This window comes from Adelges cooleyi, unplaced genomic scaffold (assembly GCF_023614345.1).
Source record: "Adelges cooleyi isolate 19-005CV unplaced genomic scaffold, UGA_ACOO_1.1 ACOO_flye_CR_arks_rails_tigmint_CR_PRNA_574, whole genome shotgun sequence".
NCBI lineage: Eukaryota > Metazoa > Arthropoda > Insecta > Hemiptera > Adelgidae > Adelges > Adelges cooleyi.
Window position 1 is genome coordinate 3933280 of NW_026096268.1, and position 226553 is coordinate 4159832.

Below are 226553 nucleotides of genomic sequence, written 5' to 3' on the forward strand. Positions count from 1 at the left end.
GGAAAAAATGTAGCTTTTTCTAACGTACCCTAACTATCTCAGTCCATTCTCGTTTAATTTTTCTTCTATATAATTGTACGTATCATGTAGAAGAATAGTAACACGGACAGTAAAGTTAACTTTTTGATTGACTCGATATGAATTAATAGCGAGAAACCAATTATTTAACTACATCATTACAATTCATCAACAAAGTATAATATTAAAATTATATTCAATATGAATTTTAGACATATAATATATTAGGGTATCTGAAATGTAATTAAAAAAATTGCATACTTAACAAAAACAGCGTTATTTTTGTTTTACAAATAAAACAGATAAAAAAAAAATTGAATCGAAATTAGTTTACAATTATTGAGGTATAACATTAAATACATTTTTTTTTAATATTTGTAAACGTACTAATAATAATGGTAATGATACTTAATGGCGCTGGATAAATGGCTACTTACTGTATCAATAAATACATGGATTTTAATAATTATGTGATTTTTTCCTAAAACTTACAGCTATATAAATAATTGTAATAATCGAAAAATACTTATACTTAATTACAATTTCGTTAATTATAACGGTGTTTATGTACATTGAATTTGTTTTATATACGCGCTTTGATGATAAAATGGCTCGTATCACCGGTTTGGACTTGATCAGTACTTCTCCAAGTCTGATTGGATTTCGGCCAGAGATCGGTTTTTCGTTTCCGGTACTCGGTTGACCACGAACAACATGCCCAAAAAACAAAATCCCGAGTAAACGAAAAAAGCGCCACTAGGTCCGATCAATGTGTCCAAAGGAGTGGACAAGCACGTGACTAGCCATACTAATATCCAGTTGGTAGCAGTGGCTATGCCCGTACCAAGGGATTTAAGCTGCAAACACACGTTTGATTATGGTTAATATTAAGTATAATATTTTAATATTTTAGTCTGTAATTAAAACAGAAAATATTTCCCAATTCGGGTTTTTTAACATTCTAAAACACTAATTTATTTTTAAGACTTATCATTTCCTTTCTCATAAGGGTAGTTCCAGGAAAACACCGAATCATTTTGTGATTAATTAAAGTACACGGCTGTAAATAAACCAGGCAACTACAGTTTTTTAATACAAGCAATCAATATTTTTGAACTTTAATTAAAACTTTTTGAATTTTAATTAAAACTTTTTTAATTTCGCATAAAAATGTATTATGCACAGTATCACTTAAGCCATAAACACCTTTGGTTGTACCTATAACAATAAAAGGTGAATTTATTATCCTATTTATTTCACCTGGCCCTCATGTGTATGTACTATTTGAAGTTTCAAAGCAATATACTAAACCATGGTTCGTACTATTGGTACCACCAATAAAAGAGTTTGCAATACACATAAAAGTTATGGTAAATTAATTAGATTATATCTGTTCGTTAATGGAAAAAAAAAAACACTTGGTCTTTTTAATACTTTACTAACTTCAGAAGAGAATATCTCTCCTATGATGACAAACGGTAAGGGTCCACAGCCGACAGAAAACATGGCGATATAGACAATGATTGCCGCCAACGGTAACCAACTCAAAGAATCTGCAATTTTGAAATTGTGAGTTTTCACAAAGTAATAATAAGACAAGGCCATGAAACTTATGCCCATCGACGTCATCGAGTAGATCATTAACGTTCGTCTGCCCCACTTGTCCGTTACAAGCATCGCTACGAATGTCATGACGACCTATAAAGAAATTTAATCGAATTAAAATTATACATATGTGTATTATATATAGTTAGAAGTTAAAATTTAAATTTAAACTGTGATTGTAAGGTAAAATATTTGCTTGATGTTTTAAAAATAATTTAAGTCAGTATTGAACATTTTTTTAAAGCAATTAAGCACTTTTAAGCTTTTAAAATAATGTGATGTTTGTTATGTATATTTATATACATCACTCCGCACACATCCAAGATCCATCATGCATTTTCATTTCAACTACTTCCAGTTTTCTTTCATCTCTTTAGTTAAACGTTCAACATTAAAATATGCATAAAAGAAAAAATCAAATCAAATAATAAACGTGCGTCTGGTAGAAATATTTTCAAAAACGAAAATTATCTTAAACAACTATTTATAAATATATTCATAAAAAATGTAAAGACACCAATGTAGATTTTTCGTTAGTATTTAAATACAGTGCATATTAGTTTTTTTGGTTTTAAGTGATTTTTTTCAGTTAATAGAAAACTGTCTGTAATTTGTTCATCTATATTATATTATGTGACTTCCTTTGAAACAATTTTTAATAACTGATTTATTAATGTTGTTTACAATATTATAAAATTTACGTTTGAGTGATATTATGGACAATTCATAGGAAATAACAACATTTATGAATTATACAATTATATAAATAAATTATACATATTCGTACAATCATTGTATGAAAGTAATTAAAGTAATTTGATAATGCAAGGACATGTTCGCCAAATAAAATAAGTTTTCATTCATTATGTTGCATTTAATCGTTTCCCATATTTTGTATGTATCCTGTGCGGTACAATGTCAAACGCCAATTGGGAATAATTAGTAACCAAATTTTAAATTTATTTCAATAAAAAAACAAGTAAATTTAGATAGAAAACGCGAATAATGAGTACAAAGTTGTGGTCGTTCATTTCAACTTTTTTATGGCTCATTTTTAACGTTCAAGTAATGCATTAAACCGTACTGTCGCATCAATGCGATTTGTGGACAAGCGATTGCCTTAGTGAGTTCAAGTGATAGTGTTTTGAGATATGAAAATACTAGATTTTCTTAACTGAATTTTGGTATAATTATTGCATAAAATGGAAAAAAATAATGTAAGTTTGGTACTGTTTGGGCATTACACCTAGGCGGTACCTATGTATTGCAATTGTTGTGAGAACGTATAAGTACTTGAATTGCCTACGCACAACGCCGTGCCATTGTAAGATTTAGGTGAGGTCTGCTGTCGTTTACCTGGGTTACGCCCACGATAGTTGTGGACAATGCGGGACTGATGTTGCTGCCGGAGCTCTCGAATATATGCTTTAGGTAGAAGATGAGCACGTTGATGCCGGACAATTGCTGGAAAAACATGCAACCCACTCCTATTATCAGTGCTTTGCGATTCACGTCTTTTTCTAACACTTCGCGGGCAGTGTATTGGTTCTTTTGTTCGTCATCCACGAATGTCTATGAACAGTACAGGAAATCGCATTGAATTTCATAATATTGGACCCATTATCGTTCGTCGACTGCCTGGCCGTTTATATACATTGTATTGTACTCTCAGCATCTGCGTGGCTGTTGGGGGTCACATTACATTTAAACTACAAGGACGCAATAATAAAAATACTTTTTATATAGATATTTACATTAATAACACAAAAGTATACAATACACGAGAATCAAAAACGAAAACAGGTTAGGTTTGAATTAAATGAGGTCCAGGCTCCAGCTAAAGACTGCAAAGGCGTACAAGTACGGCCACGATCGCGAATTGGCCATCTAGTCGTTTTACTGCTAAAGAAGACGACTGTCTAATCGAAGTTTAATGAGCTTGGGGTTGAAGACAAAAAGAGAGAGGCAGATCGCTTTAGAGTGTACAATTCGGAGTGTCGGTCTTGGCGGCTCACCTGTATTTCCTTGAGTTCAGCTTGAAAGTCGTGCCCGTACTTGCGGAGTCTGGCCAGTTGATCGCTGGCTTTCTCCGTCTTGCCGGCCCGGATGAAATAGTATGGCGACTCCGGCATGTAAACCACGGCTATGATGTGCACGAACATCCACATGGCGCACGCAAAGTTCAACTGGCTGTAAGTCAACACGTTGCCGAGCACGTATGAGTAGAAAATGCCGGAGACGATGAACAACTGATACATGCCGCCGAGAAAGCCTGCGAGTACGGACAGGTTAAACACGTTTAAATATTATATTTTACAATAATTGTCAATCACGGACAATACACGGCGGGTTGATGAACCTAACACAGACTTGGCGCCAGCGGATTTTGTGCGACGGTAGCGCCATTTCCCCGAGTGCTTGAAAGTTTCATCAGCGCAACTAGAGGGGTGGCTAGGCAAGTTCAAATCCCTCTGAACTCGTCCGGGCTTTAAAAAAAAATGTCTGCAACCAATCGGGCACGGCTATACCGAGTAAGGTTTATCATTTATAATGAAATTCCGAGGGAGCTTTCAGAGAGTTTTAGAAGTTCTGGACTTCCTTAGCTCTCCTCTCGTTGCGCCAACGTTTCAAACACATTTGAACGGACTTATGGTTTAGACCTTTGCGTCTCACCTCGTATGTCGGCTTCGGCTATTTCGCCAACGTAAGTGGGTATAATCGCGCACATGGCACCGCAGCCTACACCTTGTAGAATCCGGCCGATGTACAGCATGCGCATCGCTTGTGGGAACGCTATCATTAGCCAACCGAAGAGCACGTGGGCTTCGCTAACCAAAAGCGACACTTTGCGGCCAAAGGCCGATGACACGGCACCCGCTGGCACCGCTCCGATGACCGCGCCCAGCCCGAACAAGGACCCTGCCGTCGCCGCTCCAGCTGATGTCACCTCGAAACTGACCGCCTCTCCACTTTCCAGCATTGGCAGTGTGGGCGACGACCATCCCAGAATCGTGCCGATCACGAATGCGCCCAATGAAGCTAGAATCGGAAATCGTTGACAAATTTCAATTGTTAATCAATGATCTATTGGCAAAATATAGGGCAGTAAACAAGAGCGACGATCGAAATGAAAAACGACCTCTATTCAAAAGTAATTCTTCTTTCTGGGGTGAATAATTAACAACTCGTTAAAATGTGTTAATAGGTAATTTTCAGTCGTGTAAACGTTCTCGCCACTTTGGCTCATTGTTAAAGTACAACTGTGCTTTTAATTTTAGTACTGTTGAACTGCACTGTACATCTTGTATAGTTTTGTTTTATTTAATTTAAATTATGTATTTGTAATCTATTTGCATTTATAATTTACGTTAACAAATATTTCGTTGAAGTGTCTTGAGCCTGAAGGAGTTTATATTTAAATAAAATACTTTGTAAAATACCATTTGTAATGTTAGTCAAATTATAAAATGTATTGACAAAACGTCTAATTTTTTGAGATTTTTACTAGAATCCATTTGTTTTTTTCTGTTTAAGCGTCAAGTTTTTCCCAATACATTCAAAATGTACTGACCAGAAGTTTTTATTTATTTGAAAACAAACTTATGTATTATTCTTTTAAATACATTCCTCTGTGAAAGTACATAATTATAGATAATAGTTTTTAATATAAAAAATGTTATTCGCTCATTGAGGTTACACATATTATTTATCTATTAATTTGTGTGTTATCGTAAAGACTTTTATAAGTAATCTTTTATAATATTTTTTTTCTTCAAAATATATAGGTATATAATAAATAATGTTCAACGAACGTTAAAAATAATAAAGCCGTACTTGACATTTACCGAGTTCACATTTATCATGGTGTAATTCGCAATGACAAAACTAATAATTTAGAGTGTAAATCACTTTTGTAATATTGCACACGTCTTATCGGGTGAGTACGATATTATTGCTATTGTTACGGTGCGATTACTGAGGTGTTACTAACCTGAAACGGCGTACAAGATCTGGGGAGATTTGCTTCTCATTTTGTAAATCATGTTCTGACTTATTTTGCTCACCGGTCGCTTGTATACGGGATTACACACACGCCTGGACTGTTAGTGTGTGTGCAAATATAAATAATTATATTTTTCGCCCGGCCGACCTACAATCACTATGTGTGCGGCTAGCAGACCGTTTTTCGCCGCAATTGGCCGTTTTGTTCGGCGCGACGGACCGGTCGGTAAAATATGTAAAAATGTCGTTTCCGAAAATTAACCGCTATTGTGTGCGCTTTAGTATGGCTAATGTTCCCAAGGCGTAACCTTTATTGTGGTCGTCGAAAGTCACTGTTACAAGAATAATCGTAGGTATATAATATTCACGGCCAATTCTGTTGGCATTCGTCTTGGACACACTCCGCGGTCGGGGACTTGCCCGGCACAATCGACACGAGCATATTATATCAATAATTACAATATTATGTGTGTGTGTGTGTGTGTGATTGATGTTTCAAGTATAATGTTTTATATTTGCAAAAAAAAAAACAAAACAAAACCTCGAGGGACGCGCGTGCGAGATGCACTCGGATGAATATTAACATAGTGTATTCTACTATGACCAAACCGTTACAGGTATATAATATATTCATAGCAATAGAATAATATTAAAAAACTGTCCCGATAACTGATGTCGATGCCAATTGGCCGAGATACTTGGAGGATTTGCGTTAGGGTTATAAACGCATACCTAATAACTAATATAATTGCACCTATTCTAGTAGGTTACTTAGTATTCGATACACTTAAAGACCGTAATAATATTTAATATTGTTTTTCTATCGACGCAATTAATCGGTTGCATTCGTAATATAATTAATTCAGTGCCCGAATGAGAGGACACTTCTTGTTCTTCGCCTTGTCCTGCATAAAAATGGAACAGGCCCAGTACGCATCAGCTTAATATTGTGGGATGATAAGAAATTATAAAATGGAAAAACAACATTAAAAAAGTAAAAATATTCAAACGATAACAACTGAATTGTGAGCGATTTTTTTTTCATTTTAATTGAACGCATTCCAAAATACTTTAATACCAAATACTTTTATTTTAGCACTTGGACTGCAAATTCATTGCGTTACAATACTATGCGAACGATACTTGTCTATGGGACAATAACAAACAAACATGCTTACATGATACAAATGATCGATTTGTACCGTTCAAAAATTGTTACATTCTTACAAACCATTTTTTCGTTCTTCCGTGCGAACTACGAAGGTCACTTAAAACACACACATTGGTACATTTCTATTATCTACCAAACAATCGTATTGTTTTTCAACAATAATTATCTTTGTTCTTATTCAGCGACGAGTAAATAAAACAGTACACGGTACATTATATATAGCAAACAAAGAGCGCCCAAAACTCACCACATGTACTTCGACACAGCTATTGTAATGAGAACTCGGTGGTTCGAAAAATCGGTGTAAACACAATGTAAAATCATTCGCCAAAATACTACAAACCAGACAGTTTTAAATGCCGTTTTGTTATTGAAAACAAAAGAAAATATTGACTGGGCACTGTAAGAGTAAATTTGAATAATCATTGCGTGGAAGAAGATACCCTAAACGATAATCAATAATAATCTTACACGGGGAAGGTCTATCTGCCCATTAATTAATAAATTGTTAACAGTCATAATATACTTAACAGTAATTTCATATTTATACAATGTAATATGATGCATGAAAAATGATCAAAACATTTGACAATAATATATTATAATGTTCTGATATCCTACATGTGTAACCTGTGTTTTCAACATTTCCTTGAGAAACATTAAAATGTAATTATGTTTTTAGATAAATCGCTTACTATTTATACACGTTTGGAACATAGATAAGGATGTTTTTAGTAACTTCAGAAATAATACACAACATTTTCACTGAAGTGTGAACGACCGGAATGGCGGTAAATGTAATAACATATATTAAAAACAACGAAAGCAATTTGTTTTAATTCTTTAACAATACCCAAATGTGAAATATAATAATTATATTATAAGCAAAGTAAGAGCCAATGAAAGGCTAAATCGCAAATTTTATAAAACATGACAGAAGATTAAAGAATTATTGTAGTAGACTTATGAATAAGTGCTATAAGTGTTATTTTTAAAAAGAATTAGTAAAATCGGATTATAGTTTTATAAGTTGTTTACAGGCAGTTAATTTGGAGGCGATTTCAACAACTGCTAGTGAAAAATCTGTGACTGGATTCGGATTAAGCGAGACAATTTTTATTTTAGTTTTTGTCCCAAAATCTTGATGTACAATGTAGTTTACGAAATGAATTATGAAATAATGTCTAAAAAAACGGTTATGTTTTTATTTACAAAAACCAGATAAAAAAAAAACTCATAAAAGTATGATAAACATTTCTGTAAATTATACATCATTTTAACCAAGTTAAATGATGAGAACAATGTGTGTTTTAAGTTTGGTTATCTAACTGTTTCTTTTCACCCATTAGATCCGATTGAATTTCGGCCAAGCTCCTGTTTTTGGTTTCGGGCATGATAAGCAAAGCGAATAGGGCGCCTAACAAGCAAAAGCCACTGAAGGTAAAAAACATACCGTCATTGCCTACCCACCTAGACAAATTTTTGGATATGTATGTAATAAAAAATACCAATATCCAATTAATACCGGTGGCAATGCCGGCGCCGTAAGGTTTCAGCTGAAAATTAACAAAATTGACAATGTTATAAATCTATCTCTGCTAATGGAAACGTTATAAATAATAACAGCTCGAGTGCACTTGCTTCGTTGGAGAAAATCTCTCCCATCACCACCCAAGGTACTGCGCCGAAACCCGTGGAATATCCCATTATGTAGACAGCAATGGATAAAAGCGGAAGCCAACTTAATGACTGGGCCGTATCTGGGCTGTTCCTGTATATTATATAATACATGCCCAAACACATGTAACTTGCAGCCATCACACAAGCCGAAATCACAAGTAATATCCTGCGACCGGCTTTATCTAACAGCGCCATTGTCACCAGCGTCATGGAAAACTGCAATGTAATCAAGGAACATTTGTGATTTATGGACAGAAATTTAATGGTAAATTTTGTTTTGAAATAATTTTGAATTAAAAAAATCCCACCGAGAAAAAAAGCCTTTTTTATTTTTAGTCTAATTATTTATGACATATCTTTCTGGCCATTCATCTACCTCTCATTTCTTCCATTCAACGTCTCTTTCACATCAAGTCCAGCATTACGTTTCCTGCTTCGCCGTCTTCTAGGCTTAGAACATTCCTATAATCTCGACCTATTTTCATTCGTGTTTTGAGAAGTATGGACAATAAGAATAGCATTATCGAAAAAAAATCCTACCATAACAAAACCAACGATGATAGCCGCCGTATTGGGATCCATATCGCTGCCGGTTGATGCGAATATATCGTTCATGTAAAATATCACCACACTACAGCCGCAGGTCTGCTGGAAGAACATGCAACCAATTCCGATGAACAAAGACTTTCGGTTTACGGCGCTGGAAATCACTTGACTGAAAGTGTATTCCTTGGAGTTTTCATCTGCGATGGCTTTCTAGAGATAAGGGGATGTACGGTTATTAATTTGTAAAAACTATATTCTCTTCGGTAATAACGGCTTACTTTAATCTCGTCTAGTTCGCGTGAAGTGTCGACGATTCCACCTCGAAGTTTTTTCAACGACATTCTAGCCTTTCCTTCCATGTGATTACTCAGGTAGTAATATGGCGATTCGGGTATTAATAGCACGCCAATTAAATGGATCAACGACCATACTCCACAGAGTGCACAGAACGTCATATAATTGAAGTACGCTCCAACTATGTATACGTATAGAACTCCGAAGACCGCTAACACTTCAAATATGGCTCCTAACCTTCCTAGAAAGATAAATAGTTTTTACTATGGTTTCGTTCAACAACACTAAGTAACAATTAAGTATTAGAGACGATTAGCTGTCAACGGAATCGGTGTAGTGTATAACCAGCCTGTGTAGGGTTAATGAAATCGGGTATTATTGCCAAAAAAATTGTTTTACCTCTTATATTAGGCTCTGAAATTTCACCGACATACATAGGTATGACAGCGCACAAAGCTCCAGCGCCAATCCCTTGAAGCGTTCTACCTAAGTTTAGCATCCACACGCCTCTAGGAATGGCCAAGCATATCCAACCGACGATAAAGATGATTTCGAAAACCACCATGCTCATGCAGCGTCCTATAATATTAGCTACTGAGCCGGCAGGCAGAGCACCGATTGTCGCGCCTATGCCGAAAACCGACCCGTAAATCTGTGTGTCGGCTTTAGACACCGGAAATGGAGAATAGAAGTTTCCAGATTCCAGAAATCCAACAGCGGGCGACGACCATCCAATGACCATTCCCATAAGCATGGCCCCTAAAGTAGCTGTAAATGTTATTAATACAAATTAAGCGATAATTAATCTCTGGATATATCAGTTTTTAATATCAATTATTTAATTTTAGAAATTAAACATGTAATAAATTACACCATGAATCATAATTAGTTTAGACAAATTTATTCTAGTTAAATATTTAATGTTTCACTTATTTTTTAATATTATTTTCTAAAAGTTAAACTATTTACAAACCTACTGTCGCAGCGTATACTTGTCGCAAATGACTTGTATTGATCTTCATTTTGTTTAACAACTTTAATCGCAACAAATTCAACGTAAGCGCAACAGAACTACAGCGGTTTGACAGAATTCACAGTGGATAAGGTATACATTGGCCAATACATGCCAACTCACACTCTAAGCCAAATATAAATACAATAAGCACTAGATTAGTTATGTTATCATTCATATGTTCCTTTGTAAAGTTAATCATAATACTATCTAAAGCTTTTTTACAAGTTGACAGTTTTAAATTACTCGCATCATACCTATTGTCTAACTACGGTCGTGGTGGTGATTGAAAAAATAACACACGGAGTACTATATCTTTAAATATCTTAAGAAAAGTGTATATTAATGTCATATAATTTGCAAGAAAAAAAAGATCTTTAATAGTAATAATTTTTAAACTAACAAGTGTCAGAAACTAATAATAGTAAGTGATTTATTGTTTCCACTTAACTTTAACATTCTATATACTAATTAACAAATAATTATAAATTGAAAATACATTGTTACACAATTAATAATGCAATTTTCTCTTACATTTAATTAAATACAAGTCACTCTTGTTGTTGTGGCAACAAATGAAATATCATAGGTAATCAGAAAGTGCAAAGTGACAGAATACAAAAATGGGTGAGTTTGGAAACCTTTAATTTTCATAGCCGCTATTATTTCATTGATACTGATCATTATTTTCTATAGTAAATTGGCCATAATTTAGATTTACGCCAAATAGCTTTGTGATATATTTGTTTAAAAATTACAAATTTCGACAACTCTGAGTGCTTCTTCTGGTTGCGGCGGCGTCGAGATTACATTTGAAACTTTAATTTTTCATGTTAAAATCGTCATTATATCGATTATTAATTATAGTCGTTGCGAGATTACCGAAAGGTACGTAGGGCATTGTTGAATGCTGACCTGCTATGATATTAGTAGATTCACCTTACATAGTACCATTATTATTAGACAACATTTTCGGATTCAATATTTTATTTTAATACAATATAGTTTTCATATTTATTTATTCATTTTGAATAGCTGTACACATTTTACTTTTATTTATATTATACAATATAATGAATTATAAAAAATATTTGACAAGTAAATGTTTTATGATCATGGATAATACAAAATATTGTTTTATAATATTGTGATTAGACTTTACATTTTACTCATCTACTAGGATATTTATTTTAATAATATTTAACTTATTAGTTTAGGTATTAATAATTTATATTATTTTTTTACTTAATTTTAACTATTTATAGTTTATAATATTACTATAACTATAAATAATTTGTATAGATTTAAAAACTAAAATAAATAAATTTAAAAGTTTAAGAAAATCATTTTTAGTAAAATTTTCCTCCACCGCGGACAAAAAAAAAGGAAGTCTTATTTTTAATTTGTATGTGAATATTTTTGTTTTCAAAATGGAACGAGTTATTCATTTAAATAGTAAGTTTTGAATTTTTCTATTGCATCAAAATGAAACTAAGTTTTATGGATGTATTTTATTGAATTTAATTTTTACTTTTACTCTGATAATATTTAATTATTACAATAATAACCTTTAGTGATTAATTAATAATATTATTTTAAGAATTTAATTTAAGACCTAATATAAGTAAAATTGTTTTGTAATTATATTTTATAAGAATATCCGATTGGTATCTAACTTCTAACGTCTTTAATTTACAAATTAAATATGAATTCAGTATATTGTTAAGTACCTACTTACTAATAATTGGTTTTATTTTTTACAGCTATTACTATCAAATTTATCATAAACGACGATTTGTTATGAAGTTGTATATTTTAATGAATAATATTGAAGTTACTTTTTTTTTATATGTTAACATGATTGTAGATTTTAGTATAATTTCAAATTATTATTAATAAATTATTATACAAATGCATTTTATAAATTGAAGGACCCCCTTCCTTTCAATTAAACAAATATATATTTATGATGTTATCATTTAAACTGTTCCTTCATATTATTATTTTAAAAAATTGTATGTACATTTAAAAAAAATAACTATTTAGTTGTACAGAAAAATTCCTGAATTGCATGATCATACCGCATGATTAATGGTAATTATAAAAATTAATTGTATTTGTAATGTTTTTTTTTCAACTTAAACTTAATGAAAATGATCATTTGTATTAATAAATATAGATTTACATAGGAGAGGTAAAATATTTTAGGTAATACAGAAACTTACGATAGGCTTGATAAGAAATTAAAAAATTAAATTATTATATTTGATATTTTAATCAGATTATATACTTTTTTTATTTCATGTTATTCACTAAAGTTGTATATAAAAATTATTATTTGCTTTATATTGTAGTTTATGGCAAAATATAATATGATAAAAAAAATATTTGGACGTTATCGTTGTTGGTTAACTTGTTTTATCTACTTATGTTACTTATTTTAATTTATGTATTTTTTTGGTAAATCTATATTGTGTCATACAAAAATGTCTTTTGGTAGGAAAAAATTGTTTTATTACATTTTAATTAATCGAATCGAATTATAAGTAATTCTTAGAAATGAATTATTAGAGTCCCCGATTGACTTGCAATAGTTGATAGTGCGCATGCGCAAACTATAAAAGATTGAACTTTAGATTTTGACTTTGAATGTGCGTAAAGCTATACCTAATAACATACAAATAACAAAAGTCAAAATTATTAAGAAATAAAAAGTGGCTATAAAATCAAAGGTTTCTAAACTTGTTTAACACTCTGTGTAAGGTTTTCGATGATCTTTTCATTCTTCCGTGCATACTAACAATATTTTTTTCGACTATCTCTGTTACTAAATTACAAACTACATAATGCACAACAATGTAATAAAAATCAATTACAAAACATTGTGTTATCTACATTTAGCTTACACTTAAAATCCTACATATCCTTGAAATAATGATAAGTTGTAATAAATATAACATAAACTAATTATTAAACGTACAAATTATCTTTATTTGTACTTCAAAAGATTTTTCTGAAAATAATTCACACAATTGTGGTAAACTTATCAATAGGTGCTATAAGAGTTCTGTTTCTTAAATATATTAGTAAAATCGAATTATTGTTTTGTAGGTTGCTTACAATTTTGGAGATGACTGCAACTACAATAGACAAATGCAAGAGACTAATCGGTGGCCAGATTTAGATTAAGCGAGAAAACACTTTATTTTAGTTTTGTCCCAAAATCTTGATGTCAATGTAGTTTACAAAATGAATTATGAAACAATGTCTAAAAAACGGTTATGTTTTTATTTAGAAAACCAAGATTAAAAATATACTCATAAAAGTATGATAAACATTTCCATAAAATATGCATCATTTTGACCAAGTTAAATGATGAGAACAATGTGCGATGAAAAAACTTATTTACTATTCATTTTTGTTTTAAGTTAAATTATCTAACTGTTTCTTTTCACCCATTAGATCCAACTGAATTTCGGCCAAGCTCCTGTTTTTGGTTTCGGGCATGATCAGCAAAGCGAATAGGGCTCCTAATATGCAAAAGCCACTGAAGGTGAAAAACATACCGTCATTGCCTACCCACCTGACCCAATTTTTAGATATGTATGTAGTAAAAAATACCAATATCCAATTCATGGCGGTGGCAATGCCTGTGCCGTAAGGTTTCAGCTGAAAATTAAAAGAATCGACAATGTTATAAATCTATCTCTGCTAATGGAAACGTTATAAAAAAGTTCGAATGCACTTACTTCGTTGGAGAAAATCTCTCCCATCACCACCCAAGGTACAGCGCCAAAGCCCGTGGAATATCCCGTTACATAGACTGCGAGGGATAAAAGCGGAAGCCAAGTTATCGACTTGGCCGCCTCCGGGCTGTTCTTGTAAATTAAATAATATATGCCCAAACACATGTGACTAGCACCCATCAAGCAAGCCGAAATCACGAGTAATATCTTGCGACCGGCTTTATCTAACAGCGCCATTGTCACAAACGTCATGAAAAACTATAATGTAAAGAATAATGATGGAGTATTTATTTATTTGTAGACAGACTCACAATTGTCACTTTAAAGCTAAATTTTGTGTTTTAAATTAAATTTGAATTAAAAAATCCCACCAAGAAAGAAAAGTCTTTTCTATTTAGCTAGGACCTGCTGTACTAGAATTTCTGGACATTCATCTACCTCTAATTTCTTCCATCCAACGTCTCTTTCACATCAAGTCCAGCATTACATTTACAATAGGATTTATTGTCGTTTTTAAGCTAAATTTTATGATATCCAAGTTTAAACAGTGAATTTCCCCAAAATAGAAAAGTATGTTTCATTGTAATAATTAGAATGAAAGTCATAAATAATTATTATTTATGACCTGCTGTACTAGTATATTTCTGAACATACATCTACCTCAAATTTCTTCCATCCAACTTCTCAATAAGAGCAAGTCCAGCATTACCTTTCGTGCTTTGTCGTCCTCTAGGCTTAGAACATTCCTATAATCTCGACCTATTTTCATTCGTGTTTTGAGAAGTATGGACAATAAGAAGGCTGTAGGTCAGTTGCGGCCCGAGGTGTTGTTTACAATGTTGGAGACCGGTGAATTGCGGCCCGGCAATTTTCGATGGACGTACGAGTTGCGGCCCGTGCAACCTTTTTTATCTTAAAACTTTTATCGCCAATTTAGTTATACAGGATGATTTTTTTAAAGAGATCCACTCAATATCTTATAGGATTTAATTAGTTTAACTACATTTCACCAGACGCAACGTTCCCCCAATATTTGGGCATAGTTTACTGCCAGCTGCAACCGTACCACAAACAGCTGTGAAAGTTTTCATTTAAAATTAAACGGTTCATTCTATACTAGCCATCCAATTATTTATAACTTCTTTGATATGCTACTCGAAATTCAATCTGAAACGTATATAAAATTTAGAAGTAAATTATTAAGAAACTGTGCGAGAAAGAAGCGTTTATTAGAAAACAAATGTCAAAGCTAGAAAACAAAGAGATCGGACAGTTTGAATTAGTCAACATTTTAAGTTTTAAATTCTCTCAATAATATAAAAAAAACTAAAATGACAACGACGGAACGCTCATTGGCAAATAAAATGACCAAACTTGACCAAAAGACAGATTTTTGGCAGACAACTCAGCCAACCTCCCCGTGGTGTCTCTTGGGTAACGCTAATAAGCTGATATAAAGTGGTTATTATTATGTGGCCGCAACTCATACGTCCCTCTCATAAACCCGGGCCGCAACTCGTACTTGATTTAGGGATTGGGCCGCAACTCACCAACACCGAATAAGAATAGCATTATTGAAAACAAATCCTACCATAACAAAACCAACGATGATAGCCGCCGTATTAGGATCTATAGCGCTGCCGGTCGATGCGAATATGTCGTTCATGTAAAATAACGTCACGCTACAGCCGCAGGCCTGCTGGAAGAACATACAACTTATTCCGATGAACAAAGACTTTCGGTTTACGGCGCTGGAAATCACTTGGCTGAAAGTGTAATGATTAGATTTTTCATCTGAGATGGCTTTCTAGAGATAAAGTTTTATACATTTATTTATTTGTAAACTATATTTTCCTTACGTAATAACGGCTTACTTTAATCTCGTCTAGTTCTCGTGCAGTGTCAGCGTTTTCTCTTCGAAGTTTTTTCAACGATAGACTAGCCTTTTCTTCCATGTCATTGCTCAGGTAGTAATACGGCGATTCGGGTATAAATAGAACGCCAATCAAATGGATCAACGACCATATACCACAGAGTGCACAGAACGTCATATAATTGAAGTACGCTCCAACTATGTATACGTATAGAACTCCGAAAACCGATAAGACTTCAAAAATGGCTCCTAACCTTCCTGGAAAGATAAATACTTTTCAAAAACAATTAAGTATTAGAGACGATTAGCTGTCATTGAAATCGGTGTAGTGTATAAACAGCCTGTGTAGGGTTAATGAGACGTGGTATTATTGACCAAAAAAATTGTTTTACCTCTTATATTAGGCTCTGAAATTTCACCGACATACATAGGTATGACTGCGCACAAAGCTCCAGCGCCAATCCCTTGAAGCGTTCTACCTAAGTTCAGCATCCACACGCCTCTAGGAATGGCCAAGCATATCCAACCGACGATAAAGATGATTTCGAAAACTACCATACTCATGCAACGTCCTATAATATTAGCTACTGAGCCGGCAGGCAGAGCACCGATTGTCGCGCCTATGCCGAAAATCGATCCGTAAATCTGTGTGTCGTCTTTAGTAACGGGAAATGGAGAATAGAAGTTTCCAGATTCCAGAAATCCAACAGCGGGCGACGACCATCCAATGACCATTCCCATAAGCATGGCTCCCAAAGTAGCTGTAAATATTTTTAACACAAATTAGGCGTTAATAAATCCCTGGAAATATCTCTTTTTTACTTTTAACAAAATCAAGCGATCCCATACCGATATGTTGTATGGTTACAGTTCTACCAGTAACATAATGTAAAATTCTTATAGAAGCGATGAGAACCGAAATGGTATAAGTGACATTTTGTTTTTTAACACGTTTTTACTAATAAGCGGGTGATAGCCTTCAACCTCCTCCTCCTCTAGGTTTTAGAACTCTTTTAAATCTCTTCGAAAATTAATTTACCAATTAAGTGTTGTTGAGTTATTTTAATTATTTCAATCTTATGCCAAAACTAACTTTTAAAATATTTTTTACATACTAGTTTACAACATTTGGAAGACTGTATGTAGTTGTTATCACTGCTATTGTAGCAGGGTCATAATTAAGATTAAGAACAAACATTTTTTTTGCTGTCATCACCCCAAGACTTAGTTACTGAATTGTTTGAAATCCAACATGTATATATAAATTACATCTTGATTATCAATCAGTTTAGGCAAATGTATTGTAGTTAATTGCTAAATGTTTCAATTTTTTTCTATATTATTTTTTATAAAATGAACTTTTTACAAACCTGCTGTCGCAGCGTATACTTGTCGCAACTGACTTGTATTGATACTCATTTTGTTTAACAACTTCAATTGCAACAAATTCAACGTAAGCGCAACAGAACTACAACGGCTTAACACTATTCACAGTGGAAAAGGTATACATTGGCCCCTAATTGTCAACTCACACACTAAGCCACGTAGAGGCATAATAAGCACTAGATTAATATGTTATCATCCATAAGTTCTTTCTGTAGAATTAATTATAATATTATCTAAAGCGTCTTGATAAGTTGACTGTTTCAAATTACTCGCATTTTATGATTATGTTTTTTGATTTTATATTATGCCTACAGTAGTGATTGGAAAATAACATACAGAGTACCATACCAATATCCCAAGGTAAAAAAGGTGTAATATGATGTATTCATAAATTTCCCATAAAAAAATGATTTTTATTAGTTATGACTATTAAACTAAGTGTAACTAAGAAACTAATATTAAATTTATTCCAAGAAGATATTTATTGTTTGCATGTAACTCGAACATCCTATAGTTGTAATGTACTAATTAACAAAAAGTATTTTTTGGATATTACCAACTATCTTTTATAATAATGTGAAATTTAAATTATATAATTATAAATAAAAAATACAGTTTTACAAAATTAATAATACAATTTTTTTACGTTTACCTAATTACAAACCACTCTACTTCTCTCGTGGCGCGGAGTATAGTTGTTATGGCAACAAAAGAATAGTCAAGGTAAGAATGTGTAATATGACAGAATAAAAAATTAGTGAATTTGGAAACCTATGATTATCAAAGCCGCTATTGTTTTATTGATAAATTTTACTTTTGAATGTTTTTGGTATGACATTACGCATACTTCAAGTTTAAATTCAAGTTTAACCTTTTGTGTGTTATCGTAAAGACTTTTGTCAGTAATCTTTTATAATATTTTTTTTTTTCAAAATATGTATATAATAAATAATGTTCTACGAACGTTAAAAATAATAAAGCCGTACTTGACATTTACCGAGTTCGCATTTATCATGGTGTAGTTCGCAATGAAAAAACTAATAATTTAGAGTGTAAATCACTTTTGTAATGTTGCACAAGTCTTTTATCGGGTGAGTATGATATTGTTTCTGTTGTTATGGTGCGATTACTGAGGTGTTACTAACCTGAAACGGCGTACAAGATCTGGGGAGATTTGCTTCTCATTTTGTAAATCATGTTCTGACTTATCTTGCTCATCGGTCGCTTGTATACGGGATTGCACACACGCCTGGACTGTTTGTGTGTGTGCAAATATAAATAATTATATTTTTCGCCCGGCCGACTTACAATCACTATGTGTACGGCTAGCAGACCGTTTTTCGCCGCAATTGGCCGTTTTGTTTGGCGCGACGGACCGGCCGGTAAAATATGTAAAAATGTCGTTTCCGAAAATTAACCGCTATTGTGTGCGCTTTAGTATGGCTAATGTTCCCAAGGCGTGACCTTAATTGTGATCGTCGAAAGTCACTGTTATTCTAGTAGGTTACTTAGTATTTGATACTCTTAAAGACCGTTATAGTATTTAATATTGTTTTTCTATCGACGCGATTAATCGGTTGCATTCGTAGTATAATTAATTCAGTGCCCGAATGAGAGGACACTTCTTGTTCTTCGCCTTATCCTGTATACAAATGGGATAGGCCAGCCAAATCCTCTATCTTTGCACATATTTTCTCCAAACGGTACTCGTTTCTTTGTTCACGCCTTTCTGTACGCATCAGTTTAATATTGTGTGATGATAAGAAATTATAAAATGGAAAAACAACATTTAAAAAAAAAATGTTCAAACGATAACAACTGATTGTGAGCGATTTTTTTTCATTTTAATTGAACGCATTCCAAAATACTTTAATATCAAATACTTTTATTATGGACTGCAAATTGATTGCGTTACAATACTATGTGAACGAGACTTGTCTATGGGACAATAACAAACAAACATGCTTACATGATACCAACAAATGATCGATTTTGTACCGCTCAAAAATTTTTGCATGCTTACAAACCATTTTTTCGTTTTTCCGTGCGAACTACGAAGGTCACTTCAAACACTCAATTTATATTACATTTATAAATAAAATAGGATGCCGAAGACCGTTAAGACTTCAAATATGGCTCTAAACCTTCCTAGAAAGATAAATAGTTTTCACTATGGTTTCGTTCAACGATAAAAACAATTAAGTATTAGAGACGATTTTCTGACAAGGAAATTGGTAATAGCGTATTAATGACCAAAACAATTGTTATACCCTTTTTTTTAATAACAACTGTTTGATTTAAGAAATCAAACATGTATATATATTACATCTTGAATCTTTATTAGTTTATTCAAATGTATTTTATACAACAAAAAAATTATATTTTATACAAACCTGCTGATGCAGAATATACAACTGACTTGTATTGATCTTCATTTTGTTTAACAACTTTAATCGCAAAAAATTCAACGTAAGCGTAACAGAACTACAACAGTGTAACACTATTCACAGTGGAAAAGGTATACATTGGCCAATAATTGCTAACTCACACACTATGCCAAATAGAAACATATTAAGCACTAGATTAGTATGTTATTATCCATAAGTTCTTCCTGTATAGTTTATTGTAATACTAATTGTTCAATGTAAGTGGACAGTTTCCAATTACTCGCATTCTTATTTGATCTTAGTTTTATGATTATGCTTTTTGTTTTTATACTCTACCTGCTGTATAATTACGGTGGCGATTGAAAAAATAACATACAGAGTTCCAATGTAGAAAAAGGTGTAAATTGATATCGTCATAAAACTTCACTAAAAAAAAAAATGATTGCTAATAGTATAACTTTTAAACTAAGTATAACAACTATTAGAAACTAATATTAGCTATTTTCTAATAAGATATTTATGGTTTCCATTTAATTTGGACATCTCATAGATGTAATATATCAATGAACAAAAAGTATTTTTTTGGTAATCTCCAATAAATACTAGCTTTTATAATTATGGGAAATTAAAACTATAAAATATTGAATACAAAATACTTTGTTGCATATAAAAAATAAAGTGGTAAACCCCAACACAATAAATAATCCCTTTACAAAGAGAAGCCATGTAGATATTGTATAAGGCAAGCACAATGTTAGAAGAAAGAGGGGTAGCTGCCGTTTCTGGTTCAGAGACAGTAATAAATTTGTCAGTGATTCAATTACTTTTGACTCTCATGGCATGCGATGGTGATACAATTAATTTTATTTACGAGAAACGCTTAAATTTATTATACTTAATACAGTGCCAAGGTAGAGTTCATATTGTTTTGGAATAAGTATCGTGCTGACTATTACATATCTGTCTTTATTAAGTCTTCACGCATCTTTTAACATAAATATAAATATATAATATAAATATAAAATATAAATTTGATTTTATTTAAATTAATTTAGCTAATATAGTATTTATTTGCAATTTTTTGGATTTGCGTCTATACATGTGTTATAAAATAAATACAGTCGCACGGGACCTGAAATGCTATTAAAATTGGATTGATTTTTTCACAGCCTGATTTAAAAAAAAATTGATCTATATTCCAAGTAGAATTCATCATAATTTATCCGGCTTCATTAAAAATTACGAACTAAGTTAATATTCAACACTACAATTTAGTTTTATACTTTATTCTTATAAATTAACTATCTTATTTTTAAAACTAAATAATAGCAGTAGTTTTACTAGATATTTATTCAATTACCGGCACTTCGCTGGTATACAAAAATTATCTTACAATTATTTATAATAAAACTTTATTATTACTATTTTATTTTTAAGTAAATATTGACAGCATAATGCAAAACACAGATATTATGTATGATATTTTATATACAATGAAAAATATATGAACATTGTATGTATCAAAATACCATAACAAACTAAAATGTCAAACAATTTTTTTCAATATAATTATTAATTATATTATAATATGCATTTAAAATAATTAAAATTGAAAAATTATCACGATCGAACACTATAGAGTTGTAAAAATGTTTGAACCGAAATACATAGATATATCATATCTAGATATTAGATATTAGATATATATTATAAAATAACAAAATACCCTTTAACGAAAAAAAAGTACAATTTTTACTGCTGAAAATATATTTTGTTTTGTGGTGAAAGGTATATTTTAATATTTATATTGATATTATTTATTAAAAATTCATATTGTTACTAAACATTACAAACGAGCGGTAAATAAATAACATTCTTTACAAAACATGTACACTTCAATTAATAATTTAGTTTAAAAAAAATAAAAAATAAATATATATATATATATAACTACATAACATATACATATAGATATGTATGTCTATATATATGTATTATTTGTATATATATATCCATTTGTAAAATACTTTAAGGTGATGATTTGTCAACGCAACATAACATCACATTTTGCAAGCATGCACATCTAAATATTTGGACGATGTGTAAATTTTGATTTTGATTTCTAAAATTCGAACAGGGCAAATCAAGAGCGCGGGCTGTTGCCGGCCATAATCATTTGGATTTCAGCCAAAGTCTTGTTTTTGGTTTCGGGCACAAACACACAAGAGAACAACACGGCCAGCACACAGAAGCCACTGAACGTGAAGAAAGTGCCGTGGTCGCCCACCCAATGGGGCAAGTCTTTCGATATGTAAGTGACCAGAAACACCAGTATCCAATTGACGGAGGAAACGCAGCTAGTGCCCAACGGTTTTACCTGGAAAAAAATCAACAGAGAGTCGTTTACAGAGCCAAAAAGCGACGGCGATGATAATAACAATAGAAGTTCTTAGCGCTTACTTCGCTGGAGAAAATCTCGCCCATGACCACCCAAGGTATTGGACCGTAGCCCAGGGAAAAAGCCGATATGTACACCGTAATGGAAACCAACGGCAGCCAAGCTATCGACAAGGCGAATCTGGGGTCGTTATTGTAGACTATATAATAACAGCCCAAGCTCATGTAACTCACAGCCATCAGTGCGGCCGAAATTACCAGCAGCCTCTTGCGACCGGTTTTGTCTATCAGCAACATTGCCAAGACTGTCATAAACAACTGAAATGAAAACAGTAGCAAATAGTAGAGTACCAGTTGCCAGTTGAAAAAAAAAATGGATAATGTTCTTTTCTATTTTTTTGAGACCCACCAAAAAACGAGACGTTCAATGTTTCCTTTAAATATGATTTTAGAAAATGTTTTTAACGTTTGATAAAGAAAGGACCTTAAGAGGCTTAGGATAGAGGATACCATCTCGTTTTGTGCTTCAAGACTTATGTTTATTTTTTTATTATCTTAAATGTATGTATGTCTAGATGGATGTATTATGATTCTTCTGGAATGGGAACGAATCAAATTAAGCCGAGTCGGAAAATTCTCTTGTTCATACTAAATCTAAAGGAAAATATAAACGACTAGATGATAATGTTGTCGGACATCATATATTTAAATAGAGCATACTATGTATTTGTCGTATCAAATGTCAAAAAAAAAAGCAAAATAACATAATTGCATTAAAAGCTAATAAAAAAAAAAACCAATTGTTCCTAAGACGTCAAATATTCATAAATATTTGAGTTATCGCCATTTCGGACCAAAACGATATAGTGGAGAATACATGAGAGTGATCAAGTAATTGATCAAATAATTGTTTTTTGACGATTAAAGAATAACAATTATAAATATTTAGGCACCAAGCAGATGGTTAATCTGGTGATTAAAAAAGCATAAAAGTCTCATCCGTTTAAAAGACGGAATTATCAGTAAACAGTATAATAAACCGTAATTAAACTATTGAGAAATTTTAGTAAAAACAATGAAGAGGAGGACTGAAACCTGATGAATCTGATTGTCTATTTAATTTAATTAAGAACACAAATGACGTGTTGAACTCTGGTTAGACATTGTATTTTATAGTTTTAACAATACATGGAGAATGGAGTTATAAATATTTTTAGTAAGATTAAAAGTTAGACCTCCTTATTCTTCTTCGGCTTATATCAAAAGAGTCGGCCACCATAATTCTCATTTCCCACATTTCCCGCATTGCTCAACCACACTTACCCTCCTATCCTAACTTTCAAACTCTAATTGCTTTAAAAATAATTATCATAAAATGGTTATCCCAGTGAGATATTGTGTCGATCAATTAAAAAAATTGCGACGTTGTCAAATCGTTCGCAATCATTTGATTTTTGGGTATAAAATTGTTTTTTTTTTTATCTACCAACAATCGTTCGCAATCGTGTTGCAAAAAAGGTAAAACGTTCGAAATCGTGTAATACCGCTTCTGCTCGTGTCTGTTTTATTATTTACTTTCTTCGCCTACATTCAAAACGCCTGAACCGTCTCAATATAATATGTTAGAGTATTCTCTTGAATAAAAAATACCTGGACAATTGCAACGACAATGGACGCTATACTTGGATCAATATTGCTGCCGGTCGATTCGAATATGTCGTTCATATAAAATATCACCACATTGATGCCGCTAGTCTGCTGGAAGAACATACAACCGATTCCGATGAGCAAAGACTTTCGGTTTACGGCGCTGGAAATCACTTGGCTGAAAGTGTATTGCTTGGAGTTTTCATTTTCGATGTCTTTCTATTAAGATAAAAAAATACATCTTGTAAAAACACTTGGTTGCAAACCAAACTTCCACGTGACCTCGCCGAATTACTTTGATCAAGTCCAATTCCTGAGTATTGTCCGCGTTGAAACTGCGTAGTTTTTTCAATGATCTTATGGCCTTTTCTTCTTTGTTGTTGAAGAGATAGTAATAAGGTGATTCGGGTATTAGCAGAACGCCGGCCATATGAATCAACGACCAAACTCCGCAGACCAAGCAAAAAGGCACATAAGATAGAATTGCCCCGAAAGTGTAAGCAAACAGTATACCGATGACTACAAGCACTTGGAATAACGCACCCAAACTTCCTGTAAAACAAAATTATATAATGTACGCTGACGAGTGCTCGCGGCTAAGTTAAGTCTCTAACGACAAAAAACAGAGTTAAAGAGTAATAAATATAAAAACATTATCAAAATGAAAAATGTTTAAACCAAATTATTCTATAAAAGTATTTAAATAACAGTTGATGTTTTACAGTAAACTTTTTGACATAAAAGTTTCTGCTCGATGCTTTGATTTACTATGGATAACATACTAACTTTTAAAAACATTTTTTTTGTGGAGTTTTTGTTTTAAAAGTAGTTGCATTATTTTTTGCAACACAACTTGTACTTTAAAAGTTAGCACAGAACGTGGACAATTTTATTATAGACTTAAAATAAAAGTTAAATAAAATTTAGCTAAAGTCGACGATAATCGAAAATGTTTGACAGCAAATTCATAGTTTTTTAGAATATATATATATGTATTTGTATGTACACTTATATTATTTTACGCACCTCTAATGGACGGTTGAGAGATTTCAGCGACATAAGTCGGTATAACTGCGCACAAAGCGCCAATGCCAACCCCTTGCAGCGTTCTGCCCAAGTTCAACATCCACACTCCAGTCGGAATGCTCAGACATATCCAACCGGCGAGCACGAAGATTTCGAAAACCACCATACTTAGGCAGCGTCCCATAAGCTGGGCCACCGAACCGGCGGGCAAGGCACCAATTGCCGCGCCAATACCGAAAACCGATGAGTAAGTCTGTGTATCGAATTTGGTCACCACAAACGGCAACGGGAAATTGCCGGATTCCAACATGCCGACGGCCGACGACGACCATCCAATGACCGTTCCCATAGCCATTGCTCCCAAAGTGGCTGTAAATAAAAATATTATAAAATCAATGTCTAATAATAATAAAATATAGCAATCACAGATCAAAATGTAATAACCACAGACGATCGATACACTCGTTGACAAAGGTAATTAAAACAATTTATAGAAATTATCTAGTCTTCTTTCAATGGCAATGTACAGATTTACATTTAGAACATCTATTCAAACAATGGCCTGTGCTCATCTAACATTATTTTTTACACTCATTAATAATAATATTATTGATTGCAATATTATTAACTTTAGTTTACCTACGAACACTACAAAAATTTGTCAATTGACAATATTAAAGAGGTTTAATAACCACTACACATTACACATAATATTTATTTTTTTTTGGAAAAAGAACAAAATTTCCATTAAAATTTTTTTGGTTAATCAGAATCTAGCCTAAGAACTTCTCTAGCATGTAACATTTTTTTTATCTAACTGAAGTTCTTAAAAACACCGTTTTGTGATGATTTTCTATAAAACAATTTAAAAAAAATGTTTTATTCTATTTTTTTTTAAATCAGAAATTATATTAGAATTAGTATAGGCTATTTAGTTTTTTTTATATACACAGAAAAAAATTAGAAAATACCGATTTTTGTTTGGCACGTTGCTTTGAAACAATCTAACGTGCTGGAATAAATCTGAAGCTAGATTCAGCTTAAACGTAATTAATCATATAAAATAGATCTCATTTAGTTTTTGTTGTAATGGATTAGAATAAATAATCGGTGCCTCGATATTGCTTACTATTAAATGTCTGCATTACTGTACCGAGTTTAATATTAATTCAGGCTCAGAACATAATTTTACTATTTACCAAAAAAAAAACCAATGTGTCTAAATATTTTTCTTTCAGTACTGTTTTGTTATATTCATTGAGTTACAGCAAATGTAGACTTGAAGAAAATAAATGATCAACTCTACCGAAACGAAGAGCAACTCAGAGATACTAGGTCAAATAGGATGAAAAAAAATGTTGTTCAAAAAATACGAGTAATAGACTGTAGTGTAGGAAAATGTTATGTCAGAATCAGTTGGTACAATAATGTACTCTCGTTATTAACATAATTGAAGTAACACAATTTTTAAAATATGTTCAACTACCATTACTGTTGTTAGACATTATTATTAATATGAAATCAATATTTTATGTATGTACCGTGTGTCATCCTTAGCAACTTATTTTCCCTGGTTCGAGCGCATAAAAGATACAAAACGACAATACAAATAATTTGATACCAAAATCTCATTTTCAAAAAAAATTGACATTGATCTTTTTGCCCCGCAGCCCTTCGTTTGTAACTGTGAAACGAGTTATTCTTTTAGTGGCATTTACTAATATATTAGTTCGTTTGAAATCAGTTCGACGATTTTTCTAAAAAATTAATTAATTATGATGGTGTGACACCAGATGGGTTTGAGAACAAATGATTTACCAACGAGTAATTTAAAATAATATTTTACATAGATTTTTCGTACCAAACGCCGAAATGTAAGATCTCAACACATGGTGAGTTCAAAGTTGTGTAGAAATAGTGATTTCTGAACAGAAAACATACTTACTGTAACCTACATAGCTACATATAATTTATCTTTTATTTTGTACTAACCGATTACCGTAGAGTATATCTGAGGCAAAAATGACTGATTCATTCTCATCAAGTCGGGTTGAATCTCGTCACAAAAAAACTATGTATTTTTTTTTTTTTTAAACAAAACCCATCAGCCGTTACACTATGGGGAGTGCGACTCTGGTCGGTTATTTCAATTAATCGCGAATCATATTACTCAAATTGAAAAATTGTTATTATATTTTTCATAGCAACGATTTAACGGAGATTGCACGCGAGCACTACCGCGTCGACAACACGAATATTGGTCTATTAATATTAATATTGAGTATTATTCTGATATTTCTTTGATCTTTTTGTTTTGCCACTTCCATGGCGATAGCTGCGTCTGTAACGATAACGACAACTACACGCTATTATGTAATAATTTTATTTTAAATCCGATAGGATCGCCTGGAAAGTCATAAACCCGCACAGCCAAATAAGTCGAATAGTGCTAATCGGGCTGCTAAAGTAAAATGTACTAAGATGCACGCCAAATGTTGACAATCTTACATTTGTAATATTATTTATTTATATTTTTGACTTAAATTTTACGCCATTAAAAAAAACCAATTGAGTTTTTTAAAATAGTAATTAACGTCGCGACCAGTAGTGTGTTTAGAAAATTTACCGAGTTTTCATATAATATACCTACTTACTAAAAAAATTATTGAAACTTGAGTGGGTTATACTTACTTAAGTTTTATTTCGTCGTGATCAAATTAAATACAAACATAATATTTAATTGCAATTTTGTGTAATTGTGTACGTTGAATCTGACGACCTATATATAATATTATACAGGTTGTATAGTAACCATACGTCGCTTTTATTTTGTACAGACTAAATTGCCCTAGCGCACGTTTAAGATCTCCTTGTACAATTTTCCGACTAAATTAAATTTTGTTGTAAATTCTTTAACTAATTCATTTTATTAATGTTAACCTACCAACACTTGAAGTTAATTCTGTGTTGTTTTCCGGCTTGACCAATCCTGACTATCGGCGGCATTAAAATTTAATACAAATTTAATAACACATTTCGGTTTTGCCATCTCAAACGTTAGTTTTTCCTTTTTTTTCCTCATAAAAAAATTATGTAAACGAAGAATTAATCACTCAACGATATTTCCCGCAAAGTCCTCTTCAAAATTGATATAACACACCATTTGTTCGTCAAAAATGTATTAGTATGATAAAAATTAGAGTTTCTTACACCGACGATATCGAAGAAATATTAAGGGACATAATATTATGTGACTGTTTTTCAATAAATTCGCCGACACTGAACAAGGTGTTCAATTACAACTGACGGCAGAGGTCTACGATGGCGATAGCTTTAGATAGTAACAACTAAGATTTATACAACACGGTGTCACGACAAGTGAGTCGGTATAAACATATAATGACGGCGCATGTAATATATTATTGTGTACGCCGTACACGTACTAGTGACCCAAGTCAAAGGTGAACAGAGTCTGTAAACGCAATAAAAACATATAAAAGGATAAACCCCAACAAAGGAAGTTCGACCACCAACAATCGAACGGAGTTACATATTATTTTTTGCGGAAAACCGCGAAAAGTCAATTCCAAGTCAACGTACTCTACTTGTTGTATTAATAAATCAAAAAACCGTATTTTGAAAAAACATTTTGAACAAAAACTGGTGATTTGATCGAATTTGTTATCGCTGGTTATTGCGAATATTATGAACTATACTGCTGCAAATCTTATCGCACTACCCATGAATTTATTATTTTATTTTACTGTTTACAACTTAAAAAGTCATATAACTATTAGTTATTTATTATCGTTTGTTAGAATAATAGAACAATAACGGGAAAATATTAGCAAAAGACAAATCAACAATGTCTGTTGGCAACAGATTAATGCATATTATATAATCGCTAATGGAATTTGACGATAAAAAAGCTGCTAGGCATTTTTGTAGGTATTTATTTATTAAAATACAGTAGAATTAAATGTTGACTTAATAAAAGTGCGCATCCCACAAGAACCTTAAAAAATAATCAATCATTCAAATAACCGAGGATTACTATCAATATTATAAATATATATTATACTTTTATACATAATATGTTTTCTCTATCTGTATACCATCATTATTGTTATTACTTCATTATTACGAATAGAAGATATTTATTCATTTATTGCCCGAATTTTTTAAATTATATGTCTTACGCAATGTCGGCTGCTATCACTGGACGTGCCTGCTATTGTCAACCGACAAGTGTTTTTATAGCTGTAATAATTGTAGAGCATCTTAGCCAATACCATAATACGGACTCAGGGTGTTTTATCTTTTAAATTTTATTGTTTCAAAAATTAAATTAAAAAATATACTTTTTAAGAGTGACCTTATAAAAAAGGTCGTCTGAATTCATTTGTGATAACTGTACATTTAATCTAAGACAAACAAATTTAATGAAAGCAAATCACAATACATACATAATATAATTTTCTAAATACATTTACGTTGATATATGTTCAATTCACTTATTGGAATTGCCTAACACACAGACCAAGTCCTACATGCATACATGGAAGTCACTAGTTCAAGTTGTCTTTTTGATTTTAAAATACTGTTAGTCTACACCGACTGAACATCCCGGTATGAATCCGGAGTTTTAAATGATCAAATTAGCACTAAAATGATTATAACATTAACGGCTAATAATTCATGTTGCATCATTGTATAACTGTATGTGAAATAACAAACTTTATTGTGAATTTACAGGAATCTGAATTTTAACTTTTGCAATTAGTCTGTAACGCCAATACATGTTTAATTGTTCGAAATCATTCTAAAATTCACAAAAGCTGTATTGCATTGCAAAATCGGTTAATCGTTCAAATGTTGACGAATATGATTTTGAAGTCCCATATAGTTCTCAATTTTATTGAAATATTTGAGTTTATTTCGATAAATTTAATTTTTAAATATAATATCTGTTAAGAAACGATGGATCAAAAAAAAAAATGTACAGTGTTTGTTTACCAATTATTATAATGTATGATTAAATTATTAATTTTGTCGTCAATAATAATATAAACAATGTTATTAAATATAATGATCGTAATTATTCATATTACGTAGTAACTGGAGAATGTCTATAAAGTATGAAAAAAAAACGGCTGACAAATTAATGACGAATAGTATACAACTTAACATTATGCATAGTTATCACTTATCGGCCATTGTCCCATCTTACAAAATGTTTGCTTGTATAATCGTTGGTGTTTTATATTTGATTATAATTACTACACACGTATGTTAGATTAAATTTTTATTAAGCAACAATTCATTTAATCGTTCATTATTACACGGACTGTTGATTGATAGCGGTTTTTAAATTACATGCCTAATATTTTAGAGTTACAATGATAAAACAATGCAACAATTATTGTAATAATCAAAATGTGGAGATTCTATTATGACATCGTCGAAATATAGGGTCTCCACACATAGTGAGTTATAGTTGAGTAGAAATAGTGATTTCTGAACAGAAAACATACCTACTGTAACCTACATAGCTACTCATAATTTATCTTATATTTTGTACTGACCGACTATTGCAGCGTATATCTGAGGCAAAAATGACTGATCCATTCTCATCAAGTCGGGTTGAATCTCGTCACAAAAAAACTATGTATTTAAAAAAAAAAAAAAAACCCACCAGCCGTTTCACTATGGGGAGTGCGACTCCGGTCGGTTATTTCAAATAATCGCGAATCATATTACTCTAATTGAATAATTATTATTACATTTTTTCATGGCAACGATTAACGGAGACTGCACGCGAGCACTACCGCGTCGGCCGCACGGATATGGAAGAAATTAGATACTTAGATATTGTATTAAAAAAAACAAATTGTATTACCTATGTATTTTTCTATTTTTTATACATATTGAAAGGTTGTCCGAGGTGTTATCTAAAAAAAATCGCGGTATGTGTTAACATTGACATTTTTAAAATTTTATAAGCAAATTAATTCCCTTCACCAAAGACAAAAACACAGATAACGCAAGTATGTAGACATCGGCCGTGTGAAATTAACATTTTTCAAGCGCCGAGATATTATGTAATAGGATACAGTTTTATAGCGTCTCATAATGATTAACGGCTGTATAGTGTAAATAATTTTGCACAAAAGTCTTTTACACAATAAAAACATTAACAAACGTTTTTACCATACGCGTAAAATCATGATAAAATTATGGCAATTATAAACATTTTGATGAGATAAAAAAAAGTCATCAAAAAACATACCGACATTTTAAACAAGATCTATGCCTAAAAATGATAATAACGAATATGAAACCAAATTTAAATATAATATGAAACGACAGTAGTCGGAGATACTTAAAAAATGTATATTATTATTTATGTAGAACTATACATTTTGTACTATAAAAAATTATACAATGCAATATAATAGTGAGTGTATCATAATCATTAATGTACTTACTAAAATGTTTTACTAGTAAAATTTGATTATCATAATTAAAACAATTTCCAACTCAATGTGATGTTTCGTTGCAATCTATTGAATGACAATTATTAGTGAGTTCAAAAAATCGTTGGCGTGAATCAAAATAAATCTACCTGCGATGATATTATTCTACAATATTATATTATTTACAAAACAATTGATAATACATAAGATTATGATGAGTTCATGGCCTTGGATCAGTGGGTTGAAGTTTGACGAGTTGTTCGCAAATTTCCCAATATTTTTTCGCATTGGCATCGTCGAGTATGTCACTCCTCAAACTGGCTTCCTGAAAAGCAAGTGCAGTAGTATGTAAAAACATTGTACTGACTTATCTTAAAGCTTTGTAAAGCATTGGTTAAATTTACTTTGCAATCTTTGAAATATTTTCCGTTGGTCTTCGCCACATCTTCGCTGACGGCCAAATAAATACTAGTCTGCGCGCCTTGTTCTGTTGTCTGTAAACATAATAGAATCATTTTTAACGTGTCTGATGGACAAACGCATTTTATTAATGGCCAATGCGAAAAGAAATCTCCATTAAACACCGTTTTAAAAAGTTTTTTTTAAATAAATCGTCTGGTTTTTATCGTAGCAATGACAACATTTAAATAATACATAATAATAAATGATTTTACGATTAATGTATTTATCAACGAACAATATACATATAGGTTTATCCGCAAATTAAATAATTTGTAACTCGATCAATAAAAATAATAGTTTATTTATAAATACATAAATAACTTTTTTTTTCTGCGAGAAATTGCCTTTACCAAGCCTTAAAAAGTAGAATGTGTGGCGTCCCCTTAAATACCGTTTTTTTAATCTTAGATAATTTATAAATTGTAGCCGTTGTAATTATTTAGGTATTTAAATAACCAATTATTAAAAAAAACGAAAAACAAATAATTTTGACATTAATAATTCAATAATAAATAATCAAATACATTTTTAGTTAACGCTTCATCTAGGAATTAGAAAAATATTTGAATAACGCTCAACGCTGAATAATTCTGATGCACACCTTGAAATAAAAAACGGGCAGAACTAATGTTTATTAAAACCACGCTGAGAAGTTAAGCGTTAATACCAACGCCAGTTAGTGATCGTTTAAAATATAATTTCAATAAGGCGCGAGTGTAGGCAACACATCATTCATTTCCGACCTATAGGTTGCCAAATGTTGGGCCATAGAAAAACGTGACGCTAATTATTATGATTTACGTTAAACACCGTACACGAAAATAAAAGAAAACGATATTGCGACATGACTGGAAAGTGTTTGAAAACTTACCTTAAACATAGTCTTGACGACCAGCTGCAGGGGCAAGTTCAACGGGAACGGTACGTTTCTCCATATGCCAGAGTCGATTATACCGGGATGGAGACAGTTGCAAGTCACTCCTGCAAGTGGTCAATTACAATAATGTCAATCACAATAAATAACTATCGTCGCTCAAGCGGAAACACCGGTTATATCTCATATTTTGACCGATTTGAGTTGACAACCGTTTCTTGTTGGACATTTTGCGGGGAATCGTCGACAAATGTCATTGAACGGTAATATAGAAACTGCCGCATTTGAAAATGAGATAACCTGTGGTTGCCGCTTTGGCAACGACGTTGGGATCAGAACGAAGCAACAGGTTGAGCACATGGCGACAATTACCGGCGTTGCTGTCGCTCAATCGGCGGGCCAGCTCGTTGGAAAACATTATGTTGGCGTACTTGGACACGTAGTACAGGTAAGCCGGCAGCTGGTTGGTCGGGTTGGGCTTGGTCAAGTTCAGTTTGGCCAACTTGTACAGGTCCGAGGCGACGATAACGATGCGGCTGGGTGCGCTCTTCTTGAGCAAAGCTGCAACAACACCGCGTGCAACACAGTCAATGCAAGCCCCCTTGCCGAATTGAACGTATCATAATGCCCCCTCCCGGTACTTACGCAACAGCAGGTGGGTCAACAGGAACGGCCCGTATTGGTTGGTGGCCATGGTGAGTTCCAGACCGTCTTCGGTAGTCTTCTTGCCAAACGTGTTGGCCACGCCGGCGTTGTTGACGAGCACGTCCAACCTGGCTTCTTGTTTGATCACTTTGGCCGCGAATTGTCGCACCGAATCCAAACTGCTCAGGTCCAACTGCATTAATACCACGTCGGTGTTTCCGCTCTCTTTGACGATTTCGTCTGCAAGCAAAAATGACATTTTTTTCATTTTCAGAGTCTACTTATAGCGTATGTGCATTGTTACGAGCACACGACAGACCCTATTTTCCAAACCTCTCCTGACCAAGTCACGAGCCAGCCAAGATGCGTATTATCATAATGTACATATTATTTTGAGTATATGCCGTTTGAGTCGTGTTCGCAATGAATACCGACACGCATAACCATATTCGGTGGAGAAAATTATTCATAAATCCGTCTCGGAGAAATGTTGAAATCGTACAATCAGGTTGATTCTAGTGAGCGCTGAGCTTAATAAAACCCCAGTAATATTTGTATATTCTATTTCTCTCGCTTATATAATGTAAATCGTGCGTTCATAATCGAAAATTTCAATCGACGGCCGGTTTACCACAAAATATTTTTAATTGTTTTTTACTGTAAGATTACCGACGGATCAGAAAAAACCGACATCTGGCTAAACATTCTTAACGTGTGTGAGGTGGCTAATAAATTATAGCACAATATAACACAATGGAGTAGAAACATTATTAGTTCAGTTATTAAGTATGCTTAGCCTATAAACGCAACAGTCTGACCTGAAAAGTGCGAACGTATTATATCACTAAATACAATATATATAAAAAATTAGTAATTTTACATATTCTTCTGCGGCTAGAAATTGTATATTTTCATCTATCGTATATTTTGATCTATAATTTATTTCGTTTCTTATAATAGTTATCGATAGTTTAGCAAAATGCACTATTTCGCCACTTAAAACGAGTTGTATAGTACAGTTTTTTTTAATTCAATTCTTAACAGCTTTTTGAAAGTATTGACCGAACAAATTACATATTACGGTAAGTTTATGGATTTATGTCTTATGGGTAGAAATGTACGAAATATGAATATTTCAATTGACCAGAACGCACAAACTTAAGACAATCAAAACATAATTATCCATCCAACAAGCCTGGTTATAAAAAATCCATAGCCCTACTGAAAAACCTTTACTACGGTTGGGTTTATGGTTCATTAAATAGTTTCACTCACCTTTGACGGTCGAACTAGTCTCCAAATTTCTACAAGCCATGATCAATCTCGCTCCACGTTTGGCCATGTCTTTGGCGGTTTCTTTTCCGATTCCTGTTGTGGAAATAAATAATGTTTTTTTTTTCCGTTTGACACGACATATTATACTGGTATTGTTTATGTCAATCGAACAAACTTACCGGAGTTGCACCCGGTGATGATAACGACTTTTCCCTTCATGTTGGTTGTGCCGCGGTACATGCCAGTGGTCATCCAAGTGTACGCTTTGATTGTGACCAAAAATATGACTGCGATCAGAACGGCATTGATACTGAGAGCCACCAAGTTTACTGTATGAAGGTAAGACAACGTTTCGGCATACCACATCGTCGTTACTACTTTAAAAGCATACAAATCATATGAATAATAGTATGGGGAATCATTGTGGAGTATACATTAGTGTTTATAAATCACAATGTTTGGCCATGGCCTTCGGAAAAACGAACGTCTCCAACGTCTACCGCTTAATGTGATGACTGGAGATTATTTTCTAAGACTATGACAGAAAGATGACAGGATGATTAACGAAATTGTTGGCAGTTGCGAACTTAATCTGTAAACATTATTCTTATACTTAAGCGAGTATACTACAACGGAATCGGAACGGTTTAACTAATAAACATTTCTGCACGTCAGTCTGCCTTGCACTAATACCACGTCTAGACCACGTACATAAAAAATTATTTTTTTTTTGCATTAAATGTAATCTTGGAGACGTTTTTAGAATTTTAACTAAATGTGAAAAAAAAAGAAGAAAAATAGTCACTTTTTCACAAAAAGCATAGTGTAAAGATTGAAAACAACGGTACAGATAATTTGTTTGGATCACTATAGATCCCGATTTTTAATGTTTCAAAAACATTTTTATTTTGTGTTTTGACAAATAAATCTTTAAACACGTGATAAAATATATTATACGGAAAATAACATTTTGAAAAATATACTTATTTTCATGGAAGATACGAAAATCTATATCAAAGTAATCCTTAACACAAATATCAATATTGTTCGTCGATCAATATTTTTTTCAAGTATTTTACCTTATTATACTGACAATTTACAAAACTACAAACTATATCTAATAGATTTTATGTATCGTGTAAAACGATTTTATAAGATACACGTAATTCAATGTTATTGTGCTTATTTTCTGTTAAATACATTTCGAACTCGTTTTTTTAACATGTTAACCGCAACAGCAATTATAATTGTTTCAGTACACGTTTCGACACTAGGAAATGTTAGTGTTATGTCAACGGTCATTCCTACATATTTACACCGTTGTGTAAACTCATAAAGCAAAATTACTGTTATGAATTAATTAACAAATAAAGGTACAACATACGAGTAAAGCCACTTCCGTTTTGTAAATACTTGTAAAACAACTCTCGTGGATTTTATAGCTTATGAAAAAATATTTAACGGCGAACGGTTTAGCTAACTGTTTTTTGTTTGGTAATACGCGACAAACTAACAAACCGCAAACAGATTTATAAGTATTTGTACTTGACGAAAAAAACACCTAGCTACTAATTTTTAGGTAACCAATCTGCTGTTCTTCAGTCACCTTGGCCGAACGGATAGGTTCCAATTAACAAAAGTAATGTCGAATGTGGGTGCAAGTTTGTTAGGTAATTTAATACCGCACAACAATACAATTAATATAGTAATTTGATGAGATAGAAAATGAGCAATTACCATGACAAATAGTCGCCTCGTTCATTTGATACTTTGAAACTTTTTGCCCGTTTCTCATTTAAATATAGGAGACACTATTGGCGATGACAGCGCTAAAATTTCTAAGTAGACTATTAAACTGAGAAAGGCGCCAGTACAGCGTTAAAATAATTGCAAAAGTAACAGATGTAATTTGTGTTGTAATAAGAATTACAATAATTAGAAACTAATCGAATAGAGAAAACGGCTGAGTGAATTTAAGTAATTTAAGCAGTGTACTGTGAAGTATATGCCATAGTTTTATGTATAGAAATATTACCTACAGTTTTGGTGATTTGATTTAATGTGTTAAATACAAGAGGTTTCGGTATGATACAAAATTGTTAATTGTTTATTAATTTTTTTGTTCACATTTACCTTACCTGACCATTATGAAATCATAACAAGTAAAAAAAGTAATAAGTTAATAATTTTTCAAGTAAAAACCCGTTGAATAATACACTGGTTATTATTTAATCGCATATGTGTTTATATAATGCGTATTATAATATTATGATCTATCGGTGTATTACTTAAAACCTTATGGATTACAGTTGTTTAACTGTTTAAGCATAGAGTTTTTTGTTGCTTAATTGAATAACTGATAATATGTTCTTAAATCAATTAGATACAAAGCTACGAGAAATAACTAGTATAAAGTTATAAAAATCAGTAACTTGCCCAGTTTTGGTAAGAAGTTAGGTAGTTAGTTTGTAATACATTTATTATTACAAATATAAATATTAAATAACAATAATATTATGAATTTTTATTTGAAATGCGTTTAAAACGATTATAATTGTATGCAAAGTATTTGTAGAGCTTATGATTGTAACTATAATTTTGGCAACAAATAATATACCCTTAGGATTATATGGTTAATGTTATATTTCTATGTAAAACGATGTAAATAATATTTTTAAACAATTATTTTACTCACATCAGTGGACGTCTGGTGGCGGTTCCGGTTGAGTTTGGTGTGTGGCAAAGTGAAAGCAGTGCAACTGTGAGTGTCCATAAGCCGTCGTTGCTGCGTGGACTTAAGAAACTACTATGCTATAATAATACCACACTGTAGCCACTAAGCAAGGGCATGACCGGCGAAGATGTAACGCGGAAGGGAGAGAGTTGTTTGGATGACGCAACAGCCGCCATAGGTACCTACTAATTTGACTTCCCTGGAGCGAGAAATTGCTACTGAAATCTTACTAATTCGAATACAAAACAATTATTATCGTACAGTTGTAGCGTCATTAGGTCAAGTACACGGGTATACTATAATGGTAAAATACTAGCAAATGCTGCCAAATTCCATTTCACGAACGCCGTCAACATCGGTCAATGGACAATGGCAAACCTACATCCATTCGCCCAACTGTTTTTGCCACGTTAATTAAAAAAGAAATAAGTAGGTAATAATGAAATTGGAATTGTATAACCGGTTACAAATAACACTATTCATTATGCCGTCGTAAACCAATCGATTATCGGTGTTTAAATAAATACTTTTTTTTAGTATTTTTATGTATTGAATTACTTTCTTTTAAGTATTTTAAATTCAATTCTACGGTACTGAACACATAAACTGTACCGTCCAATTTATATTAGTTGTTGATTATCTATTTTTTTTTTTTTACTTCATATTTTACTCACTATATGTGTATACCTGTGAGTACTAAAATCTTCAACTTGTTCAAACGAGTATTGCCCGACTTTACCATGTTACATAACCACTGTCTTTCTTGTTACTACCATATATTTTGTTCAGTTTTCTTTGATCTGAATGTCCATTCTTTGGGTTTATTCTAACAGTTTAAGAGTACTTGCATTATACACGTTTGCGATTATCCAATAATAACAATAGCATTAGTGTACGCTTACAGAGTATTGATTCCAATCGTATCTCATTTCCCTATTACCATACATATCTCTTATTACTTTTACCAAGGCAATCTAATTGCCTAGGTTCATTCTTACGAGCTTGCTGGGAATTTTCGAGTGCCACCAAAAACTGACTTCTGTCATGTTAAAGTAGGTATGCCTGTTAAAAACCGTAAAAACATATGAAACTCTCTGTCACACTCGTAGTATTTCTTTATGGCTTGTCTCAGGGTAAAATTAATATGGCCACTAGTCACGAACAATAATAAGTAAATATTATGGTAAAATATTTATCACAAATAAATGGTAAGGATTTCTCTATTCTTTTCTTAAAAACCTAGTTATCAAGACAAATAATTAATTTCAACATGTATTAGATTAAAATATATTCTGTTAGTTGTTACACAACAATCATCAATCTATGCTGTAAGCATTAATTTTCCAGACTAACTTTGTTGTTTTGAAGAGGTACTCGTCAAGTAATAGTTAACGAAAAAATTAACCTGTAGCTTTTTAACTGAATGCAATGTTTTCTTTAAATTTTGAAACATTGACTTCCATAGATAATTATAATAATCAGTTAAATTTAATGGGAACCGAGCATAGGATTAATAAACACACGGTAACAACAACAATAATAATAATAATATAAAAATATGGGCGGCGTTTGTTCGTTGTTAGGTGTATATGTGATGAACGGCGAATCTCGTTGAAACCTTGAAACTCATTGTCGTTGTAGGTATCAATTTTTACATTGCCATTCCGAATGAACAAAATGACCATTATTATCCAGTGTGATATTATATCCAAAAGAAAATTCACGACGACAACATAACGGACGTAAATTATAAGATACACAACTTAATAATTTAGTCAAGGCCGTTGTTTTTATGGGATCCATGTTGTGGTCCTTACAAAATATAAGCAAACGGAGAATAATGTTACAGATCTCGGCTATAGTTGATACTTAATACTGTGTTCTTAGTATCTGTCCTTTCCATGTGAACAGTGAAGACCACAAAAATGAAATCATAATTTGAATTGTAACCGACTATATTGTAATGAGAATGAGGCATTACGTGTAATTTTATTTTATGAAATAAATTTTATTTCAATTCATCAGACTTTTTCTTTCAGGTGGGATATTTACAAAAATTATTTTAAAAAAAAAACGTATTATATTATGAATGGTTTATGAACAATATGGTATTTATTACCACAGTTTTAGCCATTTACATATTTTTTTAACCGTTATAGTGAAAAAAAACTATGCGTAACAGCAGTATTATGACTACACCATCGTTTTTAGGACAAATACATTAAATTCATGTATTATATTGTTCTTGTAGACTTGTATAATACTATCTTTATTGGTTTAAAAAACAGCTTTTTAGTACACGTTAGATAGGAAATAAAACTTTTGATGGCCTGCATCCCGGTGGCGCGCTCTATAGACGGCGTGACCGCGATTGTAGGCTTCGATGCGTAACCTGTCTATCTATAACCGTTATCTGTGTTTACAATTGCAACAGTTTCCTTATCAGTTAGATAAGGTGTTATCATTTCAAACATGGATCGCGGTCGGCGGTCCGCACACGTGATAGGTTTTTTTATTATTGTGAATTGTGGGTTGTGTGTTGTTATTTGAAAAGTAATCTCCGACGAAACTTATATAAATAAAGTATACATTTTGGAATTTTTAATACTTATTTATTGTTTTGAAAGTACTAGACGTCGACTGTACCTAGTTAATATTATATACTTTAAGGTTTAGAGATCCACGATTGTGATCATGTCGGCTCCGGCTAAAAGGCGTTCGGTGCAACCACAAGAATCCAAAGGCAGCACGTCGGAAAATCTGGAAGATAATGTCGAAGAAAATATGGTTTGTTTAATAAAAAAAATTACATTTATATTGACCGACCAACATCTGACTTTTACATAATCTGCTGTATGCTAGATAGGTTACTAAACCATTGTAAATAAATGGTACTCAGTTTATCGCCTTCTTCTCTCGAACAACTTAGAACAGCTGATTATTGAGCATACTAACTTAATTAAATAAATTTATTGTTTTTCTACAAGCCTTATTAATACTATGATCATATAACAGCAGCTGTTGTTAATTTGTGTTTTTTTAGATGATCGACGTAGAGTTCGAAGGACGCAACCCCGAGAGTTCAGATTTCCATAGCGTCAAACAATTGTTACAACAGTTGTTTTTAAAAGCCCAAGTAAATCTTTCAGACATGGCTTCGATTTTGGTCAATCAACAAAGTGTTGGCAGTGTTATCAAGGTAATTCATTTATTTTATTAGTCTATACATAGTTGTTAATTGCAGAGTAACAATACTGCATAGCTTGGTGCAAGTACCAGTTTATGTAATTGGCAATTTAAACTATAATAAATCTTTGCAAGTACAGTAGAAACCATTTATAATGACATAAAAGGACTAGTAGAAATGTGATGGTTTAAATAACGTCACATGTTGTAAAATCCATAAATTTTTTATTATAATATAAGTAATATGGCTTAATTTTCGTGTATTGTTGGCACATACAATTCCAGCTTTTCTAACCAATAAAAATACTTAATTAATAAATGGATAAAAACAAATCTATTAAAATTTGGCTATGTAAACCGTTTCGTTATTATAAATTATAATCTATTCTGTACTCTGCAATATAAGTTTTTTTTTAAATATAATTCTTACTTATTGCAGTAAAAATTGAAATAATTCATTTTATCGAAATAAACCAACATTTGAAAACTATTTTGTTAATTGTTATAGCAAGTATTTAACGACGAAGATGATGACGACGATGATGAAGACGTTGATAGCAATCAAGTTTTTGGAATAACAACAGTTTTAAACATAACTGATCAAGTAACGTACAAGTTTCTTATCATAATGTTTTCGGAAAACAATTTATATATATTTTATCCTGATGCATTACAAATCTTTTCTTATTATGTTTAATTACAGAAGAGCGAGTGTGTAGAACAATTGCAAAAGTTACTACTGAATTTGAGCAAACAACACGGTGATGATAATGTATTCAATTTTGTCAATGATTTGTTTATAAATAAAAAAAAACCATTGGCATTATTGATAAATGAACGGTATGTTAATATTCCGCCCGCGATATCTGTGCCTCTACTACAGTCTGTCAGGTAAATAAATAAATTTGTAATGGTTTTTAATATTTATCATCTGTATGCATCCCCCTTTCACTTATCTGAGTGCACTTATAAATATTATACCACTGTTTAAATTTGATGTAAATCTTTTGAGTTTATTGTTTCAGTAAAGAGTTGACCAAAGCCAAGTCAAAGAACCCAGCCAACGATTTTTCATATTTCATTATGATTTGTAAATTGTACAAAATAAAAGAAAGCAAGAAAAATAAACCCCAGGAACCAATGTGGTCAAATGCCGAGGAAGAGATATTTGATGAAGTATACATATTTATTCACTTAAAGATCAGTTTTTAATTAAAGAAACTTATTTTTATCTAATTACGCTTTTCAGGAGGCAGAGTACAAGTTTGAATTCTGCGTGAAAAACGAAAAGGATTCTGGATTAGGCGGTAGCTGGGAAGAAGGCGATAGTGAAATGATTCCGTACAGACGAGTGCTACTGTTTTCAGCTGAAAAACTCGACTCTATTATTAACAAAATTAAGGCACTGTTAAATTGAAACGTTGTGAATAACAAAATATTGTAAAGTATCGATGTTTATTACTATATTATATAAAATAAATATAATTAAATTATGTTTGGTATAATTTTTTTTTTTTATTATTTGATAGTAGATGAATAATTAGCTACTTTAAATTGTTATTATATTTATCTGTTTTTGCAGTATTTAATATTATAGTTAAAAATTATATTTTAAAGAAAAACAATATTTTTTTTTATTGATTGAATAATCAATTGATATTAATTTTTATTTCAATGTTTTTTTTTCGCAAAACTAAAATTTAAGTATTTTTGGAACGTTAAAAGTAGGGTTATGTTATGATTTTGTACAAAAATAAAAACTGCATGATGAAAGTTGAAAAAAGAAATGACATCTCTTGGCTGTGGTTAATATACACAGTCCGTCACTAAAGTTTTAAGACTGATTTTTTTTTTAAATTTACTGGTGGTGCTAACTATCCGCTAACACTTGAACCATAAAAAAAAAGCTTCCTTGTATTGATTTGAAAAGTTTCATCGATGTACATATCGTAATTTAGGAGTTGGTACGGTTTTTTGTTTGTTAGTTTTTACACATTGTCATGGAATCTCATTTAAAGCAACGGTATGCGATTAAATTTTGTGTAAAAGTTGGTAAAGTGACTTCCAAAACGTTTAATATGATTCATCAAGCGTACGGTGTACTTTCTTTAAGTCGTTCTAATTTTTTGTTATGGTTTTCGCGATTCAGTGCCAGTAGAGAGAGCGTAGATGATGAGAGGCCGGATTGTCCAAGAAACAGCCACACGGGCAACAATATCTAAAGAGTGCGAGAATCGTTACAGAAACAACGGCCAACAATGGTCAGATTATTAGCTGAACTACAAGTTAATAGAGAAACAGTACATAAAATTTAAACCGAAGATTTAAAAAAAAAAAAAATTGCGCGCGTTTTGTCCTGCACAGTTAAAAAAGATGAACAAAAAGAGGGACGCATAGCTGCAAGTCAAGATCTTCTTGACATGTGTAAAGAAGATCCGGATTTTTTGAAAACAATTGTTACGGGTGATGAGTCATGGAGCTTTGCTTATGATCCGTTAACTAAGAGGCAGAGTGCAGAAGGATTGGTTCAAACTAACCAAGAGCAAAAAACTAGCATCAACTAAGTCTGATAAGAGAAAACTAAGAATGTACAAGATAATTAAATTTTTAAAGATTTAAATTAAAATGTTATATTATTTATTTAAAACAATTTTTTTTAGTTTAATTTAAAAAAAACATTTAAATCATATATACACGCTAATTGATTAGCAGTATCAATCGTACATTTTTTTACCACTAAATTCTTTTCCAATTATACTGTAATGTAATCGTGAGATTTAAAAAAAAGAAACACAAAACTATGGTTTATTTAATATCCTGATTTAAATTAATTTCTAACTAAACTAACAAACTTGTTTAGTTTATTTTTATTACATTTTAATGTAACAACAACTATTGCTAAAAACCATTTTGCAAGTGTAGTTCGCACATCAAAAATATGTAAGAAATTCACAATTAATAATAACAAATGATTCGACAGTCAACTGTAATATCCTAGTATTTTTATTAATCAAATAAAGATACAAATCAGATATAAATTAGTAGTAAAAAAAGTTTTTTATATAAATTAATGGTAGGTACAAAATAAAAAAATCCGTTAAGGAAATGAGGAATCTTTAGTAAAATAAAATGTTAAAATTACAGTAGTTCAAATAAAAATAGTATTGTTCACCAATTCTCAACTTAATACGCTAAAATAATTTAAATTATGAGTTGGCCAAATTCTACAAATACTGGGCAGAGTTGTACAATTAGGTACTTAATCTAGGAAAAATTACTTATTTCTTCAAATATTCTAAATAAGGACACGCTTCACACGGAACACACAAAAATTGAGATTTATCTTTGTTAGGCATTTATTCGTCGTCATCTTCATTCTCTTCTTTGCTTTCATCTCCAGCAGATTCTTCTTTTTCTTTCTTTTCTCCCTTCTTTGGGCGGCCGCGTTTACCAGTCTTACTCTGAAAAAAAAAATCAAATAAATATTTTATTTAAAAAAAAAAAAAACAGTTTTCATTACTTTTGGCTTGGGTGATTTCTTAGTAGCTGCTCCGCCAGACTTTGGTGGGCGGCCTCTACCTCTCTTCGCCGGGACACCGTCTTCATCTTTTTTTACTACCTCTTTCTTTTCTTCGCGAGCACGTTTTTTAGGTTCTTTGGAGTCCTAAACAAGCAAAATTATATAAGATATAATACACTGTATAAATTAATATTAATAGTATTTACATCGGACTTGGCGGGACGTCCACGCCTCTTTTCTACAACAGCTTCGGAGTCAGACATCTGAAAAATACATGAAACTACTATTAACATATTTCAAATTGTATACACATTATATTATGATAATTTAATTATTTTAATTGTCCCCCAAAAAAAAATATATACATATTTATATAATTTAATCATAAAATGATTAATTAATTGAAAAAACACCAAATCTAAAATGTTAGTTGAATTAATATATATTTTTTAATTTGAATAAATTAAAATAATCTTTGGTATAAATATGACTGTCACATTGTAAAAAAAAAAATTACTTCCAAGGTTTGTCAATAGATTATAAATTAGTATACGAGCGATTTGATAAACAAAACAATTCCGTCATGGCACTTAAGAGGGGAATCGTTTTTATTTTTCCAAAAAAAAATTCCGAAAGGCAAACGAAAAAAATATTATTAACTATTATTTCAACAAATCCATAAAATTCTGTCGACATACACCGACGCGAGTCGGACAAACGCGGATTGATTAAATTAATAAATCAACGAAATTATCGATCGGTCGAACAGTTTCGACATTTCCGAGCCATCAAACGTAACAACTTCAAAAATACCACATAAAAAAAAAAAAAAAACAAAATCTAGGCGAGTGTTGGCTTTTTTGGCGGCGGTGCAAAAAAAAACATCCGTTGTCCGTCGTTCGGATTTCGCACAAATATTTTAGCAAACGGTAACGTTATTTTGCGTTACCGCCATTAGTAATTAGCGTGTATAGAGAAAATCAATGAACGAAGGCCGGTATTGGGCGACGGGAAGAAACCGAGGACGTTGGCGCGGTTCAAACGGCAATAATTATTATTTAAAAAATTAATCGTTGTAGGTGTACGGAAAATAATAAAAATAAATAATTTACTTACGATAATTTGTTGAGAGATCGGTCGAATTTCCGTGGACGAAGCGACAGCGGACGCGAATTATTTGACTGAGGAAATTGCGAAAAGGGACAAGCAAACGCACAGCGAAAGTGTCTAATGTGAAATAATAAATAAATAAAAACTCTCCGCAGTCCGCTCAACGGTTCGAAAACAACATGTCGACTGTTGACAACAAAAACTCGGCCGGCCATTGGCCTGTTGTAATCGTAACCGTTACTGCCGTAACCGTCGCTGAGTTCTGTCTGATAAACACACATGTTGATGATAAGCGTTATCAGCGCCGCCGCGGACGAGATAGGACGAGTGACGTGTCTGTGAACTCTCGGCGATTTTGGTGTTTTTCTACGAAACTCTTCAATTGCTGTTAATTTTACTTATTATTTCGAGTTTATTAAACGATTTACCGAATTTTCGATCGAGTGAAAACTATCGTCGTCGACACAATACTTAATCCACAGCACGAATGGCGTTCAAACGGGATAAGAAAGAGGAGGAAGACGGTAAACCGATTTATGTCCGTTTTTTTCACACTCGTTCCTTGTATCACGCCCGAACGATACGATAATATCTCATCATTCCGTGAAAAACTTACCTATGTCATTTCGTCCTAACTTTATAAAAGATAAAAACTATCATCCCATAGTTCGACAATTGTTGTTTTTTGAGTTTTATTCAAGTCGGTTACAGTTCCTTCATACAACCTGCCGAGTGTTTTTTATTTTTATTGTTTAAAATGTTCTTTAAAAGTAAAAACAATTCCGCTTTTAAAGGAGGGAATCAGTATCAAAATCTTGAGAAGACCAGTGTTCTCCAGGAAGCGAGGACGTTCAACGATACTCCAGTCAACCCCAGAAAATGTATTCACATCCTCACCAAAATACTCTACATGATCAACCAAGTATAAATTGAAACATTTTTTTGAAATAAATAATTTAATTTTTACTGTATAATTAGGGTGAACAATTGAGCACCGCTGAGGCTACGGAAACATTTTTTGCCATGACTAAATTATTTCAATCGAGTGATAAAATAGTAAGGAGGATGGTTTACCTCGGAATCAAGGTAAGACAACAATTGCTTATAAAGTTTCATATCATATTTTATTAAGTAATATTTGATTATAACAAGGAATTGAGCGGTATTGCCAAAGATGTCATCATTGTAACGTCAAGTTTAACTAAGGACATGACTGGAAAAGAAGATACTTACAGGGCGGCAGCGATTCGAGCATTGTGCAGCATAACTGATGTATGTTGACATTAGTATGTTCAAAAATAAATTATTGCTTCTACTTTGTTTTGTTTTTTAATTAGGTATCCATGTTACAAACAATTGAACGTTACATGAAACAAGCGATAGTAGACAAAAATCCTGGCATCAGTAGTGCAGCATTAGTGAGCTGTTTACATTTGTGCAATAGCGCATCAGCGACCGATGTCGTTAAACGTTCTTTGAATGAAATACAAGAAGCACTGAACTCTGACAAGTAAATTTGAAATAAATGTTTTTTTAGTAGTGATGTAGCAAACTGTTTAATTTGTAACCCAAGTTTCATTCGGTTTGAAAATCAAACTCTATTAGAAATGTTAAAACCAAACTATTAAATTATTCATGCTGTATAATAAGCAAACTCATAAAAAGAACCTGACTAGGTGTTTATTAATAATTAATGAAATAAAAAGTATAACTATTATAACCTAAATACTTATAATTATAGTTTTTTTTATTATTTTTTTTTTTTTTATAGCCTTTATTGTATATAATTATAGTTTTAATTTGAAAAATGACATGATTTTTTTTTGTATTATTTGGGTTAAAAAAAATTTATAAGTTTGATTTAAACTCTCCAAAATAGGGTTTGTTGAATCACTTATGTTAAGTATGCTCTAATAAACACTTGTTTTCAGTGTTATGGTACAATATCACGCGTTAGGGTTACTATTTCATTTAAGAAAAACAGACCGCTTAGCAGTATCAAAGTTGGTCGCTAAGCTTACCAAAAGTAATATGAAATCACCATTTGCAGTTTGCATGTTGGTAAGTACTGAGTAATTAATATAAAAATGTACTTTAATTTGTTATGATTCAATTTGCTATAATCATTTATTACAAATTAATATCTGTCTATGTCAGCATGTTATGTATACAATTGTGTACACTAATAAATAAAAATAATAAAAAACATTTTCTGCTAATTAAAATTAAATGTTGATTATTATTTAACTGATTGTTTTTGTAAGAAAAAGAAAAATTTGAATTTAATTGAAAATAGTTCAGATTAATTTACTTCTTAACTACTGTATTTTTAGATAAGAATGGCTTGTAAGTTGTTAGAAGAAGAAAATATTCCTCGCTCTGAATCTCCTTTATTCGAGTTTGTCGAATCATGTATTCGCCATAAATCAGAAACGGTCGTGTATGAAGCCGCTCATGCGATTGTCCATTTAAGTGGTACTGGTGCAAGACATTTGGCACCGGCCGTATCGGTCTTACAACTATTCTGTTCATCAGCAAAGCCTACTTTACGTTTTGCCGCAGTGCGAACACTTAACAAAGTATAAACATCTTTTGAAAACAATTATTGTAGTATCGAGTTGTTACCTACAAACGTTTATTATTGTAGGTCGCTATGGAACATCCGAGCACTGTAACTGCTTGCAACTTGGATCTTGAAAACTTGATTAGTGACTCGAACCGATCGGTTGCCACATTAGCAATAACGACTTTACTGAAAACGGGATCAGAGGCGTCAGTTGATCGTCTAATGAAACAGATTGCTACGTTTGTAAATGAAATTTCTGATGAATTTAAAATCGTTGTTGTACAGGTAAAATGTTGTAAATTTATTTAAATATGATATTGCTAAAGTGTATTATTGTTTATAGGCCATTAGAGCACTATGTTCCAAATTTCCTCGTAAACATTCAGTCTTAATGAATTTTCTTTCCGGCATGTTAAGAGAAGAAGGCGGACTTGAGTACAAAGCGTCTATAGCCGACACAATCATAGCTATTATAGAAGAAAATCCAGAAGCTAAAGAGACCGGTTTGTACAATATTGATACCCTATTTAATAAATGCAATTTTTTTAATGAGATTTTTTTTAATGTTTTTATTTTAATAACTAAAATAGTGCAGTGTATTTATTGGCTAACAGAACTGCCATGAAAAGTGTATATTAATAACATATTATCTTAGTAGTATTATTATTACAATTATTAATCACCTACCCAAATAATATGATATTTTCGTTGATATCTTTTTTGTGGAAAATTGCAGGGTACATGTTTTAATGTTTCGTGCTCTGATCTAGTTCTTTTAGAGTAGATTAGAACCCTAGTGACAAAAAGAAAATTGTCTCTTGTAATGAACATGGGAGTCTAAAGGGCTAAATAATATTGTGTGCACAGTTAGTAGTGGCTAAAAAGTAGTAGGTTTCGTCCAAATATATGGAAAATGTTTTTTTGTAGTCAAGTCCTAAAATGTATTAGTTGTTATGGAGAAATTCTAGAATTAGTCGTAAAACAGAGAAAGTTTTTACAACGGTCACCTGAAACACATTAGTTTTTGTAAGAGATGACGATATATCTATGGGTTTTTTCTTCGTTAATACATAACTTATATACTATTTTAGGATTGGCTCATCTTTGCGAATTTATCGAGGATTGTGAGCATACTAGTTTAACAGTTCGTATTTTACATTTGTTGGGCAAAGAAGGACCTCGAACCAAACAGCCGTCACGGTAAATACACTAAAACCCTGGTTTTTTCAGATTATTGTACAATTTTTGTAATTGTTTAATTTATATTTTCAGGTACATACGATTTATTTATAACCGGGTTATCCTAGAAGGCGCTGTTGTGAGAGCCGCTGCTGTTGGGGCGATGGCTAAGTATGCTGCACATTGTTCAATGCTCACCGACAGCATTAAAGTACTTCTGAAAAGATGTTGTCTTGACGTTGATGATGAAGTCCGGGATAGAGCTACGTTTTATAGTCAGTTGTTGAGTTCTAATAATCGACAATTAATAACAGACTATTTGTCGGAACCAATTCATGTAAGTTTCGTCTCCTTTTATAAAATGAAAACAATGTGTCATGAAAACTTACCGTTATATTTCGAATATTATCACAATAGGTTTCTTTGCCGGTTTTGGAAAAGACATGCCAAGATTTTGTTGCAAATCCAACAAAAGAACGTATAAATCTGAGCGAATTGCCATTCGATACTGACGTTAAAGCGACTCATGCTGAATCTACGAGGAAAAATATTGTTGATAAAACTATTCAACCAGGTATGTTACTCATAACAAAAAACATACACTTTTTTTGTAAAATAAAAAAAAATGTACATTATTTTTTTATCTATACAGTAGAGCCGCCTGTTAAAACTGTAGATATTCAAACGCTACCAAATTTGATTAGCCTTAATGCCGGCACACTGTTCAAATCAACGAAACCTACTATGTTGACTGAGCCAGAAACTGAGTATGTGGTACGGTGTATTAAGCATGTATTTAGTGAACACTTAGTACTTCAAGTAAGTAACCATGACTATTGAATAATTAATCAAATTTGAGTGAAGTTTACTATATTACTTTTATATAAATATTTAGTTTGAGATTACCAATACCTTAGACGACCAAATTTTAGAAAACATTAGTATTGAGTTAGACATTAGTGAAGGCTTCTGTCTCTTGGATGAAGTAAAAATCGCCTCTCTAAAATATCAAGAAACTGAGAATGTTTATGTTTATCTGAAATTCCCGGATCATCCAGTTGAATCGATTGGTGAGTTTATTTATTTCTTTTAACAACGTTTATCATTTTGCTTGGATGTGGAACTTGGAAGGTATAATTTCTACTATGATGTTTTCTCTATTTTTTTGTTCTCTTTTTGCATCTTGGTCTCACTTAAACCGCCATACTGACTTCTTCATGTAGGAAGTTTATATAAATCAGAAATTATATCTGGAAAGTAGAAGCCAAAAATGAATAAAAAATAGTTTACCCTTTCTTCTTTAAAATCGAGAGAAACCACTTAAAAATGAACACATTTTTTTACTGAAAGCTACGACATGTTATAACTTTTTGAAAAAAAATATTGAAATACTTTTGAATTTGTACGGAATATTTTATAAATAGTGTTATCGATATACGGTGAAAAACCAAGAAAATATAGCTGATCCTTTCTCCTAAATGGGATGGGTAGAACTACGACAAAAACCATAATTCTAACCATATGGCAGATTTATTAATACCCATTTTAAGTACTATATGTATACGCTGGCAACTTAAAAAATTATTTGAGTAAACCAATTCAATATCTTCAAAACTATTCATATTTATACTTATCAGTTTTTACTATCTACAGTTATGCATCAGTGTTTAATTTTTCACTTTCAGACATAATAGTTCCTAAAGACTTGAACTTCTCCGACACCATTGTGTTGAAATTTGGTTTACAATAACCCAACCCTTTTTTTTTTCAGCGAGTTTTACAGCTAAAATGAAATTTATCGTTAAGGATTGTGATCCCATAACTGGCGAAGTGCAAGAAGGAGACGGCTACTTGGAAGATTATAGGGTAATTTTTATTTTTATTATTAACGGAAATTTTAAACAGATATTTTAACAAATCGTTTAAACTGCAGTTGGAAGATGTGGAAGTCACTTTGAAAGACCAAATGATGAAAGTAAAATGCGGAAACTGGGACACGTTATGGGAAGAAGCTCAGAGTATTTGTCACGAAGTACAAGAAACGTTTGCATTACCTCTTACCGACGATGGTCTGATGTATACTATTAAACAAATAATGTTATTCCTTGGAATGGGTGCTTCCAACAACTCGGACAGTGTACAACCGCCAAATAAATCGTCCCACACAGTTAATTTAGCAGGTAAATATACATTAAATATATTATGGAATTTGTTTTTAAAAATTTGATGTTTACTTAACACATTAATAACACTAGGTTTGATGCGAGGAAATCATAAAGTTCTCGCTTTAGCTAAGTTAGCATTAAGCGATAACAGTGTTACCATTCAACTGACTGTACGTACGATGGACGAAAGAGTTGCTGACCTCGTTGTGTCTACACTTGATTAATTGTCTATAGACAATATTAAAAGATCCTCGTTTTTGGGGTGTTTAGACCCATAATTAAACATACTATTATAATTCATTATTCATAACACTCAATTTATATTTCAATATATTTACTGATACATATTTTATTTGCAATTGTATTATAAGTTATTGGTTATTATATTATTATTTTTATTAAATAAATTTTACACTTGCAGTTATTTCTTAAGTGATAAAATTTAATATGTTTGTTTTTTATTACACTTATATAAAATAGTGGAGTTAAATGTAAATTTTAATTTATCAACTTTTTTTTTAAGAAAATTCAGAACAGAGTATAGTTTACAACCTAATACTTGTGTTTTTATATTGGTAAGTAGTAATTCTAAAAAAATTATATTATTTTGTGTATTCTTAACTGTTTTTATTTATGCTACAGTTTGTTTTATAGTTAAGAATTATGATTTATAATTTACAAGAATTTTGCTAAGAGGATGTATAATTAGTTAAATATAAAAAAAAAAAAGGTGTTTTCAGTAAACGTCCAATAATTTGTATCGAATGGCATAAGGCATAACTAGCTGACATTTTCTTTATAAATCATGAATATTTTTGGTTTAATGCAATTCGTTTTTGGGATACTGCTTCTTTGGAAGTACCTATCAGCTAGAAAAATCCTAAGAATAATTTTAGTTTTTGTTCCAAAATAGTATTGTACAATGTATTCAATAAATTAGTGAACAGTTTTTTATATTAATAGTAGAAAAAAATTTAAGAAAACCAATTTCTCCCAAATCTCAATTTAAAGCTATAGTGTATAGTTTATACAGTATACTTATTCAAAATAATGAGGTTTTTTAATTGTTTTATTTATCAGACTGTTCTACAATAATTTAAATACCATTTTAAAGATGATGTTATGTTATGTTGAAAACCGTTTGTGAATGAATTAATACAACAACTACTAAGGAATGAAAAAGAGCTCAATTCGCCAATACTTATTAATGTACATTTTGTTTTAAATTAACTTTTTCTTTAGTAATTTGTTTCCAACAAAGTATCTTTCAAACGTTAATGTCTCCAACATTCATTATCGATATTGTTATACTTTTTTTCGAAATAATATGAAAGTACCGTTTTAAATTTAAGACTTCAGTTTTCTTCAAAAATGTTTTACTATGTTCCTACACAAACCAAGTTTTGCCACTTATTGATACACTAATAAACAGTTGAATTGGGCGATTATTATTTTTATAAGACTACTATAGACTATAGTGATGTCTGTTTCCCACGTTAATTTTCATTATTATTGGTCAACTATTAAATGCATATATTATGACGTATTGTATTGTAAGTTTTCAAATTTTCAAAACCTAACCTACCACTACAAAAAAAAAGACTGTTAATGAAGTCCTCTCTTATAAATAAATAATAATAATTTATTATCCATTAACTATTGTTTACATCTATTATCTATTATTATTTATATCATTTGGTCGATAACGATTAACGGTAGTAACCGCGAAACCGGTTATAAACCAGACCCAGAAATCAAAATACTCAAATGCCACATGTCAAAATAAATATCTCGAATTGTGATAAGGATAACAGTTGTGGGATAATATCGCACTGGTGAGTTATTAAATGTTACTCTATGGTTAATTTACTCAGGTAAAACGCTTGTAGGTGTCTTCATGTTGTTAGGAATACGTGACGTCAGGTGAACTCAACGTCGCCCTACATTAATGCCGTGTAAATCGCATCAACGTTGCAACTATCCAGGATGATAACGCCGAAGCCGTTTACTTTCCATGATCCGCTGTAATCTTGTCACACGTATCAACACACCTAGTTGACTGCAAGTTGGCCGAACCGTGATCGAAAATTGTTCAATTTGCTGTGGTGTGTATACGTTTCATAATTTTTTTTTGTGAAAAGTTCATTGCAAATTCTACATGTTGGTCAGTGTAAAAAACCAGCCTTCAGTCGTCGATTTAATAGTCTATTGTTGAATTACAATCGGGAAGCAACAAAAAGTGAGTTTTAAATGCCGAGGGTCTAACAACCAACCGGTTGTTGTTGTACTTGGCTAGTAAGGAAACGAAGAAAAAACGTTTTTAACCGTCGTCAACTATTAAAGTATTGTTGTTTGTCTGTGATTTTAGCTACGTCAAAATGGTTCTACTGGCTTCGGCGGTATGTACGAAAACGGGAAAAACAATAGTATCGCGGCAGTTTGTCGAAATGACCAAAGCCCGCATTGAAGGTTTGCTGGCAGCGTTTCCCAAACTGATGTCTACAGAAAAACGTCACATTCAACATACATTTGTCGAAACGGATTCAGTGCGTTATGTTTATCAGCCATTGGATAAACTCTATATGTTACTGATCACAACCAAGACCAGTAATATATTAGAAGATCTAGAAACGCTAAGACTGTTTTCTAAAGTTGTCTTAGACTGTTGCAAGTATGTATCTCAAAATAATGTTTTACAGTTGCAAGTTAATTTATATTTATGGTTTCTTTTTAGATTGGTAGACGAGAATGAAGTGTCAAAGAAATCATTTGACTTGATATTTGCTTTCGACGAAATTGTTGCCTTGGGATATAGAGAAAGTGTTAACTTAGCACAAGTAAGAACATTCGTGGAAATGGACTCGCATGAAGAAAAAATGTACCAAGCCGTTCGTCAATCTCAAGAACGCGATGCCAAAGTTAAAATGCGTGAAAAAGCTAAGGAGTTACAACGGCAAAGAATTGATGCTGTTAAAAAAGGTGTTCGCATGCCAACGTCTTCATCAAGTCCATACAGCAGCATGTCCATGTCTCCAGTCGCTGAATCTGTATACGATATTAAAGTGTCTAAACCAGAACCTCCTAAATACGCTAGTAGCAATAAAGCTTTGAAATTAGGAGCTAAATCCAAGGATGTCGACTTGTTTGTTGATCAACTTAAATCTGAAGGTGAGAAAGTCGTACCGCTCAACAAAAAACCTACTATCGTACCTTCTTCATCAAGTATTCAGAGTGATGTTCATATTAAGAAGGAAGAACGTTTGGTAGCAATAGTCGGTCGTGATGGTGGAGTGCGTAACTTTGAGTTACACGGTTTGATATCATTAAGGATTTCCAATGAAAATTATCAAAAAATTGTATTGCAATTCAATAACGAGTCCGGAAACATCCCTTTACAAACTCATCCAAATGTCGATAAAGAATTATTTAAAACCAATCGTTTGATTGGCTTAAAAAATCCAACTAAACCTTTCCCATTAGAATCTGAGGTAGGACTGTTGAAATGGACAATTCAGTCTCAAGAAGAGTCGGCTATTCCCCTGTCGATTAACTGTTGGCCAAGTGAAAATGGTTTTGGAGGTTGTGATGTAAATATTGAGTACAACTTGGAGCACAATGACCTCGAGTTGAATAACGTTACTGTGACTGTTCCGCTGCCATATGGAAACGCGCCAGTCATTCAAGAATGTAGTGGAGTTTATAGTTATGAGCCCAAAAAGAATGTTTTGATTTGGTCAGTTGCTGTAGTCGATTCTTCAAATCCAACAGGTTCTATTGAATTTGAGTCACCAAAATCTGTCGCAACAGATTTCTTTCCAATAAAAGTGGACTTTAACTCAAAATCGGCGTACAACAAAATTAAACCTGTTGAAATTAGAATGGTCGACGATAACACTCCTGTGAAATTCACTACAGAAACTTCACTGTTTACCGGAAATTATGAAATAGTTTAAATACATTAGAGATTATTTACATTGTTTTAAAACATCCTTATTATTTTATTATAAACGTCTTTTATTATACACATTAAAATACGCTCTAAAAATATACACAGTTAAATTATTTATCATTATTGTTATAATTTTATATTTTATTCATTAGAGCTATTTTGTGAAGCCGATAACAATAATTCTTGAACTTCTTTTAAGTATGATATCTGTGAACGAACTGTACTTAAATATTGTGGATATGTCAGTGAGCTTAACTCCTGAGTTGGTACTGGTTCTGTTCTTGTAGGGTATACCATTAATGGGATGTAACGTTGACTACTCATACCTTAAAAAAAAAAAAAAAATTAACTTAAATATTTTATTTGCTATGAAAAATATTAACAATTAAAGTTTTTTTGTTATGGCCTGGGCTCGCTTAATATGCTTAATATTTATTTATGGTCCAGACAAAATGTATACAAAGCAATTATTTTATAATATAAAACATTATTATTAAAAGGCAATACAAAAAATATATATTTATTTTTCAAGCATGTCAAGCTCATGTTCACAATATTTAGTAATTTCATAAAATATATAATATTATTTGAGTATTAAATTTTTTTTTTTTTAAATCTATTCTGTAAGTATACTTATCTATACTCCAACTATAATTTTAATTTACTTGTAAACTTTAGTTTACAAGTAAAAGCTTTATTGTTTTTTTAATAATCTCTATAAACTTGTTTCAGTGCATAAGCATAACTGAGAAGGTATTAATGTTGTAGTTTCAGTTTTTGTTAACTGTTCATGAGTTAAAAAGGTAATTAAACTTCCACAAAAAAAATGCAACTATAAAATGAGTCAACTTGAATCAATCACACTTGTATTATTTTAAATATATTTATAAATAACCAAGATAGTAGATAGAAATAAATACTGACTGTTTTACTTGGTTTCTTAAATAATATCTTGATAAAAAAAGAGATCATGCTGACTCACAAAAATGTTAGGGTGTTTTAGGTATAAATAAAACATTTGTTGGCCTTAAAAAAAGTTAGTTAGATTTGGGTTATTTAGCCCTCCTGCTACTAGATACACAATGGGAATATGGGTGCTTTGCTCTACCCGGTGATATACTTTGAAATTCAGAATAAACTAAAATGAACAAATATTTTTATACCTTGTTGCTGGCATTCAATTGCTGTTTTCAAATTGTATTCAATTTGGTCGCAAATGGAGAAGAATTCTTCTATGGCTTTTTCAAATCGAGGATTTGGCATATCAACAGTTTTAAGTAACCCAGTATCGATATAATGATTTTGTTGCAACGTGTATGAAGCGGCTCGTAAAACACAATTTAAAGACTCTTTGAGTTGATTGACCTGTGTTTTTACTTTAGAAATGTTGTCCAACTTTTCTTGTTGTTGTTGCTGCTGTTGCTGTTGCTGTTGCTGAACTTGCTGCATGGGCGGTCCTTGGGGTGCTGACGGCGGAAATCCGGGCATAGACATTCTAAAATTGTATTAAAAAAAATTTACAAATACCGCTTCGCTCAATCGATTGATTTAAAGCAATTAATAGCTAGAATGTTTACTACAACGATTTTTTTAAATAATGATTAAGTGAATCAATAAACAAAGAAATTAATTTTATGATAATTAACTTTTCTTCATCAAAAATTAAATACTTCATTTATTAATACTATGGAGTTTGGACGTCTCTGTCAGCCACAGCTATTATAAATATTGTTTACAGGCTATAAGTGATATCAGTAATTTTAATTGATAATGTTCTTATCACGATGAAAAACTACTGGTAGCTACGATAAAAACGTGTTAACAGTACTGTGACCACCCTGGAAGTCGGTGTTTATGTTGGCGTTTCTGCAGTTGTTAAAATGATAACGCGACCGTCTAATCGGGATTTCCCGTAGCTGCTGTCTCGCGCCTCGGGCAGTCGGCAGTCAGTCATTACGATGAGCTGTAGTTGACCCGTTTATGTTTTCTCACTATCTGTTATCAGTACAGCGCGCTGATTGTCAAAATATTTGAGAATATAAAATAATTATTCTTGTTTAGTTTTAAACGACCAACGTTTAATTTTTCTAATAAGTCGATCGTTTCCCGTTCAGACCGAACACCGCACAGCCGGAACAATGGCTGACGACGACGGAAACATGGAAGAGAACAACGCAGGGGACATGAACACCAAATTTGGCTTACGAATACGTGGGCGCAAAGGTGCTCTAAAAAAGAAGAACGTCTATAACGTCAAGGATCACAAGTTCATACCTCGGTTTTTCAAACAACCTACATTTTGCAGCCACTGCAAGGATTTTATATGGTAAATATTAGCACTATATTATTTTCTACATTTAATCTACTAAAAGTCTAAACAAAGCTACTGTTATTAGTTTTAGACGATTTTGATTAACGAAACCACTGGCTTGGCTAGTTAATAGTGCTAAAAATTAAGTAGTTCTTAAATTAAATGATTCATAGGTTTTAGCACCATTTATCTGCTGTCAAAACCTAGACAAAAGTCTATCAAATTAAAGACACTACGAAAATGATTAGGGTATGGGCACAATTTGTTATCATTATTCATTCACAGTGTTTACTTATAAAAAAATGTATCGGAATTTGAAACGCAAAGCCTAGCCACTGCAGATAGAATAAAAAAAAATAATTTAATTGAGAATAATAAGTTATTGACTAAACTAAAAATCTATCTTTTAAAAAATAAAAATATGAATCCTCTGTAATTCTTTATCAAGTATGTAAATTTTTAAGTTGTTAAATAAACTTAAGTTAAAAATGATGTTTTTAAAAAAAATACTTAGTCCACTTTATGTACCTACATTAAATCTAAAAATTTAATAAAAAAAAAAGTGCCTACCTTTTTTGAGGAAAAGAGTTAATTATATTTTTTTGACTGTATATTGATAGGAAAAAAGAATACCTCAAACAAATTTAGAAATAACTCTTCTATTTTTTTTAATGCTTTTGTTAAAAAAAATATGTTAATTTTTTAAGGGGGTTTTCTCGATTTTGAAGGGAGGAGCTTGCACTTTTAAGCTTTTGGTCTCTCCAGGTTCCTAGGGTAGAATTTCTGATGTACAGATTGTGTATACAATATATAAAGAAATCAGCTCAGTAATTAAAAAGTTATATTGGGTTAAAGAAAAATTAATATCAGCATATTTTAATGTAGTTACATTACATATAATTATCTAATTATCTAATAAATCTAAAAAGTGTCTAATTACGTTTTTATATCAGTTAGTCGAAAACAGGCCATTTGTCTGTCGGTTAAATTATTATATTATGTGTTTTTGAATAGCACCCGTTTAATCCATAAAAAAAAAAAAATATATATATATATATCAATATTACAATAAATAACGAAGATTTATTAAGTTAGTAAAGTTGTTTATCTCGGCTATTTAAAAGTTCAAACTAAGTACTTGCATTTATGATACCTTGTATCAACCAAATAAGATTTTTTCATTTTTAATATTTCGAAATAATCTTAATGTATTTAAATTTAGGTTTTTATTTTCGAGTAATACGTAGTGCGCATGTTTTCCGGCTTTAGACACCACGATTTATGTGCAGTAGTTTATAGTGATTGGTTATATTATTCCTTTTATATGATATAATGTTATACAGGTACCCCGAAGGCACTTTAATATTGACTTCGGATATCGATTGTGCCACATGCCATTTTGGCAGTACGCTAAATAATTAAAAATATTGTATACATCTCGTCTCGTGATTATATAAGGCGGATTTACCCTCCGGTTTTGGAATAATGAAAAACAGCGACGATTATTCATTTGTGTTTTCGATCGATCCGACACTCTTATATAGGTACTAGAGGCGTTTAAAATCATTTTCTCATCACCACTAAACAAGGTGCTTTAGTCATAGTAAGTACCCCCACAGCGGTTAGATTCGTGCTTTGTTATATCATATTTTAATTACCATGGCGTTGTCAAGATAAATTATTATTATTGGCCAAAGCGCGCCTTGTATATATTATAATATTATCATGTGTGTGTATTTAAAAAGCTCTATAAATTATCGGATGTTTACACGACATCCGATCCCTTTTTTGTTCTGCTTTTTTTTAAGTCGGATATTTCCAGAAATCTCAATACATTTTTTACAGTATAGTTGTACCTACTGTATTTGAGTTTAACGTATAACACATCAAAAGTCATATCTGCGTGTCAGCTTTAGTCTGCAAATATCGTTACGCAGCACAAAACAATTTAGGTCATCGTATCGATTAACAGAACGCGCATTGTCTTTCATCATCACCATCATCATCGTCATATATTATGTTTATAATTTATTTATATATATACATACACATTGTACACATCAAATTCTACGAATATACGTTTCTATGAGCCATTTGAGTGATAGAAGAGATACCTTCAAAAATTGAAAATGTTAAGACATTTTTTTTCGAACGAATTACTTAATCTATAAATCTGTTAAGAAGTAACCATTTTTGTCATGGCTAATAATGCTAATATACCTGTATTAGCATTATTGCCTCGTCAATGATTTTGCGAACTACAGGCGTTGTGTCCCATTTAATTTTTTTAATTGGAAAATTTAAATAATTTATTATTCATTTCATGAAAATATTTTTTGTTGACTTAAAAAATGATTTTTTATGAAATTGTAAAATGGTAAGCATGTATATGATCTTGACAAAGAAAACCAGATTAATAAAAATAAAAACGCCGTAAAATATAATGAAAATAAACCTTTTTTTGTTTAATTTATCAAATGCAGATTTTTACACTCTTCCAGAAAATACCAGAAGTAAATAGCTTTTTCGCAGTTTTAAAAGTTCAATTCTGAGAAAAACACTCTATAAAAGTTTAAATAACGAATAATGATTTACAAGTCGATCTTTTGTGTGAGCAATAATAAGAACAAAATTACTTTGAATTTCAAATAAAAACTCAACGTGTATTGTGTATACTCTTCGATGGTTCCATTAATGGAATAAAAATAAATTGAAAATTTTAACTTTGTACATTAGGTTCTTAAAGATAAAAATCAATTACTTTGTTCCACGTGTAATAGGAACTTTTAAAAATTGAAACATCATTCATTAAATTAATTTATAATATAATATACCGAAACATAATGTGTAATTAATAATTATAAACTAAATCCAAAATTAATTTAAGTTTCTAAAGCCTTAAAGTATACGACAAAAATGTGTTCAATGTATACTACAGTAGATTAATAATCTAATATATCTATTTTTCGTCTATTAAATATTGCGCATTAAATTTTATAAATTATAGTTATAAAAAAATAGAATTCAGAAATTGTCGATAAAATTACGATTTTAAATGCATTTCAATCCGTTCCCTAGGGATGAAGGATAAAAATAGGTACTGTTTGTATAGAAAAATATATATAGTATTTATCAATTTTGTTTTTAAATGTTGTTTTAAGTTAAATGCCGTTATGGGGTTTGTCCAAGAAACATAAACTGCCTTTCGACCAACCCTCGGAGATTCATTTCAGAGCTTTGTAGTTGTGTACTTAGAGTAAATTAATTAGTGTTGGTTTGTTGTTGTAAGTAGGTTTGATTCCGGGTTAGTATTAGTTAACTAATTATTATTATTATTATTAGTTAAAGTTTTGTAATTGTAAAAGTGGTCTTGAGTCGTCAGTCCTTTGCCTATCCTTAAAACCGTCGGAAAGTGATATATTAATACAGTTAATATCGCATACAAATTCGGCAAATCTGCTGTAGTTTAATATTAAAAGTTAAACCGCCGTAAGAATTAAAAAAAATACCGTCTTTACAAACAGCGAAAATCTACATTAAAAACACTTGTAAAAACACTTGAAGGCGTGTTTTCTATTTATTAACTTTGCGGTTCTACTAAAATAGAGTACTATATTGCCAAATGTATGTGTGTATTTTTTAAGTAAACAATAATTCTGCATTGTGATATTGTTTTATTTCCGATGGTAATTTTGTAATTCTTGAATATTGTAAAAAATATTTTTGGTTTAAATTTTTTTATTTAGTTGTATAGTTTTTAAAATGGTGCATTTTGGTTTACCTAATTATCGACTACTAACTGTGTACATTTTTGAAACATAACTTAAAATTACATTTTTATTGAACTTAACTAGTTAAATTATAGGAACAAATTCGAAATTTATAATTAACTGACAAAATTACTTATAAATGAAAATCTGTGGTTAATTTTATATAATATTACTTAAGTAAATAGAAAACAAAACATCATTATAAAACCATTACTTTATTTTTTTGAATTTAAATTAATATACTATGTTTATATAATTGTAATATGCCTGGTAAAATCAATATTATTGTATGTTTTGAATGATTAATAATGTTGGTATTTTATAAATGCCAAAATATAATTGATACCTATAAGGTGTTTTTTGGTCACTCTGTTGTTAACTATGTACTTGTCATAAATTAATAGAATTATTGCTCAACACACTCATTTGACGATTTTAATTTTAAACTAAAATGATTACGACATCAATTAGTTTATTGTTGTCTGATAATAACTTCAGTTTTGACAAATTTATACAAAACATGTATTAATGTATAGATAGAAGAAAGACCAGTTGCAAACATGTTCATGTCGTTTTTCTCATCATCAAATTCGATTAAGCTTAAATTCTGAGTAACGCTAATTAAAATAATAATTTTTTTATGAAACAGCAATGTCTTGTGACGTAAATGACTTCTTCTTTTTGTTTTAATTTGTAAACCAGCTAAGCGTGTATTATGTTCCAGTATCGTGTTGCAAGCTATTATATTTTAACAATCTTAATTACACCTCGATACAATTTATATAATCGACATTTTATGAAATAACTCCCAATTAACTGCTTTCCATAACGTTGCAAAAAAAAAATGTTATACGTTACAGGTGATTCTGAGATACAGTTTGGTTTTGTTGATGTAATTTATTAATTATTATTATAGTAATACAAGTATTGATGGGTAATAAAATAACCTTTGAGGTACACTTTTTTTTTGGAGAAGTAATTGTTGTTAGGTTATAACTAATAATGAATGTTGAGTTAAAAATACAAAAAACGAAAACTTGAATTTCAATTTACCTCTGATTTAATCATAAACTATATAATGAATTTATTTAAAAAATGTGTTTTAAATTCTGTACAAGCTTAATGAGCTAATACATGTTGAGAAACTATAACTTTTAAAAATATGTCACCATTTAACTATTTGATATGAGAAAAATGTTTTTTTATTGATTTTTAATATAGTTTAATACAGTAATTGAAATATAATATTTTATGTATATTTTTTAAACCAAATAAACTATTGTGCTTCTATCTGACTTAAATCTCGTTGAGCTAAAGTAGACATAAGTATAAATATCATGAGTTCGAAATGTTTGAAGTTGCAAAGTGAATGGAAGTGAATGGATACGCATGGAAACTAGGTGTGGAATTTATAGGTAAAGCGAATTTAGCATTTATTGATCTCATGATAGAAAATTTTGTTTAGTTGACTTGCGAGTGCGTTTAATGTTATTATCGTTTAAATCTAACCTATGGCCCCGGTAACGCATATAATATTAAATGGTTATCATAATACTGTTAAACCTTTTCTAACTGTAAAATGTTATACGACTCCCATTTTCATGGTTTGGATGGCAGCTTACACGTTTAAGGCTTAAAGTTAAATTTTCATCTAAAATTTCCGTCTTTGCCACTTTAAATATTTAAAGACCTCGGTTGTAGCATGTACTATTACACTTATATAATATATATATTGCATATTGAAAACGAAACCAATCATTAAAAATGCATAGATGTTTAGAATTTATGTTTCCGCTCAACATTAAAATTTGCCGTGCGAAATACTCGGTGAATCATAATGGATTGCTTTGTTACACTGTACAGCTTTATACATATTATATGTTCATAATCCATAAAATATGTATGTTCGATGTTCGCAGCGAATTAAAAATAAAAAGTCGTTCACTTGTGTGGCTTTTTAAAGTTGACCTACTTACAAAGCGTACAGCCTTAAAGGGCTTCATAAAGAAACGCAGACCTCTAAGCGTATTATACAACAATCGCCCTCTTGGGAAATTAGCTATTATTTTTGTACTAATATACAATCGAATTTTTGTACACTTGTTTATAAATATATAACAAAACACGTACATTCATGTGCGAGCAATTCAAAGGCATCATTTCTCGTTGATCCAGGCGTGAATCCATGCAATTTCTAGTGTTTGATATGCATGTAGAGTGTGTTCACAAAAATATTCACACATTCAAATTTATGTATTGCCTCGTTGATGATTTCGTGGGAGGCTCGGGGTAGTTAGTTTGCAAATATAGGGTTGTATGCATTATAATTATGTCGACGATGCGCAAAGGCGAATTGTGTGACCCATGATATCATTCGAATGCATCATTTTAAATGATGTAGGCCATCTGCATCTCACCCGTTGAATGTCCCTCGATAGGGTGGACTACTAATTGGTAGTCAAACGCAATATAAATAATTGGAACCTGATGTGTTTATATTAGAGGGCGTTTAAAATGTAAATATGAATTGTTTTCCAATAGAAAATATATAGACGATTTTATTTCGCTCGCATCTATGATAAAGGTTGAGTGTTACCACCAATGATCGAAAATCTATGACTGAATGGAAAAAGAACCCAAAACAATAAAAATTGTTTTTAATAGTTTCATAGCTAGACAATTTAGATAGATTTGTTGTAGAAATTATGTATTAATTCGTAGTCGTCATGAATATAAATGTAATCTGTTTGTGGGTAATGTAATAAATTGTAAATGTAAAAACTAATATCAAAATGATAATTAGTATTCATGATTGCAACTAATATCAAGTTAAGATACAACGCATGTGCAATACGACAACTCTGTCGCAAAAGTAAAAATCTTGTGGTATATATTTTATATTAACTTTTATACGACATTTATTAAAACATGTAACTACTTGAATGATTTATGTGCGCAATATGTCATACTTAAGCACAGTTCGTCATATTTGACCTTTTTAATAAAAAGAAAACGTTCAAATCGATTAACTTTAGCTAAATTCATTTTAAATGAAAACGCCATAAAATATTGTACTTTAGACTTGGTTTTCTGTTAAAAAAAAAAAGTAAAATATGCACAAAATTTCAATTTTGACTATGTATATCAAAAACTTGCCAGAAATTAATTTCAAAATACTTGTACTCTTGACATAAGTTTTTTTTTGTAATACTGTTTGCTTATACTTGTTTTCGTTCGATGTTGTTTTAAGAAACTTTCCGAGTCGACCTAAAAACAATTTACAAACGATTTTATCTCTCTTTAAAAAAAAAAAAATGCACGTAACTGTTTGTGTTGTGAAAAGTTCGGGTTCTCTCTAAAGTGGACTTTTATTTGTTAGTTTTTTTTGTGCTCCCTGTAAATCGTGTTCTGAAGATGTACACGCTGCCATCGTTATCGTCGTCATTAGATTGGTCAACCGCAGAGGGCATTACGACGTTATGGTGTTATGTGATATCATTATGTTAGATTTTTTTTTCTTTTTTTGCACTCGTTGATTTTGATCTTCCTTTTTCAGTTCCACCGGAAAACCAACAATGTAACGTCTATAGGACGTTCGGTTGTGGGGAAAACTGAGAACAATGAAAACGATTCCGAAGTGTATAATGTTTGATGAGTTCAAGTTTAATGTCCGACGGAGAACTAACTCGCTCCACATAAAATAGCGCGACTCCGATATACCTTTATAATACAATTTTCGCCCTCGCGGCTTTATTATTTTCCTCGCTTTTGTTGGTCTTGAATTGTACTTAATAATATTACCAGAACGGAGAAGAAGGAGCCGGGTCGATTCGCTATTTCCAACGCTTAACGATCCTTGCCTACCCCGTCTTTTTACCACAATAGGTATCGCACGGCATACCGTCGTCATCATCGCCGTCACTGTCGTATCCATCCTAATTAAATGCAAAATCGCAGCACACCGAGTGGTTTGTTTGTTTCCAAGCCGTTGAAAAATAATTTGTTTAATCTCTGTCTGCGACCCTCTTGTTGCCGCCTTCAATATAATATCGCATGAGCAAATTAGTGAGAATCGTTTTATCATACGAATACAATGATAAACATAATTACAAATGCGCATAAAAAATGTTTGGTCATTCGGGCAAAACATAAAATCAAACAGAAACATGCGTTGTGTTGTTGTTGTGAACGCAATGTTAAGGAAAATATTTAAGTGTAACGAAGCAAATAGCAATCCAACTGTGATTGGCACTTTACATTACATCAGTGTTAAATAGGTTATATGAAAAATGTGTGTAGATGTATAACATAATACAGTATTTAGTTATAGTTGTTTCACGAGCTCTGATCTATACATACAATTGTAAAAGATAATAAAGATAAATGTAACCGGGAACTTGGGATAAATGCTGTTAAAATATGAGGAAGAAAATTACACAAAATTACTATGATGTATTATTGTGACCTAAAAAAATTCTATAGGGTGGATTTAGTAATTTTTATTTTTGGATGGTGCTAAGCTTTTTGGCGAATAGCGATCACCAAAGCTAATAACTTTTTTTCTACGATACTGATAACTGTATCGATTACTACATTATCATAATATTATTATATTAAACCACATTTTTACATGACGGTTAATCGCACTATATTTTGTAATTTTTAAGTTTTGATTTTCCATAAAGCTCCATATTCATTATTTTAACACTTTATTATTGATCAATTTTTTTTGTGCAAATCCTATTTTATTATACAATATAGATACATGTTTGCTTTTACTCATTTTTGCAAACAATTGTCGCGTTGTTCTCCCTTTAAGATCTTAAGTTCAGATATATTTAGTTTATCATTTCTGAAATGTAATATCAACTGAAAATAGAAAAACTGGTTAATAATACAACCCCTATTTTGGAAATGACCCTCATTGCAAATAATAATAATTGTACAGGTATATCGATTGTTATTTTTTACCTAAAAAACATCTGTGCTGATCGAATATATAGCAACGATATAGGCATTCTTCCAAAAACATATTTAATATACCTACCACAAAGGTTTAGGCCATTCTAATGACAAGCATTCTAAATGTCGTTATAAATTACTTATTTAAATAAACCAAAGTCAAATTTGTATTGTATATCTAGTCTATTTTCTATTTTTGGCAGGGTTGATAGGATTTACGCCGATAAAATTGGCAGCTTTATTACGTCTTGTTGCCACGTTTATGACTCAATTTTTCTACAAAATAGTAGTTTCACCCTATCTTATATTTACAGGGTATTAACCCTGTACAGCGAAATTGATTAGCAAAAGGAATTTCATCACGTGAATTCTTCGTATTGCTAACAAACAAATCAGAACATATTTTTTTAGTGCATATTTTGTAGTGGAATGTAATGTGGTAATCCGTTGAGGAATGACATGCATATAATATAATATTATGATAAAAATGTCGAAGTTTTCATGAGAACCATATTGTTGCTTTTTTTTCGCTTTTGTAATTTAACCATACGAAAAATGTGTTTCATATTAGTTGCAATTAAAACAAACGTTTGCATTGACAATTTAAAAAAAAAATCAGTAGTTCTAGTAAATAGAAAAATGTATGTTATCTCACTGTGGTTTCCAATTATTTATTGTTAAATATACTTTGTATACTGTTCATTTCAACGACTTCATTTTTTATTTAAAAACATTTTATTTTGTACCTTATTTTTGGGTTGGCCAATTAACTATTTATTAAGAATGCTACTAGTTCTGTATGAATTGTAAATTGCTTAATAAATTGCCATGACTTTATTACGCCATGTGTTCATTTTTGATCAAAGTTTTACTTAAAAGTTTAAACACAGCTGTATACTTAAATAATATAAAGTGTACTTTATGTTTATGTTTTCTAACTTTTAGTGTGGCATTAAAATTAAATTATTAATACCAAACGTGCGCTGAAATTTCCTGTGTAATTTTATTCCTTATTTTATAGACTGTATTAGAAATGGTGCGATAAAATTTGTAGTCGTGAATATTATTCTCACTCACCAAATATAATTGTAAATTTTAAATAATTCAGATTAGTATTTAACTCAACGGAGGAATAATAACCCTAGAAATTGTCTCTGAGTTTTAATGTTTGTTATGAGGCCCTCGCCATTCAAAGCTACGATGGCACCTGTAATCTTTAATTATACAGTCAACTCACGGCCACACAACAAGCGGGATTGTGAACGGAATAACGGATATTTATATCATTTTTCTCTCCCGAATTTAAATCCTAATTAGTATACATGTTTGCGTCCTAATTTAAATATATTTTAAATGTAAATACGTTATAAATAAAATGTGCTTACATTTGACAAAAAAAAAAAAAAATTTTACGAAAACAATCTGTGTATGTGCATTTCCGTTATGGTTAATTAATGTAGACCATGCAAAACAACAGTTTTTTTTTTCATTTCGTTGAATAATGCCCGCTTGTCACTATTTAGTATACAAATCGAATTCATAAATATAATTTACGATTTAATTTAATAAAACGTATTAACTACGACTAGTTCACGGATTAACTTGCATTAAAAAGTAGTTCAAAATTCTATTTGAAAATTGCACTTTTTAGTTTTAAATCAAACATATATATCTTTACATTTAACGTATGTTATATTATACATGTATAATAATGTATGTACACATTACATACATGTAAAGGTATAATATTTTTATTTTGTCACTAACGATCTGCAGTAAAACCCCGTAAAAAATACTAACCTTTTTCTCTAGAAGGGATTAAAAGTTTTTCATTATTTTGATTTTTTAGGGTAGATTTTAAACTTCGGTGTTTTTGACATTTTGAGTTATACTTATTCCTTAAGACCCGCCACCCTCCTTACTTCTCATTATGATTTGACTCCACTGTACGGTTTTTTTTTAAATTAAAATTTGAGTTTTAGCTTTTCATAAGGGGTAGTAGGTGATGTTTAAAATTAAGAGTGTGTCTATTAATTTTCTTTTATGGTAGAAATGTTTCAAATTAAATAAAAATGACCAAATATCTGTGTGTAAATAATTGTTAACTGCTTGGCAATCAGACTTGAGTTCGGCATACCTTATTATGATTTAAAACACTTTCATTTATGGTTCAACATCAAAGGAATTTATGGATGTGAAAGGTAGAAAATATTCCGTAAAGAAATTATAATTTCTATAACCTGTTATTAAGATTCATCAATATTATATTGCATCTTAAACATATTCTTGTAATAGTTTGTAGCTGTTCTATATACATTTTAGTTTATTATATCTTTCTATAGGTACTCAGTAATCTTATTATAGTTTGATGTTTTTTGTTAATCCATTATATTAGCTTATGCAGTATACTGCAGTAATAAAACTGCTATTTTATCGTTATATTATGTGATTTTTTAAAAGTTGGGGCAGCTAATTTAAGTTTTGGAATTATTAAAAAATGCAATAACATATTTTCTTAAAAAGAAATAAAAAAGTAATGCTTTGAATATTTTTTTCTGTTGAAGTATTTATTAGCTGAAATAATTTTATTAAATATTTGTATATTTTCTACAGCATTTTTGAGTTTAAATGTCGAATATTCTAAAAATAACATTTTTTATTTTGCGAGTGATTCTAAAGAATTAAAAATATAATTGACTCATTTAAGCATAAACATTAATTTGGTTTGATAAAAGGAAATAATTTTTAGATCAATTTTAGATAATTTACAACAAATAATATTATTAACTGACATATATATATTTAGTTTAATTTTTTTATCTTTTTTGTTTATATATATTAATCAGTTTTTAGTTTCGTACATAAACTTTATGAAAAACATCTAATTAAAAAATAAATTTCATGTTATCTAAGTATTTTTTATAGTTAAAATGTATGTATATCTACGTATATATTTGTATTTTTAAGTACATTTGTTTGCTTAATCAACTAAAATCCAATGGGATTAGAAGGAAACTGATAGGATTAGTGTTTTTACATTATTCATTTTTATTTCAGTGTTGTAACATTTCATACATAGAACAATGAACTAACTAGTATTTTTGTTTTTAGGGGCTTTGGGAAACAAGGATTTCAGTGCCAAGGTAAGTTGTGATTATGAATTTTTATTATTTAAGAACTGTTAGTCGAGCGGTTTAAACATGTTTCATAATGTTCATAAATGATTGACTACGCGATAGTAAAATAAGTACAACTTTTTTTCACATTTTCTTTTAGTGTTATACTTACATTGTACTTTTGCTTTATGCTGTGTTAGATTTTTTACATGAATATTTAATTAGGTATGTATTTTTGGTCTTTGTATAATAATTGTTGATAAACTCTCAAATCAACATGATAATTTTATCAAACATTTAGGGCAATTCATGTGCTGTTAATTTTTGTTATGGATTTTCTATAAATAGAAACGTTACAATAGACCGTTGTTATGGTTAGTTGGCTGTAGCCAAGAACCAATATAAATTGAGTAGGCTGTAAAAAGTGGATATAAATGATATTAATTTTAAGATTGTGCGGGGTAAGATCGGTTACTATAAACAACAATTTACGATTTTGTATTTTTAAATTGTGAGGTGGAATGATTTTTTTTTTTGTAAATCTTTGAAAATATGTTTTGATCCTAGGGCTTTGTAGATGTGTCTTATAGTTTACAGAATGTTCGTTGGTGAGATTTGGCGAAAGTCCAGAGTTTACTATACGAACCTGAACGAATTTTATTTTGGCTTGAATGTTTTTCTTTTTTTCGATAAGTGGTTGATAATACCTATCATGTTATAAAATCGTAAAGTGTTTTGTGTTTATAAAGGTTGCACATTCTTAATTTAGCTTCGATGCGTAGCTGAGAATGTTTAGTTTTATAATTATGTGTTTTTTTTTTGTGTCTGTAATCACTATAACTTTTTGTTCTATTATTATTATATCTGTGTGGCAATGAAAATAAATTCTGTAAAAATAAGTATAATTAACCCCGAAGTACTTTGGGGGTAATACATCTGAAAGTTTAAAATCCATCTGACTGCATTATGAATCGATTAAAATTAATTCCATCAAACATATTTTTGACTGTAAAACGCATTTTCTATTTTTATCCTAGTTAATGGATTTTATAATGAAATCGAACGTTTGCACACCTAAAAAAACGAGTAAATAGTAGCGGTATTCTCTTAAAGAAATAAAGGAATAATAAAATAGTAATTGTAATTGTCAAATTTATAAAATATTATTTGAAAATAATCGTTTTTAAATATGAACTCTAAAGGAATTTAGTGAGAATTGGCACAGGTTGTAGATTACTCATTTTAACACATGTTTGTCGTAAATCGAATTTTATTTGCCTTTCACTCATTGTATTTAGCTCTCAAGTGTCGGGAATGAGCTTATTTATCATTTATGTATTATATCAATTTGGTAATTGTATTGTATCAGTGCGCGTGGAGTTGGCAGCATTTGTTTACAGATTGCAATGAACGGGTATAAACCATGTGGTTTTTCATTAATTTCCGGGCCGCTGCACTTATTACGTTTTCCAGTCGCATACAGACTGCGCTGTTTACATTAAGTGATGTGTTACAATTGAATTCCTCACTACCTTCCCTCTGATAGCCTAAGGGATGTTATACCTATATATTTTGTCAATGAACATTTGCAATATTTTCGCCTATTGTAGTTTGTAATCTTAATTTTTTGCTTCAATTATAATATAATATACATATTATATTTAATAAAAAATGGTTTAGAAATAATTTTGAAAGTTGACAAGTTAAAATATTCGACTTAATTTATTGTTTTTTTTTCTATTTCAAGTAGCTACAAGGTATAATATATATTTATTCATATAATTAATATCGCGGATTTACTATCGAGTTATTTTTTGGCGAAATAGGCTTGGTTTAATATATTTGTCGTTTATAATACTGTACTTATCTAATCTGAGAAAAAACTATGTAAATTTTAAACTATATATACGCCACGCATCCCACCCAATTGATAACGATTGACAAAAACACTTTATTTTGTTTATTTTACATCAGTATTATTACATACAAATTACTGGTTGTTGGGGGCGAAACTATCAAAATAAAATATGTGAATGTTTATCCTCACAACCGTGTGCGGAGTACACGTAAGCCATTATTTGGCGATATCATAGTGTAGTATAGAATCATGAGTTAGTTGGTCGGCTTTTAGGAGAAGACGAGTTAAAAAAAAATCGTTTGCTAAAAAGAACGTATTTAAACTTAAGTATTGATAAAACAATGGGAATTTACACAAAAGCTAGTCGTTAGATCACATTTGTATGCAAATCGCATTGATACGGTTTATAGGTGCTGTACGTAATGGCGGTCTATTGACTATAGAATTTGGATAATTTGCATCACACGGATCGCCCGTTTGTTTTGTTAACCGAGTGTATCATTTAGCGTTTTTACATTTATGTTGATGTCACGATGATAGTGTACATCACTTGGCTGTTGTAGACGGTCTACATTGATCACAAGTTCTTGTTGATATCTTGCGATAGCGTCTGATATTTATTAACTTTTACTTTACGTCCGTAGTCAGTTATGATCAAACAAATCAACATTTCATATAGTATTTATATATATATAACTTAGAACAACTTTTGCAGTTTTTTTTTTAGTTATTCACACAATTAACATTAAAGCTAATCTATAATTTTATAGAACCATTGTTATGACTGAATGGCAGGCCATAATTTCCATTGTTTATTATTTTGTAGTAATAATGTTATTTTTTTAAATATTAGAGGTGACATTATTAGCGGTCATTTATATCGTAAGAATTCATAGATTTATGTTGAAATGGATGTAAGAATGAAAAAGCGTGCAAAAGGTTTAAATGGCGTGTTGAACACAAAAAAAAAACACTAAGATAATATGAAATTGAGATGTTATATATATTTTGAGGTATAATATATTATAATATGCATAAAAAAAAATTATATATTAACAATAATGTGTTGTATGCTAATGGTAGGGTAGAGTGGCGTTTTGAATCCTTCGTTATGATGTGGGTATGTTTTTATTGCTACTCGTCCCTTTTAGACGGATTAAGACTAATCAAAATACAGTTACCCTTTGTTATGGCCTCCGCTAAACGCACAGTTATAGCAAGTGTATTGTGTGTATGCTGTGGAAAATACTTTTTATCATGCGTATATAAGTGTGTGCATTGTGGTTGGGGGAGGGGAAGGCGTGAGAGACGTCGACACTGGTGTACTTGGCGGTAGATTTCCCATAGGAGGTGTCATGGTTACCATTAGCGCTATACAGCCAACCCCGTCAACAGCAATAGAGGAGTGTTATGTATACCTATTCGCTTGTGGGTAAAATGTATTTTCTCTAACGCAGACTTAAATCTTAAGGTTCAAAAGCCTCTCTGATGTTATTTAAAATTGCCGCAATATATTATAATTGCATCGTGTGTCATCATTTACCCGCCGGGAGGAGGGTTGAAACGATTATAACTTTGGTCTTGCCTAGTTGAGAAGTTTACATTACCGTTTAAGTTGTAGTTAACGGACTATACCGTTCGCGTTTTGTATCTGTATCGTTGTGCTGTTATAGAAATATGTTGAAAGGTGTTAGATTAGGACACCGTGAATGTGCCTCATTAGCGAGAAAAAAAAACTGTTTCGATTGTGTACCGCATAAACACATAATTTGTTCATTCTGTACTGTAATAGTTTGGCGTTTTGTTATTACCATCGATGACGCTGACGTCACCACAGACCATGTGTTTGAAATCATTAATATATGGTAAATTATGTCAAACGTTTTTAAATTCAAATATATTAACTGTTTTTCGAAAAATGTATATGTATATTTTGTGCTCATTTTCGGCGTGGCCTCACCAATCAACCAAAGTGGTTATTGTAATTTTCTTCCTGAGTGTGTTCCAAGTTCTTGTAACAAAATTGAAATTCTGCGCTGTATTTCTAAGGTCAAAATAAAGTAGGATTGTTTTTGACTCACAATTTTTTGAATGCACTTAAATTTAACAGTTGAATGTTAAACCTCTCGCGAGGAGTGACTATGGGTAGTCACGTTTAAAATTGGGTAGGTATACCTATAACATTTTTTTATAAACAAATATATTCATAATTATAAAGGAGTAATACTTTATGTAAATAAATTATAAAGTTTTTCTTCTATTTATAATTTATGTGGGTTTTAAACCGATTCTTGTGCGACGACGTCACGCTTTTCGTTACATGGTTTGATCAAAATCGTTTCTACTTACCGTGTCTGAAAAAGTTTCATTTCAAAGACACTTAATGACCATCTGGTGTCGTTTTCTGGTCACATAGGTCTCATTAGTATTTTGTTCGTTAGGCGTATTAATGCGATAACGACAACTTGCAAAGTATCTCAGGTCGATGCTTGCACCATTCACCACGTTCATATTAATTGTTACATGGCCAGTTTGCACGCTTATCTAATGGTGTACTAGATGGCCTTATAAAATTACATTTAACTTAATGGAATTTTGTTTTTAATATATTCTTCGAATGCAACAGCTATTAAAAAGTATGTCGATGAGATTAGCAATTTTTCTTGCGACTTCTTGGCTAATGATCAAACATCAGTAATACATCTTAATGTTTAACATCAATTATATCAGTTCAATAAGCTCTTACAATTTTTTTATGTCTTGAAGTACATATAAGAACATATTATACTTGAACATAATAGTTTTTAATACTGCATCAGTGCTACTGGCTATATAGTGGTATACTGTAATTGGATTATTCAAAATACTTTTAAGCGTTTTTGTTACTTACACTATGCCTGGGCATGTCAAATTTGTATTTTTCAATAATGTCATTCAAATTTTGCCGTAAATTAAATTAAAAAATTGTAAAAGTGTCTATTAAAATGAACATTAGTAATTTTAATTACATTATTATTATATGCTACTAATAAACTATGTAATTATAGTAAGAGTAAACTGATTCACTTGTAATTTTTCTGTGTTAACTAATAATAAAACACCCTAATATCCTTCACACAAGTTTTTAAAGTGTCACTTGAATCAGCTATAAATTATCATTAAGTTTAATAATGATAATCCATGATACATTTTACTTTGGACATTTCCATTTATTCTACTGTGCTAAGTGAACTATGAATCAGATAATATTTGAAAATTTTAAATGTATAATAAAAACTATATAATTTTATTTATTTACTCTTTAGATATTTAGAATTGCTTCCACAGAAATCAAAGCAATTAAAAACGTGACAAGTTTATAAAATATAATTTATAATACGGCACTAACATACTGATTGATGTATTGTAATTATCGTGCACTACCCCGTTATCGACTATAAATTATTTATAAAGTACACGCTAATAACCTAGTACAACTTTATAATATACGTTCTCTTTAATATACTCGCTTTCATGAATAGTGGCTGTTAACTTGGCAACGAATTAAAAATTATAATTCACTAAAAAATAAATAATGCTTTTAAAATAACTTAAAACAGTGTAAAATAACTAATCAAATGAATGTAAACAAATGCAAATACGTATTGACTACCTAGGTATGTATTTGGTTGTATAAATTACAATTTCAAAAGTTGTAAGGACTTCTAAAAGTCAACTCTAAAATGTGTCCTTAAAAAATCTAAATAAGCAAAATAAATAAAAAATAAAAGTTTCATACTATTAATCTACAATCTAGCTGCTCAACAAAACGAATTGTTTTCATACTGAGCATTGCCCTAATCCTTAGAGTAGAATTCATTTTTCATTTTAATCTTAATGATAAATAACCAGATTGTGTATTAGTTTTATAACAATATTAAATAGTTTTCGATTCAAATGAACTGTGATAAACCCTATCACAGTTCAGCTATATTTTGAAAATCATCTCGCTTACGTCTCAATAGTTTTTTTTCATATATTACTTATACAAGATGATGATTGAAAAGATGAATATTAAATTCTTAACTTTTTATTTGTGTTTGTGCAACAAATATACACAATAAACTTAAACTTTGTCGCGCACGTGCATCTGTGTAGTGACCTGCGCGTGGGTGATTACAATGAAATATCGGTTGTAGACAGAAATAGTAAATATTTTAATATAAAATTTCCTGATCAGCGAACTGGATGTAAAAATGTAACACTGTCTGATGTGTATCGTACGCGTGACGAAGCAAACTCTTTTTTACTACCCTTAACTCAAGGCTAACGTTTAGGCAAGACGGCGTGATGTTTTATTATAGACGTTTTGGCTAGGGATTACGAGTTTAGGACTTATAGCCGGTCACTAAAGCCTGCCAACTTTTAAGGTTTACTCGGAGATTTTCTTTTCGGTAATCTTAAGAAATGTGTTCTTGAAGTGAAAGCGTTAGGAATATTTTTAATTGTTAAATTAACGGACGTTGAAAGATATATTTTTTAAAGGTTTTAAATAAGCAATTAGAATATTAATCAGCAATAAAATAAAACGACAGTGATTCGTACAATCTAAACTTAGTGCCTCTTTGTTTAGATAAATTATAAATATATATAGTACAAGGTGTTTCACAAAGATTCGACAGTTGAAATAACTTGTTCTAGTGAATATTTTTTAGATTTTTTTTTTAAATGAATTTATACTCATTTGCGCTATAAACACCATGGTTTTTATTTTACTTTTTTAAATTATTTTTTTGGTTGCCTTTTTTTTTTAAATGTATAATAGCCGTTTTATTAAACAACACCCTCTTTATTTTATCGTCTTATATTCTCTAATATTTAAAACAATATTGGTTATTATGTTTGTCCAAATCATTAATGATAGTGTTTTAGTTTTATAGAATCCTATATGGTAAAGAAATGGTTAATATTACGTATTTGTATATTATGTGGTTGAATGTAAATCATTAAATAAAAGTTTACCGTAGAAACACCGGCCTATACCCTAAATAACGTTTTTCATTATAATAAATATGCATTATTAAACAAAAAAAATGTAAATTTTTACCACGTTTTTATTATTTAACTAAATTGAACGCGTTGTATATTTTTATTTTTATAATAACTTTTATTTCAATCTTCAATTTATTTTATAATTATAGTATTTTTTTTTAATGTTGATGCAATCATTATTAAATATGGGTTAATTATTATAATACTTATACCATTCCACCTATTAGGTGCAATGGTATAGGTATGTAATAATAGTAATTAAAAAATGATTAAATTGGTCCTTTCGTATGCGAGGATTGTATGTTTAAACTAGAAAGTTTTGATAATAAGTTCTGTCACGTAAAACAAGCAGTTATATATTTAATTATAAATTAATACAAACAATCAGCCATGTTTATGTTCTATGCCCTTGTACAGAATTGACTAGGTTTATGTAATGGCATATCGTCAATTTATGTAATTGGCCATTAAGTTTACTCGTCTATGGTATCTGTGCAGTTTTGAACAGCCCATAGCGGTCGGCGTTAACCTTTGGTAGTCGTTTCCTAGGTTCGAATTTAAGTGTGTATTAGATGGTTGTTCTTGCCGTAGATTTCGCCGGACTTGGCTGAAAACCAATGTCCGCACTGGAAAACATCATGTAAAAACGCAGGACGGAAAAATAGTAAATGACGTTCGGATCATTAATTTTTGCGTTTAAGGATATGGAAAAACCGCTGACTCAACAGGACGTAGAAGATTAATCGCGATTAATATGTCACCGTAATCATATTTCCCGATTAATGCAATGAGCCTTTTTCCAGGTTAAACGATCGAAGTCTGATGGTTTTCCATTGATTATAAATGTACGGACCATACAGTTTTCCATGACATGCAATATTGCTGTATGTTTAGACGATATACCATAATGTAAATGATAATGTACTCGAATATGAACATTGAAGATGTGCTAAAAAAAAATAGTTGTATCAGGGTTATATTCATACCAATAATACAAATATTTGAAACTGTTGTAATTTCTGACGTAGTATACTTTGTTAAAACTTGCACGTGGTACGCCGTACACAAGACCGTTGTTCAAAATTAGTTAAGGTCTTAATTGTCTCGTAATAAAATTAAGTGTCTCCTCTTATTCTACTCGAATTGTATTGTTAATTTAAGGTACGAGTATTATTATTATTTTAAAACGTTTGACGATGTTTTACCGTGATTTTAAATACAAACTTATAAGTTTAATAAATCGTCGAAGTTATAATTATATTATTTTAACGACTTGCTAAGCACGTAGTACTTGTGGACATCTATTTTGCTTACAAATTGATAATGAAGTTTATTTTAATGTAAATACATATTACTTAATACTTGGAAAATCTCAATAGGTAAATTTGCGAATGAATATTTACGGATAAAAAATATTATCGTGCAATTAATACGGTATACGATATACATGTACCTTTTACTTTGTTTCTAAAGTTAATAACCTAATAATAACTTTAATAAATGTTAATAATTTTAAATAATAATAATAAAATAAATGTTAACAATTATGAATAATATTTTTTTACGTATATTATATTATCATTATTGAGAACTGAAAGCTTATATAATATAATATGACATTATTAAGACTCATATTATTTGTTGAGTTGACACTAAAACACGTTACTCTGGGCTGCGCCGGCGTAGCAGAAATAGAGCATTTTGGCATCTGCGCCGGTTATTCTCTTTTGGAACGAAGTATAGTTTGAATAAAACTATACAAAATATAATAACCACAAGAATTTGTCAACTTAACAAATAATATGATCCTCAATATTGACATTATAATATAAATAAAAATTTATACTTAATTTGCAACATTTATTTTATCATTATTAATAATCAAAATAAAGTGGACAGAGATTTATTCTGGTTTTTTGTTTTAAGTGATACTAACGTTTGTTATTTATTTTAATTGGTACACAGTCTGAGATATTCGGAATGACAAACTGTGTTTATTTTTCATTTATCACTGAAATAATAATCATTCAAAATTTAAGCTAAAATTAAAAAAAATATATATATATATATATTTTGCTAGTCATCTTTCAGGATTGTCGTTGAAAAATCCTTTATGTCTAAGAAAAATAGGGTTTCAAAATAAATAAAATGGTTTAAATATATTATATAAATACGTTTAATTCAGTATTGACATAATGACTGTTCTTAAAACTGTATTTCAGTATATAATTACAAACTGTCTTTAAATAAAACGACTATTACTTTGACTCCATAAAAAAAAATACTTTTTAGCATACACACAATTATATAAATGTTATTATATTATTATAATTATTTCTGAACTATAGTAATTATATTTTTGGTCAACACTAGACACCCAATATTCTATACATTGTTTTTATTTTTAAACTTCTGCATATTATAACTATCTCATTCGAATGTATTTTTTCTTGATGGTCAATGGAGTTTTTCTTAAATTAGACAATTCCAACCAAAAATGTTTAAGAGGAGGTTACTCCGACACTTTTATAATTTGTGCTTTATCATAAATATTTAGGATTGAAATTCTGAAATCAATATCGCTGCAACATCACATAATTCATAACCAGTCCGCTACGGGAGTATAATATATAATAAGGTACTACATTTTGTATGCGTACTAAGACGATAATTCTCTTGTCATAAGCCAAAATCACTAAGTACGAGATAAAGCTATTAAAGGTTACTGAATAATGCGGTTGAGTGACATTGTATCGTTAATACCTTTCCGAACTTCATTATATATATATCTCCCCTAAAGTCATAGTAATACATGTATATAGAATCTAAAATAAAATATATTTTACAATTTCTCTCAGCATTTTTATTTATTTTATCTACATGATATTATAATAAATCGTTAAAAACAAAAATAGTCACATGTACAACATCTGTTTTAATCATATTCATATTTGTTATTTTTATGAAAACATGTTCCTTTTGAAATATTGGTTTTATGATTGATACTTAAACCTAATACTGACCAATTGCTTCAGAATTGATTGAAAAGTCAGGACAATTGTATTGAAAAAAAAACGTAGAGGGTATATTGTAAGTCTACAACCATTATAAAAATGTATTACTAAGGTTTATTAATGTATGTATGGCAATCGCGCATTTTGTCAAAACACGTCTTTAATATTTTAAAGAGTCATTAAGACTATATGCTCTAGGTAAGATTGTAAACAATTATAGGTTGAATTTTGAGTTTGGGCTTCTAATTTTAAACAAATGTGCTGAATGTAAACTTAAATCTACAAGATAAGATGTAAACATATTATTGTTATTTTAAAGACGTTTTCTTGTATAACTAAATACTAATATGATAAGAAATTTAAGGAGTTAGATAAATCCACTTTTTAAAACTGCTTAGAATGTACAAAAGAAAATTTTTTATTCTATTAACTGCAATGGGTATACGTTTTGCTATATCTTTGTAAGTAACAGCACAGAATAGATGAAAGCAGAAGGGTCACTTTCAATGTAAACAAAAACGTGACTGCTATTTTGTAATAAAATCTATTTAGTATTATATGTTATATCTATACACAACTAATAATAATAATGTATAGATTTAACATTATAGTGGTGTAGATTTAAGAGATGGCCGCCGCGTTTTTGTGTGATAAGTATTTTCCCCGTGTTAATATTTATCAGAGTCCGGAGCCTGGTAACAGTCCGAAATTATTGTTTGTTACATATGTCACAATATGTAGATAATTTTTCCATAAAAATTTTTCTTCCTTATTTTTAATATATATTTTCAAATGTTCACAAAGTACAACGACTAGTGAAGCTTCTAAAACAAAATTGTTGAATTAACTTACTTACTCTGTGTATAGATGTTTCGTTAGCTTTTTGATACTTCCGGTGACGTTGAAAATATGTATTGGCTTTTCGCTATAAAATCGTATTATCTTTTTAATAAAATGAAATTCTTTACACGACAATGGCGTTCGATAAAACGTGAAAATTCTTTATTTTTATTGCGTGTCCAGTATGATTTATGGGCCTCCGTAGGAAACGCCCTGCTATTTTGGTGAAATTTTATGGATAACACACATTCACATGTACGGGGCTCTATCTAACGTTTTAATAATCATCCATCTCACTCAGGTCGTTAACTAGCGGACATTAAATATTACTCTAAAATGTGATGTAAGATCGCCACGACGGCGAGCATTGTATTCTGAAAATATAATACAACAATTCACGTGGAAAACTAAATGATAATATTTTTTTCTAACATACGACCGGCACTGTAGAATAACGAAATGATTTCTAGTTTAATATTGCCAACGTTTGAGTTAATTGAATATAATTTATCATTTTATAATAAATCCAAGTGCTTCTTTTCGTGTACGACTTTCGAAAACAATTAAAAACGAAACGCATGATTAATTCATCATGATAATATCATATAGGTAACGCGGTAATACATAGTACACTCACGCTTCTCCGGCTAAAAAATGAAACGATAGTATGTCACGCTATTCATTTATTATTATTTTTTTGAATATTCATCAATGCATAATTTATTATGCAGCATGTCAGACCTGTCGTTTATATGTATTTTTATATTTATGAAATTACCTTCTAGCCTAAATACCGTTAAAAATCCGTACGATCATTAGAAAAATAATTACAATAATAGTAATCGTTTATTACAAAATGTATGATAACTTTTTAAAAAGTCATATTTAAAGGTCGGTTTATAATTATATGCTTTAATATTGCACGGCAGACGGCACGACACTAACTGTCAGGTTTTTTGGGTATGTATACTATGTAGAGTAATTCATAATCTACTTAAATAAATTAAATTTCAAGTCCATTATTTCACGTTGTATTAATTTTTATAACGCAAACAAAAGAGACGTGAAATATATACTTTTATTTGTTGTTTAACTTAAAACTTTATTTCATTTCTTATTGATTGCTAGCTTTATTTTCGCCTGCTCGAGTTCACTATTAAGATGCATAAACCAAGTCCACTTAATGCGTTTTATGTGTTACTGCTTTGCGCAGATGTAGATGTACGAGTAGGTATAGATTTATTTGTGTTACGGTATAGGAAAATAAATTGCAAATAATTGTGTATTGAAAATGAGTAGCTTAAAACAGTGGTTGTTATTGTTGTTTGTTTTGTATAAATGCAATAGCAAATCTTGCTCGCGAAATGAGATTACATTTTTCACAATAAAACATTAATGATAGACACGTCGCTGGAGCGGTTTATTACATATTACATAACCATGTCAAAAGTGTAAAATGAAACGGGTGGTACATTTTTTGATAATTCATAGGGACTAAAATGTAATGGTTAGATAGCGTTCCCTAGCGACGCCACCCCCCCCCCTCCCCCAGATCTTTCTACTAATAATCGGCCATTTACCAACCCCTTGACTTAAGTATAATTCCATGCACATCGACATCACTAGGGTCTATTTTTTTTTTTTATAATCAACGTGCACAGATATACTAGTTTTTTTTATTGTTTATGGTTTAAAGACGATTTTTAATGGAGTACGTCGTATAATGCTTTCGTTTTTCTTTTCTACACACATTCGCTGTGTTACAAATAATTTATATTTACGGATGGACGTTTTCTACGATTCTGCAGTAATAGTTTATGTGCCGTGGCGCCTCGAGTACATTTATAAGAGCTGGTGAATTATTTTCGCACAGACCAATCACCGAATTTACATCATTTATACGCTAGGTCGACGAACTGATTTTCAATTAGGAAAACTCATTAATCGTTTAAGACACGATGCGTTTACTTTACCCCATTGCTTCTCTTCCACAATTCAAACGAAAAGTTCTCATATCATGTTATATATATATACTATTAACAGAATACTAGTTTTAGTTCTTGCAAAGCTAATATGGTGGTTTTAAATTTAATGAAAATAACGCCTACACTATGTTGAATCGTCCTTTGCCTGCTACTCCGATAATATTATTTTCGGCAACAGTTTTCGTTTCATGCTTACGTTTTGGTGGTAATTTTAACGAAGCGATGTTACACTTTGTAGATTAAGTGTATTTGATTAAGACGTCGATAAAACCGAAACGCTTACTAGTGTTTTGCTAACTTAACCGCAACAAAATACTTTTAAACTGAAGACATAACCGCATCGAATCTAAAAAAACTATAACGATTGGGTACATAATATACAATAATATATTACTGTCTTTATGTTTTACTCACAATGAGTTTAGTTTTATCTGTACTTACAAGTATATTTTTTTCGAATACCGACCAATTTCTTCGATTATGACTTATAGTAGTATGGTTGCTTAATTTTGCAAAAACGAATTAAGATTTAATAAAAAAACTTGAATTTGTGAAATTACGTTTTCTTTTTAGTATAGAAACAATTTGAGCAACTTATGGTTATATATAATAAAAAAATTAATATTTAAAACCCTTAATCATAAAATAAAATACTCTGCGTATACAGACAGGTGTCTGTCGTTAGCGCTGAAGATGACATCATAAATACATGCCGAAATACATATACACAGAGAGTGTATTATTTTATGGTTAAGGGTTTAAAATATTAATTTCTTTATTATTAATTTTAGTAGTTGATCAAGTTTTATTATTTGTTAGTAGTGTCAATTCTGAATTTTATTATCAAAGTCCAGAAGTATATAATATTTTAAGGAGATAATTTTGTATTATCTCGGTTGAAAGTTTTTTTATATAATTGTACATAACAATTTGATATCGCCACAAAATTACATTTATGGATATGTAAATAATGTACATTATACTGTGATTTTTTTTTTTTTTTGATAGAAACCATCTATAAATTATTTTTTTATAGTTTTTGTATTGTTGTCTACGTAGGTAGAAGTTTTGGAAACAATAGCTGGCTTTACAAAAAAAGTAGCTGCGGTCACCCATTTGAAATACAGTACCCCCCTGGAATGTCGGTAATAATTTAAAAGAAAGCTCATTGGTATTCATATTTAATAGTGTGTAGTATAATGCAAGTACAATAAAAACGCGACAATGATAATTGAGGTGTACCTACAGGCTTTTCTTTTATAATTTTTTAGATTATATTTGCAAAACATTTAATAAAACTTTCTTTGTCATATCCAAACAAATGTATACTTTTAATTGCCCTAATTTACTTATACATACTAAAAAGTATAAAAAAACTGGGAACTTATTCATTAAGAATCGTTTTTATGGAAAATAATTAACCGGTAACTTTTTATAAGCAAATCATTGTGTCCACATTTATTCATTTATCATACTTAATTATTATATTATACTACATTATTATATTTGATTTAGTCTGTCGTCAATAGCTAATTTGCTGTCGCTTCAAGATGTTGGGAAAATATGCAACTCTATTGTAAAAATAAATTAATTGGCTTGTGGCTAGGGAATGAAACATAATATTATAATATGATATTTTAACAGAAGCACATTAAATACGTTTTGAGTGTGTATACCGTGTGTGAAATAAACACTTAACACCTTGACGTCTGGATTTCCACGCTCGTTTAATTTATTATACAACTGTTGAATGTAACATAGCAATTTACAATTTAAACCGTTAACGTTGCAAATGACTTAATAACAAATGTATTTATTTCGTTCTTTTTTTTAAATTAAATATAGACAGTGCGCCGAAACGATTAGGGGTTTGAGTTTAAATGATTCTTATCCTGGTTGTAAATGTCTTGTTTGTCTAGATTTATCGCGTGGAATTGAATTATCCATTTGCTTTATCGAGATCTAAGAATACCACTGGGTGGGTTAAGAGTGTTTCGGACATAAACACATTACGGGGTTTCGCTACCTCTGTGTTTAATGTAATTTTTGGTTTCCGTGTTGGGACTTTCTATCTGTTTCGTGATATCTCCAAGGCCTATTGCGAGGTGGTTTCGTCACGGTATCCTCGTAAATAGTAGGGATTGTTTTTTATTAACTAAGTATTTATCCAAACCCCGAGGGGTAAGGATTTTTATAAAATATGACGCTTGTCAGGGATCATCGAAAATTAAATTTATTTCATACAACGTACGTGATGTCTCTAGATTTTTACAAGCCCATCCGTTTTTTTTTTGTTTTGGGTTGACAAGTGGATAAGACTTTGAATAAGATCACGTGTAATACACAGTGACGCTGAAAATAATGTTCGTCGTCGAGCCAATGGATAACACGACTTACGAGTACACGAATACATACTGGCACTCTCATATATATACTTTCAATCTCTTAACCGAATTCTAGTACTCCGTTTACATCCGCGTGTTTCCTAAATTACATTAAGCGCTTTTTGATGGCTTTCATCGAGGTAAGTGATAAGTCATCGCTGATTAAACAAACGGTTTGTTGATCAATTAAATTGGATAGATTAGACGTGTCAAATAGTATCGCAGTACAATACACGAATATTATTATGTGTCTGTTTGGCTACAGCCCAGACCGCACGTTGAATAGGTATTTAAAAACGAAAACTATTAAGTTGTTGTTTATTGTTCAATTTTCGGTTTTAATTCGAGATTAGCTTTTTGGTTTAATGGAGGCCGTATAATAAAGGGTAAGTAACTTTGATGATATGGTCGCTCGAAGACCACAGTACAGTATTGTGTTGAAGACGTTAATGCTGAGCCGGAAAACGGAAGGACTTTGAAAAGGGCCTCATTAGAAGCGCTCTTTGAATTTCAAAGGAATAAATTAAAACTCTTGTTACATGTAAATTATGTGGCCTAAGAAGAAAAATCTTGTACATTAATTCAACGATTTTGCCTGGAGTACTAGAAGCTTTTTACTAGAATGGTGGTGAAAAGGCGAGTAGAGAGCAGAAAAAGGGTACGCGATTCAGTATCGATGATGGCATTTACTACTATATGGGTTAGTTGCTTTTTTGTGTACCCTACTGGCAGCCAGGGTCGACTGAATATTCAACAAAGGTGTCGAATGTGACTGTATGTGTCAAACATGAACAACGTTTTAATTAATGAACGCGCTATACACGAGTATTTAGTACGAATATTTATAATTTATCTGAGCGAGTAAACTACGTTTCATCCAATTCACCAATTTATTACTTGGTTTACATTAGCATTTTGCAATTTTTATGTTTGGCTTTCTGTTTTAATTACCAAACTATACGTGAAAATAATATAAAATAACTATGGTGATTGCGACTAAAAACAACTTTCAAGTATTATATAGAAATATATACTGTGTATTATACTTGCTAAATCATAAAATAAATTTAATAAATCAAAAAAAAATATAATCGATTCCCCTTTAACTCAACCTTTTTAGATCCATTGACTCTGCTTAATTTGTTTACTTCTGTGCTCATTATTATTCATACATTTCCCGTTTATGCTTTTTCTTCGAAATCCGACACTTCCGCACATACGATTTTCACTATAATTGCCCTTTCACCTTTCATGAGGTTATTTTTTTATCATAAGATAACATCGCTATAACATTAAATCACATTTACTAAACAAATATTCTTAAATGTTTGAAAATTTTTTATAAACTTATATATATCATTGTTTCTAAGTTCTGAGCGATACTTTCTGTGTACCTCGCTTTGGCTCTCTTGTTTCTAAAACTAAATCTGGAAAAGTTCTATTTGTTTATCGTATAAAACCTATTATTATTCGTCGTTATTAATTTTAATGATTTTTTTTCTTTTATAAGCTCCTTGACACAGACATTGGGCACGTTGTGTGTTATTTTCCGACCGTTATTCTAGTAAATACCAAAGGGTCGCTCTTTCAAGGAGCAATTAAATATGTAAAGTTATTATGCGAATTGTTTGTCGTATATCGTATTTAATTTTTGAGTTTATTGCGTGCCTTTGAACCCTTTCAAAAGGACGTTCACGTTTTGCTGTCAATGTACTTCTTATATAGCCGTCAGATACTTTGGTTTTGTTATATTCGTTTGGTAACTATTTTTATATTGATTATTCTACCACCTATATGTTTACGGTCGTTATCCTTTGTATACTGTCAATATATAATATATTATCATAATAATAACTATGTCTAATTACTTAAGCGTGTTTGATTTTGTGAATTACGTGAGTGATATCACATTATTTGTATGTAATGTATTATTAAATAACGTTATTTATTTGACAAATGTTTATTGTTATTTTCGTTTCCAGTTTTAATTCTTCTGACAGTTTGCAAGTAGTCTGTGTCAATTTAAAATCCTAAATTACTACTGCCTTTCTGTCTAGACGGTTTAGTATGGTTGGTTATTTTTTCATGTTTTAATCACGAATTGAAAAGAAACAACCACCCTACTAGCGCCGAGCACGTGGTTCTTCATTATATTATTTTTTTTATTTTTGTTAAGAGTTTAATTAATTTTTCATTCATTAGCTTAACTGTTTATTAAAATTTAGAGACGTCTACATTTTGCCAAGCTTAAATATTATACCTACCTTTTTAAAAAAAAAACTGTCACTTTTGTGCAAAAGTGGACCTTAATTTTTAGAACGTTACTTATTTGTCGACAGGACTAAGGATTCTCTGCCTTACGAGTTACGATTAAATAAATAATTATATGTTATGGCGCATAACAATTAATTTTATTAATTGCAAAATTGTACTTTCCGTGTTCTTATCGTCCTGAGTAAAGAACCATCAAGTGGAATAAATAGCGACTAATAAAAATTAACTGCTTTTTAATACCGTCAAGACTGTTGGCGTTCGGGTAGGCGTAAGCTTGCATGATTGTTAGGTTCGGTGCTGTGTACCGCCACATCCCCTATTTATTAAAGATTTAGAAGGTTTATATAGGAATATAAGCACTTTTTGCAAAACTTCAATTTAGAGCTAATAATTATACTTTATATTTATTAGCATAGTATTGAATACTGTTTAATGGTAGTACATTTTTATATCATACTATCACAATCTTTATTCATTATTATTTTTTTTTACAAAACAGGCCTTCGCTTATGTACTGCGCTCTCTATGTACTGCTTTGCCAACATCTCAAAAAAATAAAACCGTTTCTTAGCTTTTTGAGAAGAATGAAACTTCATTTATGTCGTGTCTTATAAATACATTTTTTTTTAGTTTTATTTTATTAATATTTATGTTTAAGAAAAACCTTTTTTTAACTTATTATAAAAAATAAATAATTATGAAATAAAAAAAAAGGTGTAAAGGAGCACTATTACAGAATTCCAACTCTGATTTTTGCACATAAAAACTACACGTGTTTTTTTATGAAAACCTTTTTTTGAGTAGGTACAATGTTGTATCTAAAAGTTTACCCTTTCGCACAATTTAGCCAACTAATAATATTTTACCTTTAAAAAAAGAGAGTAATAAAATTTGAACTGTCACTACAAACTTAAATATAAGTTTGGATTTAATTTAATCAGTTAGGATTTTATTTGATGTTTTTATTGAGGTGGCTCATGTTGTATTGTTTTCCATGAGCATTTCTTGTTTTTCGGGTATTAATAAGTTTGGTTCTTTTTTTTTTTATTCTGTATACACTTAATGTTTAAGTTAAACAAGAAAGAAAAAAAATATTGAAATGTTTCTTACTAATACTATTTTGTTTTTTTGTGTTTTCAGTATGCAGTTTCGTCGTACACAAACGTTGCCACGAATTCGTATCTTTCACGTGCCCTGGAGCTGACAAGGGACCTGATTCCGACGTAAGTACCGAGTAGTGTATCCTAATGTTATTATTCAATTTTACCACGTATAATCATATTTTCTTTTTCTCCCCTTTTAAAATATCTAATTTTTTTTGTACGCGCAAACACCAGAACATAATTTGTGCGGAACGACCATACGTTCGGATCAGCTGTGTTATTATTTATACGCATAAATCATATGGTTAACGACGCGCCGTTATAAGAGATCGGCGGTAAATGGTCGTGAAAAATTGCCGCATCGATCCGCTATTAATGGCGTCTGTTTTTCGACGATTTTACATTAATTAATTTTGCATTTATTAAACCAGGAGCGGTAGTCGTGTAGGCCGACCCGGGTACACGCTGGTACCTAAATAGCTTTAGCCGGGCAGGACGGCACTCTGCATAGGCAATATCGATACACCACTGCGTTGCCGGTCAGGACGACTGTATTTTTTGCTCAAACACATTACAAAGCGGTAGTCGTTGTGTACATATTACACAATATATATATTAATAACTAGAATCGGTATTATGGTTAATTTTGTTTTGTTTTTTTTCTCATCGTGAAAACACAAGTACTTAGTATGCAACAAGTGATTGTTTCGAATTACGGCTCGATCGAGTCCTTAAAAATAACTAACGTCACGATTTTTTAACTGATACAAATCCCTTTTTTTTAAGGACGGTAAAATTATTTTGCGGATAATTTAAATAAAATACAAATAAATAAGCAGTACACGTCTTAGAAACTAATTATAATCAGGGCCCGGTGCGGAATTTTTTTTCTCTGTATACTTTTACGCTCTCGCACTCTATTCGTATAAGTGTTTGTCGCGGTTTGCTTTGGCACTTGTTGATTTTGATATCGGATATGTTGATACTATACCGACGTCATTTGTTACGCTTGTTTTTCAAAAAGGAAGAATCAACTGTCACGTCTGCACTGTGGCTCGGTAGCTTCTGGGATGACACATTGCGTACGCCTCACGAGAATGACGTCATGCTCGCATTTTTTTATTAAAAATGACCGAAAATGGAGCGAAAATAAAAATACTAGACACGTATTAATCTTTTCGATCCAAAACAGTATTCAAAATATTTCAGCGGTCATTCTTTCGGGTGAGATGTATGAAAATCGGGCCAGTTAAAAACTTATAGCCGCCTCCCCCCACCTACATTGTGTGTATAATGTAGAATACAACTACAAAAGCGGTGGTGTGCTAAATAATATAGCGCCGCTGCAGTCTATTTCCCCTCGACGCCCTCCCGCCACCGGTCGAGTAGTATAGTATTTAGATATTTTAGAGAAGCGTCGGACGCGCGGGAATTGGGTCAAGTCTTCGGCGCATAGTGGCGCTCGTTAAAAAGATGTAAACTGCCGGTGGAGGCGACGGCAGTGGCTCCTGTAAAACATACATACAGGAACGGTTTGCACCCCATACGCAAAGCCTGTTGGAGAGACGATCGATGGCCGTCGGTCGGTCTAAGCGCAACAGATATTATGCGTCTACGGGCAACATTTTTGTCGTTTAAAATAACTCTCAAACGAACTCGGTGTGTCGCCACCGCTGCCGTTGGACCCCTAGGTCCACAAAATCATCGGTTGCTCTTCTGCGGTACCATGAAAAAGTAGGAAATGGGATTGGTGTGAAATTAATGTGTTCACGGACGAGATAGAGGGGCAATGCCCTCAATCTATATCCGGCCCCGGCACAACCAATAAAAACGTTAATTTGACCACAACGAAATGCGTTACTACCCGTTAAATTTCCAATTTCCGTTTGGCTATTTTCTCGGTAATAGGACCAGAAAAGATTAATTGCGGATTTCCCACTGAATTTGAATTTTCAAGAGTTAAAAAAATGTTTAAACAATTTATTTAGGTTATTTACATTATTTAAAAATTAAAATATATAATACTCATTAATTTTGCGGTTGAAAATTTGTATGGATTCAATATCATAATTATGTATTGTATAATTTTTGCTTAAATAAACTGAGTAGATTATTGGTTTGACGATTATGTGTATTTTTGTGTGTCTGTAAACATTATAACTTTAAAACTTCTAATTTTATTACTGTTATTAGAAACCTTCAGTGGTATCTTTATTTAATTGTATTAGTTCTTTGTTTTGTATATTTAATCATAAAATGATTTTCTCTTTATTAATTGGTTCACTGTCCGGTCAGAATCATACAAAACAATTAAGAGATTTAAAAAAAAATCCTAGAACACAATTCATCGTATTATTCGGGTATATTTAAACGAGTAATGATTTAATTTATATTGTGGTTTGGATAAAATTTATGGTCTAAAATAATAACAGAGTTAAATTATTGTATTTTTCTCGTTGCGTCGTGAAAGACTTATTAAAAAAATAAAAATAATCGTAAAATCATTTTTATTCCTTTTAGGCAGAAGTTTTGTTCCTTAATATTGCCTTATTTAATAATTTTCCGACATTTTAATATAGTATACTGCCGTTTATTTTTAAAGATGTCAACTAAAATTTACAATATTAAAAAATATGAACATTTTATTGTTTATATCAGTAACACGATTTTTCATCTGATCAAAAGAAGTGTTCTTTGTGTGTAGTTATAAAACGTTCCAATGTTATTGCTTCATTCTGTTCTTTATATTTAATAATATCAAGAGAGAACTAAACATTATAGTGTTTAAATTAAAAAATGGAGCTGTCGAAAAAGTGTAGAGTAATAAAAGCGTAAAAAATATATCGAAAGCCGCCTTATGTTCTTTGGCAAAGGTGACGCTAACACACTCATTTCGTTACAGATTTTTTTTATCGTGTACAATTTTTTCATGAACTAATCGAATGTGCAAAAAATACTTCAGTATATATTTTCTCTTGTTTCTTAACAATATTTATTTTTACGATCCTCAAATATTTATTATTTACGCCGCTTACACTAATGGATTTATGCAAATAAATTGCTTGTATATTGAGTGCTTATTATAGTCTTTGCACCTGTCACACGAGTCGGCTTCTTGCCGGCCAACTTGTCCCCGGAATACTACCCATTATGCGATAATATACTATAATATATTATGCGTCATTAGGTTATTGATCACACGACGTGACGTTAAAAAAAATCCATTACGAATTGTTTAAGCTGCCAGTCTTATCATTATACTACGTTGTGTTATATACAAACGCTATGTGTGTAAACCACGCGTTAAGATGCCTGACGCTGTACGGTGAGAAACTGCGTAATCTGTAAAGAAGGCGTCATATGATTTATATATAATGTATATTTGTTAACTTGACAGACGATATAAGTTAAACGGTTTGGAGTTTTTTTGATAAAATATATAAAAAAAAACATCTCAATTCTGTATAGATAATATAGCTTACAATCGTTTATTTCTTACTGCCGCTGTCGCGTGTTAGTTGACAAATAGCGATGGTCAAATCGAAACGATCAATAACTGAGTATGTGTCTTCGATAAAACGTGTGTTGAATTTTATATACAGGGTGCTTTGGATACCGCACTAGATAGGGTCGTTGTAAAGTAAAACATTCGTCAAATGATGGAATTAATTTAACGATAATATTGTATTTCTTATCATACGTTTTGTATTAAAAATCATTGGCTTTTTATTAGTGTCACCGGGAAGAATTCCTTTCGTCGTGTACGCGATCACGCATGGCACACCTGCCTCTAAGTTATGAAGTTAAGAAATAAAAAGAAAAAACACTTCTAATGATATGTGGTTTTGTATGAAAACACGAGGTAAAATATTATGGTTAGTTTTATATTTTTACTACATCATTATTCAATGAGAAAAACTCCCAAATGTTGAAAGTGGATTCATAAAAATAATTTGTCATAAACAGTGCGAGTATGACATTCAATTCAGTTACACCCTGTGCGTGTGTGTATTGTTTTTTATTTTTTTCTTTCGCCGTTCTTTCGGTTTTTTTCGCACGAGCGCGCGTCGGCAGTTGACATTCTGCCTCAAGCAATTTTTATATGATTTATAATATTATATCATTACGGTGTCGATGACAAGATAAATCACGCTTTTGGCGTTCGATTAAGTCGGTGACGCGTACCAATCCCAAAATAGATTTAGGATTTCGACGACCATGTTCGGCCGGTAGTTCATCCAATGGGTAGAGTCTAAAGCTGTGTGTGTGTGTGTGGGGGGGGGGATCGTTGGAATTATTGTATCTGTATAATATGCTAAAGGGTTATGAATAATCAGGCGCAGAGCCGGACCTTTGCAATACCTAGAACGACTAATTTCAAAGCCTCCTCGCATTACAAGCCTCCATATTACACGTGTGGCTGTAATATTTTCGTATAAGAAATATATATTTTGTATGTAAAATAAAATACAAATATGTAATTTCAGTCTAGAAGGGCCAATTACAATTTTTGCTCTAATCGAGTAGGGCTGTTACTAAGAATATCGTCAGAATACTCATATTTTTTAATTTTTCAGAAAAAACCAAAAAGATTATTTGTAAATTGCAATTACTTATTATTTTTTTTTTTTAAGAAAATTTCAAAATTATATTCATAATAACGATTTGTGTTCGTGTGTATTATTTTTCTGAATTCGTTTAAAAGTTGCACGAATTATGTTCTACGTGAAACTAGATAAGCATGACAAATACAGATTTTTAAAGTGTACGTAAACTTTTTGTTTTTAAATAAACAATTCAATTATTATTCGGGTAACGATTTAATATGATTTTTAATGTACCACGGTTTAGGTTACACGGGCCTTTCAATTTCTTATGAGTTGTGCGCGATCACGTCCCTTATGGAATCGTATCGCGTTCAGTTTATGAATGTTTAAACAATAATAACAACGGTAGCGGCGGCAGCCATGTTAGGATCTTAAGGTTGGCCCGTGCTATTATTATTTATAATTTTGGAATCACTTTTGAATACGTAATTAGATTACGTTGTCTATATAAAACAGCAATATATACATAGTTGATATAGCTACAGCGGCTTCCTGGCTTCTGCGGTGGCGAGGTACCAAACTTTAAATAATTCATCCCCCCCGAGTACTCGAGGGCGGCAAAGATAATAATATATTAATTCAGCGGGGCTAATATAGCGGTGTGTATGTTATCATTTTCAAAAAAGCACTACCTACCCTTTCGAATATTGATGCGTTAATTTGAGGTAGCGTCGTGTCGCGTTTATTATTATTTTTTTACGGTCGTCTTTGGTGGAATATAATATTATGACGGGGTGGAAGGTAAAACCAAAATCGGACAAAACTATACTTTTTCAATATTTTTTGGAGAAAAAAAATCTGAAGATGGGCTAAATAAACTACTATCAACTTAATAATGTTCTGTTATTTTTTAATCGGCTGTCTGTTATTGTATGTAAAAAAAAGTAGAAGAAGGAAATTTATATTTGCTTTTTTAGTGTTGCAGAAAATGCTAATTTACAAGGATCCTATTGGTGCGGTTGTTTTTTTTTTGAAGACATTTATTTTGTTGTTAGTATGAAATTATCTTTTTTTTTTACCTCGGTGGACTGTACGGTTTTGCTTGAACCACATTTCTTTTGTGAAAACATTTCATTTCGGAGACCCTTAGTGTACCCAAATCTATTGGGTTGTGCCTCTATTGAGTTTTTTTGTTATTTGTTTGGTTTTATGTTTTTCTCTTTTTATATTCCATCAACAAACCTTGGGGACTGAATAAATTTATTTTAAATAAAAGTGGGGGTGGATACTACTATTATTTTCACCGTTTCAAAGTATGTATTGTAAACAGTTAAGGCGTAAAAAATGTTACACGGCAATTGTTTCTATTTTTATTAACTGTCCACAGTTGTCAAAAATTCACTTTTAAGTATTAATTATATGTTTGACGTAGCGTTATCATGAAAAACAATTACGTGTTTTAAACACTCACAAAACCATTGTTTTTTACACACAACAAAGAACAATTATTTAGTATTTTATTTTGTATACTAAAAGCGGCCGTATAAAATTAAATATAATAAATATATTCACTTCTTAATCAAATCGCTTGTCATAAACAGATATTCTGTCAATGATTTACGTTGGAAAATTTCAAAACAATGTGACAAAGACAAAAGCGTTTTATGATTTTCATAAATGGATCTTTTTATTTTTAAGTTAGTATAATATGTGTTGAGTTTATTTTAATTTAATAATATTCTAATATCTAATATGTAATCGATTTGCTCATTTACTATTGATTCAGTGTCAAAAAAACTTCACTCTACACCCACCTCAATGCGAATTGTTTTTGTGTTAACTGTGTGCGTATTCGTTTACTGTTGGATATTGCACGAATAATTATTGTATAGTCGATATGTGTATCTAAATTGACTTTTCTTTCGTTTTATTCATTAACGTGAAGAAAACAATTTTTTTCGCAATATTATTCACATAACATGTTGTAATTCGTGAAACTTGTAATGCATTTTGATTAAAACAAAAAAGTTTCACGAGCACTGTTCAACCTTGTACATGAGTTTGGACAAACTAACTTTTGTTAGTATAATGTATTTTATTCCCTGTCACTGATTAGGCTGCTGTATTATATGTATGTGTGTGTATGTAAAGTATGCCACGTTGTATGTATCGAAATAATGAACACTATTCATTGCCGCTACACCCCCTCGAAAACCATACTCATTAGTCATTAGGAACTGTTGTAGGATTATTTAGGTCATTCGTGGTTTTATTACGGCAAAACTTTTTGAGTTATTGTTGTTGTAAATTAAAATAATATATATAAAAATTGCTTGTCGGTTAGGTAGCTTTTCAAATTGACAATTTTGGATTAGAAAATAAAAATGTTTACAGGCACAAAAATACAGATCAGTGTGTAAATGCACATGTGAATATTAGGTGCGTGAACCCCATTATTGCTACAATATACTCTTTTCATTTCAGGATTCTAATGAAGTACTTTTTTCGCGTGCTTCATAAATCCAAAGATTAATATTATGAGATATTAGCTAACAACAACAAAATTGTAATGTGTATAATGAGCAAAAAATACGGTTGTTTTTTATTATTTATTAAAAAACAAGTTATCATGATTTGTCCGCCATTGAGACCATGAATAATTGTAAATAGTTGATTATTTTGATTTGAAAACCACTCGTTTTCCATGTTAAGAGTAAAACTTTTACTATAGGTACATTTTACAAGAAAATGCGCGAATGTTATACAAACAATAACAATTTTGGGTAACTTATTGTACTTAAATAATTTTGCGCCGTTAAATAATACCTTAAAAAAATGAGTTATAAAATGTAGTAAAAACTTAAATTGCTCTTTTTTATCATTTAAATACCTAATAATAATAATAATAAAAAACTTACATTCTGATGTGTAAGTTTTGTTTAACATTTTTTCATAACTTATTTTGTATGTATAGATAAATATTTTTGTGCGAAGTTTATTTCAGCTGCAGTTAACATTTAGGCTCTTACCTGAACAGTTAAAATAAAGTGTTAAAACCATTCAGTGAACAAGTTGCACGAATCTATAAAAATCAGTACTGTTATTTTACTCCATCTCCGGTGTTGATTTTTTGTTTTCTTTTTTTATAATGCAATATTTTCTCTGGTCAGTCTTCCAGGACCAAGCACAGGTTCAAAGTGCACTCATACGCTAGCCCGGCATTTTGCGACCATTGTGGCTCGTTATTGTACGGTGTCATACATCAGGGGATGAAATGCGAAGGTCAGCATATAATATCTGAAACGCACTTAAATATTATTTACCTGTTTTTCGTTAATTATTTTAATGTATTCATTGATATAATATAATATATATATACGTATTTTTATTTCTTTTTTTTTAACTTCTTCTTATCTTCGTTTTACAACAACAATATTCATGTGTTTGTATTTTCTTATTATTTTGGTTTGTTCTGTATTCTATACCTGAATGCCTGCCTGTGTTCTTGTTCTCTATATTATTATTATTTACATTTTTTTTAATTAACATTTCATTTCATTTTTTTTAAATTTATTTTAACTGCGATAAACTTAACAATATTTTCCCCCGTATATAACAGCAGTCCGTTCTCTCTCTCTCTCTCTATTTCTATCTGTCACTCTCTCCGTCAGACATGAAACATCCATTGTTATTGCAAATATTTTGCTTCTATTTCAATACCTATGTACATGTACCCAGCGTGTTCGATATGTTGTGGAAACGGAAGACGTGTTTCTGCTTAAGAATACCAATTTTACTTCTGTGTTCTGGCAATGATAGTTCACGTCAAATTATTCTTTTCAATTATTTAATTTTTATTATTTGCAAATACTTAGAATTATTTACTTTTATACAGACAGGATCTATGAGTGTTATTACGGATTTTTTTCCCTTCGTATTTCTCATTAAAAACATATTGAATTGTGTCGGGCAGGCGCAAACAAAACTTCAAAGCAATAAATAAGCTTATTTTAATGTCAGCTATCATTCTCAGTGAATTGAATTTAAATTGAAAATACCTAAAAGAAATTGTTTGCCGTTTTCAATTATCTCGAGCTCGCTGTAAGTATATAGTATATTGTTTTATTTTGTATGGCGATACCTGATATTTTATTGTTCATTTCCCGTCGATAACCTTGCTTGCGCAAAAATTATAGAAAATAACCGCATGAATGACTAACACCAACTAATAATGAAGTTAGGTGGAAGAGACGATCGCCAGCCCTTATTGTAACTACTGTAATTAATTCCTTGTATTACCCTCGTTATTATTAATTCATCTCTATCTTTCTGACTGTTAGTGTATATTGTGAACTTATTCCGGAAAAAGAGTTGTTCGAAGCTTCAGTCACCCGTCAAGGAGATCCTAGCAAGCCTATTATACTTGGGTCTCCGCATTTCTACTACATTTATATTATCAATACTAGGAATAATCTCAGCGTGTAAATCTCAACGCCCATTTTTTCACCCCACTTTATCACCACTAAATGTTTGCCACCAAGTTAAATAACAGGTTAAATAGTTATAGTGTGTTGTCCGACCACAACATCGGTTTTATAATGTTTTATTAGGGCGACCAATTTTTTAATAGAAGAATTTATGACAGAAAAAATATATTTATTTATATTTTACGGTGTTTAAATGGTTTTGCTCATGTTGAGAGGACGGTGTTCACGATATTATGCTAATTAATCCGAACAAAGGTATCTCTGTTGCTCGCATCAATCCGTTCTGGTTTAATCCTGTATAATTTAACCGCATCAAGTAAAAAAAAAAAAAATAAAGAAATAAAGAAGAACAACAAAAAAACCTAAACGAATCGCTAAAGCACCACTATATAGGTTCCCGGTTGATCGATTCTCGAGTAGTCCGCTTGGAAAAGATAGATAAAGCAAAAAAAGTTTTTGCCGGATCACTGTCACATGCCATCATCATTATATTAATTCAAACGACGATAATCGAAAATCGATTACAACGTGTAACTCGGAGGTGACACTGGCCATAAAGTCTTCGAAAAACGTTTACCTAATTATCATAATGATTGCATTTACAAGTATTGTTAATGTATAATACTTGTTTTTAAAAATTATAATATAATAGAAGGCGTGCGAATTCAGTTTGCTGTACACTTGGACGTTTCTAGACTATGACGTATACATTTTACAGACCGTTTAAATATTTACATCCGACGGTGCCGTGTTCTCCGTAGCTTTTGGTTTACTGTAAACAGGCTCATTTTTAATGCTATTATTACTAAGCCCTATTATTAAATGGACGCTGATATTATTATAGCAACAGCGGCGGTATGCCATTTTCGGAGAACAAAATGTATGTTTGCATAATATTCTAGCTGCGGGCGCCACGAGGCGAATGAAATTTTTAATGCAATTTTTTTGTTCTTTTTCACCTTCGCCATTTCCCGGGAATAATGACGATTTTGAATAATAATAATATATGATAACAATATAATCTATCTGAAAGCCAATTTGTTATTTTAATAGATTCGATATTTTATTTTTTTCCGACGCCCGTCGATTTATAATAATCGTGTGTTATTTAGGTTTGGTGATTTTTTTTTTTTAGGCGTCCGTTGTTTTGAACATGTTGTGCAATCTTCGTTTTTGTTATTACTATGAAAATTATTATCGTTGTACTTGGTGTGATGCTACCATTCGGTTTGTTTGTGCAGTAAAATGATTTGCTGAACCGCGTAAAATCATTTTTTTGATCACGTTCTTGAACAAAGTAAAAATAAAAATACCAAAAACTTAATTCGCATTTTGTTTTCTCGTTTAACTTATTCAATTTGCTAAACAGACCTAATAAAAACGGACCCGGCAATGGCAGTCGTAAAAAACGTTCACTCTAAAGTTTATTTGCCCAAAGCCTTAACGTGCTGGCGGTCGAGTGTTTACTAAGAAAAGCTGTTCCTCGTTATTATGCTTACATATACTTACGCGTGTTATACCTATGGAAATCTTAGGCCAAACGTTTTAACGGCTGCAGTACCGTTTGGTCTAAATGTTATCACTAGCAATGCGTATAATAATAAGCTTTGCGCGCGCTGAGCAAACAGCGTTCTATTGTTGTACACCGCGGCAGTGTAAATCATTTTAGTTTTCGCTCTAAAGTAGTCTTGGTAAAAATAAATAAATAGCAGCGAAAATCGAATCACTATGGTTACACCCTCGATTCAAAATACATATTTACCTCTTTGGACGTACACATTTAATAATACACTATATTATAGCTCTATTATTATGCAAAATTGATTATTGTGCATATGCTGCAACACACACAATAATGCGAAACGATAAAAAAATTAATTATAATTTATAGTAGTTCAAATAATATAATAATATTTATTGTGTTGTTAATTTTTTCGTTTTTTTATTTTTTTGTTTTTCGCCCATTTAATTAATTACACTTTATTGTTTTATTTATTTATTTTTAATGTAGTCGTGGTTTATATTCCGACGTATGGCACGTTGTTGTGTTTTACCGCTAAAATCTGTATAGTGTGTACACATACATTATGTTTTTATATCGGATGAAGAAAATTGATTTTTCCCAAGCGTATAACTTTTGAATAAATACTTAAAAACAAAAAAACGAAAACACCATTTGTAAATTTGTCTTTATTCCAATTCTATTATCTTGATGAACTCGATATATCTAGGCCGAAACGGCGAAACACCAATGGGATCTCCACACGTATATCACACCTTCTTTTTGCGACCATTGCGGATCTATGTTGCACGGCATTACCCATCAGGGTCTCAAATGTACAGGTTAGATACTTACTAAATCAGTAAAAACAAGTTGCTACATTTTAATAATCTCGACGATAAAACATTTATATATTATTATTTTTATTATAAACATGATAATAAAAAAATTAATTGTTAGTAATTATTATTTAACAAACATATATGTATGTATCTATTATGCTCTAGTTGTGAAATTGTTTGATTTGTGATTTTTTAATACAGTCCGAAATTTGGTTTTTATTATCCAATTGGTGAGCTGAGCAAACATGCAGATTCGTTTGCTGGACTATTTAAGAATGTATTTTCTTTCGACAACAAATGTAATATAATAGCGTGTAAAATAATTGTAAAAATAATTAATTGTATTGAGTGCTAATGCCACTGTTATTTTCAGACTATAGACCAAATCATTTTTCGTGTTACTAAATTTTCCAAAATTTCTATTAAATTTGAGACGTGCGATTTCACAACTTGACCGTAACGCATATTATACATAATGCCTGTATATTCGCATAATATATGTTTGTTTATTTATAATATTTATTATTATTATTATTTTGCTTTACGTAATAAAGATACAATTATTATATTGGAAAATATACATATTAGTTTCTTCGATAAATACTATTTTTATTTAGACTTACTAGAGATCACACGATAGAAAAAGTTGGCTATTGCTTTCAAAACAAGCAAAAATTAAAAAAAACCTAAAAAATGTATTTATTTTAATTTTTTACCGTGCCGTTAAGATCCTAATCAATTATTCTACTGTTGCTGTATAGATGTATATATTTCTCGCATAACGTACATAACGTAGCAGGAGGCCCGTTCGATCCTATTATAGAAGCCGATAGTTTTAGTCTTAGGTACACTGGCAAACAAATTTCATTAACGTCCAACTTCTATAATGTTGTCCTCGCTTTGTAATTACCAAAACTAATTTTAGCAACCCTGCATGCCATTAATACGTTAGTTATGATACTTATTTGCGCACGTTTGAATTGTATTATATTCTTATACCCACCTTATACAACTCACTCTATTTTTTTCCGCTTTCTTTATCTACCTTTTGAAAAAAAAATGTATACTTTTACTGTACACTTTTTCACATTTATTATTGTAATAGTATTGTATATATAACTATGCTTGAAAAAGTGATACGCTTATTATTTTAACTGAATACTTTGTTTATATATATATTTTTTTTGTTTCTACGTATGCGAAAATTAGCTTGCGACATGAACGTGCACAAGCGATGTCAGGAGAGTGTGCCAAACTTGTGCGGATGTGATCACACGGAACGACGGGGAAGGATAGAAGTTAAAGTCACGTGCCAAGGAACGAAACTCATCATTGAAAGTAAGTTTGCATCGGCCGTTCCACAATATATCAATTTGATTTCCAAATTATTGTCAACCGTCACAATAGTTTCTACCAAAGGATGTACGCTAAAGAATTTGAATATATCAATAATACGTACGCTGTAACCCATTTAAGTTTCCCTCGAATTACCTATATATTGGTAACAAGACATTTGACGTTACCATTTGTAGCAACGCTAGCATAAAGAGGAGTTATCATTTTAAACTATGGAAACAAAAACAACTTCGGACGTAAAGTAGAAAACGGCTAATAAGACTTAAACACTGGTAATATTATAGAAATCTTATTTCAAAAAAGGGTTACAATTTTTCTTAAAAACATAAAAACTTAGTGGTTATATATATATATATATATATAACCATATTAATTGCTTGATATAGTATTATATTGTAGCTATTTTTTGTAATTAATACGTTTTAATGGTGAACAATTATTTTAGTTTTTATGAGTCATTCGCATTGACGGTTCTTACTAGGAAGAATACTTAAAAAATAAAATGTTCGGGTTGTCGGCAGTCCTTTCTGGAAGTAGCGCGCGCGTGTAAATGACACAAACAGTTAACGTCCTTACCATTGAAGGAAAAAATATGTGTCTTACGAGTTTAATATATATATATATATATATCACAACAACAAGAATTTTCTCCGAGATATCATAAAATATGTGATTTTCGCTAAAATTTAACTTTAATTCCATTATTCCATTAAAAACTGTTTATATTTATTCTGTCAACAATGGAAACGTTATTAATGTTACTTTTTTCATTTCCGCTTTCTGAAATCCTTTATATTATTTTGTTTTATAAATATATATAAATAAAAACCAAAGGTAATAGTGTGATTTCTACAATGGGATTTTAATTTTGATTATCATCTCCACTATTTAAATGTTTTATTAATTGTATAAGTAATAATATGTGTGTACAATTTCTCGTTTAAACGACAACATTAAGGAAGTGAAGTGAAGTGTATTGACATGATGTGTCTTACCTTTCATCTTAGACGGGGATCGATGTTATTCGATAGTTTGATATTATTAATTTGTGTAACCGTTTGATATCTGAGAGAATACGTCTTATTACGTAATGGTTATTTTGAACTTTGACGATAGACTGAGTTGTTTTTCAACGTTACTTTAAGAAGACGGTATACATGTTTATAATTATTTATTTAGGAGGTGGGATAGGCAAGTCTTAGCAAATTCCTAATGTAAATTTAAAACTGTTGTTTTTATATTTTATTAGGTACAATTATAAGAATATTTTAATGGTAGTTATTTTTTTTCTATCAGATAGAACAGATATGTTTGGCCTTAAAATAGCCACGCAGAATTACTCGGTTTGTGTTGGCTTGGAGAAATAATACCTATTGATAAAGAATAATTTAGTTACTTCCTCCGAGGCAGCAAGAATTTTCGATAAATTAAAAATAATTACCTACTTTTAAAATCTTTACATAATTAGCAAGATTTAGCAGCAAAATTATTTTGGTATACTTATATTATATCTTATATATTTTATGTCGGTTTTCGTAAGCTCCTTGGATTAATTACAATTTGAACAGTTAATTTTTATACAAAAGCACTTATATTATTTACAATTAATTTTTTTATTTGTGTTAATTAAACAATACGTGTACTCTAATTAAACCTTGGAAAATAATCTATACAAATGTGTGTACTATACTTATTTAATTAATTTGTTTTAATGTTATAAAAATTAGTTTTAAAATACACGTGTTCATTAGGGTAGAATAAAAGTAATTGACAACTCGACTAAAATCCAGTAGTTTGTATGTTTGTATTTAACACAAATACATTTGTATGTTTAAATAGTGAAGAATGGAGTAGTTCTGCCAGTGATGACACTACAGTTGTCCAAACGGTAGACATCCGCTTTAATGAAGCCGTCATGTCTTGTAAAAACTATTTTCCTCGTCGTATTATTATGAATACGGAATGTACAAATGTTCCGTTTACAAAAACAAAGTAGTACAGTACAGTAGTAGAAAATAGAAATCATTAATTAGAAGAAAAAAATCAGGCCACTACGACCGATTGGAAAAATCTGGTTTCCTTCGTATTTTATTAATTACTTTAGACTACGTTGGTAAAAATATTTTGTTTTATAGGCGATATGGGTGGGAGGTTAGGTTTGGTTTTAACGGTGTGTAAGCAATACTTGTTGAGTAAACGCGGACGTAGACGCGGAATTCGATATCCATCAAGTCGGAAAAATAATAATTTACATGAAAATTAATGACTCGGGCGAAAGACGACAGCGCAGGACACACAAGACGTATTGTATCGGGTTGGTTGTTGTTATTATTATTTTTTTCTTAAATTTTCATTTTTTTCGCGGCATTGCCTGTCAAAGAATTTCATAATAATAATTAATAAAAAGTAAATAAAAAGCTGTCTCTGCCAGAAGCGATAAAAGCGGGTCGAACCTTTGAACGACTGCGCGTGTAGGACGCCAGCAATCGGTAACCGCGGTCGCGATCATAATAATATTATATTATATTTTGTGTGATAGGCATAAAAAAATAATAATTTTCAAAGGAGAAAAAAAAATTCTATTGCAGACACCTGGGTGTATTTATCCTCTAGGCAATAACAGCGCGCGAAGGCTGAAAATGATGGAAATACTCTATGGTGTACCCCGGATTTCCTGACTGTCCCTCGGGTAACGCGAAAATAGAACATATATATATGTATATAAAATGCAGGATGACTGCCGGGTGGGAAGTTATCCCTGAACTCTTCTTCTCCCCCCCCCCCACCATTTAGTGTGTATCGCGAGTACAGCCTTTCGATCCCCAGAGACTAATTCCGATGTAAAATAATATTATTCGTTTTCTGTATAACGCGGGCATCGCCTAAATTGGCCGGTCCGAACTTTGTCCAAATTGTACATTGTAAATTATGATGTACCAAAATTGAAATAAAACGTTAAAAAAATTATAATAGTTATTATGTTTATTGATATAATTAAATAATGTTTGGTCGTAGTACCGCGATGTCATGGTTTACTTGTCAATTTGTTATTTATTTTTACTCTGTAATATACTGAGTATTTTTTTTTCTTTTTTTTTTTTTTATTGGAAATTTTGCGGTTACAATTTATTTCGACAGTATATATATATATATATATATATAATATATATACAGAGAGCTCAAAAACGTATACTGAGTGTTATATTGATCGAATCTATGGGAAACAAGCCGATTGTAGTGGCATTTTTTAAAAACAAACTTTTATGTTTTAAATTTAGTGTAGTTTATCGCGATAAAATCATAGTTTATTTTTACTGGATAAATGTCGTGATGTCAAATAAAAGGTTATTATTATTTTGTAAATAATAGCGTTACATTTTATATATATTAAGTTTTCATTCGACCTTGTTATATTTTTGTAAAATGGAAGCCGAACATTAAATTGTTTAGTGGTGTCCTACGACGGCAGGTATATTTGTGGTCTATTTTCCGTTTAAAATTTTCTCTTGTGTGCATATAGTTTATATATTACGTTATATATACGTATATATATATATATATATATATTTTAAGCGTAAAACAAATGTGTTGGAATTGATCAATTTGAAAACGTGCTTCGAAACAACCCGCGCGTGCCACCCATTAGTTGGTATATTTAAATAACATCGCACTACCCTGGTTTAACTTAGGAAAACAACATTTTTCTTTTTTAGCATGTGTCCTACAACGTGTCAAGTGGAAAATAACAACCTTGATTTGCTCAAGACCTCTCGAAACACGCTCGTTATGCTAACCTAACAGTCATACGAATAAAAGACCGTCCGGCAAACTATGTGTTCCCCTATCGACGGTGTGCATTATACGAGTATATGTTTTTGTTAAACAAGACATAAGTGTTTAAAAAAAACATGAGTTGTCAATTGATCGGTGTGAATTTATTATTAGACTGTTTAATTGAGAACACTGCGAATATTTTTTTTTTTTTTAAAGACAATTTTCTACTGAGTAATTCTATTTAGGAACTTCTTGGGAATCATTCCGGATTAAAAAATGTTTTATATAGGATAACTCGATAAAAAACAGGCTCCTAATTTATTTATTCTTTTTCAAGCGTGATAAGTGGTCAAAACATGACAAATATTTTATTTTCATGATGTAAATAATAATTATTTTGTAAATTTTTGGTCAAATCCCGAACCTGGGATTTGGCTCTGGTTCAAACTTCCTTAAAAATATTTAACATGCCGTACTAGTTGACATTTTAGCCTGACTTCGCAGGGTCGTAAAGCATTTTTTCACGTAAACGGCGTGTGAAGTCATATGAGACCCGTTTCCTTTTGTGTTGAGTTTCTTTGGGTTTAACTCGGTACGATTTCGGCCTCTATGCACATTCCATCCTCTCGAATACCCTCCGACTGTTTTTATCATTAAGCCATTCCTTGTAAAATAATTCTACTTCTGTTACGAAGCGTGACTGACCACTTCCTTTATTGCGTTTCCGTTTTCAATGTACAGCGTGTCGCAGAAGATGAAATACAACTACATATAACTAATATAAGAGAGATGCAGGTTAGGTAGGTTGTAGATCGCCCATTGATTAGATTAGTTAATTGATTAAACGTGGGCGTGTCAATCATTTCCATAGCTTTACTATTTTCTGTTGTTCGACGTACAATATTGCAGTTTGTTTTCATCAGCTAAACCGCTTACTGGTAACCCAGATTCGGTAACCGGAAATTAAATAGTTCCACCACCCGGATTGTGTTTACATGTTAATTCGCTAACGTTAAAACAAACACGTTTATTATGTACACGTTATGCTAATACATAATCGATATGTATTTAGCGGATTTCATTCCGACAACCGACCAAAATGCAGATGTTGCACCCCAAATGTTATTTACCTCAAAACCGCATAACACAAAAAGTAATTAATCACTCGTTTGTTCTGATCGGTAAAGCGCGGAGGATAACCCTTTTGTTAATTTTGCCTATTAATGTTTTAAGACTTTGAACGATCGAGCTTTATCCTATAAATTATAATAGTATAATTGATTTTGTAGGATATAGTTTAATTGCATATATTTCTAGTTATAATGATTTAGTGAAAACATGTTTTTTTTGTATAAAATAATATACGTATTATGTTAGGTTAAATATTTTCTTGTGTGCTCTTTACTACAACTTACTAGGTACTGGTACATGAGAACGCAGTAATTTAAACATATGTCTAACTAACTTGTTGAGACTTACATTCAAGTAGTAATTTACTGGGTCACTGAAAATACTGAACAACTGCTTCGTGAATTTGAATCTTTGCGTCTCCCACATTACAAAAACACGTTTGTCGGTTAAAGTTCTTACAACTATCCAATTTATTTCCCGGCTGTATATTTTAAAGTTTTTTCTTAGACAGACCGAGTTAATTATTCGGTTTTTGTAAATGTTTTATGCACCAACTCGGCGAGCATAAAGATGTCTGAAAGCATAAGGATCGCTTGGAAGCAATGAAAAATTAGGTCATTAGTTTTTTTTCTCTTACTGCGAGTTGTACTTATTTGAACGCTTTACGTTTGCCTTAAAAAAGAGGAACAAAATAATAGTATTAGTAATGCTAATTTTTTACCATTGATCTTATACAACATCAGTAGCAAAGATCATTAATTATTAATAAACTATTACAACTGATTTAAAATAAAATATTTATTTGCTATGATGATCAGATTTTACGATAATAATTATTTATTTTTTAATAAAAATACTAAATAGATGATTATATAATTTGTCAAGTTAATCCCATTCTTTGAAACTCGATTTAGCTAATCAGCTATTGAGTTAAAAATAATATAATCATCTTAATTCATTGGTATCCAGCCTTGGACTATATTTAAATAGTATATCAATGGTACGTGTACCGTTATCAATAGTAGGTACATTACTATGTTTTAATAGAAAGAAATTATGTCCATACATTTTTATGTTTTAAAAGAAAAAGAAAATACAATTGAAAAGTTTATTAACTTATTAGCATAAGATTATTAGAATAACCTTATTAGCATAAGGGTTTAACGGCAGGATTTTCATAAATGTTGAAAAATTATACGTGAGGCTCTTTATTTTGTGTACAGTTTTTTTTTTGTCTTTGTATTAAATTTAATTGAAATTTTATATTGACATTAGGTAGAAAACACGAGTGCATAAAATCTTAGCTAAATGATGTTTACTCGGTGTTTTTTGAAATTGCAGTAAAAAACAATGAGTGTAGTTAACTTCGAATTTGTCTTCATTCATTTATTTATATATTGCAGAAAGAACAAATTATTTTTAACCAATAAATTTTTCAATAGGCCACATTAAAGTATACAAGGTAGTATGATCATGCTTATATGCGCTATGTTTTATACACAAACTACTTGAAACGGTTTTGAAAAGTAACTCTCAAGTGTGTTATTTTCCGTAGGACATAGTAATATTTATAAGGCAATACTACGTGTTAGCCCTTAAACGGAATTTATCGTGTAAGGTACTAGTAATTGTTGCTCTTAAATCTTTTACTTCTCTTTTTTTCTTGTTCAACGTTTTTTGAGTGTACTTAAGTTTGAGTTTGAGTTATTAACCTTTCATTCGTCTTCCGTTTATTTGAATCATCGCCATTCTTCATTTAGTGCCATTGACGAAAAAAAAAAATATATAATTGCTTTATACTTACGAAAATTACCTCCTTAAACTTTTTTCACAACTAATAGTAACTTATGCGCTTGCGGTATATGCTTATAATTCCAGCAGTTTGGAAAGTTTTTTTTTCTTGAACCTCTTACATGTTTAATTACATTTCGCTTTAGCTTTACGCATATTTAGTCATATATTAGGTGATTTTTGTAACACCTAATTTTGTAGAATTTTCTTTTTTTGTTGATCAATATATGTTTTAAACAATACCAGATACGGCGTTGAAAACAGGAAGGAGATAGCAATGACAGAACGAGCTTTTAATACAATGATGAATCGCTGATATGAAAAACTTCGTAGTTCGTATTATTTGTCTCATTCAAACTTTAATATATTCAATTTTGTTGTTCGAAAGTCTTAACTATTCGTATCGGTTACGGTATTATTTTACATCATTTGAAATATGTTCAATCACTATAGTTTGTTTGCTCTTTTTGTAACTTCAACAAACTTTCATCAAGACTTATTATTCTTTATAAATAATACAATATATATCGGAAATAAGTTTTTTATTTTCATGTAATTTTAGTATATTGTTATCAACTATTATTATAAAAATGTACGATTTAAATCCAGAAAACATTTTTATTATATATATATATATATATATATATATATATGTGTATATATTGATTGTGTATCATTATCATTTATCGTATAGAGTTTTAAATCTTAACATTTTGTGTTTCTACTAAAACAATTCGAACAGATGAGTGTATCAATTTTGTTTGGTACTCTTCGTGTATTTTATTGAAATCCATGTCACATTCTTAATACGACAGTTTGACGAAAACATGAAAAGTCTTGGCAAAACTGAGTTGTCTAGGCTAACTACTGAGTTATAACTAATTGTTTTACTTTTTAAAATGTAATATACGACTAATTATTAACGATTTGCTTACATTTACTCCGAAAAGAGATCGATTTTCTGTTTTGTAATTGTTTGGAAATATAATGAATAAACTTTTTAAAGTAATCAAATAACACTAATCAAATTACAACAAACGAATAAAGCATGCTCGTTAATCATAAGAGCGTTGTTAATTGTGACGGTGACTTGGCGTTTGCACGGCTTATGCGTTTTGTTGATTCGATTAATAATTCATTAGCTAAACGCTGCGACGCATATCTATTTCGGCCTCTTTCGAAGTCGAACAATTTCAACCGACGGACAGGATATGATAAAAATCATATTAGTAGCTTCGACGCGGAGTGCGCAACCTTCTTGTGTTTTCCGACAAATGTTACTTGGAACTTTCGACCCGCTCGACCTACATTCGTGTCTTATTGCGCATACATAATTTTGGCGCGATCCCGAATGTCCGCCACGAATTGGAAATTCTTGAGGGAATAGTCTCTTGTTCGGCAATGCGCGTTTACAATGGGTATAGCTGCAAAGAGTGACAGTAATTATTCGGTGCTCAATGTACGCTTTAGACTCGTTGTTATGACCGATATCGTTGATAAAGGCATTCCCCGCGGGCACAAACAATAGCGACTGACAGACCCCGAAGCTCAAAAGTTCTCATGTTTCTTTTTCTTTTCGACCAAACAACGGGAGGTTTTTTTTTTAAATTTAGTAATATTTTTATTTTTTTGGTAATATCGATAAAGTATAGCCACGGCTAAGAATATTTTTTATTGTTCGAATGGTACCACATACTGTTCAGTTACTTGATTTTTGGATCGGCTTGCATTAAGTGCCCCGAGGGTCAACGAGTCTTGACTTATTTGTCGTTGGGTCGTGCTGGACGTTTGTAGTGGTGACAACCGCTGGGTAGTTTGTTTGATTTCGCCGCCTGAATCTGCTAATGACTACTATTCGTTCCATATTACTATATATGTATGATTATTTTGTTTACATCGCTTAGTAATACTCAGATAAAGTTAGTGGTTAGGGTATAAGTTGCAGCTGCTTTGCTTGACCATCTCCTAGCTCGTTTACTCTAATAGCACAATGTCCTGATATACGTGTAATTATATATATATATATATATATATATATATACATTTGTTAGTTGGAGCTTATAAAACATATTTTAATTTTTCGTTTTATGTTATTAGAAGAGTATACGTTTTTGAAACTGTTGATAGATTAGAAAGAATCTGTTAGAATATTCGAATTTTAATTTTGAAGAAATCGAGAAACTATGCATTTTTTACTCGTGTATGTATGTTTTACACAATAGTAAAACCGCCGAATGGAGTCGTGAGCTGTGACTGAAAATGTAAAGCCAATTATTTTTTCGTACGAGTTACTCGTATGTCCCCCAGGTACCACTATGTTATTATACGTTCTGGTTGGTAACTTGTCAGAATATTTCACCGTAAGGTTCAACCTCTGTTGGCCAGTTTTCGAACTAACAAATAATTTAAAATAATGGACTTGGAGTACAATAGTATAATATATTGACGACTACGTGAAGTGGAAAATTTTGCGAACAGCAAATATACGTTCTAGTGTATACAAGATGCTGCGATAAATAAAATTTCAAGTTTCCAGAAAACCCTGTAGTGTCAATACCAGTAAACATCGTACTGCTGACGCTTTCTGTACGTAACACGCTCGTTCCTTTTCCATCAATACAGTGTGTTTCATTTATACTCTTTTACTGGGGGATTAGGTAACTGTGTTTTTCCATTCCACGTGTCTGTCGATTTTAATTAACTGAAAAATCTCTAAGAAATTGCTCGGTACATATATAAACGGCTTTGGTTACCGTTCGGTTAGATCCTCAAAAAGGCTTTACGCTTATGCTGTTTGCGTTGATTGGATTTCGAGAGAACGTGAGAGGATAACGCATTTGTCAACTGTATAGGTAATATGATTATGATGAACAAAAATAAAATTGGATATTTTTTTTTTTTTTAAATATTATAATATAAGGTGCCTTAAATGAATTTTTTAAGAAAAAATAACTCGTATATAAAATACATAATATTTAGTTTAGCCACATGTTGTATACATATATATTATTAAAAATTATTATTATTCTTGCCAATTTTGGGGTGATTATACCGATTTGTTCAAAAATAAGTGTTAAAATATTGTATGACTATAATATATGCTTTCATTATTAAGCTATGATTGCTGATATAAAAGTTAATTTTTAAAAATACATTTTACTGATATACTTCAATTATTATTGAAGTATATCAGAATACAATTATAAGAAGGGCTGCTTTAATACAAGTATATAAAAATATAATTATTGTTATCTCCCGTAAGTTGGAAAAAGGAAATATCAGATTCTGTCATCTAACTACTGTATTTTAAATATGTTTTAATAATATACATTTATTATAATTGTACAAAGTTTTAGAACGAAGAAAAGTTACATCAAATGATGTACACTATTTTCCCATTTCGAACTTATATAAATTTGTCTGTATTTAATTAAATTTAAACGATCAACTAAAACGTCATCGCGTAAATGTCAAACTTATAATTGTTGTCCAAGAGAATAATTAGAAATGAACTTACACAATAGTCTAGTTGGAAATTTTCTAACTCTGTTGCAAGTTGATACCACAAATTATTCAATTTAATGTTTAGTCAAATTTACCTAGCGGGATCTAAATTTTAATACAGTTAGTACAAGTGATTATAGTTTACTAGTCTATTGTTATGTGCGAGCAAACCATAGACTTCCAATTTGAAAACAAAATAAATAATGTTTACAGTCGCCTATATAGCAATCAAATAGGATTCATAATTTTTTCTCTTATTTTCAAACGTTGGCTTATTTTTTTATTACTAATAAATTAATTCTTTCGAGGAATGTATAATATACATATGTATATAAGGACTGTGTATTATAGTGTATAATTACTACCAACTAATAAGTAAAACTCGGCTGATTTATTTTGAGCGGTGATTAAAGCGATAATATAATCTAAAAAATAATTTTACTGTTTCAAAATCATAACTTGTCAACCCTGACCTTACTGTTTTCATTGCCCAATCGTTATGACTGGACCGTGTAATTAATATTATACAAATAATAATATGCAAATAATTTTAAACCATTTTAAAAAAGGCTTTTAATTCCGGTTCCTTTGTTGATTCCATTATGTACATTGGGTTTGAATTACTATAACCCGGTCATTTTAAACCTTTTCATAACCCATTTATTAACGAAAGACCTCATTTTACACAAATACATGCATGCATAATTAAGTTAAGTTACCTAGTTTGAAATAAACGAGTCATAACACAATTTTGAAGAGCTTAGGAAATAATATTAACACAGTCCATAGAACAAAAATATACCAAGTCTTCGAGTTGTGAAATTGAAATAATTATAGTCGTTTGACCGTCAATTCAATTTTTTTTAAATAATCTGTCTACTATTTTTAGCTTAAAACTAGGGTCAAGTGGCATATAATTATAAAAAAAAAATAAGGAAAAAGTGTAAATTCAATTTATATGATTTGCATAATACAAAATGTACATTTTGTCCTAATTTTTTTGTTTACAATCGCCCAACAATGTATAACAAATTTATAATATAAATTGTTTTTTATTTTCGCAGTTCGCCAAGGAAAAAATCTTATTCCAATGGATCCGAACGGCTCGTCCGATCCGTACGTTAAACTGAAACTCATACCGGACACCGACAACATAAAAAAGAAAACCAAAACAATCAAATCGTCGCTCAACCCTGTGTGGAACGAGACGATAACATTGTGAGTATAAAACAATAAACATTTTTTTTATTAACCGCGTTTTATCGCTTCATTTTTCAGTCGTTTAACGTCCCGACGCAGTTTTAGATAATATCCCCCCTCTTTGAATTTTTTATTTTTGAGATAATGTATACAGTTAATTTTTAATTGTATTTTCGGTACCTCCCTCCTAAAACGGTGTTGCTATTTATCGCAGTATCACTTCCGACCAACTGTAAAATGTTCATATATTTACATAATTCATTTTTGTTTCAGTGGAAACAAAAGAGGGATAGTAAAAATTAAAATCAAATAAACATATACGCTTCTAGTCTGTTTAGTTTTTAATATTTAATAAAAAATAAATACTAATAGCTCCGGCGTATTTTAATTGTGTATTTAGTATTTAGGGTACATTTTATATACAGGTTATAATAGAATTTATAAATTGGTTTAATGAAAAAATAGAATGAAACAGTTGAAGGCTCACGTATTTAAAACGTTGGCACACAAGTCAATATGTAAATATATAAGAGTATTTCCACATCTATAACCAAGTATATGGTTACATACGTATATACACATAGCGCATGTTCAAAGTCTTAACAATGGCAAGACCATCGTTTCATTCGATTTTTTTCGTTTAGTATTCTTTTTATCAACCTTTTTTTTCACTGCGTGCGATCTTTTGTACATGCGTTGTCGAAACAAATTGATTGTATAAGATAAAAAAAAAAATGAGTAAAAAATGTAACGATTCAGGACTAAGCTAGATTGTAGTATTTTCTATAGAAACCTTATCGGCATTGATGAAATACTTTACAGAGAGTTCTAAAAGCTCGCATTACCACCTAAAATATTTGTTCTATTTGGTTAGCAAATTAAAAAAATGATGTTTGAGAATTACAGTATTTAAATAGATAATTAGACAAATGATTAAAGAAAAAATACTCTGATATCTACAATACTCTGGACTGTACACAGGCGTTTTTGGACGTACTGTGCACACCTGCTGGGGTTTTTCAAACCAAAACCATTGATCCGGCACTGTGGGTTTTCGCAGTGATTGATTATGACGATTTCTCATCGCTGGGTTTGTATTGAGCTAGATTAAAAAAGTATATATCTAGAGGTTCCGTTTGTAAGTTATCTCATCCGCGATTAATGTTTGGATTTTCGACCCTACTGCTTAAAGCACCGTTTACCGAGTCAATCGCTATCTGCTGCCTCTCTAACTCGTGTAGGTATACTTTAAATTATATATATATATATATTTATTTACAATATACCTATATGTTGTTTTCCAACTAAATTGGCGAGTCTGCGAAACGAATGTCTCGTCAGTTTCGACTATTTCTTACCGTCATTTATATAGCTACCCGTCCGTGTACCCTATAATAAAGTCTTGAGTTTATATTAATACTTAATTAAAAATAATTCGAGAAAATTGTCTCTAAGAATGAAGCAGTTTTAGTGGCAGAGTTAGCAATAACCCTATTTTTCTTTTTTAAACCAACCCAGCTAAGTTTTTGGTAGTATGTATAAAACCCATATTTCTGGTTAGGTAAATAACAAATATTTCATTTAAAACTTATTTTTGACAGCTCTGCTTAGCAGACTGTACAAATAGGATGTACAAAACGTTTTTATTTTGAACAATTCAACTATAATTCTATTCAAAGTAACACGAGAACTTTTATGAATGTAACCATCGAGTCGTTCAGCAGTATTCTCGAGTGTAGTTTATTCGTTCTTCGAAAAACTTTTATTGTGTAGGTGTTAAATTAAGGAAACGTGATATTATTTGATGTTCAGGTGTTTAAAAAATGAATTTAATGCTATCTAGAAAATATCACTATAATATTGCATACGTTTGTTACAATCTACTGTCATACAGTCAGTAAGGCTACAAATCTCTTTGTAGAATTCAAGATAAAAATCTAAAATTTAGACTCAATCACTGTATTAAATGTAGCTTGGTATAATATAATATGACAATAGCCAGTGTACAAGCACACACACACACACACACGCTTGTTGGCGTCCATGTCCAATCGCGTGGGATTCATAGTAAATATTAAATGTAATCCCAACAGCCAAACATAAATGTTTAAATATACAGCCTTTTAAGGGAAAACGGATTTTTCGATGCTTTCTTGTGTACATATTTAAAATGCCTGGCTCCATACAGTTTTCGACGATACCCTCTGCACGACTTTAAGTAGTCTGCAAAAAAGGCATAAAACTAAATTATACTATCCATATTTAAATTTTAATCAAATCTTTGGCATCTCTTTAGGGTAACGGAAAGCGCCAAATTGTATACAAATAAAGACTAAAACTTGAAGTCACTTTCTGAAGTGTCTACCAAACCGATTTAAAAAAAAAATGTTATTAAGCTTAACATCTTTTTTATGAGAGCTAAAAGGCCGATTTTTTATTTTTGTTTTCAACATTTTACTACAAGCGTTTATGTTTTTATCCTTTTAGTAGTTTTTCTAATAAATCTCTCTTTTTTTTTTTTTGCTAAACCAAAAAATCGTCCATTTTGACCCAATAGAGAAAATAGTATGCTTCACACACAAAAAAAATTGAAATCTGTCTAACAGATACCATAGAAAATGACTTCTACGAAAGTAATTTTTTATCAAACTTTCGCCATAACTCGGAGAAAAATAACTTAAAAAGTTTTATAACTAAAATAACTTAATAAATTGTTCATCTATTTATAATATATAATGTAGAGTATCTATTTATATTTAGTATATAGACAATATACTGTTTAGGTGCTTTTTAAAACGGCTACTAGATAATTTTTTTTTCAAATATTGCCTAGTCTTTGCCCCTTCATGTATAACGCTTTTCTTTCCCTTGAATCTTTGTCGATTTAAATTACAAAAAAGAACGTAAACCGTACTCGAAACTTTCCTAGATTTTTTTTTGTGGGGAAAAATTTAGAGGTTTTTTTTTTAAATTTATTTTGAACCCATTATCACTAGTTATTTTAAAGAAAAAAATTTACATAAATATATAAAAACAACATTATGAGAGTTTAAGTATCTTATAGTTTAAGATATAGCAGTCCATTTACAAAAACAAATTACTTTTCAATAAAGAAATATTAATTTGTCTGTCATCGACACATTCTCTAGCATTAGTCGGCATCTTGTACGGTTATGTTTTTTTATTATATTTTTAAGAGGAGCGGAAAAGAGAAAATTTTCCATGGTGTCTCTCAAACTGATTTAAAACATTTTTTTGTTTTTTGTTATTAAGTTTAACGTCTCTATGGGGGTATCTAAACGGTCGATTTTTCGATTTCTGTTTTCAAATTGTACTATAAGCGTTTAAATTTGAACATTTTATAGTTTTTACAATAAAACTAACTGATTTTCGACTAACATAATCAAAAATCGGCCTTTAGCCCTATAAAAGTTGCGCTGTAAGCGTTAAAAAAAATTAAATCCCTTTAATAGATACGCTAAAAAGTGACTAACATGGCAACTTTAAATGTATTGTTACTAGATAAATAATTTCCCTTTAATTAAATGGACTCAATACTTTTACGAGAGAGAGCTTGCGCATGCGCTGCGCAGACAGAATGAACGCGTTTTTGTTTCTGCGCTTTACCGCTCTCACGTCAAAAATAGTATAGATCAATTTTGTTCAAATATTACAAATTTTTTACCCATTTCCTTTCTCGCCGAAACATCTATTGTTAGCATTATTATTTATTAGTTCCTATATTGTATAGCTAGACCGAGCTAAGTAATTTATGTTAATCAAATAAATCACTAGTGGCAGACTTTTGATCCAATTTACATAATTGAGTTTTCATCGCCGTCGCGTTGGTAATATAATAGATGTATATTTCCTGTTCTATCTATAGATACGCATTTCACTGTACGGTTTTAACGAATAGAAAAAAATTGAGCTGTTGACGACCAAAATGTTTTTCAAAAAAAAAAAATTGATTACATAATTATAATAATCTGTAAGAATTGACTTATCATATTTACATGTTATATCTGAGTCGACGGCGTCTAAGGGTTGCTATAATTGTATGCTGTGTATAATAATATTACGATCAAGATATCCGACTCCAAGTTTCACACTTCCGATCATTACCTTAATTAAAATTCTTGCTGTCAGAATTACACGTTCCTTTTAATTATCATACAGCTGCTATAGACGCCATTAAGTCAGTAATTATAACTTGCACGTACACAGAATTGTGTAAGCCAGTCAAAAGTAATGCCCTGTTAACGCTCACCGGTCGAAGTGTTGTGCTTGTACGCGTTGTTCACTCTCGATTAATAATTAATGAGTGATATAGGAGTAGTTACTTGAAACTATATAAAAGTCCTAGTTTTTAACTTTGAAAAACTCTAAATGCTTAAGTCAAAGTTTGGCAACGGGCAACCATTTCTTAGAACTTTTGAAATGCATAAAACATTTAAAGTGTCGTGAGGCGAGTTTATTGAAGTTAAATGTATTGCCTAAACTTGGTCTAAAAAGACAATCCCTCATTTAGAAAGTATTTGAAAACAAAATAAAAAGTTTTCATTTTCCATAAGGTATATTTTTAAATTATCGTTAATAAGCAACGCTTTAAAGAATATAATGTCTCTTACTTGCTTTTTTTTTTCCATCCCTTCTTTCAATATGCCGAATCATCTCAATATAATATTATCTTTCGTTATTTTTACTCCAATCTCTATATTTTTATTTTAATACATCATGATTAGCAAGAAAAAAATGTATATATATTCTATATACTTTATGTTTAATAATGTTAAGAGAAAAAAAATACATATACAAATTATTATTATTTAAAGAAGAAAAAAACGTATTGTGAGAGTAGGTTGGTTAGTTCATGCGTTGACCGTTCTTTATTGATGTATTCTGCATTCTGTGGAATTATACACTATAGATATAATATGGCTAGAGAAAATCATAAGATATTATATTATAATATAGAAACATAGATTATATTCTGTTACGTATTAAGAAAAGAGTTTTCAATGAACTACTTGATGTTTTCGTTGTTCTCGTCGCATTTACTCTGTATAGATGTTTCTTTTCCCCGAATGCCAATTTTCTAACGTGACATTTGGAAGTTCTATGCGCTTTCGACGCAAAACGGCATTTTAGTTGTTGCTTCTTGTTCGTCGTTAAGTTCAAATAATAGGCGGCGTGCCGAATCGGAAAATAAATGTACCGCAGGTGGAAACCGGAACGAGATAGAATGATAACAACGTAGTAGTTTTACACGCGAGTGCTCCCCTCAGTGGACCGATAAATCCCGATACTGCTCGATTGGGGTTGACTACCGCCCGAGAGAACCCACAACCCTATAATATTGAAAACGGGGAGAGTATTCTGCGCATTCTCAACCCCCTTTAATCCCTATTTTCGAATCGCCGTAGCGTTGTGGTAAATAAAACACTGACTGACTGACGATGATCTACTGTCGACAGCGAATTGAAACCGGAAGACAAAGATCGGCGGTTGCTGATCGAAGTATGGGACTGGGACAGGACGTCCCGGAACGACTTCATGGGGTCCCTGTCGTTTGGCATATCCGAGCTGATCAAGTCGCCGGTGGAGGGTTGGTTCAAGCTGTTGACACAGGAAGAGGGCGAGTTCTACAACGTGCCTGTTCCCGAAGAAGGAGCCGACCTGGCGGCTCTGAAAAATCAAATGCGGGTAAGTCGCACGTTACGCGCTTGTATCGTTTACACGTTAAGGTCTAATGACTGTATTGTGATACTCGGAGATGGGCAAAAATTATATATTGCTTACCCAATAAATTCATGCATATTGCAATTGTATTTAAGTAACGAGATTTCGTATCTCGTATCAATGCCCACCTCCGATTATAATCTTCTTCCTTCTTCTTCCTTCTTCTATATGCCACCCCCGCACACTGATCGTCTATCTATCTATCTATCTGTCTGTCTGTCTAAATTAAGCGTATCAGTTTGCATTTTATTTTTTTTTAAAGTGTGTGAAATCCTTAACACATAATAAGTGTACATTTCCGTTAATTTTTTATAATCGCGTCTTTTAATGGTATATTGTCAATACAATTTTTGTTTTTTATAAGGTTATATGGAGAATAAAATGTTGTAACGATTAGTTCAATCCATTCAATAGTTCATACCGAGTAGTCTATAAAATTAATATGTAAAATACTCAAGTAATAAAATATCAGGCATTCTACGGAAAATCGTACACCGGTTGACTTACACGCATATTTCCAATTTTAGTTGTTTTAATACTTGTCGAGTGAGTATAATTGCTAAACATTTAAGTAAAAATAATAATCTAGAAAATCTACATTTTTTGTCAAAAACTATTAATCTAACTATTTTTGTTATTATTTTAAATAAATATTTATAATCGTACTTTTTTACTACCACAAAACAATTGATTGTAAATATATTATTTTGTAAAAAAAAAATAATTATAATAATACTTCAATTAAAACTAATTGTTATTCTAAAAACACCGTATATCATAATAATTCATATAGCAATTATTAACTGCAAATATCCACAAACGAAAACAATATTATAAGTGTACAAATATATTTTACTGTATCATCATGAAAAATATCAAATATTTATTTTTGCACAAGCCAGCAGTGATTTTTTTTTTAATCCAATTTTATATGAAAAATCCTTAACCGGAATCAGATCATAACTTTTTCCGGTAGCCACACAATAAATATTTGTTTTCTCCACTCTCTCTATCTATCGTATTTTATTCTCTAAAAACCCTACAATTTGTATTTTCCTTCAATGCGGGTGTTTAAAAAAAAACACTAAATTCTGTTCACGTTTGCCAAAAGCATATACCTACATGCACATTGATTAATTTTTTTTCTTTGTATATCTGAACACAGGGCTCGAAAACACAAAGTCGAAGTTCGGTTCGTTTAAAATGTTACTACCGCCAAACGTTCTAGTGTTATTTTTTATTTGCTTTTTGAATTGCTATTAGTACAACAAAATAGTTAGCTGACCAAGCACGCTCTCGTATGCTATTATAGTACTTGTTTAAATTTGTTCACTGTATCTTAAACATTTTTATAGAATATTATTGCGATTCGTTAGCGTACACAATTGTTAGTCAAATGACTTGACACCGCAACTTTAACGGGACGACGATATTTTTTTAATCAAATTTATTTTTTAAACCGTTAAAGCGGCGGTTTTGTTGTAAAAAAAAAAAAACAAATTTAGACTTTTCGTGTATTTAGAACTGCCATGACAGTTGTTAGTTTATTACAGTTATTTTAAGGGACGGCTGCTTAATAATGGACTTCATTATGGGCCTAACTTTCGTTAATAGAGAAATTATCTCTTCTGCGAATAATCCTCTGATCGATTTTGGAAAAACTAATTTTTTACATTGTCGTTATTTGCAACGGCGCCGTTTCCACACAAATCACGTACCACTCGCGGAAAACCTATTGAAAACGTTGTTTTTATATTCAAAAGGTGCACGGTGTATATTATGTGCAATCGTATAAGAATTGAAAAGTTCTTGAGATTACACACACACACACACACAAAAAGCAAGAAGAAACATGAAATTTCGCACGATTCAATTTTCATTCAAAACGAGAATGAAATCGAAAAACGTTTTAGTGATAGTATAAAAAAAAACTCAGTTTTTCTTTTAAAGTAATAAAATTTAAAATTTAAATTCGATTATTTGTTCAATAGTAAATACTCAAAAGGCCGTTACGGGTCGTTACGCATGTAGAGCTAATAAACCTGTCAGCTCTTTTATTATTATTATTTTTTTTTTTTTATAAAATATTCATATTTAAAGTATTCCTTTGCGATAGAAAATAATATTCGTTTCATTAAACCCGGGCTAACAGTGTAAACGTCCAGGGTGATACATTATTCATCAGGTGGAAAACACGTTAGGTCTTATTCTATTCAAGTTACATCTCTCTGAAAATATACGAGGCCTAAAAAATAGTTTTATTTCAAACGGAACGTTATTCAGTTGTACTTTTTCCGTTTTTATAAAGTCGTACAAACATTTTACGACTATTTATTCAATTTATATTTTTATCTGATATTATAACCCTTGACATCATATTTTATCTTTTAATTATTTATGAATTATCAAACAAAAATAACCCGTTGAAACTTTTACTCGTTACAGAAATTGTACCTATTTTATAACTGAAAAAATCGTCATTAATAATTTAAACAATTTTAAAACGTTTAAATTGATGTAATTTCATTGACTTATGTTTTCGCAATGATCAAACTTTTAAATAATTAACAATTCATTGACCATGTTTATTTATAAGTTTAATACTCATACAATATTTATTTTTTACAGATGGAGATTGAAATGTATTGGGTAATATATAAATTAAAGAACTTATTTTATGTTTTGTCAAGTGGTGTATTCTCTCAGTTTTGTCACGCATATATATATAAAAACTAAAAGTCTTAATCCTGTCACTGGAAAAAATAACTTCGACCATAAACAAACATTTTAGTTAATTGCATCATAAAAACCGATTTTCTCAAATCGCTTTTTACCCGACACGCCCTTGTATGTAGGAATAAACCATTCGATGATGATGATTATTATTATTTTTTTTTATTATTAATAATAGCTGTAACTTTTACCGAAACCCACACAGGGTATTACTTAGTTCTGAGCCGATGTTATGTGTAATCCATCTCTATTTACAAATATGTTGGCTCCAACCGGCTTAATCCGTATGCGTTGTGGACTTAGCCCTGTCATTTTCTTGATTGATACAAATCTGCGGGCGGAAAAAAACTCCGGTATGTCCTGTGCTCCATATTTTGTTAATGTATATTTGTCTGAACGACGAGGATAACGCATATATATATATTATATATGTTGTTTTATTTGATACTTTAGTAGGTAATACCGATTTCTCGAATTTCGTTATTCGTCAAATATTTTGTGAAATACTTTCCCGGAGTAATTATAATTTATTATAATCGCCCAAAAACTAGTAACGACGCCCAACACCCACGTTCATCCACTCGCCCATAACTAATCTTCATTTACACCACCGCGAGAGTATACATTAAATTTGTCTCTTTCAGTTTTTTTTACGACTAGTGTCTTAAATTATTATTACAGTCTGACACCGTCCAAAAAAATGTTTATGATTCTTAAAACAAGCCCAGAAATGGGATGTATAAATTTAATTATTTAATTAATATTCATGATATTATGAATTTAAAAATGTGTTCCGTTAGGCATTCGCCGTAATGGTCATATTTTTATTTATAATTCGCCGTGTTATAAAACATGGTAAACCGTCCATATCATACGGCATAAACGTGACATACTACTATGTAGTATACTTAAACTAATTACGGGTTTAATTTAAACATATTGAGCCTGGTTAAAAAATAACATAAAAAAAAAATTAGTTAAGTTTAATGCTGTTTCTCTCCAAAATTCTATGTACAAAATTATACAGTTTGCAATGTATTTGTTAACGCTTTAGCAATTTACGATTATGACGTTTAGATTTACTTGTTTTTGTTCTTTTGAATCGCCGTATCGTTAAAATATTACGTGGCGATATAAGTTGGTGATTAGTTTGACGATTGATAAGAACGTAGCCGTTGATACGAGAAGATTTAGTATACTAGTATTAAGAAGTTAAAACAATAGATAATATATAGCTAGATAATAGATTACTCCGCCCCCCCCCCTTATTAAGCAGTCTGAAATTCGCTAAACCGAGGAAGATCACAACAGATGGTCGAAGGGTTATCTTATGAAATAACGGCTGAGAGTTGTAGATATTGTTATGGAATAAAAATTAAACCATTTCATTACATTTCTCAAATTGCTATTAGATTAAAACTTTCGTGTTACACGACATTTCCCAAACGCCACGTAAATTACATTTTTTCGACGCGAGTGATCGTGCGTGTAAACCAAGTCGGCTTTCAGTCGATTAACCCAAACAATTTGTTGCCTTCGCCGAGTTGGAGGAAATTATCCGCTAGACGCTTCTGTCAAAAAACGTTTTCGGTTGTAATGGGTTACGTTAAAATATATAGTATCTAATATAAAGTTTATCCAATTTAGACGTTTTTTTTTTTTTACCGGATAAAATGCTTGCATTCGAAATACTGCGAAACGTTCTCAGTCGACCAAGTTTTTTTGTCGATTTCAAAAATGGTCGCCAAATGATTTAATTCCCGAAATTGCCACTACGGCCGCTTTAGCTATACTGTACATATTACGTTTGTTTAGTATAATATTATAGCTTTTGTATGTGATATGTTTTTTTGATATTGTTTTGAAATAGATTTGTAAAAATCATATATTTTGTAGAGTGGTTTAAACATATTGTATAGACTTTCATTGGTGTTAATGCGTGTTTAGAAAACGTCGATAACCTGCAGAAAACCGATGATGCCGGACAAGGACGTGCCACACAACATGGGCAAAAAAGACGTCATCAGGGCGTCGGATTTCAACTTTTTGCAAGTGTTGGGCAAAGGCAGCTTTGGAAAAGTACGCTCTAATATCTCTTTTGTTTTGTGCGCCGTCGACAATGCTATAACTAACGCGTAATCGCTTCAAGGTGATGTTGGCCGAACGAAAGGGGACGGACGAGTTGTACGCCATTAAAATACTGAAAAAAGACATCATTATCCAGGATGACGACGTCGAGTGCACTATGGTGGAAAAACGCGTTTTGGCTTTATCCAGCAAGCCGCCGTTTCTCGTGCAGCTCCATTCTTGTTTTCAGACCATGGTGAGTTAAATCCCATATAACTAGTTGACCCGTAAATTATATATTATATAGTAAAGTTCAAAGGCTGGATGTCATTCGATAAGGTCGCGTGATGCGTGCCATTTTTGACAATGGTAAGGGACAGTTGATGAGGTACAATAGATGAGGCGTCTTTCTGATAAAATATTAGTGATAATATATAATTTATACAGTATATTTTTGTTTAAGTCTAGCTAATATTTTGTAAAAACTATTAATTTGTTTTAACTTATCTCAGAGTGGCGTGGCTCTCTTTCTTAAATATAAATAAACCACTGTTTAAGTTTTGAATATTTAACAAATCATACACTGACAAAAAATACAAAAAAGTAATAAAACAATATTATAATAATGTATAATATGTTACAAGGGTAATTACAGGGAAAACTTACTAGTTGGTCTTCGTTCGAGGTTTCCAATTATTTACAGAGTGCTTATATAATTTCATATTTCTATTACCTTCACGTGTTGTATCATGAATATTTTAACATCTAAAGCCGGACTTCGAAATGTAGGTATTTAAATTGTAAATGTATTTTTTTCCTCTGAATACACGATTTCTTTTTTTAATAATCGTAAGTTATAAGTTATGCTTGCAACCGTTAGGTACTGGGTAAAATATTTTTTCCTTCCCTGTTTTTTTTTTTGACATCTTCAAACATCAAGCTGGAATCGAAAACTCATGCCAGCAACAGAACATTTAATCTGTTTAACAAAATATATATTGTTATTTGAGATTGATTTGTAAGCTTTGTTATACATAGGTATTGGAATTATTAAAGGACTACAATTTGTAACAGTATATGTTATTGCAATTTCCTATCTAGTTTCGATTTACATAACTATGAGTAGTAGCTATAAAAGTTAATTCATAAATATAAATAACGTCTATTCTAATTAAATCAAATAAACATACTATATTTTATATCGAAAATATAAGTGATACAAAAGCTGATAATAGGTATAAAATATTTATTATTAACCTTTCGACCGCAGATCTATTCTTTATTTATTGCATGTAATTTATCCAAAAAAGTATATTAACAGTAAAATATTATTATTCTGAACCTTGAGAAATAATGCAGTTCGATATGGTCCTGAAATGATATTGACATACTGCCAAACAATATGTCACGAGTCTATTAAAAAGGAAAGCAGACATTTTATGATGCAAACTTGGCTTTTTCTAGTATCGCGAATAAAGGTCGCGTAAAGTATTTAAATGGTTTTTCTCTTTTTAATTATTTACCAGTATATATAAAATATATATTTATGCACTTGTGTGTATATACTGTATAGATCAAGAGAAATTGAAAAACTTATGCATAATATGAAGTATTGGTAAGTAAAATATGTTTCTGGAAGATCTCATTCGAGAACAGCGATTGTGTACTATTTGGTGATTTAAACCAATTAAAATTACTAAAACAATTTTTTTCCGGCTCATTCCACACAAGCGATGTAGACAAGTTTTTTTCACCCTTCTCTGCAAAAAAATGCATTCTGCTTTTTTATATTTTTTTACTTTGCATAGACTATCGGTATCGTTTTGAATATAACCGGTACTGGTTGAGGGTGAAGTTATCGAAACGTTTATTTTCCTATGGTAAACGCTTAGGAGCCAATTAAAAGTATAAACGAACCTAGCGTGTGTTGTATTTTCGTTGTTGGCTATTTTTCATTTCGATTTGGGCCGAAATATAACGGTTCCGAGTTTAAAACGGTTGCAATAAATCCAGCTCGTTATCCCCTGCTGGCCGCCGGAGAAACTTATCTCGCGGCCGAGTGTATTATAAATCCTCCGTCCTCGGTCGCCCACTATTAAGGAAAGTATTTCATTTTATATATTACACGTATAATGAACATGTGAATTGTTTGAATATTATTACATGTCTTATAATATTATGCTTGCACGTCGAGAATTCATTTTCGTGTTTTCCCCGGGGAAACTGTTGAAAATAATAGGTTTTCTTTTTCCGGAAAAAAACGCTAGAAATATATTTCTTACATAATACTTCTATTTTTTTATTATTATTATATTTAGTCCATAATTCTGACAATACGGCTGTACACCGAGCCACAGTGGCGAAGAATAGCTTACGTTTTTCCACTTCGCCCCCTCCCCTAACGCCCACCCCTGACTACGGGTTCACGCAACGTTTATTCATTTCGAAAATACTGTTAGCGCTTCGTCAGTGTATATACATTGTGCTATACGCATATGTTCTTTAAACGTCAGTCTTTTTCGTAACATAACCAGCATACAGTGTTCCGGTCGTTTAAAAAAATTCTCCCTCTACACAACCGACGCAATTCGTTCTTACTGGTTACCGTTAAAAGGATGAGAAAATGCCACTTCCGTATGACAACATAATATATGTAGTTGCATCGTATGAAGGGATTTAATTTATTTCGTTTTGCAAATGAAATGAGAGATGCACGCCACCATTTTACACAATGACTTGCTCTGACTCTGGTGGCATTGAAACGTTGTGATCAATTTAAATTCCAGTTACATCGGTTAAGGGGATTGAAAGCGGACGGGTTTTAAATAATTTTATTTAGGGATATTAAAGAAACAACGGGGTTTAATATATTTCGACCATGTCAATATATTTACAAATTTATTTGTATAAGCTTCAAAGTATTATTTTTAACTTATTCAATTGTTTCAATGAGTAAACGCAATTTTGATGGTTCTTTAGACCTAAAGCCTGGCAAAATTACGCCTATTTAAGATGGTCCGATTTCAATTCTGTAAACAAATAGAGTTTTTTTTTACTACTTTACTAGGTTATGTAAGAAAGAGATTTTCATTTTAAAAATCAGTTTCTTGTTATTATAAGAAAAAACAATAATCCGTTTCTTACAAACTTAGTAAAGTAGCCAAAAGAACTCTATATAGTAATAGTAGGTAGTCGAAATTTTGTCAGGCATTTTGGTTTGAAACGCCAAAAAAACAGACCGCTTTCAATCCCCTTAACTGGAAACTTCCATACACTTGAAACATTGTACCGAATTTGAAGCGTTAGAAGTTTGATCTTAAAAGCTCGTCTAAAACCAATAAACTCTTTTTAACGGGAATGTAACATCGCATTAGCGACACTCCTGTAAAAATAAAAAATGCCTTAATATTTTTATCGCTTACAAGACCAAAGTTATACGATCGCTCAGTAATTTTTTCCTCGTTTTCTAATAGTCGAACACAGTCGTTAACGAGGGTTCGTGATAGTTCAAGTTACAATATACCATTAGAAAAAAAAATTACCTACCGTAAAATTATCACTAATTTCTAGTTTCCTTTTATTAACCATGTTTTTGCCAAAACAGTTCTCTTCCCAATCCTGTTTTTCCACATCATAGTATACTCCAGTACAATGTCCATTTAATGTAATGTCATGACATAGGCTTAAAGATTCTTCTTATTTTCCACAAAAACAAAATTCGTTTCTCTGCTAATTTCTAATTGTTCACGGTTTGTCTGGTATAATTCTTCGCTGTTTAACAAAATATCCTCAAGTTCTTTCGAGGATCATTTATTCGTAATGGTGTTTTTCAATTTAATTATGATGCTAATTAAAATGTGTAGGTGTCGAGTTGTGATGTTGGGATATCAAGACCTTAATAATAAAATAATTCATTTATGATAGTAGCTCTTACATGTGATTAAATACATCTTCTCGTGATTAAAGTGGAGAAAAACGAGTTTAATTTGTTTTTTAAAAAGCAAAATTCTTTGTGTTTACGAAGGAGATATATAACTTTATTTGTGGACTTCTAAAAAAAAGTCTTGGAAAGGCAATCACGAATAGTGAAAATCAATATCTGCAATTACAGGACTATTATAGTAAAAGTTGAACTATATATTAGATTAAATATAATGTTTCAAGCGTTTATTTTGTTTTATATTGTTTACGACCTAATTTTGTTATTTATACCGACTATCTTATCGAATTATACCATAAGATAACTATTTTAAAGTAAGAGAGAACATTTTCTCGAGAGACAACCATTCTGGAATGTATATGTTTGATAAATTATTATTGTTTACAGAAATTCGAATATATTACATTTAGATGGCAGATAATTGGAATTTATTAGTTCATCCGAGATTTCTAATTATTATTCGACACTTCAATGTAACACTAAACTAATAGTTATACGAACTTCTACAACATTCTTGCTCGAGAGAATCTACTATTCATGTTCTATAGACTTTTAAATTTAATGAATATAATGAGTTTCCAAGAATTTCTAGCTATTCCTAGTTATGACCGATTGTCATATTGATAATTGATACAAGATACAAATTCTTGATACATCCGTAAATCATCATAAGGCATCTATAAAATTAATTATTGAATCTTTCTTGCTACTTTTGCACTATTAAACTCTGTTCGTAGTTATTATAATTAATAGTAATATTCAATCAATCATATAGTAGTTGAGAATTCTTGATATTTTCATACTTTTGTCCTTCTCTGGTTATGACCCACTTTTAACCTAACTCTATCGATTTGTGTTAGAATAGAGAATACATTTATCAAAACGCAAACTAAACTCTCGCCAAACTACTTTAATAGCTTTTTTTTGTGTGTGTTTTATATTATGATATTTTTACTTAGTTTCAAAGTTTTTCAAGGAAACTTTCATTAAAAAAAAAAAAAAAAAACAATAGACGTTGAATGCGATCCGATGAATGCATTAGCAAGTTTGGTAAAAAAAAAACGTTGGAAAAACTCCAAATGCGTCTTTACGTTTAAGTTATCGTTCGACTTTCTTTTTAAGAAACGACTTTTTTTCAAGAAAAAATTACTCCATACCAAAATCAAATCGATAATTTATAGGCGTTTTTATTTTTGGTTTTCAGGGTTTCACTCCGACGTTGCTAATAATTTATTCCGATCCATTGTCCGTATATTTATTTCAGTGTGCGTGTTTACCTTTGCAATATTTTTTATTTTTTTTAGTTATACCATGGTGCCTTCTTGCTGCTTCACTTGCCTCAATAGCACTTACACAATTTTGATGTGTTGTGGTTCTTCTCAGTAGCGTGAAATATGTCCTATAGTCCCTTTGTTGTGGTTTTTTTAAAAATTATTTAATACATTATTGCTCAATTTTTATTTTTCTTCGAGTCTCCCATAACTATACCTGTACATGACGAATGCTTGCAGGGATCTCTTACCATTTAATAATATTGGCTACAACTATATAAAACTCCACTCGCGCATACATGATTATAATATAAAATACTATTGCTGTCATGATACCATCAGAATCGACGCGAAATTAAGACTTTGTTAGAATGTTTTGGAATTTATACAAAATTATCGAAATAACCGATTCGCTAATAAGAATTTTGAACAAAGACTTGTAGAAAATATAACATAGCGATGCTCGTATACTTCCCTTAACAAGAAAACAACAACTTATTTGGAAAATAAAATAAACGTTTCAAGCTTGTCTCGAGACTTTTGAAGTCGCTTCGATGAGGTATTTACTCGGTTCACTATAGCTTGTTCACGGTATCGTTAACACATTGTACGGTCATGACAACTGCAACGATTATTCACCACCCGGTGCGATTATTTTCTCGGAAAATTCTATAATATTTATACTGAGGTAGCAAATATATATTTAGTACGATTTATCATTTTGTATGTTGAAAAATTCTCGACATTTTCCTTTTAAATTCATTAAAAAATGTGCTTCCGAGAAGAGTTGTTTTTTTATGAAGTTATAATTTCACTAGTCAAACGATAGCCGTACTCGTTACGTTAGGACGTTTTCCCTCCGCTATTTCCATCACACACTTTATGGATCATCTCTATTCATGTAGAAACGTAAAATATATTATATGTATTAATATATATATATATACTTAAGTCATAGCTTTTATATTTAACGGTGTAATTTCTTTTTGCAGGACCGTTTATATTTCGTAATGGAGTACATCAACGGAGGAGACCTAATGTTCCAAATCCAACAATGTGGAAAGTTTAAAGAACCCGTCGCCGTGTACGTATCGGCTGTTTTACTCTGTATTCTCTCATTATGTCATATAATAAAATATTACATAATCAACTGACCTTAGTACGATCATTTGTTGTCTACGACTTATCCAATTTCTCAAAGAGTTATATAAGTTTTAATTTTTGTAGGTTTTCTCGCTATAAATGGCCAACGAAAAAAACACTACTAATAAACGTCAAATTAAGTTTTTTAAGTAGTATATTTATAATTTAAAAAAATTACTCGGATACTATGAATAATTTCACTTAAGTAGCATTAAATTGTTGTCTTACTTATCCTTTGGTTTTAACGAATTTAACGTTAAACGTATATACTTGTCCGGCACTCAATCAAATGGTATTAAGCAAAAGATATTAACTTTTCTGGAGGAATATTTACTGTTCATAAATTCATTGTAAATTATTTCTTAATTTGAATTTACTGTTTCTATAGTTGGAATATTTTTATAAAATGATTAAAAATGTAATATTATTATTAGTCTCCGTTTGAATGAAAACACCCTGATTACCCTGATACAAGTGTACTTATATATATTTAATTTTTTTTTTCACAGATTTTATTCGGCAGAAATCGCTATTGGTCTGTTCTATTTGCATCTTAACGGCATCATTTACAGAGACTTGAAGTTAGATAACGTGCTATTGGATCAAGACGGTCACATAAAAATCGCCGATTTCGGCATGTGCAAAGAAGGCATTATGGGAGATAAGACGACCAAGACATTTTGCGGAACGCCCGACTACATAGCTCCAGAGGTAAAACTTGCCATTTCCCATCGGTTCAGTCTGAATGGCTTTTATTTTTATTGGCTATCCGGGTAGGAGGTGACGTCATAACGATTCTGGTTTGAAATGGTTGTTTTGCTCTTGTTCCTTAACACTACTTCTTGGGGCACGACTACAATCTAGAAATTCCAAATTATAAATATGCCGAACAAACTGAAATTTGAATACAAAATATCAAACCTTATGAAAATTATTCCATGCACTTTAATATTACAACATTGCTTTGTGATTTGGCACATATTTTGAATCGCTTTCCATTTAATGGTACCGTTATATAATATACCTGCGTAAACGATTTTACGGATATAAACCCATCGCTTGCAAAACTAAAATATATACAGCGTTTAATTACTTCCGCTCGGTTATTTTTCCTTTGAAAGCTGCGCTTTTGGAGACGAGCCAGTTTCCAGGAAGTTTTCATATTGGGTTAGGGATATTTATACAAGCAGATTCTCACAAACAACAAAATCCCACTATTTCCAAGTGCTTAAAGTTTTGCACTTAGAGTGGTAATTAAACAATGCCTTACCTACTACGACAGTGGTCATAAATTATTAACCTTCTAATTTGTTTATACTTTTCGTTATAATTTAAAATATCCGCCATAAGCCGTTATTAAAACTGTGTCTCTGCCGTAATAACAATACTACGATTCCATTTGGTTGAAGTCCCAACTAATCTCATCCATAATAATATCAATTCAAACAAAGGTAGGTTCGCATAACCGTTTTAATCTCACAAGGCATGTAAATTCGTTTGATTAGCCACACGTGCTTGCATTCACACTACAGATTAAACGATAAAACCAATAGATACAGCTCGTGTGTAGACTGTACTCGAACATTTGTACGCCCACCTTAACCCGTATCAATTTAAATCCAAAGCCCCTATAAAGGTCTATTCCCTATCAAAACGATGGCTTAAATGTAAACCTTTTTTTTTTTTTTATTATTTAGCAGAACAATGTTAATTTTATGTTGAAATAACGTGGTCGAATTAAAACGATCAACACGGCACAGGGCGTATTTTGGGCGCAATCTGTTCAATATATATTATGTTTAAATTTATCTTTCCCATCCATACTTTCTTACTTAATTGGAAACCATTTACCAAAAATATTATTAAATATACATTTAATCACTTCTCCACGTTTAAAAATTAAAGCGATAGTGCAATTGAATATCGCATTCAGATAAAAATGTCATCAACTGCACTTTATGTTACTTATGTTATTTACTTATGTTACAACTTTATGTTACTCGTCTCGCATAATCTTATGAATATTATTGTATATTATTAAATAATACTTATTCAAAACTCATTATAAAATAATACGTCAGATGTTAACTGTTGGATATTTTGTATTGAAGATGTGTATTATAAGCCACGTTTAATATCAGAGGGTAAACTTTACCACAGGTATCAGTGTGTACACAAATTCTAACAATGTGTTAGCCTCTGTTTTATATATTGTACGCCTATTTTTTGTGTACAGATCATTTTGTATCAACCTTACGGCAAGTCGGTCGACTGGTGGGCTTACGGTGTGCTGTTATACGAAATGCTGGTCGGTCAACCGCCGTTCGATGGCGAGGACGAAGAAGAGCTTTTCGCCGCAATTACCGACCACAGCGTCAGCTATCCCAAAGGCATGTCCAAAGAAGCCAAAGAGATATGCAAAGGGGTAAGTACCTCGGCGGGGGTGATAACCATGAAATCGAAAATCGATTAACGGTGTGTGTCGACCGGTGCGTTGCAGTTTTTGACCAAGAACCCTATGAAACGACTGGGCGGCGGTCCCAGGGGCGAAGAGGACATCCGGGGACACGTGTTTTTCAGACGGATAGATTGGGCGAAAATCGAAAACCGCGAAGTCCAACCGCCGTTCAAGCCGAAAATCGTGAGTGCCCTTTGGATCAGCATTTTTTTAACTAGCGGTTTAACAACAAAACACAACATTTGTCGTTTTCCAGAAACACCGGAAGGACGTGAGCAATTTCGACAAGCAGTTCACCGGCGAGAAAACCGACCTGACGCCCACTGACAAACTGTTCATGATGAACCTGGACCAGACCGAGTTCATGGGCTTCTCTTTTCTCAATCCGGAGTTCATACAACACGTCTAATGGCCGATCTTTAGGCCGTTCACCATCCTTGAAATACCCCCTACTCGTTTTCGTTTTTCTACTTACAGGGTCCATCTTATCCGTTTTGTTTCACTACTTCTTCGTCTTCTCCTTCTTTTTTATTTTTTTTTTTTAACTTACCGGTTCAACCAACGGTTCCGAATTCACCGAGTCAATTTGTCGGCCACTAAAATTACCAAGACCCACTCACGTTATTTTACACCTTTACCACTGCGAATTTCCTAACCGGTACAAATCCACTGGTACAAACACAGACCTTCTGGACCTTAATCTCTAATAGTAAACAACAACTGTATAGTTGTTGTTTTAATTTTTTTCCTCAGTACCTGACTTATGTTAGTTGTGATAGTTGATACCACATAATTTCGATAACTAAAATAGCCCTTTACAATGTCTATTGAACCTGCAAGATTGTTATCGTACGAAACAAATAATAGACACCCCAAAAGCTGTTGTTCGATGAGATTGTACTCTCAAGTGCAAATACTGGTAACACTTGTTCAATTGTTTGTTAACACCAGAAACTAATCTAAGACAGCTCGACCACTTTTTTTAATTATTTGTTTTTTTCCATTTCGACTATTAAGCGTGTTTCGCCTAAAAATTAATTTAGTATAAAATTTGGTTGTGGTTTAACAAAAAAAACATACAATATATTATACTGTATGCATTTACCTTTGTGTTTAGATTTTAATGCGGGATAGTTTTTAAATTATACGAATATATTATTATTATTATTATTATTATTATTATTATATGATATTTTCAAACATTTACATTCTAAAATTATTACATTTTCTAACTGTGATTTACCCAAGTGCAATAGGCGTGGAATGTCTTTAAATTTACATTTATTACGTTATCGCTATTATTATTATTATTACTATATTAGACTATACTAGACGCGGGTCTTAAGAGCTAAGATGTGTAACAGTATAATAATAATATATTTGTAGCTTTTTCTCCCATTTATTCCTTTAATATTAAGCGTGATCAAAAACAGATAGTTAGCATATTATATAATAGTATAATATTACAATGTACTTTATTATTTTACTCTCTTGTTTCTAAATCTTTTTTTCAATATTGTCGTTTTTTAATGTAAAATATTATAAATCAACATTTTTTTAAATTATTATTAATTACATATTTATAACACTCCAATGTTTTACTCTTCAAATTTTGTAAAACCAAATCAGACAGTATTATTTATAAATATACTATTATTATTAAAAATAATTTATATTAGTCTCAAAAACTTAGTATTATATTTATAATATATATGTATACGTATTGATTAAAATAGAGCACTCGTCGTTGGCCTTTGGGATGAGACGTGAAACTGATACCCAATATGTAAAAGATTCGTCCCAAAATCAAAATGACTTTCTCTCGACAAAGTGCTTCTAAACATAATTAATATACAAAATCTAACGTGGAATTTGTGTCGTGTGTGTAAGCGTTACTTAAAAGACGTTTTATAAGTTAATATAATATAGCTAAAAATTACTTCTCGCTGACCTTTGACTTGCTCACGACTTATGTGTAATTTAACTTTTAAGTAGAATTTGGCTAAACAAATACCTGTGAAAAATGTTAAATGATCAAAATTCATGTTTAGTGTACTCGTAATGATATTTACTAGTGTATAAATAATATAAACAGACGAAATATGTCTGATTGTTTTTTCATTCTACTCTTATTAATAATTATTAATGTTGTATAATATCTTTATTTTCCTGTTAATTGTCTTTAATTTTATTTACTTACCTTAATCATTCGTTATAAAGGATCATTTTTTAACTTATTAACGAATACCAACGGTTTTATGTATTTATTAATTATTATTATTAAAGTATACTATTGATTGTTATGCTGTATATTATAGTAATTTACGTACGCTCTTATTTGTTAAAAATTATCTTCATTTTTTATTGAAAAAAGTGCATGTGTAGGCCGTATAGTGTACATTATTTTTTAGTCGATAATGTGTTATCTGTGAACGATGATTTATGACTTTAAGAAAACAAATTACCATCGTTTTAAAAACTCAAATAATTTTTTGACTAATTTTAATTATTATAATAATAACATAGTTTAGATCCGTGTTTCAATTTAACTTTTTTTCAACTGTCTCAATATTTTTAAATATTCAATTGACAAGTTATATTATAATATAAATATATTATACATACGAGTACGAAGTATGTATATGTTTTAAGAAAAAAAGCCTTGTCTCCGATCGATAGTAACCAGTTGTCAGTTATATAATTACAACTTTATTTTGAAAACAGATTTAACTCAAGTTTTGCCTGGTCTATACTTATAGTTTGCACCCCTCATTGATTATCAAGTAAAATAAAGACCGAGATGTGATCTGCCAGTGGTTACGCCTAAAAATTTTCAAGCAGACCACGTAGTGTATTTTTTTTGATCACATAAAAAGTGACTCTCCGGGTAAATGTTATTTCCTTTTTAAAAACTAACGACCACTACATATCGGTGACATGCTTTTTATTACACCCTTTGTGTTATTATATCTTTTGATATTGTCATTTTTCTCCATTTAAATTTATGTATAATTATTTATTATAAAATGTTGTTATTATTTATAATAATTATGTACACCTACCTAATATTGTATTTAATTATTCACGTTAATACTCTGACAATCAATCTCTCTTCGCCATATTTCATTGCCTGTTTGTTTCATTTAATTTTATATAATACATAATGTTTTCGTCTAATGTGCCAAAACATCTTTAATAATTATTATTATTGTTGTTTGATGTTTCGTTTTAAATTTTCAACTTTTTGAAATTTCAATTACCAAATAGCATCAATTTGTGTTAGATTATTACCAAATATAAAGTCATTCGAATGTGCTACTCAATGTATTTGATTTTTTTTTTCAATTTATAAATAAATATAAATATATGTAATGTGTATAAGTAATTAGCGGTTTTTTTTTTTATTATCACCTTTTGCTTTTTACAGTCCAAACAATATACTGACGTTTTGATGTTTTGATATAGTTTCAGTGGGAACAACAAATAAAAACATGTGTTTTAAGAATAAATATTCTTCTGCCCCTGTAACTCAATCTATGGTCTAATTTTCACTTCTAAAACCCTATAACTAAGATATCCAAATAGGAGTAAAAATTACATAATATATGTATTAGCTAATGTTTATGGGCAAAAATTATTACAAACATTTCTAGCTATTGGCTGTAGTACCCTATGTGCTGGATTTTATTTAGGCAATTAACCTTTTTTTTTTTTAATAATTCATAGTTGCTTATAACCTAGTGTTTTTAGCCGACAAATTTTAGCTTTCCAGGGCCAAGTATTTCCCTCGGCGCGTTTAAGGACCGACCGACTGGTATACACGTGCCGAGCTTTTATAATGTATTGTTAAATAGGCACCGAAAATATCGTCCAATGGCATCTTCGACTCGAGACAGTTTCTTAAAAAAAAAAAAAATGCAATAAATCAAATAAACATCGTTTTATTGTTATGTCTCGTAATTTATCCAATTACTTCAATACTATTATTAGGTTTTTAATGTATGTAAATAAATGTTTCAATAATCTATGGTATACACAAAGACGTTAGGCATATGTTATATAGACAAACGATTACGTGCGGCGTGTGTCACAATTAATATATATATATACTCCTCTACATTATAGTTTTTGGTACAGATCACACAGCAAGTACATTTTCGTATCAAAATATAAATCTCGACACAATATTTAAAATGTGTAAAAATGTAATAATTTTAATTTTGATTGCGCTTGTCGTTGCAAACGTACAAAACGGAACGAGAGTAGAGGCCATGGCACAGACGCAGCTGACAGCAAAGCAGGCCGACTTGTTCTATGGATATTATAAACAACACGATTGGCGCAATTCGTGGTTTACCACGATACACGACGGACAAGATTGGATGCACGTAGACTATTTAGTCAACCAAAGGTCCAGGCCGGGGACGTGGAAGAAGCTGCGCCTGATACCTCGGCTGATGGGATGCAATTACGGTGTGAAGTTTTATTGGTTTCTCGTGTTGGCCATACAAGTCATTGAAGAGTGTAATCGTTTGTCTGTAAACGGCGACGACAACACCGGCGATTGTTGGAACAAACTGGCGGTGGTTCTCCAAGACGGTTCGTATACAATGTTAGAGGTGATGCGCTCGTTGGCGTACACACATTCCACTACCGGTGACGACCCTAACTTGGACGAATTTTACCAATATTTGTCGACGAACCAACACTTCCTCTGTACTGTCGTACTGCCGGATGACCATAGTTACGTGTCGCAGTTTCAAAGCCTTATCGATTACTTGCTTGCGTATTTGGCTTCCAACTGTCAACCAGAGTGTCCACGATTGGACATGGAAGTGTTAGTAGACGAGTGTCAAAGGCGATTCCCAAGAGTTAGCTACGATTATTATGTACACATAATGAAATATTATATGGAAGACGTGAGCAACCATTTGATAGAAATCGGATTCCGTTATGACATGAGTACGGGCCAAACTACCTATGTTTACACGTGGTAGGTAACGGCCAGCATTTTATCTAACAGTTCATTCGTACATTAACATTGTAATCATAGTATCGGCGTGACAGGCGGATTGTATAATTTTTAAGGATTTTATTTTACACACAAAAATAATAGCTAGATAATAGGTTTAATGAAAATTCTTGTAATTATGCCATGTAAAATATGTTATAATTTACATGATTATTTATAAACTAATTTTTTTTTTTTTTTGGATTTAATAAAAGTCAAAACGCGTCATTACATAATATGTGTTATATTTTTTTAAGAAATGAAACTGATTTTAACGTGAAATGTTACTAAAAATTAATTTCCATAAAATGTTGTTATTATTCATAATAATTATGTTTACCTACCTAATATTGTACTTAGAAAAAAAAGGCTTGTCCCTGATCAATAGTAATCAGTTGTCAGTTATAATTACAACTTTATTTTGAAAACAGATTTAACTCAATTTTGCCTGGTCTAAACTTATAGTTGCACCCCTCATTGATTATCTAGTAAAATAAAGACCTAGGTGTAATTTGCCAGTGGTTACGCCTAAACATTTTCAAGCAGACCACGTGATGAATTTTTTTATCACATAAAAAGCGACCATCGGGGTAAATGTAATTTTATTTTATTTCTTAAAATGACCACTACATATCGGTGACATGCTTTTTTTTACACCCTTTGTGTTATTATATCTTTTGATATCGTCACAGATTAAAATAATTTTTCTCTGTTTAAATTTATGTATAATGTTTTCGTCTAATGTGCCAAAACATCTTTAAAAACAATTATTATTGTTGTTTGATGTTTCGTTTTAAATTTTCAAGTTTTTACAATTTCAATTACCAAATATATAGTCAGTCAAATGTGCTACTGTATTTTAATTTTTTTTTATTAATAAATAAATATAAATATATATATATACATATAATGTGTATAAGTAATCAGTTGCTTTTTTATTTTTTATTATTACCTTTTGATGTTTACATTCCAAACCATATACTGACGTTTTGATGTTATAGTTTCAGTGGGAACAAAAAATTAAAACATGTGTTTTGGTATGTGAGTGATTACATGTGCGGACCGCGCCAGCTGTGAATTTTATAATTTCCACTCGAACCATACATTATATTAATTTGTGAACGAATATTAAAAAAGACCGTCCAGAATAACAAGGCCACAGGAAGTTCAAAACTATTTGATTTTTTTTGTTCAATAATCAAAAGCCATACCGTTTATTTATTTGTTTCCCGTTTGCCTGTTGTAAGTTAAATTAACTTTAGTGTACAATTATCGGATGTGTCGTACGCCGCTGATATGACAAAAGTATTATTATTACATTAGTCGCCAAAAAAACTTGTAAATGGAAGTGCCATGATCACTGAAACTAGGTCTGCTGCTATTATTTTCGATTTTATTTTATGTTGTGCTTGAGAAGAAACAAGTTGGCCGTAAGTACATCAAGGAGGTAAGTACAAAATTAGTGAGCATTATTGATTTGTACACTGTACAGTTAGTGTAAAAGTTTTATGCTTGATAAAATTCCTATCCCTATATTTCATTTTTTTAACAATCGGATTCGAGTATCATTCATATTTATAGCATACAAGATTGATATTAAGTTAAAAAAATATGTTATAAGAAATATTGTATAAAGAAACGCCAAATACATTTTGTACTGTACAAAATATAGACAACTTTATATAGCTTAGAGGTAAAGGGTATATTATATTTATTCAGTGAATGATATGGTATTTTCGGTTTCTCTTGTAAGGTGTGGGATATAGTTTGTCAAGTACGAGGTAAAGGAATTTCTATTATTGCTGTTGTTTGTTTGGTATACTTAGCGGTTTTAAAGTTTATTGCGTAAGTACCTAATTAAAAAATCCGTGTCAAGAAGATCATAAATCAATAGGTTATTTGTAATTATGTAGGCTAGAAATCACTATAATTTACCAAGACGCATAATGATAATATTTTATATTATGGTCGCAAATATTAGTCCAATTACCTTTTTGACTACTTGACCACTTTAATAGATTCACTTTACACTATAGTTAATGTCAACAAACCAATCTGTCGACAAATTTATTTTATGTTTAAATGGCTCGCGACCTCGACTGATTTAATCAGTCTGGTTAGAATAATTATTTTCACATAAGAACTATGACAATAACGTATTTTGACAAAAAAAATACTTTAAGTTAATCCGATTTTAAGATATAATTTGATTCATAAAATTAAATCAATTCTTACTCAGGCCTTAAAAAGTACATATTTTGTTCATTAAGCCGAGGTAAACGATGTTAGTTGAGCGTGATAAAAGTGCGTAAGTGAAGTGTACATAGTAAGATTACAAGGTTATATTATCTTGTATACGAACGGGCATGTGACCAGCTCACATTTGATTATTTGACATGACATAACTTAGAATCGATATGTAGAAGACAGTGTGAGTTTCTAATTTAGTAATATATTAAATATATTTTTGTTTTTATAGTTATAAAATGGACGAGTTACACGTTTCCGAAGAAACCCCGTTGGTGAGTAAACAAATTTGAATGTTTACAAAAACGATTGTTTATAAGTCAATTTAAATTATCAGGAATAGTCATTCTAAGCATAAAAACTAACATACTATTAGGAATTTTCATAGTTTAAAATATAATCAGTATTGAAATTAATACATTTTGTACTCAAAAGTCAATAACGTATTTTATTTTTTGGGTATTTAGCAGATTTGTATTTAGTTGAAATAATTATAGTTTAGTTGTTTTATTGTTTTTTAGGATGTTCGGAAAACGGGCTAAATTATTTTATATTTATACTTTTTTTCTTAAAAATATTTTTTTTTGTATAAAGTGACTTTACTTGTTTAGTTATCAAAAAGTTTAAAAATGTATAACATTTATGCAGTGAAAATTTTAAGAATAAATATTGTTCTTCGGTGTAGTTACTAGAATACCATTTCATTTTGTGACTTTTTCTAAAAAATTTATATTCTATATGTAACCTAATTGTATAATCAAGACATACTGCACTATCTCAATTATAATTTTAACTTCTATTTAACGTTATTAAGATAGCCATGTAATTCAAGTACTGATTATAGTAAACGTTATTAATAGTCTATCGTATGGAAGTATTATGTATGTAGTTATAGTCTCTGCTAACAGATAACAAAAACGGCGACGACTCAGTGAAAATAATTAGTATAAAATATTAAAATTGTACCATAAAAACATATCCCAGATTAAGTATGACGAATTATCTTAGACTCGTTATTTTCAGTAATAACACCAAAGAACTATAATAAAATAATAATAGTAATACTGATGAATATGTGATATCAAATCAACAAGAAATGAGGGAATAGAATTAGTGAAAGTCAGATAAAATGGGGTATATCAGGGATAAAAATAATGTTTTTTAAGAAAAGACAAACTGCTCACAAATAAGATAATTATGATGATAGATATTTGAAAGTATCTGACTTGTTAATTACTGAACGGATACCAGAAAGAGAATGTGAACATCGAGTAAGAGGATAGAACGAAAAGTAAAGGGTTTTAACCTTTATAAAACTTTACCATTTAATTTCATAGTGTCATTTTTTTGGTACGTCAGAAGTATTCTTGAAGTTGTTTTATTAATTTTCTTTTTAAGTAAAAAAATATCCTCTTAGAGGTTTATATTATGGTCAAGTTACAACTCATAAGTAATTGGTATTGAAAATGTAAATAACAATAAAAATGTTAAAAATTTAGAAGTATCCAAAGTCCGTGTGGCTAATAGTGTTGTGTGAAATGTGCGAACGGTTCAGCTACTATGGGCTTAAAAGTAAGTAATTTTGATTTACATTAGCTTAATAGGACTTGCATTAACACGTGTGGTAATATTTTCAGCCGTTCTCGTTTTGTACCTGACCAAAATACTGATGTACACTGGCGACGAATCAACGATAATCTATCACAGTTTTGTATTTGTTAGTTACTTTATGCCGGTTTTCGGTGCTATTTTGGCTGATACGTACTGGGGAAAGTACAAGTAAACAGTTCTATGGTGCTATTACAATTTTTTCTATCCGAAGCTGTCGTCGTCGACCAACCGAGCGTTAACCTTTAAGTTATTTTCAGGACTATAGTACTGCTGTCGTTAGTGTACGTGCTAGGAAATGTTGCTTTGACGGCTTCTTCCATTCTCGACACACTGCTGTCTCAAAGGTAACTCAAACATTCTTTCGAAATTCACCCTACATAAATACGTATTTCAACTGGGATTATATCAACCCAGGTGCATCGCTCTGTTCGGATTACTTCTGATATCGACTGGCACTGGCGGCATAAAACCGTGCGTTTACTCTTTTGGCGGCGACCAGTTCGTCTTGCCCAAACAGCAGAGAATCTTTCAGCAATACTCTACCCGATTCGTATTAGCCATCAACATTGGGGCTTTAATATCGTCGTACCTGACGCCCGAATTCAGGGTGAAATTCCACTGTTTCGGCCGCAACAGCTGTTACCCGTTGTCGTTTGGAGTGCCGGCCCTGTTGATGATTACAGCAATAAGTATGCATTACAACCACTATAATGTATACAAATAAATACGCATTCAACGGCCTAACCTTGCTCTTGTGTAGTTTTTATAGTGAGCGGCCGGCGGTTGTATGTGAATAAACAGCCAGATAAAAACGGCATATACCGAACGACGGGGTGCATATTTGTAAGAATTTCGTTTTCTTAGTTTTTACGTTGCATGAACCCAATAATGAACATTTTTTATTTTGTTCAGTATGCGTTGCGCAATAAATGGAGTTCACCCGTCGCCAGATGCCAACACTGGTTGGACTGTGCCCACGCTAAATACACCGAAACCGAAGTGTCCGAAACGAAAGCCGTCTTAGGAGTGACTACCGCTTTAATGGCTTTTCCGATATTTTGGGCGTTGTACGAACAGCAGGTAAATTCAACCACTAGAATCGCTACAAGCGTATAAAGCCATGGATTAGCCGAATTCTATCATTGGTGTTAATCGGATGAAAATGCTAATACTAATCATTTTTTTTTTGTTTCTCAAAGTTCCATAACATAATATTAATCACCTATTATTTGGTCAGAGTTCGCGTTGGACTCTACAAGCCACGATTATGAAAGGCCGGTTGGACTACCTGGACTGGACCATCAAACCGGACCAAATGCAAATGATCATTCCGCTTTTCGGAATGATGTTTCTGGTCTTGTTTGATCTCATTCTTTACCCGTTTTTGTCAAAAATCGGAATCAAAACTGCACTGCAAAAACTTGCTCTTGCTGAAATCTTTGCGGTAGTTTCGTTTGCCATTGCCGCTGTGCTTCAATTCAAAATATTCGTAAGTCCCTTCAGGTTTATATTTTGTTGATTTCCATAAAAATCCGTCTTGGGTTTTTTGAAGGGTGAATCCACTGTCGTATCCAGCGGCGAAGGTCACATAAACATTTACAATGGATTTGATTGCAACGTGTCTTTGGATTCGCCATTCCTAAACGTCGACGGTATTGACGCCTTCAGCATGACCAAATTTAAATACTCTCCGGTAGTCAATGAGGATCTGTTTAAGGTCCTTGTGACATTTGACGATACATGTTCTAGCGTTCGTTCGGGTTACCAACTGAATACAACCGTCACTATTGTGGAAGGAAAGGTAAATTTCAATAGTTGTAAATTTTTGGGGGGTTTTCGTTCATTTTCGAACAAAGATTTTTTCCTCGCTTGTTAAGTAAAGACTATATTAAAACCCGGCCTTAGGTGTTATATACCCCGTTGGCAGTGTTGTGCATCATTCAAATAAAACGTTATCTAAATAGTCACCAAGATAACACATTATTCAAGTAAAAGTAAGTCTAATCATAATTAATCAAATGAAAGATTATTTAAATAATTTCAAATTCAATTTTTAGTTTGTAAATGCATTTTTTAAATAATTATATTTTAAAACATTATTTTGTATAAATTTAATATATTCTACCTTTAGAGTTTAGAAAATATATAAAACCAGTTTTTATAGAAAGTTAATTTTTTATTCGAATAAATTGTGGAAAAATAATTCAAATAATAATTTGCACAGCTTTGTCCGTTGATAATAGCGTAGCTAGGCTCTACCTTTTTTTCATTTATGACCAGCGATTTTAGAGATATCGTTGTATAAAAATGTTTTCTTAACTTTATTACTACTATGGTTTAAATAACTGCATACATAAATACAACTTTGTCATTAAGTTTAACCAATCGAATGAATCACGTGGTTAACATGCGAATAATGAATATTTAATAATTAAAAATGTTTATAAAGTAATGTAAGAGTCTACCGATGAATTACAGGTGGTGTCTTATTTTTTAACTCGCATTGATGAGGACATGGTTATATTAAACCGTATCGGTGAACACGACGACCTATCTAAACCGAAAAACGGTTATCCCATCTTGAGGTATTTACGCTCGATAGATGTATTTTTAATAATACATGTTAAAATATTTTTAATAATTATGTTTAATAACCACACTTAACGTTTTGCTAGGCTCTTGAACGACTTTACGTCGTTTGACAATGACGTTCAGCTGGTAACCGACGGAAAAACTTACCAACTGTCAACTACATTTACCGATTTTCAAGCGGTAGAACACGGCCAGTAAGTTGTAAACTTTACACGATTAGACGCGATATTAACAGGAAATTTTATAAAAACAATGATATTATATATTATGCAGGTATAATGTGACAGGCAACGGAGATGTGTTGCTCGAAAATTTACATTTAATCCCGGCAACTATCTACACGTTAATGGTGCAACGCAATGGTGCCAAAACGGTAACACCTGAAAACGCCATCATTACCAAATTTGTGGAATTTATGTTTAAAAAAAATCATTACGTTATAGGACATAAGATTATTTAACACAGACAAAGGGAACTACCTACATATACTCTGGCAGTTACCACAATTTTTATTCATGATTTCGGCCGACGTCATTTTTGTGGTCTATAGTATGGAATTTGTATTCTCTGAGGTAAATTTACTATAAGTTTTACTGTTAGCTAAGCTCTAGCGCCTGAACGTTTCTCACTTAATACATTTCTTGAAAAATCCAACCATTCTAAACCGGCTAACGAATCCACACAAAATCTGCGAAACAAAATAGTGTTGCACACTAGAGTCGTTTTGAAACCACAGACGTCGTTTTTACCATTAATAATTAATACCATTCGAATCTCTTTTATAGCTCATAAAGTCAGACTGGAAGATCCGCCGTAGTAAACCTCTTATCAACTAAAAACGGTAATGCGCAAAAACTTTGTCCAGTTTTAATGGCGCTGGAAACCCTTTGACTTTTTAATATTTCAACTTGGACCTTAAAAGCCGAGAAGTATAAGACACTTATTAAATCTCTTGGTTTTTTTTGTAAAATCGAGTCGAGTGCTAAATCAATTTATCATATCATAATAGTCTTTGGACATAATTGGTTCATCTGAATCAACATAAATGTGAAGCAAGAATATCGATTAAAATAAATAGTTGTGTTTCCAAATGTCCATACAAAGAATGTAGAATATCACAAGCCGTATACTTGAGGAACTGAATGTACATATTTGATACCCATAATTAATTTGATATATTTTCAAATAAGCACCTAATAAAAATATTAGCGTTTTAATAAAATAAATGATCAATAATTATACCAAATTTGCTTTGAAATTAAATAAACACTGTAGTTATTGTTTTTATTAATATTTATATCTATATTTTGTTAATCGCAGGCTCCGCAAAATATGAAATCAGTATTGTTGGCTTTGAATTTCTTGACGGTGTCCGCTGGAAATTTAGTTGTCGTTATTATATCGGCGATTTCATTGAAAAACCAAGTAATCTATAAAACTTTTTTCTTTACATCACAAACGAGTTGAGAAAAGTATATTAATATACGGCTTTAATGATCACTATATCATATTATATTTTACAGGCACACGAATATATTCTGTATTGTTTTCTAATGTTGGCAAATGTCGTATTAACAGTGTACTTGAGCGTTACTTACAACAAAAAAATACTTAAACGCAAAGAATTACAACTCAAGAAAAATGATATCTCCTTATTTTAATACAAGAAGGCATATTTCGTTTTCAAAGTATTTTATTCATCAGTGTATTGTACAACTTGTTATATGTCATTTAGAAATACAAAATAATAAATATGTAGAAATCTTCATGATAGCATGTGATTTATGGATTTACACTATGTATACATATCTATAAATTATAATAGATATGTTTGCCTAAATATAAATAAGTTAGTGCCTTAATTAAGTAACAAAAAATTGCAATCTATTACTTTAATTTAACATGTTGTTAAAACACATACTATTTTATTTTTATTGAAGTAATTTATTTCAGCCGCAGACTCTGGCTTAATTATCCCATAGTCTTTCCATTACTGCTAGTTCTTATGTAGTTCAATTTGTATAACATGTAAGCCACTATAAGTATTAAGTATTTTAAATGTTATTATTATTCTGCAATTATATAGTTTTATTTTTATATTTTTTAAATAAGCTGGTGAAATAAAATCAAAACTCATGATAATTGGTGACACTGTAGTATGCCACACAACAGCTGTTGTGTGCGTAGAACGTAAAACGCTATTGCGTTTGAAGTTTTAACTATTTTAAATAAATATATAATAGTATTATTAAGCTTTCGTTTCGATATCGCTAATTTGTTTCGATTATCTTTGGATCATTTTTAACGTCTACTTTGACATATCATTTTACCTGCTTTATATTTTATTCAACCAAAATTTTTTACACATGACACGCATAGTAAACGTAAAAGATTAGTTGACCCTTTTCGATGCCGTGTTCCCGGTTCAACACTTTTTATAGTTCACGTATTTGTTTTATAATAATTGGTATTGATATGGCCGATGGAGATCTGTGTGTTGCTCTAATTGCTATTGAAGCATTAGAACAAGCAAAAATTACTTATACCGAAGAGGGCGCCAGAAAATATTTGACAACACCAGACGATCCTTTCGAAAGTAAGTAGATCAATAATATAATTATTAAATAGATTTTCCATTGAAAAAATCACATACCTAACAATTTATTAGTTCGTATTATGTAAGAATGAAAATTTTTCAGTTTAATCCCAAATTCATCTTCAATAATGCTATACCCACATAATAATTTATATTTTATAAGTGCGCTGGCTAATTTTGTAAAATAAAAAAAAAATGTCAATTAAAGCAATACTAAAATATTTCATATATTTTTAACAGTTGTAGTATACCCAATGAATGTTATGCTAAATCAATTTTTAACCTATGTGATATTTCGTTTTTCTTTACTTATGTTATACTTGAGTATAACATTCATTATGTAATCATTTGAGGAGTAGGAGTGGACGAGCGGGTAAGGCGTCAGTGTGTTTGGCACTCATTGCCGCCTGTTCGCGATATTCTGTCACGGGTGCCGGGATCTCCATAAACCGTTTGCCGGAGTACCGCTCAGTTTACCGTTTTATAAAAAGAATCCGCCATCCCCCTCTCCGGCGACCTATCCCGGATAGCGAATTCGTCTAGAAATCATCTTTTGGTTGTAGCATTGGGACGTCAAGGCCCGTTAAAGCTACACGATGCTGGAGATGAATAATGTAACAATAGTAAAAAGATTTCTTAACTATAAACATAAGTTGTTTTAAACTGAATTCTTGGTACGTACCACAGGAGAAACTAGCCGAAAACTTTCCGCTGTTTAACTCTGGATGATTTCCCAGGTAATCAAATGAGAGCCTCCTTCTGTTGGCCAGAAATTGAAGCTTTTTTTCCTCGTTTTTCAGACATCGCAAATTTGTTATTTTTGACAAAACAATATTTTTCTACTTTTGGATTTCGACGGTTAGCTTTTATTTAATCCGTATACGAACGCCGCACAGTGGGAAGAATCAAGCTTTTAACTGGCCAAAAATATAAGGTACAGGAAAAAAAAAACCTTTTCTTTAGAAAAAGGTTTCTTTTTTTAGTCTAATATTATCATATATTTAAAAAAGTTTAAAAATGTTGATGAATGTTAAAAAAGTAAAAAATTGTTGATAAATTTTTTAGCATGTTTAAACAAATTATTTAAGATGCTCAAAATAGAGTATGACACCAAAATCCCCATTTATAAAAAAAAGTAAGAATCCCATTGATTTCCAAATGTATTGCGTAATGGTCAGGGCATTCCTAGTCTCTAAGAACTTGTTTGAAAACCACATTCCATAGTATGTTTTAAAACTAAAAAATAAACTACGATTTTTAATTTTTCTTACGATGTTAGTTTTATCTATAAAAAAATTGAAAAATAGCTATAAATTAATTCGTAATTTAAAAAGTGCATTCCGAGTCTCTAAGAACTTGTTTGAAAACCACATTCCATAGTATGTTTTAAAACTAAAAAATAAACTACGATTTTTAATTTTTCTTACAATGTCAGTTTTATCTATAAAAAAAATGAAAAATAGCTATAAATTAATTCGTAATTAAAAAAGGGGCAAATTTGAGCAACTTTCCGATATAGTATTATTTAGTACACATAATTATGTAAAAAAAAAATGTTTTCACTTAAATAGCTAAAATAACTATACGTATAACTTAAGTACACATGCAAGTGCTTGCATTAAATTCTACAGTCTGAATGAGCATTTGAGCCTTACCTTTTCTTCTTATCTTCTCAGTACTTAATGATTATTATATATTGTGATATAATTATCGTCGTCAGATATGTGGTAATAAATAGTAATGAGTATAATCTATAATTAAGATACCAACATTTTCTATTTTTGGCCGGCTAAAAGTTTAATTTTCCCACTGTGCGCCGTTCTGTATAGTGGTTTCAAGAATAGGCCCCCAGATCAGCTGTTTTTTTATTACCTTTTGATGTTTACATTCCAAACCATATACTCATGACAAAATAGATAGGTATGATGTCAAAATACGAGTTTATGAATCGAATGCGCAGAAATGGCGATAGCTTTTCTCCGCCTGTGATTGGCTATAAATTATATCTTATCAGGAAATTATATGCCCGCCAAAACTTTAGTTTGTAAATGATGTATATAATAAATAGAACTAAAGTAGAGAATAATTAACTATTAAGACTGTATAAAGAGTATATTTATTTTGTTTACTTAAATATAATTTAAAATGCCTCTTTGTGTTTTTGATGGATGTTTAAGTGGCAGTAGGCGCAAAGGTCTCAACAAAAATCCACATATCCATCTTCACAAATTTCCTAAAAATGGGGAATTAAAAAAAAAATGGGATTTGCAAATTCAAAGTAATAAACCTATTAAATGTAGATAAAGGTAACAGATATTAAATATTTAGTTTTTCTCGAGATAAAAGGAGTTGGTGTTGTTGTAGCTTTTGTATGTTCATTACATTTCAATGCTAATGACATTGTTGAGAAAACTTTAGTACACAAATTAGCAGGCTATTCACCTCAAAAATCAAGGAGAGCCAAATTCCATACTATTGAGGTATGATATTAGTAAGATATTTAGGCACCGGTCCAAGTCTAAGTGTTCATAAAAAGGCGTAGGTCGTACATTGGACCGGTGCCGATAATCATTTTACTATAACTACAATTTTGGTTATGTAATTTGTTTTAATAGAGAAGTATGGTACTTAAATTACATTTTGTATCATTTTTTTTTTTTAATAATAATAGTTTTAGTCAAGATGGATTAGCTAATAGTACAACACCATATTTTATATGAAATTTCCTTATCTATATCATTCTTTTCAATTAGTACTAACCTTAAGTATTTAAACTGCTTGGCTCTGCTGAAAACATAGTTTTTTATACAATTAAATATATAATAAATATGTATTCATGTATATATTTAAAATCCATAGACAGGTTAAATGATGCAAAAAAGACTTCTTTCAATTACTTGTAAAAGCCTTTTCCTGCAACCAACATAGTTTAGTTTATCCTTATTCTAAGGAAAGGAATACAGTAGGTAGTTCTCTCTTGCTTTTTGTATCACAGTTGATGAGCCAGTACGTTTTGCGAGATGTACAAGTTGCTGTAGTAGTAGTTACTGTGTCTTACTGCTACGTCCCTTTAAGCACCTTTAATTAGCAGGAGTTACTGTATATCTATTCTTAACCCCAACCCACAGGGGTTAGATTGTGAAAAGATCTATAAAATGTGTATATTGTTATAATCTCATTCCTTGGTTTTTATACATTGGAGTATTAACTACACAATGTGTGATATTAAAGACATAACTCTATAAGAAATGTTTTTTGTCTATTAGGAAAAATCATTGGAATAACTATTAGATTTATAATTTTAATTAAAAATAAATTATTTTAACATAATGTCATCTCACGGAACACATGTAAGTGATAGCATGAATATTGATTACTACCGCCTGATAACGTTTGGAAAAAAGCAGGATGGCCGATACTGCGTATCACGACAGTTGACATCATACCTATCTATTTTGTCATGCATATACTAACGTTTTGATGTTATAGTTTCAGTGGGAACATGGTTGAAAAATACAAGTTAGTGCACATCGTCTCGAATTGTTATCTTTAGAAATAAATGACAACATGACGGGATATCAATTTTCCTATTACTATGTATTTTACCGTGTGTAATAAACCCATTGGCTTATTCTTATTGTTATTATTATTATGTTATATGTAGCATGACGTAATCTAGGATATCGACATACTAGTTCACCTTATATGTATTTTCCTTAATTCTGTTATTTAAATTTTACTTTTTACTGCGCAATTACACAAGTTACCCTTGTGTAATTTCCTAGTTCATACGTTGTTTGTTACTTTAACTAATTTGCATATCACTATACAACACTGGCAAATCGTATGCATATTTGTCAGTCGTCAAAACATTAATATAATATCATCTTTCAATACAGTTTATTATATTAAAAGCTTATAATTAAAACAGTTAAACTTTAAAAATGTTTTGTTTTTTCTTTCTATCTTTACTGGATCACATATATTTATGGCCTAACCGGCGTACTACACGTGCACTTATATACTTGATTTTGATTGGGTGCCGGTACGCTGACATATTTGATTTTATCATCGAAAATTTGATGAAGAAGGGGTATATGTGCAATAACTTTGTTTATTTCAATCATGAGTGGGAACAAAAAATAAAAACGTGTGTTTTGGTATGTGAGTGAGTGATTACCTGGGCGGACCGCACCAGCTGTGAATTTTATAATTTCCTTTTGACCATACATTATATTAATTTGTAAACGGATATTTAAAAAATACTTTCCAGAGTAACAGAGCCACAGGAAGTTCAAAACTATTTGAATACTTTGTTTAGAAACTAAAAGCCATAACCATTTATTTATATGTTTTCCATTTGCCTATTGTATTTAAATTAACTTAAGTGTACAATTATCGGATGTGTTGTACGTTGCTGATGTGACAAAAGTATTATTATTATTTTGGTCACCAAAAAACGTGTAAATGGAAGTGCTATGATCACTGAAACTAGGTCTGCTGCTATTATTTTCGATTTTATTTTATGTTGTGCTTGAGAAGAAACAAGTTGGCTTTGAGTACATCAAAGAGGTAAGTACGAAGTTAGTGAGCATTATTATTTCATTTGTTGATCAATTGGATTCGAGGATCATTCATATTTATAGCATACAAGAAATGGTTGATATTAAGTTGAAAAAAAAATGTTATAAAAAAGACTGTGTAAACAAATGCCCAATACATTTTGTACTGTACAAAATGTAGACAATTTTATATATAATATACCGTTTACCTGTAACATTATATCTATTCTCATGAATAATTTATTATTCTGGGTTTCTCTTGTAAGGTGTGGGATGTAGTTTGTCAAGTACGAGGTAAAGGAATTTCTACTATTGCTGTTGTTGGTTTGCCATACTTAGCAGTTTTCAAGTTTATTGCATAAGTACCTAATTGAAACATCCGTGTCAAGAAGATCATAAATCAATGGGTTATTTGTAATTCTGTAGGCTAGTAGTCACTATATTTTACCATAAATCATAATGATAATATTTTATATTATAGTCGTAAATAGTGGTCCAACTATCTTTTTGACTTTTTGACCACTTTAATAGATACACTTTACACTATAATTAATGTCAACAAACCGACCTCTCGACAAATTTCTTTATTTTTAAATGGCTCGCGACCTCGACTGATTTAATCAGTCTGGTTAGAATAATTATTTTTGTACAAGAACTATGCCAATTACGCATTATAACAAAAAAAAGATACTTTTAAATTAATCCAAGATTTAGGTGTAATTCGATTCCTAAAATTGATAAAATTCTTACTCAGGCCTTAAAAAATTACATATTTTGTTCATTTAGGCTATTTATTGGGTACCGGCCAACTTTTCCGTCAAAAACTAACCATTTAACTTTAATCGGTCCGATCATTGTATTGAAGCGATAAGACTTCTGAATTCAGATTTTAATTCGGCATTAAGTCTACTTGAGATCGGTCGAAATATTTTTTTTAATTTTTAATTTTAACTCTTTCCAAATTTGATTTTAAAATTTGAAATTTAATATAATGTTCAAACTTGTTTTATACATAGTAGGGATAAGCTATCAAAAAAGTACTCTAACCGATCTCAAGTAGACTTCATGACAAATTCAAATCTGTTTTCAGAAGTATTATCGCTTCAATACAATAATTGATCCAATTGAAGTTAAATGGGTAGTTTTTGACGGACAAATTAACTAAAATGGCTTTTACTCATAGGCAAAATGGTTTAAATTAAAAATAATACCATGAAGCTTATACAAATTACCCGGTAAATTAATTGGCATAATCTAAATTTGTAAAACCACTACATTATATTGCAATTCTTGTGAACAAAATCCTGCTTTTTGTTAAGAATGTTTCCAAGCTTCTCATAAATAATTATAATACTGCTTTGTTAAGTATATTTTATAACTTTGTAACTTTTTAGGTTTTTTTTTATGTAACAAATTCTTGTTATGTAATACAAAATTGTTTTGTATTACATGTTTTTTTAAAAGAACAAAATGTTCATAAATATTAAAGGATATAATAAGATTTATTTAAATTAAAATGTTAAATGATTGTGTTATATTTTCAAAATTGTTAATTTTGTAATTTAACTATCTTTTACATTTACAAAGTATGTATTATTTATAAATTATAGAAATTCTAAGATATTTTAAAAATGTTTTACTTTCTTGATTTTTGACAGAGCTCCAGTGGACCCACGGTAATAAGAGGTAGAACACATGTATAACTGGACAATTCTATACATTTGGTACAAATATAAACAAATAGACGGCGTTCCGCGTTAGTGATGAGTTTAATGAAAATTATATTGAGAGAACCCGAGTATACTCATGGTACAAAATGAAGGATTTTGTGAGAGAACTTTCGTACTCTCGTGGTACCGTAAGACAGTATCTGAAAGTCAGGCTTGGTAGCCAACGTGTTAAAACCCGTTTTTCTTGAATATTGTCTGTACAATTCTCCTTTACAATTGGCCGGTACCCAATAGCCTTAAGCCGAGTTCACACGATGATACCTAGTTTGGCGTGTAGAAGTGCATCACACATTCAAACTACGCGACGCGTATTTCAACGTCGATTTCGGGCTTAACACAATAGTATAAAATATAATAGAGTAAACACAATATTACAAACATACATATATTATATAAATAAAATGTGAGTATAAAGGTGTTTATGTACATAATATATTGTATGGGTATGTGATCAGCTAACATTTGATTATTTGGCATGACATAACTTAGAATCGATATGTGAAGATAGTGTGTATAAGTAATTTAGTAATATATTAAATATATTTTTGTTTTTATAGATATATAATGGATGAGTTACCCATTTCCGAGGAAACCCCGTTGGTGAGTAAACAAGTTTGAATGTTTACAAAAACATTTGTTTATAAGTTAATTTAAATTACCGAGAAATAATCATTCTAAGCATTAAAAATAAACATACTATTAGGAATTGTCATAGTATAAAATATAATCAGTGTTACAAATTAATCATTTTTTTATTTAACAGTCAACAATGTATTTTATTTGTTGGGTATTTAACAGATTTGCATTTAGTTAAAATAGTTATAGTTCAGTTGTTTTATTGTTTTTTAGGATGCTCGGAAAACGCGCTAACCATTTTTTTACAGCTATTCTTTTATTCTTAAAGATATTATTTTTCGTATAAAGCGACCTAAAAAAAGATATTATTAAACAATCCCGAAAGTTATTTTACTTGTTTAGTTATCAAAAAGTTCAAACATTAAAACATTTATACACTAAACATTTTAAGAATAAATATTCTTCTGCTGTCTACAACTCAAAAAAGTTATTTTCTGTAGTCTAAAAATAAGTTTAATATTACAAAATTCGAGCCATCTCATGTAATGGTAATCATCAATATTTACGGATTAGACAAAACTTATTTAATCACTCGAACTAAACTTATAGTTTTATAATTCATTTAAAATTAATTTTTAGAGTTTATATAAAGCAAATTATGAACATAGTTAATTCAATAATATTGCTAATAGTTTTATTCATTATAAGATTATTTTTTTATTAAGATCTATTCTTTATTTGTATTTATTATAAAGTATTAATAATTAAATGTGTAGCTACTAGAATACTAGTTTTTGTGACATTTTCTAAAAAGTGTATTCTAAATGTTATGTAACCTAATTGTATTATCAAAACATATTGCACTATCTCAATATAGTGTTAACTTCTAATTAACGTTATTAAGATAACCATTTAATTCTAGTACTGATTATAATAAACGTTATTAATAGTCTATGGTATAGAAATATTATGTATGTAGTTAGTCTCTGCTAATTGATAACAAAAACGGCGACGACTCAGTGAAAATAATTCGTAAAAAAATATTAAAATTGTACCATAAAAAATGTCCCAGGTCAAGTGTGACAAATTTATTTAGATTAATCCCTTTTAGTCGTAACATCACAGAATTGTAATAAAATAATACAAGTAATATACTGATGAATATCACAACCCTATCAAAATCAACACGAAATGAGGGAATGGAATAAGTAAAAGTCAGATAAAATGGGGTATATCAGAATAATGTTTTTTAAGAAAAGACAAACTACTAACAGATAAGATAATTATGATGACAGATATTTGAAAGTATCGACTTATTAATTACTTGACAGCAGACGGCTAGCAGAAAGAGATGTAAACATCGAGTAAGAGGATAGAGCGAAAAGTAAAGGGTTTTAACCTTTATGAAACTTTACCAATTTATTTCATAGTGTCATTTTTTTGGTACATCAGAAGTATTCTTGAAGTTGTTTTATTAATTTTCTTTTTAAGTAAAAAAATATCCTCTTAGAGGTTTATATTATGGTGATGTCACAACTCATAAGTAATCGATATTGAAAATGTGAATAATAAAAATGTTAAAAATTTAGAAGTATCCAAAGGCCGTGTGGCTAATAGTGTTATGTGAAATGTGCGAACGGTTCAGCTACTTTGGTCTTAAAAGTAAGTAATTTCGATTAACATTAGCTTAATAGGACTTGCATTAACACGTGTGGTAATATTTTCAGCCGTTCTCGTTTTGTACCTGACCAAAATACTGATGTACACTGGCGACGAATCAACGATAATCTATCACAGTTTTGTATTTATTAGTTACTTAATGCCGGTTTTCGGTGCTATTTTGGCTGACACATACTGGGGAAAGTACAAGTAAACAGTTCTATGGTGCTATTACAATTATTTCTGTCCGGAGCTGTTGTCGTCGACCAACCGAGCGTTAACCTTTTAGTTGTTTTCAGGACTATAGTAGTGCTGTCGTTAGTGTACGTGCTAGGAAATATTGCTTTGACGGCTTCTTCCATTCTCGACACACTGTTGTCTCAAAGGTAACTCAAACATTCTTTCGAAATTCACCCTGCATAAATACGTATTTCAACTGGGATTATATCAACCCAGGTGCATCGCTCTGTTCGGATTACTTTTGATATCGACTGGCACTGGCGGCATAAAACCGTGCGTTTACTCTTTTGGCGGCGACCAGTTCGTCTTACCCAAACAGCAGAGAATCTTTCAGCAATACTCTACCCGATTCGTTTTGGCCATGGGCATTGGGGCTTTAATATCGTCGTACCTGACGCCCGAATTCAGGGTGAATTTCCACTGTTACGGTCGCAACAGTTGTTACCCGTTGTCGTTTGGAGTGCCGGCCCTGTTGATGATTACAGCAATAAGTATGTATTACAACCACTATAGTGTATACAAATGAATACGCATTCAACTGCCTAACCTTGCTCTTGTGTAGTTTTTATAGTGAGCGGCCGGCGGTTGTATGTGAATAAACCACCAGATAAAAACGGCATTTTTCGAACGATGGGGTGTATATTTGTGAGAATTTCGTTTTCTTAGTTTTTACGTCGCATGCACCCAATAATGAAATTTTTTTTTGGTTCAGTACGCGTTGCGCAATAAATGGAGTTCATCCGTCGCCAGAAGCCAACACTGGTTGGACTGTGCCCGCGCTAAATACACCGAAACCGAAGTATCTGAAACGAAAGCCGTCTTAGGAGTGACTACCGCTTTAATGGCTTTTCCGATATTTTGGGCGTTGTACGAACAGCAGGTAAATTCAACCACTGAAATCGCAACAAGCGTACAAGCCATGGATTAGCCGAATTCTCGCATTGGTGTTAATCTGGATGAAAATGCTAATCCTAATAATTTATTTGTGTTTCTCAAAATTCCATTAATACATAATATTAATTACTTATTATCTTCCTATTGTTTGGTCAGAGTTCGCGTTGGACTCTACAAGCCACGATTATGAAAGGCCGGTTGGACTACCTGGACTGGACCATCAAACCGGACCAAATGCAAATGATCATTCCGCTTTTCGGAATGGCGTTTCTGGTCTTGTTTGATCTCATTCTTTACCCCCTTTTGTCAAAAATTGGAATCAAAACTGCACTGCAAAAACTTGCTCTTGCTGAAATGTTTGCGGTAGTTGCGTTTGCTATTGCCGCTGTGCTTCAATTCAAAATATTCGTAAGTTCCTTCAGTTTATATTTCGTTGATTTCCATTAAAATCCGTCTTGGGTTTTTTGAAGGGTGAATCCACTGTCGTATCCAGCGGCGAAGGTCAAATAAATATTTACAATGGATTTGATTGCAACGTGTCCTTGGATTCGCCATTCCTAAACGTCGACGGTATCGACGCCTTCAGCATGACCAAAGTTAAATACTCTCCGGTAGTCAAAGAGGATCTGTTTAAGGTCCTTGTGACATTTGACGATTCATGTTCTGGCGTTCGTTCGGGTTACCAACTGAATACAACCGTCACTGTTGTGGAAGGAAAGGTAAATTTCAATAGTTGTTTATTTTTGGGGGGTTTTCGTTCATTTTCGAACAAAGATTTTTTCCTCCCTTGTTAAGTAAAGACTATATTAAAACTGGGCCTTAGGTGTTATATACCCCGTTGGCAGTTTTTTGTTTTATTCGAATAAAACGTTATCTAAATAATCATCAAGATAACACATTATTCAAGTACAAGTAATTCCAATCATAATTAATCGAATGAAAGATTATTTGAATAATTTCTTGTAATTTTATTTTAAAACATTACTTTGTATAAATCTAACATATACTACCTTAAGAAAATATAAAAACAGTGTTTATAGAAAGACAAGTTTTTATTCGAAATAATTATTTGATACATTTTTTTTATTCGAATAAATTGTGGAAACATGTTTCAAATATAATTTGCAAAGCTCTGTCCGTTGATAATCTCCAGCTAGGTTCTACCTGTTTCATTTTATAGACCAGTGATTTTTAGAGACATCTTTGTATAAAAATGTTTTCTTAACTCTATTACTACTATGGTATAAATAATTGTAGTGTATAAAACAGGATATTATATTACAATAAATTAAGCCTTAATAACCATTTATAATATTCTTTCAATTCGATAATACAATATATATAATATATTAGAATTTTAAATGCATTTTATACAACTTTGTCATTAAGTTTAACCAATCGAATGAATCACGTGGTTAACATGCGAATAATGAAGATTTAATAATTAAAAATGTTTATATAGTAATGTATGAGTCTACCGATAAATTACAGGTGGTGTCTTATTTTTTGACTCGCATTGATGAGGACATGATTATATTAAACCGTATCGGTGAACACGACGACCTATCTAAACCGAAAAACGGTTATCCCATCTTAAGGTATTTACGATCGATAGATGTATTTTTTAATAATTATGTTTAACAACCACACTTAACGTTTTGCTAGGCTCTTGAACGACTTTATGACGTTTGACAATGACGTTCAGCTGGTAACCAACCAAAAAACTTACCAACTATCAACTACATTTACCGATTTTCAAGTGGTAGAACACGGCAAGTGAGTTGTAAACTTTACACGATTAGACGCGATATTAACAGGAAATTATATATCAACAATGATATTATATATTATGCAGGTATAATGTGACAGGCAACGGAGACGTGTTGCTCGAAAATGTACAATTAATCCCGGCTACTATCTACACGTTAATGATGCAACGCAATGGTGCCAAAACGGTAACACCTGAAAATCGCAATCATTACCAAATTTGTGGAATTTATGTTTAAAAAAAATCCTTATTTTATAGGACATAAGATTATTTTACACCGACCAAGGGAACTACCTACATATACTCTGGCAGATACCACAATTTTTTTTCATGGTTATGGCCGACTCCATATTTGTGGTTTATACTATGGAATTTGTATTCTCTGAGGTAAATTTACTATAAGTTTTACTGTTAGCTAAGCTCTAGCGCCTGAACGTTTCTCACTTAATACATTTCTTGAAAAATCCAACCATTCTAAACCGGCTAACGAATCCACACAAAATCTGCGAAACAAAATAGTGTTGCACACTTGAGTCGTTTTGAAACCACAGACGTCGTTTTTACCATTAATAATTAATACCATTCGAATCTCTTTTATAGCTCATCAAGTCAGACTGGATCCGCCGTATTAAACCTCTTATCAACTAAAAACGGTAATGCGCAAAAACTTTGTCCAGTTTTAATGGCGTTGGAAACCCTTTGACTTTTTAATATTTCGACTAGGACCTAAAAGCCGAGAAGTATAAGACACTTATGAAATCTCTAGGTTTTTTTTGTAAGATCGAGTCAAGTGCAAAATCAATTTATCATATCATAATAGTCTTTGGACATAATTGGTTCATCTGAATCAACATAAATGTGAATCAAGAATATTGATTAAAATAAATAGTTGTGTTTCCAAATTTCCATACAAAGAATGTACAATATCACAAGCCGTATACTTGAGGAACTCAATGTATATATTTGATACCCATAACTAATTTGATATATTTTCAAATAAGCACCTAATAAAAATATTAGCGTTTTAATAAAAAAAATGATCAATAATTATTCCAAATTTGCTTTGAAATTAAATAAACACTTGTAGTTATTGTTTTTATTAATATTTATATCTATATTTTGTTAATCACAGGCTCCGCAAAATATGAAATCAGTATTGTTGGCTGTGAATTGCTTTACGGTGTCCGCTGGAAATTTAGTTGTCGTTATTATATCGGCGATTTCATTGAAAAACCAAGTAATCTATAAAACTTTTTTCTTTACATCACAAATGAGTTGAGCAAAGTATATTATTATACGGCTTTAATGATCACTATATCATATTATATTTTACAGGCACACGAATATATTCTGTATTGTTTTCTAATGTTGGCAAATGTCGTATTAACAGTGTACTTGAGCGTTACTTACAACAAAAAAATACTTAAACGCAAAGAATTACAACTCAAGAAAAGTGATGTCACATATATATTTTAATACAATAAGGCATATTTCGTTTCTAAAGTATTTTATTCATCAGTGTATTGTACAACTTGTTATATGTCATTTAGAAATACAAAATAATAAATATGTAGAAATCTTCATGATAGTGATTTAGGAATTTACACTATGTATACATATCTATAAATTATAATAGGTATATGTTTGCCTATATATAAATAAGTTAGTGCTTTAATTAAGTAACAAAAAATTGCAATCTATTACTTTAATTTAACATGTTGTTAAAACAAATACTAATTGATTTTTATTGAAGAAATGTATTTCAGCCGCAGACACTGACTTAATTATCCCATAGTCTTTCCATCACTGCTAGTTCTTATGTAATTTAATTTGTATAACATGTAAGCCACTATAAGTATTAAGTATTTTAAATATTATTATTATTCTGCATTTATATAGTTTTATTTTTATATTTTTAAATAAGTTTTTAATAGTCAAGTATTGATGTTATATACTATTTTTATTGTATAATAAAAAATAATTATGTTATATAGGTTTTTGATAATTTCTATAAATACAGTTTTTTTAATTGATTTTATAATACACGCTTTATTTTTTAGCTATAATATTATATGTCTTGACTTACAATAACTTTTTAATAGTTTGTTTGGTTTCTTCGTGTAACAACTCTATGAATCATAAATCGTACACTAAAGGTACTTTATAATGCCAAAAGTTCACCCTCTCCCCTCTTCATAATCGAGAAAAACGTCCTAGAAATAAAAATATTTTATATTAAAATAAGACACCTATTCAAAAAATAGAGAGATAGATAGACCGTGGACGAGTTGATCAACCTTCTGTTCTTTCCGATATTTTAAGATCAATAACATTTATTCAAGGTATCAAACTTAGTATTGGGTTTAGTAGTTCAGATAATTTCAATTTAATAAACTATAATTAGTAACTATTTACAAAAGCGCAGGTTAGGGGGAGGAGAGAAGGCGAGGCCCATGTCAGGAGCCTAACATATATTATTACGTTGCTTAAGCATCAATATTGATTAAAGTCTATAGAGGTATTAATTATAAACCTATATTATTTATACATATGTATGTTTAAACAATATAAAAATTAAAATAATTGTTTTTGGTGGCTCAATCATGTAAGACTTGATTACGATCAAACTTATAGCTTATGCTCTATCATTTGTCGCAACAGGGAATCACTTCAACCGCCATGTTTATTGCGCACCACAATAAAAAAATATAATTAAATATTTCTCAATGTTTTAAGTAACAATGACCTATACTGCATATTTTATCTAAAAATGTTTATCAAGAACGGTGGCATCGTTTCTATTGACAAATTACAGTGGATGTTTTTTGTACTATTTCATCCAGTAGATAATTCTAGATAAGTAGATAAGATTTTATATACTTCACATTCTTTATTTTATATTAAGAGGGCCGCAGCATGCTTTTTACAAAAAAATATTAAGTATAAATATCAAAAAAATAAAAACGCTTCCCTATTGATAAAGATTTTCTTTATACATTGTGAGAATTTGGTAGATCGACCCCTCAAGGGGGTCGGAGCACAACTATTTTTCATGCATTTTAGACCAATAAGCGGTGTTAAATTAGACATACTTCCCAATGTTGGATTTAAATTTTTTAAGTACGTATGGATTTGTTGATAAATTGTCTAGGTTAGGTAAGTATATTGCCATCGTTATAATATGTTCATAATAACAAAAAAAAATAAAGTATACATATTAATTACAGTGGTTTTATTTGTTTACTAATTCAACGCGTTTTAAAACTAAAATCACTGTTGCCAGAAACAGTAAAGCGTTTTAAATACAATTTTATTGTGGACGATCATTTTTAAGTAGGGGCTCTCACGATTGTCGTTGGCTTAATTCGTGCATACTTAACAACGTTTTAGTAATATTATTAGGTTCACACTTAGTGCATGAAATACCACCTTACCAGTAGGTCATCAGAATCAATAGTCATTATACTTATTGCATTATTTAATAAAATATTAGTGTGTATATTATGAGTGTTGTAATTAAATAGCATAACTATATTTCATTTTTTAACTATAATATATATTTATTAAATTAACAGCAGTTATTTAATACCATTAACCGTTCCAATATGGGATCTGTTGTTACACCTACAAGTGAAAACAGTGAAAACCTAGTGAGCTAAATGAATAATATCAAAGGCTATAATTATTATTTTAACAATATTCTAGAAATTAAACTTAATTGACGTGATCAGTCCACATTATGCAACAAAAATACTTTTCACATAAATTTAACGGTCATAAAATATGTAATAGTTTAATTTGTTATTTTGCAGAAATTTCCCAAATCGGTATGGTTTATAATATGCAACGAACTGTGTGAAAGGTTCAACTACTATAGCCTAAGAAGTAAGTCGATAAAAGCTAATTCAGGCTTATTGTAAATTGTTGTATAGTGTTTACTATATAATAGTAAGTTAATTATAAAATAAAGTAAAATCCACCTTTATTTTATATATTAACCCAAAATATAAATAATAAATCTAAAGTTGTGTCTGAATGCTTTTTTTTTTATTGTAATACGTCTTTTTTTTTAAAGAAAAGCATGTAAAAAAAATAAATCCGAGCACTGTAAAATTGATTTATGGGATTTAAAATCTTTGGTTTTTTTTATTTTATATGGCATATACATAATGGTGAAAAAACTTGGGGGAGGTGCACCTAATTAACATGGGATGGGAGAGATGCTGTACCTTCACTAGGTCCCCATTTAAATTATACCTTTGACATTATAGTCATTGAGCATATTTTATATCCAATGTTATATTGTTGGTTCTTTCAGCTATATTAGTGCTATATCTTACTACAACACTAAGATATAGCGATGACCATTCCACAATGATATATCATGGTTTTATATTCCTATCATACCTAATGCCATTGTTTGGTGCCGTTTTGTCCGATTCGTACTGGGGCAAATACAAGTAAGTACGTATGATGCTGAAGCCTGAACTATATTATAATATACTCGTAGGTGTAAAGTACGTTCATAATCAAAGCCATTTCCCTATTAAATAATAGTCAAACAACTTATTGAAGATTTTTGGCATGATACAGCATACTCTCTACAATAGTATATTATAGTAACACCAATCATATTATTTTAAATGATTCAGGACAGTGTTGCGCCTATCAGTTGTTTATTTTGTTGGAAATGTAGTGTTGACCGGCGCATCTATGGCGGACACGTTTAGTCTCGATAAACAAAGGTAAACGATGATTTTAAAACTTTTATGAAAATCTCGCGTTGACGATGTTAGCTTTATTGTCAGTAAAATGCTGTCAATAAACTTGCGACTTCTAGATTTTGGTTTTACTATGGTGTGTGTGTATGTGTTTTATTTTATAGACTAATTGCAATAATCGGACTGATTCTAATATCTATCGGAACCGGTGGTATAAAACCTTGCGTGGGAACGTTAGGCGGTGATCAGTTCAAATTACCCCAACAACAAGACGATCTCAAGTATTTTTTCAGTAAATTTTTTGTTGCCATCTACATCGGTGCGTTTATTTCCACTTTCTTGGCGCCCGAACTGAGAAAAAGTGTACACTGTTTTGGCAAAGACTCGTGTTTTCCACTAGCTTTCGGTGTACCAGCAATTCTCATGTTTACAGCTATAGGTGAATGACATTTCATGATTTTAATTGTAACGATCCCACCATTTTTTTGATACGATTCTCCATTTATCATTTGTTTTTTATCCAAGTGAAATAATACAATTATTACATTTCATTAACCTTATAATTCTGAGTATCAAGAGTTGTATTCTTTAACACGGATTAAAAAATACTCGAAATTACCTCCATGATTAATCATTATATGTATATTTTATGTATTTTTAATCTAGTATTATCTATATCACATAATAATATTGTTTATGGTTTTATTTCAGTGATATTTGCCCTTGGCAGAAACATGTATGTACATAAAATGCCAGAACACAATGTCATATTTAAAACGTTATCGTGCATTTTCGTAAGTGACACGATTATTTTATCAAATGGTCGCCCTTAAAAAATTATAAGTTTGTATTTAAATTTCGTGATTTTTAGTATGCGCTGCGACAAAAAATATCTTCTCCAACTCCTGTCAGACAGCATTGGATACAATATGCCAAAAGCAAGTATAGCGAGAGGGAAGTGTCGGACACGAAGGCTGCTTTGGATATTTTATTGATATTCACTGCTTATCCGATATTTTGGGCTTTATACGAACAACAAGTAAGTCTCGATTGATTCGTTACAATTTGGCTTTACAAGTATAATATATTGTTACCTATTTCCCAAGAAAACCAGCAGTTTTATACGATTTTCTTAATTAAACGTGTGTCGTGTTGCATCAACTAAGATTCTTGTAATCGTAGGAACTATACAGGTAGTCCTTTTTGCATTAACATAAGAAGTCCGATTGGACTTTTCCGTTAGATGCTCAAATGGAATAAGGGAAATAAGAAGGTAATATGTTGTGTACTTTTAAAAAAGTCCTGGATCAGGAAACCTACAGAGCGATCATTGGACCTCTCTATTGAGTGTATTCTTGAAGAATTTGTCCTTAGAGATACCACAAGGATTTCCAGAGCTATATTAAAGTGATTACAATGTTTGTTTTTAATGTGACAGGGTTCGCGATGGACTTTACAAGCGACACTGATGGACGGTAGAATAGACGGTCTCGATTGGTCCATCAAACCCGACCAGATGCAAACCGTCCATCCGATGTTCGCGATGTTTTTCATATTGACTTTCAACTACACCTTATACCCAATTTTGGCCAAAGTTGGTATTACAACACAAATACACCGAATCATCTTCGGCTTTTCGTTGGCCGTCGTGGCATTCGTGTTCTCTGCGATTTTACAATCTTTTATATTTGTAAGTACCTGTAAATAGGTATATAAATCTTGAACTGCTAGACATTTAACGGCACGTCTTATCGTCTTTTGTCTAGGGAGAGAGCACGGTTATACCAACCGGCGAAGGGCGGATTTTGTTCTACAACGGATTCGACTGCAGCGTAACCCTTTATTCTCCTGGAGCGCCCCACAACAGTACTTTAAAAGCACTCGACATGCTCGACATCAAATACTCACAGAAGTCCAGTAAAATTGTAGAAACATTCACATTGAATTTCGATCCTTCGTGTAACCCGTCCGGACATAACACTCAATTCGAAGCTAACGTCACAGTTGTCAGAAGCAAAGTATTAATCAAGATTGATCGCTAATTTTATAATTTTGAGTTAGCCCTTAATTTGTCTACATTTATTTCTCCACCACACGCTTATCGTAAATTCCTCATCCGTCATTCGATCTGTCATCTATTTTATATTTCATTTCCTTCTTTTCTTTCTGCATGCTCAACACATATCGACCAATTATCCTGCATTTATTTTGCTACTGGTGCCACTCACAAATTGCATAATCATTCTTAATTCTATCTAACCCTATAACGCAACACATCAACCTTATTTTAGCTATTCATATTTTCCTTATGGATGTGAACTTAATGTTGAGCTCATACTCACACTAGATATTTTTTAATCCCTCCTCACACACTCTTTACATTTGTTTTCGCTTCTCATAAAAGCCCATTTTTGCTTACTTAAATTCACTAAGACTTAATACTGCCCCTATAACTCTTCAGAAAATTTCTCCCTGTCTTTTTTAGACAAATTACATATACTGCATAAAAAAAGCTGTATTTATTTTGTATTTCTTATAGCTTTTTATGTTTAGTCTGTATCTTATTTCCTAACAAGAACTGTTACCGACAATGTAGTCTTGAACCGCATCAATCAACACGACGGTGACCTATCCAAGTCAAAACACGGCGATTCTAAGCTTAGGTATATTCATCAAATGTACTATAATTAAATTATAAAAAATTAGCTTTCACTAATTGTCAATCACTAAACTACTCGATTTCAGTAGAGATTAACATAAACGTTAACATAGTTAGATTGATTAACGGGATCACAATTTTTTACTACTTGGATATTATATTAAAATGTATTTTAAATATGTAATTCAGAGTGTTAACCAGTAAGAATATTTTTGAAAACGAAACGTTTGAATTAATCAACAAGAATAGCAACTCAAGGAATCCTTATAATGTTAATTTGTATACCGGAGGATACTTTAGGGATGTCAATTTTGGAGAGTAAGTTAATCATTCTGAAAAAATTATTTGTACCTGAATAATTCATAACTGTATAATATATCATATCCTTTTTAGCTATGAATTAATTCATGATGATGAAATCGTATGTAACAACTTAAGTTTTACACCGACCACTTTCTATACTCTAGTTTTAGTTCAGAGAAACGATGGTAAAATGGTGATTATTCCTTTTCTCAAATAGTCAAATATATAAAAGCATAATTTATCTATACCTCTTGGGCGAAATAACTTAGTACTTTATTACTTTATATTGTGATTATTATAATATGTATACTAATGAGCAACGAAATTATTTAAAGGATGTAAAATTGTTTTCAATGGACGAAGGAAGATATATGCACATCTTATGGCAGTCGCCACAGTATTTGTTTATGATTATTGCCGATGTAATTTTTGTCGCTACGTCTATTGAATTATCTTTTACCGAAGTAAGAATTTATTTTATTAAAAACACAATCATTAAATATTGGGTTTACAATTTATTTTATTCAGTGTCGCGTCGCCGCAAACTCAGGTCGATTTATGTTTAGTTATCAACTCCTACATAGACCTAGGCAAATCGAAACTTACTTATAGTATAATGAGTAAAATTTGTATTACTATGTTTTAGGCGCCGCCAAGAATCAAATCGTTCATATCGGCTTGCTATTTGTTAACCCAATCAGTTGGTAATTTATTGGTAATAATAATAGCTGCAATATCTTTCAAAAGTCAAGTGAGAAATATACAATTTACTTTTGAATGGCAATATATTTTTGATAATTTTTATTGTTTGAAATTTACTGTCATATAGGTTCATGAATATCTGCTGTATTCCGGACTGATGTTTATAGACACGATTTTATTGATTTACTTAAATGCTAACTACAAATACAAGAATTTTCATGATAATGACATAAAGAATCACGTTGATAAGGATCAAGACGACAAACAAAATATTACTAGTTAAAAACTTGACTTTTAAAATGTTGTTCTCTAATTACATGTAACTAAATGGAGATCAATATTTTATCGTCTAAACATCAACAATAACACACTAAATAATATTTTGTTACAAATGAGATATTACTAGGTATAGGTATACTTTTTATTAAGTTAAATTAATAAGTTTTGTAAATATTTACTTTATATATTTATTGATTATAAGTACATCTTTAAACAAGCAATTCTTTGAAAATTACAACAGAATTAATAATATGCTAATATATTATAGTTTAAAGAAGGAATAATTATTATTTATTATATATATTTATGTTATATATATATATATATATATAACATAATATGTCAATTAGACTGTGACTGAGACAAATATTTTTTTACTTAACCCTTCCCCCCTCAACTCATATAAGAGATACATAAAATTTCAGATCCTAAGCTAAAAGCATAGTTAGTTTAATTATCACGTGTAAAATACGTATACCCAATTCTCGTGATTTAAAAGTTCGGGATTTAAATTTTTTTTATCTACGTGATTATTTTGAGATGATAGTATAAAAGTGTCCTAATAAAAGTTTATAGCACTGCTACTGTATTAAAATTGCATGAGGTCTTATCGGTCATGTATTAAAGTGACACACCTGACGGTTTCATACGTCAGGAATAGTTTTCAAAATGTTTCGAGAGAATAAGCAACTACAAACATATATTTTTTAATCGGTAAAATGGACAAGTTAACTATTGTTGAAGAAAAATCGTTGATAAGTAGTTCAAAATGTTTTTAATATTTCGACAAATTTTTTTACGATAAGTATTTTATTATTTGACACATAATACACATTTTTCAGTAAAACGTTCATTTTGGTGCACGAAAAAATGACAAAAAAAGGTATAAGTTTTTAACATAAGTGTAAACAATTTTTTTCACTAGAAACATACATAACGTTCAACAAAATAAAGTATTAAGAATTTAAAAAAAAAAATTGTTTAGTTAATTTAAGCTTAATTGAAAATTAACCTTTTAATTACGAATTTTTGTTAATTACGTAATTAATTTTTAACTTAGGATTTTGAAACTCAAACAGTTATACTCAACGCGAAAAATACTACAATTTAGATGTGCTAATGAGGATTTTTGACCAAAAATGTTATAATTTAAGTCATTTTTGGGTTTTTTGAAAATTTTTAGTCAATTTACTTAAAACGCGTTGAGCGACCAGTAAAAATTTTTTTTTTTATCTCAAATTTTCATCAAGTCTCTTTTTTGATGTATAGAACAAATTTAAATGTTAGCCCATTAACATTTCGAAGATCGATTTTTTTTGCGCCACCCTACTACCTACTAAACAATTTTTTTGTTTTTTCAAATTGCATTCCTAATACTATGTATAGTTGTCAAAATATGTATTGACAAATTATTTTAAAATAGAATTTTAGCTTTATTAATGCCATTAATGTGTACGTGACATTGATAATTTTCGTTTATTAAAATTCTTTTCTTAAGGTTTAATTGGCATCAATTAGCTTAAGAGCTCCGAATACGATATTAGAGCATGAAACATTTTCATTGAAAATAAATTAACAATAATATCCATTCTAAAGTAATTTGCCATCATTATTTTAGCGTATATTCTGTTTTTGAATATTAATATATTACTTAGTTATTATACTAAAAATAGAATAGTACTTTATATTTTATAGATAAATGTATATAATAAAACCTTCCTAAGGTAAACCAGATAATTTAAAAGCAAGGTTTAATTTAACACAAGTATTTTTTAATTTCACTATTTCCTCGGTAATAATAGAAATCTAATATACTTGACTTCTATAGTACATGTATCTTTGACAACAATTAATTAGACATACTACATTGACATTAAACCCACCTTTACAGTGTTAAAATAACCCAGTTTCAAAGAACCCACTAGATACAATAATTTGTTATGTATAGCAAATTGCTGATCGAACATATCAGTCCAGTAGATGACCTATGACAGCGGGTATACAGATTAAAAAAAAATTAAATCCCATCGTTGTAATATTTTGAGCTTCTATATACTATAGAAACTGGGACTATATGAAGTACTAAATGAATACTATAGAAACTGGGTTTCAAACGAATTAAACACTTTTAACATATAATATTGGTATTATTTTTATATCATTGGGTTTAGATAACTTTTCTAGGGAATAGTTAAGTACCCAATCGAAACTATAAGCCAATAATTTAATTACTTAGTTATTTAGAACGTATTTACGCATTATACATTAAAAAAAAAAAAAAAGAGCAGACTGAAGATTAAAAAAATATTCTAGCGCCTCTTAATTAATACCTACTAAATTATATTATATAAACACTTATCAAATTATTTACTTACATTTACTTTAAAACACGTGTATATCAATAAACACAATTAAATAAGTAATCATTTTCCGTTATTTTATCTAATGTGAAGAATTAGATACTTATTTAGACCATCTGTTATTTAAGACAGTTGTATAAAAGTAATAAATAGACAATAACTTATTATTATTCGAATAAAATGTATAGTAAAAATGTGTAGTGATCACAAAAGTTTCATTAATGTATGAACCTAGTACCAACATAATATATTGATTTTAAACAATTGCAAGTTATGGAGCCATTCTATTCTGAAACAAATTTAGTAAGTAATTTTACATAAAATGTTAACTATTTACATAATTGTTTTGTCAAATATTACCTATCTTTTGCTTCTTACTAAATTGCACTTTCGGTTTCCCTTAATTATTTGGTTTTTGATTGTAGTTTTATTTATATATGAAATGTATTGAGTGTAAATTTTGTTACTTATAAAAGATAAGTCATTTTTTAGGGTGGTTACTCGATTTTGAAGAGAGTAATTTTTTTATTTTGGCCTTGAATAAATTACTTTTAGCGTACGATTTCTCATCTAAAGACTTTGTGTTATAAATAAATAATAATAAATACTAATCAATTATTATTAATTATTACTAATAAATCGGCCGGATGTTAAAAGACAACCATGGTTAAACCAAAATACTTTCTCAGTTCGCCATTTAATCAGCGAACGAATATATTTAATCAAGCGTGTGTAAGTGTATAAATAAAATAATATTTGAATTTTATTTTAGAAATTTCCACGATCCATTTGGTTTATAACTGGGACTGAACTATGCGAACGGTACAACTATTTTGGACTACGAAGTAAGACTTTCGTCATTTCATGTTTAGACTGAATACAGTAAATTCTCAATATTATTACGATATTTTGGATTATTTTTCAATACTTAAAAATTCTCTACTTGGAATCTTATGATTCTTAATAAAACTTGATGACTAAACAAATATGAATAAAAAATGTATTTAAAAATAATTATTTCACCGGCATTAAGGACCTAATAAAAATTGTTGAAAATTCTCCCACCTTCGCTTTGTTGACTTTTAGGTACACTAGGTACTGGAACAGGAGATTAAACGTTAATTATAGTTACCAACCAACATCAAATCACTAATTATCGGAAATTTATTGTAGTTATTAATGAAAATTGAACTTGCAGATGACTCACACTTCTATTTTTTAAAAGCTGTTTTAGTTCTATACTTGACAACAATTTTGAACTATAGTGGCGATTCCTCGACAGTTATATATCACAGTTTCATAGTTCTTACATTTATAATGCCGTTTTTTGGTGCCACTTTATCTGATTCGTACTGGGGAAAATTCAAGTACGTAATTTAATTACTATTCAAATAATAATTATATCTACAGTACACAATGCATTATAGCTAATCATGCAATAATTAGCATTAATGCATTTTTAGAAATAAAAAAAAATTATATAATAATGCTACTATAAAAAATGTACAAGTATTTTATGAAATCATGCAATATAATATAACCTTATCATTGAAAAATCGTTTTTATTGATTAATAAAAAACATTTTCTATTTTGTTGGAATCCTAGGACAATTTTAAGATTTTCAATAGTTTATATCGTAGGAAACACAATACTTACAGCAGCATCATTAGCATCTATGTTTAGCCTAGACTTCCAAAGGTAAGAATAAAAATAAATTGTAACCCAAAGATGATACATTTTAAAAATATTAAACTAAAGTTTTTAACGAATGTTCTTTTGTATGATATGAATTTCTAAGCATAAGATGTTTCTTTATTCATTATAATTAAGTATTAACATATCTAAACGTATAGAACATAGAGCATGTTTCTATAAATAATGAAATTTTTGTAATTTTTCGTTAAAGATGGATCGCTATTATGGGATTGATATTGGTAGCTTCTGGAACAGGTGGCATAAAACCATGCATGTTTACATTTGGAGGAGATCAATTTATAATGCCAGAACAACAAAACCAATTTTTGATTTATACTAAAATGTATTTATCTGCAGTTCAAATCGGCGGATTGGTCGCATCATTTCTAAGCCCCGAGTTTAGGAAAAATGTACATTGTTTTGGTAGAAATTCCTGTTATCCATTAGCGTTTGGAGTTCCGTCTGTACTTATGCTTATAGCTCTAAGTAACTAGACAATCAGTCATAGAAACCTTTAAAAAAAAAAAACAATCCAAAGCTATAATGTTGGTAATTTTGTATTTATTTTTATACCGTGTTGTATTATACTTATACAAAGTCTTTGGATTGGGTTTTATAAAGAGATTTCTACTACTTTTTGTAATACATTTCAAATTTTATAGTGATATTTCTACTCGGAAGTAATAAGTATAAAAAAAGGAAGCCAGATTTCGGAGGTGTACAAAAAACATTCGCATGCATTTTCGTAAATATATTTTCGTAGATGTTTATAATATTATGTCAGTTAACTGCCAGAACAATTATACTTTCTAACAAAGTTATTATTTTATCTTTCAGTATGCCTTACGTAAAACAATTACGAAGACTTCTTTAAAAAACACTCATTGGTTAGATCACGCGAAGAGCAAATATAGCGAAGCTCAAATATCAGATACCAAAAAAGTCACTAAAATACTCTTGATATATATAACGTATCCTATGTTTTGGGCTCTTTATGAACTACAAGTACAGATATTTTGAGTAACATTTGTTTATAGAATAATGTACATATGGGTCAAAACGTCAAATACGAACGAACGTTTGGAGTGACCCCCTCGGATTTTTTTAAAATCTGCATGTCTGTTAAGATGAAAAGAATGTTCTCGACATTTTGTTTCGATTATTTTGGCGACGGTCGTGTAAAAGGTATTTTGAGTTTTTATCTTGACCTCTTTTTTTATCGTTATTTTATAGTGTTTTCAGCTACCAAAAAAATTGTTAAAAAACAATTTCTTATTTCAGCTTTCTGAAAAAAATATTGATTTAATTTTTCGAGTAACCGTAAGTCATAAAATTGAGTTAATAAATTAAAAAGTTGGTTTGTTCGTGTTGTCCAAAATTTAAGAATTTTTCTGATATTTTTTTTCAGAAATCTGAGATAATTTTACATAAAAGGAGTACATTTCAAATTGAGTTCTCCATAAAAACGCCCAAAAAAACAAAAAAGAGGTAAAATTTTATTAAAAAGTCGAAAAAACGGAAAAAACTACTACAGTAATCAAAATAGTTGAAATAATTGTGTGTAAAATTAAGATGATTTTCCGTATTTAGCGTTTCGGCCCATATATATTAGTACTATTGAACACCTTTGTTAAATTATTACAAACAACATTAACAAAAACAATATTAAAAAATTATTAAAACTTGAATGGAGTATTATATCTGTTAATTCTTTAGGGATCTCGTTGGGTTTTGCAAGCAACTCTCATGGATGGGCGAATAAATGGAATAAATAATTGGGAAATCAAACCTGATCAAATGCATACTATTGTTCCGCTCTGCTCCGCTGTACTTTATCTAACTTATGACCATGTCCTTAATCCAGCAATGAAAAAAATCGGTATCGAACAGCCATTGTTAAAAATCGTGATCAGCTACTTCTCCGCTGCTTTGGCCTTCATGTTTGCTGCGTACATTCAGTTTAAAATATTTGTAATAGATTTGAAAATTGTATTCACGTACAAAAATAATACGATACTGACGAATTCTAATTTTATAAGGGTGAAAGCACAGTGATATCTGCTGGCGAAGGACGTGTTATTATTTATAACGGATTCGACTGCAATGTCCGTATAAACTCTCCGTCACAACACAATACTTTAGAACCACTTGATATGATCGAATTTCAATATGAAGGTATTTCGAATGAAATGTATGAAAACTTCAAGCTGAATTTAGATTCCTCGTGCGGGACCCTCGTAGACGATATTGAAACTTATGTAACAATTAAAGAAGGCAAAGTAAGATAATTAATCTAGGGTCTTCAACCCTAATCCTACTCAACCTAACTCCATGTATATTATTACAACATCCAATCACTTCTTATGCGACCTGCCTTCCTTAAAATAGGCCGATAGAAGAATAAGTATGTCTTAACCTCTACACACTAACCCTATAGGTATTCGTTTTATTATTAAAAGTTCTTTTTTACAATACGCCTGAAGTGTTAACCATTTTCATCTATTTAGTTATTTCGCAATATTTTCTGATATTGGTGACACTTGCTAACTTTAGTTATTCATAATTCTATACAGTCTAGTCATTCAATACAACCACCTTAACGTCAGGTATATTCTATGCATATTTCTAACATCACTCTCATTTGATGTCCAACACTCACTCCATTCATCATTGTTTTTGCCATGCTACATTTTTACTTCAATTTTTTTTACCGCGTATCTTCTTTATTACATGACACCACTATTAACTTTTAATCTCATCTAATTATACTATATTCAACTTGCTACTTTCTTCAATTCCTCTATAGTTATAGATAGAAATGGAACCTTTATTCTTTCGCATAATAAATTCCAAATACAGAATCGGTGAATACTAGTTGCCTCCATCCCTAGATAGCCGTCAATATTATGTACTAGTGCCTCCGAAATACTATCCAAATTGCCTATCGTGTTCTTTATTTCTTATCATAACATTTTGGATCAAATAGTACTAGATGCCTCCTGTGCCAGGTATTTTTCATTCGAGTTGTCTCCCAAGGTTATCCGAGTTTCCTCCCAACGATCCATTTTTATGCCAGGTAAACAGTACTTCATAATTATATTTATTTTGTATCGGTGCTTACCTTCCAAAAAGCTTTGCATGTTTTTGCTGTTTGAGCCCCATCGTTGTACATCTTTAACAGTTGTTTTTGAAATAAACCCCATAAGGAGCATCGCCATGACCTCTTGCATTTTATTCTATTTTCAGTCAATTTCATACCACTTTACTCGATTAGAAAACAAAGCGATATTACGCCGAGCTAGCCAACAAGATAATTTGTTTAAATCCAAAAGTGGGAAACCTAGTCTCCGGTAAGTATATTTTATATTATTTACACAAATAACAGTTTATTTTTAAACATTCTTATACAATCTGAATGATTTTTGTTCAGAATTTTTGTCGATGGAGACATGGCCAAAACCGAATTGTTTGTATTAACTAACACGAAGGAATATATTTCATATAGGTATAACATCTCTTCCGCATCATTGACAAATTTTAAGCAAGTACTCCACGGAAAGTATGTCGGCATGATGGATTCTGGTTTTTAATGAAATTCAACTGACTAATCTATGCTTACAGATATGATTTAATTCATAACGGAGTAGTCATACAAGCCGATTTAAATTTCATACCAACGACATTTTATACACTTTTAATTCATACTAACAACCAACGAATGGTATCGATAAAAATATTAATTTATTTAAAGAGCTATTATTGTGACATTCTATGAATTAATGTACAGGATTCAAAATTATTTGCAACCGACGTGGGAAACTATATGCATATACTATGGCAGACTCCTCAATTCATATGTATTCTTATTGGCGAAGTGATATTTTTAAAGACGAGTGCCGAATTCTCTTTTCTAGAGGTAACATCTACATTCTACTCACTTACTTCGTTGTTACTAACATAATTTTTCTAAAATCATATTTTTTTAGGCTCCACCTAATTTAGTAACATTTGTATCTGCGTGTTCTTTGATAACAAATTCCGTTGGCAATCTTTTAATCGTTTTTATATCAACGTTATCACTGGAAAATCTAGTAAACTTATCTTTAAATATTATAGTTATTAATTTATTTATAAGCGATGGCTATTTTTAAAGAGAAAGAAGTAATTTTTATTTTTTAATTGATGGTAGAAAAAACATTCTGCTTGTTATTTAACGACCATTACCAAGCCACTCTGATCTAACCTATTTTTTGCAGGTACATGAATATATATTGTATTCTTGTATGATGATCGTTAATATGGCAGTGTTGATTTACTTGAGTTCTAATTACGTGTACAGCACATAGCCGACAACATAATGAAGTAACAATAAACTCGAAGACGCAATCGAGTCAAAGCAAGAAACAGTTATTATTGTTATACTACCAATTTGTTATTTACAAGAATTAGTGATCCTTTGCAAAAATGTGTGTAAATTATAGATGTGGGTGGATGTAAGGGTAATGCAAATTGTGATTGTTCTAACTGCAGTACCAAATTAGGATCTGGATTTCATAACTAGCGAACAGCCCTCCCTACCCGAGTAACCATAAATTCATAATTTCAGCTTAGTTAATTTATATTATCATTCTTCAATCGTCATTTAACATAATTTATGGATATCGAATTTGTTATCCAAAATGTGTTTTTTTTTTTATAATCTCACCTCAAGTTACTTTTTCTTTGGTTGTCTGTGTCAGTTTGACTTATTTAGTTTTAATAAAAGTAAATCTATTTTATCTTTGATGCGATAGCAGAGAAGGTATTGGTTTAATAATGATGTGTTTTTTTTTGTGTCTGAAGACCCGATAACTTATTTCCCTGTAAACCAAATCACTTGGCTGAAAGCGTATTCGGTTGGTACTTTGGTAGGTCAAAAGTTGAATAAATCAGTTCCTTCACCCCCAAAACCTAAAAAACCCGAAAAAATATGTGACTGGTTTTTCAACCTTAAACTTTGATATGATACTATAACTTAGCGAAAACCAATCAAATTAAGTCGACATTTGTATAGAATATTTATTTAATAACATGTATCTATCCACAAATTGCCCTAAAACTCATTTTTAACGATATCCCCGCCCATGGAGAGTAGGAAATTGTTGCAATATCAGGATTTAAGAGATAAAATGTAGTTTGGAGATAATTAGTCAACATTCTTTTTATAATTAACAAACCCTAAAAGTGACTAAAATGTGGATTTTGAAGACTATTATGGGTTTACAAACTTAAAATTTAGTATATGAAATATAAATACAAAATAAGTATACCAAATAAAAAACAACATTGAACATTTAAAAAAAAAATGTAAATTACCCTTCCTCCAGCTCTCATCCCTAAAGTAAGTGAAAAAACGGGTAGCTGATGTCAAATTTGAAATCAATGGCCCCAATAATTTCACTAATTTTGAAGCCTGATAGACTAAAATCTAGACTATAAACTTCAACGCGATAACAACCTTTAATTAGTTTATAATTTATATACCTTATAAAATCTATAAGCAATTTACAAAATTCTTACATAAACATAATATTCATATCATATTATGTATTTAAAAAAAAATTATTGTATGCCATTAAAACTGGTTCATTATTAGTTTTGTTGTTATGGATATTTAATAAGTATAACTTAGGTGAGTACATGTTTATTTACAAACTCAAAATTATTAATCCAAAATAAATATTACTTAAACAAAATTGTGAAAATATTTTAGGAATTTTTAAATAATTACAAATAAGCATAACAAATTTTAATAGTGTTTTAAAAAAAATTGGAAATCAGTCATGTCACAAAATCAAAGAGATACAGGTAAAAAATTGTTTGTAACAATGTTAATCATAAATGATAAACAATTCATATAAAATCTGAAATTAACTAATTATTAGGTACCCACACTTTAATGTTTTTTCACATATATTGAAAAATTAATCTTTGGTCATACGTATTGCTAGTATTTTAAGTAACTTAATTAAAATTATGTGTAACTGTTTTATTTAAAAACGGTACAGAGGTGTACAAACATGTATAGGATAATACATAAGTGTTATTTAACAGAAAACGAAAATGAATTACTGAAATCAAAGTATTCAATAATGCAATATGAGTGGCAACGTCAACAAGAACTAATTGGACAAATGCTTGTCCAGACAAAAGAACTCCGATCGCAAATTAAACGACAGACTGAGTTTTGTACATTAGTCGGATCCACTATAGGTTACTTTTTGTGGAAGGCTACTCAAAAGCCGGATATAGTTCATATGATTTTGCGGGAGGTAATTTTTTTTTACTATTAATACTACGGAAATGTTGTGAACATATTTTTCTTGAAATCATCTTCTAATACCATTTCTACCGTGACGGATATTTAAATATATATATATTGTAGTATAACCTATGTACCTCCTCTCCTCTCCTCTCCTCTCCTATGTCTCTCCTTTAACGAGATTGCAGTTTGAAAAATAATACGTTTATTATGGTTTTATAACAATTGTCATTTTTTATGGGTAATTAATCATTCTAACTGTAGGATAAATGTGCGAGGTTGACCCAAATGATAGTGCACGTTTTGAAGTCGTTTAATGAAACTTATCGAGTAATTCCAACTGCAGACACAAATGAAGTACGATTCGTGCTTAGCGTCATTGGACTGGTAGCCAATTTGTCGACAACGGATGCGGGCAGAGAGATGTTTTCAAACACTGAAAACGGTAATAAAGTGGTGAAACTTATTATATGTATCTTGTCTCGCATACCATCTCCGTCTGGGAACCATTTGAAAAAGTAAGACAATCATGCATAATTATTAAACTTTTTTATGGGTATTATCAGTGCCGAAGTCAGAGAGAGAACACTAGGGGCGCGGCCCCTGACCTAACCGAATTTGTTTTTTAATAATATTCGTGAGCGGGCACAAAACAGTCGACTGAAATATATACTAAAAAATTATAGTGTATCCAACAAGTTTCTGGCGACGGCACTGAGTACTGTCCAAGCAATTAGGTATTTTTGTTTTCAATAGATACTTTATATTATGGATTAAACGGTAAGAAAAGGCTTACAATACTTATAATATCATATATTAATAACTAAATTATTATTATATATTATAATAATACTTACACAATTTATTATAAATAAATTTCCCGCGTGCCTCATTTGTAGGGTCTCGTATGCAGCGCTATACAGTATAAGCATTCATCCAAACGCTTCGTCGTTGATGGAAAATATCAATCTAATTCGCACGCTAAATGAAGAAATCACAACTACTGCCGATAAAGAAGATGTACCCGATTTGCGACTGTTCGCACTTAAACTACTCAAATCACTTACTCGTAACGTTGACACTATATCAATGTACAACATACTTGAAAATAACGTAAGCTTTATAAGTTGAAACATTTCTTCCAAAATAATAATCAAGTCAAGTAGTTAATAAAACATAACGAATGCCGAGCTATTGATATATTAATATGTTACTTACAGCCTCCATACCCGGGAAAATGTGTATAGGCCGGCCCATGGCGCTACACTATTTCATAAAGAGCCCTCGTAGATGTACACGTGTTTTTTATTTCTTTGATGTACTATGTATACAATATTATTGAATTAATATTTAATTTTTTAAATAAGTATTGGATTATAGAAATATTTCACAACACTGCTTATTGCCCAACTACTATAAAAACAGTATGCTTTATTTTAAGTGACCTTGACCCAGCAGCTATTAAAAGGTTATGTACTAGTTAAGGCAATATCTTAGCTACACGCGGATGAGCTGAGCAACCTGGAATACGGTTAAAGTGTTATTTTCCACTTTTTTAAAGTTTTTTCTTAATAAAAGACTAAAGATTTTTGAGAAAATTGTATATGTAATAGTTCCATTCTAGATCAACCTTCGATCTAATTTTCAGACCTAAATCCCTAAAACTCCTTCTAGAGGAAAGGGTTTATTATATTTTTTTTGATTTGTCAATGTTTATTGATAGCACTGTGTTTAAAGAATATTCTATACAAATTTGGAACTAATTCGACTATTTCTTAAAAAATTATAGAGCGTTGTAATATTAAGTTGAAAAATATGTAAAAAAAAAATTTCTCGTTTTTGATGGGGAGGGGTGACTATTTAAAATTGTTGGCCCTGTAATTTATAAAGTACCTTTTAGGTACGATTTATAATCTATAGATTACTATAATCTATAATATTCTTGCTACACGAAGAAATCGGTTCAAAGGTTAAAAATATATCGTGGGTCCCGACACAAAAAAAAATTAAATAAAAACACATCATTGTAAATACAATACCTTCTCAGCTCCGCATTGAAGCTAAAATAATAAAGATGTCAAACTATTTAATGTTATCACAAAGTATGTTGAGTAATAAAAATTATTACTTCACGTAAAACAACTAAACCGACCCTTGTCCAACAGCTCATAGTGTAGTGCCACAAATACCTCCTCCGATCCACAATTTGCACTATTTCGCCGGCCAATGGGGAAATTTTCCGGTCTTCTGATCTACCAATCCGCCCATGTTACCTGCACATAATAAATACAAAGTCTCAAATTCGCATCAATTTTAATTTTCAGATAACTCTATCAGAAATATTCAATTTGACAGCAGCTGTGGACTCTGAAACAGTAAATACGGCTCGAGAGTTATTAGATAATTTAAGGAAAGTTAAAGCACAGTACGAAACGAAAACTAATGTATAAAAATTAATACAATATAAGATATTAAATATTAATAGATGAAATTATATTACATACAAGTTTTTTTATCAAATGTTTGTAATTGATTGACGTTAAAAACTGTTTAATATTATATTGGTTATTATAATTATTCATTATATAATTATAGTATAGTAATATTATTATCAAATCAAAACAATGACCAGGACCAGATTTAGTGATATTGGTCCTCGTGGGGAATAAGGGAATTTACAAAATTAAGGTCTAAGGCTAATCCAATAATGACTATGTATAGCTCTAATATTTCCCGTTAAAATTTGGGTTTGAAAAAAAAATTGCTGTTAATACTTAAAAATAATCAAATTTGTTGGACAATTGTTTCGATTTTAGAAAGGAAGGAATAGGTACTTTTCAAAGTTTGGCAGTAAAAAGTAATTTCTGGATGTAAATTCTGATTGATGATGTCATGTAAATAGTTATTAGACACCAATACCTACACTATTCGAAAACACCGAAAAAGGTTAGATTGATTATAAAGTATGGGCAAATTTTAAATTACAGATAAATCTATCAATCTATCTTCCATAGAAAAGTAATGTAAAAATCAATAATTTGAAATTTAAAAATCTAAGCTCAAAATATACATAAAATACCTACGATAATTTTGATAAAGATGAAATAAACTTTAACCGTTTTAACATTTAATAAGAATTTAACTTATGACAGCTGATGACCATAATTTTTAAATTTTCTTGAATTTTAGATTACTGGCCACCGGCTAAAATACCGATATTGATCAAACACAATGCTCTTTCGTGTTATCATCTAGTGATAATAATTGTTGTCAATATTTAACACATAGGCAACAATAGGTATACTACTGGTCATACACCGACACACTAAATTGAAATTATTATAAAAGTTCGTTTATGATTGGTGTTGTTTAATGCCACCTATACCATCATTGATTTGTTAGTCAATTGTTAATACTTCGCAATGTGTTAGTGTTCATATGACTACTATATTATTTTCTACAATTTAAATCATGCAGTAGTTCAATCTCGCATCACTCACGTGCCTTGCATTTGAGATTAGACTATACCAGTCTGGGAATGGACATTGATCCGATAATAATATCAACAAGTTTAGAAGCTCTAATCGGTAAGTCCTACTTAATATTTGCCATATTGTGTCGGATTTTTGTTATTAATTTCGTTGAAAATCGCTCACGGCGCAATGCATGAAAAATTTGTATAAAATATTAACAAAATTGGTCGCCATATGTTCCAGAGCTTTGGGACTGCCACTAGTTATTGACTCGGTGTACCAGTGTCCCGAAGATAATTTTAGGGTCTCCTACAAGGATTAACGGCAATTTCAAGCCAAAATGTACACTATATTATGTTATAACTACAGCAAAAGTTGATTAAAATTTTTGACAGTGTGATAGTCAGATAGCTTAAATGATGTTAACCAACGTTGTAATTATAACAAATAGTGTACATTTTGGCTTAAAAACGTTTTCAATCCCTGATCTCTTATATCACGGTGTCTAAATGTATGAAAATTGTTTTCAGAACACCAGTACACCAAGTCAAAACTTGGCGACAGTCCCGGTTTTCCAAGGTATATGGCAACCCTAGTGATTTACACATATGTATTCACAAATGTGTAAAAAAAATAAAATAATAATATGTATAAGGAGAAGGAGTGGGTAAGGCGGCAGTGTGTTTGCGCTTGGTGTCGCCGGTTCAACACTCAGTCACAGGCGCTCCGTTTGCCGGCTTTAACCCATAACTGATTTAGTCTCATTTATTCTTAATAATTTAATTAATGTCTTCTTTATACATTTTGTTTGGTAATGTTTATTGTAAAATTATGTTTTTTTCTTTTTATTGATACCATTTATAATTTATATTCTGTAATTTATTTATTTGTATGCTACACTCTTGCCTTCGGGGCGTTAAATATTTTAATATAATTTTTACTATTGATATATTATACATATTATGTATATGCTTTATCTATAATGATTATTGTACAATTTTAAAATGTAACAGTAGTTAAGATTTCAGATAAATTAAACTAAAACATTATAAAAAAAAAAAAAGGGAGATAAAGAGTCTAAATAAGAGAATTTTATGTAAACATTTAAGCCAACTTAAATGCGCAAAATAAATGTTTTGTCAAACTAATTCAATAAATATATATAATTACATTTAACCCCTGCATGATACGAATGTACCTAACACTTACACAGCAAAAGGTAAAATAATATTTGTATATTTTTAGTGTATATTTAATTTCTTTTATAAATTGTAAGTTTTTATTTTTTATGTTCAGAATAAAATTTTATCTTGAACATGTTTACGAACTATCAATTTTATTTTATTTTATCATATATAAAAAAAAATATTGTTTTACAATATTGTTTAATTTAAAAAAAAAACACATTACTATACATTTTTATTGTTTTCTTTTGTTAACTGGAGTTTTTAATAAAATTGACTATGACATTTCTTTAAAATTATAGTTTACTTTATTTTATAAGTGTATGTGACTAGTATTATAAATAAATAAAAAACAATGTTCTATTAACTAATTTTTAAATATATGTATTTCGTTACACAGCTAACCTTCTTACAAAAAGTTTACTAATCTTACATGCAAATGTACAAAGATTTCAGTAATATGGAAACCTTGTATTCAATATCATTTGTTCAACTGGGTAAAACTTAACAAATGTAAATAAATTGCTTCACTAATATTTAAGTTGGAGGTGTCTAATATTAAATAAATACATTACAGCTAAAACTGTATCATTCACCTTAAATATTTCCTTACCTCACTCTTCATGTGACTATGTCAGAAGAGGAACATCATTATCAAATTTTAAATTTTAAAAATAATAATAAAGTTGAGAAAACAGAACTTTATCTGTCCTTTATTTAAGTGAAATCAAAACTAATTGAGTTCTAAAATTACAATATTTAATTAAAATCATTATTTATTTACTTAGACACTTCAATTAATTGTATTTATTCATTATTAATGATTCTTAGGTACATGTTTTACAAGTTTTATTTTATATACATTTTTAAATATTATTTGTTTTAGTTCCCACTCTTGTATACAATTGCTACTTAAAAAAATGTCTATGATGGATGCTACTGAAAAGAAAAAGAAAACAACTACCCTGGTCAAAGACAAAAAAAGGTTCTATAAAAAGACTATTGCCGCATTAAAAGAAGCATTTGAACCAAATAAAAGGATAAAGAGAATAACATTTGAAAGAGTAAAAAACCATGGGAAGAAAACTTAGTCAGAACAAGAAAAAAATGATTAAACACCTAGGGTAAATTTTTGAGACCTAGTCTATGAACGCTTATTCACAATAGATTTTAAATAAATCTTAAGCTCAAATTATTGAATTTGAAGCTAAGGGAATTACAGAGAAAATAAATGATAACTGTTATGAAAAATTAGAACATTCTGATGACAAAAGAAATTTTAACAATTTTAAATAATCTGAAAATTCCAAAGACAAGCAAAGTAGCGCTGTTATATTAGAAGATGAAAAAAAAAACATGATTTGATAGCTGCTGTTGTAAGCGTCTTCGGTCATGTAGACACTGAAAAAACTAAAATATTAGATGACCTAACCTTAGTATGACAAATTTGCAGGATGGCAAGACTAGGTGAGATGACACACCAAATAAGAGTTACGAATGTATGACTGCAATCAAAGAACAAAAGGCTGTTAGTTGTTGTGCAAAAACAAGTTTTTAATACCTGGTTGGGTAGGCTGGACAGGGTTTAAACACTGCGTTATTCTAAAAACCCAGATCCTAAATCGTATGTGTTGTAAATATTCAATCACAATTTTAAAGAAAGAGACTTATTAGTGAGCAAAATTTCTAGACAGTCTATTAGCGCAAAAAAAGACCATTTTAGGGATAATTTACTCAAAACAGATTGGCAGCTCATGGTTCAACTTGAGAAGATGTTTAAAAGTTTTAGTATATTTTAATTATTATAGTTTATAATGTTGTGATATTTATATTTAAAAAATATATTAAATGTTTTTTTACTTGTTTCAAATTGGAAATTGTTCGCTTGTTCATTTTTTTTTTTTTTTAACATTCAAAAATAAATATTTTTATACGAACATAAGTGTAATTTATTGAATAATTTATAAGTACTTAAACAAAATCTGCATTTTTTTTTTTTTTTTTTTTATATTTATATCTAAATAAGAACGAGCAACAAGAAATAGTAATGAAAGATTGGACAGCCCTGCTATGATGGCGTTCAGTGGATTTGTACAAAGAGATCCAGTATGCGTACCTGTTGCAGCTAAGTTTATTCTAGCCAAAATTCATTCAATGCAAGAATGGGAAGCGTTGCAAGCTCTTCATGTATAAGTTAATTTTAAAAATAAAAACGATATATATATATATATCTGATCTGTTTTCTTGTTCTAGTTATTGGACATATGTATGCAAACTGGTAGTACCACTTTTCAAGCCGAAGTCGGGAAGTTTAAATTTCTCAACGAGCTTATACGTTTAGTATCACCTAAGTATACTGGTATTCATACTCCTGAATTGATAAAAAATAAAATAGTTGAGCTCCTTAGTAAATGGGCGTCTCAATTTCCTAAAGAAGTAAAAATACAAGATGCATTTGATATGTTAAAGAAACAAGGTGTCGTCAAGGTAATTAATACAATAGAAATGTCCGAGTTAAAATGAACAGTATTTAGTACATGTATAACATGTTTAATTTGCTTTTACTATAGGATTTAGTGTGTGTAAAATTGCCAACCGTGTCTAACACGAAAGCAGATTCTAATAAAATGACTGTAATGAATGAAGAGAAATCATTGTTATTGCAAAAATTACTAAAAAGCAAAAACCCTAATGACCTTAAGGCTGCTAATGAATTAATTAAATCTATGGTTTATGAGGTTTGTTCGAAATAAATAGACACCTAATTTTTTTTTTTATAATTCATTTTGATTTTGTTTTACAGGAAGAGCAAAAAAGTAAAAAGTTAAGTAATATGATGATTGATATTGAAATAGCTTCAAACAATGTAAAATTGTTATCAGAAATGCTTAAGTCCTATCAATTGGAATCTAGCTCATCCTACGATTTAGAACTCATTAACGAACTACATAATACAATAAAACAATGGGAACCAAAAGTTCAATCTATGTTATCCCTTGAAATTCCTGAAAATGAAAACATTGTCAGTATGTAGATAAATTTGACTAATTATTTTAGAAACATTAATAGGCTTGATTATTACGTAATACACGTGTGTTATCAATACAGTATTTAGTAAAAACAGCATTATAAAATATAAATTAAAATGTTTTATTATATTTGTTTGAAAAGTTGTATGCTGCCCTTTTGTCACTCTGCTAAACAGGAAAAATAACTGAAATTTTGTAGTTTATCTTTTTGAAAACATTTTTGTTTATATTATTTTACAGTATCATAATTTTCATAATTAATGAAAATTTAACTCTTAGCGTTTTTCAGGACTCTATAAACTTTTGAAACTTGATGAAGGATTGAATATAGTATTATTTTAAACTATAGTAACCTAAAAAAAAAAAAGTTATCCAAAACTGGTCAACATATTTTCCAGCAAATTATTCTTATTTTATAATTGTATTATATATATACATTGTCATTTAAATATTAAAAACTGTGATAGAGTTCTGGAAAAAATAAAAAAGATAAAAATTTGAATATTGACTAATAATGTAAATGACACAAACTAAAAATTATATTTAACTAATTTAAAAAAAAAAAAAAAAGAGTGTCGTTATTAGTTACCTTAAACTAATAATCCTGTACATTTTTTACCATCTTTACTTAGCAGCTGTGATTATGTATATAGCAAAAAGTTTTGACTACTGGCATCACAAAACATCGTTTTTTTTTATAAAAAGTTTTTAATTTTCTTTAAAATGCATATATTTTTATGTGTTTTGCATAGACTTGTTTGTTGAATCTTAATAAAAAAAAATGTTTTTCTACTTATAGAAAATATAATCCAATTAAATTACGAAATAAAAGAAATTTTTAAAGCGTACAGTGATATTGTGGAAAACCCAATGAATAACAAATCAAATGACCAAAAAAATATTGAACATTTATTGGATCTCAACATGCTATCCATTTCGTCAGGTATAATATTACTTTAAATCATTTTAAATATCTCAAATATGTTATTATTAAATTCACAAAGTATGATTATTTTTAGAAAACAAAGACTTATTAAGCAACTCAAATGATATGGATAACACAAATTGCACAATGTCTAAGAAAACTGAATTAGATGATTTTTTTCAAATTCATAATCCAGTCACGACCTTTAATTCTGTATCTGATGGTATGACTACTATGATTGATTTAAATGATAATATTTCTGCTTAATTTTATCATTATTTTTTTTTTTATGTACTAAATAAATAGCTATAAATAAATCAAGCACAATTTCAAAATCCCACCACAATGACTCCAAAGATGCTTTAAGTCTTAACTTATTTGAAGAACTTAACAATCTTGGTAGAGATATGCTTAACAAATTAAATGATGACATTAAAACTGAAATGTATGTATTTTACTAATTTAGCTAGTAATATTTTATTTACTTTATTATTACATTTGAGTATGTAACATAATCATTTGTACGACTCTTAATGTTTTACAGCACCTCAGATATACCTTATTGTGAAAACAACAACTCTGTGAGTAGCAATGACTCAAATGATGAACCACTTTTGGATGCCGACGAAGAATTGATGACTGAAAAAATAATAAATGATGAACTTCAACTAAAACCCCTTGGTGACTTGACTATTAAACTTGAAGAAATAATTCCTTGTAAGTGTTTTATTATCTCTGTTATTTAATTTCAATAACATACATAACCTCCATGACCGGTTCCAGGTGCTGAACCAGTTGTTATAAATGTATTCAACAAAAATGAAATTACCACAGATCTACATTTAGCAGCAAACAAACCCAGAGATGATATTACTGTTTTTGTTGCAACTACAAAAAGCAGGAATAAACAACCAATAATTAATTTTTTATTTCAGCCAATTATTCCTGAAGTACTACACTCATATAAACAATTAGTTTATAAATATTAATTTTTTTTATTTTATTGCAGAATTGTAGATTACGTGTTTTACCACCATCAAGGACTAATTTGTCGACTTACAATGCATTTTTACCTCAAGAATCAATTATCCAAATAATATTAGTAGCTACACGTAATAAGGTACATTATATTTATATGATTTACTTTTAATTTATTTTTTTTAACGTTTCTGTATGACTTTATTTTAGGAATATTTACCTATGAAGTTTGTAATAAGTTATACAATAGATAATGAAATGTTTACTGAATTTGGTGAAATTGAGCAACTCCGTGTTTACCAGTAATCAAAAATAATAACAGCATTCAAATATTTATTGAAAACTAAATCTTTAATTATGGATTTATTCCTTTTAAATAGTTATGCCAAAACATGTCACAAAGTTGTTACTACTATAAGTTTTAAAAAAAAACTATTTTATATAAAATATGTATAAATTGACTTAAATAGATTTCAATAATGTCTTAATGTGATGCGCAAAGCAAAAAGTGATCCCTTGCCCACATTTTTTAAACTTTAGCTTGTGATACTTTATAAAGCTTAATTGATTTTTGAACAATTTGAGTTTTGGTACATCTTAGTAGCTAAAAAAATTACTAAGTTATTGCAATATAAAGTTTGACCCTTTTTCTTAGATCGAATAATACTAATTTCTGCTATTATTTGACACAATTTGATGTTTTAATCTATATTCCAATCCCAAAGACTTCAAGGTATGATTATTGTTACTTCGTAAGAAATGTTTACATTCTACTTTAATCAATGTTTTTCTCAAAATCAACTTTGCTGACGAGTGGTCCCTTTTTGCTATCTGCATCACATATTATATAAGTATAATGTTTTTTAGAGAAAAAAAATTCTTGTCTTGCAAGTTAAAAAATTAAAAGATAAACATATATTTTAATTTTTATAAGATATTTTTAAACAAACGTTATTTTTTGTATAGCTATAAAAAATGTTTATTGTGATAATAATTTTCAAAATTAGCAATTAATATTTTAATTTTCAAAATCGATAAATAATATTTAATTTTTAATCAATATTTTAGTGTTAAAGCTATTTTTTTAGAAACTATAAAATTTGTGAAACTGAAAAAACCAAATATTTTAAAATAAACTGTAATTAATGTTCCTAATTATTTTGATTGCCATGTTAATAAAATTGGAACTTAACTGTTTTTTTTTTTTTAAGTTCTATAATATGTAATTTGTCTTATTTTATTCTAGTATACACAACATATGCTACCATATTATTTTAATTATTTATTATTTAGTGTCCTAATATTTTTAAAGTTGTTTTTTTAAGACAAAAAATCATTGTATATTATTTTTATTAATGATTATACTGACTTTGTATACTTTATATATTCGTTACATTAAGTAAACTTTAAAAAAAAACTAGTCTATTATATTATAAGTAATACTATTTGTATTTAAATACTTTAGGTAAGAATATTTTTCCATATTTAATTTGTATGGTGTATTTCATTTTATTAAAATACTTTGTTTATAATATAGGTAGTATTTTACATTTAAAAAAGTTCATTATATCAAAATTATATTAACTTATTAATTTATGTGCCTACATATTGTAATTATTATTTATCAGTAAAATAAATTGAATGAATGAAAATATAACTATTATATGAAATGTGGGTCATAATAATTTATTACACATTAGCGTTATTGACCAACATTAACATAGAGTGGATAAATTAAAAATCGTAATTATACACTATACCTACATATTAAAATGGTAATTTACACATAATTTTATTTAATTAGACAATAAAGGTTATGTTTCCTTAAGCTCATTACAAATTGTAATGAGCTGAAATTTTGAATGTAAACCAAAACTCTTACCGACTATTGCATGGGGGAGGGTAACTTTTTTTATGAAACTTGGTGTTTTTTGAAAATGATTTAAAATTTGTAATATTATTACTTCAATTCCTTTTTAGTTATTTACAACTCTTATCAACTTTGTCAAGATTTTTATCAACAATATATTATATATTGTGTTATTTTGTAAAATGATAAATAATATGTCTTTCTTTTTTTCGCAATTTGGTATTAAAGAAGTAAATGTTAAATAAAACTTATTTTTAATGAAAAAGTATTTATTCAAAATTAGTTATCAACCATTCATTATTGATTATTCACATGAAATAAATAATAATCTGCTATGCATCGAAGCTAAAAAAAAAACTATGACCACTGAGTGCATTGGTCATAACTATGAATAGTTTTTCTTTTATTGTACCCATTACGGGTACATTCGGCGTCCCGTTAAAACTTGTGTTTTGTTTTATTTATTTGATGATAAAATTGTTTTAATAATGATACATCCTTTTATTTTTAAATTTATAAATAACACCAGACATTTACTTTTACTAATATAATTTAAACTCAAATACATTTTAAAAATGTTCACGTTGTAGACCTGTGGTTGGTGTTTGTTACTTGTTATAAAAGTGGTAACAAACATCTTAATCAGGTAACTTGAGGTATAATAACTACATGTAGTATAGGTAATAAAAACTTGAGTGAAACTAATGTTACCATCAGGTACGACAAAAACAAAAAAACATATTGATAGAAAGCTATTTAAGATATTTACTAATGATGGGAATTCGAAAATCCGGATTTTCACAAAAAAAACACTATTTAAGCCCTCAAAAATCGTATAGTTGTCAAATGTGTCTACAGTGTAAAGCAATGTACCTAAGTAAAATATTTTTTATGAAATTGTAAAAAAAAAAACACAACCCTAAAAAGATAAATTACTTTTGGATTTCGGGTTATAGAAATCCTAAATACCGTTATCCGAAAGCAATTTACAGTCAAACTTAAGCGTTTTTTTTTATTATCATAATACTATTTTTCTTAGATACACAGCTTTTTATTGTAATAATATTTAAAAGATTTTTAATTGGTTTAAATAACGTTTTTGTGAAAATCTGGATTTTTGATTTCTTATCACTATTATTTCCAACTATCCACATATTAAATCCTTAGCACTGTAAGAACCTGAAAGAAATTATTCAATTATTGTACATAATTTCTATAACTAAATCGACGGATATAAAGTAGGTATTATTTGTAAATTTGTAACAGCTGTTAATACTTGTTTTATAATTTCGCGCGTTTTTTTATTTACGTTTCGTTATGCGTTGTGGTTAATGTGGTTACCCTTATACATTGACCAAGGTATACACAATCGGTTCTAACTTCATACTGTGTAGTTCATATATATGTATATGTACGGTACACACACAGCACACTGTCTGCACTCTGCACTCCGCCGTTCTTTCCTCATAAGTTATAACAGGGCGCGAGCGTCTCATGTAGTTATTAAACACGTTTTTTGTGGAACATGGTTCCATGTTTTCATTTTCTTGTTTAATGCACGTTTTTTCGTTTAATTTTTTATTGAATCGCGTTCGGATTTAGTGGATTATAATTTTTCTTCATCTTATTTGGCGGTGCTATTGATAATGGTAAGTTCAATAATAATTGTATTTTGTAATTTATATCACTTGTCCTGTTTACATTGGTGATTATGCAGTTCAGTTCAGCGCTACTTTGAAATTTTCAAAATCATTGTATTTCATTCATCTTGAATTTCGTAAATGTATCATAGGTAGTAAAATAAATTGGTTTCTCATGGTATATTTTAGTTTTAGCAACGTGTGTTAAATAGATATGAATACATCGTGGGAAATGACTATTGGCTAATGGTTGTAATAATTATATGCTGGGATGGATAAAGTCAAGTGTAATATTTGAGTTGCATAATCACATTCTTTTCAATAGTAATACATAATTAACTAGTAAACATATAATTGTAAGTCCGTGGCTTGAGTCAAACTAATATTATTTGTTTTGTTACGCAATTTTTTTTTCCTGCGTTATCCTTTCATCTCCAGTCAAACTGATAATGGCGGACGATTTTGACATAGAAGCATTGCTTGAAGCCCCTTATAACAAAAAAGAACCAGAAACTCTACCGAAAGACAGTAACGGAACTGAAGAGAAATCTCGTAAAGAAAAGTCTCATAAAAGTCGCCATCGCTCTAAATCTCAGTCTCGGGATAAATCTCGAAAACGAAGTCGTTCTAAAGATCGTAAACATAGACATAAGAGTCGTTCAAAAGATAGGCATCGTAGTCGTTCTAGAGATCGACATTCACGTCGACGGTCTAAAGACAAGCGTACTCGATCCAGATCTCCTGTTAAACTACCCAAGTATGGACCGCCTTTACCCCCACCTCGATATGGTAGAAAACAATCCCCTTTAGCGTCTAAAGTGCCACCAGCTAGTATGTTAACTCCAGAAGAAAGAGATGCTAGAACTGTATTTTGTATGCAACTCTCGAAAACTATTCGAGCAAGAGATTTAGAAGAATTTTTTTCGTCAGTTGGCAAAGTAAGAGATGTTAGAATGATAACATGTAATAAAACTCGACGGTTTAAAGGGATTGCTTATATAGAATTCAAAGATCCTGAATCTGTGCCTTTAGCTATGGGTTTAAATGGGCAAAAACTTCTTGGCGTTCCTATTGTTGTACAACCCACTCAAGCAGAAAAAAATCGAATGGCTAATTCTATGCCTAACATGGTACAGCGAACTCATTATGGACCTATGAAACTGTACGTAGGTTCCTTGCATTATAATATCACGGAAGATATGTTAAGAGGTATTTTTGAACCATTTGGTCATGTGGATAATATTCAGTTGATGATGGATACTGAAACTGGAAGATCCAAAGGATACGGCTTTCTAACATATCGCAACGCGGAAGATGCCAAAAAAGCACTTGAACATTTAAATGGATTTGAAATTGCTGGACGTCCTATGAAAGTCGGACATGTAACAGAAAATCATTCTATGTATGATAAAACTGCGTTTGAAGTCGATGAATTAGATAGAGCTGGGTATGATTTAGGAGCTACGGGTAGATTACAACTTATGTATAAATTAGCAGAAGGTACTGGATTCCCAATTCCTCAAGCTGCTGCTAATGCTCTACAAGTTGCCTCTGGTGTGACACCTGCACCAGCGGCACCCGCTGCCCAAGTGACGCCTCTTATCGCCACTCAATGCTTTTTACTGGCTAACATGTTTGATCCAAACAAAGAAGACATGGCTGAAAACACTACTTGGGAAAATGAAATTAGGGATGACGTTATTGAAGAGTGTAACAAACATGGTGGGGTATTACATGCGTACGTGGATAAAGCATCACCACAGGGCAATGTCTATGTCAAATGTACAACAATCGAAACTGCTCTTGCATCTGTTGCGGCTTTGCATGGAAGGTGGTTTGGTGGAAGGGTTATCACTGCGGCATATGTACCTGTAGCAAACTATCACAATTTGTTTCCAGAAGCTTCTTCACTTACAAAACTGTTGGTACCAACTAGAAGTAAAAATTAAATATAGATATGCGACAATTATTTTTTAATTTTTTTTTTTTTTTTTAATTTAAATCGACAAATTTAGCATTGTTACATTATTTTCTACACTTAATTTAAATAACCTGCCTCAATAATTTTTCAAATTATCCTTTATAGAAGGGAATAATTCATAAGTACCCTAAATAAATATTACTACCATCATTAAAAAATACTACAAGAAATATATAAATTTTCTAAAAATCCACCATTTTTCCTAGACGATGTGACTAATATCAGTAGTTGAAACACTATTTTATTTATGGTCGGGTTAAAGTGTTAAAATAAGTATTTAGGTTTCAGTTTTAAAAAATATATATTTATATATTTCTTTTTTTATTTAATATTTATATATATATATATAATTTTTTTGTGTATTTACATCTGATTTAATTAATTTCATTAGTTGGCACAGTATGTTAAACGTTTAATTTTTTTTTTTTCTAGTGCACTAATAATTGTCAAATAATCTTGTATTGATTTATTTGTAATATATTATACAACTATATAAAAATAGTTGTTACTATTTTCTATTCATCCTAGGTCAATGATGATGTTACCTATTCTGATTTATAAATATACTTATGAATTGATATAACCCTATTACAAAATATTTTTATATTTTAATAAAATATAACCCGTATTCAATACAAAAAACCTTTCTAATGTGGAAGGTTTCCTATATGATTTAATGGTAGTAGAAACTATAGAAAGTGTACATATTCAAATTACCAATGTATAAAATCTTATTTTGACATTGTAACCATGTATTATATTAAGTGAAATGGAACATCCAAAAACCGGATGTGAAATATTTGATTATGTATGAATAAACTATTTTCTTAATTTATAATATGTTTATTTGATGCAACTTTTCCTGTTTCCAGTATCGTTAATTTAAAAAAAAAATTAATTTGCTGTGTTGTAAAACAACAACTAATGTAGAGGTATATAATATGTTGTATAAATAATCGAAAATAACAGTAAAACATTTTTGAGAACACTTAATAATTTAATCAAAAATACTTAAAAACATTTCTAGACGGAATATTGATCAAAATAGTTCTATTACTTTCTGGTTTGTGCCAACATTTGTATGTACTTAATATGTTTTAACATTTTTAACAGGCTTTTTTGTGGCTTGTTTAATCTAGGGAAAAAATATTTAATATAATTGTTTTATTTGCAATAAATATTTTATTTATTGCATATAAATTTTTAACAACTGTTATAATTTGTAACAATCTAATTTTATATAGATTAAGGAATTAGAATATTTACCTACATATAGTTGTATCATAAATAGCTTTTTCTACACAATATATATTATTAAAGTATCATAAAAATTATACCAGAGATAACACCAATCTTATTAGTGTAACTTAACTCTTATAGAAGTTATTATTCATAAGCAGGCTCACTATTTTGTAATAATGTGTTATACAAATTACAGGATTGTAGGAAATATAAATTTTTGTCAAATTCTTATGTATATTCAATTATTATTCATTTTTAATAGTGTAATAATTTGTAAATAATATTTATCGATTAAAAAGATGATTACTGTGTTGATAATTAAAACATACTTTACACCACTAGTTTGGCATAAGCTTTAAAAATAGGATTATAGAAGAATATTCTTTTTAAATATCTTCGTTTCCACAGGCAAAGTTAACAATCCTTTACGAGCACGCAACCGGTTTCACGCTGTTTAAAGTTAAAGAATTTGAAGACATAGGCTCGGAACTTGCACAAGTTGAAAAGGCTGTACTCGACTTACAGCGCTTCACAAAAATTGTCGAGCTATTGGCATTTGCTCCTTTCAAAACATCTGTTGATGCATTGGAGGCAATCAACAGCATTTCCGAAGGTACAAAACAACGTGCAAATGACGTCTACAAATGCATCTACTCTGTCGTGATTTCATCAAGTTGTTTATTATAACGTTCTTAGGTGTGTTGCCAGAGAGTCTGCAAGTTTTCTTAGAAACCAATATGCCTAAAGTTGGAAAAATGTCAAAGGTATTATTGGGAGTTTCTGACAACAAATTGGGCGCAAGCATTAACGAAAAACTAGGACTCAAGATACAACACACAGGATATGTGCTTGAAATATTGAGAGGTGTGTTTTGTTCAATTCTCATTTTGCTTTGGCTTAGAGCTAAACGCTCAAAAAAAGTTCATCTTTTTTTTTTTTACTAAGTTTCTTGCTTTAATTAAATTTTAATGTGTTTTTTTTAATACAAAATATTACATTACAAATGTTTTTAATTATTTATTTATTTATTTTCAGGTAAGTTTTTTAAATTATGCTATATTATTTTTAATTATTAATTATAAAGACAAAATTAATGTCGGGTTACATAAAACAACTGTAACGATTCTTTTAAATTGAATGAGCTAATCATAGGCTGCGGTTTAACATTTAAAAAAAAACTCTAAAAATATGTTATATGACTTATGTAACCCGGCATAAGTTATTTTAACTTTATGTTGACATTAATATTGATTTCTGCAGGCATTAGATACCATTTTCCATCTCTTATGAAAGGCTTTGCCCCTAAATTAGAAGGTATAGCTCAATTGGGTCTTGGCCATAGCTACTCGAGAGCTAAAGTAAAGTTTAATGTCAACAAAGTCGACAATATGATAATACACAGTGTTTCCTTGTTGGATCAGCTCGACAAAGACTTAAATACCTATTCCATGCGTATAAGGTAGTGTTAAAGTAATTTCATAAAATTAAATACAACAATAACCCATGTTGTATTTCTGTTCCTCAGAGAATGGTATTCCTACCATTTCCCAGAACTTTACAAGATTGTACCAGAGAACTATTTGTTCGCTAAAGTGGTGCATTATATCGGTGACCGTAAACAACTCTCCGAAGAAAGATTAGATGGCCTCGAAGAAATTATTATGGATTCTGGAAAAGCTGCTGCTATTCTAAGTGCCGCCAAATCTTCAATGGGTACTCGACTAATAATTTTTTTGGTGTTTGGTCGATAATCTAATATTTGTACATATTTGTTTAAAGGAATGGAAATTTCCCCTGTTGATTTAACCAATGTGCTGATGTTCACTAAACGTGTCATGTCATTATCTGAATACAGAAGAAGTCTGTCAGAGTATTTAAAAAATAAAATGGCTACGGTGGCTCCTAACACTGCCGCTCTGATCGGTGAACAAGTTGGAGCGAGGCTTATATCCAAAGCGGGCTCATTGACTAATTTGGCCAAATGTCCTGCGTCTACCGTCCAAATTCTAGGTGCTGAGAAAGCCCTGTTCAGGTATAAACTTACAATTAAATTTACGTAACTTCCAAATATTTAATTTACATAAATTTTATTAATTTAAGGGCAATGAAAACAAAGACTAGTACCCCAAAGTATGGTCTTATTTATCATTCAACGTTTATTGGTCGTGCGGGTAGACAGTTTAAGGGCCGAGCTTCTCGATTCCTCTCCAACAAATTAAGTATTGCAAGCCGCATCGATGCATTTGCTGGTAATTTAGACTTTAATTTAAATTTAAATTTTGAAATTATATATGATGTAATTTAGTAGAAAAAAATGTGTTAATGTTAATTTCAGTTTATTTTAAAGTAAAATATAAATTTGTTTGTTGTTATTTAGATAATCCTTGTAATATATTTGGCCAGAAAATGAAGCAACAGTGTGAGGATCGGCTAAAATATTTCGAAACTGGTGAAAAACCGCCGAAAAATGTCGATGTTATGCACGATGCTTGCTTAGAATCAGTTGTTTTGCAACAACAAGTATGACTTATTATAATACATGCAATACATGAACTGGTTTTATATATGTACGATTTATTTTTTTTAGAATGAGAGCTTAAACACTAGTGTCAAACGTAAAAAACCCAAGAAGGACAAAAAATCTAAAAAGAAGAAAGGGGAAGTAGAAAATGGAGAAGAATGATTTTTTTTTGTTTTCCATTATTGACACATTATTAAAACTATAACTAAATAAAATTTTCATAAACTGATTAACTTGAATAGGTTTTAATTTTTTAATTTGCTTAAAAATTGTTGTATAACAGGTTTTTTATATAATTATTTTCAACAAAATATGAGTAAAACATTTGTATCTGCTGGGTAACCATTTAAGTTCATAAAGGTACCCAATTGTTATCAAGGAAAAACATTTTTTATTTGTAGTATGCCTGTTGAGTACTTTTATAATAGAAAAAACATTTTATAGATTTGCCTTGTTTCATAAATAATGTACGCATGTACAAAAAATTAATACTTACTGCAATTTCAAAATGACTAGTCCAACTGTAGAAGTTCAAAATTAAATTACTACTTATATAAGTAGTAATATATTATATAGTTTATGAGACAATTTTATTAAATAATACAATTTAGCACGTTTGTTCAATAATAACTTGACAAAACTTCATTAAAATGATAATAATTACAAACTAAAATTATAAAATAATAGAAAGATTTTTTAACAATCTCATATTTACTGTTGAATAAAAGAATTTGTTTTATGATTGCGCAGCTACTAATGATAAATTTGATTCAACCCATAGATTTGACTTTAAACTATTATAGTTCAAAATAACTGTGTTTTTAAAAAGATGTTGCACACCCTATATTCTAGCATTAAAACTATCGCAGATTGTGTTTTACTCTGTGATGATTTTAGAGCTAAACTACTTATAGCAAAAACGAAAGATGACAATATTTTGGAGACAATGAAAATTTTTGTTAAGTAAACCTAAATTTTAAAATAACATTTTCTTTTTTACTTTTTTTAAAAAAAACTAACTTTTTTTTACGTTATTGTTTTCAAAATGAGTTCCATTTTATAAAAGGTGTTTTTGCTCTTAAATCACTGTTGAGGATGCTGTGATAGTCATAAAAAATAATTAACTACCAAAGAAGTCCTGAATTGAAAAAAATACGGAACTATATATAGTATATAATAATAATTACACATACAGTTTAACCTTTTAAATTAAGATTTTATTGCCTAAACTTAGCAAGTATAATGTGCTCTTTAAGTGTAAGAAATACAGAGTAGTTAAAATAAATTTAAAAAACCCGTCATTTTCTTTGACCACGCAGTTGATATTTGAAACGTAGTTTATGAATCAGCCAATTAATTCTTCTGTGTATAATGTTAAAAATAATTATATATGAATTAAGTAATTATTTTAAAAACAAAAAAGTATTTATGATATTAAGTATATTATTTTCTTTTAAAATGGCTAATGGAACTATATTTACTAAACATACGGATGCCAAATTTTTTAAGAGGGTCCCCTCTATAGGTTTTACCCATCTTGAATTTGCTAGGTAAAAACGTATGTTGCTCATGAATCCAGATATAGGTTAGGAAGTAAAATTCGTTCAATAGGGTATAGAATGAGGGGCTATAACTCTCCAAGAAATAAGAATTAACCTCAAATTTGTTCATCGCAATTATGTACATTTTTTATATCGAAAAAAATTATGAGCTATTTTTTTAAATAACATCTATATTTTTTCTTGAAATTAACATACATATAAAGACACAGAATTAGTGTAGGACTTAAGATTTGTAGATTTTTTTTATACAAAACATCCTAATTTTTGTTCCAAGCTGTTTACAGCTTTGGAGACTATTTAATAAAACAAATTGACGTGCTAGGTAAATTCTAAGCCCGGTCAGAATTCAATTAAAAACTTTTTTGAATAAATTTTAGAAAATTATTCAAATGTATAAAACACATGTTTCTAAATAAAATACTACATATGGTATGTTTTTTTAAACGATTTTATAGGCGACTTCAACAATAACGACGTGCTAGAATAATTCTGAGACAAGATGACGATTGAGAAAAAAATTTATTTTATTTTTATACCAAGTTGATTTATTTTTTATAAGCATCGTTTTTTAACATTCTCTCTTTTATTTACAGTTTGATATTATATTTTGTTTATTTTTCTTAAGTTTTTAGATGACCCGATTAAATGTACTGCAGTTTATGTATAGTACCATGCGGGCGAAACCATTCTTAACCCGCGGGGGTCTTTGGTTAGAAAATGTAAATAGGGACCACAGCCCCTGGTGATCATTTCGCTCATGCTACCCATCTGGCCAACAAGCTAGTATGTGGGCTTTAACTAGACATCCTTTCATAAATGAACAATAAACATGCATTAATTATTAATATTTGTAGCAGTTGATCTTGAATCCTTGCTTGAAGATATGCCAGCAATAGGCAAATGTGTGCTTCTTATTGGAACTTAATTAAAAATATATATTTATATACCAACTGATTCAGTTGTTTAAATACCTACGCATCGAATCTAAAAATGAACGGGCAAGTATTACGGGAGAACGGAAAGCGTCAATTACAACAAAAGCGTGGTAGTTTTTCTTTTTGGGGAAACTTTGCAATCGCTGTTTGAGAAAAAGCAACACTGCGAATCATTGATTTTTCAATCATGCGTTTTCTCGCAACTTGTCTACTTCGCAGTTATCATATTTTCCGTTCTGCTATTTTCGTTTTCGTCAACTTCGTTATAAATAATTAAATTGCGTTTAAAATACAACTTGTGGACTATAATTATTTAGTTCTAAAAATAAACTCGTGTATTCATACATAAGATAAATAATGCAATATAGTGAATAAAATTTAGTTTTTTTGTTTTATAGTAAATAACCACTGTAGTTAAATATACTAAAACAAAATATGGCAACTTTAGAAAGAGAAGAATCGTCTTTGGAGTCGATGCCTGTCGTAGGTTTAGATTTCCAAGAGACTATGAATAATTTTCGAATAATGTTCCCTACATTGGACGATGACGTGATTGAAGCTGTTTTACGCTCCAACAAAGGATGTGTCGACCCTACAATTGACCAGCTATTGACAATGAGCAACGATTGCCGAACAGATTTTAAACCTAGCGGTTCAGTGTCAACCGATGCAAAACCTCAACACGCATTCATTGATCCAATGTAACAATAAATATTAAAATACAAACAATTATTTCAACAACTTATTAATAAGTTTTCACTAGGTTGCCAGACGTTCTGCATAATCTGACGCAAATTAATGAACTTACAAAACGTTGGAATCCTCCGCTGTTGGGACCTCTGCCGAATGATTTTCTCAGATTGACGGTTAACGGCCACCCACAGGTGATAATTAGATAATTATAAATTTGTTAGCATGCATACAACTATTACCAAATATGATATCAAAATTCAAATATAATAATAATATATGTCTTGATAAAATAGCTTTCGGACAATGAGTTAAACGATGAGCAAATCGCTATTTTACTTCAAAATGAAGAATTTTTAATACAATTAAAAAGAAATGAACATTTTCTTACGACCTTAGAAAAAGGTGCGATAAAATAATAAAATATTAAGAGTGAATTTTATTAAAATACTTTGTTTTTTAACAGACAGTCCTATGGAAGAACAAACATTTTTTGTGGCAAATAATGTGCAAAGCGATGACGACGCTGCGTTTAAAGAAAGGTTAAAAAATATGGGGAAAGGTAAAAGAAAGTACAACTGAATAACACCATAAAAAAAAGTCATATACAAATGATTATTATATTGTTATTTAAAAAAAACTTATTGGTTTTTATGTATGCAGCTTCTAGAAAAAAGTTTATACAAATTGCTCGAGTATTTACTGGGAAAAAGAAAAAGAGTTCAGCACGCAACATACTAGGCCAAGGCGACAACCATACTAAAGATAATTTATTTTTACAAGAAGAAGAACATTAACAATTTGAGCTAATTTTATAAATTGTGTTTAGTAGGATTTTGTTCAGTTTTTTTTTTGCACTTAGTACCCCCATCGATTTATTTATATCAGTTAAAAAGTAAGACATAAGCATTCGACTGATTCGAATGAACTATAAAAAGTTGTAACGTTTATAAAATAGTTATTTTATCTTATTCCGTAAAGTATTTTTTTTTTTTTTTTTTAAAGATGTAATAATTTAATGTTTTTGGATTGACTGAATTTTTACATCTTAGTTAATCTTGACCTAAAGTAAAGTTTTAGACTTAAAGGTCTTATTAATGTCTAAAATTTAGTTAACTTTATTTTTTAATAGATTTGAAAAAATGAATGTAAAACTAAATGCCATAAATTAAATTTATTAGATTAAGGGCCATCCTTACGTTTGTGTAATATATTGTTAAATTTTTTATGTTGTTTGCACACAATCATATAAATTATTATTATTATTAAATATATAGTTTAAAAATAAAATACCATTAACAAAAACCATTTATTTGTTTTAAAAAAATAACTGTTCCAAGTAATCTTCGAAATCGTCTTCTCTTGGTTTTTCGTCCTCTACTTGCAACTGTTCGCTCCAAACATTATTATTAACAGCTACATTATTAGAGAGAAGAATATCACTCGTTGTGGTATCTGGTTGTTCTTGATGGTCTGATATTTGCTGGTGTTTCAACGATTCAGACTTCTCTTTTTTAATTGATTTAGGAGTCTTGCGTTTGATTTCTTTCTTTTTTTGTTTATAATTTAATTTATTTGAACAATCTATACAAAGTCCTGTAACACCAAAAATATATTTTGAGATATTTGTTGAGTACAGTTAACCATTATAATGTATATGAATATATTTTTTTGTTCAACATTTTTATGTTGATTAACAGCTTTTGTTTGCGACCAAGTTTTAAACACGACTAGTTTCTAAAAGTTTACTCGGTTAAGTTGTCCCGCACAAATGTATAAAAATAAAATTACAAATATCTATTCACAAAACGTACATACTTAGCTTAACTAATGTATTCTTTTTCTCTCCATGTTCCATGTAGCCAAAGTTTACTTCCCATGTACGTAAATTTTGTGACTCATTACAAATTCTATTCCCACAAATAAACTGACCTTTACCGCTGATCATTTCTTTTTCTATTTGCCAGCGCATCGCTACCTACAATCAGATAATACAATATTACTATAGGTAATCACCAATCCTACCAAAACTACACACATTGACAAGCAAAAAGGTTTACCTTGGACTTCTTATAAAGACTCAAGTCACAAATACAAAACTCTTTGAATAATTTGTCATAGTATTTCTTCGCCAACTGTTGCTCCCATGTGACCGCTTCATCATCTTCTTCCCATACAAACTTATGATTCTCCTGTACAACATCGATGTCACGTTTTTCTCGTCTAATACATTGTTAAAGAACTGAATTACCATCAGCATTCTACAAATCTTAAAATTACTTACTTTTGTTGGTCACGTCGTTTGCAGTAACCTAGATATTGATCCAAGAGTTTCTTGTGCAACTCAAATGGTTGCAATTTAGACAAACCTTCCTTATTCATTCCTTATTATCGTTTAGACTTTAGATCATGTCCATCACAAATGAAAACACTCTTGCAATATTGAAGAAATTTGAACAGAATAAAATGGTTTGTAGAAGAATAAAACACTTTTTCATAATAATTCCATAACAAGAGTGAAGAAATATACAAAAACTATGTTATTGTTTTTGAATATTTAGTGATAACGTATAGTAAAATTTGATAATAATAAAAACTAAAAAGTTCATTCCTAAAAATATAATGTTATCTTAAATAATATGTTAATTTTTAAGGAGTTATGTATAGACAATATCTTAAACATTTTTAAGGATTTTTTTTCAAGGATTTAAAATTTTTGTGGAAAAGATTTATGTCAATATTTTTGACCGACATACAATTTTAGTTGAGTTTTAGAGGTACCTATAGTATAAAACATACCTGTACTCGTATAAAACACATCAATAATTGAGTCCTATGATTAAAATCGTATAAAAAATATTTTAATTACACGCCACCCTTATGACTATATCATATTTATTTATTAACACATATTGACGGTGAATTAAAAAAATTTAATCTTTTGTAAATGTTTTGTTTTCCGGAATCGTGTTCTTTTTTGTGGCTTTTTTTTGTTCCCATTTTTTCACCCGAGCTTGATTCATCTTTACCGACAAAACAGACCTCTCGTCGTCCGCATCATAACTTCTCGTCTGGTTCATATAGGTCGCTTGTTTGTTATTGTTGTCTTCCGACATTCGTACCTCGAAATTTGGTTACTTAATTTTATATGTGGTTCTGAATGATTTTAAACGTTAAGTTTATATTTAATACTAAATTAATTTTTAAAACGCCTTAAGCATTGTGTAGATATTTATTTTTACTAGTAATCAACATCGCCATTGCTTGGCAAACATCCACAGTAAATAATTTTTTTTTTTTATAACTATTGGTTAATAATTGTAAATATAATTTTTTTTTTATGTTTTTTTGACAAATTGTAAATTTTATCAATATTTTAGTTGCTTAGCCAAAACCTCCATTTTTCCCATTTACAAAAAAATATAATTTTTATTTACATTAAAAAGCTGTAAGACTTTCAGAGGCCATATAATCCATTCTTTTTTTAAAACATAATAAACTTCTGTCAATGATGCACAACTACATGTGTTATGTTATTTGGTCGACACTTTTCTTATTATACTTGCAAAACATAATACATTTTCTGTTAATATTTTTCCAATTTATTGTTTCAACCAATTTCAATAGTACAAATTATATAAATAATTTAATACTGGATTAAAATTATTTTTTAAAAATTTATTTTAATAGGCGTTTTGACATAATATGAAGTATGAGTACTTAAATATATATGTATTGTACTTACAAGCAACAACCATGTATTTTTATTACACTTTGTTACAGAAAATTATTTTATGTACATACTATAAAATTTGTCGTAAAAAAAAATGTTTATTCTTAAAAACAATTATCTAATATTCTTTTTTAACAAAATTATAAACAATAAATATTGCAAAATAAAATATTTATTTAATTTGTAGTTAAAAAAAAATTACATGCATAATTTTAAAAATTATATTGCAAAGATAAAATAAAACTAAAAATACAAAAGATCAATAAATTAACACAGTACCTTTATAAGTTATAGACAAATAAAGAACACACACGAACACTCACACAAATTTGTTCACAAAATAATAATATCTACACCCCAGTCTGATCTAATTTATATGAGTGTCAAGTAGATAAATTATAAATGAAATTGGCAATACACTTTTAAATAATTAAAATAGTAATAATAAAAAGAATTATTGAGAATGGTAAAGGGTTGAATTGACTGGCACATAAAGATAATATGTATATGGTTAGATTACATAATATAATATCACTATACACAGCTTAAAATTATCATTGAATATTTACAAACAATGTGGCCAGTCTGTTCAACAAGAAGAATAGAGTGATGATAAAATTTACTATTCGAAAGTACTCCTTAACATCTAAATTTAAAAAAAAAACTGTTTTATACAAATATAAATTACCTAAAAAATACATAAAGATGTATGTATTTATATATATATTATATACACAAAATGAGGTATATGTAATTAACCCTCAGTATTAACAGTTTCTCTAGCATGGTGTGTACGGACATGCTTGTTGTGATTAGATTTTGAACTGGTGGTCTTTCCGCAAATGTGACACGTGTGAGGTTTTTGTCCAGTGTGCGTTTTTAAATGATCAGAGAGATAATAACTGCGATGAAATCTATTGACAGAAAAAAAATGATTATAATAAATAAATGGAAATGTATGTTTTTCAAGGAATCACTTTAATTATCATTTTGAACTTGTAATGGGAATCTGAAAATCCGGATTTTCAAAAAAGATGCTATTTAAGCTATTTAAAAATCACAAAAGTGTTAGATAATTTTACAATATAAAGCAATATACTTAAGTAAATTTTTTTTGATAAATATGTAAAAATAAAACAAAACACCAAAATGATAAACTGCTTTTGGATTTCAGATGTGTTGAAATCCGAAAGAATTTCATAGGCAAAGTTAAGAGTTTTTTTTTTAATTTTTATCAACAAATTTTACTTAAGTACACATCTTTATATTGTAATGATATTTAATATTTATAAGATTTTCAAGTGGCTTAAATAGCGTTTTTTGACAAATCTGGATTTTCAGATTCCCATCACTAATTTAAACACATATTTAATTAACAAATTAAACATTATGTTTACAATAATAAAGTATTAATATAATTGCTTGAAAACAACTTAATAAGAAGATTACTACATAATCAATAAGATATTAGCATAAAAATGTTCTAAGTAAAAATACTTACTTTTTTCCACATTCATTACACACAAACGATCGATTGCCTTCCTTGTGTTCAGCCATATGTCTCATGCAGTGTTTTTTCCTAATAAATTGTTTACCACATTCGTTACAAGTAAATGGCCGTATGCCGTTATGTGCTCGAACATGAGCTTCCCATTCGTGTTTCAAGTAAAATGCACTCTTGCATTGGGTACACTTGAATGGCTTGTGTGAACGAGACATATGAGTCCACTGATGCATTCTCAAATTCCATCTTGTTCGAAATGCACGATTACATATATTGCACGAAAAAGGTCTCAAGTCTTTATGAATAAGCATATGCGTGGCAAAAGACTTGCGTAAAAATGTACTATTACATATATGGCAAGTCATGTTCTCAGCATCTCGATCTTTTGTTGGTAAATATGTCGGATCATGCGAGTGTCGTATGTGTCTAGTTAAAGAAGTAACATGTACGAAACGCTCTGAACACCAAAGGCATTGTTTAGGTTTGACTTCATGTGTTTCTTTATGCCAAATCAATTTCTTCAATGATGCAAACACCTAAAATTATTTTATAATTGTTATATTTCATACAAAATTTAATATAAACTTTATTACTTCTCCACAATGGCAGTAGAAATCTTTTTGAATTCCCGTAGACAAATGTAACTTGCGTATGTGATTGTTGAGGTTGGCTCTGCATCTAAAGGTGAGATCACAGCGATCACAACTATAAGGTTTAATATTGAGATGCCCATTGGTGTGATCTTGGAGCTGAACACGGCTTACGAAGGATTTATCACAATGATTACACGTGTAAGGTCTTATTTGAAGGTGGCGTTTTAAATGAGTGGTCAAAGAAAATTGTGTTCGGAACTGCCTTGTACAAAAACTACATAATAACGGGTGAACATTTAAAATATGTTCTCGAAATTCTGTGATCATTGGAAATACCGTGTCGCAAGTTGGACACCAATTGTTCTTATCTGAAAAAAAAAAAAATTATACAAAATAGAAACACGGTTTGAAAAAATAAATAACGGACATTGAAGTACTGTAAAATTATACTAAGTTCATTTAGTGGTACAAAATTTAATATATTTTAAAATATTGTAAAATTAATGTTATAGACATTGAAAATAAACAATCATTTTTCAAATTAAAAATACAATACCATAACGTTTGAAATACATTTTTCAATTGAAAAAAAATTTAATTGGTAGTTAGAAAAATTAGAGGTAATTTTTTATGCCAAGACATGGCACAATTTTGAAAAAGAAATATAAAGATTAATAACAAATTATTGGATGTTGATATTTTTACCCTTTAATTTTATTAACTTTTAATGATTAAATAAAAAATTGGAAATCAACGCACAGGAGGATGGCAGCACATTTTTACAAGATGATTTCACCACGGAAAACGGAGCGCTTGTGACCGAGTGTCGAACTAGCGACAATTAGTGCCAAACCACTCCGCCTCCTATTCATAGTTTGATCGATTTGGCTACACCCTTACACAATATCAGTATAGAAATAAAGTTTTAACTTAGATGCCAATAATTTATTCAATGAACTTTAACTAATATAGACAAAAAACTTTAAGCAACTTATGTTTATATATATATTATATACATATATATGTAAAGCAATGAACGATTGTTCAATAATAATGAATATGTACACGCATAGAGTGTATTATTTTTATGGTTTAGGGTTTAAATATTCATTTCTTTACTTGAACTAATATTTTGATTACGATATTAGATATTTACTTTAGAAGACAGAAGTACTTTATTACCTTTATGAGTATCAATGAAATGCAATGTCATTTTAACATAATCTTCAAACGCTTGGCCACAAATACCGCATTCGACTTTCATGTCTTGTAGAGTAGCTTCGACTTCTTCATTTTCTACTTTTAAAAATGGTTTTATATACATTAAACCTTTTTTAACGCCTTCCTCGCTTTTATGTTCTTCGGCTATATGTGCCTTTCGATTCTTGGCACCATTAAACTTTAATTTACAATATGGACATGTTAATTTTCCTATTAATGGTTTAAATTCTTTTTTTTCCAAAATTTCTTCTTTGGGTACTTCTTCTTCTTCTCTATTTCTTAGGCTTAACAAATTTCTCGCTGCTGTACTAACTTCATGCACTGTATCTTCCCACGCCGTGCTGGTATGCGGCTGAGATTCATCAGATGTCTTCATGGTCCATATGGAAGCGAGTATTGGCTCGGGAGGTTCTAAACTCTCTTGACCCGATAGTTCGCCGTGGGCAGGCATAAGTTCATCGGTTTGAATATCTATAGTCAGTTGATTTTCTTGATTATTTGAAGAAAGATATTCAGGATGTAATTCCATTGTAGTTAGAGTACTGTACTGAGGGGGATTTAATTGTGGATCGGGATCAGTGTGTGAAATACGTGCATTTTCATTGGAATAAAAATACCGCGACATGTACTCTTCATCTTCTATGTTAACATTCGGTTGAAATGGTTCGTTATTAAAATTTCCTACTATAGATGATTCAGTTGTTTCTTCTGATTCTTCGTGGTTTTGAATCGATTCGGTAGAAACCCCTTGAAAGCTTGTACTACAATCTTGTTGATCTTCATACTCTGGTGAAAAGTGATCTCCAAAGGACTCGTTATTATCTTCAATATCAATGTCTTCTTCAAAAACCTCTCTAAGTTCTGAAAAAGCTTGACTATGGGAACTTTTGGGAGATGAACAGTTAACAGGGCTATTTCTGTCATCATTGTTAACTTGGTCGTGTGTATTACTAATAGAAGCTACTGAATGATTTGACGATGAAGAGCTACTGTCATCTGAAAGTGTTTCTTCAGTCTGGTCTACTCCAACCTTTGAAAAGTTTGGATTTTGATTTGTCAATGAGAGCAATGCTTTTATGACGTGTTTTTTTGGGTGAGTGTTTAAATGAACTGGAAGGGATATGCCTGGACGCAAGTATAATGTGCAAACCGGACAGCATGATTGAGACTCTTGATTCATATCTCGTCAATAAAAATATTCAGTCTACAACAAAAGGTAATAATATTAAGCTCAAATTTAACAATATTAATAGAAGATTTATTAACAACACATAAATATGGCAAAATATGATTTAATAATTTTATTCAACTCGTATAATGTTGTTAATGCAGTTTTATTATGTGTATTATTATTTATTTGTATATTTAGTATAGGTTATCTACACAGCATGATGGAAATATATATTTAAAAAACATTATGATTATTTAAAAATATTCCAATTGAAAAGAGATTATTTTTATTACTTTATACACTTTAAAGTAAATTAAAAATGTAATTAGGAAAACTGTGTACCGTCAACATAAAGATAAGAGGGAGTTGCATCGGGCCGAGTGACTATACATTTGATGTGCAAACAGGGAGACCGATGGATTGAAATAAAAAACTGAAAAAATGAAGAGGAACATTTTGTACTTAATTTGCATGACACAAAATATGTCACTTCATAGGATTAAATTCAATAAAACTATTTTTGTTTTAATAAATGTTTAAGTCATAATAGTTTTGTACACATAATTTCAGTAAATTATCAGTTTTTAATATGAATGCTACTGAACATTACGTTTAAATGTCAGGTATTAAAAAAAATCTTATAACTAATCATTCTCATACAAATGACTTTTTTTAATTTGGTAATCGCATAGATCAAATGTTAAAATATATATTTGGTTTCGAGTAATAACAAAATCAACATCGACAAGTTTTAAAAACGATAACTACCCAGATATGTATGTGTACAGGACATTTTTTTAAAATAAAATCTTATAAATTTTCATTTATTTAAAAAGTATTAAAGACTACATTTTTTTAAAGACCTTACATGCATTTATTTAAATAAGTATATACGTATGAATGTAGTCATGCATATATATATATATATATATATATATATATATACATATGTGTGTGTGTGTGTGTGTATGTATGAATTGGCTAAAAATATTTTTTAAAAAAATGAAATCAAAGTAATTCAATTTCTAAAGAACTAACATATCAACCGAATATAAATTTGTAAAAGCACGTCGAGGTCAATGTTGAAGTTAGGCTTACCCGATTATTGCTCAATCGTTTTGGTTAATTTTACATTGAAAGTAGGTTTACTGCAATCTCAAACCAATAAGGGCAGGGTGTATACAATCGAATACACACAAAAGAAGCAGCAATAATAGGGAATTCATGACGACTATCAAACGATGAAATGTTATAGAAAAAAATGTTTGGCCTCAAAGAAATAAGGGCAACGTTAATTAGTTTATATTTATAAAATAAGTAAATGATAGGTTTACCTTAAGATGAGGAAGATAAAAAAATATATATATTTGATGGCCGAAATGGCCACAAAAACAATTGCCACTTAGCCGTTTTTACTAACTCGTACGTTACAGCAATCAAATATTAATAATTAAACTTAAAAACTATAATGTTTTTATTTTAATAAATAAATATTTCATTATTATTTATTACAATTATATTTTACAAAATGTACATGATGGAAAAAGAAAATATCAATAAGCATGCAGTGTTGCCACATTTCCAAGGCCAACGTGTCCAAACAAAATGCAGACATGCCAAACTGTCTAGATTTACAATAATTTAAATGAAACTGTGATTCTTGATAATTACACAAATATCGAAATTCCAGTATAATTTATATTATACTGGATAATATTATATTTAAGGCTTATATAAATAATTATGAATCTATTTGTATTTTTTTTTTTAATATGCTTTTATTTTTTAAAATTACTGCATTTATCGAAAAAAAAATTACGGTTATTGTTATTCTAAAATCCAAAATGCATGTTAAAAAAAAATATCACTACGTATACAGGTCACTGAACTCAAAAAACTCTTTCATTCAATATAGAGGTGAGTTCATATATAATTTCGTTACTGTATCCCAGAGGGCGCACGACCCCTCGAGTCTACTCTTTTTAGTTAATCGTTTATATCATCACACGATTCACGAACAATTCTTAAAGTAGCAATATGTTTTTGTGCAACCGATGAGTAAACATAGTTAAGGTAGCAACAGTCAACAGACAATAAGTTATAGTGATTTTAAGCTTTTCAAAAATGCATTTCTGTGAAAAATAGTCAATATATTCTGACACTGAAATACATTTTTTAATTTTGGTTACAGTACTGGGCAATTTAATTACTTTCTCGTACAATTTAAAAATGTTCTTTATTTCTTGTCTATAATAATATAATGTACCTATAAATTTTTTTTTGTGAGAAGACATAATTTTCTAATTTCTCTTCTATAAAACAATCACAAATTAAAATGTTGTTTATACTGAAATTGTACAGTGATGTATTTGTCTAATATTAGCAGTTAGAAATTATGTGATAGCACGTAAATAGAATAGTAGAATAACAGTTCGAATTTAGCATTTTATTTAAGATATATAATGTAAATGCAAAAATAATAATTCACACACACGCACTCCCTAAACATGTTTCTTTCAATTTCATACATAGACCTGAAAATTTACATGATTTGTGTACATTCAAAGCCAGTTACATTTTTTAGTTGTTTTATAAAATTCTAAATTTTTGTGTAGGTATTTGGTAGTGATAGATTGAAAATGTATTAAAATAAAACATGTATACCTCTCTCAAAGTAGAAAATCTTAATTACTTATAACCTATTTCTCAATCTTTTTTCAGGGGCGCCATTTGCAGGATAGTTATTAGTCCCCCTATTTTTATCTTTACTTTATTTGCTCTACCAAATCATTTTTAACTATAAAGTTATTACAATAAATAAACTGTTTGTAATTAAGATTAAAATTTTAAAAAACGGTCCATTTACATTTTCCCCAGAGGTTCATAAATTGCAAAACCATTTATGTCTTTATGCTTTTTGCAACAGATTTATAAATGTAGCCAGGCTAGCACATAGAGCATACGTTAGCTACGTGTAGCTTATTTCAATATGGATTTTTTCCCATCAACAAGCAATTTTTTCAGTACCCGATTAATAAATAAAATATTCTTTAAAGACTAACCACGGTCAACTTAAAAAAAATCTCAGTAATATTTTATTAATACAAATAAAACATTTTTTTTTTTATTTAGTGCTGAATTTTGGGTTATTAATTAAAAAAATCATGAACATATTATTATTGTAACAAGACAACTAGTAAATACTGTCATTTTTACTTACTCCAGATTCATCTGTATATTAATATAGTTATTACGATTAATATGTAATACCGATTAACTATTTTAAATAGAAAGTTATCATTCTTAAAAAGTTATATAAAGCACTGATGCAGACTAAGAAATTTTATTTTATTAAAAAAAATCTATATGTTTATGATAAATATATTTTTAATGGTATTAAGTATGAAGTGTAATGAATAGCCCGTTAAACCGTATTATTATTTTTTAATAATTATAAAACAGAAGTCACAATGTCTTATAAACTAAACTAATAAAAACAAAATAATAAATAAATATTTTCAAACAAAACAAAACTAATAATTTTAATCATTACATACTTAAAATATGTTCATGTCAAAGAAATTTTAAGAAACCCATTCAGTTATCCTTGTAGTCAATATTCAGTCTACACATTTGAATTTGGATATTAGTAAAAATGTAATTTTCACTATTGTTCAATTTAGTATGAATTACACACAAGTTGTATAATGATGGATTTTGTAATAATTATATAATATACGATGTATATATATTAAAATGTGAAAATGCTTTTACAATTTCTAGTTGAAAAACAAAATTGTGATTTTAATACTTGCATCTACTAATTTCTTTAAAAAATGTATTTTGTTGATGGATTTTTAAACTACCTACTTTATCTAAAAAGTAATACAAAATTAACTGTTCAGTTATAATAGCAAACATAAAATATATTTCTTCTGTATATGTTTAATGTATGATACAAAATAAAATATTAAAGAAATTAAACTTCATTACAAAAAAAAAAAAAAAAAAACAATTATGTCAAGATTAAAAAAAAAACATTTTCTTCCCACTTGAATATTAAATAAATAATAATTAATAATGTAACTTGTTACGATTTTATTATGATATAAGCATAGCTTAATATAACAGTGACCAATTTGACGTTCAACAAAATGCGAACATATTATTTTTTAGATGACTGGTGTTTAGTGAAACATATTGATGTTAATGAATAGGAACTACAAGATAAGAAAAGTGGGCTTTTTTAATATATATATTCTTTTGAATCTAAATATGGTTCCAAAAATGTATATAAAAAAATTCAATAAATTAATTAAAATTATAAAATACTATACAAATGTATATTTTATTACATAAAATATAATAACTAAGGAAATCTATTAATTTTGCTAAGGATTATTATAAATTCTTTTTATTTACATTGTTAAAATTTAATTGGTATGGATGTGTCGTTAATGATTTCCCACTTTTAGATTTAGCAATCTAGCTTCCTATTTTCTTGTAAAAAAAATCTGAATGTTTTTTTCAAATAAACATGTTCCATAATATTTGTTTTTATTCATCGTGGGCTTTGTTGATAATAATCGCATCTTGACGATCTTCTTGCGGTAGTTCCTTATCGTCCCAACCCCAAATACCATTATGAGTTCCATCACCGGTCCGATCCACTCGCTTGCGTACCATGTCCATAGAAACTGTTTTCATATCATACGCCCAACCAAATTTGGAAAAGAAGTCAATAAATCCAGTTGTTAAATTTGCACGGTAGTTGCCCAATTCAGCTGCTTTGTAGTCCCAGGGGAATACATGATGGTAATTGTGCCAACCTTCTCCCAGAGCGCCCAAAGCAACACCAATATTTTCAGATGGGTTGATAAATCTAAACAACAAACAAACCATTAGTACCTCTTGCTTTAAAACATAAATTTATAATAACTTTGGTCTATTCTTACAATGAAAAATAATTTATTTTGTATTGATATATGGTTATTTAGTTTAAATTTAAATGATCCTAACATCAGCCAGAATAATAGACAATGAATAATTAAAAACAAAATATTTAATACAAATAACTTAATAATAAACTGAAAAATTATTCAATTTTTAGATATTTTTTATTTATCACTTCATCTAGATAAAATAAATAATAATTGAACAAACAATACCAAACTCTACCGACAGTATGGAAATATTACGACTATCCAGATTATATTGGAATAATGCAAGATATTTTATTTTACAAGTAAATCTGCTTTATTGAAAATAATAATTAATATATTGAAGGAGAACTACCTTTTTGTTTGCTTTATGCAACTCGAGTTATTATTAAATGAAGCTTGTTAAAATGTTAAATGAATAAAAAATAAATAAAAACAACAAACATGTAACTGTATTAATGCCTTGGTCTAGATCCAAAAGAAATTATAAACCCGTAAACTTTAAATAAAACCTCATTTTTAAGATAAGTCTAGAAACTGTAACTTGTTATACTAGATTAAGTTAACTATTGTCAATATTTTAGTCACTGTTAACAACCAACCGCCAATGACTCCGAAACCACAGCATATTTTAATTAAAAAAATTAATAAATCTATAAATTAATTAATATATTCTCATTAATTTGAATAAAAGCTAAAAGAGTGTCGAAATGAAAGCATTATTAAAGTAAAATAAAGCATTTTTAGGACAACTTCGGTTGGAAATAACCTAGTTGTTTATTTTTTTTTTTAAATAACCAAACCCGTCAAATTTTTTTAGGTGTACATAAATCCTACATTTCTTTTTATTTGGGTAAACACTAAAAAGTTTGCAAAGTATAAAAATAATACGTATCAGTTCTTTTTTGGCCAACTTTGATTTTAATCTTATTGGTGAACAAATTAAAATAAAATTTTAACTTACTTATCGTAAGGTCGGTCACCCCACATATGAGCAGCACTATTTACAAGCCATGTCATATTTAATGTGAATGTATACCGGAACATGGTAGCAACAAACCACGCGTTGCCCCAAGTTTCACCCCAACAATATACAGGTACACTTGTCGGTATTACAAAACATAAGAATGGCATCAGATAAAGGTAATATCTGAAAAAAAATTTAAGCAATTACTTATAATGGACTATTCATTTTAAAGCTCATTAAAAAAACACACATATACATATATATATATATAATAAATATTTACTTCATTTGAAAATTAACAACAGGATCACGATCTAAATCACTCATATCAATACCGCGTCCCTTTTCTTTAATCTCCGGATGCTTGCGACATAATAACCAACCGACGTGAGAAAAGAAGAAACCACGCTTGGCGTTATGTGGATCAGCATCGGTTTCACTGTATTTGTGGTGCATACGATGATCACGTGACCATTCGTATATGTGATTCTAAAATAATACAATTTATCGTTGGTAAAATAAAAATATACTACAACAAATCAAAATTAAACATTTAAATGTAGAATACCTCAAAAGCAATAGTGTTGAAAACCATAAGAATAATACGTAGCGGAAGTTTTGCTTTGTACGATCGATGAGCCCATAATCTATGTGCTCCGGCAGTTATTCCCAATCCAGACATCTGATATAATAATATTGCTGTGAACAAAAAGTAAATATTATAAGTTATAGGCAAATTATGCAATTTTAATTGACACTAGAAGGACTATGGAAGTATACACAAAAGATTTAAAATTAAAAATTTGTATTTTATTGAGTATAAATTTAGTTCAAGATCCAAAATTAATAATAAATAATTGTCAAGTAAAAATTATTTATTACTAGTATTTTAGAATTTAGTGTTTTGAACAGTGTCTTATTTTAAATTATTTGGACAACAACTTATTGAATATAATTATAAAAGAAAATAAATGGTTGATTACTAGTTTTGAATGGCTTTTAGTGCTACCTTCATTTATAAGAGTAGGTGGAGGTTATCTGTAAATAAAGTATTGCAATGTTTTTTCAAATCATGCCTCTGCTTTGGCCTTAAATTTTATAGTTTTCAATTGTCAAAATGTAATAAACAAACTATTCTTATCTAATTATTGACTTTTCATGATCTCAGTAATTTTTGTTTATACAACCAAATGAAACATTTAACTTTTAAATGTTTATGAGATCGATATTTATTTTTATCCGATTTCTTTCACCATTTTTGGTTATAGGATTTTTACAGATATTTTGAAATTATAGTAATATCATGTTCTATTCAATTTTAATTAGCATTATTCACGAAAATGGTTAATATTATTTTAACACATTAGATTGCTGGAAATAAAATAAAAAAATTGTAGGTATAAAACTTTTTTCAAAAAAAAAAATCTGTAATGCTCCTAATTATCTAGAGTAAGAACATATTATTTTCTAGAAACTCATTAAAGACCTTAAAAAAGAAAATGGAGGCAAAAAATTAACTTACCCCAAATAGATGTTGGTATTTTTGCAGAGGCAAACATGAGATAAGCTCCATAGAGTGCAGCTATATGAAGGTAGGCAAATAAAGCGACATTTCGCCATACAATTTTACGCTGGTATCTAATTGGTTTGTATTTATCGTTCTCAACAGTTTCGCCCTCTGCAATCTGATTTCCATCGCCTACTACATTAGGTTCTGTTTGTTCTTCATTGAATAGAACACCAGGCGCGCCGACTGGCCGCTTGGTCATGTTAGGAGCCATTTTACTGTATTATTGCTGACCAACTGAAAACAAAAAATCGAAAATAGCGATTATTTACTTGTGATTTTTATTAATAATAATATTTTAATTAACAATCATATTAACACAAATAGCTGTAATTTATGTTATTTTACATAGACACGCGTAAATAAAGTCATAACTATTACGAATCACATTGAAAATTACATTTTTTTAAATTAAAATTACCGAAGAGAAACACGAAAAATACAATAGTACTAACTAAAATATACAGTATGTAAACGAGTGAATATTAATTACCAAGCGACCGATTAGATTTTTTTATTTAAATAATTATCGAACAGGCGTTATTAAAAAAAACTGTAAAAACATCGATACAAATTATATAATATTTCTCCCGCGACGACTGGCGAATTTTAAATTTTATGACTAATCCAATTATTACCTTATCATCAAGTACTTAAGAATAATAACTAATAAGAACTATATAAGAGTTCGACGAAATAGATTTGAGTTTAAACTTGAAAATGTCACCAATTCGGTGGCTTATCGGCGTTTGCTAAGCAGTTGAATTGCGAATACATACATCGTTGAACAGGGTGAACGAGCCCTAAGAGTTTAATAATAAGAAAAAAAACCCAATGTTAATCACGTTCTCTCTACTTTACTTTATCGATCATTTATAATAATAATTATAATAGTTATAATAATAATATAGTTCACCAACATTGTTTAATAATAACAATAATATTATAAGTAATCTATACCGTACGCCGTTGTGTTGTTGTGCGCACACTTCATTGCTAATCGCGCGTTAGTGGAGAGAAAAACAACACACTATTGATTCTATAGATCAAATTACTTAATTGCACAACCACACAACGACGTTTAACAATCATCAACAACGAAAAAAACAATAAGTACTAAACGGTTATAATATAATAACTGTCGACGCAAAAAATGAAAAAAAAAAAACCAAATAATAAATAACGCCTAATTAGGTGTACCGGACAGAAGTTTTTTTGACGATATTTGTTTCCAAGCTGCCTTAACACACACACTTTGCGCAGCCAGAATTCGTACTGTCATTAATAATTACGCATACACACACACGAACATGAATACGAATGTCTGTCATTTATTTACTCCGTTTGCATTATGAACAGTACCGTTGTTGTCAAGGTCATGAGGTACAAGGGTTTTCGACAAGTTTTTAATATGCAAAATCAAACGTAACGCGCGATACGATATTCGGAAGCACGCGTCCAGCCTATTTACCGCTGTCGTTCGTGTCACATACATACATATTAAACAACTACAACAACAAGTGCAGTTCCTGTGGTACCGCATACAATTTTAATAATTAATATTATTTCCAACGCCGAACCACAACTATGCCCCCTCCCCCTCAAGACCAGCGCGTTTGTTGATTATTTTTTAATTAAAACAATAATTGCATTAATTATTTTTTATTACCTATCGGGAATCGCGCTTAATTTCTACTTAGGTTCTTATCTTGCAACACGAGACTCGCCGTCGCTGTATTAAGAAAATATATGTTGTAATAGCTTAGGTTCTACGGATCGTCCCAATGGTACAAATAAAAAGGTGGGAATACATTATTGGTTAAGGAAGGTAATTTTTATGTTTTCATTACAAAGAGCTATCGAGTCAAAGATTAAATGTGACATTATTGGCAGGATTTATAGAAGTAGCAGCATATATTAACAATTAATAGATGATCTATTAATACTTAATAGGTAAAACAATGCCGATTTCAAAATTATCGATTTCATGCATAATATACAATAACAACTAAAGTCCACCTACACTGCATATTTGTTTCCCGGTTGATTATTAAGTTTAAATACGGCGATAACATAAAGCAAATACTAGAAAAAACGTGATTTGTTATCGAAAAGCTAAATTGATGAAAAGAAACATGCAGACCAGACACGTTTTATACACGTGAAAAATCCGACATTTCCTTTAACTCCGTTTAAATTAATGTACAATGTATGTAACAACATGATGTATGTAACGGTGTAAGAACGGCTCATAACGGTGTTATATGTATATATATATATATATATTTTTTTTTTAACAACTCGGTGATAATACGTTCTAATAAATATCTATTATAACTAATATTATTAAATGTCTAATTATGATATACCTCTATTACAGTTCACAAAGTTACACATTCCAAAAGTACAGAGTTAAGGCGCATTTCGTGCACATTGCTCGTTTGACTTATGGAGTATTTATTTTGAAACTATTTTGATCACAACGGAAATCTGACTAATGCTTCAGTAAACATTATTTTCTACCTTCTGCGATACTTCAGATCGTACTTATTTATTTTTACAAATTAAAAAATATCACAACGTCACGTTGCTGCGTACACTGTCATTATTCTAAGGCCAAACAAAATATCAAGTTTTACAGTGCCATCAAGTAGGCACTTTTTAGTTCGTCATTAGTCAAATAAATTGCCAATATTTTCTTTAGCGGAAACGAATGATCGCCGGGCATGCATCAATGATTCAAAACGTAAAACCGGCTGTACTCAAAATAGGAAAACACCGACAGTACACAATATTAATTTATCATCCGACGATAAAATGAATGGGTTTAATCCGCAACGTATAAATATTAAATTAAATAAGTACTAAAATATTAATCGTGGCTACTTTAAGTACCGACTACACACGTGACTGGTAGGCCAAGCGTCTAGGTGCTTATTGTTTTGCGACGACGTTCGTACAACAAAACATTATTATACAATCATACGTAATATATACTCGTATTGATGATAAACAGTTATAGATGTGTTGAGGCTATATTTTTTAACGGACAAGTTATAATCCAGGACCGGATTTCCGACAAGGCCATCAAGGTGGCTATATAACTAAAGGGCACCAAGCCTCGTTGGTTTGAAACAATTTCATAATTTTTAAAAATTGTATGACCCCCTATTGTAGAAAACACATGTTTTTTGTATGCCTAGGAGGTCGGGAGTCCAACAGATAAATTCACAATTCACCATTTGCTGAAAGGAAAACTAAGGAACATTGAAATACACTAAGTGCTAAATTACTAAAACAAGTCATCCATATATCAAAATAAAGTCCATTATAACACGGCGACAAAGTAATATATTTATAAAAATAAACAATGTTTTCATGGCTATAAGCTCTCCTCGCTCAGTTTGATTTTAACTAGCACAAAATCGAAAAAAAATAACCAACAAAATTCAGCAACTCGTTTACACGCACTTTACTCGCTTATACCGAATTTTAATTAAACAAAAAGGGCACTTCCCTAATTACTCTCAAATAAACCGTTATTTTTTTCGATTGAAAAATAGATAAACGCTACTCTACCTAAAAAAAGGCAATTGAAAATAATGTTCTATGTACAGAAAACGCGTATCTATTTAAACATCCTTCTGTTTGGTAATTAATCATTTCGATACATCCAAACATGTTACACATACAATGCAATAATTTTCTCTTTTGTGCATAATTTATAATCAATCATATCATCACATTCAAATAATATTAATAGCAATAACACAAACACAACAACAATAATGATAGTTCAATTGACAATCTATCCCCTACGCGAATAATACTATTACACACCGTTACGATTAAGGTCGTAGAGGTCAAATATATATACGTAAACTTATGCCTCTGCCAGTTTATGAGGACACGACGAAATTCGACTGTAATTGACAATTTATTAAGCAATAATAATACTAATATTACAGTCGCACTCTGGGGTGTCTAAATTACAAAATGGTATCGTAAACCCGTTTGGCTCTCTCGAAAAAGTAATAATAATCTTCTATAATATATTCCCGAATTTAGCACTTTGCAGTCAGCTACTATCACACACATACTGTTTAGCACTTAAAACAAAATAAACCGTAATCTATGACTACGAGGACACGAAAAAAAAAATACCGCTTAACGGTGAAAGCCGCGCGCAGTATTTATCCACAAGATAATTTAAATAATATGTAATTTACCGTCGATATGTTTACACCCAAGTCGAATTTGTTACAGAAGCGGCCAGCGGGTTATGCAACAAGAATATTCAGGAAGACGAGATGGAGAAATGTAAGGAAAAAAGTCGACTACTAGAAGTACGAGTTTTGGTCTCCGTCAAATGTTTTGACAGTGTTGAGATACAGGAAACCGAGATCAGGTCGTCGACCACTTTCACCTTTTAATGTTATCAAGAGCCCATAAAATAGCATGTGTGTCATGAGTGTGACACGGATAACGACGACGCTGAATATCGAACTAGTCCGGAATCGATTGAGCCAGAAGCTATAAATAAAATCCGTCATTAATAATAACGTACTTAGGTAAACCACCCCCCCCCCCCCAAAAAAAAAAACCAGACGTGTAGTGCCGAGGATATAAGACTTTTAGAGAAAGCCAGTCGATCACAATTAATAATTATTTTTACATTATTATTATTATTAATTTCTCAAACGCTAACACGAAATGGTCGACAGGAAGCACAAGCATAATAATATACATATTACAATCGGTTGGTTAAATCGATTATTAACTGTCGATACACAATTTGTAATACACCGTCAATATTTTAATTATAATTACTAGGAAGCAATAAAACTCCGTGGCGCCGGGTGCGCAAATCAAATTAAAATAATTTTACCTAAAAATAATACCTTAATAAGAGTTATATTCGAAAAATCCACAAAATAGCTATTTCAAAACAAAATAGTATTAATCAATTGCTTGTCGAGCAAATAATATTAACATTAATTTAGGTAGTATTTAGAATTTTATAAAAATGCACACTTGATCGTATTTCACTAGGTAATATGCAATCGCCATCATATTACATATCAATAAGCATTATATACATTCCTAAATGTAAATAAATAACGTTATCATTACAAATACCACACAATGGTTTTTTTGTTAGAGGGAAACCGAACAATATATATAGCTTCAAATAACAATACTTATCTAACTCGCAGACACAAAATAATTGTTAAAAAAAAATTATTTCCGTTGATTAATGATATTGATATTACATATTTAAAAAATAATGAGTGGAGTAATTTATTATTACCTTGACATTGTCTACACAAATTTCAATGGCTGGAACTCTAACAATTTGAATTCAAAATTAACAATTTTATATTAAAAACTATTATGTTGAGATGTAGATACAAAATCAGACAAAAATAAATAAATATTGTTATTGGCTAAATTTATATCAATGTAAACGAGTTACTACAAAAAAAATAACCGACAACAGATTTGTAACCAACTATATTAAACAACAATATAAAATTACAGTGTATAACTCGTACTACAACAAAACTTAACCTTGAAACTGTGTATCATAAATCATACGTGTATTAATAAACATATTAGGAAAAAAACAAGATCAAAAGAGTCTTAACACTTTATGAATGAAAGTTGTTTTTCATTAATGAAAATACAACTATAAACAATTATAAAAAAATCCAAGATCTATCCTTTTCTAATTTCTGAAAATCGTTTAAGATTTGAATATTAATACAAAAATCATAATTTGCAAAAAAATTAACAAAACAGTATTGGATTCCTATAAAATATATCCAACATAGACTAATTTGCCAGTGGAAATGGAATCATAATTGATACTTTAAAAGTAAAGGGTTCGACTTTTACACAAGTCGAACTAAGTTTATACACTTTCACCACACACAACTTTTCCTTATTTGACAGGGAAGACTTTAGGAAAAAGGATGTCCATACCATTTTTGGCAGCTCTTTTTGGAACTACTAAGCCAAACATTCCTTGGGTCCATTCGTTTTGGAACTGGTAGCTAAAACGTATAATCTATGTATGTTAAATCAATAAGACGGAATACCTATATAAAAAATAAAAGTGTAATTCATGTCACAGGGGTCTGATAATAATTTTATAGAACTTGTTTTGAGCTAAATAATTAGAGCAATGTCACCTTGTAGAATAAATTATTAATTAAAATCCCGTTAGGTTAGGCTGCTTTTTAAACAGTAATCAAATCATGTAATTGCTCTTACAATATTGTTGTTTTCAGTTATAAATTATGATTACGATATAGATTATAAATGATTGTGTGCTGTAATTATTAAAATTTTAACTACTATATTATATAAATAGATAAAATATTTAAATAAATATTACACTGTAATAATACTATACGTTTTTTAACCTTTGGACTTTGATAAAATAAATGTGAATCACCTCTATTTAATTAACCTTTTATTTCTGAGAGCCTAACACATTTACAAAAACAATGAATAGAAGAAACAAATATGACTACTTTTATATTATTATATACTGATTACAGGTTATTTAAAAAGTATTAACCTCAATAACATTTAATTATATAATATGATTCATTTTTAACCCATAGATTACACATTGATTTAATTGATCATATAAAACAAACTCAAGTTTTATATATAACTTGTTATTATCATGCCCTGGCACACTTATCACTAATTTGTTGCTCATTTTCCACGGCCATAAATCTTACATGTGCAAGCAACAACAAAGTCAGTCAGAATCGTCAATAAAATAGCCTCGATACATACAATAGGGTTTAAAAAAGTTCAAATTTTGATAGTCACTGACAAAATTATTTCTTTTACTTAAGCATTTTCTCACCGGGATCTCCCAATCTAGTCCTGATCTTCAACTTTTGTCTATTTACCGAGTTCTGTTGTGTTACACCAGTCATACTCTTACATGCCTTCTCATTTCCCCTATCTCGTTTACCTTCCAGTTGTATATCTTGGCTACTTTGTGGAGCATGGTTACTTTCTCTTCTATACACATGTCCAACCCATCTTAATCAAGCTTATTTTTTTGTCCTCATCAGTACCACTTTTTAGCTTCCTCTGATATACTTCCTCAATAAAATATAATGTAAATAGATACTACCTACTGTAGTTGTATTACTGAAATCTTAAATGTTTATATTTTTTAATCAACTCAAAAACCTTGCTAAACAAAAAAAAATAATAAGCAAATACTACTATTGATTTATTACGAGTAATACAGTTTTTTCCAAAAGAGTTTTTAAACAACAAAAATTAATAGTTTAAACAGCAAAAAAATATAAGTAAATTACGGATGTATTTTACATACTTAATGATAGAAATTATAGAATGTTTTACAAATTCAAATTTCAAGAGAGAATGAATTGTAAGTAAAAAAGTGTACGAGTCATAGGTACTACTTCCTACCTAATAATGATGAGACATAAAATATGAGTATAGTAATATAACTGTAATTAAATTACAGCTCTTAATAAATTACTACAATAGAAAAGCATACATTTATACTTCATGTTTTAGCCAAAATTTTTTATTAATATGCAATATACTTTATTACTTAAAATAGTTATCACCTTTGCCTCAAAAAAAGTTTTATATAAATTTCGCTTACGCTCTGAAATTAGACATTTTTTACTAAAACTGTAAGATTTAAATTATGTGCAAATTGTTTCTTGGGGTTTTTGACTTTCAACCAAAATGTTAGCAGCCATTATAATATATTATATAATATATGTTATATTGGCTAATACATTTACATAAATGTTAACATTCATGTGAAAGCAGTAAATTGTTACTTATTATTTTATTAAAATTTGCCACAATATACAATTATGTATATTCAATATCCTTCATGTTTACCACAGATTAAATGTACAGTGATACCGGGTATTTCATACTGTTTTAACAATTTTACTTAAGATTTTTAAGAAGACTTATGAACATTAGACAACTAACCATCAATTAATAATAAACTATAGATTGATGTCAACTGCACTTTAATTTGCCATTTCTTTTTCTTAAAAAAAAAGTAAAAACAATAGTTTGAATACATTCCAGTTAAATTTAACATTACATCTGTAATTTAATAATAATATTATTTACTAGTATAATACCTTATTAGAAAATAGTTTAAGTTTTACTCACAAATGTATTTTGTTTAACGGAAAAAAAAAGTTTTGATGTCAAAAAGAATATTATGTTGTATACATGTTAAATAATATTTTAATTTACCTAGTGTAAAGTATAAAATGTAAATGTTTGCTGAAACAAGTTACAGGCATTATTAGAAATGTAAATAATATCTTCATATTATTGGTTATTAATATTAAATAAACTTATTGTTTAACACAATGTAATAAAATGTACTAAGTAACAAATCATATTATCTAATCTATTAAGCCTCGGGTTATACTAATAAGTCAAATAATTGAGTACAAAGATGTTAATACAGGTTTAATCAGTTATAATTTTATTGTTGTTAAAAACCTATGATATTATAACAACTATAATTATTAGTATATAACTTTACACTAGAAATTAATATAATAAATAACACGAGTATATAGTTCCTACTAATTAAAACTACTTTTGTTTTCAACGGAATGTCGATGATTTTTACCTGTTTATAAATGAGACTTCGGTATAATTTTAGCGTAAAGAAAATCGTTGACAGTTGTTTCTTGGCTATTTTTAATGTAGACCGCAAACGAGAATGTAAAGGTCGCGTCGAAACCTACAACACATTATTACCGATATCGCCGGATGCGGAAAATCGTCTGGCACTGCGACTGGGCGGGTACCATGCAAAATTCAAACCGATCGAAACGATAGTTAAAACCAAAACTTCAATAAATACTTCAGAAATAATTTTTAAACTTGTACAATTTCAGCCGCGACGTCCCGCCGCAATGAGGGTTCTACGGTAAATAAAACGAGAGAGTAGTGAGTACTGAGTAGTTATGATTATACCTAGTGCGCTGTGCGAGCGACGACGGGTAGCGAAAAATTAACGGCCGACCCCTTTTGATAAGGCTTGATAAGGCGGCATGATGCAATACCGAACCGTGTCGGGCCGTCCCCACCAAGCGCGCACCGACCTACGACGCGACAAAACCGCACGAAGCGGCCAGGTCATCGTTTTGTGCCACCACCGCGGTTACGTGTCCGGCAACACGTCGTTTCTCGATTAAAGGATAATAAAGTATATTTTTACATGACCGCTAGATTACGATATTTTCCTATTAATGCGCGTTAAGTTATTAGTACACATTCCCTAGCCGCGGAAGATGTACTAATAAAAAATCATAACGATGATACTTATTTCTTCAAGTCTGAGGAACAGCTATCCTATCCTGCCCCAGCGCAATATTATCTAGCGAACATGCCTGACGCCTGCCTAAGTCACCCTTTCATTTAAAAACAAAAAGAGTAAATTAAAATCAATAAGATTTTTTTTTTTTTATTTATTTTTATGAATTTAAAATACTTAAATTCAGGAAAGTACAAATTAGGTTTTTTTATTATCCTATTCAATATAATATATCCATCCTATCCTAATGCATGATCTAACATACTCTTCTAAAACTTATTTTCCATTTCTTGGAAAGTTTAGTTGTCGACTTAAGCCATTGTTCCTCTGCACACCCACGTCTATAAAGACATAGTAACTCAAAATTATTATTTTAGAATGAAAAAAAACAACATTTTGACGTTAACATCATAACACGCCTTGCAATTATTTGTATTTTTTTAATCGATTGTACTTGAATTTAGAATTTTTAACGACTATTTTCACAATTAATGCATATTTGATATTTTATACAGGTGAAATCTCTGTTAACCGTTACAGAGTACAGTACTAGTAAAAACTGTACTCAGTACAGTTTTTAATTCCTCTGATATCCTCTTTGATTTTTCTGTATTACATTCAAATTTATTATTTCCTTGTAAAACAGTAGCGGCTTTGATATCAGTTTTAATTTTTTTTATAAAGTGCATTGATCTCACTTAAGTATAAAAAAATTCACCTAGTTTCAACAAAAATGTCTAAAGCGAAAATCTAAAATAAACTAAATATCAAAAATCAAAACAAGATAATATTGTTGTATTAGTTAATACATTTCATCTTATATATAAGCCACAGAAAGAATCTACATGAAATAGACTAAAGAACAAAAAATAATTTATGTTCTTACAAAGTATAAGAATGTAATACAACTAGAATTTTAAATAAACATAGATGAATTCAAGATTGTAGATGATTAGGTCCAAAAAATTAATTTATTGGACCTTGATGTTTCCCTTATCAGTTGTAGATTGTATTATATTTTAATGAAACTATAGTAAAAACTATAAAACAATGGTAACAGTTGCTGTTCTTCAAAACATGAATTTTAAATACTTTATGTTTTTTTTGTTCTCTTATGTATTATACCGTCAAAAGATTAATTAAAATTTAAATGCAATTAAAAATATAGGAAATCAGTATAGAGTTCATAATAGTCTCTATTATATATGATACACATTAAGTTATTTGTTGTGAATCAACTTGAAAGTTGACAGCAAACAGAATCCAATATACTATTTGAGCCAAATTTAATAATATCTATACTACAATTTTGTGCAAAGTATTTTAATAAATAATGAAGAGAAAGTTAATTAACTATAAAATTACTCTAATCCTTAATTCGACTATATTAGATTCATAACTTTAACATGTATTTTAATTATTCAAGTATCCACCTAATATTTTTTATTTATAACATTTCACTTGTTATTATATAACATTTAAATAATAAAAATACCAGTTTAATAATACTAGACCTACTTAAATTGAATGTATAGACGAGTTATTTTACTGACAATAATATGTATTACAAAACAATTTTTAAACATAATAATAGTAAAATATATACTAATAGGTAATATATCATTATAAACAAGTACCCAGTACCTACTTGTCGGCGAGTAAGCACGAAATAATACACGTTGAATGAAAAAGTTACTCACCTCCCAAACTATGACTCTACACTCCAATGACCTTTAAAACGAAATGTATGTCACCAAATTTTAATCATAAAATAAATTTCACACTTATAAATAATAAAAAGAGCTGAAATATGTATTTTTTTTTAAATTCAAAACAACATTTGATAGAGAAATTTCGGCTCGTCGAAAAGGAAGTTTCTAGAAATTGAGGTTACGTGCGCGGTACATATGTTATAATCATCGATCGTCTTTAAATCTCTTTGGAACGTTTTACAATATTATTCCAAAAATGATAAGCAAAGCAAAAAGCGGCATGTCGCATCTGCATGATATAAGAGATAAGAATACGATATTCCACATAGCATTCTACCGGCCTACGAGAGCTCAATTCAATTTCAATAGTCAATACTTTATACTCGATAAGAAATGGGCCATTACTGCTCACTTGGTTTGTACTTATTATATTAAGTAAAAATACTGTTGTAGTGGTTTATGTTCCCTATTTCGGTTTCCCTAATTATAAAAATTAACTACGCATAATGAATTACCGGCTTCAATATTATGTGATTATGTATACTGTATTATGTTATCATTGACGGATTCTGTTGGCAGAAGGTCGGGTGATTTCCCGGTTGGCCTACTCATAACTAGGGTTCTTTACAATTTACAAATAAAAGATTAGTTTTGTTATTTTTCAAATGTCTTATCAAATTATGAAATATACTAAGACTAAAAACCATATGGTTTGGTGCTCGTGGCACAGCATCACCCTTCCTCACCAAGTTCTTTAAGGACCATGCTACACACCCGGCCGAATTAGTGAAGATACGTTTGCCAGAGCTTAAAGACTTTCCGTATTATTAATTTACATTTATACTCACGAATCTTTAATTTTTAAAACTTTTTAATGTATTATTTAGCTATCCATTTTTCAGTTTTGTGTTTTATACCTCGGTATATTTATATTTAAATTATTACTAATTCTTAGTATGTACTAGCGCATTGACCACTTTATTATATTATTTTGTTGTTTAATATATATATATATATATATATATATATGTAAAGAAAACTGCCGTTTCTTTTAGTTGTAACACAGATTAGATAAAACAGAAAAGTTTTCTCTAATCTGTGGTTGTAATAAATTTGATAAACCTCTAATTATCAAATACACTTGATATGATAAGAAAAGAGAGGTAAGAAGTTAGGATTACTTATTATTATTTTATAAGAATGTTAAATGAAAAACGTTATTATGTTGGTGAAATTAATAAATTAAATTTGTATTAAAGAACGTATAATAGACTTTTAATGTCGTTTCCTTAATTACAGAGAAACACACTCTAGAGTCTAGTTTATTTATGCCAACCTTCAAAATACAACGTCACATTATATAGGGTATATCCATAGACCTATAAAGAAGGATCTATATAGGTCTATGGGTACATCTAAAATCCGGGACGGGACGGGATGAATGGACAATTTCCCATTGTGCAGTGTTGCCACAGAGACAAATAAAAATATATTTTTACATATCACATATTTTTTTCTATAGTCAATACGGGACATTTTAAATGACGGGACTTGTTTAATATTATTATATTAATACTATACATTAAGCGATTCTTGCGGACACGTTACAACCACGTAATTTTATTTGATAACCGTATTATTCAAAGTATAACGCTCAATACATAGTTTAGAAATAACGACTATTTTAACATTTTTAAATGAATGTAACTTTCAAAAAATGATTTTTTTTTTTAAAACGCACCGTCTTGCCCTTCGGAATATTGTTCTCTTTTAACTTTATAATAGGTGCTTTTACTCTAAAACCAAAATTAAGCAAGTTATTTTCAGTCTGCTTAAACATGTTTTTACCACTGAAAATCACCGGTGCGACGCCCTCTTACCCTTGATCACCAGTAACGTAGTCTTTAACATCGTGGTGTGTTAGAGGGACAAATGTTTTATTATTTAAATTCACTACAATATATTCATGATTTGGTTGAATGAACTCGTACTGATCGGATGTTAATTTGACCGGAAGAGATATTAATCGTTTTGTCCAAAACATATAACCATGACTATACTATCGTCATAAATTGCAATGAGATTATAGATCAGAAATAATCACTATTCAAGAGCCAGCAAGTTAAAGCATGTTCCATGTTTTATAATTTTAGCCGTTAGGCTTTAAGTAGACTG

At 30.3% G+C, this 226553-nt stretch overlaps 21 protein-coding genes across 53 annotated transcripts; 12 read left to right on the forward strand and 9 right to left on the reverse strand.

Annotated features, from left to right (window-relative positions):
- Nucleotides 1-409: 409 nt before the first annotated feature.
- Nucleotides 410-18624, reverse strand: LOC126842816 (facilitated trehalose transporter Tret1-like). 4 transcript variants are annotated; one of them, XM_050579988.1, is made up of 6 exons: nucleotides 18479-18624; nucleotides 4297-4662; nucleotides 3639-3895; nucleotides 2980-3195; nucleotides 1462-1716; nucleotides 410-875 (listed from the first exon to the last, which is right to left on the reverse strand). In XM_050579988.1, the coding sequence occupies exons 1-6, from the start codon at nucleotides 18549-18551 to the stop codon at nucleotides 654-656; spliced, it is 1389 nt and encodes a 462-aa protein (XP_050435945.1). In that variant the 5' UTR covers nucleotides 18552-18624; the 3' UTR covers nucleotides 410-653. The 4 variants fall into 4 exon arrangements, with proteins under 4 accessions (XP_050435945.1, XP_050435946.1, XP_050435942.1 ...); XM_050579989.1 differs by lacking the exon at nucleotides 18479-18624 and adding an exon at nucleotides 5615-6212; XM_050579985.1 differs by lacking the exons at nucleotides 410-875; nucleotides 1462-1716; nucleotides 2980-3195; nucleotides 3639-3895; nucleotides 4297-4662 and adding exons at nucleotides 13652-13997; nucleotides 14078-14332; nucleotides 15666-15881; nucleotides 15949-16205; nucleotides 16340-16708 and having other exon boundaries at nucleotides 18479-18614.
- Nucleotides 6291-10567, reverse strand: LOC126842817 (facilitated trehalose transporter Tret1-like). The gene is made up of 6 exons (XM_050579990.1): nucleotides 10290-10567; nucleotides 9716-10084; nucleotides 9301-9557; nucleotides 9017-9232; nucleotides 8438-8692; nucleotides 6291-8352 (listed from the first exon to the last, which is right to left on the reverse strand). Exons 1-6 carry the CDS (start codon nucleotides 10336-10338, stop codon nucleotides 8107-8109), a joined length of 1392 nt encoding a protein of 463 aa, XP_050435947.1. The 5' UTR covers nucleotides 10339-10567; the 3' UTR covers nucleotides 6291-8106.
- A 2799-nt stretch (nucleotides 18625-21423) lies between the features above and the next one.
- LOC126842993 (facilitated trehalose transporter Tret1-like) lies at nucleotides 21424-31051 on the reverse strand. 4 transcript variants are annotated; one of them, XM_050580278.1, is made up of 6 exons: nucleotides 30376-31051; nucleotides 24791-25159; nucleotides 24060-24316; nucleotides 23768-23983; nucleotides 22181-22435; nucleotides 21424-22097 (listed from the first exon to the last, which is right to left on the reverse strand). In XM_050580278.1, the coding sequence occupies exons 1-6, from the start codon at nucleotides 30422-30424 to the stop codon at nucleotides 21864-21866; spliced, it is 1380 nt and encodes a 459-aa protein (XP_050436235.1). In that variant the 5' UTR covers nucleotides 30425-31051; the 3' UTR covers nucleotides 21424-21863. The 4 variants fall into 4 exon arrangements, with proteins under 4 accessions (XP_050436235.1, XP_050436233.1, XP_050436236.1 ...); XM_050580276.1 differs by lacking the exon at nucleotides 30376-31051 and adding an exon at nucleotides 26332-26434 and having other exon boundaries at nucleotides 21425-22097; XM_050580279.1 differs by lacking the exon at nucleotides 30376-31051 and adding an exon at nucleotides 27735-27948 and having other exon boundaries at nucleotides 21426-22097.
- Nucleotides 31052-31162: 111 nt separating this feature from the next.
- LOC126842994 (retinol dehydrogenase 14) lies at nucleotides 31163-37347 on the reverse strand. 2 transcript variants are annotated; one of them, XM_050580281.1, is made up of 8 exons: nucleotides 37218-37347; nucleotides 34702-34896; nucleotides 34523-34615; nucleotides 33248-33487; nucleotides 32975-33163; nucleotides 32600-32709; nucleotides 31671-31760; nucleotides 31163-31591 (listed from the first exon to the last, which is right to left on the reverse strand). In XM_050580281.1, the coding sequence occupies exons 2-8, from the start codon at nucleotides 34886-34888 to the stop codon at nucleotides 31487-31489; spliced, it is 1014 nt and encodes a 337-aa protein (XP_050436238.1). In that variant the 5' UTR covers nucleotides 34889-34896; nucleotides 37218-37347; the 3' UTR covers nucleotides 31163-31486. The 2 variants fall into 2 exon arrangements, with proteins under 2 accessions (XP_050436238.1, XP_050436237.1); XM_050580280.1 differs by having other exon boundaries at nucleotides 34702-34899.
- Nucleotides 37348-39719: 2372 nt separating this feature from the next.
- Nucleotides 39720-41947, forward strand: LOC126843049 (protein BCCIP homolog). The gene is made up of 7 exons (XM_050580355.1): nucleotides 39720-39839; nucleotides 39927-40043; nucleotides 40300-40455; nucleotides 40951-41046; nucleotides 41146-41333; nucleotides 41468-41618; nucleotides 41692-41947. Exons 2-7 carry the CDS (start codon nucleotides 39951-39953, stop codon nucleotides 41857-41859), a joined length of 852 nt encoding a protein of 283 aa, XP_050436312.1. The 5' UTR covers nucleotides 39720-39839; nucleotides 39927-39950; the 3' UTR covers nucleotides 41860-41947.
- Nucleotides 41948-43414: 1467 nt separating this feature from the next.
- Nucleotides 43415-45243, reverse strand: LOC126843118 (histone H1.01-like). Its single transcript, XM_050580461.1, has 4 exons — nucleotides 45079-45243; nucleotides 44169-44225; nucleotides 43963-44106; nucleotides 43415-43903 (listed from the first exon to the last, which is right to left on the reverse strand). Exons 2-4 carry the CDS (start codon nucleotides 44223-44225, stop codon nucleotides 43799-43801), a joined length of 306 nt encoding a protein of 101 aa, XP_050436418.1. The 5' UTR covers nucleotides 45079-45243; the 3' UTR covers nucleotides 43415-43798.
- Nucleotides 45244-45385: 142 nt separating this feature from the next.
- Nucleotides 45386-51329, forward strand: LOC126843119 (coatomer subunit gamma-2). Of its 3 annotated transcripts, none has more exons than XM_050580463.1 (17): nucleotides 45386-45596; nucleotides 45867-45994; nucleotides 46051-46158; nucleotides 46225-46344; nucleotides 46410-46582; nucleotides 47004-47133; nucleotides 47406-47651; nucleotides 47720-47923; nucleotides 47982-48141; nucleotides 48730-48838; nucleotides 48911-49154; nucleotides 49235-49391; nucleotides 49470-49636; nucleotides 49713-49887; nucleotides 50589-50683; nucleotides 50751-50997; nucleotides 51073-51329. In XM_050580463.1, exons 1-17 carry the CDS (start codon nucleotides 45560-45562, stop codon nucleotides 51204-51206), a joined length of 2634 nt encoding a protein of 877 aa, XP_050436420.1. In that variant the 5' UTR covers nucleotides 45386-45559; the 3' UTR covers nucleotides 51207-51329. The 3 variants fall into 3 exon arrangements, with proteins under 3 accessions (XP_050436420.1, XP_050436421.1, XP_050436419.1); XM_050580464.1 differs by having other exon boundaries at nucleotides 49473-49636; XM_050580462.1 differs by having other exon boundaries at nucleotides 49235-49636.
- Nucleotides 51330-52858: 1529 nt separating this feature from the next.
- Nucleotides 52859-55051, forward strand: LOC126843313 (coatomer subunit delta). The gene is made up of 3 exons (XM_050580739.1): nucleotides 52859-53221; nucleotides 53351-53653; nucleotides 53717-55051. Exons 2-3 carry the CDS (start codon nucleotides 53361-53363, stop codon nucleotides 54933-54935), a joined length of 1512 nt encoding a protein of 503 aa, XP_050436696.1. The 5' UTR covers nucleotides 52859-53221; nucleotides 53351-53360; the 3' UTR covers nucleotides 54936-55051.
- LOC126843314 (mediator of RNA polymerase II transcription subunit 29) lies at nucleotides 54973-56672 on the reverse strand. Of its 2 annotated transcripts, none has more exons than XM_050580740.1 (3): nucleotides 56578-56621; nucleotides 56095-56426; nucleotides 54973-55257 (listed from the first exon to the last, which is right to left on the reverse strand). In XM_050580740.1, the coding sequence occupies exons 1-3, from the start codon at nucleotides 56604-56606 to the stop codon at nucleotides 55073-55075; spliced, it is 546 nt and encodes a 181-aa protein (XP_050436697.1). In that variant the 5' UTR covers nucleotides 56607-56621; the 3' UTR covers nucleotides 54973-55072. The 2 variants fall into 2 exon arrangements, with proteins under 2 accessions (XP_050436697.1, XP_050436698.1); XM_050580741.1 differs by having other exon boundaries at nucleotides 54974-55257; nucleotides 56602-56672.
- A 197-nt stretch (nucleotides 56673-56869) lies between these two features.
- On the forward strand, nucleotides 56870-134314 carry LOC126843115 (protein kinase C, brain isozyme). Of its 6 annotated transcripts, none has more exons than XM_050580455.1 (15): nucleotides 56870-57257; nucleotides 69086-69117; nucleotides 87617-87699; nucleotides 95297-95408; nucleotides 100166-100294; nucleotides 111577-111730; nucleotides 117190-117418; nucleotides 118620-118646; nucleotides 122135-122266; nucleotides 122337-122510; nucleotides 128458-128549; nucleotides 129118-129319; nucleotides 130845-131033; nucleotides 131109-131249; nucleotides 131323-134314. In XM_050580455.1, exons 1-15 carry the CDS (start codon nucleotides 57070-57072, stop codon nucleotides 131473-131475), a joined length of 2037 nt encoding a protein of 678 aa, XP_050436412.1. In that variant the 5' UTR covers nucleotides 56870-57069; the 3' UTR covers nucleotides 131476-134314. The 6 variants fall into 6 exon arrangements, with proteins under 6 accessions (XP_050436412.1, XP_050436413.1, XP_050436411.1 ...); XM_050580456.1 differs by lacking the exons at nucleotides 95297-95408; nucleotides 118620-118646 and adding exons at nucleotides 98845-98956; nucleotides 120083-120103; XM_050580454.1 differs by lacking the exon at nucleotides 95297-95408 and adding an exon at nucleotides 98845-98956 and having other exon boundaries at nucleotides 131323-134313.
- On the forward strand, nucleotides 67346-165368 carry LOC126843112 (peptide transporter family 2-like). Of its 8 annotated transcripts, none has more exons than XM_050580447.1 (16): nucleotides 67346-67351; nucleotides 151973-152015; nucleotides 153581-153653; nucleotides 153719-153860; nucleotides 153950-154036; nucleotides 154107-154381; nucleotides 154453-154535; nucleotides 154603-154770; nucleotides 154941-155192; nucleotides 155255-155503; nucleotides 156276-156382; nucleotides 156450-156560; nucleotides 156640-156739; nucleotides 156811-156939; nucleotides 157685-157789; nucleotides 157888-158464. In XM_050580447.1, the coding sequence occupies exons 2-16, from the start codon at nucleotides 151980-151982 to the stop codon at nucleotides 158026-158028; spliced, it is 2058 nt and encodes a 685-aa protein (XP_050436404.1). In that variant the 5' UTR covers nucleotides 67346-67351; nucleotides 151973-151979; the 3' UTR covers nucleotides 158029-158464. The 8 variants fall into 8 exon arrangements, with proteins under 8 accessions (XP_050436404.1, XP_050436402.1, XP_050436398.1 ...); XM_050580445.1 differs by lacking the exon at nucleotides 67346-67351 and adding an exon at nucleotides 144769-145123; XM_050580441.1 differs by lacking the exons at nucleotides 67346-67351; nucleotides 153581-153653; nucleotides 153719-153860; ... (10 more) ...; nucleotides 157685-157789; nucleotides 157888-158464 and adding exons at nucleotides 149121-149695; nucleotides 160365-160437; nucleotides 160871-161012; ... (10 more) ...; nucleotides 164882-164986; nucleotides 165065-165368.
- On the forward strand, nucleotides 137183-144669 carry LOC126843113 (peptide transporter family 2-like). The gene is made up of 16 exons (XM_050580450.1): nucleotides 137183-137524; nucleotides 138557-138599; nucleotides 139824-139896; nucleotides 139962-140103; nucleotides 140193-140279; nucleotides 140350-140624; nucleotides 140696-140778; nucleotides 140848-141015; nucleotides 141173-141424; nucleotides 141488-141736; nucleotides 142414-142520; nucleotides 142611-142721; nucleotides 142801-142900; nucleotides 142971-143099; nucleotides 143848-143952; nucleotides 144051-144669. Exons 1-16 carry the CDS (start codon nucleotides 137478-137480, stop codon nucleotides 144186-144188), a joined length of 2109 nt encoding a protein of 702 aa, XP_050436407.1. The 5' UTR covers nucleotides 137183-137477; the 3' UTR covers nucleotides 144189-144669.
- A 211-nt stretch (nucleotides 165369-165579) lies between the features above and the next one.
- Nucleotides 165580-173648, forward strand: LOC126843114 (peptide transporter family 1-like). Of its 3 annotated transcripts, none has more exons than XM_050580451.1 (16): nucleotides 165580-166099; nucleotides 167765-167879; nucleotides 168349-168421; nucleotides 168775-168943; nucleotides 169183-169275; nucleotides 169484-169758; nucleotides 169935-170017; nucleotides 170110-170277; nucleotides 170989-171243; nucleotides 171312-171551; nucleotides 172519-172622; nucleotides 172703-172831; nucleotides 172894-172993; nucleotides 173060-173188; nucleotides 173259-173363; nucleotides 173529-173648. In XM_050580451.1, the coding sequence occupies exons 2-16, from the start codon at nucleotides 167850-167852 to the stop codon at nucleotides 173616-173618; spliced, it is 2043 nt and encodes a 680-aa protein (XP_050436408.1). In that variant the 5' UTR covers nucleotides 165580-166099; nucleotides 167765-167849; the 3' UTR covers nucleotides 173619-173648. The 3 variants fall into 3 exon arrangements, with proteins under 3 accessions (XP_050436408.1, XP_050436409.1, XP_050436410.1); XM_050580452.1 differs by having other exon boundaries at nucleotides 168802-168943; XM_050580453.1 differs by lacking the exons at nucleotides 165580-166099; nucleotides 167765-167879 and having other exon boundaries at nucleotides 168288-168421; nucleotides 168802-168943.
- Nucleotides 173642-178023, forward strand: LOC126843042 (uncharacterized). Its single transcript, XM_050580342.1, has 6 exons — nucleotides 173642-173738; nucleotides 175366-175583; nucleotides 175838-176091; nucleotides 176330-176353; nucleotides 176473-176686; nucleotides 177898-178023. Exons 2-6 carry the CDS (start codon nucleotides 175404-175406, stop codon nucleotides 178021-178023), a joined length of 798 nt encoding a protein of 265 aa, XP_050436299.1. The 5' UTR covers nucleotides 173642-173738; nucleotides 175366-175403.
- An 843-nt stretch (nucleotides 178024-178866) lies between these two features.
- LOC126843356 (ADP-ribosylation factor-binding protein GGA1) lies at nucleotides 178867-186181 on the forward strand. 6 transcript variants are annotated; one of them, XM_050580812.1, is made up of 14 exons: nucleotides 178867-179160; nucleotides 179577-179625; nucleotides 181117-181354; nucleotides 182257-182417; nucleotides 182484-182717; nucleotides 182801-182968; nucleotides 183034-183256; nucleotides 184059-184202; nucleotides 184279-184407; nucleotides 184491-184629; nucleotides 184729-184901; nucleotides 184968-185134; nucleotides 185194-185304; nucleotides 185373-186179. In XM_050580812.1, exons 4-14 carry the CDS (start codon nucleotides 182301-182303, stop codon nucleotides 185466-185468), a joined length of 1701 nt encoding a protein of 566 aa, XP_050436769.1. In that variant the 5' UTR covers nucleotides 178867-179160; nucleotides 179577-179625; nucleotides 181117-181354; nucleotides 182257-182300; the 3' UTR covers nucleotides 185469-186179. The 6 variants fall into 6 exon arrangements, with proteins under 6 accessions (XP_050436769.1, XP_050436767.1, XP_050436766.1 ...); XM_050580811.1 differs by lacking the exon at nucleotides 179577-179625 and adding an exon at nucleotides 180631-180743 and having other exon boundaries at nucleotides 179142-179160; XM_050580810.1 differs by lacking the exon at nucleotides 179577-179625.
- A 2375-nt stretch (nucleotides 186182-188556) lies between these two features.
- On the forward strand, nucleotides 188557-191491 carry LOC126842626 (RNA-binding protein 39). Its single transcript, XM_050579667.1, has 2 exons — nucleotides 188557-188681; nucleotides 189111-191491. Exon 2 carries the CDS (start codon nucleotides 189122-189124, stop codon nucleotides 190619-190621), a length of 1500 nt encoding a protein of 499 aa, XP_050435624.1. The 5' UTR covers nucleotides 188557-188681; nucleotides 189111-189121; the 3' UTR covers nucleotides 190622-191491.
- On the forward strand, nucleotides 188557-194649 carry LOC126842627 (nucleolar protein 56). Its single transcript, XM_050579668.1, has 9 exons — nucleotides 188557-188681; nucleotides 192304-192508; nucleotides 192592-192759; nucleotides 193156-193354; nucleotides 193421-193608; nucleotides 193675-193927; nucleotides 193996-194144; nucleotides 194273-194415; nucleotides 194483-194649. Exons 1-9 carry the CDS (start codon nucleotides 188679-188681, stop codon nucleotides 194576-194578), a joined length of 1404 nt encoding a protein of 467 aa, XP_050435625.1. The 5' UTR covers nucleotides 188557-188678; the 3' UTR covers nucleotides 194579-194649.
- Nucleotides 194650-195498: 849 nt separating this feature from the next.
- On the forward strand, nucleotides 195499-198820 carry LOC126842628 (CUE domain-containing protein 1). 2 transcript variants are annotated; one of them, XM_050579670.1, is made up of 6 exons: nucleotides 195499-196761; nucleotides 196833-197614; nucleotides 197677-197797; nucleotides 197900-198008; nucleotides 198070-198165; nucleotides 198267-198820. In XM_050579670.1, exons 2-6 carry the CDS (start codon nucleotides 197349-197351, stop codon nucleotides 198398-198400), a joined length of 726 nt encoding a protein of 241 aa, XP_050435627.1. In that variant the 5' UTR covers nucleotides 195499-196761; nucleotides 196833-197348; the 3' UTR covers nucleotides 198401-198820. The 2 variants fall into 2 exon arrangements, with proteins under 2 accessions (XP_050435627.1, XP_050435626.1); XM_050579669.1 differs by having other exon boundaries at nucleotides 195499-197614.
- On the reverse strand, nucleotides 198763-200151 carry LOC126842630 (protein FRA10AC1 homolog). The gene is made up of 4 exons (XM_050579671.1): nucleotides 199888-200151; nucleotides 199664-199826; nucleotides 199422-199581; nucleotides 198763-199199 (listed from the first exon to the last, which is right to left on the reverse strand). Exons 1-4 carry the CDS (start codon nucleotides 199983-199985, stop codon nucleotides 198922-198924), a joined length of 699 nt encoding a protein of 232 aa, XP_050435628.1. The 5' UTR covers nucleotides 199986-200151; the 3' UTR covers nucleotides 198763-198921.
- Nucleotides 200152-201390: 1239 nt separating this feature from the next.
- LOC126843348 (zinc finger protein 26-like) lies at nucleotides 201391-207374 on the reverse strand. 2 transcript variants are annotated; one of them, XM_050580798.1, is made up of 5 exons: nucleotides 206924-207104; nucleotides 204616-205858; nucleotides 203434-203801; nucleotides 202838-203376; nucleotides 201391-202250 (listed from the first exon to the last, which is right to left on the reverse strand). In XM_050580798.1, exons 2-5 carry the CDS (start codon nucleotides 205832-205834, stop codon nucleotides 202091-202093), a joined length of 2286 nt encoding a protein of 761 aa, XP_050436755.1. In that variant the 5' UTR covers nucleotides 205835-205858; nucleotides 206924-207104; the 3' UTR covers nucleotides 201391-202090. The 2 variants fall into 2 exon arrangements, with proteins under 2 accessions (XP_050436755.1, XP_050436753.1); XM_050580796.1 differs by lacking the exon at nucleotides 206924-207104 and adding an exon at nucleotides 207160-207374 and having other exon boundaries at nucleotides 201392-202250.
- A 1875-nt stretch (nucleotides 207375-209249) lies between these two features.
- Nucleotides 209250-224537, reverse strand: LOC126843349 (acyl-CoA Delta-9 desaturase-like). 2 transcript variants are annotated; one of them, XM_050580800.1, is made up of 6 exons: nucleotides 224367-224537; nucleotides 213255-213536; nucleotides 212301-212431; nucleotides 212016-212221; nucleotides 211730-211915; nucleotides 209250-210707 (listed from the first exon to the last, which is right to left on the reverse strand). In XM_050580800.1, the coding sequence occupies exons 2-6, from the start codon at nucleotides 213511-213513 to the stop codon at nucleotides 210383-210385; spliced, it is 1107 nt and encodes a 368-aa protein (XP_050436757.1). In that variant the 5' UTR covers nucleotides 213514-213536; nucleotides 224367-224537; the 3' UTR covers nucleotides 209250-210382. The 2 variants fall into 2 exon arrangements, with proteins under 2 accessions (XP_050436757.1, XP_050436756.1); XM_050580799.1 differs by lacking the exon at nucleotides 224367-224537 and adding an exon at nucleotides 221977-222321.
- Between the last annotated feature and the right edge of the window lie 2016 nt (nucleotides 224538-226553).

Bases quoted from the DNA above. Each gene is read 5' to 3' on its own strand.
- LOC126842816 (XM_050579985.1), bottom strand. From the start codon at position 18,551: ATGAGCAAGATAAGTCAGAACATGATTTACAAAATGAGAAGCAAATCT. The intron at 15,882-15,948 runs GTAAGCCGTTAT...CTTTATCTCTAG, and splicing joins GAGAACTAGACGAGATTAAA to AAAGCCATCTCAGATGAAAA. The intron at 14,333-15,665 runs GTAGGATTTGTT...TTTACATTATAG, and splicing joins TCATCGTTGGTTTTGTTATG to TTTTTCATGACGTTTGTGAC.
- LOC126842626 (XM_050579667.1), top strand. From the start codon at position 189,122: ATGGCGGACGATTTTGACATAGAAGCATTGCTTGAAGCCCCTTATAAC.
- LOC126842817 (XM_050579990.1), bottom strand. From the start codon at position 10,338: ATGAAGATCAATACAAGTCATTTGCGACAAGTATACGCTGCGACAGTA. The intron at 10,085-10,289 runs GTTTGTAAATAG...TAACATTTACAG, and splicing joins AGTATACGCTGCGACAGTAG to CTACTTTAGGGGCCATGCTT. The intron at 9,233-9,300 runs GTAAGCCGTTAT...CCTTATCTCTAG, and splicing joins GCGAACTAGACGAGATTAAA to AAAGCCATCGCAGATGAAAA.
- LOC126842994 (XM_050580281.1), bottom strand. From the start codon at position 34,888: ATGTGGTATGCCGAAACGTTGTCTTACCTTCATACAGTAAACTTGGTG. The intron at 33,488-34,522 runs GTGAGTGAAACT...TTTTGCTTGCAG, and splicing joins GACTAGTTCGACCGTCAAAG to ACGAAATCGTCAAAGAGAGC. The intron at 33,164-33,247 runs GTAAGTACCGGG...GTGTTGTTGCAG, and splicing joins GTTGACCCACCTGCTGTTGC to CTTTGCTCAAGAAGAGCGCA.
- LOC126842627 (XM_050579668.1), top strand. The intron at 192,760-193,155 runs GTGTGTTTTGTT...TGATTTCTGCAG, and splicing joins TGTGCTTGAAATATTGAGAG to GCATTAGATACCATTTTCCA. The intron at 194,416-194,482 runs GTATGACTTATT...TATTTTTTTTAG, and splicing joins CAGTTGTTTTGCAACAACAA to AATGAGAGCTTAAACACTAG.
- LOC126842628 (XM_050579669.1), top strand. From the start codon at position 197,349: ATGGCAACTTTAGAAAGAGAAGAATCGTCTTTGGAGTCGATGCCTGTC. The intron at 197,798-197,899 runs GTGATAATTAGA...TTGATAAAATAG, and splicing joins CGGTTAACGGCCACCCACAG to CTTTCGGACAATGAGTTAAA. The intron at 198,009-198,069 runs GTGCGATAAAAT...GTTTTTTAACAG, and splicing joins TCTTACGACCTTAGAAAAAG to ACAGTCCTATGGAAGAACAA.
- LOC126843049 (XM_050580355.1), top strand. From the start codon at position 39,951: ATGTCGGCTCCGGCTAAAAGGCGTTCGGTGCAACCACAAGAATCCAAA. The intron at 40,456-40,950 runs GTAATTCATTTA...TAATTGTTATAG, and splicing joins GTGTTGGCAGTGTTATCAAG to CAAGTATTTAACGACGAAGA. The intron at 41,047-41,145 runs GTAACGTACAAG...GTTTAATTACAG, and splicing joins TTTTAAACATAACTGATCAA to AAGAGCGAGTGTGTAGAACA.
- LOC126842993 (XM_050580276.1), bottom strand. From the start codon at position 26,422: ATGAGATTTTGGTATCAAATTATTTGTATTGTCGTTTTGTATCTTTTA. The intron at 23,984-24,059 runs GTAATTCGGCGA...TTATCTTAATAG, and splicing joins AGGAATTGGACTTGATCAAA to AAAGACATCGAAAATGAAAA. The intron at 22,098-22,180 runs GTAAGCGCTAAG...ATTTTTTTCCAG, and splicing joins GCGAGATTTTCTCCAGCGAA to GTAAAACCGTTGGGCACTAG.
- LOC126843113 (XM_050580450.1), top strand. From the start codon at position 137,478: ATGTTGTGCTTGAGAAGAAACAAGTTGGCCGTAAGTACATCAAGGAG. The intron at 139,897-139,961 runs GTAAGTAATTTT...TAATATTTTCAG, and splicing joins CAGCTACTATGGGCTTAAAA to CCGTTCTCGTTTTGTACCTG. The intron at 142,521-142,610 runs GTATTTACGCTC...ACGTTTTGCTAG, and splicing joins AACGGTTATCCCATCTTGAG to GCTCTTGAACGACTTTACGT.
- LOC126843114 (XM_050580451.1), top strand. From the start codon at position 167,850: ATGGAGCCATTCTATTCTGAAACAAATTTA. The intron at 167,880-168,348 runs GTAAGTAATTTT...ATTTTATTTTAG, and splicing joins TCTATTCTGAAACAAATTTA to AAATTTCCACGATCCATTTG. The intron at 169,759-169,934 runs GTAACTAGACAA...CAAATTTTATAG, and splicing joins ACTTATGCTTATAGCTCTAA to TGATATTTCTACTCGGAAGT.
- LOC126843349 (XM_050580800.1), bottom strand. From the start codon at position 213,513: ATGGCTCCTAACATGACCAAGCGGCCAGTCGGCGCGCCTGGTGTTCTA. The intron at 212,432-213,254 runs GTAAGTTAATTT...TTTTGTTCACAG, and splicing joins AATACCAACATCTATTTGGG to CAATATTATTATATCAGATG. The intron at 210,708-211,729 runs GTAAGTTAAAAT...TTTGTTGTTTAG, and splicing joins GGTGACCGACCTTACGATAA to ATTTATCAACCCATCTGAAA.
- LOC126843313 (XM_050580739.1), top strand. From the start codon at position 53,361: ATGGTTCTACTGGCTTCGGCGGTATGTACGAAAACGGGAAAAACAATA. The intron at 53,654-53,716 runs GTATGTATCTCA...GTTTCTTTTTAG, and splicing joins GTTGTCTTAGACTGTTGCAA to ATTGGTAGACGAGAATGAAG.
- LOC126843042 (XM_050580342.1), top strand. From the start codon at position 175,404: ATGCAATATGAGTGGCAACGTCAACAAGAACTAATTGGACAAATGCTT. The intron at 175,584-175,837 runs GTAATTTTTTTT...TTCTAACTGTAG, and splicing joins TTCATATGATTTTGCGGGAG to GATAAATGTGCGAGGTTGAC. The intron at 176,687-177,897 runs GTAAGCTTTATA...TTTAATTTTCAG, and splicing joins ACAACATACTTGAAAATAAC to ATAACTCTATCAGAAATATT.
- LOC126842630 (XM_050579671.1), bottom strand. From the start codon at position 199,985: ATGAATAAGGAAGGTTTGTCTAAATTGCAACCATTTGAGTTGCACAAG. The intron at 199,582-199,663 runs GTAAACCTTTTT...ATCTGATTGTAG, and splicing joins GTCTTTATAAGAAGTCCAAG to GTAGCGATGCGCTGGCAAAT. The intron at 199,200-199,421 runs GTATGTACGTTT...TTGGTGTTACAG, and splicing joins GAATACATTAGTTAAGCTAA to GACTTTGTATAGATTGTTCA.
- LOC126843348 (XM_050580798.1), bottom strand. From the start codon at position 205,834: ATGAATCAAGAGTCTCAATCATGCTGTCCGGTTTGCACATTATACTTG. The intron at 203,377-203,433 runs GTAATAAAGTTT...AAATAATTTTAG, and splicing joins TCTACTGCCATTGTGGAGAA to GTGTTTGCATCATTGAAGAA. The intron at 202,251-202,837 runs GTAAGTATTTTT...TTCTGTCAATAG, and splicing joins TGTAATGAATGTGGAAAAAA to ATTTCATCGCAGTTATTATC.
- LOC126843119 (XM_050580462.1), top strand. From the start codon at position 45,560: ATGGCGTTCAAACGGGATAAGAAAGAGGAGGAAGACG. The intron at 46,345-46,409 runs GTATGTTGACAT...TTTTTTAATTAG, and splicing joins CATTGTGCAGCATAACTGAT to GTATCCATGTTACAAACAAT. The intron at 46,583-47,003 runs GTAAATTTGAAA...ACTTGTTTTCAG, and splicing joins GAAGCACTGAACTCTGACAA to TGTTATGGTACAATATCACG.
- LOC126843314 (XM_050580740.1), bottom strand. From the start codon at position 56,606: ATGAAGTATTTAATTTTTGATGAAGAAAA. The intron at 56,427-56,577 runs GTTAATTATCAT...ATACAATTTTAG, and splicing joins TTAATTTTTGATGAAGAAAA to AATGTCTATGCCCGGATTTC. The intron at 55,258-56,094 runs GTATAAAAATAT...TTTTTTTTTAAG, and splicing joins AATTGAATGCCAGCAACAAG to GTATGAGTAGTCAACGTTAC.
- LOC126843356 (XM_050580808.1), top strand. From the start codon at position 179,556: ATGTATGAAAATTGTTTTCAGAACACCAGTACACCAAGTCAAAACTTG. The intron at 182,718-182,800 runs GTAATTAATACA...CTTTTACTATAG, and splicing joins AGAAACAAGGTGTCGTCAAG to GATTTAGTGTGTGTAAAATT. The intron at 184,630-184,728 runs GTATGTATTTTA...AATGTTTTACAG, and splicing joins GATGACATTAAAACTGAAAT to CACCTCAGATATACCTTATT.
- LOC126843118 (XM_050580461.1), bottom strand. From the start codon at position 44,225: ATGTCTGACTCCGAAGCTGTTGTAGAAAAGAGGCGTGGACGTCCCGCC. The intron at 44,107-44,168 runs GTAAATACTATT...TTGCTTGTTTAG, and splicing joins GACGTCCCGCCAAGTCCGAT to GACTCCAAAGAACCTAAAAA. The intron at 43,904-43,962 runs GTAATGAAAACT...TTTTTTTTTCAG, and splicing joins AGAAATCACCCAAGCCAAAA to AGTAAGACTGGTAAACGCGG.
- LOC126843115 (XM_050580455.1), top strand. From the start codon at position 57,070: ATGGCTGACGACGACGGAAACATGGAAGAGAACAACGCAGGGGACATG. The intron at 95,409-100,165 runs GTCAGCATATAA...TGCGAAAATTAG, and splicing joins TCAGGGGATGAAATGCGAAG to CTTGCGACATGAACGTGCAC. The intron at 122,511-128,457 runs GTGAGTTAAATC...TTCTTTTTGCAG, and splicing joins ATTCTTGTTTTCAGACCATG to GACCGTTTATATTTCGTAAT.
- LOC126843112 (XM_050580441.1), top strand. From the start codon at position 149,649: ATGTTGTGCTTGAGAAGAAACAAGTTGGCTTTGAGTACATCAAAGAG. The intron at 149,696-151,972 runs GTAAGTACGAAG...TTGTTTTTATAG, and splicing joins GCTTTGAGTACATCAAAGAG to ATATATAATGGATGAGTTAC. The intron at 163,937-164,121 runs GTATATTCATCA...TATGTAATTCAG, and splicing joins CACGGCGATTCTAAGCTTAG to AGTGTTAACCAGTAAGAATA.